The sequence below is a fragment of the Erythranthe guttata genome, chromosome 8 (genome assembly GCF_056151865.1).
Source record: "Erythranthe guttata isolate IM_541 chromosome 8, IM_541, whole genome shotgun sequence".
Lineage (NCBI taxonomy): Eukaryota > Viridiplantae > Streptophyta > Magnoliopsida > Lamiales > Phrymaceae > Erythranthe > Erythranthe guttata.
Window position 1 is genome coordinate 3,033,257 of NC_142540.1, and position 263,762 is coordinate 3,297,018.

The 263,762-nt window shown below is 35.6% G+C and overlaps 42 protein-coding genes, 1 long non-coding RNA gene, 3 other non-coding genes and 1 pseudogene across 57 annotated transcripts; 23 read left to right on the forward strand and 24 right to left on the reverse strand.

The window, feature by feature from the left end:
- Positions 1-2,815: 2,815 nt before the first annotated feature.
- LOC105974054 (uncharacterized) lies at positions 2,816-4,017 on the reverse strand. Its single transcript, XR_001174311.2, has 2 exons — positions 3,217-4,017; positions 2,816-3,122 (listed from the first exon to the last, which is right to left on the reverse strand). It is a non-coding gene; the product is annotated as an uncharacterized LOC105974054 (long non-coding RNA).
- A 2,641-nt stretch (positions 4,018-6,658) lies between these two features.
- LOC105975778 (putative N-acetyltransferase HLS1) lies at positions 6,659-8,782 on the forward strand. The gene is made up of 3 exons (XM_013001010.2): positions 6,659-6,964; positions 7,065-7,258; positions 7,813-8,782. Exons 1-3 carry the CDS (start codon positions 6,764-6,766, stop codon positions 8,684-8,686), a joined length of 1,269 nt encoding a protein of 422 aa, XP_012856464.2. The 5' UTR covers positions 6,659-6,763; the 3' UTR covers positions 8,687-8,782.
- A 3,763-nt stretch (positions 8,783-12,545) lies between these two features.
- LOC105975788 (O-Glycosyl hydrolases family 17 protein) lies at positions 12,546-14,258 on the reverse strand. 2 transcript variants are annotated; one of them, XM_013001020.2, is made up of 3 exons: positions 14,030-14,258; positions 12,798-13,931; positions 12,546-12,675 (listed from the first exon to the last, which is right to left on the reverse strand). In XM_013001020.2, exons 1-3 carry the CDS (start codon positions 14,082-14,084, stop codon positions 12,644-12,646), a joined length of 1,221 nt encoding a protein of 406 aa, XP_012856474.2. In that variant the 5' UTR covers positions 14,085-14,258; the 3' UTR covers positions 12,546-12,643. The 2 variants fall into 2 exon arrangements, with proteins under 2 accessions (XP_012856474.2, XP_088677779.1); XM_088821653.1 differs by having other exon boundaries at positions 12,553-12,675; positions 12,798-13,934; positions 14,030-14,255.
- A 7,350-nt stretch (positions 14,259-21,608) lies between these two features.
- On the forward strand, positions 21,609-25,805 carry FH6 (formin homolog 6). Of its 3 annotated transcripts, none has more exons than XM_088821654.1 (5): positions 21,609-21,906; positions 22,016-23,350; positions 23,442-23,641; positions 24,090-24,331; positions 24,404-25,403. In XM_088821654.1, exons 2-5 carry the CDS (start codon positions 22,323-22,325, stop codon positions 25,154-25,156), a joined length of 2,223 nt encoding a protein of 740 aa, XP_088677780.1. In that variant the 5' UTR covers positions 21,609-21,906; positions 22,016-22,322; the 3' UTR covers positions 25,157-25,403. The 3 variants fall into 3 exon arrangements, 2 of the variants coding, with proteins under 2 accessions (XP_088677780.1, XP_012853900.2); XR_016033063.1 differs by adding an exon at positions 25,501-25,805 and having other exon boundaries at positions 21,706-23,350; positions 24,404-25,271; XM_012998446.2 differs by having other exon boundaries at positions 21,609-23,350.
- Positions 25,806-26,301: 496 nt separating this feature from the next.
- Positions 26,302-28,815, reverse strand: BT4 (BTB and TAZ domain protein 4). Its single transcript, XM_088821655.1, has 6 exons — positions 28,489-28,815; positions 27,733-28,009; positions 27,495-27,631; positions 27,094-27,400; positions 26,678-26,994; positions 26,302-26,577 (listed from the first exon to the last, which is right to left on the reverse strand). The coding sequence occupies exons 2-6, from the start codon at positions 27,988-27,990 to the stop codon at positions 26,448-26,450; spliced, it is 1,149 nt and encodes a 382-aa protein (XP_088677781.1). The 5' UTR covers positions 27,991-28,009; positions 28,489-28,815; the 3' UTR covers positions 26,302-26,447.
- A 7,377-nt stretch (positions 28,816-36,192) lies between these two features.
- Positions 36,193-38,288, forward strand: LOC105973444 (cyclin-D5-1). The gene is made up of 5 exons (XM_012998463.2): positions 36,193-36,697; positions 36,815-36,901; positions 36,985-37,276; positions 37,361-37,494; positions 37,586-38,288. The coding sequence occupies exons 1-5, from the start codon at positions 36,440-36,442 to the stop codon at positions 37,802-37,804; spliced, it is 990 nt and encodes a 329-aa protein (XP_012853917.2). The 5' UTR covers positions 36,193-36,439; the 3' UTR covers positions 37,805-38,288.
- A 1,859-nt stretch (positions 38,289-40,147) lies between these two features.
- HEB1 (ARM repeat superfamily protein) lies at positions 40,148-45,220 on the forward strand. The gene is made up of 5 exons (XM_012998474.2): positions 40,148-41,340; positions 41,831-42,295; positions 42,383-43,420; positions 43,607-43,721; positions 44,086-45,220. Exons 1-5 carry the CDS (start codon positions 40,276-40,278, stop codon positions 45,048-45,050), a joined length of 3,648 nt encoding a protein of 1,215 aa, XP_012853928.2. The 5' UTR covers positions 40,148-40,275; the 3' UTR covers positions 45,051-45,220.
- Positions 45,123-49,443, reverse strand: LOC105973460 (calcium-transporting ATPase 2, plasma membrane-type). Its single transcript, XM_088821656.1, has 7 exons — positions 48,953-49,443; positions 48,694-48,748; positions 46,575-48,517; positions 46,331-46,489; positions 46,065-46,236; positions 45,688-45,989; positions 45,123-45,600 (listed from the first exon to the last, which is right to left on the reverse strand). The coding sequence occupies exons 1-7, from the start codon at positions 49,124-49,126 to the stop codon at positions 45,352-45,354; spliced, it is 3,054 nt and encodes a 1,017-aa protein (XP_088677782.1). The 5' UTR covers positions 49,127-49,443; the 3' UTR covers positions 45,123-45,351.
- An 896-nt stretch (positions 49,444-50,339) lies between these two features.
- VDAC2 (voltage dependent anion channel 2) lies at positions 50,340-54,114 on the forward strand. The gene is made up of 6 exons (XM_088821657.1): positions 50,340-50,690; positions 50,788-50,855; positions 52,828-52,938; positions 53,017-53,103; positions 53,284-53,492; positions 53,579-54,114. The coding sequence occupies exons 1-6, from the start codon at positions 50,642-50,644 to the stop codon at positions 53,883-53,885; spliced, it is 831 nt and encodes a 276-aa protein (XP_088677783.1). The 5' UTR covers positions 50,340-50,641; the 3' UTR covers positions 53,886-54,114.
- Positions 54,115-55,145: 1,031 nt separating this feature from the next.
- On the reverse strand, positions 55,146-55,895 carry LOC105973468 (Translation protein SH3-like family protein). Its single transcript, XM_012998497.2, has one exon. It carries the CDS (start codon positions 55,727-55,729, stop codon positions 55,289-55,291), a length of 441 nt encoding a protein of 146 aa, XP_012853951.1. The 5' UTR covers positions 55,730-55,895; the 3' UTR covers positions 55,146-55,288.
- A 303-nt stretch (positions 55,896-56,198) lies between these two features.
- On the reverse strand, positions 56,199-57,732 carry LOC105973484 (uncharacterized). Its single transcript, XM_012998516.2, has 4 exons — positions 57,535-57,732; positions 56,947-57,094; positions 56,695-56,765; positions 56,199-56,607 (listed from the first exon to the last, which is right to left on the reverse strand). Exons 1-4 carry the CDS (start codon positions 57,730-57,732, stop codon positions 56,383-56,385), a joined length of 642 nt encoding a protein of 213 aa, XP_012853970.2. The 3' UTR covers positions 56,199-56,382.
- A 97-nt stretch (positions 57,733-57,829) lies between these two features.
- PUB49 (plant U-box 49) lies at positions 57,830-63,025 on the forward strand. The gene is made up of 11 exons (XM_012998509.2): positions 57,830-58,240; positions 58,349-58,411; positions 58,509-58,612; positions 59,943-60,034; positions 60,111-60,200; positions 60,315-60,390; positions 60,473-60,831; positions 61,375-61,631; positions 61,712-62,000; positions 62,429-62,539; positions 62,681-63,025. The coding sequence occupies exons 1-11, from the start codon at positions 58,116-58,118 to the stop codon at positions 62,897-62,899; spliced, it is 1,785 nt and encodes a 594-aa protein (XP_012853963.2). The 5' UTR covers positions 57,830-58,115; the 3' UTR covers positions 62,900-63,025.
- Positions 63,026-68,902: 5,877 nt separating this feature from the next.
- SHR (GRAS family transcription factor) lies at positions 68,903-70,919 on the forward strand. Its single transcript, XM_088821658.1, has 2 exons — positions 68,903-68,943; positions 69,022-70,919. Exon 2 carries the CDS (start codon positions 69,022-69,024, stop codon positions 70,591-70,593), a length of 1,572 nt encoding a protein of 523 aa, XP_088677784.1. The 5' UTR covers positions 68,903-68,943; the 3' UTR covers positions 70,594-70,919.
- Positions 70,920-72,271: 1,352 nt separating this feature from the next.
- LOC105973504 (hypothetical protein) lies at positions 72,272-76,150 on the reverse strand. 2 transcript variants are annotated; one of them, XM_012998538.2, is made up of 3 exons: positions 75,743-76,150; positions 74,611-75,113; positions 72,272-73,355 (listed from the first exon to the last, which is right to left on the reverse strand). In XM_012998538.2, the coding sequence occupies exons 1-3, from the start codon at positions 75,822-75,824 to the stop codon at positions 72,495-72,497; spliced, it is 1,446 nt and encodes a 481-aa protein (XP_012853992.2). In that variant the 5' UTR covers positions 75,825-76,150; the 3' UTR covers positions 72,272-72,494. The 2 variants fall into 2 exon arrangements, with proteins under 2 accessions (XP_012853992.2, XP_012854000.2); XM_012998546.2 differs by having other exon boundaries at positions 74,611-75,209; positions 75,743-76,148.
- Positions 76,151-83,258: 7,108 nt separating this feature from the next.
- On the reverse strand, positions 83,259-85,732 carry LOC105975803 (uncharacterized). Of its 2 annotated transcripts, none has more exons than XM_088821659.1 (9): positions 85,430-85,732; positions 85,159-85,340; positions 84,784-85,050; positions 84,638-84,696; positions 84,473-84,509; positions 84,288-84,359; positions 84,009-84,159; positions 83,770-83,928; positions 83,259-83,679 (listed from the first exon to the last, which is right to left on the reverse strand). In XM_088821659.1, exons 1-9 carry the CDS (start codon positions 85,637-85,639, stop codon positions 83,338-83,340), a joined length of 1,479 nt encoding a protein of 492 aa, XP_088677785.1. In that variant the 5' UTR covers positions 85,640-85,732; the 3' UTR covers positions 83,259-83,337. The 2 variants fall into 2 exon arrangements, with proteins under 2 accessions (XP_088677785.1, XP_012856494.2); XM_013001040.2 differs by having other exon boundaries at positions 84,784-85,059; positions 85,430-85,731.
- A 2,422-nt stretch (positions 85,733-88,154) lies between these two features.
- Positions 88,155-90,695, forward strand: ARLA1D (ADP-ribosylation factor-like A1D). The gene is made up of 6 exons (XM_012998568.2): positions 88,155-88,515; positions 89,526-89,607; positions 89,710-89,742; positions 89,859-89,980; positions 90,074-90,235; positions 90,322-90,695. The coding sequence occupies exons 1-6, from the start codon at positions 88,478-88,480 to the stop codon at positions 90,437-90,439; spliced, it is 555 nt and encodes a 184-aa protein (XP_012854022.1). The 5' UTR covers positions 88,155-88,477; the 3' UTR covers positions 90,440-90,695.
- A 195-nt stretch (positions 90,696-90,890) lies between these two features.
- Positions 90,891-94,512, forward strand: DG1 (Tetratricopeptide repeat (TPR)-like superfamily protein). The gene is made up of 9 exons (XM_012998555.2): positions 90,891-91,558; positions 91,644-91,835; positions 91,925-92,006; positions 92,119-92,307; positions 92,395-92,508; positions 92,582-92,675; positions 92,760-92,917; positions 93,111-93,530; positions 93,807-94,512. The coding sequence occupies exons 1-9, from the start codon at positions 91,008-91,010 to the stop codon at positions 94,362-94,364; spliced, it is 2,358 nt and encodes a 785-aa protein (XP_012854009.2). The 5' UTR covers positions 90,891-91,007; the 3' UTR covers positions 94,365-94,512.
- Positions 94,513-95,629: 1,117 nt separating this feature from the next.
- LOC105973539 (telomere repeat-binding factor 1) lies at positions 95,630-98,093 on the reverse strand. Of its 4 annotated transcripts, none has more exons than XM_012998583.2 (7): positions 98,003-98,093; positions 97,161-97,337; positions 96,837-97,060; positions 96,659-96,743; positions 96,423-96,506; positions 95,961-96,313; positions 95,630-95,852 (listed from the first exon to the last, which is right to left on the reverse strand). In XM_012998583.2, coding segments are annotated over exons 2-7 (897 nt in total). In that variant the 5' UTR covers positions 97,311-97,337; positions 98,003-98,093; the 3' UTR covers positions 95,630-95,851. The 4 variants fall into 4 exon arrangements, with proteins under 4 accessions (XP_012854037.1, XP_012854030.1, XP_012854044.1 ...); XM_012998576.2 differs by having other exon boundaries at positions 97,161-97,344; positions 98,003-98,090; XM_012998590.2 differs by having other exon boundaries at positions 97,161-97,334; positions 98,003-98,086.
- A 167-nt stretch (positions 98,094-98,260) lies between these two features.
- On the forward strand, positions 98,261-100,960 carry FRO1 (NADH-ubiquinone oxidoreductase-like protein). The gene is made up of 5 exons (XM_012998622.2): positions 98,261-98,666; positions 98,869-98,957; positions 99,382-99,511; positions 100,216-100,245; positions 100,651-100,960. Exons 1-5 carry the CDS (start codon positions 98,502-98,504, stop codon positions 100,708-100,710), a joined length of 474 nt encoding a protein of 157 aa, XP_012854076.2. The 5' UTR covers positions 98,261-98,501; the 3' UTR covers positions 100,711-100,960.
- Positions 100,961-101,036: 76 nt separating this feature from the next.
- Positions 101,037-105,274, reverse strand: LOC105973562 (putative amino-acid acetyltransferase NAGS1, chloroplastic). Its single transcript, XM_012998601.2, has 10 exons — positions 104,580-105,274; positions 104,393-104,480; positions 103,994-104,199; positions 103,692-103,843; positions 102,900-103,314; positions 102,650-102,747; positions 102,433-102,544; positions 102,180-102,339; positions 102,045-102,117; positions 101,037-101,510 (listed from the first exon to the last, which is right to left on the reverse strand). Exons 1-10 carry the CDS (start codon positions 104,916-104,918, stop codon positions 101,330-101,332), a joined length of 1,824 nt encoding a protein of 607 aa, XP_012854055.2. The 5' UTR covers positions 104,919-105,274; the 3' UTR covers positions 101,037-101,329.
- Positions 105,275-105,362: 88 nt separating this feature from the next.
- Positions 105,363-108,995, reverse strand: LOC105973574 (transmembrane protein (DUF2215)). Its single transcript, XM_012998611.2, has 10 exons — positions 108,820-108,995; positions 108,166-108,382; positions 107,855-108,012; positions 107,618-107,763; positions 107,343-107,405; positions 107,156-107,248; positions 106,364-106,525; positions 106,145-106,251; positions 105,929-106,038; positions 105,363-105,863 (listed from the first exon to the last, which is right to left on the reverse strand). Exons 1-10 carry the CDS (start codon positions 108,920-108,922, stop codon positions 105,607-105,609), a joined length of 1,416 nt encoding a protein of 471 aa, XP_012854065.2. The 5' UTR covers positions 108,923-108,995; the 3' UTR covers positions 105,363-105,606.
- A 1,005-nt stretch (positions 108,996-110,000) lies between these two features.
- LOC105975814 (DUF4228 domain protein) lies at positions 110,001-112,062 on the reverse strand. Its single transcript, XM_013001058.2, has 4 exons — positions 111,800-112,062; positions 111,394-111,712; positions 111,129-111,271; positions 110,001-110,438 (listed from the first exon to the last, which is right to left on the reverse strand). Exons 2-4 carry the CDS (start codon positions 111,641-111,643, stop codon positions 110,289-110,291), a joined length of 543 nt encoding a protein of 180 aa, XP_012856512.2. The 5' UTR covers positions 111,644-111,712; positions 111,800-112,062; the 3' UTR covers positions 110,001-110,288.
- Positions 112,063-118,548: 6,486 nt separating this feature from the next.
- LOC105973595 (heptahelical transmembrane protein 4) lies at positions 118,549-121,637 on the forward strand. Its single transcript, XM_012998630.2, has 5 exons — positions 118,549-118,736; positions 118,834-118,959; positions 119,143-119,416; positions 119,864-120,155; positions 120,781-121,637. Exons 3-5 carry the CDS (start codon positions 119,151-119,153, stop codon positions 121,432-121,434), a joined length of 1,212 nt encoding a protein of 403 aa, XP_012854084.2. The 5' UTR covers positions 118,549-118,736; positions 118,834-118,959; positions 119,143-119,150; the 3' UTR covers positions 121,435-121,637.
- Positions 121,638-121,866: 229 nt separating this feature from the next.
- TRNAT-AGU (transfer RNA threonine (anticodon AGU)) lies at positions 121,867-121,940 on the reverse strand. Its single transcript has one exon. It is a non-coding gene; the product is annotated as a tRNA-Thr (tRNA).
- A 3,057-nt stretch (positions 121,941-124,997) lies between these two features.
- On the forward strand, positions 124,998-126,981 carry LOC105973605 (glycosyltransferase 6 pseudogene; annotated as a pseudogene). Its single transcript, XR_016033064.1, has one exon. The product of XR_016033064.1 is annotated as a glycosyltransferase 6 pseudogene (transcript).
- Positions 126,982-129,785: 2,804 nt separating this feature from the next.
- LOC105975001 (putative glycosyltransferase 7) lies at positions 129,786-131,199 on the reverse strand. The gene has a single exon (XM_088821661.1). The coding sequence runs from the start codon at positions 131,053-131,055 to the stop codon at positions 129,802-129,804; it is 1,254 nt and encodes a 417-aa protein (XP_088677787.1). The 5' UTR covers positions 131,056-131,199; the 3' UTR covers positions 129,786-129,801.
- Positions 131,200-131,917: 718 nt separating this feature from the next.
- LOC105973616 (P-loop containing nucleoside triphosphate hydrolases superfamily protein) lies at positions 131,918-134,666 on the reverse strand. Its single transcript, XM_012998653.2, has 2 exons — positions 133,747-134,666; positions 131,918-132,777 (listed from the first exon to the last, which is right to left on the reverse strand). The coding sequence occupies exons 1-2, from the start codon at positions 134,493-134,495 to the stop codon at positions 132,123-132,125; spliced, it is 1,404 nt and encodes a 467-aa protein (XP_012854107.1). The 5' UTR covers positions 134,496-134,666; the 3' UTR covers positions 131,918-132,122.
- A 2,608-nt stretch (positions 134,667-137,274) lies between these two features.
- Positions 137,275-138,319, reverse strand: LOC105975011 (uncharacterized). Its single transcript, XM_013000180.2, has one exon. It carries the CDS (start codon positions 138,123-138,125, stop codon positions 137,613-137,615), a length of 513 nt encoding a protein of 170 aa, XP_012855634.2. The 5' UTR covers positions 138,126-138,319; the 3' UTR covers positions 137,275-137,612.
- A 3,493-nt stretch (positions 138,320-141,812) lies between these two features.
- LOC105975830 (uncharacterized) lies at positions 141,813-142,478 on the forward strand. The gene has a single exon (XM_013001068.2). It carries the CDS (start codon positions 141,875-141,877, stop codon positions 142,349-142,351), a length of 477 nt encoding a protein of 158 aa, XP_012856522.2. The 5' UTR covers positions 141,813-141,874; the 3' UTR covers positions 142,352-142,478.
- A 655-nt stretch (positions 142,479-143,133) lies between these two features.
- LOC148768312 (uncharacterized) lies at positions 143,134-143,752 on the reverse strand. The gene has a single exon (XM_088822630.1). The coding sequence runs from the start codon at positions 143,717-143,719 to the stop codon at positions 143,279-143,281; it is 441 nt and encodes a 146-aa protein (XP_088678756.1). The 5' UTR covers positions 143,720-143,752; the 3' UTR covers positions 143,134-143,278.
- An 8,347-nt stretch (positions 143,753-152,099) lies between these two features.
- On the reverse strand, positions 152,100-156,014 carry LOC105973624 (uncharacterized). The gene is made up of 3 exons (XM_012998660.2): positions 155,229-156,014; positions 153,820-154,007; positions 152,100-152,883 (listed from the first exon to the last, which is right to left on the reverse strand). The coding sequence occupies exons 1-3, from the start codon at positions 155,797-155,799 to the stop codon at positions 152,290-152,292; spliced, it is 1,353 nt and encodes a 450-aa protein (XP_012854114.1). The 5' UTR covers positions 155,800-156,014; the 3' UTR covers positions 152,100-152,289.
- A 530-nt stretch (positions 156,015-156,544) lies between these two features.
- On the reverse strand, positions 156,545-160,202 carry LOC105973634 (ACT domain-containing protein ACR1). 2 transcript variants are annotated; one of them, XM_012998670.2, is made up of 8 exons: positions 159,956-160,202; positions 159,472-159,588; positions 159,322-159,367; positions 158,588-158,702; positions 158,392-158,459; positions 157,572-158,270; positions 157,287-157,391; positions 156,545-157,190 (listed from the first exon to the last, which is right to left on the reverse strand). In XM_012998670.2, exons 2-8 carry the CDS (start codon positions 159,540-159,542, stop codon positions 156,789-156,791), a joined length of 1,506 nt encoding a protein of 501 aa, XP_012854124.1. In that variant the 5' UTR covers positions 159,543-159,588; positions 159,956-160,202; the 3' UTR covers positions 156,545-156,788. The 2 variants fall into 2 exon arrangements, with proteins under 2 accessions (XP_012854124.1, XP_088677788.1); XM_088821662.1 differs by lacking the exon at positions 159,956-160,202 and adding an exon at positions 159,745-159,874.
- Positions 160,203-161,394: 1,192 nt separating this feature from the next.
- LOC105975022 (protein PHLOEM PROTEIN 2-LIKE A10) lies at positions 161,395-163,476 on the forward strand. Its single transcript, XM_013000191.2, has 3 exons — positions 161,395-161,518; positions 161,595-161,635; positions 162,316-163,476. Exons 1-3 carry the CDS (start codon positions 161,395-161,397, stop codon positions 163,474-163,476), a joined length of 1,326 nt encoding a protein of 441 aa, XP_012855645.2.
- Positions 163,477-167,925: 4,449 nt separating this feature from the next.
- PSK4 (phytosulfokine 4 precursor) lies at positions 167,926-168,482 on the reverse strand. The gene is made up of 2 exons (XM_088821663.1): positions 168,273-168,482; positions 167,926-168,150 (listed from the first exon to the last, which is right to left on the reverse strand). Exons 1-2 carry the CDS (start codon positions 168,375-168,377, stop codon positions 168,031-168,033), a joined length of 225 nt encoding a protein of 74 aa, XP_088677789.1. The 5' UTR covers positions 168,378-168,482; the 3' UTR covers positions 167,926-168,030.
- A 9,046-nt stretch (positions 168,483-177,528) lies between these two features.
- Positions 177,529-178,461, forward strand: LOC105975839 (uncharacterized). Its single transcript, XM_013001080.2, has one exon. It carries the CDS (start codon positions 177,716-177,718, stop codon positions 178,295-178,297), a length of 582 nt encoding a protein of 193 aa, XP_012856534.2. The 5' UTR covers positions 177,529-177,715; the 3' UTR covers positions 178,298-178,461.
- Positions 178,462-179,030: 569 nt separating this feature from the next.
- Positions 179,031-181,424, forward strand: LOC105958077 (protein FAR-RED IMPAIRED RESPONSE 1). The gene has a single exon (XM_012982080.2). The coding sequence runs from the start codon at positions 179,031-179,033 to the stop codon at positions 181,422-181,424; it is 2,394 nt and encodes a 797-aa protein (XP_012837534.2).
- Positions 181,425-193,377: 11,953 nt separating this feature from the next.
- On the forward strand, positions 193,378-193,467 carry LOC148768314 (small nucleolar RNA snoR126). The gene has a single exon (XR_016033362.1). It is a non-coding gene; the product is annotated as a small nucleolar RNA snoR126 (small nucleolar RNA).
- Positions 193,468-193,537: 70 nt separating this feature from the next.
- LOC148768315 (small nucleolar RNA snoR8a) lies at positions 193,538-193,623 on the forward strand. The gene has a single exon (XR_016033326.1). It is a non-coding gene; the product is annotated as a small nucleolar RNA snoR8a (small nucleolar RNA).
- A 647-nt stretch (positions 193,624-194,270) lies between these two features.
- On the reverse strand, positions 194,271-197,137 carry LOC105973644 (growth-regulating factor 1). The gene is made up of 4 exons (XM_012998681.2): positions 196,442-197,137; positions 196,031-196,225; positions 195,522-195,882; positions 194,271-195,311 (listed from the first exon to the last, which is right to left on the reverse strand). Exons 1-4 carry the CDS (start codon positions 196,797-196,799, stop codon positions 194,471-194,473), a joined length of 1,755 nt encoding a protein of 584 aa, XP_012854135.2. The 5' UTR covers positions 196,800-197,137; the 3' UTR covers positions 194,271-194,470.
- A 5,687-nt stretch (positions 197,138-202,824) lies between these two features.
- Positions 202,825-205,716, forward strand: LOC105973655 (AP2-like ethylene-responsive transcription factor ANT). Its single transcript, XM_012998697.2, has 9 exons — positions 202,825-203,221; positions 203,301-203,961; positions 204,046-204,128; positions 204,305-204,313; positions 204,418-204,506; positions 204,608-204,681; positions 204,772-204,822; positions 204,925-205,001; positions 205,088-205,716. Exons 1-9 carry the CDS (start codon positions 202,957-202,959, stop codon positions 205,534-205,536), a joined length of 1,758 nt encoding a protein of 585 aa, XP_012854151.2. The 5' UTR covers positions 202,825-202,956; the 3' UTR covers positions 205,537-205,716.
- A 13,074-nt stretch (positions 205,717-218,790) lies between these two features.
- Positions 218,791-219,782, forward strand: LOC105975850 (receptor-like protein 44). The gene has a single exon (XM_013001090.2). It carries the CDS (start codon positions 218,856-218,858, stop codon positions 219,672-219,674), a length of 819 nt encoding a protein of 272 aa, XP_012856544.2. The 5' UTR covers positions 218,791-218,855; the 3' UTR covers positions 219,675-219,782.
- A 6,182-nt stretch (positions 219,783-225,964) lies between these two features.
- Positions 225,965-227,030, reverse strand: LOC148768316 (uncharacterized). The gene is made up of 2 exons (XM_088821091.1): positions 226,665-227,030; positions 225,965-226,561 (listed from the first exon to the last, which is right to left on the reverse strand). Exons 1-2 carry the CDS (start codon positions 227,028-227,030, stop codon positions 225,965-225,967), a joined length of 963 nt encoding a protein of 320 aa, XP_088677217.1.
- A 2,808-nt stretch (positions 227,031-229,838) lies between these two features.
- On the forward strand, positions 229,839-234,867 carry LOC105973672 (P-loop containing nucleoside triphosphate hydrolases superfamily protein). Its single transcript, XM_012998708.2, has 15 exons — positions 229,839-230,493; positions 230,581-230,739; positions 230,842-230,931; positions 231,047-231,175; positions 231,738-231,838; positions 232,227-232,341; positions 232,596-232,727; positions 232,864-232,929; positions 233,064-233,246; positions 233,331-233,426; positions 233,558-233,695; positions 233,779-233,861; positions 233,950-233,987; positions 234,086-234,300; positions 234,400-234,867. The coding sequence occupies exons 1-15, from the start codon at positions 230,254-230,256 to the stop codon at positions 234,466-234,468; spliced, it is 1,854 nt and encodes a 617-aa protein (XP_012854162.2). The 5' UTR covers positions 229,839-230,253; the 3' UTR covers positions 234,469-234,867.
- Positions 234,868-235,048: 181 nt separating this feature from the next.
- LOC105973694 (GTP-binding protein, HflX) lies at positions 235,049-238,902 on the forward strand. Its single transcript, XM_012998730.2, has 13 exons — positions 235,049-235,656; positions 236,095-236,159; positions 236,262-236,324; positions 236,470-236,559; positions 236,701-236,813; positions 236,946-237,014; positions 237,190-237,334; positions 237,434-237,489; positions 237,620-237,670; positions 237,751-237,805; positions 237,889-237,945; positions 238,035-238,154; positions 238,263-238,902. Exons 1-13 carry the CDS (start codon positions 235,281-235,283, stop codon positions 238,737-238,739), a joined length of 1,737 nt encoding a protein of 578 aa, XP_012854184.2. The 5' UTR covers positions 235,049-235,280; the 3' UTR covers positions 238,740-238,902.
- LOC105973683 (Pentatricopeptide repeat (PPR) superfamily protein) lies at positions 238,876-241,233 on the reverse strand. Its single transcript, XM_012998719.2, has one exon. The coding sequence runs from the start codon at positions 241,166-241,168 to the stop codon at positions 239,006-239,008; it is 2,163 nt and encodes a 720-aa protein (XP_012854173.2). The 5' UTR covers positions 241,169-241,233; the 3' UTR covers positions 238,876-239,005.
- An 8,091-nt stretch (positions 241,234-249,324) lies between these two features.
- Positions 249,325-251,441, forward strand: LOC105975860 (1-aminocyclopropane-1-carboxylate synthase 3). Its single transcript, XM_013001102.2, has 4 exons — positions 249,325-249,650; positions 249,739-249,870; positions 249,968-250,128; positions 250,224-251,441. Exons 1-4 carry the CDS (start codon positions 249,507-249,509, stop codon positions 251,200-251,202), a joined length of 1,416 nt encoding a protein of 471 aa, XP_012856556.2. The 5' UTR covers positions 249,325-249,506; the 3' UTR covers positions 251,203-251,441.
- A 6,089-nt stretch (positions 251,442-257,530) lies between these two features.
- LOC105973706 (branched-chain amino acid aminotransferase 2, chloroplastic) lies at positions 257,531-262,313 on the reverse strand. Of its 2 annotated transcripts, none has more exons than XM_088821666.1 (10): positions 262,200-262,313; positions 260,565-260,647; positions 260,262-260,439; positions 259,999-260,175; positions 259,790-259,921; positions 259,378-259,476; positions 258,509-258,625; positions 258,319-258,414; positions 258,038-258,150; positions 257,531-257,903 (listed from the first exon to the last, which is right to left on the reverse strand). In XM_088821666.1, exons 1-10 carry the CDS (start codon positions 262,203-262,205, stop codon positions 257,786-257,788), a joined length of 1,119 nt encoding a protein of 372 aa, XP_088677792.1. In that variant the 5' UTR covers positions 262,206-262,313; the 3' UTR covers positions 257,531-257,785. The 2 variants fall into 2 exon arrangements, with proteins under 2 accessions (XP_088677792.1, XP_012854195.1); XM_012998741.2 differs by lacking the exon at positions 262,200-262,313 and adding an exon at positions 260,790-261,073.
- Positions 262,314-263,762: the final 1,449 nt, after the last annotated feature.

Genomic DNA, 263,762 nt, shown 5'->3' on the forward strand with positions numbered 1-263,762 from the left:
ATGCTACAATTAAACTTATATTAATTTAGAGAAATATTAATTTAACGGTAATTTTTTACACGTTGTCTTGAAGTTGGGACCGCGAAAACAGATTATCTAAAAGAAGTTATTAATTTATCGAGATTCTATTGTTCATACTTGATCTAGTGTTATTATTCTTTACGACATTTATATCTTATAGTTATGGAAGTGTTTCTCTTAATCTTATAATTATATCTTATAATTAATTAGAGTTTTATCCAATGACATTTATTTAATCAACGGTTGAAATGAAGCACAAAGTATGAAACAAGAGCCCAACGAGATGGGGCCAATTAATGCTTACACATTTGATGCAAATAATTTATCCTTTTAATTTCATCATCACATTACGTAGTCGTTATTGTAATAATCTTCATTATATATATATATATATATATATATATATATATATATATATATATATATATATATATATATATATATATATATATATATATATATTCTTCCTTATGAAAACTGACCACTTGAATACAGTCGAAACCAACGAAATTTTATAGACGATATATTAAATTATCGAAGTTATTAATTTATCCAACAACGCCTCTTTGTGTACTCTAATTATTGCAAAAATATGTTTTACAATTTTTCAGATACTAGCAAAACTTTCCATATAATTCGATTGTAATCAAGAAATAAAAATACATAGTTCGACCGTATAAATATAAAAAAACGCAGAGAAAATTATGATAAACGAAGATTTTTTCGTGGGTCGCGAACAAGTAAAATCCACCAACAACATGACATTAACAACACTCATGATTAGTTTTTGATTTATAGTTGCAATCGTTGTCACAATTAAACATACAAAATTGATTGTCGATATATAGTTCAATTATTATTATTATTATATAAATGTTTTATTATTATTTCAACATCTTAATTGTCGCTATCTTTTCTTTTTATTGTGGGTCGATTGTTAATCTAAGCCATTGCACCATGGAAAAGTGACATCTACTTTGTCTTATATTAATTGATTAATTACTAATGAAAAGGCAATAATATATATATTTTTTTAATTCTTTTTTGTTGTGTAATGAATGAACTTGCAGCCAACTATATGAGTGCATTGAGTAAACATACACTCTCGTATAATAGTTTGCAAATTATACGAGAGATGTCAACAACGCTATATTAACCATGTGTGATAAGCTTCACATAACGACGGTTGACGAGGGGATTCGAATATCGGTTACCTGCTGAGAGAAGTGGGGTATGTGAAAACAAAATGTTTTTTTATTAGTTTATAATCACTTAGCTTGAAGATTAATGGTGATCTTAAAATTTAACAAAAAGAGGCATAATTTTAGTTTGGTGCATTACTGATAATCATTTGATTCATAATGGTATTAAATAAATATAAAATTAATCTGATAATATTAATTATAATATAACAACATGATAAGATTAAGATTAATTGTGCATAAGACTGATTGTCATCTAATGTAACAATGATTTCTACGAGCGTGGCAAGTGTCAACATGATCGTATGTGTATGTATGTTGTTGCTATAATTTATTCATGAGATTAAATTCTGAGCGGTTAGCCAATATTTAATATAAATCGGATTCCACTAATTTTTTGACATGTGGCACTCTTAAATCTTAACTCTTAATAAATCACGCTGATTATAATTAGGATTAGAGGGGTTATGAGTTATACTGGGTTTTTTTTCTTCTAATTATTAGAATCCTAATTATATTTTATTTAAACTATTCACGTGTCAATTATCCTATTGCATCCGATTTTCCTATTAAAACAGGTTATCCGGTCTAAATTTGCACCCTTTATTAATTAATTATGCATTCATATAACTTAAAACAATATCTTAAAACAAAATTTTTAAAACAAAAAAAATCTGATCTAACTTAAAAAAAAAAATTCAATTTTAATTTATTCACTGTATGTCAGAATTGAAAATTTCTCCTCCAGAAAAAAGTTAATAAAAAAAATTTGACAATTTGGAAATAAAATAGCACAAAAAAAAATGGGGTCATTAGCAATAAACCCCTCATATAGTTAATAAATGGTGATATGTCCACCCCTTAAATCTTTCTTTGTGATAAACCCCTAGAAATTGTATTCCCAATTCTACCCTTATATCAATTAGCATAATTTCACCCAATTATTCCTTTTTTTCTCTCTTTCCATAATCATAATTTAATTCCTAAAAATATATTTCCAAATTCCTAAAAATTGCTACCAAATTAAAAAAATGATTTTTTTTTTTTTTTTATTATTTATTATTTTCGGATTTTATTTAGTCATTTTTTATTTTTATTTTTATTTTTTTAATTTTTTTAATATTTTTTTAATAAAAATATTTTTTTTTTAATTTTTTTTAAACAAAAAATTGAATTTTTTTGGACAGTTTACAATGCCGAATATGACTATAGTTGAATATGACTATATGTGACTATGTCGATTGTAGTCGTATTATTTCTTTATATTGCACTTTTTTTACATTTTTAGCTTCAAAAATCCGATTATATAGTGTTGTACAGTCATGTTTACCAAATTATATAAAACAACTAATATTCCCTATTGTTTAGGGAAACAATACAATCAACATCCACACAAAAAATCGCAAAAGAATCACAATTTGAATCTTGTTTTTTCAAGTCAACTTGAAACGAGAAGATAGAACATATTCGAATATGACTACAATCATATTCAACAATAGTCGTATTCAAAATGACTACAGTCATATTCGAAAAAAATACATAAATATGACTATAGTCATATTTGAATATGACTATAGTCATGTTGCTGCTACTGTACAAATCTGAAATTATATTTCCAGATCTGGAGGAAAAAAAAAAAAAGAGAGAAATCGAAAGTACATATAAAAGGGGAGAAAATTAACGAACAAGATGGAGGGGGACTACGCTTCAATTCATCTAACTAAATACATAAATATGACTATAGTCATATTTGAATATGACTATATGTTGCTGCTACCACAGTGAAGGGAATGGGAAACAACACACCTTTGCAACCTTTTCCGTAGCATATACCGCAAGTAAGAGTCTGTTCCAATAGAGCTGATTCCCATGTACTTGCACATATTCACTAGACGAGGCCTAAATTGCAAAAAACACAACCATATCATGTAATGATTGTTGTATATTTTAATCTTAAACAATGAGATACAATTATGAATACGAAAAAATGAACCTGCTGATATTATCTAGTGTGAGTTCATCATTGAACAGCTTAGCAAATCCCAAAATTTCCTCATTATCACCATCGCAAGCAAGGAAACATTTATTTATCATAAAAGTGGAAACCAGGTATTGAACCGGCACATCATCTTCTATAAACGAAAAATCTAACAGAAGTACGAAATATAGGCAGGTGCAACTGATGCATACTTTAGTAAATTTTATGATACCAAATCTATCAAAAATTAAACAGTTGCACAATCATCATAAGCTATGTTCCTCGGACAACAATGATTAGCTTTACTATGTAGAAATGACCCATATGCACAATTCCCAAAAAGAATATTGCTGCTACTGATACATAAATATGTTCCAGATCTGTAGAAAAAAACAAAAAAAAAACAGAGAGAGAGAGATAGAGAGAGAGAGGGAAAGAGAGAGAAATCGAAAAATAAATAAATAAAGGTAGAAAATTAATGAAAGAGAGGGAGGGGGAGTCGACGACAACGGCGATGGCGGTGGTGGCGGCGCGGCGTGAGAGAGGCGGCGGTGGCGGCGGCGTCGACGATGAGCGGCGGTGGCGGTGGCGCCGACGATGAGCGGCGGTGGCAGCGGACGATGAGCGGCGGTGGCGGTGGCGCCGACGATGAGCGGCGGTGGCGGCGGACGATGAGCGGCGGTGGCGGCGCGGCGGCGGTGGATGAAGCTTGAAATTTTAGGAGTGTTTTGAGAGTTTAGGTGGAGAGGTGGAGAAGAAGATGAAAGTGGTAGGTGAGCAAATAATTAGGGTTATAGTAGTTGAGGGTAGGTTTGTCTTCTCACACTAGTCTAGGGGGGTCTCACTAATTAAGAATGAAATTTGGGTGTTGGAAAAAGTCTTTCCAAGTCAATTGGGTTTAGTTCAAAATATTTTCTATTTGAGGGGTGTATTGCATATTTCCCCAAAAAAAATATATATTAAAAAAAAGATGAAGATCGTGGAGTAATAAGTGACATCAGAATAGAGAACTCCGTGATAGAATAATGGGGTGGCAGAGCAGCGTATGAGAACCCCACTCATTTGATTTCAGTTGAATCCTATATATATTATCATTAATCATTAATTCAGCACTTTTCACAATGATTGGGCAGTTTAACAAGTGTGAAACGCCCTCATAAAATTAAAAATATATTTCTACTAATTAAAAATATCAGTTTGAAAATTGACGATTTGTTGATTTTTTTTTTATATATATATATATTTTTTTTTTAATTTACACCCAAATTCAGTGTGACACTCACAGCTGACTCGTCGGTGGGGGCTACATTATTTATAGTCATTGATTTTATTTTTTTTGTATAGTTAGCAATGACTAAATTAGCTTAGCAATATGTTTCAATTCATCTAACTTGGCCTCAAAGAGAAATAAAAGAGGAGAGAGAGAGAGAGAGAATAATTAAGTGATGAAAGAGAAATTAGGTTAATTAAATTAATAATGCACTTGGGAAGAATAATATTGGTATTATTCATCGATGATTAGATTGTGAAAAAGGCATTCTTAAACTTTATAGGAAATATCTTGAAGCGTCGATAACAATCTAGTACCAACTCTTTTCAAATATAATTCTGATTGGGATAGGATTTTTCTTTTAAATATTAACTATAATCAGTTGAGTGGGGTTGAAATCGTGTATCAGTGAAGAACATTATCGAGCAATGGATGATTTAGCGGTTTGAGTAAATCAGTCTATATTAATTGAGTGAAGTTCAAATTTCTTTGTCAACGATCGCTAAATCGAGCCTATCATACGTGATTTGTTTAGTGTGGATTACGTCCGCCGTATGATTTACAAACTATTACATAATATACGTATATATTTTAAGAAGTAAATTGCGGGGAATAAATGTGGGTAATGATTCGACTCGACTTAGGCGAAACATTAACAAACGTCACACTTATGGTATTCATTATTACAATTTGTCAAAAAAAATTAAAAAATTATTATTATACAAAATAAAGGGAATATTCTAAAAGCCTCTCGTGTATGATATCATTAGCAATAAGGGCAAGCTATCAATCTCAACCTTATTATTTTAAGCTACGCGCACAATTAACTACTCATCTTTAATCTTTTATATGTGCCACTTTCTACCTAGTTAAAAAAAAAGACTAAACTAGCCTTCATTATTAATGCAAACATTGGATCGGAACTCTAAAGTGAAAAATAATATCGAACAAAAATATTATTCTAAAGTGAAATTCATCGTTAGATTGCAGTTAATATCGACTTGAGGGTCGGTGGAATTCTGTCAGATCGATGTTCAACGTAGTTCTTACAGGTGTATATTGTTGAGAAAGTCATATGAGTTAAGTAGGTTACTCACGTATTTAATGAGGACACGTATCTTACATTCTCTTATAATATAATTAGCTCGCTTGCAACAACTCGCTTATATAAAACACATTTTGTTATTTGTCAAATGACACTATTTTCAAATTAATTTCTTTAATTAAAAGTGGTGACTATACATATGTTAAAATGACAATATGATCCACTTTGCTAAATATAGTGTAATCACCAAAAATTTATATATGGTAAAGTGTAATTTCCATGAAGAATGGTGGTAATTAACTAATAATCATTACAAAATATTATAAAGGTCATGATGCAATGAAAACATGGTTCTATTCATATTCACTTTGAAATTTATCGAATTATTTACATACATACACATGTATGTATATATGTATACATAAAATATGTATACATGTAATTTGGTGAATTAAATGTGAAAATTAATAACTGATAAAATAAAGAATACAGCAACTAATCAAATTGTTAATCTAGAGAGAGAAACTTGCTCAAAACTGCGGCCCACAGCCGCCATTTCCTCTTCCATCCCATTAATTTGTGATGATTAATAATAATCATTAACATTAATATTAATATAATTAGCACCTCAAATCCATTTAATAGTGAGAGAAACAGGCGAAGGGGCATGATCAGAAAAAAAAAATTAAAACAAAAATAATAATAATATTAAATAGATACTTAACCCAAAAGCTTTACTGAAATAATAAAATTGTACTGATCTTTCACTTAGTCGACATAATATATATTTATATAATAAAGGAGTGGGGTGTGTTTACTTGGCTTGTATGTAATAACCAGAGTCACAAAAATACACTTTTTTTAAATTTATTTTATTATTATTAATATTTTTTTAGTAGATTAGATTTTGAAAAAGGAAAAACCTATTTCCAGAAATCAAGTGTAAAAAGGGACACCTTTCCGCAGTAGGCAAAAAATCGGAATGATGAAAATCGCCTGAAAGCAAAAACGGCCGGCCCACCTTTTTCTTTTTTTTACCTTAAAAATTAAAATCATTTCATTTTTGTTTTCCCTACGTTAATTAATTATTAATATTAATATTTTATCTTCATCCCTTTTAAAAAAAAAAAACAGCGATTTTTAGCATTCCCCACTTGTATATAAACCCCTCATTTTCTCTTACTCTCAAAAACCATAAACCAATTACCAACTAGAAGAGAAAGTATACACAACAACGACAATCTTGAATGGTGATGGAGTGTGCAGGCGGCGGCGTGGTGGCGGTGGTGGTGGTGGTGAGGGAATACGACGCGGAGAAAGACGGCGGCGCCGTGGAGGAAATGGAGAACAGGTGTGAGGTTGGGCCCACCGGGGAACTCTCTCTCTTCACCGACCAATTAGGAGACCCCATTTGCCGGGTCCGCCATTCCCCTGCTTATCTCATGCTGGTATAAATATAATTTATTTATTCTTCTTTTTTTCTGCTAATTATTTTTGTATTATCTGTCTTGTTAGTTATATGCTGACGTGTGTGTGTGTGTAATTAAGGTGGCGGAGATGGTGGTGGTGGGCGGCGGAGAAGATAAGGAGAGGAGAGAGATAGTGGGGATAATAAGGGGGTGCGTAAAAACCGTTACGTGCGGAACGAAACTCTCCAGAAATAGCAAAAACTGCCCCTTTAAACTACCTATTTACACTAAAGTCGCCTATATTTTAGGCCTTCGTGTTTCTCCTTCTCATCGGTAATTATTATTATCATTTTTTAATTATTAATTATTAATAATATTTTTATTTATTTTCCTTTATTTAATAACTAAATTTAATATAGTAATTCTTTTGCTATAATAGTATTACATTTGGTAATTGTGTTACTATTTATCGTTTTGAACTATGTATATTTCTCTTGGGGAAAAATAAGATTACAATTTTACATTTGGTCACCGATATATATAAAATTTATATTCAGTCCGTTATGTTTGAAAAAGTTAATATTTTTAGTCTCTTCTGTTAAGTTTATGTTAATGTAGCCACCACTATCTTAACTGAAGGCGTAACGGTAGATTGACGGAAATGATGAAAACTTATTAATATATTGAAATATGAGTGACCAAATGTGTTTTTTTATGAACATGAGGAGCTAAATATAGAATAAATGCAAACTTGAGGGGTGAAAACTGTAATTTCTCATTTCTTATTCTTAAACCTTCTATTTAAGTGTAGGGACAATTTTGTCCTTCTTGAAAAAAGAAAAAAAGGGTTTGTTTTTTTAATTTATATAATATTTGTCGTATTGCAGGAGAATGGGAATTGGGATGAAGCTGGTGCGTGGGATGGAGAAATGGTGTGGAGAAAATGGCGCCGAGTATTCATACATGGCTACTGAAAACGACAACCTAGCTTCCGTCGAACTCTTCACTCACAAATGCGGCTACTCCAAGTTCCGTACTCCGTCCATTCTGGTTCAGCCCGTTTTCGAGCACCGGGTCAAGTCCGACAAGCGGGTCGCCGTCATCAAACTCTGCGCCGCCGACGCGGAGGCCCTCTACCGCCGCCGCTTCTCCGCCACGGAGTTCTTCCCCCGCGACATCGACGCCGTGCTGAAAAACAAGCTGAACCTGGGCACCTTCCTCGCCGTGCCGAAGGGGTCACCCTACGCCGCCGCCGCCGGGTCGTGGCCGGGCGCGGACGAGTTTCTGGCGAGTCAGCCCGAGTCGTGGGCCGTGCTCAGCGTGTGGAACAGCAAGGACGTGTACACGCTCGAGGTCCGCGGCGCGTCGCGCGTGAGGAAGGCCCTGGCGAGGACCACGCGGGCGGTGGACCGGGCACTGCCGTGGCTCCGCCTGCCGTCGGTGCCGGAGGTTTTCCGGCCGTTCGGGTTCCACTTCCTGTACGGGATAGGCGGTGAAGGGCCGAAGGCGGCGAGGATGGTGAGGTCACTGTGTGGGGTGGCGCACAACCTAGCGAAGGAGCACGGTTGCGGAGTGGTGGCGGCGGAGGTGGCGGGGCGAGACCCGCTGAGGTTAGGGATCCCACACTGGGAGAGGCTATCGTGCGCGGAGGATCTGTGGTGCATTAAGCGGTTAGGGGAAGAGTACAGTGACGGGTGTGTGGGTGACTGGACAAAGTCGCCACCTGGCCTCTCTATTTTTGTTGATCCCAGAGAGTTCTAACTTTTAGTACCTTGTTTTTAGGTTTCATAAGGAATCTATTTTTAGAAAATAAAAAAAAAAAGGAAATTAAATGGAGTAATAACTTTTGTTGTTTAGTAGTTATATATATATATATATATGTTGTAAAGGGAATTAATATCCCTCTCTCCTTTTCCTTTTTGTATAAATTGATTTTATAAGCTCTTAAATTATGTTTAATATTATCTCATAAATGTCATTTTCGTAATATATTTTGAAAATGTGACAAATCATCATATATCAAGGACATGTGTGAAGATGCTTAAATTTGTAACTCTAGGCAAATCCATTTTTGCCCCTTATACTCACAATACTTCTAGTCGGGATTTTGCCCTATATATTGGAGGATAAACAATTTAATTTAATTTTTGATAGTGATTTTCACATTTTCCACGTTGGATTGGTACCTTTTAGTGCTTTGCTTCAAGTGGACGGGAATTTATATAAATGTTATTCCATTTTCACTGGTTTGATATTAAGTTGGATTTTTTTTTTTGTATGTTGAATGAAAACTCAATTAAGCTATTTATAATTCATTCATATATTTCATATAATATATATATATATATATATATATATGCCGACAAGTATGAGTTGAGACATATTAAAAAATTGTGGGAGTAGACAACACTGCCCAAAATGGTGCTCAGTTTCTTCTGTGAGGCTTACTGTTGACTGGTCAGAATTCAAGAAATCCTGTTCATTTTGACCTGCAAATAGACCACACCATTTTTTATCCTCATTAATCACTTAATCCATCCAAGAAAAAAAAGAATAAATATATATTAATAAATATTTAAGTAATTCATTGAGCAATAGTAATTATCATTATGCCAAAATATTAGTTTAGTCAATTGAATATTTGTAATTTTATTGTATGCTACATTTTTCTTAGCATAAATATCATCAACTCAGTGAAATTATAGAGCAACACATTACAAATAAAAATAAAATTTTGATAAACTGATAAACTCGCTTAAATAATTATTATTTTTGTTCCAGAAACGGTAATAAAAAGTACAAAATTATTAGTTCAATAATTTAATATTTCGATAAATAAATACATAGAATTTCGTTAGTTTCAACTGTATTAATTATTTATAGAGTGTGTAATGTGTGAAAATGCATATTTAATCCGACTAGGTGAATAAGATAGATGCATTGAGCAGTGTGCTTAGACTTTATAAACTGAATTTTAGTGCTAATTTTTGCCTAATTTCTGCAAATGAACTGCATTATTGACAACATGAGCTATTAATTAATAATTAATCAAAAAAGGTAATGATTATTAACTCTTTAAACATGGGTCTATTCTATGCTACACCCGGTGAACTTCACCGGGTATTTAAGATTTTGACATGTGGCATTAAATAATATAAATGGTTAATTATATAAAATTTAATTGTTAGCAAAAAAATTAAATCAATAAAATCGCTTTAATATAGTTAATAAGATTTTCTCTCTCCAATTATTTCTTTGTTATAAATTACCTCTCCATTTTTCGATTCAGGAAAAAAAAAAAAATTTACCCCTCCATTAACTGTGTTCTATCATTACTGCACTTCTTCACTATTTTAATTTTTATTAAGTTCTTTCACGATAAATTGCACTGGAAAATAAGATCTTGGCTCTTATTTGTGAAATCTGACTTTGATAAATTTCTACTTCCGAGTCAAATATTGGTATGCTTGTAGATCACTCAAAAATAAAAAATAAAAACAGACATTAATTTATCCAAAAATGGTTTTCCACTTATGCTTATGTTAATTTAATTGTAAAATTTGCATTATCAGTATCATTTTAATTTCGTCATTTGGGTGGGAAGCCACTGTTACATAATCTAAACAAATAATGGAGAAATGCATTATAATGGTGGAAGATGGTTAACGAATGTGTAATTGAAGAATAAGGAAAGAATTGGAGAGAGAAAATCATAATTGCCTATAATAAAGTGATTCTATTAATTTATTTATTTTCCTATAATTAAAGTTACATAATTAACTACTTAATTATTAAATGCCACATGTCAAAATCTTAAGACATCCGGTAAAGTTCACCGGGTGTAGCATAGAATAGACCTTAAACACGTTAAGTTTATCGCAGCCCCACTTCCACCTTAATAATTGGGGTTTAGGGAAAGTTTTGACTTTGACTGTGGATTGGGTGAATCGTACACTAAACTTGTTGCCAAACATAGCCTAATTCGACTTAGTCAAAGAGTGAATAAAAATTGGATGCATCTGAAAAAAGAATCTACAACAAGGTACCTTAATTAGAAAATTAAATATTATTATTTAAGAAAACTAATAATAAAGATTTACTAGTAATGTGGTCGGAAAGTTTTAAGTCTTTAAAAAAAGTCTATTGCTTTTGGGTTGACTTTAACCAATAATTAGCTTAATAGGTTGTTTAGGGGGCAGGAAATTGTGGTACAATATTGATTTCTTATTTAATTATGTGCCCGATTCACTAGGTTTAATCTAATGAATTAGTTTGTCAGGAAGGCGGTTGGAGCAAGTGAGTCGTGTCATTTTATTCAGATTTGAACCATTTGCTAAGGGTCCTTAGATCGAGTTTGTCACACGAAGTTTGTCTAATGTGGTTTACGCATCTTATATAATTTAATGCACTTATATGATTGTTCGTAGGTTCCTTTATTATAAAAAAAAAAAATATAGAATTGTAATATCAATTATACGCTATATTTAATGCACATTTTATACATCACGACTCAACGTATTTATGCGTGTGACCGAATAAAAATTCGATATGCCATCACTTGGTGGTATTCATACGAAGACTGGAGTAGCATCTACGAAACCAGCTAACTACGGATGACCACAGTGCGTGATCGGCCATATTTTTATGTGATGGTGATTCGGAACATACAGAAAACCATATTGTACCTTATCGACTCTTCAATTGAAGAGGTTGAAAAGATTTTAATCCACACATAGGCAAACTGTAGGCCAGTTGGATCCAAGTTAGAAACTCGATCATAGGTCACAATGTCAACCGAGTCATGTGAGTCGAACTTTGATAAGTTTAAACTCAAACTTCAGAATACGAAGCTCAAAATCACATATCATCGAATATATAGTTGAAGCTCAAACTAATTATGTTAGAATTATATAGGGTCCAGTTTGTATTTGGACTTTGGTTTGATATGGGCCAATGTCCAGTAATTAAATTTCAAAACTCAGCCCATTTCTTCTCTCAGATACCATCTTCTTCTTTTTCCACCATTTTATCTGCTTCATCAATAATTTTATTCCCTCCCAAAAAAAAATCATTAATTTTAGGGCAAATTACGGTCAACTCCCTAAGATATGGACAAATTATGAGAAAAACCCTTCTTGTTTGGGAAATTACAGCCACCCCTCCTTTTAAATATTTTTACATAAAATTTATGTAATTCGGTTATTTACCGAACGAAATCATATATTTAGTTCGGTAAATAGTATGAAATATTGGCATACTGAAATTTTAGTTTCTTTTTACCGATTTTACATGCCTAAATTTACCTATGGAGGAGTATTTTCGTAATACATAGTTAAATTGTATAACAATAATTACCGAAATAAGATGAAATTTTTCGTAATTTAACCATAACTCAACGGTGGCCTAATTTGCCCATACTTTTATTCGAACTTTGTTCAATAATTATTTCGTTTCTTTTTTTTTCTTTATACTTTTTTTGGTTTTTTTCTTTTTGAACAATACAGTAACATTCACTATATTAGATTTTTTTTTTTTTTTTTTTCCTCAGCACTTTCACGTTATTCAAAGACAGAAATAAGACAGCACACAAATTTGTAGATAAATAAAGCACAAAAATAACAAAAATCCAATAGAGAAAATATATTAAATCTTAATTAACAGAAGACAGAAGTGGATGAAAGAAAAGGATATTTCAAAATGATTGTCCTAATTCTTTCACTAGGTAAGAATGAATCTGCAATGACGATAACCTGCACCAAAAATTTAATAAATAATTAAATAAATATATTAAAATTCCACGTCATCCATATTGAATAAACAAAATATAATTAAAAATCAGTAAATAAATAAAGAAATAAAGAAATAATCTTACTGGGATCGGAGTTGATGAGCATGGCAGTTCCGCCGAAGCCACAAGTGCCGCCGTTGTTCTTCGTCTTCTGCCAGTAATTATTAAAAGCATAAGAGGCGTGCGCCACCACCGTGTCCGGGAAGTAGCAGCTGCCGCCGTGCACGATCGCTCCACAGTCACCGCCGCCTTCTCCGCAGGCGTAATCCAGCGCCTCCTGCAACGTCTCCGCCGGCACCGTCGGCTTCGCCACGCACCACAGCCCCTTCTTCACCCCACCCACCGGCGCGCCGCCGTACCCACCACCGCCACCGCCGTGAGATGGCTCGCACGGCGGCAAATGCGGACCGTATGGAGGGCTAGCCACCGGAGCCATCACTGGTAGAAACGGAGGACTCGTCGGATTCTCCGCCGGCGACGGCGGAGACGGCGGCGGAGCTGAAGGTAGAAAGTTTGGCGTAGGTGAAATTACTCCAACCAACGGCGGCAGAGGACTTCCGTTCGGAAAAGCCGGTTTGGAAGAAACAGGAGCTACAGTAGTTAAATCAATAACCGAAAGCTTTCTCCGACCGCCGCCGCCGGCGATTACACTCACAGTTTTCAGACGAGAAACTCCAAGATTCTCCATGGATTTGAGGTGGGTTTTCACCAAAACCAATGTTTCTTCCACCGACGAAGTCTGCAACCGTGCATCCACGACGTACGTCGAGCCCATTTCTTTCAAGAAAGCGAGCAAGGGTTTGATGTAAGGTTCCGCCATTGGAGCTCTGTAAAAAGCTCCACCCCTCGAGTGAACCAAACAGTCGGAAGAAAAAGAAGCAGAGACTTTAATCTCTCTCTCCAAACCCCACCTAGTGAGAGAATAGTGTAAGTTCTTTACCGCCGGCAAAACCGAACCAACCATGTATGCATCTTCTTGATCTTCATCTCTGTTGCATAAAACAGAGCGTCCGACAACGATAGTGGTAATATTATTACCGGGATAGTGTGCCAGAACAGAGTTTCTCAGCCAAGTTTCCGCCATTAGAACACTTGTCGAGACATTCTTGAGGTATTCAGTTTCCATTTGGACAGCCACAGAGGTACGGACGCCATTGATAACCTCAGATGAATATTCTTGGAGAGTTAAAAATTCCACTGATTCTTCTTGACCTTTAGCTGCTGCACAGAACAAGGGGAACTACATTAATTATTTATTTATTTATTTATTAATACTACATAAAATGCATGTGTGTAATAGATGATTTCTTAATTACCAGTTGAGCAGAGAAGAATGGAGGAGAGAGAAAGCAACCAAAACACATTCATCATAATCTTTAGAGAGAGAAGACTGAGATGAAACAGAGAGTGGGAGAGGGTGTGTGTTTTTGTAACAACAACTGAACAATGCTAAGAAATTAAACCTGACACTAACTCTGCCATTTTTGTTTTACAGAGCCAGAAGACTCATTCGCTGTACTGAAAGACTGTAAATTTGTTGATATTAAAATGTTAAACATAATTTCATTTTTACCCCTTAAGTTTTCACTAATTAGATATTTGATCCCTCATGTTTTAAAAACGTACATTTGATCCTTCATGTTTCAATAATCTAACATTTTTTTGTCATTTACCTCAATTTATCATTCGTCCTTTAGTTAAGTAAGTAGCTGACGGACACACGCTTGATTACGGGACTTGAAATGTTGAACTTTTAAAGTATGAGGTAATAAATGTATTTTTATGAACATCAGCGGCCAAATGTATAATTTGTGCAAACTTGAGGGATGAAAACTGAACTTTTACACAAATGTTAATTTTTTTTTTTACTGCGGGTAAAAGTGGACTTTCAATTCACATAAAAAGAAAAAGTTATCTGGGGTTAAAAAGCATGAAAAAGGAAAAGGAGGTGTCAGAATGCAAAAGGTGTAGGCTTTGTTGGGATATGGGGAGACCTGTGTCTGAATAAAAGGACATATTTGGAGAACTGTGTCCTGGCCCACGGCCCAATACTTGGAAAAGATGACCCGGCCCGAAACAATTATACAAATAATATTCAAAACAAAAAAATCAAAAGGGAGGTGCTATTCACGAATGTTCGTTTTAAAAAATTAACTTTCTATCTTTCTTTCTCTCTCTACAATTTTAGCTTTTATCAGCTTTTCGCACCCGGTTTCTGTGCGCTCTGTAACTAAGATTTAATAAAAAGAAATTATATATTCGTACTACCACAAGGATTCGAATACGGGACATTACTTTGGAAGCATAGGCTTAACTGACCAACAAGGCTACAGCTATTTTGATAATAAATTATTATTGAATTGTATTTATAGATTTCGATATACTTGGCAAAAAAATAATAAATACACGTTGCTGGAAAGACTCGGACACGGGTCTATTGCGTAACAGACGAGACGCCTGACCAACTAGGCTAGAGCGAGTTCATTAACTCATAATTATTTAAATATAATATACCATGTCATTTATAATGGGATCAAAAAAAAATGAACCGGACGATCGATCCAGAACCGGCGTCCGGACCGAATGCCCAAACCAAATTTTCGCACCCAAAATGGGCGTGTGAAAGCAGTTTCCACGCATGTTTTAGGCGTGGAAACTGCTCTCACACTCCCATTTTGGACGTGGAAAATTCGAAACCCCAACACTAAAAACAGCTCCAAATTGCGATTTTTTGGGGATTTTCACATAATTAACCACAAATTCAATATATATAACTACATTAGATGATTAATTACCTTTCAAATTGACGAGATTTTCAGATTTGGAAGAATTTGTGAGAGAGGTTGAGGGTTTTTGTGAATTTTGGGGCTTTTGGGGCTTGGATGTATTTGGAGGTTTTTAGAGAAAGAAGAAGGAAACTATTGTGAACGACATTCGTAATTTTGGTGTGGCCTAAGTCATTTCAGAAATCAAAATCCCATTTGTACGAGGTGACTATTATTAATTAATAAATATATAATGTGATCCATGGGCCCCACCATCTCTATTGGCATGTCGTTGTTGGGATTTGTTATCTATCGTTGAGTCCAGCTGTCTTTCGATATTGCTTTTTTTGAGGTGAAGATACGGCGTCGTTTCACAAGCATTAAAGCACTGCAGTGTATTGAAATCGAATCTAATCGAGTCGAACTTATAGATGCTAAATACTGTTTTTATTTATTGTCAGATTTTTTTATTTGAATTAAAAAAAAAAAAAAAAAACATGTTCAAATTTTGCGTTGTATTAATAAAACCAAATTTTAAAACGTTATCGAATAAATTCGATTTGATTTGTATTGCTAAATCCAATGGGTTTGTTCCATACACAAACGGACGGTTCTCGGACACCCGTAAAAAGAAAAGCTAAGTGGGCCCACACTGGATTGTGTCCACTTTTGGACCGCATTAAATTCGTGACTTTTTCCACTTCCTAGAAATTAAACTCTATACCAAAATAGAACTGAATTACTAAAATATAAATAATTAAGATTTATATTAGTCGGGATGGGCTTTCGAGTTGGGCCTTACACTTTAAATTAAAAGAAAAAAATCGATCATACGTGATTAATGTCAAATGTTGTATGCTTTCATGTAATGACTGACGTCTAATTCATGATTTTAACCAAGGGTACTTGTGTTCGTCGCCACTCTAACTAGTGCATCATTACTATCAATGCCCGTGTCAATATGAACTATTGATTGTGATCACGTAAGTCGAATATTCTCCAATCTTCTTCATCAACATTTATGTATATATTTCTTCATGTTTTCAGATAAGTATAATTAGCAAAATATTAAAATAAAGAATAAAATTATATTAAAAAAAAAACACTTCTTCGTGTGAAGCCACACGAATTCCCGGAAAAAAAAATCTTCAAGTGTTCGTGTAGACTTACATAACACTTGATGATTCTAGAAAAAAAAAACAAAAAAATAACCTCCGGGTACATATTATTTGGATCCATCTAAAAAATTGTTGAATGTTAGATTTTTCTCAATTGAATGTTGAGCTATGTGTGTATAGAGAGAATTTGAAAAACTTTTTAAAAGATCAAAAAAAAAAAAAAAAAAAATTATGTTGTGAACAAAAAGACATGTTTGGATTGTGGGTTTAAAATTATTGTCTTTAAATCATCATGATATTTAAGACCACCTGGAATGAACATATAGCCATGGAGGTTGTCTTCCAAAGGTTTCGTGCAATCCACTTCACTTGCAATATTTTTCACTCGGATTCTTGTCGGATTTTCTCTCTTTTTTATTTTTATTTTTTACTTTTCTCTTTATCATTTGTTTCCAATCTCAATAGAGCATTAGCCGAAAAGGGCTCGGTCTAACGATCGTTTACAAGAAAATTTGAACACGAATCAACTGAAACAAACTTATTTGCTCCAACTAAAAAGTAGTCTCTGATAAGTATTGAGCCCAATAGAAATGATTTGTTTGTGATCTGGGTCAATCTCTTAATTAAATAAAGCCCAACTCGTGAAATTGGGCCCAGTGCAACTAAAAGCCCACTGATCCAGTCAAACTACAATCTGAACTGTTCATTGTAGGGTGTCAATCTGAGCCCTCCATTTGCCCCATTCTTCTATTCTTTCTCAACCTTAGCAGCATTCTCACTGCTGTGCCGTTTCTCTCTCTTCTCCTTGTCCCCTTCTCTCTCTACAGTATTTCGTCACTCATTGTTGTTTTCCGGCGACACCGTCGCAGGTCTAGCCGGACAATGGGTGTCCTTGTCGTCGCAGCACATTTAATGCTGAAGACCGTTGAAACTCCGTGTATTTATACTGTGGTGAGAGAGAGAGACAAGTGTGATTCACCTTTTATTCAAACCGAAACTTTTCTGGCCTTAATCCTCTTATGTGAGGGTTTCGGTACTTTGAGTGCAGAAATCTGGGTTTGTGCTGAGTGGAGAGGGTGAGTTATCTACTGAGTTGACTGTGCATGTGTTGGTAAGTCAATTCAGAGTGAGGTTTGGGGGTCAGATCTAGGGTTGTGGATCAGTGGTTGTTGTTTGGTGCTTGTTTTCAGTTGGTGTTACCACCAGACCTTGGATCGACTGTATGAACACTGGAAAAGGGAACTGAGCCGTTCTTATTCAATACTGTTTTATCTATTTCCTGTTTTCCAAATTGTTTTACGGATCTATGGCTGATTTTGAAAGAACCTGTACCTAAAAGTCTCTTCATACTAACTTTATTTATTTATTTATTAAATTTATTTATTATAGTCTTTCTTGTTGCCTATGGAGTTGGTTTGAGTTGGTATTGTACGAAAGGCACCTTTGGCCCATGAAAATTGCCCGAATTAATTACATCCAATTATGCTTAACGTGTGGATGAAAATAGAATAATGGGAATATCAAAAATAGTATTCTACTACCCAACAAAAATGGCTTTTTTTCTCTTACTAATAGATTAATAGGCTACTTCCATAAAAACTTAAATCAACAGCTAAGTTAAACGGGGAGTTACATGATACATATAGTTATTTATATTAGGTGTTTGTTAATTGTAAATAAAGTTAAATAACCCACTAATCACACCTACACATGGATGTGTGTATATGTGATTATGTATAGATGTACGATTAATAATTATCCAGTATTAATAATCTCGTGTAGCATAGAATTTTCTGAGTATTACCGTCAATAAAATTAGTAGTTGTCGTGCCGCTAAGATAAACTTTTAGAGTGGTTATTAGAAAAAATAACGATTCTACCCCTCTAGTGATAAAAAATCATAATACAATTATTAATTAAGGACATTATTGAAAAAATTATATTTGAAATCATTTTTTTAGATTTCTGCGTGCTAATAAATATAAAATATTATAACCGAACATTTTATTAATTAACTAACATAATTGAAAGAATTTGCTACAACAAATCATCATTTGAGAAATAACTTTATACGCACGTAAGAATATGCAATGCCAAACCAACTATCTCCCAATTAAAACTTAAAAGTCTTCTTAATCTGCTATTAATCCAAAACATCATAATGACAATAATAAATCCGACAGACGTAAGAAAATAATTGTACAAATTTTGTATTTATTAAATGATTATCATTATGTTATTTTGTTAACACATACGAATTATTAGCAATATTATTGGAAAAATCCAAGGTTACTCAACCTTTTTATTTTGCAATTAATTTTTCATAATAATAAAAGTTGCAGTTTTTGACCTGACCTGACATTCAACAGTTACCAGAAGCGCCAAACCGACACTCAACTATATCATATTTTTCCCATTTCCCATTTTATTTTTCTTCAGTATTTGTAAAAATAAAATGGGTAGTATTTTTATTTTAGTTTAAATATAATGAGAAATTAACTTTTGCATTTGCAAAAATGGATGCATCGGTATTTAATTGCCCTTTAAAAGTAAATACATAAGAACCAAAAATACCCCCTTGAAAAGTATATTGATAATATTCTGAAATCAAAAGGAGAATACAAACACAATGTTTGTTTCTATTTCGTTTCACTTGTATTTTTTCTCGTAAACGGATTTTTATTTGTTTAGCGGCTTCTAAAACTCTCTCTCCTACGCACAATCTTATATATAAAAGAAAGAAACGTTAGGGCCCGCATGAGTGTAGCTCAACTGGTTCCGGAGGTGGTAAGTTGATGCAAGGTCCTAGGATCGAATCCTGGCAGCCGCAGTGTGGGAATTTAAACTCCAATGGCCCTGGGTGCGAGGGATTTCGCCTTTTGGTGCAAGAAATAAACGTTAGGGCAGTTCTAAGAAACTCTAATGGTATTTTTGTAATTATTTATTTTTAATATTTTTCTTGTACTAATTTTCTAACTATATTTTTAATATTGACACTGAACCATGCATGAAGAATTCTTCCACTTCAATCTCCTATTTTTCATTAATATATCTCAAATTTTAAGAGACAAAGACAGAAATTCGATTTGTTAAATCTTAACTTATTTATTTGCATTATAAATCTTAATACGTAAAAAAATTAATGTTATATAAAATATGAATAGTACCAATTTCTGAAATTTTACTATCTTAGTGTATTATATTTATTTTATTATGTATTAAATTGATTTTTTTTCACTTTTAAAATACGATTCCGTGCATCTCACGGGAAAAAAAATGCTAGTATTATATTATTGGGTAAATTACACACACCCCCTGAGGTATGCTTAAATAACTGTAAGGTCCCTATGGTATCGATAATTACACTCAGCCCCCTGAAACTCTAATGGGATAATGAATTGGATACGTTATTCCGATAGGGTTCTAACGGACTATTGGTTTCAGAAAGTGGTGGAGACAACAAAGAGCTATGGGTGATTTAAGAAATGTTCGGGAATGTTCGGGGAGCCATGTCACCCCATAGCTCTTTGTTGTCTTCACCACTTTCTTAAACCAATAGTCCGTTAGAACTCTATCGGAATAACGTATCCAATTCATTATCCCATTAGAGTTTCTGACTACGTTTCAGGGGGTTAAGTGTAATTATCGATACCACAGAGACCTTACAGTTATTTAAGCATACCTAGGGGGTGTGTGTAATTTACCCTATATTATTTGCAAATAACTAAAATTTCATACAAACAACTTTATTAGAAAAATATCATGTACGTATAATCGACCTAATCGACAATTTGTTACACATTTGTTGGAAGAATACTATGTACGTACGTACGTACGTATAATCGACACATTATCAAGAGTTGAATTTTATTTAGTAGATGCAATTTTGTCTTTCATCAAATATCACATCAGTCTGACACGCTATGGTCGGAAAATCAGACTGTATTTGAAATAAAATTGCCCTTAGACTAATTAAATTAGGGAATTGCTTTTTGCGGTTTTAAAATTGCTATTTGCGGTTTCTAACAAAACCCCCCAAAAAAACACTTTATTTCACTAAAACCCCAAAACTTCTCAAAAAAATCCAAAAATACTCCCAAAACGCGTAAAAGCCCAACTTGGGCGTCCATTCATGCAGTACACGCCCAAGTTGGGCGTGCAAGCTGCATTTGGGCGCCCGAGTTGGGAGTCCGTTGCAATTTTTTTTTTTTTTTTTTTCTTTTAATGTTCGAACGCTCAAGATGGGCGCCCAAGTCGTGTACGAACGCCCGTTCCGGGCGTTCGTACACGCCTTGGGCGCCCATCTTGGGCGTTCGAACATTTTTTTGCGAAAAAAAAAGCCCTACAAATCGATTTGTAGGGCTTTTTAACCTGAATTTGGTTCTGTAATCGACCTACCCAATGCATTCTACACATAAAAGAGTCGAAATTACATCAAAAAATCGAAGCCCAACCCTTCCTCAAGTTTGATTTCGAATTTTCGAATTTTTTTTTTTTTGTTTTTTTTTGCTATTTGCAGTTTTGGGGGTTTTTTTGATATTTTTAAAAGTTTTGGGGGGTTTTGTTATAAAACGCGAATAGCAATTTTGTGACCGCAAATAGCATTTCATTTAAATTACAATAACGCATGTTCTTTTTTATTAACACATTCAATTGCACGTTCTCTTATTCAAAATTTAAGTAATTATATATAGAATAAATCCAAATATGACTGACTTAGATTTCAATTAAAATAAATAAATAAAATCAATTCATTAGCACTTCTTACTAACTGTACTCTTATTATTACTATTTAGCAAATTATTCCCTAAAATTCACTATTTGAAACATTGTGTGCTAAAAGAAAGTCTAAATCAAAATTTAATAAAAGAAAAAGTATGGAATAAAAAAACAATAAAATCAAATAAAAAAGGTAGTAGACTAGAGACCAACGTGGTCCTTTACCCCTCCAGCACTACGTACTCATCATCCTCCATTAATTCTCTAAAGCACATTCCCCCCCATGTTACTTTACATAATCCGTATTATACCACCACGGTGCACTTTATCACCACTTTCATCAACATTTTTAATTAATTTAATTCTCTAAAATCATGCAATATTATATTAAAAAGCGCGGCTACTGGCTACTGCTGAGAGTGTGTGTTAGAGAGAGAGAGAGAGAGAGAGAGAGAGAGAGAATCTAGATCTTGCAGAGCACAGAAGCTTCTCCTTTACAGACTCTCTCTCTCATGCTTTCTCTCTCTTACTTTCTCTCTCCTAAATCTTTGGTGACCAGTGAGAGAGAATTTAGGACCAGAGATGAATAAGGTGAAACAAAAGAACACTAGAGAGAGTTTATCAACAAAATAACAACACCAATGAAATTTAATTACATTGCTATTTTCTTGATCCTAACATTGGTGGTCACTTCTTTCAGTGTCCAATCCACTGCTAATGAAGAAGAAGAAGAAGAGATAATTAACAGAAGAATTCTCCACCAACCATTATTCCCCGCCGCCTCATCGCCGCCACCTCAGCCACCGCCGCCGCCGCCGACTAATTTCCCGGACCCAGAACAACCGTTCTTCCACGAGCTCCCAAATGGGCAGACGCCGGATCAGAACCAGCAAACCCCACCGTCACCATCCACAGCGGCGGCGGCGAACTCAGTCGCCGCCGCGAAGCCGCACAATCAAACTAAGAAAATAGCAATTGCAGTAACGTCGGCGATTTTAGCCCTCGGGATGGTGTCGGCGTTGGTGTTTTTCGTCCACAACCGCCGCGCGAAAAACCCGGACGAGTCCCGGAAACTCGTCGGAGCAAATTCACAGAGAATCAACGAGGAATCAAGAATGCCACCGTCGACTTTCCTCTACATCGGAACAGTCGACCCTTCAACCAGAAGCATAGCCAGCGACACCACCGACGCCACCGGCTCGCCGTACCGGAAACTGAACTCGGGAAAAAGATCCGACCGTTACAGACCCAGCCCCGACCTCCAGCCCCTACCGCCGCTGACGAAGCAGCCACCCCCACCGCCGCCGATCATAAACTCGCCGCCGCCGATGTCGTCCTCCGACGACGAGAGCCACGACACAAATTTCTACACTCCACAAGGCTCGTCTCTGAGCAACGGGTCACCCGGTTCACGTATCGGTCAACTAAATCAGAATCGTAATTTCATGAATTCAATTCCTCATTCCAAAAGAACTTCACCCAAATCCCGCCTCTCGGCTTCTTCACCCGATAAAAAGCCTGTAATAATACCCTCAATCAAGCAATCCCTACCACCAACACCGCCGCCGCCGCCACCACCGGCAACTTCTTTAGGCCCACTCCTCCCCAGCAAAATAACACAGTCACACACTCCTAAAAGAGCCAAATTCCCAGCACCACCTCCACCACCAGACATGGCACGGCTCAGATCAGTAATCACCGATGTTCATCACCAGAAACCCATTGCTCCAATTCCACCACTGCCACCGCCACCGCCACCGCCACCTCCCCCACCACCACCACCACATACCCCAATCCCCATAAAAATCGGATCTTTCGAAAAACACACCCCTCCACCAGTTCCCAAACAAATGATAAAACCCATTATTGATGAAGATAACAACAGGGTTGTCAGTTCATCAGAAAAAGCTGACGACGCGGCGGCCGCGGAAAAGGATGGATCCAAACCAAAACTGAAACCTCTGCATTGGGACAAAGTACGTGCCACGTCAGACAGGGCCACCGTTTGGGACCAGTTGAACTCAAGCTCATTCCAGTAAGTTCTAGAAAACAAACTTATACAACTAATGTTGGTGTACAACAGTTTGTATGAATCTGAATCATTGTACCTACATACATACATACAGGCTGAACGAGGATGCAATGACATCCCTATTCGGATGCAGCTCTGCAAATTCGGTTCCGAAAGAAGCTTCTAGAAAGTCAACCCTACCTTCTTTGGAGCATGAGAACAGAGTGCTTGATCCGAAGAAATCACAGAACATCGCTATACTGATACGCGCACTAAATGTGACTACGGACGAGGTTTCTGAAGCACTTTTAGATGGTATGATGATACCCCCATTTACCCTCATTCTGCTGTTATCTATAAAAGTAGGTTTACGGGTAGTCATAATCGGGATTTTAAGCGAAACAGAATGAGGATTGTAGAATCGTAATTCGTAAAAAAAACGGATCATAAAATCGTGGGGTTCACTTGTTTCGAAGAAAAAAGAAAATTTGCATTTGGCCAAACGAATTCACTTCTACCCCGACTATGATCCCGGTGTAAAATCGTTAGTAAAAAAATCATAGATTTTAAAAATTTTGCTTGATGGTAGTAAAACCGTAAAATCCTAGGATTAGTACGATTTTAATCAGGATTTTAACTTTCCATCAAAAACCCTAACAGAGGATTTATAGGTATATTGCAAACTATGCCGTAGTCTCGGACTTCTAGAAAAATCCAACTTCACTCGTACGAAAGTTAGTAAAAAGTGTTAATTTATGTGCAGGAAATCCAGAGGGATTAGGTCCAGAGCTATTGGAGACTTTAGTAAGAATGGCACCAACAAAGGAGGAAGAGATTAAACTCAAAGACTACAACGGTGAAGCCTCGAGACTGGGGCCCGCGGAGCGGTTCCTCAAGTCAATACTCGATGTTCCTTTCGCCTTCAAAAGAGTCGAAGCCATGTTGTACAGAGCCAACTTCGATACAGAAGTAGCTTACTTACGAAACTCCTTTCAAACACTAGAGGTACTCTTTCAAAAAAGAATATTCCTTAACCTACATAGAGCATTTCTAATCTAATTCATAATACCTGCGCAGGAAGCAAGTGAAGAATTGAAGAAGAGCCGGCTATTCCTTAAACTCCTCGAAGCGGTTTTACGAACAGGTAATCGAATGAACGACGGCACTAATAGAGGCGATGCGAGGGCTTTCAAATTGGACACATTGTTAAAACTAGTCGACGTGAAAGGAACCGACGGCAAGACGACTTTGCTCCACTTTGTTGTCCAAGAAATTATTAGGTCCGAAGGAGCGGATGTGGGCCCCGCGAACGAAGCTTTGCCGAGTAAAAACTTTAAAGAAGAGGAATTTCGGAAGCAAGGTTTGCAGGTCGTTTCTGGATTAAGTAAAGAGCTGGTCAATGTTAAAAAATCAGCGGGAATGGATTCGGATGTATTGAGCAGCTACGTATCCAAGCTCGAAACGGGGCTCGATAAAATCAGATTGGTCGTTCAGTACGAGAAGCAAAGCATGCAGGGCAAATTCTTCGATTCGATGAAGGAGTTTCACAGCAAGGCTGTCGAGGAAATTACAAGAATTAAAAGTGAAGAGAGAAGAGCGCTTTCGCTTGTGAAGGAAGTGACGGAGTATTTTCACGGAGATGCAGCGAAAGAAGAGGCGCATCCTTACAGAATTTTCGTGATCGTACGAGATTTTCTCTCTGTGTTGGATAATGTGTGCAGAGATGTGTGGAGGATGCAGGATAGAGCTACAACGGGGGCAGGAAGGTCATTTCGAGTGCCGGTGAATACGTCTTTGCCGGTTTTCAATAGGTATCACGTGGGCCCGTGACGGAAAAAAACCCGCAAATGGAAGATCTTGTGCAATGTACAGCCATAGCACCATGTTTCACAAGACATGAAAATGCAGAATATATACCTCAAAACAATATATACAGAATCTACAGGTAGAAGAAAATGAAATAAACAGCTGTCTCTTTATCCATTGATATACATAATATGTAGAAAACAATAGAGTTCAATTGCGCACGAGTTTAAATTATTTTGAATAATATAAAAAAAAAATTATTTCTCGATTATTGTTGAAGTAATCATCTACTGTTTTGAATCACATAACATTACACTGATGATAACTACAAGCGCTGAATAATAGAAGGAGAGAAATATGACCTCTAGGTGTTTGTGAAAATGCCGCTTCCACGCGAGTGAATGGTGAAGGGAGACACGCGCCGGAAAAAGTTGACCCAGAGCAAAAGCTGCGGCCGGAGTATTATAAAATCGGTGAATCCCCCACGCCGGGAAGCTGAGGAATGATGATGAATGGATGTGGATTTTATGGCTGCGCGTGAAAAAGGCTTTCCATCCATGATCCATGGTGATTTTTTTTTTTTTTTTTTTTTTTTTCTTCTTAACAGTTTAAAATGAATAAATTAGGTTCGATAAATGATATTAATTAATTAGTTTTCATGGATTTCCGAAAATAGCCCCGAATTCAAGATCCAATATACAATAGAATCTCGATAACCTAATAAAATACTTCATAACTTCTCTCGTTTGTGACTCGGTGAAAACGTAATAACTTAAGTAGTTTGATAATTTAATATTTCGCTAAATTAATAAAATTTTGCTTGTCCAAACTATATTAATTTATAGAGATTTAACTGTAAATATTGGACCACTACCGGTTTCATAATTTAAGTATATCATTTTTCTTTTTTAATTTGGATGCAAAACTCAAATAAATTCAGACCCGTAATGGAAACTAAAATCGCCAAAATTTAAAGAATCAATAAACTTAGGATTTATTTTTTAATTATTATTAAATTGTGGACCTTGTTGAGAAATAATATCGACACCACATTTTAACAATTCTAATACTAGATTTATTTTTAAATTTTTTTTTACTAAAGTTGGTTCGAACTCTGCCCCAATAATTTATTTTAATATTTTTTTACTAGAATAGAAGAAATGCAATAATAAGTAAATAAATAAATTATATTATATAAACTTCTGCAATATTTGTTTTAGCTACAAATATACCCTTTTCTTAATTTACAACTTATTACAAAGTACAAACAAAGAATTATATGTATTCAAAATTATCTCGTCTACAATGAGAAAAATTAAGTAGTTGATTCCAATGAAAAATATGGTCCTCCACTAATACTCTTCGATCTCACTATCTTCTTCACCAAAATCCTCCACGTCATCTCTTCTTTCTTGCTCTGTTTTCTTCTCCTCTGCCTAAACTTCCTGCAAATTCCCACCACAATTCCCAGTCATTTAGCAACAAACCCCACTAATTTTCTTGATTAAAAACATGATTAATTAAATAAATGTAATTACAACAAACCTGCACAAAGGCACTCTGCAGTCATCCGAATTCGCGCAAAGTCGAGAGTGCAGCTCCAAAATCTGCCACATCCTCTTGCAATGGACGCAACCACCTGGCCTTCTCATCTTGCACTCGGCAAAGTGTCGAACGAGCGCTTCGAGCCCTTTACAAGCCGAGTACGGGCAAGGGGTATTATCGTCTTTTGGCGGGACCTTGTCGTGGGGCCCGATTGTCCGACACCCGTCTCTGCATATATGCACGAGTGCCTCCATCGCCTCGTACAGTTGCATGTAGACTTTCCTCTCGTTCATCTTCCTCGTAATCTCCCTTTTCCTCTGTGAAAAAAAATTCAAAACAAAAATAAGTCAACGTTATTAGATGATTAGCGATATTAGACGATGTTAGTATTTTAATTTATTTTGTAAATTACTTACGAAATCTTCGTGCCTGACGGAATTGGCTAATTCCTTTTCTAGGACGGGGTGACTCTGCTTCATGTCTTTCCATCCGTCCGATGAAGAAACGGACTTGAAATTCGATAGAATGAAACGGTGGGAAATGAGGCTAAGACGAGGGACATCACAGAGCAATGCCAGCTGGAATATATCGACTGCGTTTTCCGTGTTCATCAATTTATGCTCGAGCCAACACTCGCAGAGTCTCTTTAATTGAGGAACCACGTACGCATGCGATAATACCAATAAAGGCATCGCGTATTCCTTCATGCTCTCTTCTTCGTAGCTGCATATGTAATATTTCCAATTAGCCCACAAAAAAAAAATTAAATAAATAAATAAATAATATATGTTTTACTAATTGTATATAAAGAATTTACCATGAAGAATATAAGAATCGAATAAAAGCACGAACTGCTTCTGACGGAACTCCGCGTATGGAGATTGAGCGGCGATTGCTTCTGCCTCGGGTTTTTATTTTGTTTAACATAGCCTTGAAAATTGGAGAAACCACACCCTGTAATAAAATTTTAAGCCAACAAATTTAGCCTTGATTTATATTTATATATACATATAATTGCTCTATTAATCAATGAATAAAAAAGATCAAGAACATACAAGAATGCTGGAGTGTGCATATATTACACCACCATCATCTGTCAAAATTGTGACATCGGCTCGATAGCCTTCGTCGAATAGGCGGTCCCACGAACTATTTACAGCAATGCTAGGGAGAAAGCAGTGCCCTCTGATCTTCGATCCGGTTATAATCAAGCCCTTGTGATGAAATCTTGTGTTGAAATGAGGTGGCATTGGAGGTGGATGAGGTAATGATTTCTCCATACTCGAAGGGGAGTCTTCGTTTCTTCGATCCATTTTTATTTTTTTCCGATCCCTGCAGATCCAGAATGAACCACCGTTTGTCAGACATTAATTTGTTTTGATTAATTGATTCTTGATTGCCCTCGTGCATTGCACATGTTGATGTTTGTATTACAAGTCAATTTTTTGCTTAATTTCAAGAAAGCAATCTCATATTCTATTTTTGCAACTTTGATCCTTCATAGAAACCTAAGGCAAGGTTGTAATAAAATTCTCATAAAAAAAATACAGTAAATTGTCCTTTTCAATATTAATAATTGGTAAAGGCAAAACAACATTCAACCACCCCCACCCCCACCCCCACCCCCATCCTTCCAATTTCCACCTACCCATCAAATAATTGCCCACCGACAAGATCATGAATCAAAAATAAAAATAAAAATAAAAATCTCACCCTAATTTCTTAAAATCCACAATGACCTAATGAAATCATTAAAGCATAAAAAAAGGGGGAAACACACAAAACTCAGAAATTGGATATCTATACATTACCTTTGATTATGAAGAAGGTCAAATTCGTCTTTCTCTCCCACAATTAGTGATTTTGCTACAGAACAAACCTTCTATCACTTGGGGAAGAAAAAAAAAAGACTGGATTTTTACAGAGACGACGAACCTTTGTTGTTCTTGCTGAAAATGGGGGGTGATAATCGGCTATTTCTGAGGGGTGCGAAACGAAGGGGAGAAAGAGAGAGAGAGAGATTTTCAGAAACTAGATGATTGTGATATATATATATAGAGAGAGAGAGAGAGAGAGAGAGAGAGAGAGAGAGAGAGAAATGGGGTGAATTTTGAAGTTGAATTGACAGACATGCGTTTAAAATGTGAACAAGACAGCTTGGTCAGGGATTTAAAATATGTGGGAAATGACGTGGAACTTTGTCAGATCCAACGCTGATTGGATTTTCCACCCCTAAAACGTGCGGTCCTTAATGGTATTTCGAGTTAGTTTCCGTGTACTTTTTCGTCATTTTACTATATTTATTGGAGTAATATATATCCAATAATTAGTTCCAAAATAGAAATTAAAGAAAAAAAAAAAGGAACAGTTCTTCGAATATGTTGATCTTATCTGATTCTTGTATTTGAGCGAATGCTTATCTACCAATTTCCAATCTCACCAATTAATTGGTCTTTTTTGTTTTAAAATTTCGGCTGTATTAGCTCTTGTTTGATTGTCAAGATAATATTAGCAATAAAGATTAAATAATTTAATGAAAATTCAATTATTTTATTAGATATCAGGACGTATAATGCAAAAAACTTCCTTAAAAAAATAAAGTAAGATAAACCATGATAATATAATATTGATCGATTGACCTGACAAGTTACTGAGGTTATCAAACCTTAAACAAAGTCCAATTATTTAATTATTAATGATAATCTCCCTAACAAAATGAGGCAATGTCTTTAAGCTCTAATCTTGAAATCGAGATTTTGTTATAAAGGTTAATTGGGGTGAAAGACATTCACCAGGTTGCGTAATTAAACATAAAAAAAACTATGGTTTGTGTTTCGATTATAGTCCTTATTTTTTATTTTCGTTAATTTAGGAACTTTTGTAGTTTTGTAATTAGTTTCTGATAAATTTTCCTTGACATTACTCAACTGATTGTAAACAATTATCTCTCATCTCAATTATTTTTTGAGTTAATATATTACTTCATCTGTTTCACAATGTATATCTATAGAATTGCAATGATGTTAGTTAGTATTTTAGTCTAATAATATAGATTTCCTAAAACAAAGATATTCATTGAGTTTCTTAACATTTGTGTAGAAATAAAAAAATAATGACACATATTCAGAAGCAGAAGGAATAGTAACAATTTTATTTATCGAGTACGGATCAAGTTTTAACTAACAAAATTATGAGGGTATTTCTGCAAAACGCACATTATAAATAGAAAGTCAAATTAATGGCTTCTCAAAATCTCTTTCCATATTAATAGAAAGTCAAAATGAAAACATAATCGAGAACAAGTAAGTTCTCAAATCCATAGAATTAGTTTTTCTTTTGGATAATTGCTAATCCATATTATTATTAATAATCACGCTGATAACGATTTTCTTAATTTAATACTAAAAGTGCTTTTATCAATAATTGACCTTCCACGTGTGTACTTATGCGGAGCTTATTCAGATTTACCTTTTTAATATTTAATAATGTCAACTTACAAATAAAATTTTCTTAATTAATAATCATCACACACTTATATTCGATGTAGAGTATAGACACTATAGAGTTGTCCATTTCAAATTACAGCTCATCATATATATTCATATCCACATTTTTTCTCTTTAATTATTATTTTTATTTTCTTATTTTAATGTTGCTAAACTCTCTTATCCGGCAAATAAAATCATTGAATTTTATTTATATAATTATATGGACATAAGTTCATAACCTCATTCTCTAAGGTGGTATTTGAAAAAGTTTTTAAAAGTGATTATGAGCTTCTTCTTTTTCCGCTCATAATCTTCTTATAAGTGTTGGCAAGATTAGTTTTTTTAGAATATTTGCGAACACTTTCAAATTTAAAAAATAAGTATTTAAAATCAACTTAATTCACAATCACTAACTTTTACGTTTAATAAACGATATCGAATTGAACTTTGCAAAAGAGGCCCATCTTATTCAACACTTAGGTCTATAAAATGAGGAGTGGGCTTATGTTTAATTGGACCGAAATCAATTGGTCCAAATGAAGAGTTATTAACCACACATAAATATAATTTTAATTACCCACCAAATTAGCTATTAATTGATCAATTTTCGCCCCTTTAGATTTTTGTAAGTATGAGTTTAGCCCCTTCACTTCTTCGTTTATATTAAATTTATATACTTTTTTTTTCATATTTATCATTATAATTTAATATATCATGGCTAAATCTTATACCATATTAAATAAATTTTACAAATATATTTGTATTTTTTTTTATTTTTTTGTAAATTCCTCCAAAATAATCGGGGATGACGTATTATTTCGAAACAAATATCACCCATCCCTCATAAAACGTCATAGATACGCCCCTACACGTAAATATCAACATTATCATGCGTTGAAGCGCATCCTCGGTTATTTGAACCATTCGAGGAGCAGGGAGTGGTGGATCGGCGAGTGGTGGGTCCCGAGGGGGGATCACCTGAACCTCGCGAGGCGGATCCATGGGATGTGGAGGAGGTGGCAAGCCAGAGCCTCCACAAGGTGGGAGGTCGTTAGCTGTGTCATTTTCTTTCCGAGCAGACGCCTCAGGAGGATCTTGTTGGCTACGTGATCTGGTTTGCATCGTTCCCACAGACGGCGCCAAAATGATGATGCTAAAATGTAAGCTCACCTAGGGTGGTGTAGAAAACGAACTGGGAGAGCAAAGCAGATCAGTAGCTTGACAACTTGATGATCCTGAGGTACCTGCGATCATAGAACACATAAGCTAAGCCGGGGGTTGATCCGGCGGAAACCCCTCCGACGCTCAAGTCAGACATGCTGATAGTAGAAATAGTCCAGAGAATACGTATTGTAGTATTGCTCAGTTAATAGGACGTACCTTAATAAAATGAGTAAAACCTCTATTTATATGTCGTTTATTGGGTTGGGTTTGCTTTGTTGGGCCCAAACCTTACTTGAAGGTGTTTGGGCCTCGGTGATATTAGTCTTCGATATTGGGCTCGTAGCCCAGTAGGTAAAGAAATTGTAGGCCCATTGGGTTGGCCCAATTAGGCATATCATATAGATTTCCTAAAACAAAGATATTCATTGAGTTTCTTAACATTTGTGTAAAAATACAAAAAAATAATGACACATATTCAGAAGCAGAAGGAATAGTAACAATTTTATTGATCGAGTACGGATCAAGTTTTAATTAACAAAATTATGAGGGTATTTCTGCAAAACGCACATTATAAATAGAAAGTCAAATTAATGGTGTTAACCTCAAATTTAAATGTCTGCAAAATAAATTACAAGACAAGAAAAAATAGGAACAAATAAATATATTTTAATCAAAACGAAAATGGGTTACAATCTTTGTTGATTCCTCTGATTCTTCTCCTAGATATAATCCAAGGGCTGAAGCTTGTTCTTGAATTGAGAGCTTGATTCCACCGTTGATTTGCGGAAGTAGATATGAATATATAGAAATCGATTTGGGGATTTCTAGGTCTTGTGGATTTGGTGCCTTGATGAAGATGTAGAACCTCCGCGGTTGTTGTTCTTCGTCGTGGCAAGAGCTCGAGACTTGAGAGCTTTTGAGTGCTTGATGTACGCCTTGCTTGATGCTTGTGTATTCCTTGCTTGAGACCTACTTTTATAGACTCGGTTTTAGGGTTTCTTGACTTGAAACTTGGACCGGTGGGCTTGACCACTTGCCACTTCACGTGGGCTAGATTTTATAAGCCCAAATAGCTGACCCAAATGAATAAGAATTTAGTACTTATTTTGAGTTAACTCACATCGCACATTTGCGGAGCCCAAATTTAGTATGGACTTCGATATAAAGCCCAAACTCTTCACGGGCTTTGACTTGAGATTCAAATTAACAACCGATTTATTTGGATTATTAATTTGTAATTTAATCTCAAAAAATGGATATAAGCCCAAATTTATTATGGACTTTCAATCGAGATCCAAATTAATAACCAATTTATTTGGGCCATTAATTCGTAATTTAATCTCAATTTTGATGTCAACAAATGGATTCTCAAAATCTCTTTCCATATTAATAGAAAGTCAAAATGAAAACATAATCGAGAACAAGTAAGTTCTCAAATCCATAGAATTAGTTTTTCTTTTGGATAATTGCTAATCCATATTATTAATTATTATTAATAATCACGCTGATAACGATTTTCTTAATTTAATACGAAAAGTGCTTTTATCAATAATTGACCTTCCACGTGTGTACTTATGCGGAGCTTATTCAGATTTACTTTTTTAATATTTAATAATGTCAACTTACAAATAAAATTTTCTTAATTAATAATCATCACACACTTATATTCGATGTAGAGTATAGACACTATAGAGTTGTCCATTTCAAATTACAGCTCATCATATATATTCATATCCACATTTTTTCTCTTTAATTATTATTTTTATTTTCTTATTTTAATGTTGCTAAACTCTCTTATCCGGCAAATAAAATCATTGAATTTTATTTATATAATTATATGGACATAACCTCATTCTCTAAGGTGGTATTTCAAAAAGTTTTTAAAAGTGATTATGAGCTTCTTCTTTTTCTGCTCATAATCTTCTTATAAGTGTAAGCAAAATTAGTTTTTTTAGAATATTTGCGAACACTTTCAAATTTAAAAAATAAGTATTTAAAATCAACTTAATTCACAATCACTAACTTTTACGTTTAATAAACGATATTGAATTGAACTTTGCAAAAGAGGCCCATCTTATTCAACACTTGGGTCTATAAAAAGAGGAGTGGGCTTATGTTTAATTGGACCGAAATCAATTGGTCCAAATGAAGAGTTATTAACCACACATAAATATAATTTTAATTACCCATCAAATTAGCTATTAATTGATCAATTTTCGCCCCTTTAGATTTTTGTAAGTATGAGTTTAGCCCCTTCACTTCTTTGTTTATATTAAATTTATATACTTTTTTTTCATATTTATCATTATAATTTAATATATCATGGCTAAATCTCATACCATATTAAATAAATTTTACAAATATATTTGTAGTTTTTTTTTTTTTTTTTTGTAAATTCCTCCAAAATAATCGGGGATGGCGTATTATTTCGAAACAAATATCACCCATCCCTCATAAAACGTCATAGATACGCCCCTACACGTATATATCAACATTGTCCAGTAAAATTAATTGAGTGTAACATCTAATAAAACAATAAAAAGGCTAGACATTTACAAGCTAATGAAACGGCAAAGGGATGAAGTAGTGAAACATTGACTATCATTTCTATTCCAATGTGCACATACCATTTAATAAAATTGTCGTTGTTACTACAAAATAAAAATAAAAAACTAAAATAATAAAATAAAAATAAAAATAAAAATAGTAGCACCATTAATTAATATCCGGTTCTTTATTCCCAATTCCTGGAAAACAGCTAGCACATCCAAACAACATTTAATGTACTAGGTCAGAGTAAAAAAACAAAAATTAAAATTAAAAAATTAAAAAAATTAAAAATTGAAAATTAAATAAAATGAAAAATTAAGCAATGAGCATCTAGCACTAATAATTATCAAAAAAAATAAAAAAAAGAGCATCTAGCACTAAAACCCAAGCTACCTAACTAACTAACATATAGTTTCATTGCCCCCCTATATAAAATTAAATGTCAATAATAACTAGATGCACGAGAACAACCACTATACTATTACATTGCTGTTTGAATTCCATATTATTTATTTATTTATTAATTTTATTTTTTTTTGTGGGGCAAAAAATGCATTCAAAGGGAGGAGGGTCTAAAAGGGTCATTAAATTTAGAGACTTTTAATTGATAAAAGTCTCTAAAAACATTTTTTTGAATATATATATATGTATGCATATTTACATGATACTATAACTACACAAAAAACAAAAAATACTATGATGTAAAAGTATTTACAATATTGAAAGTTTCGAAGAATTGGTAATAAAATATATGAGTCAAAAAGATGAGAGTTTTTGTATAAATAAAGCATCATAGGTTTAAATAATAATTAAAAAAAAAAGGGCAATTGTTTTGGGAATAGAGAAGGAGCGTATTTGGTATCATGAGTGGTCCAGAAGGCGCTCCTTTGCTAGCTACCTGCAATCATACTCACGTGATAAATATTATTTACTTATATTATCTACACTTTTTTTTTTTATTATTCATATTTATATATATATATATATCATATTCGTGGGCCTTAAATCTTATTGTTGAAAAGGAGATTGATTTTTTGTTTTTCTTTTTAATTTTGATATCATGTATATATATATACTCTTTCCACATTTTCATAAGTATGTACTATTTCTTTTTTTTCGTTTACAAAAAACACAAATGATCCATTATGCTGCTCAAATACTTGTTAGACAACGCAAGAGTCTTTGAGCTCATAATAGTAGAGAATGCCTAAGGGTACTGTCACGTGTTTTGAAGTAGTCGAAGGGAGTGGTCCACCCGTTAACCTACAAACGGTTAGGAAATACTAGGTGACACGTCGGAATTGGCCCGACGATTGTCCTCCGACGTATAAGTATCTCGATATAAACAAATAATATTAATTAATTGTCAAGATAGTGTTAATGTGATAAATGGGGCTTTGTTGCTCATTGGGTTGATCTGAGCCTTTATGGGCCGAATCCTAATTAGACACATCAATCCTCTGTATTAAAATAATCTCAAGATTTAAAAAAAAAAAAAAAAAAGATTAGTTAATTAAGTTCGGGACTTTATTCTTAATCTCATTTTATTATTCTCCCCACCATTAATGATAAAGGATAATATTAATTTTACAGTATAAGTCTAAAGTGATAAATAATAATAATAATAATAATAATAATAATAATAATAATAATAATAATAATAATAATAATAATAATAATAATAATAATAATAATAATAATAAATTGGTACGAATGGATTAAATGATAAGAATTAGGCAACGTCATTAGTGAGATTCAATCTGATGACGTGTTTCGTATGCGTCACAAATCACAATAACTATGATATACTATAACAATAAACGCAAGTATAATAGAGTCACTTCGAATATTTTTATTTAATTTTATATTTTTGTTAGACATTAATTATTATATTAATACATGATTATTGATAAATATATATTTTTGGGTTGCTAAAAATTCAAAAAATTAATGAAATTCAACAATATGTAAAATTAATATTATTATTAAGTTATATATTAAATAATAACTTACTAATTTCACCAAAGTATTATTTTATTTTCTTAATATCTATATCTATATATATATAATAATTATTATTCTATTGAAAAAGTTATATATTAGTGATATAATTTTGGCAAAAAAAGGAAATGACAATTGAATCGAGACATCTTTTACGCATAGATTAATCATAATATTATAAATATTAAATATACACTATACTATGCATTAAATAAATGTACGTACCATACCATACCATACCATACATTCCATATTTCTTAATTTAAATATAAAAAAAATAAAAATAAAAATTAATCAGTGATCTTGTCCAACAATAACACAGTATATAAATATGGGCATTAGCATCTACGGGATTTTGGCGGCACCAAAATCGCACCTCGACTCCTCCGTTTACCACCACCACCACCACCACCTTAATTCCCCCTTTTCCCCTATAATCTAGGTTTCCGATTTCCTCAATCTCTTCCCCATTTCACTTCTCCTCGAATCTCCACAGCAATTATACTACTATACTATTATTCTCTATTGGATTCCCCAATTTTTTAATTTTTTTTTGGAAATGGAAATGGAGGAATCTGAAAATCCATGGCCCAGCCTCTTGTGTGAAGAAGAAGACTCGTGTTTGACGGAACAGCACTCCTTCAAATCCGACGGAAACTTTGATTTTTGTTCTGTTTCTGAGTCGGAATCGGAGTATGTTGAAATGTTAATCGAGAAAGAGACGATCTTTGAGCCAAACAGCGACGAATCTTCACTCGGGAGTGATGGAATCTGGTTGAAATGCGCACGTAGGGATGCCGTCAAATGGATTCTTCACGTCTGTTTCCTTTTTCATAACTGACTTTTTCTGCATTTAATTTTATTGCTGCAATTTTTTTTAATTTTTTTTTTAATTTTAGTGTTGAAAGAGTTTTTTTTTGGTGCTTGTTAACAGACGAGGGTTCTCTTTGGATTTCACTTCCACACGGCGTATCTATCGCTGATTTATTTCGATCGGTTCTTTTCGAGAAGGTCGATTGATGTAAGTAACTGATATGGGATTTTCACTATTTATGTTTGTACATTTGTGTAACTTGGGATTTTTTGTTATTGATGTTTTGATAGAATGGAAAGTTATGGGCTATTCGATTATTATCCGTCGCCTGTTTATCGTTAGCTGCAAAAATGGAGGAATGCCAAGTGCCTGCTTTATCCGAATATCATGTCGACGAATACAATTTCGAAGGGAGTGTGATACAGAGAATGGAATTGATAGTGTTGAATACGTTGGAATGGAAAATCAGCTGCGCCACTCCTTTTGCTTATCTAAACTATTTCGCCACCAAGTTCTGTGGCAAATCGAGTCGTATAGATCTGATTAATCGAGCGGTTGAATTGATCTCGGCATTAATGGAAGGTAAGTTATAAAGATTTATTATATCTGATGATTGTTTTAATTCAAGAAGCTTTTTTACTTAATCGCTCGATTTGTTTGGTGCAGAAATTAATGTGGTCGAACACCGGCCATCAATTATTGCAGCTGCTGCAGTTTTAGCAGCTTACGACTATCGCTTAACCGAAAAAGTAATTGAGATTAAGACGAATGCAATCCCATCATGGGGGCCCCTAGAAAAAGTGAGTTTATAATGGTGTAGCAAAAGATTAAGCTACTTTTTTTTTCTCCTACTAATTAACTTCAAAACATTATTCAATTCATTGGCAACAGGAGCACACTTTCTCGTGTTATAGTATGCTGCAAGAAATCGGGATGTCGAAATCCAAGGCGTCGAAATTGATTAATTCGTCGAGTTTACTATCATGCCATTCAAGCTCCATCGACATTCTTGACCACTCGATAATCACATCGAGAGTCGGCAATAAAAGAAGGCTTACACATATCAGTGGCGATCAATATTGTTCTAAGCCCAAGATTCCTAAATCGTAAGGAATCGAAGCATAATCTTTTATTAAGGAGATGGTTCGTGTAATTTGCAGATAATATTGGATTAAGTTTCTTTAATGGAGTTCTCTTTGGGGGAGGGCTCCATTTTTGCAGCATTGAGCAAATGCCAATAGTGAAAGGTGGAATTAGCACAAATAAAGAGGAGTATATACCTTTTTTTGCTTACAAGTGATGAGTAAGGTAAAAAAAAAAGCCGGTTGTTGAGGGAGTGAGAGCCAAAGGATTGATTTTTTTAATTTTTTTAAAAAAAATTCTCGTAATTTTGCTTCGTTGCAATGTCGATTCTTTTGAAGTGATTTTTTTTTTTGCATATTTATGTTTTTATATTTTTCAACATTGTTGTTGAAAGAGCCATTGAGATGCTTTCTATGCAATATTTTTCAGAAGGCAATGGTGGGGGAAATAAGGAATGAGAGATTGTTTCTTGTTTGATGTGATTTATCAGTGTGGCATTTTGGTTGGCTTTTGTTTGAGCTTTTCAAAATGGTAGGGGCACTTACTATACAATGTGTTACTATAATACATATATATTTTATATTTAGGTTAAACTACTATCGGCGGCTGATGTATGGTTAGATTACGGAAAAAAAACCCCTCTTGTTTGGGTAATTACATCCACTCCTAAACCATGAATCTTCTTACACGTCTACCCTTATGATATCAAATTCAACATAATTTTCTAAATTCCGTGGAATATTCTGTAGTTTGTACGTGAAAAAACGCAGTTTCTGATATGCCACAATTTGATATTTAGAAGCTAAGAGACACATCCTATGATCATCTTGTTTCAAAATGTGGAGATCGAATGGGGTAAAACATGTACAAATTGGAGAATATTCTACTAAATTTGATAATACAAGGATGAACGTGTAAGAAGATTCATAGTCGATGGGTGATTGTAATTATCCAAATATAATAAGTTTTTTCGTAATTTGAACTTAGCTCGATGGCTGTAAATACCCCATACATGTATCTTTAAGAAAGCAAGTTTTAAATAACTATCTAGGATTATAGTTTTCAAATGATAGTTGTCATAAACACACACACGCACTATGTAGTATTTAGTATTTACATATATATACATTCAAGAAAGGTGAGAGATTTATATATCTGGTCAAATGTTTGATGGTGAAAAGTACTGGCAGGCCTATCCCTTCATCACATGCTTGCCCTCAGTACATAGTTTGTCCAGTCTGTATATATATATATATATATATATATATATATATATATATATATATATATATATATATATATATATATATATATATATTTTATAAATAATTATTGTGAGCTTCATTCACATTGAATTACTACCACCATGGTATCATTCTGCAGTCACTGATCTGCTGGTTGTCTAAAATTGTGGCCCAGCAGTTATTGTGTGTAACAAATATGCTAAGGCAATCATTTCAACTATGTAGATGAGTATATCGATGTTTGGATGAGTTTCATTTTTTATTTTTTCTTATTAATTTTTTTTTCTTTGAAAATATTGATAAGGAAATTGTATAAAACTATAAAATTGTTTTGATTATTTGTGATGAGATACTGAGATATATATATACTCAACTTAAAAATACGATTGCTTTCTAGAAATTGTATATTTGCGTGGCCATTAGTTGGTGTTATGGGTGAAAATTGGAAAGGAATTTTCGATTTACGACGATCATGATCCAATTTTTTTCGATTTTGAAACAATATTTTTCATTCAAAATTTCGAATTCTGATTTTTCCGAAATTATTTGAAAAAAAATTGGAATATATATGAGATTCCGATTTTCGATCCGATTTGAAGTTCTGAAGGTACACTTGAAATATTAATATTATTATGTATTTTATATTTTAAGTGCCAAAAATTGAAATTTTTTTGAATTTCGACAATTCCGATCTGAATTTTTTTCCATTTTGAAAAAAGTTTTTTCATTCCAATTTCCGATATATTTTGGAACAAAATCGGAACTAGTTTTCACTTCAAAAAAAAAAAACGGAATTTTTCGAAAGGGCTAATTTCGATATCCGTCCGATTTACACCTACATTAGGATTTTTCAATAATTTCTATTTGTAAAAAAATGTTTCGAAAATCATATCTTGAGTATAGATTATATATTTGATTTCTAAGTTGGTGCATATATTTAAATTTAAAATAAAATAAATTATTTATGTTAAATCAAAAATAAAATTGGATCGGCCCATAAATTTTGCCAAGCAAAAAATTATCCGGAGAACAGATTTGACCGCCAAAACGAGATTCAAATATTCAAAATGTTACGCCACACGCCTGTGACCTACGAATGTAACAGACAAATCCAAACCCACTATTTATTGGGTGAGCGGGAATTGATATTACATCTCATTCGTCTGTCATGCTGTCACCCAACCCAATCACAACAAAACCCTCAAATTGAAAACTAACGGCACAGTATTCTGGAAAAATCGAACTCAAACACTAATGGAGAAAAGACTCCGGTCGTCGCTGCAAACCTCCGCCGAGGAATTCCTCTCCTCCGCCGCCAAATTACCCTACAAGTCCTCCAAATCCGCCATCAAAACCTTAATTAACACCTCAATTAAACCGTCCTCCGATCTAAGTTCCACTCTCCCCATCTCTCTTTGCAACGCCGTTTCACACGCCATTTCCCAATTCCAGAATCTATCCACCTCGTTCTGCACGGGTTCCCCGTTAACGCCTCCGGCGAAGCGCGTCCGCAGATCCGCCCGTAACAAGAAAGACGACTGCGCGTCTCCCACACAGCGCCAGGAAAATGAGAGGCAGCGCATCTCCGAAAAGCTCCAGGTTTATACCTACATTTTGCACCTCTGCGTTTTCCACCCTAAAAACGTGTTCTCCGTTTCTGAATTGTTGCCTGCAGCTAAAGAGTTGCATGATAACCTGTTCCTGTTCGAGTCTGATTCGGTTTTGCTGTCGGAGATTGCTAATTTATGTGAAGAATGGTGGAAAGGCGGTTTATTGGGGAAGGAAACCCTAATTTCTCAGTCGTTGGCTGTTATTCTATCGCGCTCCTTGACCTTGAACAAGAAAGTGGATGTTCACAGAGTTTATACGGTTCGTGATGCTTTATCGTTGTTTGATTTTGAGGATGAGAGTATCGAGGACTTGAAAAATTTGCTGATTCGGTGTGTGATTTCACCTTTGTATTTGAAAACAGAGGAGGGTAGAAAATTTGTTGCTTTCTTGTTCAGTCTTAGTGTGCAGCTCACGAAAGAAATGTGTGCGATGATAAAATCACAGATCCCATTTGAGCGTAAATCGATCTTGGAGGCGTATGGTGAAATTGTTTTTAGAGCATGGAAGGCAGAGGAAGCCAAATGCAAGGATGAGATTGAGAACGGGTTTTTACAAGGGTTGGTCGAAAGTGCTGTGTATGCCAGCTCTGCAGCATTAGCAGCATCAATTAGAAGGATTTTATGCGGTTTTGTGAATCAACGAACCACAGAGGGAGTAGAGAAACTATTCTTTTGTCTGGCAGAACCAGTGATTTTCCGATCCCTTCAGGTACTATAATCTGTGTTTTCATCATATTGAAGACAGTAGTTGAATAAACTTTTGTTAATAGTGAGAGTATCTGTTTTTACAAACCAGTGAAGCGTCATTCGGCAGTGCTTTACAAATTCCTGAATCTACTCCAGTGTTACATATGACCCTTTAAAATTCAACCCCAAGTGTAAAGGTCTCTTTGATTTTTCACAAATTAAATATTTGAAGTTTACTTTCTCATATTAGTTTCCAAGTAAATGTCTGATATTCAACCGATGATGTGAAAGTTGACGAGTGTTGGAACAGCAAAGACATTATCCTTACTTTTGCTCAGTATTTTTTATTTCCCTCTCCAATTTATGGTTATTCTATATTTCAGTTTTCAATTAAAGCATGACTCAAGAGAATTTTCTTTTGGTCTACTTTTCGCAAGATAATTATGTTCTTTGAAAAAACAAATAATTGCACACTACAAAGATACTGATGTTTACATTTCTAAATGTTGCAGGTTGCAAACTCAAATGTTCGTCAAAATGCATTGCACTTACTTTTGGACCTGTTTCCTTTAGAAGATCCCGATGCCACCAAGGAGGCTAAAGATATGCTACTAGAAAAGCAATTCTTTCTGTTGGAAAAATTACTTTTGGATGAATGCCCAGAAGTGAGAGTTGTGGCTGTTGAAGGCTGCTGTCGAGTTCTTCATATGTTCTGGGAAGTTATTCCTTCACCAACAATTACAAAAATTATTTCAATTTTTTTTGAAAACATGTCTCTTGATGCTTGCACAGAGGTCAGACTCTCTACAGTCAGTGGTATTATATATTTGCTCGGCAATCCTCAATCTCATGAGGTCCTGAAAGTGCTCTTACCTAGATTGGGCATACTTATTATGGATTCTGCGTCAGTAGTGCGTGCAGCTGTCACTGATCTCCTTCTTCTCTTGAAGGACATTCGAAATTTTCACTTCCATAAGGTAATCAGCCCTATACACTGAACTCTCTCATTTTTTGTCCCTTTTTATGATCTTTCTCGTTCTACCCTTTTCGTTTTTCTTCTTCAGATAGTGGGACTAGATGTACTATTATCAACTCTTGCTGATGACCAACCAAATATTGCAAGGAAAATCACAAAACTTCTTCTACCATCGTATTTCCCCTCTAAAGTGACGGAAGAAGAAGCTTGTAAGCGCTGTATTACTCTTATCAAAAGGTCTCCTACAGCCGGGGCAAGATTCTGTGAGTTTGCAGCATCGGAAGGAGCGTCGCTTAAATCTCTTATGAAACTTTTTAATGTTCTTATCGGTTTGACTTTGTCATCTGTGAAGCTTGATGATGAGCAAATTGAGGGTTTACTTGTTTCCGCCTCTCACCTCTGTACGGATCTTGCAAAGGAGGCTTCTTTCCTCGCTGCTCTCAAGGAGGAGTTGTCTGCTGAAAAGCTGAAGACTCTTTTTGCAGTTGCTTCTACTGCACGTGCTCAATCTTCGATATGCCACATCATCTCAACCACGTCCCTAGATGCAGTAGGTGACTTTTTTGGAGATTGTCTCGGCTTTATTACTAACTGTAGTGGTTTATCAGACAATATTGAAATGCAAGCTCAAGTGAGCTCCGCCCACAAGATTTTCTTGTCGTGTGGTTGGTTTGATGACATGTTTGAAGCTCTGGTTGGGTTTCTGCAAGGAGTTGCATATGGATGCCATGTCAAATTTGGAATAGAATTAGGGAAACAAAGGGCAAGGTCGGCAACTAGAATGAAAACTAAATCTTCCTTGAAAATATCATCAAAGGCGAAGCAGAGCAATCGGAAGAAGTCATCTAACACTGGCGAAGATAGATTTCTGGAAGATTATGCAATTGCTGTTGGAATAGCATGGCAAATAAAGGACTTACTTCTGTCTGAAAATACAAGGAATGCTATGTTCGGTTCTCGAACTTTGGAAAGTGCATACTTAGCACTGAAGGTCATTTCTGAAGCTAGTGTTGTGCATTGCCTTCAATATGATTATTTCAACACATATCCTGTTTCTGCATACACAACTCTGTCCCTGCATATGGCTCTTCATAACATTAAAACCGGAAGCAAAAATTCTACGCAGGCAAGTGATATTCTCATCTACTGCCACTTTAACGAAATTCTAAAATAATTCTGTTCAACATAAGAAAATGTGATGTTACTATTTCATATCACGAAAATTTATGTATCCTCGGCATCTTTATTATCAATCAACTAACAGTTGGTAACTAAAAATGTTTGTTGCTAATCTGGGCCCATCTCTTACCAGGCAACTACGATGGACTTGACGTTGGACCATCTTCTTCAATGCGCAGATAAAGTATTCAGCGCGAACAATAACAAAAAGTCTGAATTTCTTTCAGAATCTGATGGATGTCAAACTGGTACGTTCAACCTTGTAAATCATGGCGTCATCTTTTTGTACCCTGTTTGTTTCTCTTCTTCTTTCTGAATGTTGAGAAATTGAAAGAAGTTTCATATTTATACTTCGTGTTCTGTGGTCCTTGTAAATGCCATTCTGAAAATTATGATTATTTTCTTAACTCCTTTTTTTTTTTAACGGTGATCCGTATTCAAGCTTGATAAATATTACGGTTGTTAAGATTAAGGTTATCTAACTTAGAATATATTTCCATTTAGCAGTAATGCAATATGGATATACTGCATCCTTATGTTATACCCTCTTCTTTTTTTTTCATTTCTGCTACTGACATTAAAAGTGCCAATTTTTTGGATTGTTTTGCACAGATACCGGAATGATAAAACAAATTAGCATATCAACTACGGTGAAGACATTCACTGAAGTTCTCAAATTCATTGTTGACGCAACCGCTATGAATCTCACTCTGCACTATCAAGAAAGATGCTTGAATTTCACAACAGAAACTTTGAAATTCATCACCGCAAATTTAAGGGAACACGCTGTTGCTCAGCTGCAGTTAACAGAAGAAGACCTAAAAGATATATTTGTTTGTTTGAAAAGCTCATTCACATACGGGGCCAAGTTACTCAGTATAGTGCTCAAAACTCGTGAAGATTCATCATTACCTCAAGCAGAAGCTCACAGTCTGGTCAACGAACTGTTTAATCTCATCGTTTCAGTTGAAGAGTTTCTGGGATACGGATATGGAGCTCGTTTTATCACAGTTGTCCAGCCGTGGGTCCCTGATCTGATCCTTGCTTTGGGTTCTTCCTTCTTGCTGAAAGACACTCCTTTGGAGGTAGATACATACGAGAATGCCACATTCTCATCATGGCTTTCCATTTTAGCAAAGATTGAGCTCTATGAGCTGAGAGAAACGCACTCGGATGAGGAGGTAAAAAATACGAAGGATTTCGCTGCATTCAAGAGAATCGTGGAGGCAATGTGTAAGCTATTGAAATCCAATGAGAAAATACTCGATGCTGTGGGGGTAGTTTTCTTGAATTGTTCGCTAAATGCCTTGAAAAACAAGAACTTAGATATTCTCTTGGGCCTTGTGCATTTTGTCTGTGTAAAGCTAGTTGGGGCAGACGATGGTGAATGGAAAGAACTTAAGTTAATGTTGGCATCTCTTGGAGAGATATACTCTAAAGTGGGGATAGACGAAGCTGAGGAGATATGCGAGAGTGAGGAAGATAGACAAAAGTTATACAGTGCAAAGGCATTGCTTGAACCTGTTTGGACTTCTTTTATTTATAATGAAACGAGAGATTCGATGGACGAAGAATGAATCACCTGCCAATTGGAGCTAACCTATTGTGTGATTTTACAATTATTGTTTATATAGGATCTATATTGAGACTTTTGAAGTTCAAAAAAATAACATCAACCGATTATCTGATGTTTTGCTGCACACTGTATAAACTTCTCTCTTTTTTTCTACAAATTCCTTTCATCCTATATATCTAACTCACGCAGGCGCACAAACGTGCGCGGTGAATTGTTACTTCCTACATTCCTCCACCCTCAGCCAAATTTAAATGCATAAAAGGAAAAATAATATCTATCTGACAAATCATCTGCAAGTATTTTTAATTTTCCACAGGAAAATGCTGTTTCAAGATCACGGCAATTGGCATCCCCAAGAATCCGATGACAATGCTGACAAGCCATTGCATGAATGTGAGAGGAGTCGTGCTTGCAAAAGTTCCCAGGTATTCGATAATAATGATTTGAAACAGGACAGTGGCCCCCACAACCAACACAAAGACATAGTTGTCCAGTATTCCATCAAGAACATCTATTTTCTCCATTTCTCGCGAGTTCACCTCGTTGAACAGCTGCAAAAATTCATCACGAATTTTCAGACAAGCAGGTTAGTAACTTTCTTAGCAAATTATGATGCCATCTTTTCAATTAAAATTTACCTGGCAGAAGACGAATGTATTGAAAATAATTGTGTTAAGGACCAAATCTGAGTCGGGGTAGCCATGAAGTCTGAAAATCGTCTTGCCGTGGGACTGAAGGAACCATATTATAAGAAACTGGTACAAGGATTGTCCTAGAATGTTCCTCCACATGACAACACTTATGAAGTTCCCTTTTCTTCCAACAGGGGCTCTCTTCATTAGTTCCTCATTAGGAGGCTCAGTAGCCAATGCAAGCGCGCCAAGTGTATCCATAATCATATTGACCCACAGGAGCTGAACAGCAGTTAGAGGAGCACTACCTGAAATCGAACACACATTAGTTTCAAGAGCATGCCTTTTTTTAAGGATAAGATCAGGTTTTTATGTTCTCTTACCAGTCCTACAAGCTGAGTAGAAGTTGACAGCCAATGCAACAACATTAACAGTGAGCTGAAATTGGACAAACTTTTGAATGTTTACGTAGACCGATCGCCCCCATTTGGCTACAGTCACGATCGTGGAGAAATTATCATCCAGAATAATGACATCAGCGCTCTCTTTAGCCACCTGAAAAATTCGTCCACAAAATGAAAATTTCACCGACGAATTATGAAAAAAAGAAAGAAAGATAAACAGAAGTACAGAACAGTTCTAAAGTTACCTCAGTTCCCGCAATGCCCATAGCAAGTCCAATATCTGCTTCATGAAGTGCTGGAGCATCATTTGTTCCGTCGCCAGTTACAGCCACAACTTCATTAAACGTTGTCCTAAGATGCTTCACTAATGTATGCTTGTCTAATGGCGACGAACGAGCCATCACCTGAGAAAAAAAATTCCCATATATATATATATATATATATGTATATACATGCATATTAGTATTGAGATGGTTAGTGTATTTATACCTGGATCTTGGGAATCAATTCATACAATTCCTCCAAACTCTTCTCTCGAAAAACGGGCCCTTCTATAGCTACACCATCATCTGTAAGTATCCCACATTCTCTAGCAATAGCCTTTGCAGTATTAATGTTGTCTCCAGTTACCATCCGTACAGTTACACCAGCCGAACGGCAAAGTGCAACTGATTCAGGTACTCCAGGCCGTACAGGATCCTTAATACCTACAATTCCTATACACACGTATCCGGAATCTGGAATGTCGTCTTTTATAGAGAACCCGCTTTCGAGTTCCATATAAGCAAGACAAAGTGTCCTAAGTGCCTCGTTAGCAAACTCATCAATGGTCCCCTTCAAGAGATTTACAGATGTTTCATCAAGGGGGACAACATTGCCTTCCGAATTGAGAACCTTATCGCATGCCGCAAGAATTATCTCCGAAGCACCTTTAGTGTGTGCTCTTAGCCCCCTTCCTTCCGGAAGCTCCAAAACGACCCCCATTCGCTTCTTTGTCGAGTTAAACGGCTCGACTTTAAGCACCTTCGATAATCCTCTCTCTGCCTGAAAATCCCCTCCGAGCGATAGACCGAACTCCAATATAGCGGTCTCCGTCGGAGTCCCGAGAATCTTGCGCTTGCCGCGCCTATTCACTACAACTTCTCCGCCCGTGTTGTTGAAAATCGACTCGAGAAGAATCTTCACCACGGAATCCGGAAGTTCCGAGGATATTCCGGAAGAAGAATACTTGCTCAAATCCTTCACGCCCATGCAAATGCACGATTTCACCACGCTCATGCTATTCGTAGTTAGGGTACCGGTTTTGTCACTGCATATGTTCGTGGCAGAACCCATCGTCTCGCAAGCCGCCAGGTGGCGCACGAGCGCCTTGTCGTTCATCATCTTCTTCATGGCAAAGGCGAGGCTCAACGTCACGGCTAGTGGGAGACCCTCGGGTACCGCCACAACAACTATGGTTACTGCGATCGCAAAGTACTCAAGCAACTCCATTGCATCGTCACCCGACCATTTTAAGGTGGTTCCTTCTCCCCATTTTCTCCCGATCATTTTTTGAACCAAAACAGCGAAAGTCACCACCGCAAAGAAGAGCCCTATCTTGCCTATGATAGTAGCCACCCCGTTCAACTTAACCTGCAACGGAGTTTCGTCATCGCCCCCTTCACTCAACGTGGCCATTAGTTTACCCCATTGAGTCCTCATACCAACCGTGGTTACAAGCATCTTGCAAGAACCGTCCTGCACTTTCGTTCCAGATAGCAAAAACGGGTTCTCGGAAGTGATCATCACCGGCTCGCTCTCGCCAGTCAAACTCGATTCGTCGATCAAAACAGAGAACCCTGTTAGAAAGAGCCCGTCGGCCGGGACTTGATCCCCTATGGAGAGGTGCACGATATCCCCCGGAAGAAGATGGTATATCGACATCTTCTTCCGATAACCGTTCCTCGTGACTTGGATCGAGACCTTCTTCTTCTCCTTGTCCAAATCCTTGAACTGCAACGACTGCCTGTAATCACTAGTAGCTGTCACGAAAACAACAAGCATGATGCTAGCAACGATTCCTAGGCCATCGTGGGCCCCCTTGGGCCATCCCTCGGTTAGTATCCCGACTATCAGAGAGACGAATGCGCACACACCGAGGATCATGAGTGTCATATCTTGGAGGGCTTCCCACACGAATACCCAAAAGCTCTGGGGCTCGACTTCTTCGAACTTGTTTGTGCCGTATAGTTCGCGGCGACGGATCAGTGATTCGGTGGTGATGCCGTTGGTGGGGTCCGTCGCGAGCTTTTGCGATATGCCGTGGGGCCCACCGTGGAATTTGAGCTTCTTGACGTCGTGGCCCTCGACTATGGACTCTAGTTCGTCGGCACAGATTTGAAAACCGGCGGATTGGACTTCTTCCGGGACTGTGTAGTCACTCGGCTGCATGCCTGTGTACCCCATTTTTTTTTTTTATTTACATGAGTTTGTTCTTTTATGGTTTTCTAGAAACATGTATGTATATATATATATACATATATATATATATATATATATATATATATATATATATATATATATATATATATATATATATATATATATATATTATCTTAGAGAAAATCACCTTGTATGAACTGAAATGCAGCTTTAGAAACGAGGACTGCAATTCTCAGTTTCTCCTGTCAATCATTAATCAAGATATAAATATTAATCATCAAACACATACTCTAACACCCAATTTTTATTTTGATTTTTGTTTTTTTCCCAGATCCACTGTTGTGTTTTTTTTTTATTCATAATATTTGAATGATGAAGAAAAAAGTAGTAAAAAATGGAAAAAATCAAGAAAAAAAAAGATAAGGTAATTGATTAATTAATTAAACCTGATTAGTTTTACGCATGGCAGCAGCCTCGTAACGCTTGGAAAGATTAGCGGTGAATCTGAAGCGGCGTTTCGGGTTCTTGACCACCCCGCAGAGATCCCGCCACCGCTGCAGCACCTCCTCCGACGAGTGCTTCGGCATAACATCCCATTTATCACTCAAAAAATTCTCCATTTCTTCTTTTTCTCTACCTTAATTTTCTAAACTAAAAAAAATTCTTTCAAGATTGGTCTCTCTCTAATGGCCAATTAGTGTGGTTAACCACCACTAAGTAAATTTCATTCTTTTATGGGGATAATTAATGAAATCGTGAAGGTGCAAAAGAAGCATACTGATTACACAGAACAAGTTTCATTAATTAGTAGTGTTAATATAATTTGATCCGAATATTTGGTTAGAGAAAGTGTTTAAGGTCCGTAGATAGAAATTGTAGTGATGGGATATATGATTAGAAGAAGTAACTGAATTAACGGTCTTTCAATTCTTGTCCTAAGGTTCCCTTTTTCTTGGGATGTTTGAACGTATACTACGGGGGTCATAATTAAGTAAAGTTTTTTATACTTGGTTGATTATTATAATTATTATTATTTTTTAATTACATTTTTTATTCGGCTGTTAATAACATGTTTGTTTTTTTGTTTAAAGTACTCGTATTTATAGTTTCATTTGAGCTAAGTCCCTCGTGCGCTATTTGAATTATGGTTTGCCAATTAATCTTTACATATCATGCAACTAATTTACAATTGAATCAAGTAACTGATTTTAATTATTTGGTGAATGAGAAAAAAATCGAAAGTCCTATATAATTATAGTTTACATGTACTTGTCAAATTTACATAATTTTAATTTGCAACTAAACACGTCTACTTTGTTAATTGCACTCTTCCAATTCGAAACACAAAAAAACAAATGAATTTTGAACAAAATTAATCGAATTGAACAAACCTTTTCCCCACACCTTTTTTTCAGAGAAAAAAACTCGCAGCACGTAATGACCTGACAACGACTCAATCGAGTGAATAAATCTCGCAAATAAACTGGTCCCCAGACAAAATTATGTCTCGAGCAAAAAGATATCAATGTAGCACGAAATCACGGACGGTGGTTATGAAAGCATATTGTGAGTGAATATTACATTGTATATAAAAACTTAACAAAGGGGCAATTTAGTCTTCCGGTGTCTAGTCAGGGGTGTCTCACTAATTAAAAGTAAAATTTGGGCGTGAGTAAAAATATTTCAATTCATTTGGGCTCAGTTCATAATATTTACCCAAACCAGGGGTATTGCATATTACCCCATTCTAAATTGACCTGCCTGTGATAGAGTGACCATCACAGCCCCCCTCTCGACCGAATAAAAATCGAGACCCATCAATCACGAATCCCTACCGTCGAATTTCAAATCAACGGCTGAAACTATCCCCTTAAAAAGACCGGTCAATTGCGAAATATTCCCCTACAGTTTGTGTTCACCACGAAAAAAAAAGAAAAAAGAAAAAAGAAAAAGAAAAAGAAAAAGAAAAAGAAAAAGAAAAAAGAAAATAGAAACTCCACCCCTACAGTTTTTCCCTGCATCTCTTTTTCTCTCACTTCCATTTTTCTCCGCACACATTTTCTCGATTCACACACACTTTCTCCAGAACCAGTTTCTCTCTTCGAATTCGCAAGCAAAAATTTCATTACTGCAAAATGAGCAAGGGGCCGGGACTCTTCTCCGATATCGGCAAGAAAGCCAAAGGTAATTATTTATTTTTTGGATCCAGCTATCTTAATTTTCCATGATTATGATTTTATTTGATTGATTTTTTTGTGATGTATTTAATTTTAATTTATAGATCTGCTGACGAAGGACTACCTCTCCGATCACAAATTCTCCGTCTCAACCTACAGTGAATCTGGAGTGGTACAAATTTTTTACATTATTTATTTTCCGTAGTATCGCGAGTTCATTATGTTTGCGTACTTGTATTAGCGTCTCGTATGAATTTATTATGTGATTCTTTCATGATTAGGAATTATCTGTTCTGTTGATTGTGTTCTAGGGTTTCGACTGTCGATTCTGCAGTAGACCACGTGCTCGTATTAAATCGATAAGAATTAAGCCTCAAAATTAGTAACATCCGGAGTTAGTTTAGGATGTTATTCGGTAGATGGAAGTAACAGCATTATGGCAACACTGTGTATGCTAAGTTCTAGTTTATGAATTATCTGTTTTGTTGATTGTGTTTTAGGGTTTCGACTTTCGATTCTGCAGTAGATCACGTTCTCGTATTAAATCGATAAGAATTAAGCTCAAAATTAGTAACAATCGGAGTTAGTTTAGGATGTTATTCGATATATGGAAGTAACAGCACTATGGGAACACTGTGTATGCTAAGTTCTAGTTTCTTAAATAAACGGGTGTTATAAATCTCCGATCTCTCCCCGCAATGAGAGAGTTTAGAGTTTGGATTGCAGAATCTTCCTTCTCATTTTGTTAATTTCTGAATAAGGTACTGATTTTCCTGTATGACGCATCCCTTTATTTTCGGCTTTTTGTTAGTTCTCTTATTTTCGACAAGCTCTAGCGGTTCTCTTTTGTTCTCGTTTGTTTGGATGAATAAAGAGAATTACATTCTCATTTATAATGTACCACTGATATTTATTAGTCGAATCCAACATATATTGGAATGTGTACTTGTTTAGTTGAAAGTGCTGACAGTCTGTGATCAGGCGCTAGATTTTGTGATTTTTTCGCTCATTAGTACTTTACAGAATTTATTCGTGATATTAGTGCCTCTGCTATAGTTGGGATTATGGGAGAAGGGCATGTAATTTTAATTTTTTTTTTCATGTTTTACCGATTGAATTTCTCCATAAATGTTTTGATGCCTATTTCGTATTTTTTTATAGTTGAATTTCAATGTTGGATAGGTGAAATGACTTTGTGGTTTCTATATTTGCATAGGCTTGTCCAAAATGATATTCGTTAGGTTTAAAAAGAGGTCACTAACTCAGATTCTTTTGCCCAATTCTATTGGCGGATTGTGTGCCAATGTCTATTTTAAGTATTTAAATGGGGGATCGGTAACATACAGCGTATTATAGTCTAGATTCTCTGAGAAGTAAAGAATCTGTATTAATCGTTGTTAAGTTGTGCAAAGCCTCCAAATAATGAATGCGGTACATAGCTACTTGAATTCTTGTAACCCGGTGAGAACACATATGGACCTTTGTATCTGTTCTATCCTTTTTTATAAGGTTTGTCAACGCTAACTCTTTATGACTTACGTAAGTAAATTGTTAGCATGGTGTTCTAATTTTGTGGCGTTTCTGATTTACTATAGTAACTTTGCTTTCAAAATCATAAAGAGTAGATTGTGATTCAAACTTTTATGACAGCACCTTAACGATAGAAAACTTTTAGTTTAGATTTTCTTCATTGCTTAGAATTCGTAATATATCTGGTTGACTGACTGGTCCCGACTACCAACTACTGAGAGTTCTGTTGACTGACTGGTCCCGACTGCCAGCTACTGAGAGTTCTATAGTGTAACTTAACAAAGGTTTATCCTTCGATTGTGTTCGGCAACATTCAATTTGCCTTTTCTATTATCACTAATTGTGGGGAACCACGTTTATTTATTTATTTATTTATTTATGGGTATTCAGTTTTCTAATGTGGCTATGTTTGTTACTCTTTTGAATGGATTACTTTATAAACCATGCATACTAGTGACGTTAAGGCAACAACCTAAACTGGGTTTATTGCTCTTACATTTTCCTTAATTTTTACCTTGGATTTCATGTTGCATTCACATTGTGAATCTCTCTTTTCCATTTGACTACTCTGGGGGTTGTACGACAATTTTACGACCAATTTTTACTTGCTGTAGGCCTTGACTACATCCACGGTGAAAAAAGCAGGCTATTCATCTGGAGATGTGGCAGCTCAGTACATATATAAGAATACTTCTGCTGATCTAAAAGTTGACACCGAAAATAATGTGAGACTGCGAAAACTCTTTTCACATTAAACACTATTTTCCGTTATCATTTCTCTGATCCCTTTTTTCCTTTTGCAGATCTCAGCAACTTTTACTGTTACAGATATCATCCCCTCATCAAAGACCATCGCCACCCTGAAATTTCCCAATTACGAGTCTGGCAAGGTGTTATATATATATATATATATATATATATATATATATATATATATATATATATATATATATATATATATATATATATATATATATATATATACAACCCATTCTTTTGCAACTACATGAACAATAAATCATATTGTTTTTTCTTTCACTAAAATCGCTTTTCGCTTCTACTTATGCCAGCTGGAATTTCAATACTTCCACCCTCACGCATCCCTCACGGCAGCTGTTGGGCATAATCAAGCTCCTCCGATTGATTTAACCGTCACACTTGGAACCTCCACTTTCGCTTTGGGTGCCGAGGCAGGTTACGAGACAACTTCTGGAAAATTAACTAAATACACAGCAGGCATCACTGTGACGAAACCAGATTCGTCTATTTCAGTAATTCTGTAAGTTCTAATGTTCGATTACCCTAAAAATTCATAAGATAACAGGAATGAGAAGTTAGTATTTCCCACGTTCCTGTGCTTTGTAGGGGGAACAAAGGAGACACCATAACGGCATCGTACGTTCACTACATGGATGAATTGAAGAAGAGTGCTGCTGTGGGGGAGATTGCCAGGAAATTCTCGACCAATGAGAACACAATCACAGTGGGTGGGTCCTACGCAATTGACCCACTGACCCTAGTGAAACTGAAGCTCAATAACCACGGTTCACTGGGTGCCGTTCTGCAGCATGAGGTCATTCGCAAGTCGTTTGTGACGATATCCAGCGAATTCGACACCAAGGCCTTGGAAAAGACTCCCAAATTCGGTGCTTCACTCATTCTCAAGCCTTGAAAAAAGCAGAGTATGTTGCTGCTTTCTGTTATCCTGAGGTTGATTTGATTGGAAGGAAAATATTTCGAATAAGTAGTTGCAGAAATATACTGTTTTTTCCCAGATGCGCTCAGTTAATGACACATAGTCTGAGTTTTGATACCGGGATGGATATCCTGAATTTTTCTCGCCTTTTTGACATAACTATATTCTTTGGAGTTCTGTGGTAAATCGAGAACTCTGTTTTACAGCTTTGTTTGTCTTTGCATGCGTGATTAGTTCTGTTTGCAAAAATGAACAAATTATTCTACTCATTGTGAGCGAGCCTTATTTCATGAGGTATAAAGTTTCTGCCTTATTTTTAGGCTCATTTGATTCATTTAGAGTTATATAAGCTTCAAATTTTTTGTTGGAAACTAGTCCTTTTTGAGGTCGTCCTAGAAGCGGGAAGCGGGGTGGTCAGAAAATAATTCAAAAGTTTAAGTAACATTTTCGATAATAGAGCGCTTCTACCAAGTACTATAGCTATAAAATTTAAGCTTATAGCTAGAAGTTTAGATGCAACTGAGCACAAGAAGCATAATATGTTTGCAATCAATACAAAAATAAGGATTAAGCAACTTGCCAACCAGAGAAATGAAAAATGCATCAAGCAACGCCTACAAATTCTACTGCAGATAAATAGAAACATACTAAACAGAGCAAGGAAAATATGCAGACAAACAAATATGGAGAGCAATAAAACAACCATGTGAAAGTTAATCTCCAAGTAGTCGAACATCTCTCCTGTATGAGTCTATCTCACTTCATCGGAACACGGAGCAAATAAAGCATAACAACTATGACATTCCATTATTCACTTCTGCAGCTATAGGAAACGGAACAAGAACATCATTACTCGCATGATATCCCCTTTCCAGTTTAATACCAAAACACTTCTGCAGACGCTAAAATTATAAACTATAGTCGAACTATAATTTCACCCAATCTATCCTGACTTCACAACTAATAATCAGCACGAAAACTCGTGGGATAAATTGTAAGATCAAACCATATATTTTTCCAAATACAAGAAATGAACCACAGTACATCCATGTAATTAAAACACTTATCGAGAGTGCGATGATTTCATCTCATCAGATAGAACCATAGCTAATAACCAGTTAAATATTGCAATTGCAGAGAGATATATAGGGCAATTATCAGTTAAAATAAAATTAGGCAATTAGCTTCGACATTTGATACGCATAAAATATCGGCATTGCATCGCGAAAAAAAAAAAAAACAAAATCAAAGTAGCATTAAAAAGAGTAAAATAGTATGAAATAGTTCTAACTCTCATCATCGTCTTAACAAAATCATGAATTAAAACGGAATAATAACCAAATGACAAAACCATAAAACAACCGTAATAGCCGGACTTATCAATCGATGGTTTGCATAATATCCTCAGCCGTGAACTTGGTGCCCTTGTCCTTGTCAGCGGCGGCGCGTCCCTTGGCCTTGCGGTCGAGGAGCGATTTGCGGTCCTTGTCGAGTCGGAGCTTGGTGATGACTACTTTCGAGGGGTGGATGCCGACGTTGACGGTGGATCCGTTAACCTTCTCCCGGGTGATCCGCTCGATATGGATGACCCATTTCTTGCGGTACACCTGGACAACCTTTCCCTCGCGGCCCTTGTACGTGCCGCGGACCACCTGAACCTCGTCGTCCTTGCGCACCGGCATGGATCGGGCGTTGTATTTCGTGCGGAGGTCGCCGGAGAGGGGCGCGCTCATGAGCACGCGGCGGACGCTCGACGGCGCGGTGAAGTGAGCCTTTCGGCTCTTGCGCCGGGAGGATGAAACCCTGGGGTTGTACTTCATTGTCGGCGCCGGATTTTTGGAGAGAGTGGTGATTTGTGTGGTTCAACAATGGTGGAATTAGGGTTTTTTTTATGTGGTTTATATATAGTGTGGCTGAGCTGAGAAGCAAGTGTTATTTGGACTTAGGTATCACACAAGATGGGCTTCATTTTCATTTCTTGGGCTTCTATTTTTTAAACTATGTTTTTATTTATTTATTTTTAGATTTATTTAATTTAATCATACAACAAATTTATTTTAAAATCAGACTCAAAATCAAATTATAAAGTGAGCTAATAATTTCAAATCCCTTGATAATGTGAACCAATAAAAACAATCTCATTGAACCTTTTTTTTTTTATTATAGATTAATTAAAAAATAGTTACTCTAATTCTTCAATGTAAAAGCAACCCTATAGTTTTGTATGATTAATTCAAATGAGGTTGTTATTAAAATATAAAAATATAAGTAGAACACCTTATATGTAAATTTTCTATAATATTTTTTTAAAAACATTTTGTACGCATTTTCTTGGAATATCATCGATAAAAAATTTCGTTCACGATCACGACTATCATCTGATTTGAGCGTCTACAAACATAATAAATCGAAGCTGCCCATTGCAATTAGCGGAAAAAATAGCGCAATGTGAAGTCAGAAAGACGAATAAAGCTCAACACTTGTTAGTTTTAAACTTCATTTGTCTGGCTATAGAAGGAAGCCACCTTTCTCCCCTAATCTTTTTCAGCTCAGCCACACGTTCTTCGTCTCGTTTCGCAGCTGCTTTAGCAGCCGATTCTCTAGCTTCCATTTTAGCTAAGGATTTTTGCCCTGCAGCTCTCGCTACATCGATTATGTGGGTCCCGTCAACAGCAACGGATTTAAGTCTCTTTCTAAACTACAAAAACACAGCAAAAAGTAGGATTAATAAATCACTAGCATTTAGCAACAAACAACAAAGATATATGTAATTACACATACGTACCTTTTTCGATTTCTCGTCGAACTCTTCTCCAGGAACAATTCTTGGTCTTGCTTTTGGTCCATGAAGCTCATCTAAAACAGAAAAACAAATCTTTATAAACAAAAACAAAATTCTTTAAAAATAGTCTCTTTAGAGCGAAAATTTTGAGCAAGAGGCATAAATTAGGTATTCGGCTAATAAAAGGATGTTATTGAAACTAAATAAGAGAGATGACTGCGTATATACTAATGATATAAGTTCGGATTTTCTCACTTGCTTGATCAAACACTATTCCGGCTGGAGCGTTTCTGAACAGACGAACTCCAGCATCGCTGATTGGAGGATCTTTCTCTAGCATTCGAGACTTATCTGTAACCACTTCAATACTCTTCTCTATTAAGTCATCCAGCATTTTCTGTGCCTGTCGATTGTCATAGCCAATTTGTCGTACAACCAGACATTAATAGCGCACACACACACACACACACACACACACATATATATATATATATATATATATATATAAACGAGCATATAATTTAACGGTGATAGCTATGCAGTTTACAGTGTCTGCACCTGTATTCTTGCTCTTGCATCTAGTAAAATTAGATACTTACACCTCCAACAACTAGATATACGGGCAACCGAAATTCCAGAAATTTCTATTCGATCATACTCGTTTTTTTTTTACCAATGTTATCCTTGGTTAATGTTTTTATTTGTTCTTCTCAGTCAAGAACTTGAACTTTAGACCAGACCAAATATCAAACACATGGCCGGCATTCACCAAACTAAGAGCAGCAACAATATAATGCAGAAATACCAACTCAGCATATTCATATCAGGATCAAATAGTGATACCTTGATTTGGTAGTGTTTCATATTCTGGGGTTTGTGCTTTTGGTCTTCGTCTTCATGGGTTGAACGGCGGCTGGAACCGTTGGAGTCGTTCTTAACAGAGGAGGCGACGGCGGTCACGGAATCTATGGCGGCCCTCCACTCGGCATCACCGTCTTCCTCCCCACTGCTACTACAGTCGCTCCTCCTTCCGCCACCCATACTGCGGCTGAGCAGTGTTTCTGCTCCGATTGTCTAGGCTGCGCCACTCACTGCCGTGTCGTTAGAACTTTTCAGGCCCAAGCCCATTAAAAAAATTCATTAGGAATAAATATAACATTTTTTTTTATTAATATTAATTGCTGAAATTATTAGACGAATCCGAATCGGGTTGTCAAATGGATCTCTAACCCGGATCCGAATAAAAAATACGGGCGGGCACGACCACCGTCACAACGGCAGAAACTTCTACTTCTGAAAAAGAGCCACCGCCTTCCGGTACTAGAAATTCAAACCCTACGCCACTTTTCTTCAGGGAGTTACACAAATTCCTCCGGAGCCGTAACCTAATCCGTACTCAATCGAACTTTTAGCTGACTGCAGAAATGGGGAAGAAGCAGCATAGCAAAGACAGGATGTTCTTAACGAAAACGGAGTGGGCCACCGAGTGGGGCGGCGCTAAATCCAAAGAAGTCGCCCGCTTTCAACGCCTCCCCTTCTATTGCTGCGCGTAAGTATTTACCCTCTCGACTTCGCCCCTTTCACAGCGTTGTGTGATTTTCCTTTTTGTTCACTTTGATTAATTAATTAATTAATTCATTCTGTATTTCTGATGCAGCCTGACGTTTACGCCGTTCGAAGTCCCCGTTTGCACTGCCGACGGCAATGTATTTGACATCATGTGTGTATTTATTGACAATTTTTTTTAATTTTAGTTTTTTTAAATTGGTTGCTGGTAATTGTGAAGGTTTATACTGATTTTGTAATGTGGGATTTAGGAACATAACCCCATACATTTTGAAGTATGGGAGGCATCCGGTAACTGGAGCTCCGCTCAAGCAGGAGGATTTGGTCCCACTCTCTTTCCACAAGAATGCTGAAGGTAACTGCCCGCTCCGATAACCTTTTGTATTGGACTTTTGTTAATTTAAATTGGAGTTTTAGCTACCGCCATCTGTTCATGTATGCTTGGGTCGGAATATTTCCATTGAGGTGTAGCATTTGAATTGAACATGAGCTGTTTTGGATCTCGTAATTTGGAGTTGAGAAAATAGGAGCTTTATTTTAGATGGTCTTAAGGATTTTAATGCGAGAACTATTGAATGTGCTCTAATCACGAACCAGATACTGCAACTTTAAGGATTCTTCTTTGTGAGCGAGTACACAGCAATGCTACTGTGTGAATTCTTAAATTTCCTCCCTTTGATTTTGAGAGAGTGTATCTGAGTTTCTGAAGGTCATATGCTTATATTTATCGTGTCATGAAGTAAGAAGTTTAATTGAAAATTAGAATTCGGATATGTTAGATTCATAGCCTGCGATAGCCTGTGTCTTGTATTCAAATATATTCTTTATGTATTACTGTATCCCAGTTCTTGCAGTTGCTTTGCTCTTATTGGGCCCTCCGACACTTTCTCTGTCCCCCATATATCTATTCCTTTTGGCACGGAAATGATACCCATTTTGTGAAAGCCTGGACTGAATAAAGTTTTCTTGGTCGGAAAGTGGATACAGATAGAACTATTTTTGAAATGGTCAGATACAAGAGCTATATTTAGTAGCCAATGTAGACAAACATGTAGACTTTCTCAGGCTAGCAGTGTAATTTACACTGAGACAATTTTCTTCGACAGAATACTTAGAAACCTCAGCGAAGATGGTAAAACATTTCATATTCACTCTAGAGAAAGCCATTCTAGTCAGTGTCTAAGTATACTTATCTGAAGTTGGGAACTCCTACAATCTCTTTTCCAGTAGAATTTGATAGTAATGTTTTTCCTTATTCATGGAACATGAACAAAAATAAACCTAATTGTAAATTGGCCATTGTTGGATCACTCTTGGTTTCGATTTATCATGAATGTTACATATATGTGGAATTGTTATTTCTCCGTAACTACAATGTGGTAGTGGCTGTATGTTACTGATAAGATGAAAAGAATAAAACGAGGTATATAGTAATAATAATGCCCTTGACCAAAATATTCAATAGTGGTTTGGTTTGTGCATAAGGCGCTTGACCACAATGTATAGGCTTCATGCTACTTATTAGAGCGTAAGAAAGGGGAAAAACTTAAAGCGGAAGGCCAGAAGCATGTAATTCTGGGCCTTTATATATTTTTTACTCGTTTCTTGTAACAATTAATACATGAATCTCCCATTGAGTGCTGAAATTGGCAGAATTGATTTCTTACTCGAATTTCTTTTTGTAGGAGAGTATCACTGCCCTGTTCTTAATAAGGTTTTTACTGAGTTCACACACATAGTTGCTGTAAAGACGACAGGAAATGTGTTCTGTTACGAGGTACATCTCTTACCTTTTTACGTCTTTCAAAACCATCCATTTACCTATTTCATCGATTAGAACTGTTGTTGTCCAGGCAATTAAGGAATTGAACATTAAAACTAAGAATTGGAAAGAGCTTCTCACTGATGAACCATTCACTAGGCAAGACATTATAACCATTCAGGTAAAAGTTCATTTCACTATCTCTGGTTGGTGTTGAAGTTGTAGGCTTCGAGTTAATTTTTAGAAGCACAGCCGAATTAAGTCTCTCATAATGTATTTTTCTTGTAATTTTTAGAATCCTAATGCACTTGATAGCAAGGTTCTCACGGATTTCGATCACATGAAGAAAAACCTAAAAATCGACGACGAAGGTGAACAGCTACTCCTCTGGCATTTACTGGATCTGCTTTCTATTTATATGATTGTAAAACTTCATGTTTTCTTTTATGGCAGAACTAAAGAAAATGGAATCTGACCCGTCGTACAATATAAATGTTAATGGGGATATAAAGCAAATGCTTAAGGAGCTTGGAACTGAAAAGGCAAAGGAGATTGCATTACATGGTGGTGGAGGAAATAAGGCTAAAACAGAAAGAGCTGTGGCTCTTGAAGCCATTTTAGCTGCAAGGTCACGTATCAAAGATGAGAAGAGTGATGAAACGCCCAAGCAGACATACAGCGTTGTAGATGCCGCATCCGCTGCTGTTCATGGAAGAAGTGCCGCTGCTGCAAGGTCTGATGCTAGCAATAAAACTGCTGCACGCATAGCAATGCACATGGCTGGTGAGAGGACACCAGTAAATTCTAAGATGGTTAGTTCTTGCTTTTTTCGACTAATTTTTTTTTGCCATAGAAGGTATTTAGAAGACACTGAATTTTGCGAATTATTGGTTTTAGTCAGTAAAGATTCATATGAGTAAAACAAAGCTGTAAATATATTGCCTGTCCAAACATTATTTGGTTTATTAGAGGCGCTTCTGTCTGGGTTCTCCCTATTTCTTTTTCTGGTGAAGCATTTTTGTTCCGTACAAGTAAATTGTTTAGAAATCTGAAAGACAAATTGAGCCGAAGTCTTCATTGAAGAAAATAGAATTATCAGTAACTCTGTAAAAGTGCTTTTGACTGTGATTGAGTCTTGCTTTTGGACATGGAAAAGATACTTATGAAATACTTCTTGATGATTTATCATTTTTGACTACATGGAGTTGGTCTTAATCTCCTTACATTATCAGTGAAGGGCAACTAGGTCTTTTTTGTTCCCATCTTTCTAGTACATGTTTAATTTACTGTCACTAGACCTGGTTTTCCAGGGACCTTTTAATTGATTAATTGTATGTTCATTTGAAATCGTTCAGGTTAAAAGTCGATTCACAACTGGCGCTGCTTCACGATCATTCACTTCGACCTCTTATGATCCTGTCACCACAAATGAATATGAATATGTTAAAGTCGAAAAAAATCCAAAGAAGAAGGGCTATGTCCGGCTGCAAACAACGCATGGGGATTTGAACATTGAGCTGCATTGTGACATCACTCCGAGGACATGTGAAAACTTCATCACTCTTTGTGAACGTGGATATTACAATGGGGTAGTTTTTCACAGAAATATAAGGTACTCCAGATTACTCGAACTCTCCTCCAATTTGTTGAATCGACCTTTTAATTCAAGACTTTGACGTTTTTGATGTGTAGAAACTTCATGATTCAAGGTGGTGATCCTACTGGGACAGGAAAAGGAGGTGAATCGATTTGGGGAAAGTCCTTCAAAGATGAACTTAACTCCAAGTTAGTTCATTCTGGACGAGGTGTGGTTAGCATGGCGAATTCTGGTCCTCACACAAATGGTTCCCAGTTCTTCATCCTCTACAAGTCTGCAAATCATTTGAATTTCAAACACACGGTTTTTGGGATGGTTGTTGGAGGGTTAACTACCCTTTCGACATTGGAGAAAGTACCTGTTGATGACGACGACAGACCTCTGGTTCGTCAATATACCCAACTTATGTTTATTTCTCATCATCCCTCTTTTATTGCCTGTTTATTTACCTTAATTGCTTGGTAATGATGAAACACATACGTAACTATCCAGTTCCAGTTCCATTTATTTGTGTGTTTTCAATTTTCTTAGATTGGGGGTATCTCTTTTCTTGTGGAGGCACTTATAAAGATTGTACGAAGTTCTTGCATCAGTTATTTGTTTCAACTGCCATAAGGCTGTTTACTTATTAAGTCATCAGGATGTGACTGCCTTTTGTACAACGTGTTTACCTTGTCTGAGTTATGCATTTTGTTTTTCGCATGACATTGCAACCAAGTTACTTTTAGGATCACGAGCTATATATTTGGAATCTCAATTCTTGGCTTTAATTTCGACTTATTTTAATTTTTTTTTTCTGTTTCCCTGCTTAGGAAGAGATCAAGATTATTAGTGTAGAAGTTTACGTTAATCCGTATGCTGAAGAAGACGAAGAGGAAGAAAAGAAGGCCAATGAGGACAAAATTGTCGAGGACGAAGACAATGTTAGTTTCAGATTCTTGATATTGCTATTATCATTTAGGAGTCCCATGATTTTCTCTGCCATGGAAGTTATACATACCTTCTTTATTCTATTTAACATGAATTTAAAAAGAAATAAAAAAATTTGGCGTTACTTTTTCCAGGATAAGATCGGTTCATGGTACAGCAATCCAGTGAAGGGGTCGGAAGATGATCTTGCCGGAGGTGGCGGCAGCGTTGCCGTCGGTAAATATTTGAAATCAGCGATTGCTCCAGCTGCACCCTCCGCCACTCTCGGTAGTGACGCTCCTCCAGCTGGGCCCGCACCAAAGAAAAGAAAGGGATTGTCAAGTAAAGAACTTCAAGATTTTTCTTCTTGGTAAGATTTATCCATTATCTCTGTATCACTTTCTCATGTATCATCATTTAATATAGGTTGAGAACCGTGTAATTGAATTACCAACAAGGTTATACATTGTGATAATTTAGTTTTAGCTGCCTGCGTAAAATGCGTAAGTTTGAAGAAATAGGAGATGGTCCTTAGCAACGTTAGAGAACAGGTGGTCCTTTGCTTAGTTATTGTAGTTCCAAACAATCACCTGAGATTTGCCAAAAGTGAGGGTACATGGTAAGCAAAGGAGAAGTAGTGACCACAGGAACATAATAAGTAAGGCTTCTTTTGCAGGTGGGGAAAGAGTGAGATTGAAGCATTTGGTTGTAATAATGGTGACCACTTGTTTTCTTTTTAGGGGTCATGATATTGTTATTGTTTGTGGGTAGTGTGTCCCAGGAAACACAGTCTAATTGGGCAAAAAAGAAAAAGAAATCTCGTGTGTTACTGAAAGTAGGGTCGAAAATTCCTATCTTTTATGTTTATTGCCAAAATCCCACACACAAATCTTCGACGATCTTCCCAAATGGTGTTATATATTTATGTTGTTTTAACCTTATGCTTGAAAAAAATTATATATATCACAGACATGTGATCTTTGTATTGGTTTTTATTTTTGTTAACTTGCATACATTTCATTCTGATTTTTATTTATTCCTTTTGTTGAGTTTTTAGATTTTTTTGAATTAAATATCTTCATAGATTTTTATGTTAGTCTTCTTGTTTTAACCTTTATTTTTTTTTTGTAAAATATTGTGTTTACTATTGGCATTATAATAACCGGATTTTTGCAATAAACATAGCACATGGGGATTTTAGGCCAACTTTACATAATGTACCTTTTTTTGCAATTATCCCAAAAGAGAAAAAGGAAATGGTGCAGGCTAGCCGAGCCCACTTTGGAGACCTCTCATAAGACTTCTACGACCCTACACCCGGTGATAAACACCGGGTGGGTGTTCTGCTGCCATGTGTCATTTTTTGTATTTTATAATATACTCTCCCACTAAGGTTTACTTTTAGGGATTTTAGAAAAATTAAAAAAAAAAAAAAAAAAACGTGACAGCGGAAGACTCACCCGGTGTTTATCACCGGATGTAGGGTCGAAGGAGCCCCTCTGGTAATAGTTCGGGTGATTTTAAATTGTAGATCTATATAAATAAGTATATGTTAAGCACACATACACGAGGTGTATTTGACTGAGTATATCGTCTACAAAACCTTCTTTTCGTTTGGGAAGAAAACGAGTTAAAAAGATAGAATATATAAATATTAAAAGCGCAAAGGAAGTTGATATTTTCGTTTACAGATGGAGTTATGGGAACGAGGATAATGTTTGATTAGACACGCAATTAGCAATTATATATTGTCAAAGATTATTGCAATAACAAAATATATAAGACAATACTACATATTATAATAAAGGGTAAATTACAACTATCCCTGAGGTATGGTAAAATTCCGAAAATTCCCCTCTTTGTTAGGGTAATTACAACAATTATGTCAGCTATAAATTTTCTCACACGTCCACCTTTGTGGTTTCAAATTTAGTGGAATCTTCTTGATTATATGGAATATTATCACTTTTGTACCTGTTTTATCTCATTTAAGCTCCACATTTTGAAACAAGATTATCATAAGATGTATTTTTTGGCTTGTATATATATCAGATTGTGGTGCATCATAAACTGTATTTTTACGCAAAAATAGTACAAATTAGAGCACATTCCATGGAATCTAGATGATTATGTTGAATTTGACACCATAAACGTGGAGGTGTAAGAAGATTCATACGGGGTTTATCCAAACAAGAGGGGTTCTTCGTAATTTGATCATACGTGAGTGGTTACACGTAATTTATCCTATTATAAAAGAAGAAGATTAGGTCTAATTTTCTCGAGTCTTGTCCGACCACCTAACGGAGGGTCTTCTCAACACCATAGAAAAGAAAACTGAAGCAAGAAAAAGAAATTTTATATATGATAAGTTTGAGAGGAAAGTTTGAACAACCTTAATGTTGGTCTTCACTTAGTCTATCGATTTTATGATTTTCACACGAAATTAGAAAAGAAAAAAAAAACCGTGAATAATCGACTGCAAAATGAATTTGGTGCAAAGAAAAATAAATGTGAATTCTTACAAAATAAATAAAGGGAAATTTAATCCGACAGAATATTGCAGATACTAGGTAGAAGGACTGGGGTTTCGCAAGGAACATTAATTCAAGATTAATTTCATAAGTGGACGAAGATTTATTCAATCTCTTGACTGAAAATAATATAAAATTTACGATGATGCTTAAACTTGAATTCTTCTAGTAAAGACAAAAGAACAATTCGTTAAATGATGATATCATAGTAAACATAAAGAAATAAGAAATTGCCGTCTCATGTAATTTCCTATATATATATCTTATTTTTTCCTGGGTTGATTTTGATTACACACCAACTTTACATATTTATTTATTGACTGCCGAATTATATATATATATATATATATATATATATATATATATATATATATATATATATATATATATATATATATATCAATATTATTCAAATAAAGCATATAGTGTGCCGTAAGTCTCTATTGACTCATGTTCAAATCTTCAGTGTAGTTTATGCCTCTCGTGTAGTTTTTTAAGTTTTGATTTCAATCCAAACTTTATAAAAAAAATGGAATAAGTATTGGATTATGATTTTTATTTTTAAAATATTTTTGAAACTTCCAATTTTTCTTCTTTTACACTTATAATAGGTGTATACAAAAATTGAATTTTCGAATTCCGTCGATTTTTAATCCGGTTTATTTTATTTTATTTATGGAAAAAAAGGGTGCAAATTTAGACCGGATGACCTGTTTTAATAGGAAAATCAGATGTCATAGGATGATTGACATGTAGATAATTTAAATAAACATATAGTTAGAATTCTAATAATTGATGAAAAAAAAACTAGCATAAACCGTAACCCCTCTAACCCTAATTATAATTAATGCGTGATTTATATAGAATTAAGACTTAAGAGTACCACATTTCAAAAAATTAATGGAATGCGATTTATATTAAATATCGACTGATCTGCTCAAAATTTAATCTATAAAAGAAACCCTGATAACCAGAGATCGTACCGTTCATAAAATATTTGTACATATTTTCCCATTTATCAAATTTAAATGTCACTTCTCCAAAAGTTTATGGTACAATTGAAATGCATGGCATAGCTAGTGTCGTAATTCTCATGCATGCATGACGTATCACTTCATTAATATAATATATTAAAATTCCATTTATCATTTATTTTTGTTAGATCTTCCGAGGAATATATTTTAGATAGTGCGATATTTTGAAAATTGGGACACAATTTAGTGCAAATATAGCTACTGTCCAAAACTCAATGGAAGATCAATTTTTTGGCCGAGTACTGTAATTTATTTTCTTGGATTTTGGAGGGAATGTCGCCTTGTGAATATATATATATATATATATATATATATATATATATATATATATATATATATATATATATATATATATATATATATATATATATATACTGTCCACAATTTGTCTGTAATAGAACTACAGCTATAATAATATTGCTCAATTCTCGAAAAAGACAACAACAGTCCAACAAGGAATTTCTTCCCAATGATTGTCAAATAGGAGTAAGTTTTGAAACAATAAATTTACAATAGTTTGATATACATTTGAACAAAATTAAATAACTTGTTGCATGCACATCAAAAACTTGCATATATAAGCACAAATTGATTAATGTTTTGCACTTGTTTCATTCAAATTGTCTGTGCTGAACTTTGTTAACTTTAAAACACCAATCACATACTATATATTTGATTATTTTTTAAATTTTCTTCCTTTCGTTCTAATTTCTTTCTCACTTCAATTGGGATTAATATTACCCTTAAGTTTATCTACATTTCACATTTGATCCTCATATTCAGAAACAAACACATTCAAGCCCTCATGTTTTAATAATTTAACACTGTTAATTCTTACCATCTTATAACAAAATCAAGTATGTGTTCATCACTCTCATAATTGACGGAAACAGACGGACTAACAGTAAATTGACCGAAATAACAAAAAATGTCAAAGATTGTTGAAACATGAGTGGCCGTATGTATTTTTCGTAAACACGAGAGACCAAATGTGCAACCTTCCGCAAACTTGAGGTGCGAAAACTGTAATTTTACCGACTTCAATTATACATGAAATATAGGGCCATTTATTTTTCTACACCATGTGGCCCAACTTTTTTCAAAATTATGACACATTTCCAAGCTATTTCACAAATACAATAACACGTCATTTGTAATGACGCGTTTTAAAAAAGTGACATGTGTCAAGGTAAAATGTGGTCCAGATTGTATTTTTTATATAAAAAGTTTTAAATTTGTGGGCCCGGGTTAAAAGCACTTCGGATGGTTTATGGGTGGGTGTGTTTTATGGAAGGGTTTGGTGGGCCCCGGCCACATTTGTATATTAATTTATACTTATTTCTGTATGTTACTTTTCTCTTTTTTTTTCATTTTTAATTTGATTTGAATAACTAAGAAAAAAATAATTAAATAAACAAATATTTATTTTTTGTGTTTAGTAATTTTTGAATACGTAATTACAATTTGTTTATTTATTTATTTTAAGCCCTAATTTAGAATTTGATCATCGATTCTAAAATTCCAAAACATCTTGAAAACTTTTCAATTTTGAAAAAAATAATAATAATAATAATATATTCTTTAAAATTTAAACCCATATTCGAATTTCTGAAATTACAAAATAATTTAAAAAATCCGAAACAGTATTTTATTTTCGATTTTTTACAAAATTCAAGAAGTTTTCAAAATTTTAATGATATTTTTTTCTACTTATTATTATTATTAATAATAATAATAATAATAATAATAATAATAATAAAATCTAAAAAAGTGTCTGGGACCCACCAAACCCTTCCCACAAAACCCCACCCACCACAAACCCACAACCCATCCGAAACGGTTTTATTCAGCGGGGCCCACAAATTTAAAAATTTTTACTTCAATTTTTTATTTGAAAAATACAATCTGGCCCACATCTCAACCACGACACGTGTCAGCTTTTTAAAACGCGTCATTATAACTGACGCATTATTGTATTTGTGAAATAGGTTGTAAATGTATCCTAATTTTACAAAAAAATGGGCCACATGTTGTAGAAAAAAAAATGGCCCATGAAATATATAATAGAGTCCCTATATAGTAGCATAGGCAATAGGCAAAGAACTCATTGTCTATAGATCATGAGAAATGGGCTAGTCTTCTTCTTGACTGTCTCCCATTCTATATATACATATATGGGGTGGTGTGAAAAAGAGAGGAGCATGCCTCTTGATTTATGAGATTTTGATATATATAGTATTGTCACAAAAACTTTAGGGATGCATGTAATAATAATTTGTATAATTAAATATATATTGAAAGAAAAGAAAAGAAAAGGGGTAGAAAAAGGAATGTTGGCAGAATGTGGAGAGGAATTGGGGGGCAAAAGAAAGTGAGTGGGAATAATTGTTTGTGTTTATGTTCATCATCCATCATATTTATATTGCACGCCCCTCCGCAGCTTTTTTCTCTCACATTACCCCATTTTCATTCTCCACCACGCCTGCACCCCACCCCCACTCTCTCTCTCTCTCACACACAATACACACACTAAATTGTATTTTATTTTTCGATAATTAAAATATAATAATAATAAGAAAAACCACCCCACCATTCCACTACGTTTAATCTTGATGATATCCCACATCGATTCCCTATAAAGAAAAGGCAGATTTCTGCTCATTCAGATTCTTCTCTCTCTCTAGAACTCTCTCTCTCTCTAGAACTCACTACTCCACCCACAAATCACCATGTTATAGAATTGAAATAAAGCTTATCCAGCTAGCTAAAGTCCAATTCTTCAAAGGCAAAAAATTATATTCGTATAGTTTTAATTATTAATATTCCAACAGAATCACTCACTCACTCACAAAGGTTGAATTTATATTATTTGATGTGTGGGTCTTTATAATTAAAATTATAATTATAATAATTTGTTTGATCATTAATTAGATGGATACTTTGTTTAGAGTAGTCAGCCTTCAACAACCAGAAGATCAGTCCTTCGATTCCAGCAGAACTTCCAGCAGCTCCAGATCTTCCCGCCAAAACCCTACTTACAGCCAAGAATGCTTCAACCTTTTCATGGATGATGAAGACTTCTCTTCTTCTTCTTCCCACCATCATAATAATAACCCTTATCATCAACAACACCACCAGTTCTCCAACACTCCTACACCCACCACCACCACCACCACCACCACCACCACCCCCACCCACCACCATGCCTACGACGTCGTCCAATCCTCCGATCACCACCGCCAATATTACTCCGCCGTCTCCCCTGCCCGAGACGTGAGCGTGGAATTCGCCGCCTCCCTCTCCGGCAACAACACCAGGTGGGCCAACGACATCCTCCTCGCGGCGGCGCAGGCCGTCGCCGACAGAGACAGCGCCCGCGTCCAGCAGCTGATGTGGATGCTCAATGAGATGAGCTCCCCGTACGGCGACACCGACCAGAAGCTCGCCTCCTACTTCCTCCAGGCTCTCTTCAGCCGCATGACGGATTCCGGCGAGCGCACCCTCCAGACCATGACGTCAGCCGCCGAGAAGACCTGCTCCTTCGAGTCAACGAGGAAGACCGTCCTCAAATTCCAGGAAGTCAGCCCATGGACCACCTTCGGACACGTGGCCTGCAACGGCGCTATCATGGATGCTCTCGAAGGCGAGGCCAAGCTCCACATCATCGACATCGGCAACACCTACTGCACCCAGTGGCCCACCCTGCTCGAAGCCATCGCCACCCGCACCGACGAAACCCCCCACCTCAGGATCACCACCGTCGTCCCCAGAAAATCAAGCGGCGCCGCCGGCGCCGGCGCAGCCGGCGCGGCGGCAGTGCAGAAAGTAATGAAGGAGATCGGCAGCAGGATGGAGAAGTTCGCCCGGCTGATGGGCGTGCCGTTTAAGTTCAGCATTATTCACCACGCCGGCGATTTGTCGGAGTTGAATTTAGCCGAACTGGAGATCAAAGAAGACGAAGCGCTGGCGATCAACTGCGTCGGAACTCTACACTCCGTCGCGACGGTGGGTAATCGGAGAGATTTTCTGATATCGATTTTCAAGAGGCTTCAGCCCAGGATAATCACCATTGTTGAAGAGGAAGCCGATCTTCACGCGGGGGGTGGTGATTCCGACGATCGGGTTGAGTTCGTGAGGGGTTTTCAAGAATGCATGAGGTGGTTTAGGGTTTACTTTGACGCGCTGGATGAGAGCTTTCCGAGGACGAGCAACGAGCGCTTGATGCTGGAGAGGGCGGCGGGCCGCGCCGTCGTGGACCTGGTGGCGTGCTCGCCGCAGGAGTCGGTGGAGAGGCGGGAGACGGCGGTGCGGTGGTCGCACCGGCTTCACGCCGGCGGTTTCAGCCCCTTCTCGTTCAACGATGAGGTGTGTGACGATGTGCGCGCATTGTTGAGGAGGTACAAGGAGGGGTGGTCGATGGCGCCGTGCTCGGATGATGCCGCCGGAATATTCCTTTCTTGGAAGGATCAGCCGGTGGTTTGGGCTAGTGCATGGAAGCCTTGATGACTAGGATTCCCACCAAGAAAAATGGGGGAGGGTCGCACGTGTGCTGGCACGTGCCTGGGGGGGTGGGGGTAGTGAAAATGTATGGAGTTGGTGAAGTGTTTTTGGTTGAAAAAAATAGGAATTAAAAGGAAAGATATCATTGGGTTTTTTTTTATAATTATTTTATTTGACATTTTTAATTTCGATTTGATTTCCCGTTTGGATTGCATAGATTTGAAGTTAACTAATTCAAATTAATCTTTGTTTTATCAATTTGTGATCAATCTTTGTATCCTAATTAGCAATATTTCTAATAGATTTCAATTTTGTTGATTACTGTATATCATACTCCTTTTATTTCAAAATATGTGTCTGTTTTAAGGTTTTTATGCGCATATTAATATATTTTGGAAAAGAGATGTGTAGCAATGACTAACCACATTTTTTGTCAATTAATTGGTGTGATAACAGAGAATTAATATTTTAGACGGTTGGACTAATAAGAGTAAAATTGGAAAAATATATTTAGTGCATCATAAGAATTTTAAATTTTCTTTTTAAAGCAACAAATAATTAATAGAGTGAATATATATGTTAAGGTCTTGACTAAAAGTCTATTTCACGAGGGAATAATATATGAATTACATTGCTATTTAATCCAAAGTTGAAGAAAGAATGCTAAAGACAAACTAAATGCTCAACTCATATTCATGAAAATGAAAGTCACCTTTTGCCTTTATGCTCACATAATTGCATATATATACAGGATCTGATAAATGTCATTTCAATTTTAATAATGTCGTCTCAAATTTCAAACATGATTTGAGCATTTTCAAAGTTGAATTTGGCTTAATTCAAAACACAGGAATTTGTTTTTCTTTGAGTTACATTTCTAATTCAAAACGTAATTCATCCATACATAACTTTATTTTGAATTTTACCAAAATCAAACTAGAAAATGGTCAAAATCCCGTTCAAAATTAAAACTGTATTAGTATAATTGAAACGACATTTAACGTTTCATATATATCGTTGATTTGTTTTGTACGTTTGATTTGACATCCAATATATAACTAATACAAGCAATGTCCTAATATTAATATATTTGATCATGGAGTTGGTATTACGTGTGTTGATGAAATCATTAACCACATTACACAATTAGTATTAATGGCTTAAAAAAAGATTATTGTTAATTAATTGTGAGATTTAATTTAGTTAAACTTCCAAAATGTCATTATATTGGCTGTTTTCCACACTACATATGCATGGAGTCTACATACATCTAAGTTGAAAGTATATATATATATATATATATATATATATAATGCACTATTTCGAATTAGGATAATATGTACATTTTCTATAGGAAGCATTTCCTATTATTGTCGTTTTCAATTAATAATCAACAAATAAAAAACGAAAAAAATTCGACTTTAAATAAGATGTTGGCCATTTACGTTCAATTTGTAATCCTTTGAGTTGACTTTTTAATTCAGCTTGAATACGCTCGATTTCATATCAGATGGAAGATTTATGTACGAATGAGCTACGGTCTGAACTGAGAAAACCTCAAACATCAAAGCTATCAATTTTACAAGACTACAAAATTAATGTTTTGCCACCTGGGACGACTAAAAAATAGTCAAAATCACATTTAAAATCGAAACAATACTAGTAAAATTGAAACAAACAAGCAGCAACAACTCACACTTTATATACAGAATTCGGGTCAAGAAACTCCTGATTTTGTTTATGAAAAACCACAAGTCAATTGCTTGATGGACAATATACAACTATATCTGTAAGCATTAGACCTAAAAAAATCATCGTTATGTAACAGTGCATGAAAGCATCAAAAACAGTATAAAAAAAAAAACTTTTTTCTTTAACAAAGAATTAACATCTCAAAACCTTCTTCAGACAATATTCCCATTCCACTGTGGTGGAAGCCTCCATCTTCTATGCCAATAAATGGAAACTCTAGACCACAAAGGGAACCCAAAACTATAATCCAACGGCCGATCAACCGCTCCCCCAACAATCAACGGCAGCCACACATACCTCGAATCCCTCAAATCCGCCGGATTCCACCTATCCGCCATAAACACAAACAGCCCTTCAAACCCAAACACCGGCACCACAAAACTCCCCTGACTAAAAAACGTAGCAAACCTAAACACCTTGCTATTCCCACCGACCACACACGGGTCCCCCATCGTCTCCCAATTCCCCATCATCGATTCCGCCGCGTGGGCCCGCGCCTCGTTTGGGGCCCACCCGGTACACCCGGAGGTAATCATGTAATAAGTCCCGTCATACTTGAAGACAGCTGGCGCCTCCCTGTGCTGCCCTACGAGCACTCTTCTGACGACACCTGTCACGTCGAGGTAGTCTTTATCGAGTGGCCCGATATGGAGCTCGCTGTTGTCGTCGGACGAGTAGATGATGTAAGCAGTGTTGTCATCGTCTTTGAAGATGGTCATGTCGCGGCTGTCGGAGTTGTGCGGCCGCTTGCTGTGGAGGTAGGTGAAGGGGCCCACGGGGGTAGATGATGTGGCGACCCCCACGGAGGCTTTGGTGTAGTTGGTGTCGTCGATGTGCATCCACATTACATATTTTGCGGTTTTGGAGTTGTAGATTACTTTAGGGCGTTCGAGGATGTTAGACTTGTGGAGGTCGTGGGTTTCGTTTTCTGGTTCTGCTGCTAAAACGATGCCCTCGTTTTTCCATGTCCATAGATCCTTTGAGGAATAGCAGCCAACTCCGATGACATCAACCTGATTAGTGGAGGGAGAAAAATGAGTTCGGTTCGAGAGTTGTCTTTTTCGAATTCTATCTAAACTTTGTAAAATTGTTACAAACTAAAAAAAATAATCCAGATACTTCTCCCCCATTAATCATTTAGGTATTGATTGGTGATCGAGCCTTTACTCCTATCTAACAATCTTCAGATCTGAGTTGATTGTTGGAAATTATCAAATCTATATGTACTGACTTTTAATCTATTACGACTTGGTGTTACGAGACAAGAACTTGCAAAATTAAGCAGCTTGGATTTGCATATAATCCAGATTAGTTAGTACCAGCAGATACCGTTCAATCAATAAAAAATAACCATCTTTAACCTCTACTCGGAAATGGGGTACTAATGGAATTTATTACTAAATTGAGGTCGGAAAGTGAAAAGGCAGGGAAGAAAACTACTATGTTGTATATAGACTGTTCTTCTAAAGTAATGGCAAATAATTTACGATCGGGCACTTTGCTTGATTTGACAGACACATTTAAAAGTCGGAAAGCTTATGAAATAACACGACGGCATTTTCAAAATGCTAAACCAGTAGAGCTATAATTGGTTGGGTAGGAAAACATTAAATGCTGGAACACATAGAATCTTAACGTATTCGCGGAGATACCACGATCTCAAACATCTGTAGTGTCAAGTGTAATTATAATTCTTTGAAGCAAAATGTTCAAATGCAAACAAATGATTAATGCGGGCATATTAAATTCCTTCATTAAATACAGACAGTGAAGCCATAAAACTCAATAGTGACAAGAAAACCCCTCCTAAGAAACACTGCCAACTTGCAGTTTGTATTCTATATCATATTCTGACAGGCATACAGACAATGGAGAATCAGAGCGTACAATATTAACCTGAGTGTACTAAGATATATGTAAGAGTGCACTATCAGTTACCATTACATGATGACGAGAAGAAATGGAGAATCAGAGCTTTTGTTAAGTTTCACATAAGACACTATAAATTCAAATAACAATTTAGCATTATTGAAATATACTCGTTTAACGCATTAAATGCGAACATCAGCTACCATTATTGAAATATTTGTTTCTTCTCCAACAAAATCTGCCACGTAGAAGTTCAGAAGATACAAAGTCGATGAAAAGTGCAGGCATTCATACACTTAGACAAACCACCCATGCATACATACGTTTTAAAGAAGAAAGAGGAAAAATAAATGCTATTCATAACGAGGTTAAATTAAATATCACGAATCAGAAATTTACCCGTGCCGCTCCTTTTTTGTGAGCATGGTAAGTGGGGCCATCTTTATACTCCCCATACCAATAATAAGTCTCGGATCGTTCATCATACAGGATGCCACCACCATGCGCTTGAATTGGATTTCCTTCAGTGTCCAACCACACTCTTCCCGGATAATAATAGAAACTATCGTTGCCATTATCCTTCGTGGGGTCCACAGCCATTTTCGCACTAGGAAAGAATACGTGCCTTATTTGGGAATTCTCATCAAGAAATTCGTCGACCAAGGTAGTGGCCCGCTTGGGCTTCCTCTTGGCGGCACGTGGAGATCGCCGCCTTGGTGGCGGCATTTGTATATTTTCCTCCTCCACCACTTGCAGCTCGCGTAATAGAGGGTGGTGAATCATACTGCTGTGGTGTGCGTGTTTACTTTGTATGTTTGTGTGAGAAATTAAGTTCCATAATTGAAGCACGATAAGGAATCCAACTAGGGCCCACACAGCAACGGGAGTCGAGCATCTGCTCCCTGCATTGCAACGTAAACTAGTTGGTTTCCTGTATTTGTTGTTCCTCATCTTCATTTCGATGCCTTTTTTTTATTTTTTCTATCTTCAAGAAAAGGCTGCATTTAAGGAGGTCCAAGCTAAAGTCATAAACCAACGCTCATATTATTTAAAACATAAATTATGCGTTTCCCTACACAAAGTGCAGAACCATCGAGCATTCTGTTACACCATACAGAAACATTGAATCTGTTCATCGAGATGCAACAGCGAAACTGTATGATACACCGAAAGGCAGCCAAATTTTAGAAAATGAACAAATTTCTGTGAAGTGCATAGTACACCGAACTGAATAAAATCACAAATAAGGGAAGAATTGTGATTCTCTAAATACAGATTCTCAAATTCATGGGTAAATATCAAACAATCAAATAGGAGGAACAAGCTTCATCAGTTAAATTTCAGAGGATCGACAATCATAAACAGATCCCCAAAAGCATATGATAAAGGCATCCAATTAGGTAACAAAAAGAACATAATACTTCAACAAACCCCCAATTAGATGTAAACCCCCAATTAGATGTAACAGAGAAAATAGAGACAATCAACTAAAATCATATAAATCTAGCTGAATTGAAGGAAGGAAGATTACCTGGAGAGAACCTGGCTAGAAATGGAAATGAATTTCTAGACATGGGTTTGCTGATGTTAGCTCTCCTGATTCTTATCACCATACGAAACAAAAATCTGAAATTACAACCCTCAAGTATTCTCCTTCTGGAAAGGTCACAAGAACCTCGTTGAGGTATTTGGTGAAACGCGTGCACAAGTAGAGAGTGTTAAAGTGGAATTAACTAGAGAGAGAGAGAGAGAGAGAGAGAGAGAGAGAGAGAGAGAATTGAGTGTGTGGTGGGTGGATCTTGGTGTTGATCGTGATACTGAAGAAAAACCTAGAAAATTCGATTGTTGCTTCTTCTTTCTCTCTCTAGGTGTTTTACCATTGAAGACGACGGTCACTGTATAAGAAAACAGTACACTCTACAGAGAGTAGGTGGCACCATTTTTGTGAAAACTCCGAAAAAATAAAATAAAATAATAATAATAATAATAATAAAGGAATAATGTGGGCTTAATGCTGATTATTAAAAGTTAAACTAAGTATAGATATTGTAGTAATTAATATTTGTTAGATCTTGTTTTATATGAATAATTAAATAAGTTGTGAAACTTGTTCATAAAATTGATATATCTCATAGAAATTAAATATTGTCTTAAAATATATCACTAATCAGTAAATTATTCATGTAATATAGTTAAGAATAGTAGAATACATTATAAATTGTAGCATTTGTTAAATATGTAATATAGTTAAGGGTTATTTTCACTTCTCACCCTTGTATTAAATAGAAATCTTCACTTGCCTCCCCTCTACTATTAAAATCTTCAATTTAATGCCCACACTTGAAATTAATTTATTTGTTCAAGTTTAAGATAAAGAGAATAAATACATTTTTATTGTGGTTTCTTTACTCATTAATTTTGAAAAATCGAACGAAAATACAAAAAAGATAATTGAAATTAAAAAGTAGTAATAAAAATGAGTACGTAAAATAATGGAAGTTGACGAAAGTTATTATTGAAAGGGATTATTTGACAAACCCCCCTCATATGCAATTTATGATTAGTAGGGGTCCAATTTTTTTTTCTCTTTTTGAGATAAGTCCAAAATATTTTTTAATTAGCCTTAAATAATATATATCACTATAATACCCTTAATCCAAACTATACAACCCTAATTACCCGTCTTTTTTCTGCAGATAGCCACCCCTGACTTTTCTCTCTCACGCAGCCCCTCCCCTCGCCTTTTCCCTCTCACGGTCGCCGCCGCACCTCCTCTAGCTTTTCTTTCTCACTGTCGCCGCCACCGCCCCCGCCCCTCCCCTCGATTTTCTATCTCACTGTCGGCGCCGCCCCTCTATTATCTCTCCATTTATGCCACAACCTGGAGAAAGGTCGAGGAGTTAGCGGTGGAGGAAGGCGGTTTTTCTGGTCTGAACGTGAACCAATAGAGGCGTCTATAAATTGTTCTCGTGTTAGGGTTTGGAGTGATATTTATTTCACACTTGTGGCTATTGAGATTCGTATCTCGTAAGTAGTTCATTTGTGCATATTATTTTTTGTAATTCTGCAATTGTCTTTGAATCTTGTCTATTTTAGTAATTCATGTGTTCTGGTGTTAAAAACACTATATGAGTTGATAATTTTTCTTCTTATACATGTTATTGTGGTAACTAATGGTGTATGTTTACTCAATCCTATGTATTAGTGGTTTTTGTTTTTGTTTCTACGTGACAGAGTATGGACATATAAGAAGGAGACTAAATAAAACGGTATGTACAACTTTAATTTGGAGTGGTTTTGTATGAGCTATTGATGGATCGAAAAATTGAGGAAAACGAATCGGACGGGGTCAATTTGATGTTGTACTCATCTCATGTATAATTTAGATCGCCGAATAGTGGATTTCTAATTCTCACTTACAATAAATAGTGGATTACACTTACAGTAAATAGTGGATTTCACATAGTGGATTTCAAATTCAGAATGTGAATAGTGGATTTTAAACTCGGGTTGTGAATAGTGAATTACGATAATTTTACACTTACTGTAAATAGTGGATTTCACATAGTGGATTTCAAATTCAGAATGTGAATAGTGGATTTTAAACTCGGGTTGTGAATAGTGAATTACGATAATTTTACACTTACAGTAAATAGTGGATTTCACATAGTGGATTTCAAATTCAGAATGTGAATAGTGGATTTTAAACTCGGGCTGTGAATAGTGAATTACGATAATTTTACACTTAAAGTAAATAGTGGATTTCACACAGTGGATTTCAAATTCAGAATGTGAATAGTGGATTTTAAACTCGGGCAGTGAATAGTGAATTACGACAATTTAACAGTGAATTTTACGCTATTTTTTGTATCTTTTTCTTTAATGAATGTCGATAAATTTTGACGAATGTGTAGTGGATTTCAATTTTTGGTAAACCTGCTGGAAAAAAATGAGTTTTTAAAAAACTGAAATTTTCAATAAGTTTATAGTGAATTTTCGTAATAGACAATGTAAATAACTTAGTGGTTTTTTCATTTTCGTAATGGACTATACTAATACATAGTGGTTTTCAATAAGTTTAGTGATACATAGCGGTTTTCAATAAGTTTATAGTCAATTTTGGTAATGGAACACATTAATTATATAATGGTTTTCGTAAATTACATAGTGGTTTTTGGTAAATTTATAGTGGATTTCAATTTGTTAAAAACTATGTTTTTTAAATCGAAATATAAAAGGAGAATTGAAAAAAAAAATCAAAATCAATTTTTAAAAACGAAAATATTTTTTTTAAAAGAAAATCAAAATTTTATAATTTTATTATAAAAAAAGGTTCAAATAAAAATAAAGTTAAAAAAAACACCATTTAATCAAAATTAAAAAAAAAAACAATTTTCTCAAAAAAAAAAAAGAATATCAAAATTAAAAACATAATTGAAAAACGTAAATTTTTTTTAGTTGAAATGGTATGTGATTTTAGAGAGATTTTTGGGAGTTGGCGGATATTTAGGGGGAGTTATTTTTGGAAAATAAATTAAACATTAAAATTAAAAAATACACAAGGGTAATTTAAGTATTTTGCTATGAGAGGGGGTTATCTCAAAAATGGGATTATTAATTGGATTTATCCCTCTTTGGAAATTGAATGAGGGGGTTATCTCATATAACCCCTTATTGAAAATAAAGAGCGAGATATTTAGTTTAGAGCAACTCCAATGGGAGTATCAAATGGATTATCAAACCCATAAACTACCTTTTTGATATCCCAAAATTAAATTTTTTTACTCCAATGGGAGTATCAAAATGGGTAAGTATTTTGATAATCTACCTCTTCATAAGTAAAAATACCACTAGGCCAAAACAGCTCACTTGCGACGTTTTTTTTGGCGACGATTCCGGAATCGTCGCTAGTTTGCGACCATTTTGACTAACAAACGTCGCAAGATATCGGAAAATAAGATTTCGATGGAATACCTCGCGACGATAAGATCAATCGTCGCCAGTTTGCGACGAATAATAACAAACCGTCGCAAAGTGAAAAAAAAAAAATAATGAAGCAAATTCGTAGCGACGTTTTTATATAACCGACGCAAGAAAATTTTTTTTTGCAATTTTTTTTTACCTTAGCGACGAATGTTACGTATTCGTCGCGAGTGCAATTGTGAAAAAAAAAAAAATTATTGGTTTGGCGACGAATAAGGATAAACGTAGCTAATAAAGAGGAAATATTAAATTATATTTATTTGTAGCGACGAAACAAGTGGATTCGTCGCAGGGCAAATACTTTTTTAAAAGAATTATATTTATTATTGGCGACGATAATGTTTTAATCGTCGCCAAAATAATTATGGAAAAAATCTCGCTTTTCTGTAGCGACGTTTCTTACAGAAACGTCGCATGTCTAATTAATTTTTTTTTTTGGTTAGCGACGAAAGTCCTTAAAACGTCGCTACATGATTGGTTTGAAATCTTTTGTGGCGACGATTTGGTAGGAATCGTCGCAACAAAACGAATTAGAAGTAAGGCCCTAATCCCCTTTTCCCCAATTCTCTGAATATCTTCTCTCTCATTTTCAATCTTCCCTCCGCCGGCGCCCCCCTCCGCCGGGTCCTCCCCCTCCGCCTCCGTCGCCGCAGTCTGCCGCTGCTCTCCGCCGTCCGCCGCTGCTCTCCTCCGCCCATCTCTCCGCCACTGCTCTCCACCGTCAGCCCATCTCTCCGCCCCCATCTCTCCGCCGTCCGCCGCTGCTCTTCCCCGTTCGCCGCTGCTCTTCCCCGTTCGCCGCTGCTCTTCCCCGTTCGCCGCTGCTCTTCCCCGTTCGCCGCTGCTCCTCAAATCAGGTGTGTGTGTAAATTGAATTTATTGGGGTGGTTTTGTTTCTCTCCACGCATCAGAGAATTTCATTTTGTACATCAAACTAATTTTATAAACCAATGTTGCACTCAACAACTTTGTTGAACGTGATTTAAAATTTTAAAAAAAATAATAAAAAAAAACGAGACCAATTAATATATAGTAAGAGCTTGTATGGTTTGAGCTTTTAAGTTGTTGGTTCTGTCCAGCATTTTTCAAGGGTTTGAAAATGGGGATTTATCAACTTAAAAGAAAAAAAAAACTCTTATTTGTGATTTGTGAATTGATTTTCGATTTTTGGTGGGGATTATTTGAGATTCTCTTCTAGTAAAAGACACAGAACAAGTAGTAACTGAGTTCAATTTGCATTATATTTTTATTTTTAATTTGTTATCAGTGTTTAAGATAAAGTTGTGAACCAGGGCAAACTCTGTTTCACCATCAATTGGGGCAAAGAGAATCAATTGAGATTTTGCTTATTTAGATAAAAATTAGGTCCAGCATTTTCCCCTTTTCCATATGGCTTGAAAATGAAGTTGATAAATTGAGCCTTATTTTTGCACAAAACTTAAAATCAATAAAATTAGAAAATCTTACCCAAAAATTAAAACCCTTTGGCTCTGGACTTGAAAACATTCTGTTGCCTTATTTTTATGAGATATAGATGAACAAGTACACATACAAGGGGGGCTTTGGCCATAAAGATTATGTGATTTTCTCTCTTGTATAATTTTGCTTTGTTTTCAACACTACTTCTGAATTTTTATTTTATTTTGTGTGGGGTGGGTTCGTTTTAATTTTTTCAACATAGTGTATTAATTATGATGATCTATTAATTAATAATATTAAATAAATATGAAAAAAATGCAGAGAAGAGCAAATAAAAATAATAAAAAGGAGCAAGGATTAGCTAAATCAAGAGCAGCAATTAGCAATTAAAAAAGCAGCTTCTAATTTGCCGTTTGTTCCCACCGCCAGCCGTTACCGTCTGCCGCCATTCCTTCTCCGTCTGCCCTCATTTCAAGGTAATTTTCCTTTTTTTTAAATCTTTGTTTGTTTATGTTGAAAATTTTGTATGTGTTTGATTATTGCGAACTATTTTTGGGTTTTTTCTCGGAATTGTGTGTTTGTTTGTTTATCATATGTAAATTATTTGATATGTTAAATTAGTACGCAGTTGAGATATGTGGATATGAATATTTGTTTTAAATAATGTTAAGTTGTTGCGTACATTGATGGTTTTTTTGGGGATGTTCATTTATTAGTTGTTATGCTGTCGAAATTTTGCTAAACAAGTGTACTTAATCATTTTCAGGCTGATTTGGAACGAGTGTACGATGAGACAATTCATGATGGAAGTGACGAAAGCACGGCCAACTCAATTGCGATAGAAAAAGTGCTCGGGAAAAGCAAATGGCTTGGAATTAAGATTGCAACCACCACAAAGAGTTCAAAGTCGAGATTTTCTTCAATTCCGCCGGAAGTGCAAATGGAAATGAATTCAATGAAAGAGCAAATGCTACTTAAAGATGAAAAAATGGAAAGATTGGAAGCGGAATTGAAAGAAACCCGAGAAATTGTGAACACCTTGGTCGGCCGTTTTGGACTACAAGCCTCGACATCGACTCCTTCCAATTATGGTGGAGTATAAAAAAGGGATGAACTTTGTTTGGTTTTTGAATTAAACTTTGCAACACTATATTATATGCTTTTAAGTTTTATGTACTTTTTTAATTTATGTTTTGTGCTACCTTGATATTTAATCCGTATAATTGGTTTTAATATTTTCGATATAAGTGTATTTTTTTTTTTACAACTGCTGAATCAGGTTGAATTTCTTAAATGAAAAAATAAATAAACCAGAAATTATATTAAAAAAAATAAAAAACCTAGCGACGAATAAATAAAACAAATCGTCGCAAATAAATCATGGGGCTTGCGACGAAAACAGTCATTGGTCGCAAATATTATTCGTAAACGTAGCGACGAAAACGTCACAAACGTCGCTCAATGTAGCGACGAAAATAACATTCGTCGCCAACATTTGCGACTAATAACGTATTCGTCGCAACTGGTTAGCGACGAAAGTATAGGATCCGTCGCGAATACTAAAAAAACATTTTTTTCCAGAAAATACGAATTTTGCGACGATTTATGTAATTCGTCGCCAACATTTGCGTCGAAAATGTTTTTTCGTCGCCGACCTTGCGACGGGACGTTTGGCGACGTATTCTGTAGGATTTGGCGACCAAAATAATTCGTCGCAAACAAAAAAAAATCGTCGCCAAACACACATTTTCGTCGCCAAATTTCGTCGCCAGTCGACTGTTTTGGCCTAGTGTACATCCTGGAAATTGAGTTATCAAAAAATTAACCACCTAAACATCCAATCACAAAATGACACGTGGCAATTACAAATAAAATCAGTAAAAAACTTCCAATTGATTATTAATTTTGATAACAATGGTTGGAGTAGATGAATTGCAAATGAATATTAAAATATTATCTTAATTATCAAATGAATATTTGATATTTCAATTTTGATGTTTTGCATTGGAGTTGCTCTTATAGAAGGTTAAAATAGGCACAATGTCTAATCCGGGAGGTAAATGAATGTTTTGATAATATATCAGAGGTAAGTGAAAGTTTCACATTAGTTCAAGGGAGCTAAATGAAATTAGCCGTATAGTTAATACGATATTTTTGTTTATTTGTGGGGGCAAATAGTGAAGAATAAAGTTGGTAAATGTCTCCTTCCCTACAACCACGTTTCGCTGTATTCATTATCAAAACGGCGGAAAGCAAAATGATGTTAAAATTGTTAAATTATGGTCACCCCCTACCATAATGTAAAATTATGAAAAAAACCTTCATATAATGGTAATTACAATCACGCCTTAATTAAAAATTTTCTTTCTTACAGATTCCTTGGATTGTTCTCTAATTTGTACTCGTTTTACGTAAAAATATAGTTTCTGACGCACCACAATCTGATGTTTACAAGCTAAGATACAGATCTTATTGATCATCTTGTTTCAAAATATAAAGCTCGAATGGGATAAAACGGGTGCAAACTGGAGAATATTCCACCACATAGGTGGACATGTAAGAAGATTCATAGTTAAGGGAGGTGGTTGTAATTTCCTAAACATGAGATTTTTTTTTTTTAATTTAACCATACTTCAGAGTGGCCGTAATTAACCCCATTAAAATTTGGGATGAGTGAATTTAAAAAAAAAAAAAAAAACCACGTTATTATATTAACAAAAAAAATTACAAATTACTACTTTGGAGTGATGTAGTGAAAATGGATTTACAAGACCAAAGCAATACTAAAACAATCATAACAAGTGAAAGGCCTAACATGGAAGACCAAAGCACTTTTGTCCAAAGCTCAATCGGCCTGCATTGGCCCGCAACAATATCCGAGAAGGCCCGTTTCAAACTCGAGCATTCCATCAAGCTCGATAGATCCGGATATATATTTATAAAGTCCTCGATCGAACGGCTATAAGCCAACGACATCTCGTAGATTCCCTCAGGCACAAATTTCCCATCTTCCATGCAATTCTCCGTACTCGTATTCGCCTCGTAACATATGAATCTCGATAGAATCTAAGCCATATACATCGATATAAATGTAATTATATTTTATATTTATTAGAATATGGCTTCTAATTTAATTAGTGAAAATTTAGTACTTACGGTCGGTAAATCGCCAACTGGGATGGAATTGTTTCGACAATTTTGAGGTTTGTAGGCGTAATCCGGTGCGGAGGAGAAAGGGTCGCAAACTTCCGGGAACGATACATCTTCGTTTTGATCGTTGATTTGAATAAGCACTTCTTCAATCTTTGAGTTTATCTAATCAAGAATGTGGAAATTAAATTTTAATTATATATTTATATAACAGATAATTAATAATTAATTAATTAATTAATTACCTCAGATATGAAACTGTGGACACTGTAATTAATTTGCTCTAAAGTTTGGGCAGAAGATGTGAAATTGGGACAAGGGAGCATGTCCATAAGGCTGTTGTTTTGAGGGTCTTCTTCGAAATTCTTCAAAGTTGAACAAGTATCCCCAATAAAACTGTACATTATATATTATATGAAGATTATTAAATAAATGCAATATTAATATTGTTAAAACAAAATAATGCATGATATATAAAATAGCAAAGTAGATAATTAGTTTGTAATTACACTAGCTAAGCTCACTTGTAGAAGAAGAAATCGACACCGGTTAGAATCCAGCTCAACGTTGTAAGAATCCAGCAACAGAAGATTAATCTGTTCATAATACAGCAAAATATCGCAAACGGGGATTTTTTTTAACAATTCGATCACATTTGAGGAAAAAAAATCGATTTATGATATTTATATAGTTAGAGTCGCGTGCTTACACGATAATACCGGGACGATTTTGCAAGGCAATCAGAACTGAGTGAAATCAGCATTCCATTAGTCTAACCGAGTTGTTCGTTTTTTTTTAACCAAATAATTAAAATGGCAGCAGATATCGAAAGATATATAATTAATAATTAAAAAAAAAAGCAAACAAAACTCACCAAATCCAGCAACTAACGCAACCAAGTTGATCGAAACGACCACCACATTCACCACGTATCTCGAAAAAAAATTAAAATTAGAACCAATTAAGTACAAATTAAAATAGTTAAGAAAATAAATAAAATAAGGATTAATTGAGCCTTACAAGGTTTGAATAGCTTTGTCCCAATATTTTCTTGAACTTTGGACGAAAGTGTTGACGGTCAACGACACTTTCCTCAGACGATGCGCAATCAAGTCGAGAAGGTCGCATGTTTTGGAGTCGTACGGGAGTAAAAGAGTGTGCATTTGTACCATAGTAGATTTAACTTTTGCTATAGTTCGTGAAGCATCTTCACCGGCACCGAATATAATTTCTTCGAGCTTTTCTGCCCTCTGCGACGACTTCTCGTTTGCTGCTATTGCCACACTACTACAACCACTGCAAATTAATCAGTACATCGACAAATTAAATCATCCAATATTAAATAAATAAATTTATATAGTTTTATTTACGTAAATAAAAAAAAAAAAAACTTACATGGCAAAAACGGAAAATAGAATAATAAGCAAGAACACTATTATATTTGACGAGTTCGAACGATCCTCAACCGGAAACGTGCTAATTAAATTCTTTACAACCACAAAAGCACCAAACCCCACACCACATAGCAACCACACCCCCGCCACCGCGTAGCCATGAATTCCCGTAAATGCTGCTGCCTGTATATATATTCACATATATCGAAAAAATATAAAATTATTTTACTATTTGATCCCAAAAAAAAAAGAATGATTAGACGTGTACTTACAGCCCAATAATGTTTGTTCCTAATATCGAAATTTCCAGCATAATGTTTGAATTTCCTTAGAGGGTCGGGGCGTTTGGCAATGCGTTCGGAAACGGAGGATCCGAAAACGAGAGAGTTGCGATGAGTGAGTAACGGAGTGATGGAGAAGAGGAGGAGAACAAAAGGGATGGCGTTTCTTTGGAGTTGATTTGGACAAAATGGATGTTTCATTATATTATTGTGTGATCTTTTTTTTCGTGGGAGAGAATTAGTGTGTGATTAAAAAGGTGGTTAGTTACTAATTTAGAACGAAAATTGTTGGGGAGGGGGGAGAATACGAATTCTTTTGACTTGTTTATTAAGGTAAGAATAGCTTGTTGTTACCTTCCCTTTTCTTTTTTTTGTAACTAACTTTCTGTTTGTCTTACTTAGGTCATTATAATTCAGAATAAAATATGATATATAAAGGAAATAAAATTTTAAAAAAATAAAATCAGCATTAGTATTAGTATTATCATCAGTAAGTACAATGATTAGGATTAGGATTATAATTTTAGATTTAGAATTATGATTATAATTATGATTATGATTATGATTATGATTATGATTATGATTATGATTATGATTAGAATAATAATTAATATTAACATACACTACATGAAAAAGTTGCATTAGCGACACTCCAATTGTGACAAATGCAAAAGTTGTCACTTAATGCAAACATTAAGTGACAACATCTTTTTTATTGTCACTAATAGCTCTTTTTGTTATCACTTACTCCTTATTTATTGTCACTATAAAGCATTAGCGACACCCCGTTAGTGACAAGCATAGTGACAACACTTTTTGCCTAACTATGTGAAAAATAGGTGTTGTCACTCAATAGATTTTTTTTTATGATATTAAGATTATAATTAGAATTAACATTAGCCTTAGAATATTAATATTAGCAGTAGCGTATGCATATTAGTATTACTCTTAAGATTATCATATTAACATTAGCATTGTAGTATTAACATAGGCATCAACATTGACATATTACTAATAACATTAGCATATTAGCATATTAGTATTAGTATTAGTATTTACATTAGTATTAGAGCAACTCCAATGGAGAGACATCAAAATGGAGCATTAAACATTCATTTGATACTTGATATAATACTTTGATACTTCTAGAAAAAAAATCCACTCCAACCACAAGTATCAAATAGATTATCAAATTTTAAATATATGAATAATTATATTATTAAATGCCACGTGGCAAATTGTGATAGGTTAATAGAGTGGTTACATTTTTGATACCTCATTTTCCAGGGAGTATTTTTGCACCTCGGGGTGGTTGAATATCAAAATAGTTCTCCATTTAATGCCTCCATTGGAGGAGGATTTTTTAATTTTGAAGCATCAAAGTGGAAGTTTTTTTGTTTGATACCCCATTTAGTTCCTCCATTGGAGTTGCTCTTAGCATATTAGCATTAGTAATAGTATTAGCAACAATATTAATTAGTATTAGCATCAACATATTAGTAGTAGTAATAATATTCGCTGTTAGCATTAGGTACTATGGTTGTACACATTGCGACGAATGATGTACTCGTTTTTTATACACGGAAATTTATTTTTCTATACTTATCTTTTCTCACCTATTTTGTTTTAAGTAATTACTTACACCAAATGGAATGTTTCTTTAACATATTTTTATATTACACATTAAGTTTTGGTCTTACTATTTCGATAACTGTTTTTTTCTTTCTAATCAAATATTTGTTTTCATTAAGAATATTCATATTCATCGCACAGATGAAGTACTAGTTGTGTCTTATTTGTTACTTGCGTATATTTAAATAGTAAATGTGGATTTATTAATAACAATTAAATAGATCAACCAACGAATAGACTAAAACTTTGATTTGAATTACTAATAGACATAAGGCCCAGACAATAAACCACAATATGTCAGTCCCAAGCCCAAACTCTCCATCCTTGATAGGGAGAATTTTGGATCGAATACTAATTAATAATTTGATTTTTTTTATATAATTTTTTTTAAATTAAAAGTAACTTTTTAGCTTAATTTTATTTAAGAATTATAAAATCCAGACTAAGAAATCTTATTAATTAATTTAGTGGAATATTAAATAATTGGTAAATTAATAATTGAGAAAAATACTTTAGCACATTATTTCCCGTGTCGGGAAAAATCAAAATATTACTAAACCTGATATTAAATTATCGAGGTTCAACTGTATTTAATATAAAGCCATTTAATTTTAAATTGGACATCGAAGAATTATAAATTGAAAATAAATAAAGTCTAAGTTAAAATTTACTTTTTAAAAATAATAATAAAATCGAAAAAAATCTTTTTCAAATTAATAATAACAAAGCAACTGGCCTCTTTTCAAATTTTGAATAAATTTAATTCAAAATTTCAAACCCAATAGTAAAAAAAGGAGTTAGAAACCATGTCCCACTATGCACTAGAATAACACGCGAGCCAATAATAAATATCCACGTGGCACATAGTACACGTGAGCTATCCAGCAACGTGCATCCACGGACAAAATACGAAAGCAAAGGAGCGTGCACCGTCACCGCCCAATCCAAAAAACATCATACAAGGTACACCACACGCGCTATCCAACGCGGCTGGGGCTTGTCGATCTACTTTCCGCCACCCCACTTTCATGATTGGTCCACCCGCAATCAATCATACAGCGAGAAATAGCTGCCCCAAAACCGCGGGGTTGGAAACGCAATTTCCAATACTTCCAGGGGGTGGAAACATAATTTAAGAATCCTAAAAATAATTGTGGCTTACGTTGTTTACTTTCTGATTGGTTTGTATTTCTGGTACACAAAACAAATCCTCCCCTAATTAGAAGTCTCTGAGAGATTGTTAATAAAAAACAAATTCTAGCTTGAAGAGGAAAAGGGGAAAAACCATTGTAGCTTATTTAGGAGGAGAAAAGGGGGAAGCAGTAGAAGGAGAAATTTCAATTAGGTCAATTGGGAGAAGACAGAGAAGAGATCTGTTTTCGTTTTCGATCCGATTATCAAACCGAAATGGGTCTCTGGGATGCTTTTCTCAATTGGCTTAGAAGGTACGGTTTCCGTCAATTTTTCGCTCGTGTTGATGAATTTTGTTTTTGATTTTTTGTTGAAAGATTCCGTTTTTTTTTTTTTTTGAATAATTGGTTAAGCGTTGATTTTAATTGCTTGATTTTGCTCGGTGGTGTTCGCCTGGTGTTATTGTTAAATCCTTGATGGATTTCAACTTGTGGATAAGTTTGATTGTAATTGTAAATTAGATTGATGGTGATTCATGTATGTGGGATTTTTAAGCCTTTTAAGATTCTCCTGCAGATAATGTTTTGTGTGATACAATGTAATGCATAGATGAAGCGTAGGATGTTTTCGATTAGCCGTTTAGAAAATTATAGGATTCATTAATTGAATTGTAGTATGTAAGGTCTTTCACAAATAGCATGATACTGCAGATTATGTAAGCAGTCGAAATTTGGAACTTGAAAAAAAAAAAATCTACTTTAGGGTATCATGATTTGATGATTGATTGTGTTTTAAGATAAATTATTATCTACGATCAGCCCTCCCTCCCCTAACCTAACCAAACTATGCAAGATCACAGTTTGATTATGTTACATGTGACGATTGACAAAATATTAGAAGACACGAGGCGATGAATAATTAAGTTTATCATCGAACTATTTTTTATGCTTCCAAAACTAAAAGACACGAGGCAATGAATTATCTGATTTTTGTTCTATGACAGATATTGTATGGATTGCAATTATTGCGTCGTCTAACCACATTAATAGATTTTGTGCGGAGTGTTAGTTGAAAACTCAATTATGTTAGTTATAGAGTTTGACAAAATTGTTGTGATGTCTGTTTGCTTATAGGTTGAATCTCGTCCACGCCAAGATTTCTTGTTATATGTTATGTTATCATTAAAACAAAAAAAAAATTATGTCCTCGCAAACATGAGCTGTTTCCGAGATTGGGATGTCTATTACGGTTATTTTAGTCGTTTAATTTTGCTGTGAAATTGGTTTCCAGTGTACGGGCTCACGTTATTATTTTCCAATTGCAGCCTTTTCTTCAAGCAAGAAATGGAGCTGTCTCTAATAGGTCTTCAAAACGCCGGAAAAACCTCACTTGTAAATGTAGTTGCTGTAAGTAATCGTACCAACATCTTTTTTCGTTTTCTATCTTTTATTTTGCTCAAAGTACTTTGCATTTACGTTCTTCTCCTCTGTTTTCTTTTTCTTCCTCAGACTGGTGGATATAGTGAAGATATGATCCCTACGGTTAGTTTTCCTTACGAAAAACCCTTGTCCCGTTTAATATGTAGTTATTCTAGATTTCACTTTCGATCACCTGAGCATTTAAATTTACAAACAAGAAACTGTTTCGACCCTTTCAGGTAGGATTTAATATGCGAAAAGTCACTAAAGGCAACGTCACCATTAAATTATGGGATCTTGGAGGTCAACCGAGATTCCGTAGCATGTGGGAGCGATACTGCCGTGCAGTTTCTGCTATTGTGTAAGCCAAACTTCTTTCCTCGGATGCAATTTTTTTTTTCTTTTATATGAAAAAATGTAAATTATATATATGTCTGAACACGATTTGGTGCAGGTACGTTGTTGATTCAGCTGATCAAGACAACATAAGCATCTCGAAAAGCGAACTACACGATCTTTTGAGCAAACCATCACTAAATGGCATTCCTTTATTGGTTTTGGGGAACAAGATTGACAAGCCTCAGTCCCTATCTAAGCAGGCGCTAACCGATCAAATGTAAGTTAAAAAAAAATAAACTCTCTTACGTACGCACGAATTCTGCATTTTAGTAATTTAAAACTAACTACATCATTTAATGCCAGGGGTTTAAAATCGATAACCGATAGGGAAGTGTGCTGCTTTATGATCTCGTGCAAGAACTCGACCAACATCGACCAGGTCATTGATTGGCTAGTTAAGCATTCCAAGTCGAAGAGCTGATTCGGCTCTCCACAATGTATTTTCTAGTTTTGCCTTTTCTTTTCTTTTTTTTCTCTTTTTTTTTTCGGGATTTTCAGTTTGTTGTTCATGACCAGATTGCACATTCTTTCTTTCTGGCCAATGGGCTTGCTGCTTCTTTTTTTTTTTCTTTTCCATAAGTTGTCTCTGTATTATATCTATCAACTCACATTTGTTTGGATTGTGTTACTGAGAGGAATTTCTTGGGTATTATTATGGCAATTGATTTCTTGTGCAATTTTTCTTTAGTGTTTATTTTGTTAATGAAATTCAAAATGGAATTATTCTCGGAATTAATTCAATATACATATATTACAAAAAAAAAAAAAAAACAATTTACAAATATTTCAAAATAAATTAAATTGGGAGAAAATATTTTTGAAAGATGAATTTAAAAAAATAACAAATATAATTTTTTTTTGAGTAAAAATATAATTTTATTTTGAGAAAATAGGATAATGTTTGGTGATTGTATTTATTTATTGAAAAAAAAAAAAAACTGGAAACCTTGCCGCTTCTTTCTGGAAACCTGGTTGAAGTCATAACTTCCATGGAAGCTTCAACTGGAACCCCTTCGAGCTTTCCAAACCCTCCACCCCAACCCAACCTCGAAAAACTAAAGCAAAAACTCCTCAAATACGGCGTTCAGCCAACGCCCAGAATCCTCCATAATCTCCGCAAAAAGGAGATCCAAAAATCCAACCGCCGTCTCGCCAAACAGACCTCCAAGCTGCCGCCGCCCCTCTCCGACGCTCAGAGAGAAGCCGTTCTAGAAGAATCGCATTTCCGAACCATAAAGAAGGAATACAACAAATTCACCAAAAATGAAGCAACCGAGAAACTGGTGGGCAAACCCTGGGAGGGATTGGGGATGATTCAATTGAGAGAGCTCTCGATCGATAAAACAGATTACGAAAGCGAGCGGTTGAATACGGAGCATCTGATGGAGCTGAGTGACATAATTGAGTGCGAGAGGGATAAGTTTTCCTGGATTTTGGATAAGGATATCGACCTCGAAGAAGGATTGTTCGAGAACGAAGGCAGGAAGTGGGCCCCACGGCAACGCACCGAAGCCGAATCAATCAAATTTCTCGTAGATAGGTAGTATGTTTGTGATTTATTATATTAGTCCCCATGAATTTGGATTTCTGACTCTTGCTGGTTATTTTGATTTGTGTCGATTTAGGTTAAGTGCAACGGAATTGAGTGCGAAGGATTGGAAATTTACGCGGATGATGAGATATTCGGGGTTACAGTTCACAGAAGGGCAAATGATGAAGATAGTTAATGGGCTTGGGTATAAAGGGCAATGGAAGCATGCACTCTCTGTTGTGGAGTGGGTTTACACCTCAAAGGAGCATATGCATTTTAAGAGCAGGTTCGAAGATTCTCACTTTCTGCAATTTTTCGCAAAACTTCGTTTTCTTGTGTTTTTATTTCGTTTTTTTGTTTGATTGGGAATTTTAGGTTTGTGTACACGAAATTATTGGCGGTGCTTGGGCGAGCGAGGAAGCCTCGTGAAGCTCTTCAAGTCTTCAATTTGATGCGAGTAACGATTTTTCCTTGATTTTTTTCTTCTGTGTGTTTGTTTCGATTTTTGAGGCCTATATTAGTGAGTGTATGTGTGTGATGGAAAATTTAAGCGTTGATTATATTATTAGGGCGATGGGCACATATATCCTGATATGGCAGCATATCATAGTTTGGCAGTTACATTGGGTCAAGCTGGTTTACTGAAAGAGCTGCTGAGTGTTATTGAATCCATGAAGATAAAACCGAAAAAGATTAGAAATATGAGGCGCAAAAATTGGAATCCTGAGCTTCAACCGGATAATGTTATATTTAACGCTGTAAGAGAGCTTGGAAACTTTTTAATTATTACAGGTTCTTTTGTAATTGATTTACGATTACGTCGTTAAATTGATTGGTTGTTTTAGGTTTTAAATGCATGCGTTGCAAAATGCCAATGGAAGGGAGTAGCGTGGGTTTTTCAACAGTTGAGAAAAAACAGCCTTAGACCCGATGGAGCAAGCTATGGGCTGGCTATGGAGGTAATATTTTTTTTAATTCTATTTAAAATTTATTATACTGGTCGATCTTACGATGTGGTTCTTTCTTTAAAAGGTGATGCTGAAATCTGGAAAATATGACCTTGTCCACGAGTTTTTCGGGAAAATGAAAAGAAACGGGAAAGCTCTAAAAGCCCTGACATACAAAGGTAGTGTACTATTTTCTCATTACAGACATTTTCTTGTTTCTTTTCTTTGGTGGTATGATAATCGTGCTTGTTTTCATTACCTAGTTCTTGTTAGAGCTTTCTGGGAAGAAGGAAAAGTCGATGAAGCAGTTCAAGCCGTGAGGGATATGGAAAGAAGGGGTGTAATTGGAACAGCAACTGTATATTACGAGCTAGCTTGTTGCCTCTGCTTCTATGGAAGGTGGCAAGATGCTATTTTCGAGGTTAGTTTTCGGTTATGATTTTATTCCTAATTTACATTAGATAGTGTCTAAACTGAGATTAAGATAGTAAATAACAATGGGGTCGAGCCTTTTTAAGGAGATTCGATTGTATTACTGAATGAAATTGCATGATCATCCTTTGTTTTTCTTTTCGATTTATTTTATTTTATTTAAATAAAAAAAAATACTGCAGATTAAGAAGCTAAAAGACCTTGGTCCAACGAGGCCTTTGGCGGTGGCCTTCACTGGCATGATAAAATCTGCCATGGATGGTGGGCATGTTCAAGATTGTGTATCTATCTACGAGCACAGCAAAACCCTAATATCCCCTGATATCGGTCTAACAAATGCCATGCTCAAAGTTTATGGCAGAAACGATTTGTTTCTTAAAGCTAGAGAATTATTTGAGGAAGCCACAAAAAACAATTTAGATTCCGAAATTATTCCAAAAAAAGCAGATGCATTTACTTTCGGCTCCATGCTCGAGGCCTCTGCAAGGGCCCTCCAATGGGAGTACTTTGAGCACGTCTACAAAGAGATGACCCTCTCGGGTCATCGATTTGATCAAAGTAAACACTCTGCCCTATTAGTGGAAGCTTCTATAAACGGAAAGGTACTCACGACTCCACTCTGTTTTAAGGCCTCGTTTGGTTACTAAGATAAAATTAAATAATCCAATAAAAATCCAGTTATATAATTTGACCATGGGAGGTCCAATAAATAATCTTTCAATAAGTCGAGAGAAGGGTCGACCCGGAAAATTATTTGTGTTTGCTAAACATCAAACAAAGTCCAATTATTTAGTTAATCAGTATAATCTGCCCAACCAAACAAGGACTAACATTACTAAAATCTTGATTTTTTTTTTTATTTTTTTTTTGTGACGTAGTGGCATTTGCTGGAACATGCATTTGATTCGATTTTGGAAGCTGGGGAGATACCTCATGTGTCGTTCTTCACTGAGATGATGTGTCAAGCTACTATTCGACGTGACTATGACAGAGCTGTGAGTTTAGTCAACGCAATGGCCCACGCCCCGTTTCGAGTTGGTTTTCAAGATTGGATTAATCTATTCGAGGAAAGGATCAATAAGGCTAATTTGATTGAACTGCAGGAAAAACTCTTTAGTTGTGATATAGTGAAAGAAGCCACGGTCTTGAATTTGACGAGAGCATTGCAATTCATCTGTGGAGACTCGTTACATTCAATAGAAATTCCTGAAGATAAAGACAGAGATTCTGATGAATGGTCTGGTGGTTTGTCTAGATTGGCTGAGGATTTTGAGGACGATTTGGTAATCTCGCCGTCTTATTACGATGAAGGGAGTGACTCGGATATTGACGAGTTCAACTTCGAAGATGTTGTCCCGAGCGGTGAAGCTGATGGTTTACGCGAATCTGGTGCTCCTTCGGCCTTGGAAATACTGGAGACTTGGAAGGCAAAGTGAAGACAATTGGTATTTATTTGATATTTATAAAGAATTTAAACACATTATATGGTCAGATAAAAAAAAAAATTAACCCATTATGATAAACACTAAATAGATTTTATCCAAAAAAAAAAAAAAAGATTAAATACTAAATAGATAATAAAAATATTGACAAAAACTTAAGTTTAATAATTCTCACACGATTGTCTACGCTGCTCTCTGCTCTCAAACGCCTTTCTGAAAACTCCACAATGTCCTCCATAATTTCGAAAATCCCCACCAGAATGGTCATCTGCCGGAGCCTCAGCACACGCAAAAGCTGGAATATAATGGATTGCCGGCGGGCTCTTAGACCTCGATAATCGAGCGCCACGATTACGTCGTCATGCTATGCCACAAAATGAGAATCAACCACTACGGCCCCGCGGTCTCTACACCCGGCCCGTAGTCCCCTTTCCGGTGGCGGCACCACCCCCGCAACCGCAAGAAGAGAAAATGGCATTCGATGTGAAATTGAAGAAATTCGACCCCGCATCGAAGCTTAAGGTGATGAAGGAGATTAGGGCTTCCAGAGATTTAGGTCAGTGGGAAGCGAAAGATTTGGTGGAGAAAAGACCGTCAGTAGTGAAGAAGTAGACACGGCCACGGGCCGGTTCGGGCCGGTTCATACCGGTTCACGGTTCACTTTTTCCGGAACCGGAACCGGCCCGTAATATGCACGGTTCGATGGGCCGGGTCGGCCCGCCGGTTCGGGCCGGTTCCGGGTCGGCCCGGAAAATTTGTTTTTTTTTTTTTTTTTTTTTTTTTTAAATTTTTTGAAATATTTGATGAATAAGTAAATTATAGGAAAAATTGGGGTGTGAGGGTATGTATAGGAAAAATGGAAGGGGTGGGGAATTCAAAAAAAAACAAATAACGACTGGTTCACCGGGCCGTTATTTGCTTTTTTTTTAAATCCGGGTGAACCGCCTGGCCAGCCCGGCGGTTCACGGTTCACCATTTCATAGAACCGGGCCCGTCGCCGGTTCACCGGTCAACGGGTTGGGCCAGGTCATCAATGGTCCCGTTCGGGCCGGTTCCGGGCCCAAAACCGGCCCATGACCGTGTCTATGAAGAAGGATGTTTACCAAAGAGGAGGCTGAATAAATGCAATTCTGAGATTAAAGAAGAAATTTTGGTTTCATTTTGTATGTACCTTTCTCAAACTCGACATTAGTTACTTCACATATCATTTATAATGAAGCCAACGCTCGATTTCTTGGTAAATCACTGATGCCGAAAACTTTGGAATAAAAATCGAAATATAGATCAACTCTAACATATGATTGAGATACCAAGTTCACTTCCCCTCGCAAGCAAGTATTCGTCAACAAACTGTTGGACATGTACAAAAATTCTAGGGTTTTATAGTACTGCAACAACTTATATACATCATGTAAACAAGCCTTGACAAAGGACAAAAGGGTCCGTCCCAACTTCGAGATTCAATTACTGCCACCCTGATTTCTGCATAGCCATGAAAAAAAAATAAAAAAAAATCAGTATCAACTAATTACTCGAAAGAAAATTAACTTTGCAGCTTGCAGGTATTCAAGTTCAAGGATCGACATTTACCAGACACGGATAATTTGACAATTGAGCGCTTTCTGAGCCGCATCGGCAAAACACTGAGCAGCTTCTGCTTCTGCCTCAGCCTCCTCCGCTTCCCTTGCCGCTGCTTCAGCTTCTGCAATGGCAGCTTCTGCTTCTGCAACTGCTTTTGCAGCAGCTGCAGCAGCTTCTTGTGCGCTCATGCCTTTCATTTTCTCCAGCTCAGCATCAATCTTGGCTTTCGTAAGAAGTACAACACTTTTTCCCGCCCCATCTGAAGATTCCTTCTTATCTCCGTTTTCAAGCAACAATTGTGTCGGCTCTTTTCTTGCGGCAAAAGATATCGACTTTGGTGCTATCCTGTATTGATGCTTCACCTGTCAAACCAGACACAATACAAATGAAAATTCGAAAATAAAAAAAATGAAAAAAATAAATAAATAAACGAGCAAGCATAAAATAGATGGTTGTTACAAAATGGAATACCTTAACTAGTCGTCCGTTTTCGGTCAAACTCTTCAAATTTGTAGCCAAGTTTCTTTCAAAATCTTGAGTTGCTGGATAATGATCCTACCATATATACACACCACAAATGATGTTTTAACAGTTAGAAAAGTTCGAAGGCTGTTCACATGAAAATCGAATATACATCAGATACCGACTCGTTGTCAATTTTATTAATTCTATAAGTACGCTTCTCCACCAAAGATTGAAATTATCACCTCAATATACTGTGAAATTGCTGCCCGACTAGATCCACGAGGCTCCTTCAACTTCGCTATAGCTTCCATTATAAAATCATCCAGCCTACATGCCCAGAAAGCCCCAAAACATCTAATTAAACAACATCTAAAAACATAATTTATTGTTTTTTTTCATATAATTATATATCATTCAAACCTCGAGATTTCTTTTCCGGAACCTGCATCCTGCGATGTTTCACTAGAAGTTGCAAGGGTAGTTACATCAACAACTTCAGAATCCTTCTCAACTATTGCATCACCTGCTGCAGTTTCTTCATCTTGCTTGGGCGTTGTTGTAAGCTGAAGGCTTTTACTCGGAACCCTAGCTCTGTGCCGAGATCCCATTCCATTTGCCATGCAATTCAAATTTCTCCATTTGTCCTATCAAGTATCGATAAAGATGAAACAATCAAAAACATATTTTAAAGTAATCAAAAGCAAAGCACGAGATAAAAGGAAACGAGTTAGTAGTAGTTAATACCTTAAGGTCAACATTGGAGCGCGAGTGCAAGACTGAGCTGAATTCTGGATCTTTGAGAATGGTGCTCCATTTTCCTAGTCCGTATTTGTGAATGCCAGCTTTTAGAGCAGCTTCTTCTTCCGATGTCCACTTCTGCTTAGGCGCACCCATTATGCCGACTCGAGATCTTAATACCTACTGAGAACTAGACCAATTTAAGACATAAACTATGCTGTCAAGAATCATATCTGCAAGATGAAAAAACTGCAACCGACAACTTCTGAATTTTAACCACGTTGGTAACTTTAATCGGCCAAATCATTACAAATCCAGAATTTCTAAATATTTCAGTATTAGGCGACTCTTGAATCACACCTTATCGAATTAATATCCAAAGCAACAACCCTTTTAAATTTACATGACAAACTCTGAGATGGACGATAATTGACAGCCAAGCAATGAAAAAACTTTAATCTACAGCTAATGCATTTGGGTTTCGGACATTCTCCAGATGAAGAACAACAGATACAAAATCTCTAATTCATCATTTGTTGATGCGCAGAGCAAAATCTTAAAAAAAAAAAAAAAAAAAAAGAAGCAATAAATCAATTCATACCAATACCTAAAAAATCACTTATTCAGAACAACATCAGCTATTTACATGAAATGCACAAGCTATTAATTTTCCAAGTCCAAATTATAAAAGAAAATGTTCCGAGATTAAATCAGCCATTCATTTACAAATCAAACCCCAATCAAAATTCTGCAGAATCACATGCACAGATGAAACGGAAAACATCTTGTGGAAGAGGAACATGCCAATTCATAAAAAAAAGAAAAAAAAAAAAAAAAAAAAGGTGTACCTGTCAGTGATTTAGAGTTGAGAAATTGAAATTCAGGCCATATGAGAAACAATTGAAGCCCTAAAAGGAGGGAACGAGTGCGAGAATGAAGAGCGCCGAACAAATTGAGGAATATTTTTCGTGTTCTGTTGGCCCTTTGTCTTTCACTTAGCACCTGGCCACAAAAACCCCTCTCTCTGTCTCTTTTTGTTCTGGAAGAAGCAGCTACGCCTCTGTACTTAGTCAAAATTGCAACCTACATTTTTTTTTTATTTTTTTTTATTTTACTGTGGCGTACCTTTTTGTATTTTAATATGATTTCTTGATTTTAATTATTAGGATAAATTACAATCACCTCCTTGAAATAAAGTGTAATTACAAAACCCCCGATAAAATTGTTAAATTGCTTTTAGACCCTCTGATAAATTTGATAAAATTTCCATTCCCCCAAATAATCAAATCCCCAAACAGAGAGAAACAGAAAATCCATCTTCCTGCAAGTGAATCGAGCAATCGCGAAATGGCAAGCTCTCTGCAACGGCTGGCTGGTAATTCAGGCAAGGCTTATCGATCGGCTTTCTCCTCATTTCCGAGAGCTTTCTCCACCGGAGATTCATTGGTGGAAATCAAAGCCGGCGAGATCGGTATGGTCTCCGGTATCCCCCAAGAGCACCTCCGCCGGAAGGTATTATCCTCTTCGTATTTTTTTTCTTCTTCTGTCAGATTGAGTTGCAACTAACTGTTCTGGAATAGACAGATTAATTGTTTTTTCTTCTATATTTGTTCATCTTAAATTTTTCCTACCTGGATTAATTCAGTAGCTGTAGCTATAATTAGTTTGAGATTTAGGTGAAATATTTCTCTGAGTTAATCTTTTATTGAGATAGGTTCTGATTGTGTCACCTGCTCGAACTGCTACTCAACAAGGATCCGGAAAGGTTGGGGGATGGAAAATTAATTTCATGTCCACACAGAAGTATACCTCTCTCTCCTCTTTTCACTTTAGTTATGCATTATGTTCTGCTGTTTGCTCTTCTGTTCTGTATGCAATTCAAAATTCCATTTATACTTGAGATGAATGAATATCAACGGTGTTCGATTAAGACTTCGAAGCCAGCTCAAATCATTCTATTTTTAAATTAATGGCGTTAGCTGATAGCCATGTTTCACTCTATGGAGTCTGTTCTCAGTCTATTTGGATATTTGCAATTCAACTTCCTTCTCGTAAATCTGTAATCTTTAAATTCCTGATTTTGGAGGATGACTGGATGAGGACTGCAGGATAGGTGAATTCCATTTTTTTTTTCTGATATGATCATGTCTCAAAAGAAACAACTTTGCTGATAAATTTTGCATAATGTTACTCATCTCTATAATCAGAAAATATGTGACTGTTGCAGATGGGAAAATCCATTGATGGGTTGGACTTCCACTGGAGACCCATATGCAAATGTCGGTGATTCTGCACTAAGCTTCGACAGCCAAGAATCTGCGGTGTCATTTGCTGAGAGACATGGTTGGGAGTACACGGTACGGCTATTATATTTGTATTCCTAGTGAACAAAATTATGTTAAGTTCTATGCATTTAGATCTTTATATCTTTCGTATAAGGGAGGGGGGTTGGTTCTTGAACATTTTCTTAAGTTCTGTATATACTGTTTAGACCCTCTTAACGAATGGGAGAATATTGGCTTTCAACATTTTGCTAATCTCAAATTGCATTCTTCCCATGGGGTAGGGACCTGAATCATCTACTGACTACTTTGGAAATTCAAGAAGTTGGTACGACATATTTAGTATAATGAGACGTAAATAGAAGATGATAGCTAGATACACTGTATGATTCATTTTTGGCTCTCTTGGAATTTAAGAAACGGACTTCTATTTTGCAATTTCTGACATTCACTAGAACTGGTGACTGGTAGATATATGTCTTTATTCTGGTCATTTTAATAGGTGTTTTCCCTGAGATTGTGCGACATTGCGGTGTCGCTTTATTCCAAGAATAGATTCTTAATTATGAGTACCTTGACATGAAAATGACATACAAGAATGATGTGATCATTATAGATGATTTCCTTATTTATATCCTAGCTTTTATTGTTGTGTCCAGTATGATGCTTGTAGTGCGCTAATCTGATTGATAAGCATTTTTTATGTGCATCGTTTATAATTATCAGCATTAAAAAGAAACCACACTGACTCATATCTTCATATTGCTTTTCATTTTCAGGTCAAGAAGCACCAGACTCCCTTATTAAAGGTTTGATATTCTTCTTAAATATGTTTCCTTGTTTTACTGGAATTTTATTTATATGAAGTAAAAAACTTCCTGTCTGTTCTAAGTACTGTCAATTCATGTTTTCCAAAATGTAAAGAAATGAAAAGTGACCATTAACACCGTTATAATTTGGAAAGAGAATGTGCACATTCCCAGTGGTATGGACTATGAAGGCTAGTCATTTTTAATCATGAAGTCGGTTTATCTGAAGTTCCACAAAGCATTATAAATGACTGTTTTGGTCCTTTAATACTTGGATAATATTGATGAATATTAGTATATTTCTTGTCAAATAAAAGAAAAATAAAATGTATTTTCCTTGGCCAAAATAAAATAAAAAAACGAGTTCTATCATCTGACTCTAGCCTACTTGTCTTGCTCTGGCAGGTGAAGACATATGCTGATAACTTCAAATGGAAGGGTCCTCCGAAGACAGAGGAGAACTAATTTTAACTTCCCAAATGTCTTTCCTTCTCGAGCTGCCATAAGATTCGGTACTTCGTGTGTTGAGCAAACTGGATTCTTGAATTAATAAATCATATAAACCTTCCCGTGACATCTCGTGTTTCTTTCACTCGAATAGATTGTTTTATTCTCGTCGCATTTTATTTCATCATGTGTGTTACTTTGTATAACAACATATGCAGGGTTCTTCGTTGATTTTCCGACTAGAAATAATTTTGAATCTCTTTGGCTATTTTGGCTGTCATACCAGAGTAGTAAAACGTCACTGAACTGGATGAATATCATTGAAATCAAATGAAATATGGGCGAAGGAGAAACAAACTATTTATTATTAATTTATTACACAACATTCCTCCCACCGTAATTTTGAAAATCACCTGAGGTAAACATATTTCAGACGATATCATGTACAGTTATATCCTACCAAATTCGAATACAATAACTCATGCAGGCGTGTGATATCCAATAGCTAGCGGCCAAGTGCAACTCGAAGACATAATAACAGGACAAAAGACCGAATGAAACAGTTTTAAGCTTGATTCTTTCCACCTTAATATCCTGTTTTTTCATTGCCAAAAAACTCAATCGGAACACGAAGATGTTATGACACGCAGGTGCTTGTACTGTTGTCCAATGGTGCAAAAGCATTTGGACGAACGCCGCTCTTATCAGGTACAAGTTTCTTCATATAATACTTGGATCTACGAGATATGTTGATCTTTTTCCTCCTCTCCTCTGGTATGTAATCGATCGAGCACTCAGAGAAGCCACGCCTTACAAACCTGTTGTAAAATTGTATAATTTCAAATCAAAAGCACAAGACATGAAATTTGTCCCCTAAAAGCTGTATCTATTCACACATATACACACACTATTCTTCAATAATTTGGATTAAGAAAAAAAAAATAGAACCACAATAACAAGAAACCTATCTGCCGGCCGTATACCATCCAATAACAAGTTGCACGAAACTCCAATTGGGATTTTTGTAACAACATTTTTGTCTATGGTCCATTGCCTATCTCATGGTTCCATTACATATGCATAAGAAAAGGCTAGTTTCATTTTTTATCGAATGGTGGTACGAGAATTTTTCTCCAAGATATGATATACCTCAAGTGACTTCTGATTTCAGCGTATATAGTTTAGGGTGGTTAATGATTCACTGTTTTTTTTTCCATTGTGAATGAATGTATATTAAAGGGCGAATAATGTGTTTTAAATCACTGGTCGAGCTCATACTTTCATCGTTATTGTTATAAAATGAAATCCTGAACTGATAAATAAGTGAGATTACTAGGATCAGAATGGCGTACCAATCTGCCATACGTGTTGTCAGTACGAAAAGCATTTGCAGTCCAAGGGAAGATGCCTTCTTCTCTATATAATCTGAAAGACAACGTTAACAAACACAACTCAAAGAGACGGAAAGAAAGTTCTTCAGTCATTACCTAGTAATTTGTCTCCCCATCCTTGCCCTCGGCATTCGGGAGAAACAGCAAAAGCAGCTATCTCTCCACACTTGTCTTCCGAGAAAGGGAAAAGACCTGCACAAGCAATAACATGGCCTTCTCTTTCAACGACTGTGAACGAATCCAACCCTTCAAGTAGCTGCACTCCGAAAAATATAATCAGACTCACAAAAAACGATGTACAAAACATTTCAAAACATTAAAAATAACATGGTAGGTTACACGTAGAAACCTCTTCCTTGGTCCTCTTTATCAAAGTGCCAGATTCCTCTAAAGGTAGCAAAACTTGTGTGATTCCTTGAAGATCTGTGCCCCTAGCCATCCTCATCCCTTCATAGAGATTGCTGACGATTCGGCAGAAAATATTCAATAACAGAATAAACAGTTTAAAGGAAAACAAAAATTTAGCTTTGTAATATGGGAAGATATCGATTAAAAGAGGTAGAGACCTAGCAACCATTGTACCAACTCCGTCTCTTTGAAACAATTCTTTCAGTAAAACTCCACCGGTAGTGCCATCCAATAAATGAACTCGCTGAACACCACCCTGATAACATTAAGTTATAGATATAATAAGAAAGTTTGCCCCGATATTCAAATGGAAGTTGGTATCAATACAGTAATAAACAAGGATACTTAGCAGAATATACAATTTGTTACTACTGATTAGGAGATAATCATTAGATTCCGGAAACTTACTCTGCAAACAAAAGCTGCAGCAGCTAATTCAGAAAGATAACCATTTAAACGACTCGCTCTTTCTTGGCCTCCAATAGCGAAACCCTGTTCATTGGACCAAAATCCATTCCCACTGTCAAAGCCAACACCATTTTGAAACTTGGGAGACTGACCAAAAGCCTTCACGTTTGGAGAAGGGACTGTATAATTTGAATCATCGCAAGCTAGAGAAGCAAGATCGTCTTCAGCTACAGCTTTTACATAATTTGCGGCAGTCTCACTTTGTTTAGCTCGTTCACGAATTAATCTGTCTGCATCTTGAAGGGATAAAAAACAAATACGCCTTCCGGATTCATCTAGAATCGGTCCATCTATTACGCAAATGAGTTTCTCTGCTCCAAGAGCCATCGCACACGCTGTAGCAACTTCATAAGTGCTGCGATATAGAAGAGAAATAAAACTGGTTACAGGACTCATTTGCGTCAATTCATCATGCCACCACTCAACAAGCACTCAACCGGTTAGAGAAGTTTTCTATGACACCACTCAACAAGCATGTCCAATTCATCATGCCTATTGCTTAAGACGAATAAAAAGAAAAAGAAAAGCATTCTTTTGAACACAAAAATAAACGCATATTAAACAAGCCTGTCCTTGATAGCCCACCATGTGTTTTGGTGAAGGGAAATTAATAGAAGAGTATTCAATTTAACAACAAAAGTGAAGCATAAATTTTCTACGGAATATTCTGAGAATTCATTAAACTTATCCTGCACACGGCAAGAGATACCTATCAAAAGCGGTAGAGCGTACTTGCAATTTAGCACTTCTCCAGAACTTGAATAACCCAGATCACTTAAGAGAACTATGCAATCTTGATCGAGCCTCTCACGAATACGAGAAACATCAACTTTCTTGACTTCACCAGTTGACGCATAATCAATCCCAAACACTACTCCTCTTCTCTGCCGAAAGAACAATGACATCTCATCATAGAAGCAAGAAATAAGAAGGAAAAGAAAAAGAATACAGCGACTACGGAACAAATTTAATAAACACATTGATTAACTTTAGTTGGAAATTCAATCCAGAAATTGGCGAATAAATAATCTTACCTTAGCAGCCAGAAAATTACCACTGGCAACACTGACACCATTATACCAATGATCCTTGTCTCCATGACGACGAACACCACTCAAAGAAGGCCCGGGTGATAGTTTCATCTCAATAATAGTACGAATCCTACCCCATACGTCCATTGCAGCACTAAGAGAATCGGAGTCTGTTATTCTATAGCTACCAACAAATTTGGGTTCAGATCCTGACAAAAAAGAAAAAAATGTTTACCAAAACAACACACAACCGAAACAACGAAAGCTCTGACATCAGCAAGAGCTAATCCTAACATTTTGAAAAAGAAAAAGGATTCTGATGAACAAAGGTCAATTAAGTTTGAGAAGAGACACATGATCTGAACCTGATCAGAGGAAGCACAATGTGTTGAATCTGATTACCTCTTTCAACGAGAAGCCTGTCAATTTGAACATGAGTGCCAGGAACAAGTACGAATTTGATTCCCAACCCATGGAGCAAAGAAATATCCTGCACAAAGGCTCCACATAACAACATAATCACAAAAATGCCAAAAACGTGCAATGCATACATACAACATAAAAAAAATATTGAAGCAGAAAAACGTGCCATTAGAATATGATCCAAATGAGGACTATCAACAATCTCGGCAGATATTAAGACCACGAAAGTGCTGCCTCTGTGAGCTAGAAAATACGGCCACGCCTCCCGAAAGAACCGGACGAACAGGTCATCTTTAACAATTGCTCCCGTACTGTCAGCATCTCCCAATAGATTGATTTTCTCCTCGCAGCTACTATTAACCTCGAAATTCGAAACTTTCACCGATTGGATTCCGACAAAATCAATTTTCGGAATCAAAGTTACGCTAGGGGAGAAAGTAGATTTACGAAGAAGGCGGCGGTAGTTTCGTATCGGAATGCCGGAGCTTAGAGATGCGGCAGCCATTGTTGGATTAACTGTCCCCGAGAATCGCGGTTGATCAATTGGTAACTCGGTGAAAAAAGTAAATCTATGTTAACCAGTGTTGCCGGCGATGGGAATGGCGGCAAAATGGCGGGGATTGGGGTTCCGGCGGGATGGTTGAGTGGTTTTCTGGTGAACGGCCATTCTCGAATTAAATGTTTTGTTTATTTGGTTTATTTATTGATTCTTAGGTTTGAATTGAGTGAGAGAAAATCTGGTTTGAAGTAAATAATGCAGTTGAATTTTACACATAAATTAATTATTTGCCCTTTATTTTAAGAAAATGCTGACAATAACAACACTTCTAATTCATTATTAATTCATTTTTCGTATACCAAAATTTCAACACGTGCAAATATAAATATGCTTTTTATCAATTTCAAAATTATTTTAAAGTAATTTAACTGAATAGGTAATTAGGTAATATTTCGAGGTAATTAAATAATTTTTACAAGCGGTAATTAAATATTTTTTACAAAAATACAAAAATCGAGACCAAGTAAAGCTCGAAATCGGTAACGAACGTATGATATCAACAAAATGCTTCAGCAAAAATTCACCAAACACATTCAGATATGCATTGATCAGTCAATTTAGCTAGTAAATGTTTGTAACAAGTGATTTAGGTCAACTGGTCAGCTTAATCAGAACACACACATACAAAATAACCTTAAAACCATCGGAACCATCTCGTCTGCTTATCGGAAGTTTCTTTCTTCGGAGCCAAGGTAATCCTATCTGCATGTGAAACGGCCCACCTGCTAAAATCCGGTGAAGAAACAAGCTCTTCTAGAGCTTTCCGTGTGGAGTCTTTAGTGAATGATTCCCATTCACCCTTAGTAAATTTTCTTCGATCGGGAGTTTCGTGGAAGGTTGAATAGAAAGCATTTGAATCCGACAATCTTGTAGGCGATTTACTCAATGAACCTAATAGAAAAAAAAGTCGTTATAATTTATAGTAATTGCAATTTCGTGATCAAAGAAAAGCCCACCTCGAACTGGACTGTATGGAGCTCTAGTGGAAGGCCTGGAGGCAGACATTTTGGAGACTGGCGACGTATAGGAATCCAGAGCTTCTCCGAGATTGAGCCCACGCAAATTCCTGTGAAGATTTTTTTATTTTATTTTTTTTCACATAAAAAGAAATCGAAGAAACGGTAGTTTGAACAAAAATGAAAAGCATAACTAATTCACTTAAAAAATCTCACTTGTAGACGCGACGAATGACCTTTCGATGGGCAAATCTCCTCAGCACTGAAGAAACGACAATTCCACCTAACAATGCCTCTGCTGCCAACAATGGATCTACGGAACTCTGAACCATATTTTGTACATTATTTCATTTCTTCTCAAATGGAGAAAATTACAGTGACTCATAGGTAACGGGATATTATGTTTATTATATTTGTTAATAAAGAGATAGAAACCTGAAGGATCATGACACAGGCAACAATTCGAATTGACCAAGTGACGAAATGAGATACACCAATATCAATAGATCCATCCTCTGTGAGAACGAGTTTGCGTACGACCCAAAAACCCAGCCAAGCTCCGGTAATTGCAAGGAAAACCAATAGAAATATAGCCAGCTGCATCATACAAGTGGCAGCATGTGTTAGCAGTTAGCACAATGAGTAAAACACTGTCTTCAATACAGAGAAAAACAGAGCATCCAATAATATATATTCTTTTTAATCAGAAGGATTGAAGCGAGAGATGTGACTTGAAGTTGAAATAATGGGACAGAGGAATATAGCTGGTATGTTGTTCGTACATAACATATATTGAGATTAACCAACTTTCCATGAAAAAAAAAAAAAAAAAAAACAGAAAAAGATTGTTTCATTCAGGATGCATTTGATTCCTTAATATTTTGCTTAGGAGTAGTTTAAAGTGGTGATCCTCTTTCGAAAATTACGTAAGATCGTTTCAGAAAATTTGAACAGATAGAGCATACGGAAGAATGGACATTTCAAGTAATACACACCTGATTGTATAGTGTGCTCTCAACATTTAATTTGGACGGAGTTTCTTAAATAGCGACCCAATGTGAAACCAAGTTCGACAACTCATTTATTAGCTTGATGGAATTGGCCTTATAATACTAGTATATATACCTAAAGCTTGAATATGCATAGAATAAAAGATATTTTGCAGCTTTGCAACTGTTGCATGATAATCTATTCATTAGGAGAATTTGCTATGAGAAACTTACATACAGGATTGTACATGTCTTCAGAAAGCCCGATCTCTACCAAAAGTGATCGCAACAATCCTGGCAAATAGCGAAGTAGAAAAGATCCCAAACCAACCTGAGCACAAACGAACCAATTACTCATTATCACGGAAAATCACCAACATAAAAGATAAAAAGAATAGGATGCCCTGAGATACGAATATACATACAAAGCACGAGTACAGAAATATTGCAAGTGAACTCTTCCGACCAGTTGGAAGAAGCTTCATCCCCTGTCAATGAACTTAAAAAATAGTTAGTGGCCGTAACATGAAAGATGAAAACACTAAGCGATAAATATGATTTTATGTAGCATGTAATAATACTGCTTGGTTGTGAACGTATGTCTATGTACAGAATCCTTGAACTTAGAATATGCATATCACTCGACAAATATTCACCGAATAGTTGCAGATCATTTGTTGATAAAGATAAATGTAGTAACCTGGAAAAGGACCATTAAGATCACAAGGAAAATCCCTATTATCATAGCACCACTGTAGTAGAAAACTAAGGATTTGCTGAGCCACGACGCCACACACATCAAAGCTGTTCCCAAAACAAGGAACAATACCCGGTACGCAAAAAATTCTGCAGAAAGACATCAAATATAATTTAACAACAAAGAAAAGGAAAAAGATAACAAAAGACTACGATGAAGTGGTCATGGGCAACAACAAACCTTCATCGATAGACACCTCGAGATTTTCTGAATAAGATGCCACAGTTCTTACATCCAAGATTTTGTGATCAAAAGGAGACATCGACTTAATCCATAATCCCTTATTAAGCCGTTCCCACTGGTCTTCAGGGCACATCCCTACCGCAAGAGATACATTCCTGAACAATACACCTTAGCTGTTAATATATACGTATACAAAGTATTTTTCCATACTTCATTATGATGTAATGATGATATTATGCAATGACTTGACAGAAAATCGCTATGACAAGGTGTGAGCCGTATAATGTAGTCTGGTTTGACGAACTCACCTGTGGAAACAGATCTCGATTTTTGCAGCATAACCACTTTGGTTTTCACATGAAACTTTAACCTTCATGGAATTAGCAAACTTGCTCATGTGTTTAATCCTTGGCAAACCATGAATTAGAACTCTCTCGCATTTTACTTTAGCTCCAGGCTTGAGACCTGGAGATTTTTCTACTACCAGTGTTGGAGATAGCTGCAGAGTCGTAGGCCCGGAAACAACTGCAAAACCAAAGAGGTAAGATAAAGATTAAAGGATTGTAATATATGCATAAATAAGTAAATACAAAGAACCAATTCAAATTCAAATCGTGTTGAGGGGGACGAATTCCAATTCTCTGGAAAAATCAAATTTTACAGAACCAATTCCCGCTAGATTAACAAACACAAGCAGGTTTTGAGAAAGGAATACAAAGAATTCTGCAAAACGAATCTACAAACTGATACCAAAACCTTAAAAACCCAAAATAATGCACAAATTAAATCACGCATCACAAATTAGCATAATGTAATTAATTTTTTTTCCCGAAACGCTTACGAACAAAATTATCTTTATTCCTGACCTAAACCCATACTGTAAGTTCGGACTTCATTTTTGTTTCTTCAGATAAAAGGAGTGGGGGGAATAATTAGGACACCTAATAATCGAGAGAGCTTACCTAAGGAGAATTCAGTGACGGCGCTAACGGAGGGAAACGCCGGAGATAATATGAGAAGAAGCCATAGACATAGACACAGAGCCGTTGGAGTTGCAGTACCCATGCTTGTGAGATGAAGGCAGCTGAGAATTGATTTTAAATTATTTTACAAAATTTGTGAACATTTCGAATAAAAGGTTTCTTTATGGGCCTATGGCTGTGCACTAGAAAAGTACCCCAAAAGAATGAGCTAATAGCATAGACGCCCCCTGTATTATTTCTAATTATCGAAACAAACCCCTGGTTCATAAATTAGCAATTACCCCCTGTATTGTGTTTGACATAGCATACAGCCCCCTATTAGCCCATATTGTTGTTGACTTAGCGAACATTACTATACTACCCCTAGTAAAAGAAAAAAGTAAAATAACTCAAAACACCCAAACGAATTCTCTTTGTCTTCTCCTTAATCCGCCTGGCTCTTTTTTCTTTTTTTTCTACCTCTTTTCACCCTAACCCGAGCATCCAAAAAATTTGGCGACGATAGACGAATTTTTGTACGACAGTTTCGGGTTGTGCTGAATTTGGGTGGATGCAAGATGTGAGATTATGACGGAGATTATTTTATGTCTGTTGGCGTTGATTGATTGACCGATGAATTTGATGTGGTGAAAATTCGAACAAAATTATGAGCGGAGAAGTCCATGATCAAAAGTATGAATTTTGGGTTCGGGTTAATTTAGGGAGAAGGCTTTCTGAAAATATTAGGGATTCAATTGAAAATTTTGAGAATTTTATTATGGGACTCATCAAAATTCTGCGGTGAGTCTATAATTTTTATAATTTCTCATTTGTAAGGGTACTTTTGTCTTTTCAAGTTAAAAAATACATCCCTAGTTGCATAATTTGCGCGTGCGACACACGATAAGTTGTCAGATGCTTTATTGACTTTGACTAACTTTCATAGGGGTTAGTTGCTAATATTTTTAACACGAGGCATTTTTCAGCAATTATAGATTATATAGGGGTAGTATTTGCAAAAACCCAAAAGAATTGATACAAATTTGAATTACATTTTACTCCTTGCGTTACTTTTTAAACAATAATTTCCCTTTTTCATAAACAATAATTTTTTGTTTTTTTAAAGTTGTGGAAAGAGGCATCAAGTTTTACTCCTTGTATAAAGTTTTTCAGAAAAAAAAAAAAAAAAAATCTAAAATGTGATTAATTTAAGGTCGAAATTAATTATACAAGTTGGGAACAAAGATACTTATACCTTTAATCACATGGTTAACCCACAATCTAACACTAAACATCCTCCTATTCAAGGAAAAAGGTAGGCATTAATTAATTCTTTTTACATATCTGAAAAGGCCCTTGGAATAATATAATCACGTGCTACAGAAAAAAGGTGATGCTTGATAGTTGATTCCATCTTTGCATATTTATTAGTGAAAGAGCCATGGATACTTGATCAAATCTTTTGCTTTTCAAATTCCAAGCTCTGTAATTGTCTGTAAAGCTGGTCTCCACTGCCCTCCACCACCACCACCACCACCACCACCAGAATGCCGCCCTACACCGCCTCTTCCTCTGCCGCCGCCACTTTGCCTTCTTCCGACGTGGCGGTGTACATCCGTCTGAAAATTCGAAACCATTATATGTCAGGTAACAATATATCTGATTTATAGCAAATGTCACATTCAAGAATCAAAAGAAAAAAAATTAAAGAAGCATGCAGAAACAGAGAAATAATTAAGGACTTGTGATGAATTAATTTATCATTGTCTGGGACTGGATGGTAGTTAGTTGGTGGAATTCATTGCAATTTATTTGAGAAAATAAAATAAATAATCTATGAGATTTACTGATTAATTAAATAATTACCATCTATTGATTGTCAGTTGATGACACCAGTAATAAAATTACCCCCCCAAAAAGCTAAAATTAAATAAAATCACAACAGCATATAATAAAAAACAATTGTACTGAAAAACTAATAATTCATGGAATCTTCAAGATTCTTTGGGTTGAGTGAGTGTCCCTTGGCAGTTTAAATACCTTGTAAATTATGCACTAGTTTCAGCTTCACAGCCATTAGCCTTTTCGACCATGCTCTGTGATTTAAATCTAGAATATTTTATTTGGATATTAATTTACATTTTTAAACACATATGAACAAAACAATAACTAATTCATTATTATGTCTTTTATAAATCTTTTCGAATCCAATAAAAAATATAATATTTTTTTAAACTTTATTCATAGGTATGTGATGTCAAGGAAATTAAAAAAAAAAAGATTATTAAGAATCAAATGCAATAAATTACCTTTGTGGAACCGCCGTTTGATGAACTTGAATTGGAGTTGAGATTCTGATTTTTGTTGGTATGATCGAGATTGAACGCTCCTCTCAGCTTCAACAGCTTGCCGAGCTTGGCGCACTTTTTTGCAGCAAATTCCTTCATAACCTCTGTAAATGTACACAATGCACAAATTCAAATGAGGAGAAAATTAACCCCAAAATCAGAGATGGAAAGCTGTAATTATTAGGGTTGTTATTTAATTATTTAATTAATTAATTAATAATCGGACCTTCGAAGCTTACGAGCCGATAAACCTGTCCGAGGAGCAGGGTATCGTCCGGCCGGAGGAGTTTGAGCTGCTTCACCGTCGTTCCGTTCTCCGTCCTCGCCGCCGGCGAGGCGACCACCAGCGCGACGTAGTGGCCGGGGTTGGAATTCATGACCTCGTCGGCGCTCAAGGACCAGTAGATCCTCTCCACCCTGTTTCCGCCGTGTTGAATCACCACCGTCGCCGCCTCCGCCGCCTGGCAGTTCCCCATTTGTATAAATTAATGTCCTCCGCCGCGCGCGCGTCGATCGATGGTGGAAAACTAAAAAGCACGGTAGTACTGGAGAATTGAAATGCAAAATATAGTGAGATTTAAAAAGCGGAAGAGGCGGAGCAGAATAATAATGAGGCGGAGAAGGTGACGCACAATTCACGTTTTCCCGACGTGTGAAATGTGCAGTGCAGAGAGCGAGAATCCAGAGAGAGATGTGACAAAGAGAAAACCCTGCTGCTTTAATATCAGAGCCTTTTACTCTCTTACTTGCGCACACACGAAATTGCTATTAATGCAAAAGATTCTCTAAAAAAAGAAAATGAAGCGGAAGCTAACAGTACATACAAATAAATGATATTTTATATATAATAATAAATAAATGATTTGGATATATATATATATATATCATATATATACACACACAAAATATATATATGTATCGAGCGTGTGAATGAAGCATAAAAAAGAGTACACATTTATGATTTTAACATATATATATATATATATATATATATATATACCAGTGTTCTAAATATCGGTCGTGGCGGTCGATATATCGGCCGCCATATCGGTATCGGTTATAAACTTTACGATTTTGTTGAGGCGGTTTGGAATATCGGTTTTTTACGGCGAGGCGGTTTGCGGCGGTTTTTTGGCGGGTCAAACCGATATACCGGTCAACAAATCGGTTTTTTTTTTTTTTTTTTTTTTTATAATTAAAATGAAAATATGTTTTGATTTTTTGTTTTTCTCCAATTCTTTCAACTTCCAAAACCAAACCAAGTACTACCCCGCAATTTATGCTTTGTTGTGTTTATATTAATTGTTGATGCGAAAGACTTGCGTGGTATTTGTATTTCGTAATAATCTTTTATTATATTATGATCTTATTGTTTTTAAATTTTTGTTATTTATTGAGTAATTAGAATTATATAATAACATATGAATGATAGGATAGAATTATGTTTAAATATTCTTTTATATATATTTTGAGTATTTACAAATAATATTTAGAAATATATTACACTAAATTTAAAAACCAATATATTTCTGATTTATCTCCGATAAATCACCGCCGCGCCGATTTATCGTGTGGCGGTCCCTAACCGCCACGTACCCGATAATTTTAGAACCTTGATATATACACTGATTATGGGTAAACACTTTTTATATATATATTAACATTGAAGAGTGGAAACGTGGAGTGTTAGATCTGCTAAACCACCTGAGAATTGCGTGAGAATTGCAGTCGTCAATTACATATTATATTGTATAAAATAATATTATTCTACCTAGTTTTGTTAGGTTTGTGATTAATTATAATTGAGTTCTATTTATTGTTTAGCTTTAATAAATTTCTGGGCCAAATTGAAACTTTCGAAACATTTCAATAAATATATTTACAATATGATCGGATCAATTTCAAAATTATGGCCCATTAAGTAGGTGTAACCCAAAAAGGCCCATATGAGGCGAAACTCACATGAAACTTCCGTCTTTAGTATTCCACGAAACTAGGCCTTTGATAGTAAAGTCCCACGAGCGAGCCAGAAAATAACTTCCGTATCGAGAAGATGACCGCAAGCTAGCGAGAATGCAGCCCCCTAAGCCATGTGACAATATTTAATGCACGTCCAATTAACTGTCATGTTCAAAGAAAGCTTGTTGATGTGCGGCTATTTGATGTTTCGGTATTCACTTGAGATGACATAATAAATGTTATAAAACAATAATTTGAAATTCGGAGATATTTTACTCGGATGACTAGATGTACAGTGTAACTGAAATGGAAAAGGTAGTACAATGCCAAAACAAGGTAGTACAATGCCAAGCAAGGTAAGAACAAAAAAGAAACCCTAACATTTACTACTTAAGAGAGAATATATTCTCAGAAAAATTATTGACTTGATCGTCGGAGTGTTAAACTCAGTCAGAATCCGAACTCTACCTTTCTTTTGCAGATCCCGCACAACAAAAATCACAATGCAAAGGATATTAGAGAATTGTCCTTATCACGATATAAATTACGATACAAAATCACCGAATTATACAACTCAAATAAAAAAAAATATAACTCCCATTAAAAAAAGTCAACAATTAGTGATCCTAATAATTTTGCTAACTTTATCATAAATTCTTATTTATTTCTCTTAAATATTATCTTTATAGTTGGAGTGACGTTCCAATTATAAACAAACATAAGCTATATATTGCATGCAAGTATATACCTAAAATATTCTACACGTAAGTTTAGTGCTGGACCGCAAACTAGGAAAGCCAACCGGTCTTTATTGCATGCAAGTACTTAACTCCAACTTTGAAAATTTTGCCCTATCATGTATTATTTATTTTTCACCTTCCCAATAATTCAAATTTAAATTTGCCGTAATAATAAAAGCTCAGTTTCAATAAATTCAAAAAGATTGTTATTTAATCAGATCTACGATTAAATTTACCTAATATAAATAACTAGATGTAGTATTCAGCGCGATCATAAACATTGTATTAATTGCTAACGCTAACAAAACATGGCATAAGGGCCCGTTTGGTTTGTCCAGTTTAAAATAAAATCTTCTTCCAGCACTCAATTTCCAAGAAGTTCTTGGATTTATGCAAAATTACCTTGGGAAGGGTTTGTCTAGATATTTTTTTCTTTTTACCCCTTTTTTCCTTTTTAAATTAACAAACGGGCCCTTGTTGTGAAATAATTCCCATTAGCTCGTTTATCGATTATACGAAATTGAATTCAATAGATATATAATATTACTCATTTGCAAGAGATGGTTATGGCTTGAGAAATGCATGATGAAATTCCCACTATGGTAAATTAATTAGAGATATATATATATAAATATAAATATAATTGTGTTAGTGGAAAAACCTAGAAACACAATATAGAGCAAAATATTCTTTTTCATTAGATGATATATGAGTATACAATACATTTTTCTTCCTCATATTTATACACAAGAAAATGCTTAGTCACTAAGGACACATGTCCACACCTAGTTGTTCATTGCTCTAAATAGTTACACATGTAAGGACACATGTCAAAGTCATATTCTCCAATGTGCTAAAGTCCACAATATTATAATACTCCCCCTTGGACGTAGCACTATTGTATCGACTGAATTGATGCCTCATTAAAAACCTTACGTCGGAAAAACCACATGGGAAAAAGACCGAACAAAAGGGAAAAAGAGTGCAACATATTATCACTATGTCTTTGCTTTACACATTTTAAATCCGCGAGAGTATAACAAAATTCAGTGAACCATAAAGATGACATTAGAATGTCTGTTAGACGTATGTCCATTCCCTCATGGACAACCCTAAGAAACGAAAATTGATAGTATTCATAACCAGTAAATACATCTAATATAATCATTCCCATACACTGGGAAGAATCAATATTTTTGACAAGGCACACATTATACCGAACAATTTTGTTGTCATTATTCCTCTTACGAACAAAACCCCATTTATATCCAGGGAGTTTATATTGTTCGGAGTTGGTACCATTAGTCCGTATTTATTTCGTTCCTCTATGAAAGACAATTTCGATTTAATCGCTTTCTCACATTTAGGCCAAACTCGGCTCTGCTGACATTCTATTTTTTGAACGTGATTCACTGGATTAATCATCCCGAAATTTTATAATTGTAATTGCCCTTAGTCGAGAGGTTAATCTCGACATATTTATCCAGAGCATGTTTATCATGACTCGTTTATTCAGTGGATTTAATTCATCCATATGAGTGTGAGCGTGTGCTACAAGGTACTGATATTTATCCCAAATACTGCACAAAATGTATCAAAATTATTTTGATCGAGTTTCTCCACCACTATCCATTCTCGTATGCACGGAGTATAGTAACTTGTGCAGAAAACGTGCAAAATCGTATTGCACGTACATAATAAACACACGCGAGACCATCTATAAGATGCTTCTTACAAAATCATAAATATTTGAAATATTTATCCAAAGATTGTATTGATCCATAAATATTACCAATCATTTTTCATTAAATGGTATATAACGAATCTCATTAATATAAATAATAGAAATATTGTTCGGACATTGGGATCCCTTCATCGTTTAACAAATGTCCTTTAGTATATTATGTATTCCTACACATCATTATATTTTATGGGCGTCTCCATACTATCATGCTAAAATCTGAATATTTCAGGATTAACTAGTTTATATGACATGTTGGTGTAGTAATAGAAAACTCGAATTAGGACACAATACAATACAAGAGCTAATGCTTTTAATCAGTAGAACAATTGTGTATTCCGAAGCCATAATCTCTATGGAAAGTAATTTAGTTTTACTTCGTGCTTTGCGCAATATCACACTCAATAAAATTTAGAACATATTAAATTATCAATGTGACTAATACATTGTCCGGGGAGATATTTAAAATCAACCTCGGGAATGTATATATTTCAGGGGAGATATGCAAACTCTACTTCAGGAATATTTCATCTGAAGGAGAACTTCTAAAATTCGACCTCGTGAATCTGTCACTCGAGGGTGATATGTAGCTTATTATCTTAATTTCGAGAATCAGTCCGAGAAAGATATATAACTCAATTTCAAAGTTCGAAATTATAATATATAAACAATAGTCTATTATGTTTGTGTTTCACATGTACATCCATATTAAATAATATATGTCCATAAAATACTAACTCAATCTTGGGTATTTAACATCCAAGAGAGAGATATAATCTCAACCTTGAGAATTTCTCATTCGAGGAAGTTTGCGAACTCGATCCCGGGAATTTAACATCCGAGAGAGATATGTACATGTTACACAATTAGTAAACATATCAAATTAACCTTGAAATATTACCAATATCATCAGGGGTGTATAAGCTCGACCTTGGGAATGTTTCTTCCAAGAGAGTATTACTAACTTAAACTCGGGAATAAATCGTCCGAGCTAGATAGTCGTAAATTTTTATTTGGGGAATATATAATTAAACTCGACCTCAGGAATGTATCGTCCGAGGGAGATATTATAAACTCGATATCGGGTATATGTCGTCCGAGAGATATATATAAATTTATCTTAGAAATTAGCTCAATCTCGGGAATAAAATCATCCGAGAGAAGTATTTAAATTTGACGTCATTTATATTTATCTCGAGAAAATATTATAGGCTCAACCTCGGTTATATATCGTCCGAGGGAGGTACGTTCATAAATAAATAAATTCAATCTCGAAAACCGTTACATCGAGAGAGTTATATCATAACCATTAAGAATATTATCATGCATGATCTCAAATATATAACTTTTACTCATAGGCCAAAATATATTTTGTATGCAATAAACTCATGAGTTTTAATTTATTTTGACCAAATGATTATCTTGGCGGAAATATCTACATCCACTCTAGTCAAATTAAGAACATTTCGAACCCCATATTTAATTTTATAATGACCTTTCAATCGACCCTTAACAAAAATGTCCATCGTTTATATGGGTACATCACCTAATTATTTTTATTTTAATAACCTCACTGGCCTTTGAGGGGAATCACAACTTTTAGTGACTCTACGGGTATCACACCCGAAGTTATATTTATGGCTTCTATATCGGCCATTATTGGAGACTACGATGTCCACAATATCTACGAACATTATGCTCGGAATAATTATCATCGCCTTTTAATCGACTCTTAATTGGGACTACTATGTCCGCCATTTATACGGGAATCAGGCCCGTAATTTGTTTTATGGCCTTTTACAAGGGCTACCACATCCACAGTCTCTACAGTATTATGTCTGGAGTAATAGTCTATAGGGACCGAGCCCAAACTTATTTTCATGGAAGATTTCATCATCCGAAAATTGTCGACTTCCGTAAGGGTCACATTCACATTGTACCCAATCAAATAATTTTTCATACATAAGAATCCTTAGCAACAAACTTAATTGCAAATTAACAACCTGACAGGTTGACCAATTAAGTAAAACACATATATGTAAATCCGGTTTCCAAAAACTCAAATAATAAATTGTCAAATTCAATTGACTTTAACCGGCCAAATCATTTTATTCTCATGAAAGATGCAAAATAATTTTCATGCAGCCCATTTGAAAATAATCAATTACAAGTTTCTAAATTTGCAAAATCATGCACTGCAAGTTGAAAATTCATAGCCGAGGCTAGAGATAATAACTTTTTTTTTTTTTCTCATAAATCAACATGTACATAATTATAAATATATATCCTTCCTTTCCTCCGAAAATCGGTGGCGTATAAATGCCGTAATATTCGCTTCACCATTTGATATCGAGGATTTGGATTTTATCAAATAAAATAAACAAACTTACATAACCTACCTTTTTCGAGCAGTTGCTCGTGCTGATAACGTGTTGTGAAATAATTCCCATTAGCTCGTTTATCGATTATACGAAATTGAATTCAATAGATATATAATATTACTCATTTGCAAGAGATGGTTATGGCTTGAGAAATGCATGATGAAATTCCCACTATGGTAAATTAATTAGAGATATATATATATAAATATAAATATAATTGTGTTAGTGGAAAAACCTAGAAACACAATATAGAGCAAAATATTCTTTTTCATTAGATGATATATGAGTATACAATACATTTTTCTTCCTCATATTTATACACAAGAAAATGCTTAGTCACTAAGGACACATGTCCACACCTAGTTGTTCATTGCTCTAAATAGTTACACATGTAAGGACACATGTCAAAGTCATATTCTCCAATGTGCTAAAGTCCACAATATTATAATAGCCCTCATATTTTTATAATCCTGATATTTAATATTTTACACCGCGTATATCCTGAGTTTAATTGGAGTGACGTCATATTCCCGTCACTTTCGTTCTTTTATAGAAATAATAATATAGAGGAAAAAGCTTTATTCGTGCCAAATCCATAACCAACAAAAAGATCATCTCAGCATCTCCGAATCTCCAGAGGCATCTCCTTTTCCCCCAATTTCCTACATATTTTCAATCGAACGTATCCCTAATTTTCCTCGTCTATGAAAGATCAATTAAAAAACCTAAAAACAATTGCACATTGCAGGTTGTTTTTTTTATTATTATTATTTTTGATTGCGCCATTAATTGGCGGTGGTTTGATTTTTCCCTAATTTTCTAATTCTCCCTCTCCCACTATCTAGTTAAATCCGCCGAAAGGACAAAGAAGAATTCTTCAAACGAATTCATTCAAGCTGATACATGCAGCTTGAATAATCACAAATTTTTTTATCCTTTCGTGGCGGCGCGCGTGCTCCTTTGCAATTCAGGTATTCTATTTTTTTAATTTTTTTTTTACCTACCATTAACTATAGTCAGCCATTTCTTACGTAGGAGCAGGGGATAAGGTTAGGTTGCTCAATTTTATGGTTCAATTGAATTGAATTTATATAATTTCTTCATCAATTGTTTTAGTTTTTGCTAATTTTTGTGTTCTGATGGTTTGGGTTTAGGTTAGAGAATGGATAGGAATAAAGGGAATTCCGATGTGGTGAAATCTACGGGTGGATCGAACGAGAACGAGACGTTGTTGTGTGATTCGCCGGGTGATGGGAAAGGGAAGAGATTGTGGAATAAAGTGAAATACCAGCTTGTGGAGTACCACTCACTGCCTGCATATTTGAAGGACAATGAGTATATTCTTGGTCATTACAGAGCCGAATGGCCTCTGAAGCAGGTCTTGCTCAGCGTTTTCACCATTCACAACGAGACCCTCAATGTTTGGACGTAAGAATTTCCGTCCCCTGCTTTTTTCGTAACCATTAATAATATTGTAGTCGATTAGTCGTATTGTGTGTTCTTTTTTGTGATGATGAAGATTGTGTTGTTTCTTGGTCATTTTCAAGCTTGTCTTGCTTTTTCATTGGCTGTGTTGTGTGATTGACTGTGAATTATTGTAGCTCTGAACTCGAACGAGTAGCAGAATCATTATAGTTGGTCTACATATTATTGTAAAAAGATGGTATCAGCAAATCATTATATGGAAATTAAGAAAACGTAGTGGTTAAGTTTCGCTCAAAATTCTTGCATCCAAAAGCAACCTAAGTGTTTTAAGGGAGAAGGTTAATTGATTCTGTGATTTACGGCATAAATGTGATTTGGTTTCTCAATATGGTTAGATAGATATATTATCGAACTTTACCAACAGCGATTCATTATCTTTCTTCTACGCAGGCACTTGATAGGGTTCTTCCTTTTCCTGACTCTTACCATTTACACTGCCACAAAGGTTCCGTATGTACAAAATTCAGTTATGAAAACTGCCGATTACCAGAAACTGCACGCCGAACTTATGACTTGTCTCCCGTCATTACCACACATGCCTGATATGCAGAGACTTCGAGAGGAGTTAAAAACTTCAATCGATTTGCTACCGTCATTGTCGAATTGGCACATTATGGAGCTCCTCTCAAATTGTATACCAGAGTCTCTTTCCCACAGCAACCACACAGATATTTGTGTTCTGGTAGTCTTTTACTTCATTTATGCTCTTCCATCTTAGTTCAAAATTCAATTTATAATTTCATAATCTGCGAATCATGAATTGTCATTGCATGTGGAATTGTGGGGTACAAGTGAAAGCTGGATGATCTGATTTGGTAGTTTGTTTTAGAATAAACTGAATCTTCTCGAACGGATTTATTGCATATTTTTATCTCATAGTATGGTCACGATGTACAGCAATTGGATAACATTGTTGAATCGAAAACTATCTCATAGAATTTCATAGACATAGGTTACGTTTAGGTACTATTGATGCAAGACAAATCGAGGCATATATTTCTTCTCTAATCTCACTCACAAGGCACTTGTTCTAACACACACACACACACACACAGCAGCAGCAGCAGAAAGTCCTCAACAAGTAACTGTGTTAAACATGGAGATAGTAAAAACTGCAGTTCTTGCGGTAGAAAATTAGAAATAAGGTCAATACAAGTTTCTTGCATCTACTGTTAATACATGCAACACTACTTTTCTTCAAGTAATGTAATTACTCACACTCTGTTTTACATCATTTTCATATAAACAGAATGTGATTTCTTCCAACGTTAACTCGTAATATCATTGTTCAATCATTTCTTTTGCAGCGTAGTATGAAAGAGGACGTGGCGAATATAATAGCCCCACTACTGGTTCGGCCAATCACACGTTGGCCATTCTTCGCATTCTTAGGTGGGGCCATGTTCTGCCTATTATCGAGCAGCACATGCCACCTCCTCTCTTGCCACTCCGAACGCCTCTCCTACATCATGCTCCGCCTCGATTACGCCGGCATCGCCGCCCTAATCTCCACCTCATTCTACCCACCAGTCTACTACTCCTTCATGTGCTACCCTTTCTTCTGCAACCTCTACATGGGCTTCATCACCCTACTAGGAATCGGCACAATCTTGGCCTCACTCCTCCCCGTTTTCCAAACGCCCCAGTATCGTAATTTTCGGGCCGGGCTCTTTTTTGGGATGGGATTCTCCGGTGCGGCGCCTATCTTGCATAAGCTTATCCTGTTCTGGCACCAGCCGGAGGCGCTGCATACTACCGGGTACGAGGTTTTGATGGGGGTTTTTTACGGTGTGGGTGCGCTGGTGTATGCTATGCGGATCCCGGAGAAGTGGAGTCCCGGGAAGTTCGATATTGCGGGCCATAGTCATCAGCTTTTTCATGTGCTTGTTGTGGCCGGAGCTTATACGCATTATCGGGCCGGGCTGGTTTATCTCCGGTGGAGAGATGTGCAGGGGTGTTGAGAGGTTTTTATTTTTCGGAGTTTGGTGTCTTGTAATAATTGCCAGGATTTGGTTTGTTTTTGGAGGGGAATATTGATGGCATCTTTTGTTAATGTCTTGTGTAGCTACTTATGTGAGAGAGAGCATTTGAAGTATGCCTCTCCTGTGGTATTAAGTGCTTTTACATTTTCTGGATGAAATAAAAGCAACTGTTAAACTGTAAATTGGATTTTCAAAAAATTGCTGTTTGAAATAATTTGAAGAAAATTACAATTTGTTTGAATATAAAAATGTGTGTTTTGAAATATTAAAGTGGAATAACAATGGAAATGAAAGACTGAAATAATTCCGGAAAACACTAAAAAAGAAAAAAAAAACAGAATTAAAGTAATTAATTTAATAATTCCAGAATACACTAAAATCCAAAATAAAAAAATTAATTTACCCAATAGTTGCTCTCATTGAGAGTTGAACTCAAGACCTCCCGCTTACTAAACGGGTGCTCTAACCAACTGAGCTATGAGAGCTTGTTGAAATTACTATTCAGATTAACGTTTATAATACTGTCAGTAAAACAATTAAGATAATATTTGTATATATTTAAATACATTTTTTCTTGTCTGCTATTAATATTTTTATATTTGAATTAAATTTGGAATATCCTAATAAAATCTTTGGATTAGCGAGGAATAAAAATGTTAAGAGTAGCTGGACAAAAATTAGTAGTGCTTAACAATTTTAATTTGTGTTAATGATTGGTAGTTAAGAGACATATCTTCTTTGTCTCGTCCTTATATTCTTTTATTCGGAAAAAAACAGACATACTAAATAAAATAATATTAAGTAGAAAAATAAAATAAAAACAAAACAGCTCAACATCAAAGCATTATTTTGATTAAAATAAAATATCGGCCAGAGCAACAGCATCAATGTCATTTTATATTTCCCATACTAAATATTTTCACTCCTTGTAATAATTTATTGGTTAAACCACGTTGCCTTCAGTACTACAGAGTCAATATAGGTTTGACTAAACGTCAACTGTTATTCTGAGTTTAAAGTAAAGAAATGATAGTAATTAACAAGCTTCAAAGTCGGATTAATTAATTAATTAATCTTTTCCAGTTTGTTGACAAACACAATAATCCAAATTAAATCAGGTGAAACTCAGAAACGACGTCGTCGTGCAATCTAGTAATTTTGAAGTTAAATCGCACCCAAAGGCAAGTTTATTTTTTTTTACGACAAAAAGAAAAAGTAAGTGACCACCTATATCTTTGTCAAGAATCTTTTTTCAAATTTAATTAGTATGAAATTATTACATAATCGCGGTTTAATTCCACTTAGCACCTTGTAATGGTGCATTTTAGCACTTTGCACCCTTGAAAAAATTTTTAATACTTTGCATCTTCAAAACATGATACATTCATAATGCATCTTGAGTTAAATATTTAAAACTTACTAAGCGAACTATATATTCTGTATTGTTCTTTTTTTCTCATGGATTGTTATTTTCTTTAACATATAACCTAATTTTGAGTATATAAAGTGCGAAAAAGTAATTACACTGAACTACAGAAAATAGACTTTTATCACTATATTATTCGATTGATGATTCTTTTATTATAATTGGTGGAAATATTTGGTAGAAATTTTTGAAAATAAATATAATTTCCAAATAAATTGATAACCAAAAAGGAAAAGTGAAGAACATTGTGAATATTTGTTGGCATGAAAAATAATATTAGATTCAAGTGCATAATATGGATTTATAAAAACGAAAAAAATAAATAAAAAATAGGTTGACCCTGGAGTAGTGTGATAAAAAAAATATATTGGGGAATAATGAGATGAATTGGTGGACAGGTTGAAGGTATTTAAACACTAAATAAGTTAAGAATATAATTTAAAGGAAATCATTAGAGCATCTCCAACCGGACACTATAACACCATTTTTTCATCTAATTTAGGTGTTTTTAGCCTCCCACCCAAAATTTCTATATCACCATTACACCTAAAATTATAGAGATTTGGTTTTAGCCTCCAACCGTGGTCAACCCCCATATCACCAAATACCCAAATCCTATTTTTCCACCAAATTTTTTGGTGAAGAAATTTTCATCTCCCACCGGTCCACCATTTTCCTATTTTTTCCACCAAATCCTATTTTTCCTACCAAATATAGAGGTGAAAATAGGATTTGCCGTAATTAACACCATTTTATTAAGTACCATATAAAATGACGATTTTAACTAATTGCACCCGATTACCAACTTATTAGCATATTTATCGTAAATACATTGGTATTAATTATTAAATTAGTTTTTAAAATATAAATACATTTGTTATTATTAACAAAACATTAACTCTAAAAATATAAATATGCTTATTTTTAATTAATTTGTTTATTTTGTTGGTATCAATGTTTATTAGTTCATTTCTTTAAATTAATAAAACATTAACTCTAAAAATATAAATATACTTATTTTTAATTAATTTGTTGATTTCTAATGTTATTTCATGTTTAGACAATTTTTTAAGATTAATAACATAATTTTTAAATTATTTAGTTGAGAAAATTTATTACTTAGCATTGGTTCTATAATTAATATTTACGAAATAAAATATTATAAAATTACGATTAACATTAGATTTATAGTTTTGGGGTATATATGGTGAAATGCCATTGGAGACCAAACCAAATTCCATTTCCTATAACTGGTGAAATGGTGAAATATTATTATTTTAATATTTGGTCTAAATTTTGGTGATACCCATTGGAGACCAAAACCACCATTTTTCCACTAAAAATGGTAGAAGAGTAAAATGGTGTGCTACCGGTGGGAGATGAACCCATTTTTTCACCACCATAAATAGGATTTGGTGAAAAAATGGTGAAACCGGTTGGAGATGCTCTTAGTAATTTTAATAACTTCAAAAAAAAAAAAAAAAATCACGGAGAAAAACCTTTACATTAAATCCAAAGGTCATGCATGCATTTTAATGTCATTGGTATTTGAATAACACATTTTATATTATTCAAAGCAAATCATTACATTATGGTCAAATTACGGCCACTCTTAAGGTACGGCCAAATTATGAAAAAAATCCCTATTATTTGGGTAATTACAGCTACCTCTCCTTTTAAATGTTGTTATGTAATTCGGTTATTTATCGAACTAAATCGTATATTCAGTTCGGTAAACGGTATGAAATGTTAGCATATCGAAATTCCGGTTGATTTTTTTTTAAGATAATACATAGTTGAGGGAGATAGCTGTAATTATCCAAATATAAAATAATTTTCGTAATTTGACCATAATTGAGAAAGGTGACCCTTAAAGTATTAATCTATGGTCAAAAGCCACGACCTCAAACGTGGTATGTCACTTATTTTTGGTTGTTATTTGTAATAATAACAAATGGTATTAGCAAATTGCTAAATCATGACACAAATTGTAGTATAAAAGAACCAAAATGAAATAAAGAAAAAAACAATGGGGTGAAATGGGAGATGAAACTTCTTGATTGAGTATTCTCCCTTAATTATATTACTACATAATTAATTTACTATTATATTAATTAATCAGCAGTTTGGCAACTCCTAATCCTATATAATTAGTACAGCGGTGAAAAGTAAAGCCACAGCCAAACCTACGGCTGCGGCCATAGCAAATTGCATTGTCGGTGCTGCAAAAACCTAACTTCACAATAAATTCTCCTCAGCCACAAACATAAATCTCCGGCCCCATAACTCTGCTCCTCCTCCTCCCCACCACCATAAAACCACACCCAACCACCACCATTCCGCGGTGGTTGTTATATATTGGAAACCACCGCCGCTGTAATTTATAATCTTTCGTCACTAGTCCATTAATTCTTATCTTTTTCTCAGTCCACCGTCAATAAATCTAGGGCTGGATTTTCTTCTGCAGAATGACGCATTAACTCCTAACAAAAAATCCAGGTGGCGATGCGGTTGCGCTACCCGACGAAACTCACCGTGACGGAGAATTAATTGCTGCTGTTTTTTTTTCCTTGATTTATATCTAATGAAATCCTCGGAGTTATCACCTTTCCAAAGTATTGCAATGGCTAAGCACAATGGTCGGAGCAAAGCGGCTTCGTTTCTCTCCGACGGGTTTCTCTTTGTCGCCGGAGCTATGGTGGCGTTCTTCTTTGTTTGGGCCTTCTGGTCTTTCTTCGCCCCGGATCCGTCTCCGGCTTTTACCACTTCACCTTTTTCCGGCATGAAACATGGTTCAGACAACACTCCGTCGCTGAACTGCGGCGGCGGCGGAGTCGGGTCGGGGCCTAACTTGAGGCAGGACCCGCCGGAGCAGACATTCTACGACGACCCGGAGCTGAACTACACCATCGACGCGCCGCCGGTGCAGGATTGGGACGGGAAGAGAAAAGAGTGGCTGAAGCAGCACCCGACCTTCGCCGCCGGAGCGGAGGACCGGGTTTTCATGGTGACGGGATCTCAGGCGACGCCGTGCAAGAACCCCATCGGCGACTACCTGCTGCTGAAGCTGTTCAAGAACAAGGTGGACTACTGCCGCCGCCACGGCATCGACATCTTCTACAACAACGTCCTCCTCCAGCCGAAGATGTTCTCCTTCTGGGCCAAAACCCCCACCGTGAAGGCGGCGATGCTGGCCCACCCGGAGGCGGAGTGGATCTGGTGGGTCGACTCCGACGCGGCGTTCACCGACATGGACTTCCTCCCGCCGATGGACCGCTACAGAAACCACAACCTCGTCGTCCACGGCTGGCCCCACCTCGTCGAGAAGCAGAGCTGGACCAGCGTCAACGCCGGAGTTTTCCTCATCCGCAACTGCCAGTGGGCCATGGATTTCATTGACACGTGGGCCACCATGGGCCCACAGTCTCCCGAATACGACAAATGGGGCGAGATTCTGAGCGCTACGTTCAAAGATAAGATCTTCCCGGAATCCGACGATCAATCGGGCCTGGTTTATTTACTTCTTAAAGAAAAGGAAAAATGGGGGAATAAAATCTACGTGGAGAGCGAATATTACTTCGAGGGGTATTGGATGGAAATTATCGGCACTTTCGATAACATCACCGAGAGGTACACCGAGACTGAGAAGCCGGCGGCGGCGGCGGCGCTGAGGCGGCGGCACGGGGAGAAAGTGAGCGAGAGTTATGCTACGGTGTGGGAGGACTACCTTAAGGAAGCTGGGCAAGGGAGGGGGAGCTGGCGGAGGCCGTTCATCACTCACTTCACGGGGTGCCAGCCGTGCAGTGGGGACCACAACCAGATGTACTCTGGTCAAACTTGCTTCGATGCGATGCAGAGGGCTTTGACTTTTGCTGATAATCAGGTGCTCAGGAATTACGGCTTCGTGCACCCGGATATAGGAGATTCCACCACTGTTAATCCTATTCCCTTCGATTATCCTGCTTCAAATTAGATATTATGTAGCTTTTAAATTTTACTTTTTTTTTTTTTTGTTTTTTCATGTGAGGAAAATGTAATATAGTATATAGTATGTAATTGTGTGCGAACGTATACGTATATAAAGTTTTTTTTATTTCCTATCTACGGTGCTTTGTTTTTTGAATTGGTGATTATTTATTTATTTTTAGTAAAAATAAAATAAAATGTTAAGAGAATGTTTTAGAGTAAGATACTCTTGTTTAATCAAAGACACTCAGCAATTTAATTGGGGGCTTTTTAACGAGGCCTGAAGGATTTAACTGGGTCTCATGGAATCAAGCCCAATTATGTCAATTTAATAATTACCAATTATTTAATTGCTAATTATTAAATAAAACAAAATTGACTGCTTTTCATTTTGTATCAGTCTTTAATCATCGTGCATGCCAAAAGCCTGTAAATTTTAAGCATAATGATGTTTTTATTTGTCGACGGAGTAAAAATTGCATGATTAGTGGATAATGTAGACACGAGCTTCATGTCTGCAATTTATGCTTTTTTTTTCTTTTCTTTTTTTAATTTAAATTTAAGTACTTTTTCTAGACATTGTTGGTTAAACTAAGATTAATCGCATTTTGACCAAATTATCAAAAAAAAAAAAAAAAAAAAATCACATTTTGACCAAATTGACTCAATTAATGCGAGGCAGACCGTTATATTTTCACTTGCTTAATGCAGAATTATTAAATATCTTACAACATAGATGACAATCTTGATACTTGTTTATTTGCTAAAAATGGGGAAATTAATCAACTATGACAATCTCTATATTTTCCTTAATTAGTTTCAAATATAGATTATCTGTTTAATCGAAAATTATGCCACTAAATCCCACAAAAAGAAAGGTTCAAACAGATTGCCCTAATTTGTGGGCAGGCATTATTATCAACTCTTTAGAGAAGAGAAAAAGAAGAGAAAAAGAAAAAGTGTAATTAAAGTTGCCTGCAATTAAGGGGATTGCCAAACTATTGATCTTTCTGCATTTGGGCCCTTTATTCAATACACAAGTTTCTGCCTATTATCCCAAGGCCTCGTTTGCTTAATGCTACTAAGCTCTATTAACTAAATAGTAGGTATTAGTAAGATGTTTGGTTGAAGAGATTCGTATTTATTCTAGCCCGCTACTACATTTAAAGTCCGCAATTAAATGCTATTATTTGGTTAAATTAGTAGCACCCCTCCCCCTGCAATTAATTTAGTAGAAGGTTATTAAAAGAGAAAAATACAATTTTATCCTTAAAACAATATATTAATTTTGTTAATTAAAAGACTTTTTAGACAATTTACAATTAATACTATAATTTAACAAATTTAAAACAAGATTTAATCTAATGAATCAAACGTCTTACTGACTAAATAATTAATTAGTCAATGAGATATTAATCCAATCTCACCTAATCCCATGTAATTCAATATATGTAAGCAAACGAAGCCTAAAACGAATAGAGTCGAACTAAATGTGCGACAATTTAAGTTTAATTATCGATCCAATTGAGTTTCGATCGAGATGAGTATGAATTGGTTCAGGTTTATTCGTTTTGTGACACACACCAATTTTTTTTTTTTTTTTTTTTTTTTGTTCTGTTCTAATATTCGAGTCGAGCTAAAGCCAAATTTCATATTGTATATCAAACGTAATATTTGTTCAAAATTAATTTTATTAGGCTAGCAAATTGAGGTTAAGTGGGAATTTAAAGATCGGCAAAGGTTAATTGAGTATTAATTAAATAGCTTAATTTGACTTGCGAGCTCTACGCAGTTAGAATTATAACAATACTGCACTTGGTGGATTTCATTTGATAACATCTGACCATATATTTATTAATAATTAATTAATTAATTATCTATTATTGGTGTTTAGCTAATTGACTTAAGCATAACAGTGGGAATTAAATTGATGAAATAAAAGTCCTTGATCTTTACAAGGCAAATAAAATTTACAAAATAATCTTCTCATTCTTCATCATTTTCACGGTTCTTATGTGAGTGATGATTGGTCAATGGTCAATGGTCAATGGTCAGTCCCTGGTTAAATATTACCCTGATTACTAGCTAATCCACTCTAAATTAGGGTTGTGAATGGGTCAAGTCGAGTTATTATTATCGGCCAATTATTTACCCGATTTGACAAATTGATTTTACTGAATATTGAAAATTATTACTGTACCGACTATTATAGGTCTGATAATGGTTGGCAACCGACCTCCTCGGATAAAAAACTGTGTCGGTTGGTTGGTATTATCAACCATCTAATTATTGACTTTTTTATAATAATAATAAGATGTATTTAAACGTTTTTCAGAAGATAATCAAAATTTGAGGAAATTTATATTGCGAAAATCCTAACTTTAAATTAAGATTTTCTTTTACTAAATTTCTACAATAAGTAACTACATAATGAAGAACATGAAATAAGTTAGTATAAAATAGAAACAGAAGTACATACGTAGAGGTTTATAAATTTATATTTTGAGTTTTTTTAGTTTTGGCTTCTTTTATATATTACTTTTAACTTAAAAGAAAAATAAGAATTACAAGTGAATATTTGCAATAAAATTTTATAATTAGGAAAATCGATTTGTAGAGTAATATCAGCCAATCAACTTTTGAGTAAACTTGAAATTACCAACCGACCCATTTATATATGGGACAGTTAAAATTACCAACTCTATTGTATGAGTCGATTAATTACCAACTATTGGGCAAATAAGTGAATCGAAAGTGGATCGATTGACCGATAAAATCGATTCATGTCCGGCCCTACTCCAAATAATGGAAAATAAGAAGATGAAAAGGAAAAAAAAAGAAGCAAAATCATGACATTTACATTTTCTTATGCGCACCAGCAAATTTAGCCTTTTTTCCATAAAATTTCAATGTAAAAAAAAAAAGATTAAGGAAAAAAAAAAAGAAGAAAAAAATCAAAAATCATCTCCATGAAAATCGAAGGGCAAAGGAGTGACGTAAGACCCATTATTAATATCCGGGTGCACGAACCCATAACTGCGAAGCACCTGATTATCCGCAAAATTGAGCGCTTTCTCCATCCCCACATAGCAAGAATCTCCCTCGTACGCCGGATTATGCTCCCCGCTGCACGGCTGACACCCCGTGAAGTGCGTCACGAACGGCCGCCGTCGCCCCCCGCCACCCTCCGCCGCGTAGCACTCGCTCGCCGTCTCCGCGTGCCGCCGCCGCCTCAGCCTCTCCGCGCCCTTCCCGCCGTCCAATTTCCCGACGATGCCCAGCCAGTAACCATGCAGAGAGTACTTATTCTCCACGTAAATCATCTCACGCCATTTCTTCCTCCCCTTCAGAATCAAATAAATTAGGGCAGACTGATCATCCGATTCCGGAAACAATTTATCCTTGAGCGTCGATTTCAAGATCCTCCCCCATTTTTTATAATCCGGGCTCTTCGGGCCCATCTCGGCCCACGCATCGAGAAAATCCATCGACCACTGGCAGTTCCGCATCAGAAAAACGCCGGCGTTCACCGCCACCCAGCTCTTCTCCTCATAGATCATCTTCGGCCAACCGTGGACGACTAGGTTATGTTCCTCGTACCTCTCGAACGGAACCTTGAAATCCATGTCCGTAAAAATCGCATCCGAGTCAACCCAGAAAACCCACTCCTTCTCCGGGTGGGCCACCATCGCCGCCTTGATCACCGGTATCTTCGCCCAGAAAGATCGCATCTTGGGATCCAGAAACGCGTTGTTGTAGAAGATCTCGTAGCCGTGGATTCTGCAGTAATCGATCTTGTTCTTGAAAAACCTCAGTAGCAAGTGATCTCCGAGTGGGTTCTTGCATGCCGACGGCTGAGAACCGGTGACGACAATTACGCTGTTTTTCGATTTTGCGGCGACCGTTGGATTATTGTTCAGCCAGTGTTTTCTTTTCTCGTCCCAGTTAATCATGGGCTTATCTATGGTGTACCGAGTTTCCGGGTCGTCGTAAAATGTTTTCTCCGTAGAAATTTGGCTCGTGTTAGTGGAGGCGCCGCCGCAGGCGGCGACGTTGCGTGCCGACAGCAAAGATGAAAAGGCGGCGCGTGGGTCGGCGAAGGTCCATACTGCCAAAAATGTTAGAATCGCTGCCGCCGCAGCTGTAATAGATAGAATCCTGTCTCTAGGAAAAGAAGAAGGTTTGGTCTGAAGAATATGTTTCGCCATAGCTAATTGTGAGTATTCAGAAATTGCCCAACTGGAAAAATCTGTGTGGTCGGATTTTTTGCAGGTAAAATGAGTAAGAAATTATTAAGATAGAGAAAATGAATATAACTTTTAAGGAATGTAATCAGAATCACGCTTTGCATAATTGGATCCGATTCCATGTATTTAATGGGGTTAGAAAATTTTGAAGTGAAATTAATGATAGATTGAGGACCAACTTTGTAATTAAGAACAATATCAAGGCCACAAAAGCAAGTGTATTTGTTTTAATATTAGATAGTGGGATTGGGATTTTTTTTTTGTTTTTTTTTTTATTTATTTATTTGGGTAAATTACAACCACCCCGAGGTATAGTCAAATTACGAAAACCCCCCTCTTGTTTGAATAATTACAACCACCCCTCAACTCCTCAAATTTAGTGGAATCTTCGAGATTATATGGAATATTATCACTTTTGTACCCGTTTTATCCCATTTGAACTTTACATTTTGAAGCAAGGTGATCATAATATGTGTTTTTTGGCTTTTATATATCAGATTGTGGTGCATCAGAAACTGTATTAACACACAAAACGAGTACAAACTAGAGCAACATTCCACGAAATCACAAACTAGAGCAACATTCCACGAAATCTAGATGATTATGTTGAATTTGACACCCTAAGGGTGGAGGTTTAAGAAAATTCATAGTTTAGAGGGTAAATGTAATTATCCAAACAAGAGAGGTTTTTCCATAAATTGACCATACCTCAGGGGGATGTTTGTAATTTACCCTATTTATTTATATTTATGTTCTGATTTATTTCATTATTATGTTTTTTCTCAAGTAAACACAATGTAAGGCATATTTATCAGACATTACATAAAAATCAGATGAATCAAGTACTATAAATGGAGCTACCAAGTTTTCAGAAAAGCCTTCAAATTCTGCTACAAAAACCACTAGAACATAAATTTGCTACACAACATTCGTCGGCCGACATCTAAAAACACGCAAAACACAACCAACCGCATTATGAACAATTCAATCAAGACGAGACGAATATCGAGTACAAGCAAACAGTCCCCTTAAGAAACCATGGCATTGGTTTCATCTTCATCACCCTCTCCAGCTGGCACCTCACTGAACATATACTGGCTCTGATACTCCATCAAGTACTGCGTGGACCTCTTCACATCGTAAAAAAGCTCGTAAACCCTGCTAATGTCTTCCATCTCCACAACCCTACCCTTCCTTTTCAGGCAGGCCAAAGCAGATGCTGTAATAAGATTTATCGCGTACCTCAAAGAAGTGTCTTCTCCAATCTTTGTCAGCAATACCTTTGCATCTTCAGACATCTCCACATCTTCCTCTTGGCATCTAATGTCTAGAATCTTCCGGATGTCCTCCGGTGTGTAGGGCTGCGTGGAGATGATGAGGAGGCGGTCGAGGAAGTCGATCGGGATGCCGTGTGGCGACTTGTAATTGGTCCCCCTGATTGAGGTGATCCCTCTGTTTGTTGCGACGACTAGTATGGGCGCCATGTCATTCTCCAAGGCGCGGTTGAGGAAAGAGAAGCACTCGATATCGAGCATGTGGACTTCGTCTATGAAAAGGACACCAGGGACAATTTCAGCTTTTCCTTCTTCCCTCCACTCTGCCACCTTTGTGTCGATTTGTTCTCGAACTTCGGCTCGAATTTCGCCTGTGTCACCGGTGAACAGAGCTAGGAAACCCTGTGTCCTGAAAATTTAGAGAGAAGGCTGTTATTTAGATTAGCGTAATCACGCATATTTTGAGAAGGGGTGGGGGCCTTGGGCCCCCTGACCCTATGTTGGCTCAGAAAAATAGCTTAACAAGGTGTGACAAAATCTACACAAGTATGGAAAACAAACCTTCTCGGTATCTTTAATACAGTCTATTTTACATTGGATTCATTCATCTAACCCTTGCAAATCCATGTCGGAATCGATTAATATGAAACGATAAACTTTTTAAGGATATATCAGCATACATTGCTACAACAACAATGGTCAATTTCATTCATTCTTATGTAGTTGAACATGTAAAATGAAAGATTTTCTCTAGCAAACCACTTTTCGTACGCATGCAAATTTCCTCCATAAAGTAAAATGACCTAAAACTTCATAGAGATTTTATGGAAGGGTCCCTTCCAAAGATGATTGACTAATGAGTTTTGACATGAAACTTGGCAAGGCAACTGCCACAACCAAAACAGACATTGCACGTGCCGATTCTTTCAACCAATTTCATTTGTAAGGCTGTTGGCAAGTAATTGATTTCTTCTATCTAATCGTGTTCTCCCTGTTTCCTATCGTTAGGCTAATGAGCACATCAAATCTCCATTGCATATCCTAATATCCTAATGTTCACTCACTAGCTATATTCTGTAACTAATAAAACACTTGCAAATTACTTTTAGTGTCCAACAATATAATGAATTAAATTGTCTTCATAAACGATATCACATGTCAGCCCTCACTTAAGGAGATTTAGAATCATTTACTAACATTCTTTTATTGCATACTAGATAGATAGTTCTTGATTCAATTGAAACCAAGATTGCGATCTTATTAGTAGCATAAATATAACAATAGCCTGCGCGTGCATTTTGATACAATACAAGCAATTCAAAACACTCATTAACATTCCAGAATTCGCTTAAGAATGAAGTACACGCTAAACTTATACCTGCTGTTGATAACATCAATCTCATGAAGAGTAACACAATGCACGACTTCTTTCCTCTTCTGCAGCTCACCATCCGGGCACTGCACGAACTTCGTCTGCGGGCCCATCGCATCGTAATCCCTAGACCTCGAGAAAGACCTTCCTAGCTTCGTGATTTTTCCAGAAGCCTTATCAATGGCAATCACATCTCCACTCTGCACTTTCTCCTTCCCCAAAGCCTCGATCATCTTCCCACCCAAATCGTACACGGTCTCCATCTCCGTGGTCTTCAATGTCAATTTCCCCGTCTTGGACGCCGCCCCTGCGACAGCCGGCCTGTCGATTTGAACCTCCACAACCTCGCCTTCAATAACTTCCGTCTCCTCCTTAATTCTAACCCCAATTGCTTTCCTGAACGCCTGCATTAGGGCTTCGGTTTTCGACATCTCGAGGGAGAACAATTCGCTGCCGGCGAGCATTGCAAATGGGGTTTCTTGGCCGATGGATTTGGCCATGCCCATGGCGATGGCGGTTTTTCCTGTGCCGGGCTGGCCTGCTAATAGGACGGCGCGGCCGGCGATTTTGCCTTCTTGTACCATTTTGACGATGACGCCGGCGGCCTTGCGGGCGGAGGTCTGGCCCACCATACCCTCGGAGGAGGAGCGGGCTTCAAGTGCAGAGTCGAGCCCGAGACCCCGGATGTGAGAATGGGCCCCAATTCGTTCAATTCGGGTCAGGTCCCGCATCTCTGAGAGCTTAATCTCCGCCATAGTTGTCTGAGTAGTGAGTGAGAAGGAAGGTCAAGCGAAGAGAGGCAGAGGGTTTCACAAGAAAGGGGGTTTAGGGTTTTAGTGTTTTGAATGAGAGCGGGGGCGTGTTTGGCTAATTCAATACTCCGAAAATTATAAATTAACCGAAATATTATAAAATGAAAATATTAAATCAAAAATTAATTTTTTTTCTTCCAAAATATTAATAAAATTAAAAAAAAAAAATAGCCCCACAAATGGGCTACACAATTTATTGTAAATATTTTTCAACCCCCACTATGATTCGTTATAGTCAGCACATACATCACAAACTCTCGGGTCCAAAGGGCCCATTTTCTCAACAATAATATATATAAAAAAAATAATAATAAAATAATTAAAAAAATAAAAATTGATCTACCAATTATAGAAAAGATATTTTGCATTCACTTATTTATTTATTTATTAAATTATAAAGAGGGCAGCAAAAGTAGGCCACCTAAGTTGAAGGTCAAGCTATGGTTACTTTGAAAAACAAGTGGTGGTTTAAATTAATTAATGTTAGATTAATTACTATTTACTAATGTTAAGCAAGGTCCAGATCATGCCCATTTTTTGCAGATTGATCACAATTAGTATCAGATACATTAAATTAATATTCTAATTAATCAATAATTTTGGCTTTACTCAGATTGAACTTATCAACAGTTAGATCACATTCATATACAGCAATGAATTAATCAAACCAGATAGTTAATTAGTTATAGTTAAGAAGACCGGTTAAACAAGCCAAATCAGAATATTCGATCCACCTCATCTTTTTTGTTTTTCATCCATTTATGGACTTATTCCACACAGTAGTTCCATGTTCATAGGGATGATTTGATCTTCCTCAATATATAAAAAAAAAATTATAAAAAATAATGTATATATGATTGTTTGTTACGATCCACTATTTGATTCATCGATATTTTTCGATTTTTCAGCTTTTCGGTCTAAATTTTAAGCAAGAAAATGATTTTGCATGATTGCATCGGGTTTTACCACTTATCGCAATTAAAGAAGATCTTTTTTAAATCGAAATGTAAAGTCTTACTAAATAGTTAATTTACTTCATGCCATGTACATCTAACAATTATTACCTCAAACACCAAAAATATATTTTCTCTCAAACAACTAGATCGTAATTATTTCAAATCGTATGATAATTGACACATAATTTCCTTTTCTTTAATAATTAGTGTTTTTTGCTATTTAATTAAGAAGAAAAATGCACATGGAATTTTACAAATTAAAATCAAGTGGAGATCGAAGTTCGATAGATCAAGTCATCAAAATTAAACTCAAATCTCAAACAAGTTGGGCTGCTCGTCCAATAATGTTTGTAAGTCAACAGTATCATTTATTTTAAATTAATTTTACATATTTATAAAGTCAAAAAAAAAATAAAAATAATATTATTATTTTTAATAAAGAGAAAATACTTTTGGATATTTTGAAAGGTTCTTTTTGTTCCACTAAGCCACTATATATGCACGCACCTACATACATTCTCAGCATTTCATTTACAGCTGGTAATATTATATTGCACCACTTGTGGTATGTGTTTCCATTCAGTTTTATAAAACTGTATATATAATGCAAATTTCTTGTTTTATTCCAAAATAATTAATTACTTTTTTTTTCTTGTTAATGAAGTAACGTAACCAAACTACACTTTAGTATAATAACTTTCAAATTATACGAGACCCGGTCAATTATATAAGTGCACTGGTTAAACTTGCATTGGATAAACCTGCACTCATTTGGTACAAGCCTACAACAGCTAACAAACAATTAATTACTTGCACCAAAAGGCGAAATCTCTCGCCCCAGGGCCCTCAGCCCTTGGCCCGACAATGAGTGATGGAGGAATGTAAACCATGGTGCCCACAAGCTAAGGAACCAACTATCATTGGAGTTGAAATTCCCACACTGCGGCTGCCAGGATTCGATCATAGGACCTTGCACCAACTTACCACCTCCGAAACCAGTTGAGCTACACCCATGCAGGCACAAACAATTAATTACTAAATACATGATTAATGGTTTTAAAATAGTAACCGTAATACAAAATTAAAAGGAATCCAACTATAAAATAAACAAGAACTTTGACATATTAGGTGAAATGAACAACCACTGCCGGATTTATTGGATAAGCTGCGGTTTTGGTTATAAATTCCCAATTCATCATTAAATTTGGTCGACACTCTCTAACAGTAACAGTACGTACACTAACTTGCATAAATTAATAAGGAGCTAATTAATTTAACTTATTTTTCAATAAAAATAAAAGCCCGGGGTAATTAAATTTGAATTTTTTGTCATCTTCGATGCAAATAGCAAGAGATAATATAAGGTCACCATCTTGTCTGTAATAAGATCATGTATAATATTAATTTCTGCTACCGTAAGTCTGCAATTTCTGACTTTTTACTTTTACAATTGCTTGTTAATTAATTAATTATACATTAATCCATAGTAGTGCTAATTACATAATTAAACCTTGCATTATATCCCTGCCATGATTTTGTCACAATAATTGTCAAACCATTACTAAATTTCTAAGTCACTGTCACTATTCTTCCGTGTTTATATATATATATATATATATATATATATATATATATATATATATATATATATATATATATATATATATATATATATATATAATATGCAATATTATTCAAGAAGTGATCAAAGATTCAAAAATTAATTAACCAAGTAGACAAGATATAAAATATAATAACCAAGGTGCTGAGTCAATCACAAAATTTATTACATCAACTTATTATTACAATCAAACGAACTATGAACATACATTTATAAGTTCTGCAATTTCTGATGCAAATTCAAAACTTGTTCATGCATGTAAAAAAAAAAAAAAAGAAGAAGAAGAAAAAACACTTTACACCTCCAAACACACACTAGGGATGAATAGTACGTAATACCTTCAAGACAGACGACAAAAACTAAAGAGACAAAAAAAAAAACATTGGAAACAGTCAATATATGTAAGAAATGTATTCAAATTCTTCGTCTTCGTTATTTGACCGTTTCCACCTTCGAAAATCAAACGTGTATTCATTCGTTCATTCACGCCTGTACTTTTCTTGAAGCGGCGGCGTGGCTTCTACTCCTCGGATACTCAACAGATCCACCACCAAGCAAACCCCGCTTGTCCTCTTCGCCGAAATCATGGAACGACCTATCCTCGTCGATCCTCCCAAACCCCACCGTGTTGCTCCGCGGCACCACCGCAACGCCGCCGTCGGCGGCGGCGGCGCCAAGAGGGAACGAGCTCTTGGAGCGGCGGAGCTCCGGGCCGACCTTGGCGGTGATGCCGCGGACGGAGGCGAGCCTGAGGAGGTCCTTGAGTTCTTCTTCGGCGGATTTGATGTTGTTGGGATTGGATGCGTTTGTGCTGAAGCTTCTTGGGAGGCTGGGTATCTGCGGCGTGGGGCAGCCCATGGCGTTGCCGTAGGCGATGTTGCCGCCGCAGCCCGTCAGGCTCTTCAGGGTCAAATCTCGGGCCCGGGCCAAGACCCGAAACGGGCGTCTCAGGAATACCATGAATTTGCTCTGCTTTCGAACCCTTTTCGAGCTCATTTTTTTCCGATGCGTAAAATCTGCCAGCTTGAATTTTTAAATTTTTTTTTTTTGGGAAGGAGGAAAATGGAGAAATAAATTTTGGAGTGGTAAAACTTGCACGTATAAATGTATATATATAGTGAGATTTGATTTGGCATGATTTGATCCGTCTATTGGTTTTCATTAAAGATTATATATTTTAATATTTGTTAATGGGGTAAGATTGTGATTTAGGGTTTTGATAAAGTAATAATTTGAAAGTGACGTGGGGGTGTGAAGGGGGCCATTTATTGGATTATAGCACATGGAATGAGCCCATGCATGTGTTGAAAAAATGGCAAAAAATATTTTTTTTTTAATGAAGGAGCCCGCCCGCATGTACATGTGCAGTATATAAATTTATACTATTGTGTAATAACTTGCGAATCATACAAGAGACGTAAACTATATTCGACTAACAATGTGTGACAGACTCGATCTAACGATCGTTGTCAAGAGGATTCGAACCTGAGTCAATTAACACAGACTCACTTGCTTCAATCGCTAGCCCCATCTTGCAGGACAAAATAAAAAATGATAATTGTAAATATGTGTAGTGGACTTTTTCAATTGTTAATTTTAGTGGGGTTGAAAGATATCCTTTGTACGTCATGAAATTATTGATTAAAGAAGACTATTATTTATAGTAATTAATGAATGTATATATCTTCTTAGTTAATGTTGTGGGTTTGCAAATTATTGCAAGGGTTGCCAATTTTGAACAAGTCTTCCTTTCAATAATTAATATATGATAGTCGGAAAGCCGAAAAATAATGTGATTTTGAGTGCTAGCAAAGACAGATTTTCTTGTTTGTTTAACTTGGTATAGTTTCAAGTAATGTAATATTTCAATCATTTGTTCTTTGTTAAAACGAAGGGCAAGTCTAGTTTTGCCGACTAAAGTGTGTACAAACATTAAATATATTATTATACATGATTGCCGATCCTTCCCCAATACTCTGCAACTTATATTTATACTCACATAAAAAAATAACAACATGAACGAAATGAACACAAACAAAGAAGGTATGAATAGCACCACGGCAATAAGTGAAGGGGTTTAACTTTCCGTTAACGGCTCAATTTCCTTTGTGACCCCTTTTCTCGTTCAAAATACATCAAGAGTCGCTCCAAGCCTCCAACAATCTAACACAAAACACAATTCACCCGAAAACTCTGGATAGGGCCAAAATCACTTGGTTTGGTCAACGCTCTCACTTAAAACCCAAAACCTCACCAGATTTGAACTTTGTCACTTGTGTTTCCCTCACTCTAGAGGTTTATCTCCCTCGGTCACCAAAGAACTGAGGCTTGAAACTTAGAAGATACAAATAGTGTATTCTATATCTCTCTCTCACCAAACGATTTACTATATAGATGAAAAGGACAAGTTGTCTCTAAATCGGAGAATTTAAACGGTACAACCATCGTCATAGTCTAACGGCTGTGTCACCGAAAAATGCCAAGATGCATTCAATGTGGTGGTTCGACCATGAGAGAGTGAGAAAGATCAAAAATCAGGATTTGGTGAAGAGGTGGAGGTCAAATACCTCAAACGAGTCACGTGGATCAAATAAATGAGAATCAATTGTCAAGATTGATGATCCGTACGGTTCTCAGAGTTTGCCCGATCACATGGGCCTCATGGGAGATTGGACTAATGGGTTAAAATAAAAAAATCCATTAAGCCCAAAATCCAACGAATAATTAAGAATGATAAGGGGCACAATTAAAAAATGATAATTTAATGTATCATTGAAATTCTAAATCAATAAGTAAAATGACACAATTTTTTTTTTCTAAAGGATACCGTACGTTAGTTGATTTGAAATAGATGGAGTAGAGATAATAATTAACGAAGTATTAATTGTAATAACTAATATGATGTAACTATGATTTGGCGGTCACCACTTGAACAAAAACACCATCATTATATTTGTCAACTAAATAAATATAGAATTAATAAATAGATGCCGGTAATTAATAAGATGGCTGTTTAGTCCTGCCCATGGCCCAACTAGTTACATTAATTGAATTTTGCAAGTGACGGTGGAGAGGGACTAATCACACTTAAGAATTTAGATGATATCACCATCCTAATTAGTCAACTGCTATTTGTGCTTAATTAACTTCACTTAATTAACACCCAATTTTTTTTTATTTTTTTTTAATTTATAATCTGATTATTTATCTTCATCGACAAAATAAATAAATAGAGAGATCATTGCTTTTGTTTTTTTATTTAAATTAATTTTAAGACAAGCGGGCTTGGCTTGTCTTAAAAATTAATTATCACCAATTTATTTTCGGCCCAAGTCAAGGCTAGCCCATTCTGATTTTATTATTCATATGTTTCATTTAAATTCAGGCCCGATTCTTTTAATGATTGTAAATCTTAAACCCAAATTATTCAACACACAATTAATTATATTGTCTAGCTATCTGATCGCGTAATTTCGCATGCAGTCAAGTTTTCTTTTATAACAATCTCTTTTGTCCGTCGGAGAAAATGAGCCTCTCGCCGGAATTAGGTGTTGAGAGATAGTTATCGAAAGAAAATGTGTATCTCTTCGTTAAATAACGAGATTTCCTTGATTCAAATTTCATTTTCAAGCAAACTACTTCTATGTCATAAGATCCATACCACTTATCGTATCTCTAGGCGACGTATCTCCCAAGCAGAAGAATCATAAAACGCCTCGCGCTCTACTATTATTATTATTTGTGATGGGCCCTTGAAATGGGCCTAAACCATGTGGTAATCCAACTCGAATATGGATAAAGCCCACTCTTCCAAACCCAACCCATCACTATCAAACTTAATCCTAATCAAATAACAACACCTTAATTAGTATACGTAATTAGCAAGAGTCGTAGAGAAGAGAAAGCATAACAAAATTTGATTGATCCAGCAATTTTACGTGGCTGCTTACATATTCTTAATTGAATTTCACGTGCTGAATTTTGAATTTTATATTCTAATGTTACTATATGTATAATATAGGGCAAATTACGGCAACCCCTAATGTATGATCAAATTACAAAAAAAACTCATTTTGTTTGGGTAATTACAACCACCCCTCATTTTAAATATTTTTACATAAAATTTATGTAATTCCGTTATTTATCGAACTAAATCGTATATTGAGTTCGGTAAACAATATGAAATACTGAAATTTCGGTTTGATTTGTTACCGAATTAACATCCCTAAAATTTAACTTTGGAGGGATATTTTCGTAAAATAATACATAGTTAAGGAGTAGCTGTATTTACCCAAATAAGAAGGGGTTTAATTTAACTTAACCATAACTAAGGGGTGCTCGTAATTTGACCTATAATATATGTAAAATTAATTTAATATATCTGGCGGCGGGTTATCTAAAAAATAAAAATTCACATTATTTATTTACGTGACTCAAGGCAATTAAGGACACTAATTAAAGTGAATAATATTAATAACGTAACCAATTTTAATAATAATAATAATAATAATAATAATAATAATAATAATTTTATTTTATTATTATTTTAATCGGGTCAAACTTGCGCACCGCAAATGTACGTAACACACCGTTTCCCCTTTCCCGCCGACGCTCGCGACAAACCAAAAATATACTTACACCGTCCTTTGTATGTATATATATATATATATATGCACGCGCCACCAAAAACGAATCATCATCTAATTTTCATATAAATTTTCCAACCCAGGTTAAAAAGAAATTAAATGGAGTCATATAATTCATACACAACTACCAATTCAGCTTCTTCGTCATCTTCTTATTCCGCCGACCAGTTTTCTTCTGAAATATATCAGCATGGTCAGGAAGAGAAGAGATGGAAACAACAACCGCCGCAGGCCCACCGCTCCTCGCTCCACTCCGTCCGCAAGAGCGTGATTACGAAGAAGCCCATTTCGCCGATGCCGGCACCAAACCCTCCGAAGGTGTACAAGGTGGATCCCGTTGATTTCAGGGATGTTGTTCAGAGGCTCACCGGTGGTGCGCCGCCGGAATTCCTGCCGACGACGCGGCTGCAGGAGGTGGCGCCACCGCCTCTGACAATTTCTCCACAAGAAGACAAGCCCAGAAATAAAAGATTAACGGAGAGTAATTTTGAGGCAATTAGCCCACTTGGGTTCAGCTTGTCGCCTTCTTCGCTTGAATGGTGTTCATCCATTCTTTTGACTCCACGAACCCTTTAATTAATTTCCTCTTAATTAATTTGAAACAACTTCATTTATTTTAGATTATTAATTATATTGTTCTTTTTCTTTGCAACTTCATTTTATAATGGATTTAATTTATAATACGTCGTCGTTTATGTACTCAGTTTATCGTGTCATTTTTATTTTATTTTGTTATTATTTACTTCTATTTTTTTATGAAGAAAATTAAGAATGTGTTTGTGTAATATCTTTCTATAAGCCTTTTTTTCTAAAACGTAGGTAATTTTTTAGGAGTACATTCCACGTAGCTTAAATAAGATTAATTTACGAAAAATAATAATTATGTGTAATCTTTTAGATTATGACGAATATTCTTTTGCTTGTACTAATTTTACCCCATTCGAGCTCTATATTTTGAAAAAAAAATGATCATAAGATGTGTGTCTTTTGGTTTTTAAATATCAGATTGTGGTGCATCAAAAAGTATATTTTTACACAAAACGAATATAATTGAAAGAATATTATACATAATCTAGAAGATTTCACTAAATTTGACACTATAACGATGAACGTGAAAAAATATTTATTATTGAAAGGTGGTTGTAATTCGTAATTACCAAAACAAGATGATTTTTTTCTCCTAATTTGACCTAACCTCTGACCGGGTGCCCGTAATTTACCAAATATTACTATATTATATGTAATTTCATAATTTATATAAAAATGCAAGAGTAATATAAAATTATTTATAGATCTTATATAGATTGATGGATCTGCAATAATATCCAAGAAGTAACGAATCGACCAAGAGTCGCTAATTGATTGATAAACTTTTTGTTTCAATATATAATCATACAGAGCACGCTTCTTCAGAAGAGATTACATACACAGTGTGTGTGTGTATATATATATATATATAGTATCGCTAGCTCCAATTAGGTTAAACTATCTTGAAATTGATGCTTAACTTCTACTCTTGGGGTTATAACTGTAAGAATCCCCCAGCAAACCCACTCTGCAGTTTTCTTCACCAAAACAATCAAAGGGTTTTTCTTCATCGATCCTCCCGAACGCAACCGTGCGGCTGCGGCGAGGCACCACCACCACGCCGACCGGAGTAAACGACCCTGTCGAGCGGCACCGGAGCTCCGCCTCAACTTTTCCACGAGTGGAGGCCGCGGCGTGCCTTGCAGGTCGTCGTCCCTCAAAAGTAGAAGTTGGTGTGCGTGGGGTTGGGCAGCCCATGGCGTTGCCGTAGCTGATCATGTTTCCTCCGCCGCCGCCGCCAACCGCCGTGATACTCCGTACGCACAAATTGCCGGCTCCGGTCAACACCTTGATTGGGCCTTTCATGTATCTCGTGAATTTGCTCTGCTTGCTATTGTGAACCATTTTGGAGTTCATTTTTATTTTGCTTTCTTTACAATGATTATACAACGTAACTCACTTATATATATATATATATATATATATATATATATATATATATATGTTTATGGTTGACTTATTAGTATACTAGTGGATTAATATTGATCAATATAAATTTTGAATTGTCAACTCTGTACACATGCATACAACCATATACGTACATACATTTTAGCTAATTAATAGGCTGGCTGCTGCATATTGCCCATGAGGCAAGTAGCTGTATTTAGCTATATATATATGTGTGTGTGTGTGTGTGTGTGTGTGTGTGTGTGTGAGAGAGAGAGAGAGAGAGAGAGAGAGAGAGAGAGAGAGAGAGAGAGAGAGAGAGAGAGAGAGAGAGAGAGAGAGAGAGAGAGAGAGAGAGAGAGAGAGAGAGAGAGAGAGAGAGAGAGAGAGAGAGAGAGAGAGAGAGAGAGAGAGAGAGAGAGAGAGGGGAGGGACCTCGTCGACTAATACCGACTCGTAAATCGTAACACGTAGATGGAGATGGCTCAACTAGTACTACTTCTTTCACTTTCATATTAATTGTCTTTATATATATTTTTTGTCCCGATCGATCAAAATCAAGTCTATTTATAAATAACTAATTGGTTAATTAGTGTGTATCAATGTAAAACGAACAAAACTTAATATGAAACAATGGGAGTAATTAATTTAATTTGAACCCGAGCGGTGTAGGACGGGGATCGGATATTTGTATATAGTCTTTTCCCTCAGTCGTACGTTTAATATTAAAATTAATTTCGATTACTTCATCTCCCCCAGTAAAAACTTCGTGGTGGACTTGTCTACAAGTATAGTGTGACACAGCCTCTATGTGGGGTGAACCAGTCCAGAAGTACGTATAGTAGAATATTGAATATATAAACTATATATATATATATATTATGATTTCGTAATTAATTTTCAATATTTGGCACTATTATATAATTAGATAACTATACGTACAATTGAGGTAATTAATATGGTGCAATAATTAAGCTATATATTCGTTGAATTTGAAGATATGTGGGAGATGATGAACCTCCTCTACTCCTAGTGCAGATGGAGATGGTTCATTAATTGATTATCACGATATGACACTTTTACCCCTGGTTGATCGAATCTAGGGTTTTCTTTTTTCAAGTATTCGTTCAATGTTACTTTTTAGAAAGAAACCCTATTTTTTAGCATTTTAATTTAAAATATATATTCCAATTAAGTTTCCAACCGTGAAATTGTGGTTACTTTACGTTGCAATACTTGAAAGTTGAAAGGGTTGTTTCCAGTTTCACCGTGCGGTCATTTCCTGATAAGTGTGAAAGTAGTCGCCGGACGATTTAGTCTACGTGTTTTAACTTTCCTAAAACCTAAATTAGATCATGGGTTAAACGGTTATTAATATACATAATGGATTAGTTGTTGATCGTTTACGTACTTCCTTTCTTCTGTATTTTTGTAATACTGTTTATATAAGTACTTCTCCTCTGAAGGGGGTCCGGAAATTACATATAACATCTCTCATCTCTGTTTTAATTACATCTCTATAAGACAAAAAATGATCGGAGTCCGTTTTTAATCACTTACGATCAAATTAAACTTAAATATAATCTAAGAGAATCGATAAACCTTAATCTTAATATTGATTATCAAACGAAATACTTATTCCCAAACTGAGATCCAATACATAGATTTCGAAACACAGCTACTTCTTTAGAAGAGATTATTTAATTAATTAAGCTTCGTTTTTTCTTGAAATTCCGTAACTTGTACATTCCCCAGCAAAACCCATTTTTCTCCTTCTCCAAAATCATAAGGGTTTTCTTCATCGATCCTCTCGAACGCAACCGCTTTTCTGCAAGCTGGCGGCGGTGCAGAGCATTTCGAATGCCGGAGCTCCGCCTCGACTTTTCCTCCCCCACCGCCGCCGAAGTTTCTGGATGATATAGTTGGTATTTGTGGGGTTGGGCAGCCCATGGCGTTGCCGTAGCTGATGTTCCCTCCGCCGCCAGCCACCGTCAGACCCTTTACGCACAAATCCCGAGCTCCGGCCAATACGTGTAACGGGCATTTCATGCATTTCATGAATTTGCCCTGCTGCTTGCGGCTGTGAATCGCCCTTTTGGAGTTCATTTTCCCTCTTTAAATTAATTTAAACAAATAGACTCAAACCCTAATCTTATTTACAATGATAATTATGGAACTTAATTATCACGCACACACACATATATACACATGTATGTATAGTTATATCTTGTCATAAATGAATGTTGATAATGTATATGTATTATTTGGACTTGTCTAGAAGTATATATATATATATATATATATATATATATATATATATATATATATATATATATATATATATATATATATATGGTGTATTATATTAACTAGGGTTTCGCCCCACCATTAAGTAAAATTTTCATGAGTCAACTCTGAGCTAATTAATAGGGGGGCTGCTGAGTAGTATAGATGGGGATGGGTCAATTATCATGATTCGACACCTCACCGGGTCGGGTCTACGAATTTTTTTTGTTGGATCGAACCTAGGTTAATTCAAATTTTCAATTATATTAAAATTGAGTTACGTACACCAATATTGTGGTGTTAAAAATCCAATATTGTTAATGGTAACCATCTTTCTTGGTAATTTCCCGATAATTTTGGATTAGTGATCTGGACTGACTTGGGCCTAGAGGAAAGGCCCAAACCCAATTAAATGAAATCCAGATGATCAGGACCGACTTGGGTCCAAAGGGAGGGCCCAAGCCTAATTAAAGGAAGTCCAATACCATAAAACCATAATAGACCGCAAGGGGTAATTAACGAAGTATAAATCCTACGAGATAGGCTGACGAAGTAATTCCACGTCTGACGAAGTAAACGTTACGTCGGTACTTCGAGAGTCGTGCAGGGGACAATTCTGGGAGGTAAAGGATGGGGGACATGCTTGAACTGACTGGGGGACAATGAAAATGACCAATAAGAACTAGCCACGTGGCAGAATAGACAGGATGACGACTCTTGTGTCTAGGAAATGTAAACAAGCCCAATTAGAACCCATGTTGTATTAGTAGTCTTTCAAATATACAAGTTATGAATATTCAAATCTATAACAAGATCTAATAATCTATTAAATAAAATAAAAGGGAAAATATATATTATTGTACGTGGCTAATTTAGTCTCATCAATTAGTATATATATTAATTGTCCAACCATATATATTATGTCATTTATATGCTAAGTTGTATATTTGTTGTTGACTTTTTGAGATCTATAGTGGATTGAATATATAAACTATTGATGCTGCTCCAAAATGTTGGGTCAGCCCAATGGTCTTGAAGTCCACAGGTCTCCTAAGTCCGGGAATCTTCAAGCCCAATATCGGGAATGCCGAGAGTCCTTGCCACGCGTCCGAGGTAGTCGAAGGGATCGCTCCACTCATTAACCTACAAAACAGTTGAAAACACTAGGTGACACGCCGGGCCACCGACGCTCAAGTCAGAAAACTATCACAATATAAGCAAATATATTAATTAATTGCCTAAATAGTGCTTACCTTATTATATGAGTTAAATCACATATTTATAGGTGATGAAATATGGAGACTTCTTGTAGAAATCCGATGTGGGACAATATGTTATAACTAAAATCCTATTGAATTTTAGTAGATGTGATAATTGGGCTTTTATTATTAATTGGATTGATTTGGCCTTTTAGGCCAAAAACCCAATTAAGAATTAGGCACATCATTAAGCCCCCCACTCCCAAGTTGAGCCACAGGCACGTGGGCCTGGTTGGGAGTAACTTAGGAACAGTCGTTCTTTAGCGGGGCAAAATCCCTTGGCTTTATTGCCTAGTGGGGAGCACGCATTTCGTAAAGAATGAGTTATGCTTCATCTTTTCCGGTGAGACGGTATCCCTTGGTTATATAGCCTAGTGGGAGGCTCGGCTCTCGTAAAGAATAAGCTTTTACTTTATCGTTTTAGGTAAGACGGTATCCGTTGGCTTTAACGCCTAGTGGGAAGTCCGTATTTTTGTAAAGAATGAGTTATGCTTCATCTTTTTCGGTGAGACGGTATCCCTTAGTTATATAGCCTAGTGGGAGGCTCGACTCTCGTAAAGAATAAGCTTTTACTATATCTTTTTAAGTAAGACGGTATCCCTTGGCTTTAACGCCTAGTGGGAAGTCCGTATTTGTACACTTGGTGGTTGATCAGACCCTCAAGTTTTTCATGTAGGAAGTCTGTCCGTTTACCTAAGTTTTGAAGGGCGGGTAAGACTCCCCGGAGCTTTAGTTGCTCTATTTTTTGGAGCTTTGGGGAGTGAGAAACCAAGGTTCGGGTTGGCCAGACCATTTGTGATCCTTAATATCTTTTCCTTTAGCTATTTTTTGAGTCTATTGACTTTTTGTTAAATCTATTGTAGATGTCTTGAACGAAAACGCGTAGAGAAGACAAATTGTTGATGTAGAAATCACGGTGGCGATATCCCACCGACTAAAATATTTTATTAAGAATCATGCGACTGGCGGTATGCCTTGAAAATATTGTGCGGGCGGGTATGCCACCGACTTATTGCTGAAAATAAATTACATGGGGCCCGCATGGGGCAATAGTAAATACTAAGTAAAGTATTTCTTCAGGATTGCGATTGTTCTAGGAATTCTCTCAAGTGCCCGTTTTGGACAAGTCTCCCGAGCTCGCATAAGCTGAAAACACTCATCAATAGTGTGACCTCGAGCTCTGTGGTATTCACAGTAGTTATCCGACTTTTGTCGTTCTGGATTCTCATTCCTCCTTTTCGGTGGTTGAAGAATACCCTTCTGCTCAGCGATGATCATCATGTCAAGAAGTTTATCCTTGAGGTGAGAACTTCCCGAAGGTGCGATTTTCGATGGGATGTCTCTCTTCTTCTCTATTATAGTTGTGGCTTTCCACGTCGCGCTTTCGTTTAAGGGGTACTCTCGTCTCCGTGATCTCCTCAATCCGTATGTACTTCCCAGCGCGGTTCAAGAGCTCCTCCAGGGTCTTAGGGGGTCGGCCCGCGATGGACTCTCGAAAACGAACATGCTTCAAATTTTGTTGTAGTATGCCGGCTAACATCTCGTGAGTAACGTGGCGCACTTCATGTACTGCTTTGACAAATCGTTGTATGTAATCTCTGAGTGGCTCTCCGTCTCGTTATATGACCTTGAAGAGATACGATCCAGTTTTGGCATATTTCTTATTCATTGAGTCGTGGTTAAGGAAATGTGTCGCTAGTTGGTCCAGATTGTCTAAGGACCCTCCGGGCAAGCCGTTGAACCAAACTTGTGCCTGATCAGTCAGCGTAGTCTGAAAAATCTTGCAGTAAGCTGTGTTACTGAGGCCGTAGAGGTCAAGCTTGGCGTAAAAGTTATTTAACTGTTCTTGGGGATCTCCGGTCCCGTCAAATTGGGGTAGATTGGGGATCCTAAATCCGAGAGGTAAGACTTCTTCCATAATGGCAGGAACAAATGGGCTTATTCGAGCGGGGAATGTTTCAAAGCGAGCGGTCGTTGGCCTCGAAGCTTTTCGTCGAGGTCTCCTTGAGTTACGGTCATCAATGCCCTCACGGCTCATTTTCTTTTCAGATTGGGAATATCTACTTCCAAATTTATTTCCGATAGAGTCTCTATGGCGAAAGGAGCGCTCGCTATTCCTGTCATATCGTGATTCGTGGCGTGCCACACCCGGCCGAGAAGAAACACTTCTCTCTCGACGGCTATGCGCCGCTCTCTCCCTTGGAGGAGCCCTCTGCCTCACGGGGCGTGGTGACCGGCGGCGAGCTTCTCTTCGAAGGGGGCGGTTCGATGATGGGTTGTGATGAGGCGATTGGTGGCGAGCGTATCTTCGACGCTCACGATCTGAGGATGCGCTACACTGAGGCGAGTGGTGGTGAGCCTCTTCGAGGAGCTCGTTCGGAGAAATAACTTTGGCTGTCGAGCGATACTCTTTTAAGGCTTGTAATTCCTCTGCAGTCATCTAAATGACCGGCGCTGAAGATCCCGCAAGGTTGGCCGCTCCCGTCGTTCTCTTCCTTCGAGGCGGCTCTATGACTCCAGCGTTACCTTGAAGCGGTTGGTGGAGATCGCCTTGACCACCTTCGTTGGCCGCTCCCGTAGTTCTTTTGGTTCGAGGCGGCTCTAAGACTCTACCGCTCTTCGAGGCGGCTCTGAGACTTCGTCGCTTCCTCGAAGCGGCTCTAAGACTCTTCCGCTCTTCGAGGCGGCTCTGAGACTCCGTCGCTTCCTCGAGGCGGGCGGCTCTAAAACTCTTCCGCTCTTCGGGGCGGCTCTGAGACTCCGTCGCTTCCTCGAGGCGGCTCTAAGACTCTTCCGCTCTTCGAGGTGGCTCTGAGACTCCGTCGCTTCCTCGAGGCGGGCGGCTCTAAGACTCTTCCGCTCTTCGGGGCGGCTCTGAGACTCCGTCGCTTCCTCGAGGCGGGCGGCTCTAAGACTCTTCCGCTCTTCGGGGCGGCTCTGAGACTCCGTCGCTTCCTCGAGGCGGCTCTAACACTCTTCCGCTCTTCGAGGCGGCTCTGAGACTCCGTCGCTTCCTCGAGGCGGGCGGCTCTAAGACTCTTCCGCTCTTCGGGGCGGCTCTGAGACTCCGTCGCTTCCTCGAGGCGGGCAGCTCTAAGACTCTTCCGCTCTTCGGGGCGGCTCTGAGACTCCGTCGCTTCCTCGAGGCGGCTCTAAGACTCTTCCGCTCTTCGAGGCGGCTCTGAGACTCCGTCCCTTCCTCGAGGCGGGCGGCTCTAAGACTCTTCCGCTCTTCGGGGCGGCTCTGAGACTCCGTCGCTTCCTCGAGGCGGGCGGCTCTAAGACTCTTCCGCTCTTCGGGGCGGCTCTGAGACTCCGTCGCTTCCTCGAGGCGGGCGGCTCTAAGACTCTTCCGCTCTTCGGGGCGGCTCTGAGACTCCGTCGCTTCCTCGAGGCGGCTCTAACACTCTTCCGCTCTTCGAGGCGAGTGGTTGGGATCGCCTTGATCCTCTTCGTCATGACACGTGATCTAGTTTGCCTTCCCACAGACGGCGCCAAAATGATGCTGCTCCAAAATGTTGGGTCAGCCCAATGGTCTTGAAGCCCACAGGTCTCCTAAGTCCGGGAATCTTCAAGCCCAATATCGGGAATGCCGAGAGTCCTTGCCACGCGTCCGAGGTAGTCGAAGGGATCGCTCCACTCATTAACCTACAAAACAGTTGAAAACACTAGGTGACACGCCGGGCCACCGACGCTCAAGTCAGAAAACTATCACAATATAAGCAAATAATATTAATTAATTGCCTAAATAGTGCTTACCTTATTATATGAGTTAAATCACATATTTATAGGTGATGAAATATGGAGACTTCTTGTAGAAATCCGATGTGGGACAATATGTTATAACTAAAATCCTATTGAATTTTAGTAGATGTGATAATTGGGCTTTTATTATTAATTGGATTGATTTGGCCTTTTAGGCCAAAAACCCAATTAAGAATTAGGCACATCAACTATATATATTAATTATAGTTTCATAAATTTTCATTTGTCAACGATGTCACGTACAGTTGAGCTAATTAATAGAGTGGCTGCTAATCCCTGCCCATAGGCCAACTGGGCATCTTTATTCTTTGAATTTCTAAAAAAAAGCCTTTATTCGTTGAATTTTTATTTTATTTTTATTTTTATTATTTTATTTTAATCCAATATTTTTATGAAACTAATTGACTCCTATTTTCTCCTCTTTGAATTAATGTAGATGGAGATGGATCAACTATCATAATAATACGACAATAATTTTTATTTTTATTTTTTTGGAATAGTAATAAATTTCAATTGTATTAGTCTTCTTTACTTGAATTTGAGATGTAGATATTTGAAAGAAATAAAACTTTTACTTTGAACTTTGAACTATATATTTGAAAGAAAATTAGTACTCATAGGGATCGGATGAAGATAAGACGGATCAGAAGTTTCATTTTTTTTTTCTCGAAATGAAAAACTAATTACGATTCAACGTTTTGTAAAAATTGGAAACTTTGGGAATTAGAGCGGCTTTAAAAACTTGCTTCTGAAAAGATTTTTTTCTCGTGGAAAATCGGTATTTAATGTTATATAAATCATCGAAGAACAAAAACAATGGGTAATAAGACGTAAGCGACAAAATTGTATTGCTTCTATGTCATCTCACCTTTCGTTCCAAGCTTGTTTGGTGCAAGAATTTGGTTGTGTACGTGTAAAACAATTCCGCGTCTGTAGTTGTTCGGGAAAAAAAAAAAAAGTACACTCTTTGAATTTTGGATTTTGGCCGGAAAAAGCAAAAAATTAAAAGGCATATATATATAATTGTAGCAACGCACAAATTACACGGGACGTCCAAATTTTACTGCACGGTTTAATAAAAATATATTCGTATGAAAACACAACCAAAAGGTTTATTTCCGAGTGCAATATATACAAAGCTTACGGAACACAATACATGCAAATTAATCTATTCACATCACAACAATAATAATTAAAAAAAGGGCCATATTACGAGGTATAAATAACGAATCACGAGACAACGATGTCGTCACCGTCAACTTCCTTGGAGGACAAGTCACCAGACGATCCCTTCCCCAGTCGAACCCAATCCCGAGAATCTTTATCAGAACTGTAGTTCGATTTTCTGAAACTCGTTCTGACATCATCATTGTCATCTTCTTCAAGATCACTAAACGACACGTCGTCATCGTTCTCGATGGGAATGGAGTTTCCGCTTCCAGCAGCACCATCAATTTCCGAAGTTTCTTCCTTTAACCAATCATCTGCATCGTCTTCTTCGTCTTTCTCACCAGAGACATTCAAGAAACGAGGCTGATCTTTGACTTGGTCAACATCACCCTTCTCTTCAACGACAGATTTGTCAGTAATTTGGATTTCACTTGTCTCAACCGATTGCTTTGCTATTTCGGTATTAGGTTGTTCTGTTGATGCTGTGGTATCCTCCCTTTTGGAAAGAACGGGGGATGGCACAGAAAGGGGTTCTTCGTTATGAGAGGTAGTATTTTCTTCTGGATCGGAAGATTTTTTCCCAGAAAAGTCTTCTGTTTTGGGTGTATTTCGATTCTTTAATTCATATGCCAGCAAAGCCCTAGCTTCCATTATCTGCACAGGGGAGGAGTTACGAGATCAATAGACTTGACGGTTAAGGAAACACGAGATAATATGCATGGTTCTCATCATATGTATAACAAATATAAGGCTTCATCTGGATTGAAGGATTTGAAATGATTCTAAATTAAAAAGTATGGGATGAATCAATAACATAGAATATAAAGTATGAACAGAGATGACGAACTTTATCAACCATGCACACGATTGCAGTATTCTAATGAAAGTCGACTTTTATCATCTTATCAGTATGGGATGCTACAGAAACTCCAACTGCTCCTTCCTATATATTCCCGCTTGTTCCTTCTTCAAAGATATATATTTTCAAACTAAGGTAGATACCAGAGGAATTAAGCTGAGAAACTAACGTAATAAACAAGTCAATTATATAACTAGGGTGCCAGTGCTATGCCTTCTTTCTCATTTCATTAATTGGACCAACAGAACTAGATACATTAGGATGTATGTAATCATGGAATAACTTTCTTGATTAAAAACATCAGTACTGAGCTAGAAAGATATATTCAGTCGTAAAACTGAGTACACTTATCATGGAAATATAAAAAAGGATGTTAAATTATTACTTTGTGCTCTAGTAATTTGTTAATTTATTTACCGAGTGAAATTGACCATTCACCAACAAATATTTAATAGTTAACACTACCGACTGCATTACTTTCATACTCAAAACAGAGAATACTAATGAGGTAGTGTTCTTCTTGCACGAACAAATCAGACCAACTATGTGCACAACAACAACTAAAAAACTAAGCCAATTGCTACCGTAACGAAAAGTGTGTTGCATTCATAAAAAAATAATTTCAGCTCTAACAGATTCCCATTTCTTGAACTTTAAACATGATATAAGAACATTACAAAGGAGAATAGTGAGAAAAGGGATGATGATGATAAGGATAAACAAAGAAGAACCTGTGGTGTTGACAGAAGCACAGCATCCTCTTTATCGAGTCTCGGGTGAAGGAGTACAAAATAAATCTTCCAGAAGTTGCTTTCACTCATGTATTCAGGGCAAAGCTCAATCCTTAACGCGGATAATTCTGGCGCAAATCGTTCAACTGCTAAGGCATGTTCTTGTTGGGCATCCGACATATCAAAATCTAGCATTTACAAAAAAATAACCAGTAAATTCAGATTCATTACCAACTATTACAATGAGACTAATATAACAGTGCAAGACAAAGATTTAAGAAAATGAGGGAAAGTGTTATGTAGTCAAATATGCCAAGTGGATACTTCATTACAAAAGATCCATGATGCCCTTTTAGTTTGTACAACGACGAATTGAACTTCATGAACGAAAACAAGTTAAAGACGTAACAAGAACGAGGCTTTGAAAGCTGTGCGTAGGCCTGTGAATCAAGTCGGGCTCAAAACCCAATGTTTGACCCATTTATACTTGAGCAGAGCGTAAGCAGAGAGGGACTTACTTTGAGACCTTAAATGGAGCCCAAATTAGTTAGTATTTTAGCCATATTTTCTAGAATTTTAATTAAATATTTAATGTCATATAACCAAATTGTTTGGGTCTCTAGTTAAAGTTAGTACATAATAAGTTTGTGATACAAGATTATTCTGATTATGATACATATTCTTGTAGAAGAGAGTTTAGAAATAACTTTCACAATTTTATGACATGTTCCTGCTATTAAAGACTTTAAATTTGATAAGCATTATAATAAAATTTTAACAAGTTAGCATCTGAATTCAATATGTTGCTTGATCTTTAATCTTATTTACAAACACTTAAGATGACAAGGGTAAATGTGTCATTAGTTTTTTTAACATTTATATAAATCCATAAGCATTTATCTTATGCATTTTATATGGTAGTGTGACCTAGCTCGAAATAAACTTGAAGCTCACAATCAGAAAATGTGAGTAGAGGTTGAACTCGGTCAAGACTCAAGAGAAAATTGTGAACTAAGGTTAGAGTCTGCGATTGTATAGCCATCTAGAATTCTGAGCCCTGAATATGCTGTTTCATTAGAACTTCAACAATGAAGCACATAAACATACATTCCAAATTACCGGAATAATTCCAACACCCGAAGCATTCTTGTCAATACAAATACATCTCACTCCTAAAAAGATCGTAAAGCCTTGATACAGCCCATTCAGTTAGTAAGTTAAGATATTGTTAATATATATATATCTATCCATTTTATATGCAAACCTGCAATGGAGTTCCTTAAGCAACTTGCTCAATTAGTTGCCTAACACTACGAGTATCTATTATCTAATCATCCTCCCATAAATAGCAATAGTGATATATAAAAAGAACATCTAAAAGACAAAAACAAAATTGGGGGTAAACATACCGATTTCTTCATCATTTTCCGGTAATGGAAAATCCAACCAGGTCTCTGGATGCATCGCAACATCACGAACGAAAGCCAACACTTCCTCAGTCACGCCCACTGCTCCATTCCCCGATGAATCGAATCCCTTCTCCTTAGCTGCCTCTTCATTCTCATCATCCGACTCCAATTGCAGGAAATTGGAGGCCAATTTGGTAATTTCAGAAACGTTGATGTTATTCGATAGCCGAGAAATCCCGCTCCTGAACTTCCCACCAATCTCCGCAAAGTCACCTCGGATCCCCGATGCGGGATCCTGATCGGATTCCGCCAATTCGGGGCCGGATTTCTGATCGGGTTGGGGTGGAGGGGCTAGGAACGAAGCGACGCCCCAGAATTGGCGGGTTAGGGTTTTGCTTAGCTCCGACAGATCTTCCTTGACACCGCGCGACGGAGACGTCGGGGATGTAGCTTCGTCGTCACCGGAATCAGGGTTTTCGGGATGTTTAATCTCGGGCTTCTGGCCGGCGCTGACGTCATCGTCGTCGTCGAACTTGAGAGAGTTCGCGATGGATCGGGCCAACCATGACATTTTTTTGTTAGCGAATAATGCTTCGAATATTCGACTCCGGTGGCCGGCGATTTGCTTTTTTTGCCGTGGGAATTGAGAGCAACAGACTGAACTTCGGTCAATTAAGGTTTTTTTTTTTTATTATTTGCGCACTTCTGAAGCATATATATTGGTTAATTTACGTTGAGCTCCCTAATATTTTATCCTTTTACATTCAACTACCAATGTTTTGAGATTTGTCCACCACTGCTTGTCCTTCCCATTTATCAGCTTATCAATTTTACCCCTTTAGTATCAAATCTAACACTTACCACCTCTAGCCCTTTAAACTTTTTCATATTATTTACAAAAAGACACTTGGAAATAAAAATTGTAAAATATACTACAGTAGAATCTCGATAAATCAATTCTTTTAATTCTAACTCGATTAAAATGTATTTCATTATTAGTTCGATAATTTATTCGCTAAATTAATAGAGTTTTTGCTAGTCTCGACTCTATTAATTTATAAAGGTTTAACTGTATATTCTATATATTTTTAATATATAAATAGAACGCCTCACAAATATATTTTTTTAATTATTTTAATTTATCTCTTTAATATCAATTTTGATTCGATTTTCGTTTTCGAAAATATTTTTGAAAATTTTGGCTATTTTTCAAAGAACATAAATATCATATCAATATTATGTGCACTTATATTGTAGGTGACTAAGAAAACTAGAATTTTCGAAAAAACTCCTATTAACATTTTTTTTCATTCCAATTTCTGAAATTTTGATTTTTCATTCCAATTTCTGAAATTTTGATTTTTTAGGCGAAAAGAGCAAAGTAGAGAAAAATACATACACATTACTTTTCTAATACAATACTCCCCCCATTATTTTGGTGGATTAGCTAATATAATAATTTCATTCACATTTCATAGAGAGCAACTAATCTAGTTCAAAGAACAACATTAACTACACCATTTCACAGAGTAACCGAATCCCCGTCTCGAAAAAAGACGATCACGATTTTATAGGTTTGAAATTGCTCGAAAGTCGCTCAAGGTGTGCCCATAGCAAATTCCCAAACGAAAACCTCGATCTTTCCTCCGCTCCGCCCCCATTATTGCTACCGCCACTCCCCCCGCCACTCCTCGACCTAGTAGAAGGTGTTGCTTCAGGAGATACCCCCGAAGATTTGTTGTGCACGAAAATGGACCCGCCGATTTCATGTCTTATTATATCAACCGTCTCGGGCCCCACATTTTTCCCCGTTGTGTCTTTCAAGTAGAATGTTCCGGTAGCTTTCTCGCCGCGAATACCAATCTCGGCCCGGTTTATCGAAAGCCCGTTCTCCCGGAAAACCCTCGTGACATCAGATAATAGGCCCGTTCTGTTTCTAGTGCAAATGTCCAGTCTCAATCCCTGCACACATTTTATTTAAAGAAACATAGATGATTATCGAGATTGCCTTGTCGTTTCTTTTAAAAAAAATTAACATTTTTGGTAAAACTAACTTACGTGAGAAACTCTACGTTCTGCTGCAGCAATCAAACACTTGGTGACTCTGCACTTCTCGTTTTCGGAATCGATCGTGTATCCATCCTTGTGCTTCACATAATACTCCTGACATAAATTAAAACCAAATTTAACAATTCGATACAACACATACGTACTAAATGCAACAAACTCATTTTCATTATTCTACGTTTCTACCATTTGTATTGCTTGATTAAATCACAACGTTAAAAATTGACAAAAGGAAATAATAAAAAATCGAAAATAAATTTTTCGTCGTGCATTTACCTGAAACGCGTTAGATCCCTGAGAGCTGATTGCCGCGTGGTGGACCACATACTGCAGGTCCGTAAGAGTACACACCGTGTCGAACAATAACTTGAGCCGATCCCGGCTCCTTACCGTAATAACCGAATACCCCGTTTCCTTACAATTCTCGATTTTCACATGCGTGCCGTCACAACCCTTCTTCTGCCCCTTATGGCACCCCCCATGCACATAAAAATCGTCCAACTCGCTACTCCCGCCGGAGCACGAGCAGCACCCCTCATAGTCGCCGTCGGCCGCCATGAGCTGGTGGAGCCGCCGCTCCGTGTGCGTCCGGCCGGGGGTGGGGGCGGCCATCCTGACGCTCCGCCGCTCGTCTTTGTGGTGGTGGGCCTCCACCACGTTCTCCAGCTGGGCCTGGACCTGTGCCACCCGGCACGGGTCCATGGCCGCCGAGCCGCCGGATTTGCTGGCGGCGGCGGTGTCCTCCACGTAGATGATGGAGGCGGCACGGCCGTTGTGGGTCCAGGCAACGGCCGAGGTGACGTGGCACCCGAGCTCGGCGAGTACGGCGGACATTTCGGACATTAGGCCCGGCCTGTCAGTGCCGGTCATCTCGAGGGCCACGTGTTGTGTGGAGGACACGTGTAAGGGGAAGATTGGTTGGTGGGTGATTGGTGGAGAGGAATCTTTTGAAGCTTGCCTACTTGGGCAAATGCACTATTTCAAAAAAATAAAAAATATTAATAAATAACATTATTGCTTTTTGTTTTATCTAAAAATGAACAACTTCTATCTTTATATAATATATAATTAAATAAAAAGAATGAAAGAAAGAAACCTCTTGAATGTAATGAATGAGGGTTTCGTCAGTGAGTTTGTCACCTTGCTGGTCAGTCACGTGGAAGACTGGAAAACCATGCAATCAAAACCAATAATTTCATGGTGGGCTCATATATATATATTTTTTAATTGTAAATGTGAAATTAATTATATATATGAAAAGAAAAAGAAAAAAGAAAAAAGAAAATATATACCATCCATTAACCAACCACCATCGGAGGAGATGTAAGATTTGGAAATGACGAGGTCAAGATCAGTAAGAACTTGGACCATTTCCAGCAGCATCCCGTGCTTATTTGCACTGTCAACCTGAACAAATTAAAAATAATAATTTCTTTAATAAATAAACTAATTAATAATGTACATTAATTAGTAAAGGTATTTCTTTCACAGTCACAGGCCATTTTCTGCAGGACTTCATTTTACTGACATCGGTCCCAAAACTCAGGCCCGGCCCGAAGACCATAAACTACGTGCAAAACATTTCAAAGTAGCTTCACAAAAAGAAATGCCTAATTATTTTTGTTAATTAGTAAAACAAATTAGATATATATCGGATCTTGTTATGATGAACGTAACTAGCACAAATTAACACCATAAAAAATAGATGACACGATTCTTATGTTGCGCTCGGAGTCGAATTCCTGGCATAGGATTTATAACCGATATTTGCATAATGGCTAGGATTAGTGTTTGCTTAAAATCGTAAAATTTCACATATGATTGATGAATTTTAATAACTTCAAGGTTTCAATTCACTTAGTTTTTGTAAAGTGTACTCGATTGTATCGCAACAAAAGCTCGATAACAAATAGACACACTCGATCACCATCAGCAATATAAAGATTGCATTTTTATATACTCAGAACAAATTATGTAATGAAGGCGAAATCGAATAATCAAATACATATATACTTAAAGTGCTGACCTTCACAAGAGTGCAATCTGGATAGGTATCATTGTCAATACAAACCCTAGAAATCTCAAAACAAGAGACCAAATAAATAAGTGAAACAATTTATATAATAAAGAATTAGTAAATTAATATAAGGGACTGAGTTGCAAATTAAAGAATCACCTCGGCGGATGAATCCTATCGATTAGTACACTGAATTCAGGATCAATGTATGGTCTGTAAGTAATATCCATCTCACCCAAACCAAACCACTTTCTTTAATTTCAGAGGATTATCAAACTGCAACAAAAACATATATTATAAACAAAATTCATAAATGCAATGCAAGATTTACATACATATACATACATATATATGGGGCGGGGAAGAAAAGGGAAACGGTGTAAATCTTGTGTTTCACGTCAATTAATCAAGAAAGCAACAAAAAGAAAACAGCTTTATAAATATCCACGAACCAAATTGAGATAATTGGATTTCTTCAACATAAAGAAAATTAAACCGACTTGAATTCAATCTTCCAAAATTAAAATGAAATAAGATAAATAAACACGAGATTGATATATCCCAGATTCCGTATCAAAGAATGTGATAGAATTACGAAGCAAAGAGGAAGAAAAAAAAATGAATAAAGGATGAATTAATTTACCTAGGAAGAAACTAGACGCTGTTCTCTGGGAGGAGGAAAATCGGAGGTAGCTAGCCCCCAGGATGTGTGGCTAATTAATTACTTTTTTCTAGAGAGAGAAATGTGCGTATATATACATATATATATATAGAGAGAGAGAGAGAGAGAGAGAGAGAGAGAGAGAGAGAAAGTGTGTATGTGTGTATTTATTTTTTTGCGTGGAGTTTATTGATGTTTTGGTTTTTGGGTTATATAAAGCAGATGTGATTGTGATTTGTGATGATGTGTATTTAATTTTTAGTCAACGAAGGAGGAGATGATTCAGAGCTGGACGCCGCCACGTATCAAGTAGGAGGATGACGTGGCGCATGGGTCTTCTGTTACAATTAAGCGCGGCGGCTCGGAAAAGTGGGGAAGCTGCAACAGCTGAGTTGAATCATCAAATACTTATTTTATTTTATTTTAATATAGATAATTTTGATACCCTCCTTTTTTTTTTCATAATTATATCATTGTGATACCTTAATAAATTTATTTTCTTCAATTGCATCAAATAGTTTTATTATTATATTTTCTATTGTTACATTTCATTTTATAAACTAGCAATTCTTCCCATGTGCAATGCACGGGTAGCATTAATTAAAATTTAAATATATAATAATTAAATTGAATTAAAAAATATATTACACAATATTAAAAATATTTAATTGTGAACATTTAAATTACCAAAATACCATTAAAAAAAGTTAAGTATTACTAGCTGATTTGCAAATTTAATTTGTTGTGACATTTTTTTTCTTAACTTTTAGAATTAAATTAATTTTTTTCTTAACTTTTAGAATTAACTAGGGAAATTCATTCAAATTCGAAATTTGTCCATAAATTTATCTTGGAATTGAAAGAAAAATAGAGATTTCTACTCAGAGCGAATATATGATTAAGGTGGTGTTTGCAAACGCTTTTTGAAAGTGATTGTGAGCTTTGTTTTGCCCATAATTTGTTTTCAGGTGTTTGCAAAATCAACTTTTGCTTTTGTTTTTCTTAAAAATTGGATTATTAGCAAGACCCCCCTCATCTAGGAAATGTAGTTAAGCAAAACCCCCCTTCCAAAAATAATTAGAGAAAACCCCATTGGTTGGTATTCCACTAAGTATTATTTTTATAATTCCAAATCTACCATTAATTGTCAATATACTATTTTGAAACCCTAATTTCTCTCATCTTTCCTCACCACCACCACTGCCTCTCCCCCGCCGTCCACTGCTACCGCCGCCGATCCTCATCGACCACCACCGTCCCCTCGTCGTTCCACCACTCAATCTCACTTTGTCTTCGCCGCTCAAAACCCTCACAATCACAGTTGCCGACACCACCGCCGCACCTGCATATGACGCCAACAAGTCGTACACACTCCACATCCCCTCCACCGCCGTCGCCGCCGTTCTGACCGCAGAAACCCCATGGGGAACTATGCGGGGACTGGAGATGTTCTCACAGCTGGTGTGCTTAAAGTCGTCGGTGGTGGCCTGCGGTGGTGGTCTGCTCCGCCGCCGCCGCCGCCAAGGAGTTCTTCACTAAGAACAGGTAATTCATAAACAAATCTGGATATATGCTCTCCTTTCTCTTTTCCTTACTGTAATTATCACATTTAAATTTTCAGTCAAGGGGAAAAGAAGCTCCCACCAAGTCCGACGCGGTGTGGTAACAATGAAAAGACTGATTTTGAGTTTTTTTGTGGATCGGACGGAGGACGGCACAAATCTAAATTATGCTCGAAATCCGAAAAGGCTAATAGTTATTTATAATTAATAATGCCATATTCGACAAAATGAGGATTTAAATACTAAAATATAAGGGGTGAATATGACGTGATAATTTAATAAATAAAGATCATCCATTTACTAAACGACGTCGTTTATTTATGAAAGCCGCCCCGCCCCACTCATTGACTTGTCAAAATCAACAAGTTAAAGAAACCACCTACACAATGGGCCCGCCGCCCTTTAATTGATCGTATAATATTAAATATTAATTAAAATAAACCCCCTTCATTCATCTCTATCCATCCTCCTATCACAATTCACAACAACTACCAGATAATAAATCGTATTCACACTTCAAATCATCCATATCCATTACTATACACGTCGTATTTTATATACGTATATTATACGACAACCCTTTGTCTTGAAATTCCTTTAATCTCTGGAAGAAACCCAAACCCAGCTGTCTGTCCGAAAAATTCAATCGATCTCATCAATTTCACCGCAGATTTTTCTTCCTACGTCATCACTTCCCCTTTTCTCTCTCTACCCTTTTCCGTGTAATTCACGTCATCTGTAAAGAATTTTTATGAATTTATGGATTTAGAGCTGTCGAAGAAGAAGAAGAAGAAGTGGGTTCTTATTTTGGGAGCATTGGGTTTCACCAGCTATGCATCATACAGAATCTACAACTCCCCTTCTGTAATCGAGAAGCGGCGGAGATTCTCCAAACTCACTAGCGCATTTTTCGCCGTCGCCGAAACGGTGTCGTACTCAGCTGACGCAGTTGGGATTCTCTCCAAAGACTTCAAGGAGTTTCTCGGGTCGGATTCCGACCAAATCCCACAAAGTCTGAAGCAACTCTCCAAAATTGCCAGGTCAAACGAATTCTCCGAGTCGTTGACCAAAATCACAAGTGCTTCCACTGCCGGAATCTTGCAAGGCTACTACCATCATCACAACGAGTTCGAAAAAAGTGGGCCCGGTTTCTCCGATCGGGTCGTGGATAAACTGTTTTCCGATTCCGGGTCGGGTTTCGCTTCGGTAATCGTCGGGAGTTTCGCCAGAAATTTAGCAATGGGTTTAGTCAACGAATGGCAGAATAATAATCGAGGATTGGATTCGGACAGTCTTCCAAATTCGAAATCGTGGGTTGATTTCGTCTGTGAGGATAATTGCAGAGAGCTGATCGGAGATTGCATCCGATTGTTAGTAAGCACAGCCGTGGGCGTATATTTGGACAAGACGATGAATATAAACACATACGACGAAATCTTATCCGCACTGACGAATCCGAAAAACGAAGCTAAAGCGAAAGACATGTTAGTGTCCGTATGCAACGGTGCAGTAGAAACGTTAATCCGAACATCTCATCAAGAATGGACAACGAATTCAAACCCAAAATCGAATTCCAATTACTCAAAGATCGATTTTGAAGACGGGTTTAGTGCGAAATCGAAGAAATCGACGAATCGAGAGATTGGATGGGTGAGGAACGTGTCCAAGACATTGGCTGTGCCGAGTAATAGGAGGCTTGTTCTTGATATGACGGGGAAAGTGACATTCGAGACGGTGAGGTCTTTCATGGAGTTTGTGCTCGATAAATTTTCCGAGTGTACGAGGAAAAGTGTTGACGTTGTTCATCAAGAAGTTGTCGATAAGGGAGTTGAAGCAATTCGGCATGTGAGCGACAAATCTGTTACAGTTGCTACTCTGTGTCTTACTTTGTGTCTGAACATATTGAATAGCCCTTGGATTTTGGCGACGGCCCCCTACTAATTTCTGCTCTCTCTCTCTTCGATGACGATGATTCTTTATTGTGGCTTGATCAGTTACTGAATATAAACTTTTCTGTAAGTATGGTTCCTGATTGAACAGCAAGAAATTTGATCCAGGTGGTAATATTACATTTGTGCATCTGTCTGTATATTTAAAATGTATACATTAGAAATTCAACATGAAAACCAGCAACAAAAAAAAAAAGTAGTGAAGTAGATTTTCTGTCTTTTGTCATGTCAACGAGTTAAAATCGCGTTTAGGCAGAGGTGGGATCGGACTCTTTTGCTGCTGCTGCTGCTGCTGCTGCTGCATTTGCTTCTTGTTGGAGCTTGTTTTTCCAGTATTCGTCAAGAGGGGGACCGAATATGGCTTTTCCAGACACAACTCCTATCCTGGAAAAAGACATACGAGGCAATTATGAAATCAGATATTTTACCGAAAGTGAAACTGATTACATCATTTCAGCAAACAACTATAAACAGTTCGATATTGTTTAATTACAATGCTCCAGAAATTGCACTCGACTTTCCGGGATTACATGAGCCTTCACGCTTCACACACAGCTTCTATAAGTACTCTGCACCTATTTCCACAACTAACACAATTTTACGATGAATTTTTGCACGTCAGAGAAACAAAAGAAACAAACAGAGGCTTTGATTTCACTCCCCCCACTCTCGTTTCCCACGTTTTTTATGTAGTCGAAAGAAATGTCAGAATTTTATCATCCATTACGAACAAGAATGGATAGAGTTGAATATCGGGAATTGAGACGATGAGTTATAAAACCTTAACCAACCCTTAATCATGAGGTCAGGTCCAGTTACGGGTCAATGGTTCAATCCTTAATCCGATGATAAAAAGTCGAAACATGAAAAGTCGAGATGTTTCTACACAAATATAAACCGATGATCTCTTAACAGAATTGTTGCAAGATCAACCAGATAAGAAACAAACAAATGGGGTTAATCTATGTGAACTCATAGGACTTTCCGATTGGGGGTAAATAGATCATGAACAAAACCCTAGATTGCATTTCCTTGTTCCCTATTTACTTATGAACCCTAAATTCCTTATGAATCATGTAAATAACAGGGTAAATAAATCTAGAAATTTCAATTATTCAAAACCCAGTAAGCAGTGGATGATTCCGAAAACTATGAATCAAATGAGCTCAATTAAACAATCGCATACCTCCATAAATAATCAATTCTCCAAGCAGATTAAGATGTGGGCGCCGATGATAAAAAACAAAAGGAAAATTATAGAAAAAAAAAAAAAATCTTACACGACAGCTCCAATGACCAGAGGCAGTGACAGAAATCTTCTCCGACCGAACATTTGTGAGGATTTTAATCAATTCACATGAAAATAGAAATCCCTAATACCAAATCACAGATGAACTTGGATGAAGCTTGGAGCCAACTCGATCTCTCAGATTTTCAGTATTTTTCTTTGTTTTCCCTTGTGGGCGGGCTATTAAGTTTCGGGCTTTGGGCCTCATTTAATCATTTAATTGGCATGTTTTTAGCTCACCCGTTTAACTAACTTATAAATTTAGCTTCAATTATGGTCACCCCTTATTAGGTAGAAACAAAAATATGTTTGGCATAAACTATGAATTTTCTTACACGTCTAAAATCTTCTATATTCCGTGGAATTGTTCTCTAGTTTGTACTCGTTTTTGCAAAAATGCAGTTTCTGGTATTTACAAATCAAGAGACACATGTTATGATCATTTTATTCAAACGTGGAGCTCGAATGTGGTTAAATGGAAATACACATAATCTAGAAAATTCCACTAAATTTAACACCGCAATGATAGACGTGTAAGAAGATTATAGTTGATGGTTTGGTTGTAATTACCCAAACATGAATTGTTTTTTTTTTTTCGTAATTTAACCTTAGATGTTGTCGTAATTTACACATAAATTTATAATACAATGCATAAAACTACTTTTTATGTTCATAATCTCTTATTCACAATATATATATTTAAGTAAAATACACATCGACCCATTAACCAAAAGATATTCTCATTTTATGCTTTTCTTTCAAAAAAAGTCATGTGAGTCAACCTTTTAAATTAGTAGTTGAAGTTCAATTTTTTCTCTTCTTCCGCAAATTATAAAAAGTAGAAAATCTTAAAACAAATTGATGAAAAGTTAGTCCAATGTGGTGGAAAAGATTAAATCACACACTATAATTAATATATATATTAATTTCGTTAATGGTAAGAAAATTAAAAGGGCTAAATACAGTTTGCACCCTTAAACTATAGGGGTGGTAACACTTACCCCTTAAAGTTCTAAATGTAACACTTACCCCCCTCATTAATGAATTTAAATGTATAACTTTGACTTTGAATGATGTGGCATTCTTTCTTCCCAAATTGTCCTTCTAGCCATTAAATAAATAAAAATAATGAATATGTAATAATAAAAATTTCGACAACTTTGCCAAAACTTAATTTTATTATTTCAATATTGTAAATTTATGAATGAAAAAAATTGAATTTTAGTGTATTTTTGTTTTATCTTATGTTCATTTGTAGCTAATAAAAAGTTAACGATTATTCGAATTTTAATTATGATTTTATAGTTTATATAGTTTTTTTAATGCGTATATGACTCTAATATAATCATCCCACTTTTTACTTTGAGAATCACAAAATGTATTCAAAAGTTAATAAGAAATTATAATTTAAACGTCTAAATATTTAAATATTATTTTATTAAAATTTATATTTAAGTAACTAAAATAAATTTTCAAATCAATAATTATCATAAAAAAAAATTGGCCATTTAAGCCTTGAAAATATTTTTTTTCTTTCAAATGTTTAACGTATTTAATATATTTTTAAAATATTGAGATTTTTATTTATATTAGGGTCTATAGTAACTAAAATGTGGAGTTAAACATTAATCAAAATATTTTTTTAATAATTATTATATTTTATAAAATTTAGTTTTTGAAATATTATTGAGAATATTTTATTATATATGCATCAATATAATAGCTAGAAGGACAATTTGGGAAGAAAAAATGCCACATCATTCAAAGTCAAAGTTTTATCATTAAATTCATTAATGAGGGGGTAAGTGTTACATTTGTAACTTTAAGGGGTAAGTGTTACCACCCCTATAGTTTAAGGGTGCAAACTGTATTTAGCCCAAATTAAAACACATGATGTATATCTTAATTGACTAGAATCTAGTGGGCGGATTGACTTTTCACACGGCAGGCTGGTATTTTTATTGGGCTGCTTGGAATGTGTGCCGGATGATATGATTACGTTGACCATATTGACTTTTTCCCACTTTCATATTGCGGTTTCATTTATTATGCTAAACACGCTTTCTTTGGCAATACCAATTAATCCCATTATTAAACTAATCATGTTAATAATTAGGATTATGTGATATAAAATATGAATTGCCTTGAGGCCAAAGAATGGACATTTCACACCAGTAAAATTTTATTAATTTATCAAAATAATAAATTATTGAATTAATATTTAAACAAAATTATTAATTTATCGAAATTTTACTGTTTCAAAAATTCCGTTCTATGAACCCTAGCTAGTTCGCATGAACTTCAAATGAGATATTAAAACCAGCAAAACGTGTCGATTGCCATACCTTGTATTAATTATTTTCTCCCATTATTTTCCAAAATCTGGATTAATAAATTAATGAAGAATCACAAAAAAAAAAAAAAAAAAAAAAAAAAAAAAGTAGAGAAGATAGCATAATTGGCATGTGATGATGCCCAACACTTTAACACATTCTAAAATCATGAGCCCTTTTTTCTTATGTGGCTGAAATAAAAATGCAGAAATACAGATAGATGTTGAACGATCATAATAAATTGTCATCAAAACCATTTATTAAAATCAATAACCGTTCCTCAACTGTCAACTACCCTCACCAAAATCGAACTGTGTAAAATTTAATTAATTTGGTGTGCTCCAATTTTTATTTTTCATCTGGTTATGACTTATGAATTAATTACTTTTATTCAAATAATTTGAATCAAATCAAATTTACTGATTGGCATTCATAAGAAAACCAATCATATAATATACTAATATATGGTCTACGTACGTGCAGCCATATAATAAATAAAATATTAATAAATCGATAAATTAATAAGTCGGTCATTTCTGACCCACCAAGTAAAACTGCCGATTCCTTGATTTAATTATTTTGAAATATAAAATTGATTTTAGCCATGAACAAATTTAAATTAAATCAATTAAAAATAACAAAAAATCATTATTAAAAAAAAAAAACACACACACACACAGAAGGAATTGAACTAACACGTTTGATCAAATCATTCTAGTACAAGCTTCCAAGTAATAATTGACACGCTACAAGATTACAAATTACAGCTCATGAGAATATTTATCTAATCATAAAATTTCAAGAATATATATATATATATATATATATATATATATATATATATATATATATATATATATATATATATATATATATATATATATATATATATATATATATATTATATAAATAGAAAATACAATAACTAAGGATTATGGTTTTGGGTGTAAATATAATCAAGGTGAGCAGTTAGGGTTCTTCTCATCAAGCAATCATCTTCACTAATTCCTTTGCAGCTGTCTTCCACTTGGCCTGTTGTCTTAACCTATTACAATTTACAACGTACCAATTAAATTAATTATTTTATAAATTAATATCCCTTAAATATTTTTATTACAAAATTTACTATATTTATTAATTTATATATATATTGAAACTGAAGCTAACCTGATTAATGGATTCAACGACGGTCGGCGGCACCGGGCGAGCGGCGGAGCAAAGGGAGAAGAATAGGAGGAGTGCTAAAAGAATAAAGGTCGTGGCTTTAGTCATTTTTTTCTTTTCTAAGGCTCTGTTTGGTTGTTGAGTTATTCACAAGTTTCAGAAATGGTGTCAATATATATATATATAGAGAGAGAGAGATCTAGAGAGAGAGATGATAAGGTAGAAAGGAATAGTTGTAAAATGTGCCAGTGTGAATCCATAAGAGCAAAAAGGGGTGCTTTTTTATTTAATGCATATATGTAGAGGGGAAGCATTTAATATTGCAATTAATATTTTTTGACGAATATTTATTTATGGAAAGAAAATGATGGTGGGAAAAGTAATAGCCACGGGTGTAAATGAGTTGGATGGCTCGACAAAATCTCGAACTCTAACTCGGGTTTTTTAAGTTATATATTTTAGTTCGAGTTTGATAAAAGTAGTATCAAATTCGAAGAGCTCAAGTCCGTCAAATTAGATACAACTCGCCTAAACAGCCAGACTCGACTCGTTTATATCTAGTACTAACAACTAGAAGGTTCGATTAAATTGACCATAGTTTATAAATATTAAATGATTTATTTCAGTACTAGATAGAATCGTTTCGAAAAAGTAACGTTGACAAGTGAAAAAAATAAATTCATTTTCTACTTTATAAAAAAAAAAAAAAAAAGTGGCCCCAAAACTATAAAAGAAAAAATGTTCATTATTCTTTTCAATATTTTTCCCTTTTCATTGATCTATTTTTATTGTGAAAACAAGAAATTTGATTTACATATACACACTTTTAATGAACAATCACGGAGCACCACACAACATATTGATGTTCATCGTTTCCTACTTTTTTAAATGAGAGAGGGCCAAGATAAGTACTGTAATTACATAATTAGTTGTATGTATACATATATATTTTATATTATATATATATATATATATATATATATATATATATATATATATATATATATATATATACACACTGGCATATTCTAGAAGGACATAAATTAATTATTTTAAATAATTGTTGGATTTTTCGAATATTCATAGTTGAGATTATGATATGTTTATAGGATATAATAATTATGATGTATGATTTCCCGAGTAGTAAATTCAGCCGTTTAATTTGAAGAATTTATGGGAGATTTGTTGACTTTTTTTCCTTTTTGTAATTTAATATATAAAAGTAATGTTTCAATGGTCAAATGTTCGTAGGGTGAACACTGCTACTTCCTGATGAAGCAAGTTGTCACTCCTTGATCTGCGGTCCAGATTTAATCCGACTATTTGTAATTTGTTCATCCAGATCAAATCAAAGTTTATTATTTTTTTGTATTAAGCTTTTTGGAAAAAATTACAATATTTTTTTGAAGTAAAGATTGGGTTCCCATTTTTCTTGCCAAAAAAATCATTCCGGAATATCTCGGAACCGGCAGAATTCCTGAAATTTTGGATCGGAAATAAAACCATATCGCAAATAAGAATTTCCGATAATTTTATATACAATTCAGATTCCATTCCAAATAAATTCGAAAAAAAATCGGAAGCCGGCACTTCGAAAGTAGGAATAAAAGATACGGTTATTTTTTAATCAAGAGAATTTGAAAATTTCGTTCCGAATTCCACCTTGATTAATTTTAGAAATCACTAGTTATATTATGGGGTTTACTATTCATAGTGCAATTTTTTCTAGTTGCAGTGCGAAATAATTCATTTGTGAAGAAATCCTTTAACTTGTTTCCAAATTCTCTCAACCTCCGAATATTTAAACTTTCCAAATCGGCATTTTTTTCCGATAATATCAATTAGAACACAATAATTATCAATATGGAAGAAACCTACTTCGATTTTGAGATAAAAAACATATTTTTTTATCGAATTTTGACGTGTTTTTATGCATTTCGTGTTGTAATGCACGAAATGAAACACTGCATTTCGTGCATTACAACACGAAATGCCTTTTTTTTCATAAATTTGTTTTCTTTCGTGTAAATTTACACGAAATGCAAGCTTGTATTTCGTGTAAATTTACACGAAATAAAACAAATTTATGAAAAAAAAGGCATTTCGTGTTGTATTGCACGAAATGCAGTGTTTCATTTCGTGCATTACAACACGAAATGCATAAAAAATATAAATTTATGGTTTCGTGTATCGTAAAAAAACACTATTTCGTGCTTCTTTGCACGAAATGTCTTCATCCATTCCGTGTTAGGGAATACGAAATGTTCATGCACGAAATATAGTTGGTAAAGGGTTTGAGAGAATTGTGGTTTTTTTTCTTTGAAAATTACAAATAAAATAAAGTCGCACTGCAAGGCGGTAAAATATGTTCTATGAATACATTTCAGTTATATTATATTGTTGAAGGTTAAAAGCAAGTGAGAAAGTGGAATGGTTGTGATGGAAGATTCTCTCAGTCGTTTTCTGTTTGTACCATGTGAATTCCATTATTCGGTTAGGTAAATATATTGGTCACGTAAATAAATAAATATACATCAATTTTGGTCAAAATGAAAATACCATCAATTTGGCATATATCACTTATTACTATTCTATTTCCACAAGAAACAAATGTTCACATATTTTTTTATTTCATTTTAATTATAAAATTTATGAATTTCCTTTATATAGGTCCGACATAATTGTTTTTGGTATTTTGTTATTGTAGTTTTTGAATATTACTTTTGGCCCCCATATTTTTTGTAAATATGTTTTAACTTGTCAATTTAAAATAATAATATAAAATAAATTTTATGAATACTTACTTATTTTTTGAATTTTTACCAATACCTCTAAGTATAGTACATTATTAGAATAATTGTGATTAATTATAGAAAAAACACACTTGAAATATGATAAAATTACAACATATATATATATATATATCATTTTAATTAAAATTTAGCAATATAATCATTTCCTTGCAGTGTGTCGTGAACCTATATATATTTTTTCGCGCCACCAACCCAAATCTCGAAAATTTAACTCGCGGTCGATATTTAGGATCTTGTATCTTTATTTATCAAGGTGGACGTGTTGTCAAAGAAACACGCTAGTTACACACTATGCATTTATTCCACTAGATATATAGGTAAGTTGTAACATATATTATATTGGAGATCGCGAATTTGAATATAAATATTCACAAAATTCAACTTCAATATTTTGCCATTTTTTTAGGTATCCCTAACTAAGTCGGCATAAGAATACATAGCTGCTGCGACTTTGATTAGTTACTTTTTTAGGTTTGACTAATAAAAATGAAGTTAAGTGGAAATTAAGAAAGAAGGGTTTGTGTGTTTAATCTTGGAGGAATTAATTAATTAATAGCTAATTAAACATGTTTAAATGTGTAGATAATACACAAAAAAGCAATTAATTAGTTAGGAAGTCAAAAGCACAAATCACCACTCAGGCTTCTAAAGTGTAAAATTCCTCAGGACAATAAAATCATCTGAAATTAAAGAAAACAACTTTATTTCTTATCTCATCAAGATTTGGTCTTGCTTTTCTTTAATTTATTTAATTCAAACTAGTTTCTCTTTATATGTTAGAATAAATTAATTATATATTTTTGTGATGCACCTTGCGAAAGAAAACTACTCCGACTTCATCTCGATAAAATTCTCGAAATTTGACCAAATGGTATTGGACACTCATCGAGTTCAAATTCAATTTCCCACGGTCTCAGCTCGTATCGCTGGCCGACGTTTTTTTATAAAATTCTCGAAATTTAACCAAACGGTCCCGATACTCACGGAGCCAAAAATAAGAATTGATGATATTCTGATATTGATGGATATTCAATTCTGAATTTCCAGGGGATTATTTGTCTAATAGTCATTTGTTTTGGTCCTAAAATTCCAGATATTCTGAAATCACGCATGTCGTCATTCGGAAATCTAAAGTCCAATTATATATATATATATATATATATATATATATATATATATATATATATATATATATATATATATATATATATATATATATATATATATATATATATATATAATCTTCTGGATGGAATGGTTTTGAAAAACGCAAGTATATATTGGGTAAAAAAAAACCAAATTCCTGGAAAATGTGTACTATATTTGTACTGTGTGAACGGTATGAAGATTCTCACGTGAAACCACATTTACAATAATGTAACATTATGACTTAAGGATGATGCAATCAGATTTTTCATATTTCGCATTTATTTAGAAATAAAATGGAAGAATCCATGTAGCATCGACACGGAAATACGTAAGTATGCAATTACGAGTCTTTATTTATTAAAATGGAATTTTTTGGGTTGAAACACGTTTTCATATATTTATTATTACCAGCAACGTCCTTACAACTTTAACAGAAACGTCCTTAAAACTTTTAATATTTACGAAAAGGGCTCGAAACGTTTCCAACATGTGTCACAATATAATGTTTCGGTTTTCGAAATGTTTACGAAACGCCGAAACTGAGTATGTATAGGTAAGAACCAATTATTATTTAGTCTCTACATATTTGAGGAGGTAGGTTTCTTGGTGAAGACAACCAACATGCATTTATCATTCGTGAATTATTAAAGGTGATGAAGTACACAAGATTGAGATTTGATTTTGAGATATGTTGAATCTTTTGGGGAAATTTGAGTTATAAAAGAAGAAGCGTGATAGAGAATGTGGGCCCCGCCCCCTTTCATGTGAACAAGCACTTTAAAGGATTGATTGATTGAACCAGAATCCTAACCACAATCAACGGCCCAGATTAAGAGTCACTACTCTTCTCAAAAGTTCTCTCTTTATCAATTAGTAAATAATTAACTATGTAAAAGAATATTAGTTTGCTACTTATATTTAACTTCATATGAACAACCTTTTTATTCGGCCCATTTGTATTAATTCAACTGATTTTATGTCAAATACTTGAAAATTTAAGTGTTATTGGGCTTATGGCTTACCACGTATGGTTGGTGTATTTGATTTGTTTTATGTATCCATCATTAAAGATGAAGAATACTAATCCTTGTTTCCACTACTCTCTATATTTTCAGAAAGTTGAATTTCCGGATGGCTTAGCGATTGCAGCAAATTAGTTTGTGTCAATTGACACAAGTTCGAATCCTCTTGCTAACGGTCGTTAGGTCGAGCTTGCCACACATAATTAGCCTAGCTAGTGCAGTTTACGTCTCTCGTATGGTTTCCAAGCTATTATACGACCCAATATATTTATATAATTGCCAAACAGTTTAATTTGATTTGCAGCCATCACTGCAAGTGAACAAATTGTTTAGTATTTAAATTGTGATAAGCATCTTTAACATGACACTTATTCCTTAAGTAATTTTTAGGTAAAGGATCAATTCCATTAGTTGGAAAGTCAATTTAATGATAAGTTAAAATGCAGTGACGGAGCCAGCATTGTGCAAGAGGGAGCCATGCCTCCCATTTTGATTATGCGCTATCTAATTTCATTTTAACTTCCGATAGATTAAAATCTCATTATTTGTACTAATTAACTATAATTAGAAGTTGCATGCCAACAATAATGATAATTAAAGAAAACGAATGAATATAAGAACCCTACAAACAAGTAAAGAACAAAAATCAAAGGTTTTCACTATGCTAAAATAAAAATCAAATTTTCATCCCATACTTTATTGACAGATGGCAAAACATACCGCGACCACTCAAACGTACTGCCGGGATGGTGCGATTGAGCCGGGCTCCGCCGCCAAACAACCACCACCACCAACCACCACCTGCGCTGTGGTGGTAACTCGGCTGTTTGGTGGTTTTACGACGGCGTTCTTTGCCTCGCTGCAGCGGTGCTCATGCATTAATATTACCACTGCAGATGATTTCGACGACGACTGTGGTAGCTTGCCGTCGATTCCTGATGACATCATGTTTCCGGCCGCTGATGTCATATGCACAAGTAACCGTCAGGAGGATGAGCTGGAAGATCACGTGGCCGTGGATATTGAAGATGCCATGCCACAATTGAAGTGAAAGGGCGCTCTTAATAACAACTTTGATCAACAATATTATTATTACCACAATTATTCAAGTTGTTACTGAAAGTTAGTTTAATTTGATTTGTTTACTTGATAAACATAAAATATTGTTACTGAAATTTAATTTGTTCAAAAATTACCAATGTGTAATCTCGAAATAGTTGAAAACCAGACCGGCGAGCATCAAGGCATGTTTAAGGAAAAATGTCTGCAATGAACCGGTCGGGTTCATATAATCAAATCCGATTTGGGAAAATTGCAATTAATTAGTCCCTAATTTAAGTTTAAAAACTTTAGCATAAATTCCAATTTAGTCTCTATGTTTTTTTGGGATTCAATTTATCCTACAGTTTATGTTACTGTAATTCTAAATTATTTTATTGAAGGGTGTATTTGTCATTTTATCTTCGATCAACAACTAAAATCATAATGGACTGATTCTATTATAATTAAAAAAAAAATCACATGGATTCCTTTTGCCATTTTATTTATAACATATGATTTTTCACTATTTCAGGATTACATGGTCATAATTTTTGCGGTTTACTCATATTTTATGCTGTAGAGTAAATCATATGCGATAAACGGGATATGATGAATACAAAACTTCTGCAAAACATACACGACGTACGAACCCAAAATATCGCGGTTTACACAGCATTTAGAACCAGAATTTACTTAGGGGAACTTAAAAATTTGATCTAGCTCAAATTTAGTTTTTCTTGAATTGAGGTGCAGTAAATGTTGGTCTAAATTAATTATGCCAAGAAAAAGTGCGATAATATTCTAAACGGAGAAAAAGTCAGGGACCAATATGAAAGTTATTAAGATTTCCAGGACAGTTAATTAAATCACGTTTTTCAATTGTTCATGTCACAAAATGTGGTCCAGATCCATGTTGCTGTTTGGTATTTCCACATTTTACTTTTCAAATAAATATTTAAAGTTATAATATAACCATCACTACTCTTGACTGGCATCTGCGGAAACTTGCACAAGTCATATATACATAATAAATTCAAAAAAAGTAGAAATCGAAACTTCGAAAATGGGAATGAAAAGTACTGTTTCAAATACGGATATTTTCGAATCGGAATTGGCGGAATTCGAAAATTCCATTTCCGATTTCCACCACTCGTTTGAAGTATTCTTTTCTCTTTCTAAAAGATATGCTGATCAGTTATATATCACTTGTGTTTAAGGGAATGATTTCGAATATTTAAATTCATATAAAGTGAACTTCAATAATCTTCTTGCAGGAACTCAAAAATCAGATTAAATTAAAAGTTAGGTGATTTAAAAGTTATGTTGAATGAATTTATCTAAAAAAACTCAAGAAATTCGTTATACTGATTGAAAATCTTTATCCAAATATTTCCAAATTGGGGTTCTAAAAGCAGCAATTAGGCTGTTAGTACAAACTTATCATGCAATTAACTCAACCCCAGGTAAAGTTAACAAATTAAAGAGGTCTAATTATTCCAATGTAATTTATAGTAATAATTCACCGATTAGTATATTTAAATTCTAATTATACTCTAAATTACGATAAAGCGATAAAAAAAATATTTTACCAGTTTTCCACGCTTAATCCAAAAAAGAAAAAGGAAAGAGAAAAGTCGATTAGAACCTAATTAGGTCGACGATAATTATCATGGTTGGTACGGTAATAGAATCTAATCACAATTAGATGTTAATCATCTGCTAATAACGACGAAAACAGGGTCTTAACCTAAAATTCTATCACCTCGGAGAAACATCATATCAATCAATCATAAAACGATAAATAATTACACGACCAAAAAAAAGTAGTGTGATTCAGTCAATAGAAAAAGAATTAATAAGTGACTACAAAAACAATTAATAGTGACAAACAAAAAAATATATTATCACTCAATATATGCATGTAGTGGCAAATTATGATACACTTAATTAATAACTTATTAATTTACGAAAACTGATTTATATATAATCAAACACACATCGAAAACATATCTCGAAAAGACAAGTGAAATAGAGAGATCAGAATATATTATGTTTAAATTTAATTTGGGTTGTCGGCCTCGTGCTAACCAATTCAAATTAGACCATAAATTAAAGTTAGTGAGAGGTTGGTTTCTGTTTATTCTCTAACACTGTTCTACCGACCTAAATATTCTTATTCCAGCAAACTTAATTTCATGCCACCCAACTAATTACTAAGTAAGTAATATTAATCGGAATTAACATTAATGAAAAGATTAAAAAGACACCTATTATTAAAATAGCATTTTTTTTTTCTTTTTATCTTAAACCGAATTAATAGAGTGGGCAAAGGATGGTGCTAACAAAATGCGCGGCTATAAAGTAGGTTTCACATTCATTTTCAGAAAGAATTTGTGTCCCATTTTGTCTTAAGAAATTGTTTCCCATGTAGTAGAATAGAATATACTCCATTGATGCCATTTTATATAACTGTTTTTTTTTTAAGTAAATGCATAGTTAAATTTTTTTTTTTAATTAATTTTACCCTTGATCATTAATCGTAAAGAGATGAGAATTCAGTCATTAGCCTCATGAAATAATCTTTTTATATTGATAATTTTAATTTTTTTTTTTAATGAAGAAAGCCGCAACCAACTATAAATTAAAAGTGCAATCATACGAGAGATGTAAACCACACTAAGTTAACCAACCATTTGCGACAAACTCTACCTAACGACGACTGTTGGCAAACGAATTTGAACAAATACTCTACCTAACGACGACTGTATGTTGGCAAACGAATTTGAACTTTGTTCTATAAATACAAGTTCTCGTGCTCAAACTGCTAGATCATCCTTTGCAGCGACTGCATTTTATTTTTTTATTATTTTTTTTCTAATAAGTTAAAAGGTTGTTTAATGACTTTATAATATATGACCCTAAACTTTACATGAGAATTAAAATATTACGAAACGAGTAATGACATTTTTTTTAATATAAAAAAACTAGTAATGAAATTGCATTGACTGGGGCTAGTGTAATATGAAAAATTAAAAATATCACGAACAAAATTAAACTACAAGGCGAGTGAGTAGTATGGTCTTCACGTAAGCAAAACTTTCCAGGCGATTGGCTCTTTACCGAGCGACACGTGTCCACTAAAATCCGACCTGTTTTATTTCTTCATGACTAAGCTTAAGTGGGACCCGCATGGTGATGTAAGCACAAAACACCCTTTCCCAAAAGCTAACCACCGGTCCACCACCAGTTAGTGCCGCCTGACTCAAAAGTTAACCCCATGGTATTAGTCAATGACGAAAATACCCTCGTGCGGGCCACAGAAACTGCCCACGGGTTTTGCTCTTAAATACCGCTCTCATATCCTTCTATTCTTCCCTTTTCCCCTTCTCTCCTCTCCCTCTCTTTAAAAAAAATTCCGGCGATGTTGTCCACTTTTCCGGCCACTCTTTCCGGCGACTCGTTCGTCGGAAACTTCCTCCCTTCTTTCGAACCCGGTTTTCCGAACTGGGAATTCCACGAGCCTTCGTTTTTGTTTAATGATCAGGAACCGGTTCTCTTTAGCCCACACCCTTCCCACGAACCGGTCACTTCGAACTCCGGTTCAGACGCGTCGAACCCGGCTCTGAGTCCCGATTCGTGTGAACCGAATCGAAATCAAAACTCCGGGTCGGACGACCGTAACCCGAATCATAATAACTGTAAGAAGGTCGTAGACGAGAGAAAGCGTAGGCGCATGCTGTCGAACCGGGAGTCGGCGCGCCGGTCCAGAATGAGAAAACAGAAACACACGGAGAACTTGAGGAACCAAGCGAACCGGCTTAAGGCCGGGAACCGGGAACTAATGAACCGGCTCCGGTTTGTTGTGCACCAATCCCGAATGGTCCGGTCGGAAAATGAATACCTCATGTCGGAGGCGGCGGTTCTCCGGCAGAGACTTTGGGACATACGCCAACTACTTCTCGTCCGCCACCTCCACCAGCAGCTCTTGAATCCCTCCGCGTGATCGATCGCCATGCACGCACTAATTAATAACGTCGGAAAATTTAACGCGTTTCCAACGTCTTTAATTACTACTTAATTAATTATTAATTAATTAATCACAAAAAAAACTGTCAAGTAATCAAAAATGCATGAACCCAACAACTCTCTCTCTCTCTCTCTCTCTCTTTATCTATATATATAAAGGGCCTTGCTAAACATCCAGAATCTGGTCAGCCAGAATATTTATAATTTTTTTTTTTTAATTATTTTACATAAATAATACCATTTATACCCTTAGTTGTCATGGCTCCTAATTTCCCTCCCTAATCTCCCACTCTATTTTCCCACCGAATTTATCATTAATATCTGAGTTGGAAGTTGAACCCGTAATCTGTCAATATACTTTTTCCACACAATATAAATATATAATAAAGTAATGATTAGTTTTACAAGTTTCCAAATAAACACACGCTATTCGGTAATTTGACCGTACAATTTACTATACACGATAATATAATAGTATTAATATTAATATTATATTTATATTAATATTGATATCAATATTATATTAATATTAATATTAATATTAATATACACTACAAAATACACTATTATATTAATATTAATATTAATATACACTATAAAATACACTCTAATATACTACACTATGTTATAATTCATAAAAGATATCAAATTTACAAACATTTAAATACAAAAATTGATTGAAAGAGAGCAAATAAAAAAATTTTAAAGAGATGGATTCGAGCTTGATTGCAATGATGGAAGAGTTGTTCGGCGCCAATTCAGAAAATAACATCGCATTCACAAACGAAGATCAATCATTTGGTTCGCATGAAGTCGAAGTTTTGTCCCATCACATTGAAGCACCATCCACAAGCAATATCGAGGATGAAGTTGAGATTTCGTCCCACCACACTGAAATACCACTCACAAGTAGTGTCCAGGAAGGCCCGACAACAGGTACATTATATCCGGACATCGAAAGCTTGTTCCGATTCTATCTAGAACATGCAAAACATCGAGGTTTTGGCGTTATCAAAAGAACAACTCGCAAAACTGCTGATGGTGAGAACAAATATTTGCTAATGACATGTGATAAGAGTGGAAAGACAGCAGCCCAAAAGACAACGAAAAAAGTAGATTGTCCAGCTCGGGTTAATGCCATAAAACAATTTGATGGAAGTTGGATGGTCTCAACAGTAGTAGCAGGACACAACCATGAACTTACTCCCGATATGTCCATTTTAATGCCGGCTCACAGAAATATTTCTACCAGTATGAAACGACAGCTTGAAGCCAATGATATTGCGGGAATAAGGCCATGTAAAAGCATAAGATTGGCCGAAGTTCAATCTGGTGGTCCTATGAATTTAGGGTGTCTTCCTAAAGATTGTAGGAATTTTATTGAAGGTAGAAGAAAGTTGAGACTTGGTACTGGCGATGCTGAGGCCATTCGAAAGTTGTTCTGGGGGTTGCAAAAACGGGACACGAACTTCATCTATTCCTTGGATATTGATGATCATGGTAGGTTATGCAATATGTTGTGGATTCATTCGCGATGTCGTGCAGCTTACGCGGAGTTTAATGATGTCTTGACTTTTGATACAACCTACCTCGTGAATAAGTACAAGATGCCGTTTGCAACTGTTGTTGGCATCAATCATCATGGTCAATCGATATTGTTAGGATGTGCTTTGGTTGTACATGAAGATGCTGAATCTTTCAAGTGGTTTTTCAAACATTGGCTTGAAGCCATGGATGATGTTCACCCCAAGTGCATAGTAACAGACCAATGTGAAAGCATAAAAATAGCTATTCGGGAATTAATGCCTGACACGATTCACCGATATTGCTTGTGGCACATTATGTCTAAGGTGCCGCAAAAGTTCAAAGGTGTTGCTGAATACAATAACGTTGTTCGAGATTTTAAACGTATTGTTTATGAATCTATTACATCTGAGATCTTTGAGCTTAAGTGGAGTGATTTCTTGGAAAAATACGCACTTGAAGGCAACGAATGGCTTATTTCTTTATTTAATGAAAAGGAAAGTTGGGTACCTTGCTACTTGAATCACGTTTTTTGGGCCGGAATGTTGTCGACTCAGAGAAGCGAGGGGATGCATGCCTTCTTTGACGGATACATTCATTCCAGATCAAGTTTGAAACAATTCGTTGAACAATATGAATTAGCCATGGCCAACAAGATTCAAAAGGAGTTCATAGCCGAGCATGAATCAAAGAACAAGTTGATGAGGTGCTTGAGCCAGTTTCCTTGGGAAAGACAGTTTCGATCTGCGTATACGAACAATCTATTCAAGAAAGTGCAGGAAGAAATCTCTCGTATGATGTACTGCCATATTGTAGTTGAACAATATGACCAAACGAGTGGGGTTGAAAAAATATCGGTGCATGAGAAAAGCAGGGTTAATGAATTCTACACGAGAGACTTCACGTTTACAGTGGATTATACGGCTGATGGGGAATATTTTTCTTGTAATTGCAAGAAATTTGAATTTATGGGACTATTATGTTGTCACATACTAGTTGTGTTGAGCAAGAAAGACGTTCAATCTGTAAATGAACGGTATCTTCTACGTCGATGGAGAAAGGACATATACAGACGTCATTCTAGCATAATTTTTGCTGGAGGATACCCGCACATGACAGAAGAGTACAAGAAATTTCAAGACGCCGAGAGGGTATTCCAGGAATGTGTTGATAGTGCCATTTCTAGTACTCAGAAGATGGATTTTCTTAAGCAACGATTGTATGAAGTAAAGGATGAGTTGTTGCAATTAGATCAACCACCAGTGGGAGAGAGTACCAGTGCATCTGCAAGGACAAATGGTGTCGATTCCGTTGGAGGCACGCCAATATTAAATCCAGAAGTTACTCGTGCTCGTGGAAGGCCGAGACAAAATCGTTTTATCTCAGCTAGTGAAGTCAATCGAGGTCGAAGAGCCACAAGAGGTAGGGGCAACTTGGGACGTGGTAGGGGCAACTCGGGACGTGGTAGGGGTAATTCAGGACGAGAACAAAATAATCCAATTCCGACAATTCCCCATGGACAGAACTTTGAGTTTGATCTAAATGATCCGGTTATTGGAACACAAGGAAGTGCATCTTAATTTACTTCATTGAATGAGGTATGTATTTTAATTATTCGATATATCTGAGAATATAAATTTATTATACATTTTATTAGTGAATAATGATTTTGGACTTTTAGTCATTGAAATTGATTTTTTTAATTTAATATTGAATTAGTTGGGTGAAGAATTCGTGGATACTGGACTATGGTGGCATTATGATGGAATGAAAAGAGCATCTGGAAATTTCAATAGGTAGTAAATATTTTTAATTCTATGATAATAATAAGTTTCAACGTTTTAAACTTTTAATTATGGTGGCATCATTTTTTAATCTCTCTCCAGGATTATTGAACCTTTCAATTTTGGAGGTGTATGTTTGGATCTTACGATGGTTTTTTATTTATTATTTGGATTTGCAATTGCAATTATAACTTGCTATTATTTTTTTAATATATTGCTTAATTATGTGAATCGTATATATTGCTTTTATTTTTTTCTAGTTTTTTATAGATTGCTATTATTTTTTCTAGTTTTCTTTAGTAATTGGGAAAAAACAAATGTTAGTGTTTTACTGTGTGAAGAAAAAAAGGTACAATGTGTGTAACGTTAAAACAATTTACTAACTTTCTTGTATTACAACAATTGTTGTTTATTCATCTAAACTACAACTTTTTACAGATATAGAAAAAGTATATTTTACAAAAAAAAAAAAATCAATTGTGTCAAAAAAATATCATCCGAAATAAAAAAAGGGGGAATTAGAATAAAATCCTTCTTTACTTCATTTTCATCAATCCAACAACCCATATGCGTCCCATCATAACCAATATCACCAGAATTAGAAATTTAGAAGAATTACATAAATCAGAAAATTATATATATTAAAGGTGTGAAGGTACAAAACCTCTACGGAACCAATCAAGATTACATAAATTGAGATTTGAAGCTCTAATGCTTCGACGCTCATACATATTTCAGATTTTTGAATCATAAAAAGCATACAAGAACTTCGATTCTTGTCCAATGGTCTCACACCGTCGGACTAGAACCACCTTCCTTATTTTTTTCTGAAAAAAAAAAACCATTATTCACTAATCACTCAAAATAAAAAAATAAAAAAAACAAACCACTCTCATCTCAATAAAACTGAACGGATTTTAAATAGGAGCAATTTAGATGCTCTGAGTGACGTAAGTCTCTGGCCTGGGAACCACAAATAATTATTGGGCAGGTTAATGGGTGAAGAGGTGACCTTTGACCTTTTGTATTATTATTATTATTATTATTATTATTGTTGTTGTTGTTGTTGTTGTTGTTGTTGTTGTTGTTGTTGTTGTTGTTGTTGTTGTTGTTGTTGTTGTTGTTGTTGTTGTTGTTGTTGTTGTTGTTGTTGTTGTTGTTGTTGTTGTTGTTGTTATTATTATTATTATTATTATTATTATTATTATTATTATTATTATTATTATTTTATTATCAAGGTTCTAAAAGGCGGTTATCGGGTTCTTGGCGGTTAGGGACCGCCACACAATAAATCGGCGCGATGGTGATTTATCGGAAATAAATCGGTTTTTAAATTTAGTGTAATATATATTTAAATATTATTTGTAGATACTCAAAATATATATAAAAAATATTTAAACATAATTCTATCCTATCATTCATATGTTATTATATAATTCTAATTACTCAATAAATAACAAAAAATTAAAAATAATAAGATCATAATATAATAAAAGATTCTTACTAAATACAAATACTACGCAAGTCTTTTGCATCAACAATTAACATAAACACACCAAAGCATAAACTCATGTTTTGGGTTATCGGTTTGACCCGCCAAAAAACCGCCGCAAACCGCCTCGCCGTAAAACACCGATATTCCAAACCGCTTCAACAAAATCGTAAAGGTTTATAACCGATACCGATATCACAGTGTCAGTCAGGCTACTCTATTGGTTCAAAATAACATTTAGCCTATAATTGTATATAACCAATTGTGATCTATATATCAAATTATAAAGATCTACATAATCTATATGCCAAAGTATATATGATACAATAAAATTGAAATTTAGAAACATTAAAAACACCAATTTATTAACTATTGACAATAAAATTGAAATTTAAAGAGAATATAAATAAAATTTACAACATGATAGCATAACTTGGAAAAAATATATCTATATTAATATAGATTATACTTAAACAGGATTTTGACGGTTTCGACTGAATTAATTTATGAAGGTTTAATTTATAATATTCATTAAATGTCAACCTTAACACACTAATTTGTAAATTAGTCATAATAAAATAGAAATGTGAAGAGAATATAAATAATTTTACAATAAATAGCATTTTTTTTAACAATTATTATTCAATTTTTTTTTAATTTTTTTTATAGATACCAAACTCGTTTGTCCGTTATATATTGAGTCTTCGAAGCAAATTTTGATAAGTATATATAACATAATTCTTCTTTATATTTTCTATTTAACATTCATGCATTCTATAATAGTGCAATTTATTATTTTATATTTTAACATGCATGCATTCTTTAGGAGTCCAATTTATTATTTTATGTTTTAACATGCATGCATTCTTTAGGAGTCCAATTTATTATTTTATGTTTTAACATGCATGCATTCTTTAGGAGTCCAATTTATTATTTTATGTTTTAACATGCATGCATTCTTTAGGAGTCCAATTTATTATTTTATGTTTTAAAATGCATGTACGTAGCCAACTCCATTGTAGCGCTCTCTCTCCCCATGTTTGTGGCTCATTGGTCCCCTAAAAAATGAATTTATTAGGTATAATAAACCGTGCAATTGTTATAGTATAAATTCTACACAATTCCTTCGAAGGTCACCCACGTACTTCTACATAAAGTAATATTCTTATTTGTGTAACATGGCAAACACTCCAATGAAAAACACCATAGCAAAAGAATGGGTCGTTCCTCCGAGTCCAAAGAGTTTGGAGGCCTTATATCTGAGTACGCGAGAAGACCATTTCCAATTGAAATATGAGACAACGGAGTTCATCAAGCGGATTGTGGTGGTCTTTGAACTAGACGATGTTCGGGCAAAAATTCTTGAAGAAGGAGAACCACTAGTGAAAATTTACGATCTCCTGCTTCAGGTGCTTAAGTCTATGGAGGATACTCCAGTCACTCCAAAAAAAGTGCCTGTAATTGTCCTCTCTGATACAAGCTCCAATCCTTTCTAATTATTATGCTTTTAAATTATTATGTTTGAAATAATATTTGTAAGGAGCTAGCTCCACGTCTCCTTTTTATATTTTAATAAATAAAGTATTTTTCTTATAATTCATATTTTCCATTAATTGTAAAAATATAATTCAAAATAATTTATTAAAAAAACTAGAAAATAATGGTAGCAATCTATGATCACAATTGCAAATTCAAATAACAAAAAAACCTAATGTAATACAAACCCAGACATTAATCTCCTTATTTAACATCCTCGATAATTTGAAATAATTTGATTCTAAAATAATACATTTACAACCACATCTTATAAATTGAAAATATTTTTAGGAGTTTAAATTATAAACATGCAGTCTGTTAGAATTATAAAGTCAGATCTCCTTCATACTACAACACTTGTATTTTTTCTATGAAAATGACATCCTTAATTGAATTTAAGTATAATACATCTTTAAAATAGGAACTAATTACCATCTCAAATGAAGAGTAGTGGGCGAGCATATGCTTACTTTGCTATTAAATAATTATTTTTTCCATATATGTTTTTATTTTACGATTAAATAATTATTTTTCCATAATATATATATATATATATATATATATATTATGTTTTTTTTATTTTTCATTTTTAAGCTGGCCATTAAAATTAATTTAAACTATTGAAGTTTCCATGGCTCAAAGAAAAATAAAATATGTAAATATTTGGGGTGACAATTTGGTAAAAATGAAAAAGAAAAAAATCCTTCGCTTCTTTAATAGTTACCCGTGTTAATTTTTTTTATTCTTATATTGGAAGTTGTACCTGGAGAGAGAAATAAAATATTAAATATTGTATTTAATTTTGAAAGCTGTACCTGGAGAGAGAAATCAAAATATTTAAATCCAAATATATTCAAATTGTAAGGGCACACTAGTAAATAGACTTAACAACTTTTCTCAATATTACAAAAATGCCATTTTCTGGCTGACCAGATTCTGGCTATGAAGCTTTATTATATATATATCATATATATATATGATGAGTGCTTGTGTAAATTAATTAAAGGTAGTAGAGCTAGTAAAATCAGGGATGAATTTTAGGATCGGACTGGTTTTGCAAACAATGGTACGTGTTGTTTTTGGGCAAAACCAGAGGTGAATTATTTTGTAATTAAAGAGTTTTTCAAAGTTTGGAGTTTGTGAATATTTAATTATTGTGTTACATTTATGATTTAACAGTGCTTGTCCTAACTCCCACAAAATAATTTTTTTTCTTTCTATATTTAATATGAGTACGTACAGTATGATTTAGACAACAAAAGCAAGCATGCAGTCACCCTTTATGCTAATGGACGAATTGAACCACTGAGTGCGCGTAATTTGTTATTAATTAGTGGAACAAAGTTAAATTAAAGCACCTAATTAATTTAAAGGGTATATTATATTGCAAGCATTCTCATGTTTCAACTTTGAATATTAATTACGATTTAATTAATTAGTCAAAAACGTCTTTCAAATTAAATATAATTTTACGTAGCCAACGACCCCGAAAGCCCTATCTAGAAGCCAACACAATTTTATTAATTAAACAAACTAATTTTTTTTTAATAAAATGGCTAATTAAACTATGCATGGAGTTAATTTATAATAAAATACAAAGATTATGTTAGACAAAGAATCAATGAGAGAGGGCGAATATGATATTCGTTTGTGGACACAAGCAAGTTCAAAGATATCAAATTAAAGTATCAAATAAACCCACTTTTTTTTCTTTTTCTTTATTAGTAAACTTGATCGAATTGCTTTGGATCAAGTACAAATTAAATAAGAATAGCAGCTTTTAATCTTTTAATAATAAAATCTGATAGATGAATTTCTATTTTACCATTAAAAAAAAAGTGCAGACGTCACTTCCAATTATTATTAATGAATTTGATCAAGTAAAGTATTAGTGTTAAGCAAAGCTTAATTAGTTAATTAATCATCAAGTGCTTCTGCATTAGTGGGCAACTAAGTAAAACCCTAAAAAAAAAACAATTGTAATCTTTGTAAGTGCAACGGATATTACCCTCATATTATGCGAATAACAATATAGTTGATTGATCTCATCACCCACGATTAATTTCTTAGTAGAGAAATAGTATTTTATAGGGCTGTGCATGGATCGGTTTTAACCACCAACCAACCCATTTTCGACCCATAATTTGTGATGGTTAATCAACCATCAACCGACCCATTTAAGTTGGGTCGATAATATCAACCAACCCATGTATAGTTGGGTCGATAATGGCTTCTAATATGCTAAAAAGTTGGTTAGTCGGGTAATATCGGCCAACCAACTTTATTTATTAATTTATTATTTATTAATTTTAATTAAAATGTTTAATATTTTTAATTTCAAATTTCTATTTTATATCACATTTATTAAATTGTCTAATATTGACAAAATCCTAAAAGCAATAAATCTAACATAATTATCTAATTTGAACTATTTTAATTTTACAACATAGCCTAAATATTTGGACGATTATTATTTGTTGAAATATTTATGTTTAATTGCAATATATATGCCCGTAATGTTTTGAATCTTTTATTTTGAATATTGTTGAACTAGTCACATTTAATTTATAAAAGATATAGCGTTGAAACAACTAATAAAATATTAAAAAAAATAAAAAAAAAATTAGATGGATGACCCATCAACCAAACCACCAACCGACCCACCAAACTGGTTCTCAACCATCACCCAACCCATGTAAAATGGGTCGATAACGGTTTCCAATATTTACTAAAGTTGGTTGGATGGGTTGGGTTGGTTTTCTGCCTGGTTTTTACCCAAACCAACCTACGCACAGCCCTAGTATTTTATGTAGGTATAATATAATTAATCTTCTTGTCATGTATTTATTTTAAGAGAATGCAATTCTTTTACTATTAATTATGTTTAATTATTAAATTAGCGTTCCTCTATTGTAAATTAGTTAGACAGTCAAAAATCAAAACAGGCGAACATATATAATTAAACTGTTGGTTCAATGATTAACTAATTAATTAAGCAAATTATATATTATGCAAAATGGGCTAATTAATAGGTATTGCGACAGTGTATCTACCTTTCTTTGGATGTAAGTTATAACAATGACACGACGTATCATAGTACAAAAAACATTCAGAGATAAGCTAGCCCTACCCTAGATTCTAATTTCCTGTAAAAAAAAAGCATATATATATAGGCTGGTGCACGTGTCATGTTTTCTCTTTCTGGAATATTAAAAACGTGTCATATTTTGACTGGCAAGGTTGTTCTTGTTTGGTGAAAAACGAACGGATAATGAATGGGATTATGGGGGTATAATGGAAATATACTATGTGAATTTGACTATCTAAGTATTAATTAATTTATATTATTGATATATAGTTGTTATTTGGTAAACCACGTTTTTAGTTTCCTTGATTGGTGATATTTCTATTTCTCCTGAGATTATGTTGCGGGATGTTTTTTATGTTCCTAATTTCAAGTTCAACCTTATTTCCGTGAGTGCCTTGTTATTTAACACAAGGCTTGTCATTTCTTTTGATCATACTTCATTTGCCATTCACGGTTTACAACAGAGGCTGATTGGCAAGGGTAGTTTGCTTAAGGGCCTTTATGTGCTGTACATTGCTACACCTCCTGCACAACCTAACATTCTTTGCAATAAGATTTGTCATGTTTTTTGTAACAAAGTTTCCTCTGAAAATTTGGCATAGGAGATTAGGCCACTTGTCACATAAGAAACTTTCTGTAATCAAAGGCGATCTAGATCTTGATGTATGTCCTAATGCTAAACATTCTACTTATTATATTTGTCCTTTGGCCAAACAGAAAAGACTTGCCTTTCCATCTAATACAAACTTTTCTTCTTCTGCCTTTGAGCTTATTCATTGTGATATATGGGGACCCTATAAAGTCAATCCACACACTGGTCATGCATATTTTGTCACTATTGTCGATGATTTTTCCAGATTTACTTGGGTTACTTTTCTTAAGCATAAATCTGATGTTAGAACTGTCATTCCTCATTTTCTCTCTATGGTTCAGACTCAATTTGGAGCTCATATTAAAACCTTTAGATCAGATAATGCTCCGGAGCTTTCTTTCACAGACTTGTTTAGCAAACATGGTATTTTGCATCAATATAGTTGTGTTCAAACGCCTCAACCAAATTCTGTTGTTGAGCGAAAACATCAACATCTCCTACATGTGGCCAGGGCATTATATTTTCAGTCCAGGATACCTATTACTTACTGGAATGAATGTGTTCTTACTGCATGTTTTTTAATTAATAGAATTCCTTCTACTGTTTTACATAATAAAACTCCTTTTGAGCTTTTATATGATAAGCATGTGGATTTTTCGGGTTTAAAAGTGTTTGGATGTCTGGCTTTTGCATCCACTCTTTCAGCTCAGAGAACTAAATTTGATCCTCGAGCCAGAGTTTGTGTTTTTTTGGGGTATCCCACTGGTGTTAAAGGCTTCAAATTATTAGATTTACATAAACGGGAAGTTTTTGTCTCTAGGGATGTTGTATTCCATGAACATATTTTTCCCTTTCAATCTAATAGTTCCTTAATTGCTACTGCTGACCCGTTCTCTAGTATTGTTACTCATGTTTTGCAGCATTTCCCCTCCTTTGCTGAAGTTGTTCCATATAATGCACCTGCTCCAGGTCATGTGGCTCCCGATACTACAACTCAGCATATGTAGGCACCTCCACCAACTCATAGCACTAGACGATCCAACAGACCCTCTAAGGCTCCATCATATCTGAAGGATTATGCTTGTGCTACTAACATAATTGGTAATTGTCGATATCATATCTCCACTGTGCTCAGTTATAATGCTTTCTCTGATTCCTATCGAAATTTCATTTTGAATCTTGATGTTGTTACTGAACCTCAGTTTTATCACCAAGCTTGTAAACATGATGTTTGGATAAAAGCTATGCATGAGGAAATCTCAGCATTACAAGACAATCACACATGGAATAGTGTTCATTTACCTCAAGATAAAAATTCTATAGGTTGTAAATGGGTGTATAAGATTAGGAGGAAACCTGATGGCTCTATAGATAGATATAAGGCAGGCTAGTTGCCAAAGGTTTCACTCAACAAGAAGAGGTCGATTTCATAGAGACATTCTCTCCTGTTGCTAAACTTGTCACTGTTAAGACTTTATTAGCCTTAGCTTCCGCTCAAAACTGGGAATTGCATCAGATGGATGTTAATAATGCCTTCCTCAATGGAGACTTGTTTGAGGAAGTTTATATGGATTTACCACTTGGTTATAAATCCATAGTTTCTGCTAATTCTGCTTTCTGTTCTTCTAAGTTAGTTTGTAGACTCAATAAGTCCTTATATGGACTGCGACAAGCCTCAAGACAGTGGAATTGCAAGCTCACCGAGGCTATTCTTCAATTTGGCTTCACTCAATCCCAGGCTGACTACACTTTGTTCACTAAAGGGCATGGTACCAATTTTATTGCAGTTTTTATATATGTTGATGATATGATACTTGCTGGTCCTAATGTTGCTTTAATTGCAGAGTTTAAACAGTTGTTAAGTGGCAGGTTTCAGCTTAATGATCTAGGTAAACTCAAATACTTCTTAGGCATTGAAGTTGCTCGATCTCCTCAAGGAATAGTTGTTTCTCAAAAGCATTCTCTGATGTTGATTGGGGTAGTTGTCCAGATACGAGAAAATCAACGACAGGGTTTTGTGTTTTTCTTGGCGATTCCCTTATCTCTTGAAAAGCAAAGAAGCAGGCCACTGTTTCCCGATCCTCAGCCGAGGCTGAATACAGGGCACTTGCTTCTGTGTGGTTAATTCAGCTTCTCCAAGATTTGGATACCTCTATCACTTCCAGCCTACTCTTCTGTGACAACAGGGCTGCCATCCATATTGCCACTAATCCAATATTCCACGAGTGTAGAAAACATATCTAAGTGGATTGCCATTTCGTCCGGAAGCGGGTTACTCCAGGCTTGGTTCGGTTAATGCCTATTCGGTCTTCTTCCCAACTTGCCGACCTTTTTACAAGCTTTACCGGCTTCTTCTTTTATCAATCTCTTATCCAAGATGTCCTCGAAAAATTTGTATAGTCCATCTTGAAGGGGGATATTGAGATATAGTTGTTACTTGGTAAAACACGTTTTTAGTTTTACTTACTTAAGCTGATGTGGCATAGCTATATATGTTGAGGTGCAAACAATGTCCCACATCTGTTTAACATGGGAAAGATCTATGGTTTATATAGAGGGGATGGTAACTCCATTGGTATGAGGCCTTTTGGGAAAACCCAAGAGCAAAACCAGTTGGGCCCGGCCTAGTCTGGACAATATCATATCAATGTGGAGTTTGTGCTATCCCCGCGGGGGCCCAACAATATATTATATACATATATATTGTAATCCTATACTTACATAAGTGAGTTTTGATAATTGAATATACAGAAGTCAACTTTTATCTTCTTCCAAGGGTTGATTCTCTCTGTAAACTAGATCTGAATATCTCAACTACTTTAATAGGAGATCTCGACTCTAATATATATATTATATAAAACGAGTTGAGCCGGTTCAACCATAACCTGAATGCCTATCCGATTTTGTGTTTGTTCCGATTCTAACGACATTTGTCTAGATCGCTAGGCCGAAATCATATGATATCGGTTAACATAATATTGAGTTTAATATGACAAAAATCCCCAGTGAAAATTGCTATTGTGATAATTAAGTCCAAATTTTATTCGATATTTGTTATAAATCTGATCCATTCGAATCAAAAAAAAAAAAAATTAGTGAGTATTTACGTCGAATTTACCAAAACATAGAAAAAAATATTCCTAAAAATGTACCAGCTCGTACGTATAGGAAGTGATCTCAATTCCTAATTTAAAACCACAATCTAAATAAAACAAATAAAATATTGTAAAAACTGCATTAATTATTTACCTGCTTCATATATATATCCACGTCATATATATAGATATAATTAACATGGAGTGTAGTTAACAAAGGATTTGGAGCTGTATCTCTGCTTGGGAATAGGTGGAAGCTTCGAGAAGCTGAACACGTCATCATCATTTTGAACAACAACAATATCACAAGAATATTTGCATGAGAAAACGCTACTAATATTATTATTACTGCTACTCTTGCCACCACAATATTTATTCTTTCCCTTGTTAGAATATTCGTCAACGCTGCTTTTCGAGCATGACTTTAGAGCTGTAACGAATGGATCATCTAATTTCCACCTTTTGCATAAGCTTTTTTTTGCCTTACTGCATGCATTTTGTGGTGGTGGTGGTGGTGCAATGTTCTTATGCTGAGGATGCACGTAGCTGATCCCGACCATCGGATCATATACTGGCTGGATTTTGAGACACGTGTGATCGGATGATGAGGACTTTTGGTGACGGTTCGATTTGGGTACTCCTGGTTTTTCTTCCCAGGAAAATGGTACGTTCCCCTGCGAGTGAATCCTTCTATGGCTCATTTGTTCGTAATTGAGTTGACTCGATCGGTCTAAACTCGGCTCAGTTCGTCTACTTATAGAGGTTGTGTCACTAATCAAGAACTTATGGTCACAATTGATTGTGAGACAAGACTTTGAATTTTAGTAGGAAGACAATGAAACGACATCCATTTTCTTGATTGTTATTTAAGAAAAGAATTAAAGCTGATTACCGGTGTAACACGAAAAAACGACACGAGAATTAGTCTTTGTATACTATCATTACTTGCAATGTTTTATGTTAATTAACCCAAATTTGACAGCCACTTGTTGTTGGTGTTTGAATGTTTGATTGCAATTTAAGGAAATGTAGATCATAATTAATGTGTAGTTAGAGTTTGATGGAAGTTGTAATTTTTCCTCATTGTGACACGTCTGATGTGCATAAGTGTGAAAATCGAAATGGAATTCCCGAATTCCGCCAATTTTGATCAGAAAATAACCGAACTTTGATTAGAAAATAAACTCGCATTTTTTTTTTAATTTTCTGTGAGCAAAAAAACCATAAAGATTAATAAGCTAAAATTTAGTTTGATTTTCAGTTTTCAGGTGTGGTAGAATTAATTATAGCGTAAATTACAACCAAACCCCTAAGGTATGGTTAAATTACAAAAACTCCCTCTTGTTTGGCTAATTACAACCACCCCTCGCCTATAAATTTTCTTACACGCCCATCCCTGCGGTTTCAAATTTGGTAGAATTTTCGAGATTATATGAAATATTATCACTTTTGTACCCGTTTTATCCCATTCGAACTCTAAAAATTGAAGTAAAATGATCATAATATATGTTTTTTGGCTTGTATATATATCAGATTGTGGTGTATCAGAAACTGTATTTTTGACACAAAACAATCACAAACTAGAGCATATTCCACAAAATCTAGATGATTATGTTGAATTTGGCCATAAGGATGGAGGTGTAAGAAAAAATCATAATTGAGGGGTAGATGTAATTATCCAAACAATAGGATTGTAATTTACCCTTAATTATAGTTACACGTGGATAAATAAAATACTAAAACAATTAATCATAACCTGGGCCTCATGTACAAAGGCCCAAGAGCACCCAGTCCAATAAATACTATGTCCGAGGCGCAAACCCTAAATCTAAAAATTCCAGGACAATAAATCTCGGCATCTATTATGAGCCGATACAGATCTACGTTTTCTCTTACATGTTCAATTTTTTTCTTAATTTCTGTAAATTTCTGAGTGAATTCGTATGAGGCGATGAAGAAAGAAATCATTTCTCGATGCTGAGATAATGGACCTTCCTTTATTTCTGATGACCTGTTTTTATGCGTGTCTGAGCCTTCTCCGATTCTTCCATTTTTGTGTTTATTTTTTATTTTTTGATTCTTTATCAAAATCAAATTTTGATTTATAATTTTGGAAAAAAATTATAATTCCTCGTTCTGAATGCCGATGGCATGACAGACTCTCTGTTTAACACCCATAGAATCTGAGCAAATTCCCACTTTTCTTTTTTATTTTATTTTTTGAAAAGAAGAAATTATTTTTCAGTGTAGATATCATATAATTATTAATGTACTGTTTCTCATCACTTTGCTGCAATTTAATCTGTATTAATTACAATATTTGTACTTAATTAGTGCTGAATATCACTAATTAATAAGAATGGTTGAATCGACGGGTTCCATTTGACGGTACATGAATAAGCCCTAAATTGAAATAAACTATTGAATCCCTACAAAAATTGAAATAAAGCATCCTAATAATTTGATGACGCCGCTGCTTGTTGCATTTGTTGCCGGTGGATGAAAACCCCCCGAAATTGTCAAGTTTGTAATTTTGTGAAATTACAATTGAACCCTTAAAGTTTTTGAAATTACACAAACATCCCAACTTTTTTTTTTTTTTTTTTTTATCAAAATTTCATCAAATTAGGGATGTTAGCCTTTATGTGTAACATTATTTCAGAACTTCAATTATGAAAGTGTAACCGATAAGAAAAAACGAAAAAGTTCTGAAAGTGTAACTGGATATGTAATTTCTTAAAAAGAAGGGATTTTTTGTAATTACACGTTACGTCAGGGACATGGATGTAATTTACCCTAAGTGAATATTGATATTTTATAGTGCATATAGAACCCTGAATTTGAAATCACAATGTCAAACTAAGTTCAGAGTAAATAAGGTTACAAACCAATACTAGGTTCAGTACTTTCAAGAAACGAAAACAAATTAGAACAAAACACAAACCAATTCAACAAGCACACTTGAACACTGCCCCACCACCTTTAAATCACTGCAACAATTATCTCCTGCCGTTTTCCGTCCGATTTTCTTTCGTGTTTTCATAGAGATTGAATAGCAGCAGAACTCGCAACTGCCGAACCAAGTAAATCATTGCAGAGAATCGAACTCTCGTGCACCTTCTTGTTCTCCGCACTCAATGGAGGACTACTCCCAGAGCTACTGTTCGAGAGAGAAACAAACGTAGATTTCTGGAGAACACCCGTCGGAGAAGACCCTATTTCGCGGGTCCCACTATTCCTCCACCCGGCCTTGCCCGAAGGGAAAGTATCCCCCGCTCCTGCGCCACCTGTACTCGTCAGCACCTCTCCCAGGGGCCCGCCCATCGCATTCCCCCAATTCACCGGGCCAAGATCACGGCCCATATGGGTCCTGTCCCCGAGATCAAGGCCCATATGGATCTGGTCGAGCCCGTGGGCCGGCTCAGTGGATCTCTCTTGTGAAGAAGCTGGCATGGGGATGGACATCGAGAGCTGGGTCCAGTCCGATTTGAGTTCTTCGGGCCAAGAAACAGGGGCCCGGTTCGATTGGTGGGCCGCCTTCGGCCAATCGTCCATGAAGTGGTGGACAGATGATGAATGTTGGTTGTTGTTGTTTGATTCTAAATTTGGATCGTACGGCAAGAAAGAGTCGGTACTGGTGGTGGTGGTGGTGGTGTTGTTGGTAGTGGTGTTCATGTAGGAGAAAATTCTTTCTTCGGAAGGATTGAGAAGGGAGTGTGAGGAGACGAATCCGAACTCCGATTGAGACGAGCCCACGAATGGCGACACATTGTGTTGTTGTTGTTGTTGACTTTGAGTAGAGAATGGTGGGCCATCTTTTGACTTTGGACCGGCAGTACTAGGAGGTATCAAGGAGAGGCCGCCTTGAAATCCTTGCGATCTGTCGTAAAATCTGGCGTAAGTTTAGAAATAAATAGCAACAAAAGAAAGATTCTTAACATATATATAGACAAGAAGGTCTACTTAGAGATGTAAATGAATCGAATCGAACAAAACGAGAGATTCCGCATTTTCAAGATTCAATAAAAACAATACGGACTAAAGAGCAAAAAAAGGAAGATGGGATATGCATTAAATTTAGAGCATTCACCTCGTAATAAGATGGTCGGTGGCGGAAGCAGCGGCAGCATTATTGGGCTGCTGCATCGAACTGAACTGGTGGTGCACGAGCGATGGCGAAGAGAGAGAAGAAGGAGAAGGAATGGATGGAAGTTTAGAGAGAGAAAGAGAAGTAGTAGATGATGATCCGGAGACGATAGCATGGCCATTATTTTGACCTTCCACAGGCTTTCTTGAACGGTGGCGGCCCCTATTGATGTGCCGTTCGCAGTATTTCTGATCCGGAACGGAATCCCTAGAGCACCGCCACTTCTTTCCATCGGTCCTCCTACACCGCCCCGGCTCCGGGTCGTTGCTGCCGGAGTAACCTAGATGGAATGGTCCCCACCCCACTGCATCCCATCCAAACGCAACCGAAAAGGAACTCGTTCAGAAAAAACATATAACATAAACAAACAACTAATCACATCTTTTAAGGCATAATTAACACGATTAAATTGACAACGATAAATATCGAATGCGATAATTAATCGAGCTTACAAAGATTAGAGGCGTAAGATCCGTAAGCGTAAAGGGATCTCTTGAGTGGAACGAGTAAGTTAGAAGGAACAGGTACATTTGCCACAATGTGCTTATAGATCAAAGCTTGATGTTCGAGTTCCATCCATTGCGACGGAGTAAACGGCCCCTTTAGTCGAGCAAACGGCCCCCGAACGCCCCCGTTTAGCCCCCCACCTAAATCAATTGCAAGAAATTCAAACACATACCAAAGATTGGATTTTTTTTGGTTCTTTCTCTCATGTCACATTAAACATCTGAAGATGGAGATCAAATCTTTACATAATTAATTAAATTATTCATTTTTATTAAACCCCATTAAATAAAAATTAAAACATTAGCAATATTAATCAAGAACCCATTAAACATTAAACATTAGCAAATATATATTACCTCCTGTTCTGCTGTGATGCTCGTCCTGGCAAATAGAAAAAGCTATACTCCTGCTCGAACCACCACCACCACCACCGCCGCCGTCGCCGCCGCGAGGCTCGGCGGAGGAGAATGAAAGCATCTTCTGGCCGTCATCCGCCGGCGACGGCCACAAAGTAGATCTCCCAAAAGCGGCGAAACTTTCAGAAGTGGAATCAACTTCGTCGCCGGGCTTGGGCATTTTGGGTAATCTCCAGCTGTCGTCGGCAAACTCAGATCTTTGGTGCTTCAGATTTGCAGATCCATGGCGATTTTCATCTCTGGGTTCAGTAGTAGGAGAGGGTTGCTTGTTGCTGCTTACCACCACCCCAAAATCCATTTTTTTTTTTAATTAAAAGAAAAGGTGGAGAAAAGGTTACTGCATTATCCCCACACACATGAGCATGAGTTCATTTCAAGATTTGTTCCTTTTTCTTTTTTTTCTTTACGATTTTTATTTGTATGTATTTGAGGAGAAGCAATCAAGATTCACTACTGCTGAAAAAAAAGATAAGTGAAAAATACTTAATATTTGCGTGTGTGTGTGTGTGTGTGTGTGTGTGTGTGTGTGTGTGTGAGTGCGTGTGTTTGTGTGTGTCTGTGTGTGAGAGAGAGAGAGAGAGAGAGAAGACAAAGTAGTTCAAAAGGAAGACAATCTCCTCATCTCGGACAAAAGCTGTGGTTAAGCCAAAACTTTATCTTGTTATTGCAAGAGTAATTTACTAAAAACTCCTTAGTGATTTTAGTTATTTTTGAATAAATACTAAATTAACACTTTCAAAAAAAAATATGAAAAAATATATAGAAAAATTGAATCTTCGGAAACCAATATGAAAAAACATGTTCCAATATCGGAATGGCAAAAATCGATTTTTTTTAATATGAATGAAAATCCGAATTTCATATATATTCAATTCCAAATACAATCTAACATAGTAAAAATACAAACTCGGAATATTCATTGGAAAATATTTTACAAAATTAAATATATCTCAATTTACATCCCTAATATGGAATAACCTACCAATGTGTGACATATATTGGTTGCAAATATTATGAGGGTCAAATTATCGAACCACATAAATGATTTACCTTGAAATTATTCTTACTCAAGCTCAACTATTTAGGAATTGTCAAAAATTAAAATAATAAATATAACAAGACAAATTACTAACCATGTCATCTTAGTAACGTCCCATCAATTCAACCCAAAAATACAATAAATGTGCATTAAAAATAATATTGTTTATGGCCTATTTTTTTTAGCTTACTTCAAAATGTTTTAAGAAAACAAATTCTATTAATAATGAGATTCGAACCCCACCTATAATAAGCCAATATAAGTAGTTGGGATTTGAATTGGGGTTGTAAAGGACAAAAGGAAGAAAGATTGGACATAGTTATAAATATCTACATTTATTCTCCAACTCATAAAATAAAAAAAAAATTAATTAATTAGATTGATTGATTTTCTTATATTAATTTCATAAATGACCGTTACAACTCGACAAGGGAGTCGTACCTTGTCCTTGAATCAGTTCGAAGATTATTAAGATGTTACATCCAGTAAAATACACTCAATCGTTTTTAATTGTAGATGTGATGAAATAATATATCACTAAACACACATATACATGGATGTGCGTATGATTATGTGCAAATTAATAGTTAATAATCCATCGATGTATTTTATTGGGTGTAGCATCAAATAAATACTTAATATATGGTGTGAGTAAATTTTAGTAATTTGTTTAATTGATTTAATTCAAAATAAACTTTTTTTCCAATTGAAGAAATAAATAAATCCATGTATTATAATTCCATGCAGGGGTGGGGCTAAAGGGTAGTGAAGTAATTTCAACTTGCACGAGCATGGGGTTTCTTTAGATCTAGCTGCAGGGTACTGATTTCTGCCACTCGCTTGCTGAAATGTGGAGTGTTTGAAGGTACACGCGCCGCCGAAGTGCATCTGAAACCCACTCGCCACCGTGGCCTCACCGTTGCTTTGTTGTTGGGCCTTAGTGCTACTATTGAATATATGGGCCCTGGTGATTTACAAGTTGGGTTTTTCTTTCTTTGATTAATAAAGAATGGCTGAGAGAACGGCCCATAATAGGCTATTTTGCTCAACTTTAGGGCCCATCGGGCCGGGCTTTAATGGCTTATAGGATGTCAATTGAACGAGTAAAAAATACTCTATTTATCAAACAATTGAAAATTTATCGGTGATTATAACTTTTTTGTTTGATTAAATAAAAAAAATCATTTAGAAAATTGAGGAACAGAGGAATTAATTAATGATTATATAACAGTCTGTTTTATGTTTATTATCATGTGATCATGTCAATCAATTGGGTCCATTTTATATTTACACACATATATATATATATATTCAGAAGAAGGCCAAAAACCAATTGGATATTTTCTTTAAAAGAAAAAAAAGGAAAAAAAGAAAGAAAAGTAGAACGGCAGCAGTAACAGCTACTATTTGCAGTTGAATTGAATGCTTTCAATTCTGCGATAATTTATCTTTCTTGTTGTTTGTCTTTACCTAATTCTTTAATTTCATCTCTAAGAGGGACCCTATATCATTCATTCATTCATTCATTCATTCGTTCTGGGTTTTGTTTTGTATTTTTTTATTCATTATTATATTGCTTATTTTTTCTGTTCCTGATTTCAAAATTAACCATGTAATTAATTATTAACATAAAGTGGAATTCTATACAGGGAAAAAAAACATAAGAGGATTTACGCAGAATACAAATTAATTAATTAAAAATCAGATTTAATTTGCATGCATGCATGGCATGCAATTATACGAGAATTAATAATTAACTATTTTCAGTTGGATTTTAGGGAAAATTACATATGAGAATTAATTAATTTAGTAGACAAATCAGGTAAAGCAGGGTGTGCTCTCTGGATAGGGAGAATCTAATAGTGAATATGACTTGACACTCATGCTTTCGATTACGACATTTCACACACTATTTTATATTTATATATTATTTATATATATATATATATATATATACAAGATCAAGGAATTTCTGAAAATTTGCATATGAGATAATCTCTCTCTCTCTAGCTCTCTCTCTCTCTCTCTCCCTCACACACAGTAAGACACGCTGAAAAAAACACACATACACTAGAAAAGGGCAAAAAACTGAAAGAGCTTTTGCTGTGATAGAAGAAGCAGGATGCTGCTTACACACACATGCAGACTATATATATATATATATAAAATATAATATATAATTCCCAGTTAGGTTGGTATCTGCAAACTACTTTTTCCAGAGTTGACTCATTTTGCCCTTCCCCTGTAATCTTATTACCTAGATCTTCTTTCGATTTTCTGCCCTTGCCTGAAACACATTACATCACTACCCCCACCCCCACCCCCTACATACCCCCATGCACCCTGCCCTCTGGTTTTTAATTAATTTATTTACTACACCTAATTAATACCCAATTGTACTACGTATAGTGTAGCTCGCTCCTATGTATATATGGTACGTACCTAAGAATATAATATTCAAGAAAATGTCAAACCAAAAACTTTAATTAATTTTATTCACAATGAGTAATACCTAATATCCAGAATGTCATAACAAGTACTGTTATAAATAATATTCATTGGTTCAAAACATGTTCCATTTGTTGTACTAGAGTAGTTTTGATTAGATTAAAGCCGTGTTTAAGTGTTTAATAAGTAATTAGTAGTAATTAACAAATTTATTTTTTCGAGAAATATATAGTAAAGGTTATGTTTGTCCTATTGAAGCACACATTAAATGGGTATAAGTATGTAATAATTATTTTTGCACAGCCTTCAAACAACGACATGCTCATTGGATTTTAAATGTAGCCCACGAGCCATGCTGCTGTGGTGCTTATTGCTTTTAATTTATTTTTTCCCCAAAAAATATTAAATAATCAATTTAATATTCGAAGCTTGCCTAATTATTTTTCTCCAGGATTCATAATTGGCAGGAGTGTTTTTAATTATCCAAACATAATAAGTTTTTTCGACATTTAACCTTACCTCAGTGGAATAGCCGTAAGTTACCATATACATTTATTATTTATCTATAACCCAAAATGGGTTTCCATCTCTGGTTTTTGTGCTAAATAAAGAATACAAAATTATCCAATATGAGTTTGAAAATTGAATAAGATTGTTCTGTGACAGAAAATAAAGAAACAACACTACCTAAAATTTGCTTTTAATTTTTTTTCTTAAAAAAAAGTTGGGGTTAATTTGGTAACTTGTTCAATCAATCAATTCTTTTTGTTTTTTTTTCCAATTTGGAAAATGGAATTGCATTATTGTTGGTTTTATTACCAACCACACAGTGTAACAAAATGTACAAGAGTTTATAACACTTAAGAAACTGCTCAATAACCAGATTTGGACAAAGGTACAACACCCCTTGTCTTCCCCAATTTCACTTCACAAAAAAAGCACCACAAGCATGCTTCCAGTCAAACTACTTTTTTTTTTTTTAATATATATATATTTATTATTTTTCTTTTAAACTCCTAAAATAAGTTTTGATAAACAACAAAACACACACACTTTATCCAGACGACATCGTTTAAGCTCTTGTCGAGTAGCCAATAGTAGCTAGGTAAAACAGTAGTAGATACCTATTACCTAATTACTGTGTAGTAGCAGCTCCAGAAAATTTGTATGTATATTTTTTGTACCTACTTTCTGTGAAATGACCAGTGATGCATTGCTGGAGAAATCTATGCTAAGATTTTCCAATTTCTCTAATTAATTCAATTTAAAAAATAATAATAAATAAAAACTTTGTTTAAAGAAAATCTAGTGGTACTGGGACAGTGTTAAGACAGGGTCAGTCCAATTGATTGGATACATCATCATATATTATTATATTATATATATAGTATTATATATAGTATTAATTCTTGGCTCTGCCTTAATAAATTCATCTATCATTAAAGAAAGGGTACGTGTATTATTGGTAATTCCATCTACGTCCCTAATGTGTGCTAAAATAACTTTAAAGTAAGTGTAGTATTGGTAATTACGGTAACACACCTGAAGTAATTACTGGATCCAAAATTTCATATTTTGGGGACCAATATGCACAATATTTGTTTCCCGCGGGGCCGTTTATGCTATCATAGACGAAAATTTATAAATATGATATATAATAATAAATATTTCAGAAATGTTAGGAGAGCCATGTGACCATCTAACTCTGTGTTGTCTTTACCATTGCCTGAAACTGATAGTGCGTTAGACTTCTAACAGAATAATTTATCAAATATATTATTTCTTAGATTTTCTAACAATGTTTCAGGCGGTAATTGTAATTACCAATATTATAGGGACCTTAAAGTTATCTAAACATTTTTCAAGGGTGTATGTGTAATTTACACTTAAAGAAAATTGACTTTCAAGTCAAAGTGCTTTCATTTTTTTCTAATATGTCACCATAATAACTGTTTTGTTGTCTACACTCTACACCCTATTAAAATCTAAGATTTTATTTATTTAATTATTAGGGTAAATTACGCCCTCGAATTATGGTCTAATTACACAAACTCCTTCATGTTTAGATAATCACAGCCACCCATTAACTATGTATTATCTTATAAAAATACCCCTCTAGAAGTAAATTTAGAGATATTAAATCGGTAAAAAACCGAACTGAATATAGGGTAAGCCAACATTTCATAAGATTACTGAACTGAATATACGAGTTAGTTTGGTAATCAAATAGTTTTTTTTTTTTTTTATAATTTGGCCATACCTATTATAATAACTACCGGTATTACTTACACAAACACAAATATGTAAATGGACCGTTAGAATAATAATAAGCAAAAGTTTATCTGCAAAGATTACACCTTTGATTTCTTGAAACTTAGAAAATACTGTATTATATTAGTGTGCCTTGCGCACAAATATGTATATATAAACAGTTAAACACTAAATTAAACAATTATATATGTAATTAATTATAAAAAATAAAGGGTAAAAAGAAAAAGTGGGAAGGAAAAAAAAAAAAGCAAAAGAAAATGTCTTTCTCGAACACAGATCCCAATGGAATGAATGAAGCAACGATGGCCAGCATTTTATTTCTTCTTGCTGCTGTGTGTGTGTAACTCATTCCTTTTGTTTTTGTTTAAAACCCTTTATTTGCTTTTTCTCCTCTTCTCTTTTTTCATTACCACCTAATCTTTTTAGAGAGAGAAAGAGGAGAGAGAGAGAGAGAGAATATTGTGGTTTAATTTGGATTATTTCATTCTACTACTTAAGTCTGCAGCGCATAGAGCTACACAACAAAACATAACTCGTAAGTTTGTTTTCGATAAAAAGAAAGAAAGGAGAAATCTTTGCCACCATGATTAGTTTATTTGTTTCCAATCATTGACTTGCTTTCTTCCGACAACTCAAATTTCAAAACAAAAACCAAAAAAAAAAAAACTTATATCTTTTTCTTGTAAGAAAAGAAAAAATGAAGTCCATGAGTGAAGAAAGCAACTGGTTGGGTTTTTCTCTTTGTGCAGGTACGAGCATGGCGGAGGGTTCATCTTCTGAAGCTGTTAATGAAAATCATACTGCTAATTTTTCTTCTTCTTCTTATTATCCTGGGATTTATTACAATGGTGGTGGTGTTGATAATGGCGGAAATGGCTTTTACTCGCATTTAACAGTTATGCCACTCAAATCTGATGGCTCTTTGTGCTTGATGGAAGCTATCAACAGATCACACCCACCAGGTTTTTTTTTTTTACTATTTTTGAAGTTGAAGAATATGCTTATATTTTGACTTTTTTTTTTTTTTTTTTTTTAAATCAGCTCCGAAATTGGAGGATTTCTTTGGTGGTGCTACAATGGGGGCCCATCACCACCACTACGAGGGTTGTGACGGCGGCGGAGAAATGGCTCTAAGTTTAGACAGCATGTACTATCACCAAGCCCACACCCACAACGGCGGCGCCGGCGGCCATGATTTTCTCAACTCCGGCGGCGGCGGCCACCAGCATGTACTTCAGCTTCAAGAGTACGCGAACTACTCACCGTTTCGAGGCCAAGAAGATAATAATTACCAGGCGGCGGCGGCGGCGGCGACGACGAACAAAGAACACGGCCTTCAGGTGCCGACGACAATGGCGGAGGAAGAAATATCCGCCATGAAAAAGTGGGTTTCGAGAAACTACTCAAACAACTTGGAGGACAATGCCGGAGAGCCTGGGCTGCCGGCGGCGGCGGCGGCGACGTTGGGCTCAATGGGATACAGTGATCTACAGTCTCTGAGCTTGTCGATGAGCCCCGGCTCACAGTCGTCGAGCTGCGTCACCGCCGGTTCGCAGCTCGTTCCGGCCGCCATGACTGCTGATTGCGCGAGCTTCGATACCAAGAAAAGGGGACCCGATAAAGTTGACCAGAAACAAGTCGTTCATCGGAAATCTCTCGACACTTTTGGTCAACGAACTTCTCAGTACAGAGGCGTCACTAGGTATATATTTACATTTTTTATTTATTTTTTAATTTTTTTTAAATTTTAATTTATTTAATGAATATTCTTAATATGGGTTTTCAGGCACAGATGGACTGGTAGATATGAAGCACATCTATGGGACAACAGTTGTAAGAAAGAAGGCCAAAGCAGAAAGGGGAGGCAAGGTTTGTAATTAATCACACATTTCAAGATTAATTAGTCAATGTTAATCATTATTATTACCTATTTTAGTTTTGTTTTTTATTTTACTAATCAAGTAATTAATCTTGTCCTAATTGTTTCTTTTTTCCCCCCGCAAAATCTTTGTTTCTGTGGGAATGCAATATAAACACCTCTGCAGTTTACCTAGGTAAAAACTTATTTTCTTTCTTGTTTTGGTATTATTATTATCCACTTTTTTATTATGCATATATATAAATATAATTATTGAAGTATATGAATCTTGATTTACAGGGGGGTATGACATGGAAGACAAGGCTGCTAGGGCTTATGATTTGGCAGCACTCAAATACTGGGGACCTTCTACCCACATCAATTTTCCTGTAATTCTTTTTTTTTTTTTTTTTTTTATTTAAATTATTTTTTTATTTAACATATTAAAAAAAAAGTCAAGAAATATAAACCTAATTCATTTAAAATGCAGTTGGAAAATTACCAGCAAGAACTTGAAGATATGAAGAACATGAGCAGACAAGAATATGTAGCTCACTTAAGAAGGTTCCATTCTTAAAGAATTTTTTTTTTTTTTAATTATTGTCTTTTCACATTTAATTTACATTTTTTTTAATTAAATAAAATTAATTGCAGGAAAAGCAGTGGGTTTTCTAGGGGTGCTTCTATTTACAGAGGAGTAACAAGGTCTTAATATACTGCTTAGTAATTATTTTATTTAAATTAGTATAGAATTATTATTTGATCTATTTGTTGAGAATCTGAGTTTCTATAATGTTTCTTTAGCAGACATCATCAACACGGGCGCTGGCAAGCCCGAATCGGCCGTGTGGCCGGAAACAAAGATCTTTACCTTGGAACTTTCAGTGAGTTTAATTTATCATTAATCATTAATCATTTACTAATGGATGCTTTATTCATGAATTAATAAATTTAATAATTACGTTATTAGGCACCCAAGAAGAAGCGGCCGAAGCGTACGATGTGGCGGCCATCAAATTCCGAGGTGTGAATGCGGTCACGAACTTCGACATCACCCGTTATGACGTGGACAGGATCTTGGAGAGCAACGGGTTACTCTCTGGTGAAATGGCGAGGCGCGTTAGCAAAGCCCTGACTTCTTCCTCGTGCAGTACTGAAAATGCGTTGATGAATAATGTGGGGCCCGCCGTCGGAGATTTTAAAGATGGGGGTTATTTGTCTGCGGTTCCGGAAAGTACAATGAGGAACGGTACAGGCTTGAGCAGCAGCTCTAGAGAGAGTCCCACTAAAAACATGGTTGTCGTTCCGATGCAGTTTGCTTTGCCTGCTCCGTTGAGTAACGCGGGCCAGTGGGGCCCGTTGACCGGCCCGATTAGGAGTCAAGTGCCACTTTTTTCTGCTTGGACTGATGCTTCTTGATGTAGTAATTAATTCTTGGGGGAGGAAAAATTTGGGAAATGGAAGTTTATTTAAAAAAATTAGTGGCGGGAATTAAATTGATTAAGGGGTTTATTTAAATTTTGTGTTTTGGTGGGGGGTTAGGGGCTAAATATTATTTCAAGAATGTTCCAAAGTGTTTTATGAAATTAATGATTTTGGGCTACCTCGGAATATTCTATTCTTGATGTCACGTTTTTTTACCCGATTATTCTAAGATCGGATTTTACCTGAAAATACATAAATTTCCAAATGATTTTTTTCAATAAGACGCTAAAAAAAATATCGAAAACAAAATGAAATGTCAAATTACCGCCACCTCTTAATAACAACTTAGAAAAAAATCCTTAATGTTTGGATAATTACAATCATCGTTCAACAATGAATTTTCTTACACGTACATTCTTATAGTGTCAAATTCAACATATTTTTTTCTAGATTTCGTGGAATGTTCTCTAGTTTATACACGTCTTGTGCAAAAATGTTGTATATGAGCCACCACAATCTAATATTTCCACATAATCTAGAAAATTACACTACATTTAACACCATATGGTCATGTAACAAGATTCATAGTTGAAGGTGTGAATGTAATTACCCGAATATAAGAATTTTTTTCTTAATTTTAATATAACCTTTTATTTTAATTCTGAAGTTTCTTTCAGTTTCTCGATTTGGCATTTGAGAATAGAGACATTTTCATATGATGAATTGGCATTCTGTTTTGCATGCAGTGTAATTATTTATTTACCTTTTTACCTCGCCTAGTCATACTCAAGAGCCATTACTATGAAAGTGATGCCAATTTAAATGTTTTTATTTTTCTACCTCAACTATATATATATATATATATATATATATATATATATATATATATATATATATATATAAACACTAGAACTGGGTTTTCTTTTACATTCATTGCCCCATCATTACAAAAAATCTAATGAAAATTTTGTTTTGGACAGCTTGGAAATGATTGCAATAATTTTATTTTTATTTCTTTGAATATATTCTAAGTTTGTGCTGCGAATTTTCATTAATTCGATCTATATAATCGCAGTTGTCTCTATCCTAGAAAGAGACGTTACAATACGAGTCTCTATTTCATGTCAAAAATAAGAAATTTGACTTTATTATTACTTTATCGGTTAAAGAAATTTTAATGGTATTTGAAAAAAAAAGAATATGTATTTGATATTTGAGACGGGAGAGACGGTATTTATATAAACTAATTATAGTATTTAATGATATTCCAAATATATAAATAATTCATCAATTTGAATAACTAACTATATTATTTTACATTGTTTAAGAATTTGCTTCAAATTCTTAAACTTATTCTTACATTCATTGAGAATGAAATGACTTTGATAAATTACATTAGTTAGATATTGAGTCCACCTATTAAATTTTATCTACTTCAAGATTTAAAAAAAATCCACCAATCTTGTATTTTTCTTAGTAAAGTACGTCGCCTATCTCTAGCTTGAAAAGAGTTTCGATAAATCAAAATATACTAAAATTTATTTTGTTATATATAAACATACATTTACTTATTCAATAATATTTCTATGACTATTTAAAAAAAATTTCCAGGGCTCATCTCCAAACATTGTAACTTTTGATAAATCTTAACTTTGACGATATTTTAGTCATATTTTTATCCAAAATATTATTTGCTAATCAAAAATTTCTTTGAAGCCGTTCTTGTTATAATGAATTATTATGTACATTATACACTACAAAACAGGGATCCATTTATACAAAAATCTTAAAACTCGCGTAGAGCCTCTCATTTCTCAAGAACAACCATGTGACAACCCAATTTACACACATTCATACATACATATGTATGTCTTACTATGTGAAATTTTGTGGTGCATAACTACTAGATCTATTTAGTCCGGTGAATTATCTACAATAACAATACATATGTAGACAAGTTAATTATGTGTGCCTTCCTTAGTGTATAAGAGCATCTTCGACCGGTTTCACCACTTTTTCATCAAATCCCAGTTAGTGTGGTGAAAAAAATGGGTTCAACTCTTATCGGTAGTACACTATTTTACTCTTCCATCATTTTTTGTGGAAAATGGTATTTGTAGTCTTCAATGGGTTTCACCAAAATTTAACCAAATATTAAAATAATAATATTTCACAATTTCACCACTTATAGGAAATGAGATTTGGTTTGGTCTTCCATGGCATTTCACCATATATGCCTCAAAACTATAAATCTAATGTTAATCGTAGTTTTATAATACTTTATTTCATAAATATTAATTATAGATCCAATGCTAAAGTAATATATTTTCTTAACCATATAATTTAAAAATTATGTTATCAATTATAAAAAACTGTCTAAACATGAAATATCATGAACTCAAATTATTTTAAATATAATAAAATCATACATAAAAAATAATCTCATAAATTATTGCACAAATGATATATTAAGTAGGGCATGAAGAATTTAAATAAGCAGTTCATGATGATTTAAATTTAATAATTTGAGTTATTATTTATCATGTTTTGTTATCATGTTACGTTGTTTGTTATTTTATGAGATATGTATTTCAATTTAAATGTCTCGTCCTGTATTTCATCAATTAAAGTGTGTTTCGTTAATCATTCTATTATTGCTTATTATATTTTATTAATAGCAATTAGCGTTTAGTTAAGTAAATAAATGAACTAATAAACATTAATACCAACAAAATATACAAATTAATTAAAAATAAGCATATTTATATTATTAGAATTAATGTTTTGTTAATAATAACAAATATATTTATATTTTTAAAACTAATTTAATAACTAATACTAATGTATTTACGATAAATATGCTAATAAGTTGGTAATCGGGTGTAATTAGTTAAAATCGTCATTTTGTATGGTACTTAACAAAATGGTGTTAATTACGCCAAATCCTATTTTCACCTCTATCTTTGGTAGGAAAAATAGAATTTGGTGGAAAAAATAGGAAAATGATGGATCGGTGGGAGATGAAGATTTCTTCACCAAAAAATTTGGTGGAATAAGGTTTGAGTATTTGGTGATATGGGGGTTGACCACGGTGCGTGGCTAAAATCAAACTCTATAATTTTAGATGTAATGGTGATATAAAAATTTTGGATGAGAGATTAAAAATACCTAAATTAAATGACAAAATGACGTTATCTCATCCGGTCGAAGATGCTCTAAATAATTAGGTCTGGTTTTAAAAAAAAAAAAAAAAAGTGGAAAGAAAGCAATAAAGAGAAAAGAAAAGAAAAAAGAAGGGGGACAAACTTTAACAATTATCATCTGCCGATCTTGAAAAACCTGAACTTTTGGTACAGTCCGAATTGGACAAAGCGAGATAAGGATGTGACTTTCGCGGTAAATTTTTGACCAAAATGTACATAATTCTTGCAATTCATAATCAGCGGCTTGAAAGAAAATAATAATAAATAATTGATCCAATGTGCTTTATGAGGACATTAATATTAGTCAAATAAGACTAAATTAAAATTAGTCTACTAAATTGATATGCCTAATTGGGCAATGGGCCTACAATTTCTTTACATACTGGGCCACGAGCCCAATATCGAAGACCATTATCACCGAGGCCCAATCACCTTCAAATAAGGTTTGAGCCCGACAATCTCAACTAAACTATAAATAAAGGTTTGAACTCATTCCTTAAGGTACGTCCTATTAACTGAGCAATACTATTAACTGTATTCTCTGGACTATTTCTATGATCATCACGTCTGATTTGAGCGTCGGAGGGGTTTCCGCCGGATCAACCCCCGGCGTAGCTAACGTGTTCTATGATCGCAGGTACCTCAGGATCATCAAGTTGTCAAGCTACTGATCCGCTTTGCTCTCCCAGTTCATTTTTTACACCACCCCAGGTGATCTAAGTAATTAGCATCATCATTTTGGCGCCGTCTGTGGGAACGATGCAAACCAGATCACGTAGCCAACAAGATCCTCCTGAGGCGTCTGCTCGGAGAGAAAATGACACAGCTAACGACCTCCCACCTTGTGGAGGCTCTGGCTTGCCACCTCCTCCACATCCCATGGATCCGCCTCGCGAGGTTCAGGTGATCCCCCATCGGGACCCACCACTCGCCGATCCACCACTCCCTGCTCCTCGAATGGTTCAAATAACCGAGGATGTGCTTCAACGCATGATAGCAGAAGCTTCAACTCGCGCTGCCACATAGGCCGTGACCCAATACATCGCCACGATGGGAGCAAATGCTCCCAACGCGATACCAGCACCTGCTCCACATGTGGAGCCACCTATGGCACCATCGCCATCGACTCCCTGGGGGTATACAGTGCCCCCAAAACATTTCGCTCGCCAAGGGTTATCGACTCCCTGGGGGCTTACATCTGCCCCCAAAATATTTCGCTCGCCAAGGGTTATCGACTCCCTGGGGGCTTACATCTGCCCCCAAAATATTTCGCTCGCCAAGGGTTATCGACTCCCTGGGGGCTTACATCTGCCCCCAAAATATTTCGTTCGCCAAGGGTTATCGACTCCCTGAGGGTTTATAGTGCCCCCAAAATATTTTGCTCGCCATGGGTCATCGACTCTCTGGGGGTCTACTTCCGCCCCCCTCGAACGGTTCAGATAACCGAAGAGGACCTTCAACATATGATCGCCGAACCTTCAACAAGATCAACTTTTAATTGCTCCTCTAACGGTTCAGATAACCGATAAGGACCTTCAGCGTATAATCGCGGAAGCTTCAACTTGTGCTACCACTGAAGCAGTGGCACCATACATCGTCATAGTAGAAGCCAACGCTCCTCCTCGTGAGGTCCCACTGGGCCCTCAACATAATCAATTTCTACTTACTTCTCGAACGGTTCAAATAACCGAAGAAGACCTTCAGCGTATGATCACGGAAGATTCAACTCGTGCTGCCACTGAATCAGTGGCACCATATATCGCCAAGGGGGTGCACATCCCATCTCAAGGAACGATGATAATCTCCCTACTCAAAAAATAGAACATCCCCAAGGGGCGCACATTCCATCTCAAGGAACGAGGATAATCTCCCTACTCAAAAAATAGAACATCCCCAATGGGGTGCAAATCCCATCTCAAGGAACGAGGATAATCTCTGTACTAAAAAAATAGAACATCCCCAAGGGGGTGAATATCAACTAAAAAAAAAAAAAAAAAAAAGAAGAAAAAAAAAAGAAAATGAAAAAATAGAAGAAAAAAGAAGAAGATGAAAAAAGAGAAGAAGAAAAAAGAAGAAGAAAAAAAAAAGAAGATAGAAGAAGAAAAAAGAAGATGAAAAAATACAAGCACAAGAAGAAGAAAAAAAACGAGTAAAAGAAGAAGAATTAGAAGAAGAAAGAAAGAAGAAAGAAGAAGAAGAAAAAAGAGAATAAAAAATAAAAAGAATGAAATGCAGCCGAGCCGAGCCAACAGCGCGCGCGCGGCTCCAAAAAAAAAAAAAAAAAAAAAAAAAGGACTGGAGGCGCGCGTGGCGTACACGCGCGCGTGCATTGCACGCGCGCCAGAGAAGAAAAAAAAAAAAAAAAAAAGACATGCGCGCACGTGCACAGCACACGCGCGTGGCGAACACGCGCCTGACGCGCGTGTCAGCCAAAAAAAAAAAAAAAAATTCTAACACACGCGCGCGCCTTCCCATACACGCGCGCGCGCCTCCCAAGGCCACCTTGGAGCGCGCGCTCCCACCTAATTGGGCACAACTTTTGCTACTCTCCACCAAATTGCGCGTAGATTTCACCTCGCTTCACCAAATCGCGCTAGAATTTCAACGCGCTCCACCAAATTGTGCGAACTCTTCAACGCGCTTACCAAATCGTGCTCGCTATCAAACGGATAAATAAAAAATATTATTTCTCGACGCCACGCCAGCGATTAAAGAAAACACTACAACACCGATCTACTCTCAACACGATCCGGTACCCTTTTCGACGTGGTTCCCACATCGTCTCGAGAGTGGGGGGCTTGCGAGACAACTCCCACGAGGAGCCAACTCGCTCAGTATTACCACCCGCAGCGAGACAACTACCACGAGGAGCCAACTACCTCGGAACTACTACCCACAGCGAGATAACTCCCACGCGGAGAAAACTCGCTCCGTCCTACAACTCACTTGCGAGACAACTCCCACGAGGAGCCAACTCGCTTAGTAACACAACCCGCAGCGAGACAACTCCCACGAGGAGACAACTCGATCGACCATACAACCCGTTTCGAGATAACTCCCACGAGGAGACAACTCGATCGACCATACAACCCGTTTCGAGATAACTCCCACGAGGAGACAACTCGCTCGGCCATACAACCCGTTTCGAGATAACTCCCACGAGGAGACAATTCGCTCAGAGCGACCTCAGTCCGCGCGCTCCTCAGTCGCGCGCCATCCGATGCTCCTACAACTCCCTTGCGAGACAACTCCCACGAGGAGCCAACTCGCGCAGTAATACAACCCGCAGCGAGACAACTCCCACGAGGAGACAACTCGCTCGGTCCTACAACCCCTTACAAGGAAACTCCCACGAGGAGCCAACTCCCTCAGATCTACGAAACCACATCGAGATAACTCCTACGCGGAGAGAACTCGCTCTGTCCTACATCCCGTAGTGAGACAACTCCCATGAGGAGCAAACTCGCTCGGTCCTACAACCAGCAGCGAGACAACTCCCACGAGGAGCCAACTCGCTCGGTACTACGAACCCTCAGCGAGATAACTCCCACGAGGAGCCAACTCGCTCGGTACTACGAACCCGCAGCGAGACAACTCCCACGAGGAGCCAACTCGCTCGGTACTACGAACCCGCAGCGAGACAACTCCCACGAGGAGCCAACTCGCTCGGTACTACGAACCCTCAGCGAGATAACTCCCACGAGGAGCCAACTCCCACGAGGAGACCACTCGTTTCGTCCTACAACCCGCAGCGAGACAACTCCCACGAGGAGCCAACTCGCTCGGTACTACGAACCCGCAGCGAGACAACTCCCACGAGTAGCCAACTCGCTCGGTACTACGAACCATCAGCGAGATAACTCCCACGAGGAGCCAACTCGCTCGACACTATAAATCCGTTACAAGGCAACTCCCACGTGCAACCACCTCGCTCGATAATAAGACTCGCTCCGAGACAACTCCCACGAGGAGAGAAATCGCTCAGAGCGACATCAATCCGCACACTCGTCAGTCGCTCGTCATCCAATGATTCTACAACTTCGCTGCGAGACAACTCCCATGAGGAGACAACTCGCCCGAAACTCACTATATAATCGCAAGCTCAAGTTAGCACGATTACAACCCTAGAAACACTTAGAAATATTATGGGAATCTATATAGCCTGGCCAGCTTGATTACTCAAATTTATCTACTTGTTTTCGATGGGTCCTTCATTAAAACGTGGCCACGGTCCAAACATACTTACGACCCACGAGGTCTAACAAAGGGCACGATCCCCATATAAAAATCTTGAGAGCCTGATCCCCTCCTCAAGTACATCACGCACAAGGCTATATGTAAACACATACAAGCAACGCGTCACAACATTGACAATGTCAATAAATAACAACTCCCACGAGGAGAATACTCGTTTTGTGATACTACATTATCGCGAGACAACTCCCACGAGGAGATAATTCGATCAACTCTATTACCCCGCGACGAGACAACTCCAACGAGGAGATAACTTGATCCGAGCTATCACATCGTCGCGGAACAACACCGACGACTCAAATAACTTACATCGCGACACTTGGTCGCGCTACGCGCCAACGCGCATTCACGCCCCTCCGACACATGCTCCAATGCGTTTTCGCACACCATCAGGCCATATGCCATGAACGACCACTACATTTTTTACTCTCGACACGATTGAGAACCCATTTCGACATGGCCCCCACATCGACTCGAGAGTGGGGGGCTTAATGATATGCCTAATTGGGCCAACCCAATGGGCCTACAATTTCTTTACATACTGGGCCACGAGCCCAATATCGAAGACCATTATCACCGAGGCCCAATCACCTTCAAATAAGGTTTGAGCCCGACAATCTCAACTAAACTATAAATAAAGGTTTGAACTCATTCCTTAAGGTACGTCCTATTAACTGAGCAATACTATTAACCAATGTTTTGAAAACTGGACCGGACATTGAACCGGTTAGCCAACTGGGTCACGGTTGGACCGGTTCAACCGAGGTCCAACCGGTTTTTTTTTAATATTTTTCATTTTGAATTATTTGTGAATAATTATATGTGGTTATCTTTTAAAAATATGATTTAGTAAATTTATTCGTTGTTAAAATTCAATTCAATAATTTTAAATTAATATATTGAACATCTACACAGAATATAAATAATTTAATTAACTTAATTTATTAATATATTTAAATATTATTTCTTTATACTTACATTTTATTTTTTATTTTTAAAGCAGTAATTCCTCTATCTTAAAACAAACACTTCACATACTTCGAAGCACTCCAGCCACCGCAAATATTTTTTTTCTCTCTATTTCATCTCAGTCTTCTTTCTTCCCCAATTATCAGACCTCCCTCTAAGCCACCATTGTAGATCTTATCCCAAGATTTCAACACGCAGCCTTTCGTCTATTCCATCGGCAATCATGAGGACTGAGTTCTCTTGTTTTTCTTCTTCCTCTCGTTAATCAGATCTGCATTTTCTTACAGAACTGTAATTTATTTGTCTTAAAATGTCAGTTTTTCACAAAACCCGGGTTTTTTCCGGTTCCTAAGATTCCGGTTCAACCGGCGGTTTTCCGGGACTTCAGCCTTCTGACCGGTTTTTTGGAGCATCCGGGTTTTCATGCTTAACCGGACCGGACTGACCTCCGGTTCCCGGTTTAACCGGTCGGACCGGCCGGTCCGGTCCGGTTTTCAAAACATTATTGCTATTAACTGTATTCTCTGGACTATTTCTATGATCAGCACGTCTGACTTGAGCGTCGGAGGGGTTTCCGCCGGATCAACCCCCGGCGTAGCTCACGTGTTCTATGATCGCAGGTACCTCAGGATCATCAAGTTGTCAAGCTACTGATCCGCTTTGCTCTCCCAGTTCATTTTTTACACCACCCCAGGTGATCTAAGTAATTAGCATCATCATAAATAATTTAATAAAACTCGATTGTTTTGTTAGATCCAACAAAAGTCATACTTAAAATACAAGATAACTCATGATAACCTAATATTTGTGGGTCGATTTTATAAATTATTGAGAATACCAAACATCCAACTAATTTCAACTATTTAATTAATCATGGCTAATCTACCCAATCAAATGGGATCTGAAGTTTGATGCTACACCTAGATATTTATATTATATGAATTTTAATCATAGATCTAATTAAGTAAATAATCATGTAAATTATATGATTACATATAGTTTTACTGTCGTAAATTCATCCAATATAAATACGAGATTATTAACAAGACCCCCCTCATCTAGGAAATGTAGTTAAGCAAAATCCCTATTCCAAAAACAATTAGAGAAAACTCCTTGGTTAGTATTTTACCGAGTATTATTTTTATAATTCCAAATCTATCATTAATTGTCAATATACTATTTTGAAACTCTAATTTCTCTCTCATTTTTCCTCATGCTCCACTCACCCACTAATTCATCTATTTCCCAAATTCACCATCTCTGTCTTTCACCACCACCACTACCTCTCCGATCCCCCGCCGTCCACCGCTATCGCCGCCAAATCCTCACCGACCACCACCGTCCCCTCGTCGTTCCACCACTCAACCTCACTTTGTCTTCGCCGCACAAAACCCTCACAATCACAGTCGCCGACACCACCACCGCGCCTGCACATGACGCCAACAATCGTACACGCTCGACTTCCCCTCCACCGCCGCCGTTGTCGCCGTTATGTCCGTAGAAACCCCATGGGAACTATGCGGGGACTGGAGACGTTCTCGCATTTGGTGAGCTTGAAGTCGTCGGTGGTGGTCTGCTCCGTCGCCGCCGCCAAGGAGTTCTTCACTAAGAACATGTAATTCATAAACAAATATGGATATATGCTCTCCTTTCTCTCTTCCTTACTGTAATTATCGCATTTAAATTTTTAGCCAAGGGGAAAAGAAAGCTCCCACCAAGTCCGACTATGTGGTGACGATGGAGAGGTTGATTTTGAGTTTTTGTGTGCATCGGACGGAGGTCGGCGCGTGTAGAGAATTTTGTCGAGGCTGAAACCTTAATTGACTATGTATATATTCAGTAGTCAATTAAGATAATCTACTATGTTCTGGCAGTCGATTAAGGTTGATCGAATCTATTTTTTTATTTTTATTTTGGATTTTTTGTTTATTGATTCAAAGTGTATAAATCAATTATAATGTTTGTATATTTTTGTTTTTTGTAAAATATAGTTGATTTTGCATTTTTTCGCAATTGAGATTTGTTATGTTTAGTAGCAGATTCTTAATCGACTATATTTCATCATAGTTGATTAATATACCTGATATATAATTTTTTTTTTAAAACAAAATAAAAAATTAAAGATTTTCCTTAATCGACTATGAAGCATAGTCGATTAGGCTAATCGACTATGCTTCATAGTCGATTAAGGAAACTGATACAGAAAAGAAGGGGGAAAAAACGGAAGAAAAAAAAAATAATAAAAAAATTCGCTAAGCGCGAGACCCTGTGATGATGTGGCGGCCGGGGGCAAAGCGGGAAAACATAATGACTCAATATGGGTGTGGGATTTTCTCAAATGGATTGAAATATTTTTGACCTCTCTCCATTAGAAAAAAGTAATGAGGGAGTTGCCCGCATGGGTGTAGCTCAACTGGTTCCGGATGTGGTAAGTTGGTGTAAGGTCCTAGGATCGAATCCTGGCAGCCGCAGTGTGGGAATTTCAACTCCAATTAGGGGTGAGCATAAAAACCGAGAAACCGAAAAACCGAACCGAAAACCGAAAAAATCGAGCCGATATACACCGTCCCGACTTAAATCGGTATGTGTATGGAGAAAAAAAAATTGCCGAACCGATTTACCTAACCGAACCGATTTGGGAATACAAAACGACGTGGTTTGATAGATAGTAAAAATCGGTAAGTGTTTTTGGTAATCAATGTGGCCACATTCAAATACTTAATCTTTTAATGTAGTTGGACTTCTTTGATGGGGCAAGAGGTTTATTTTTTTGAAGATGAAATTAATGACATTTAGGTTTATTAGTTGTAATCTCATTATTTTTTGTTTTTGGCAGTAGGGTTATATTTTTATTTTTATTTTTCTAATGGCAGTAAATTTATTTTATTAATTAATTTTGGATTGTTACTTGTTAATTTTCTCAAAGAAATGTGATAGAAGTCCAAATTCACCGTTAATCAAACATCGGTTTTATACCGAACCGATAATGAAACCGAAATCGAAAATAAACCGAATTGATACCGATACCGTTTACCGAAAACCGAAAAACCGATTCGTACCGAACCGAAAAAAAACCGACATACACTGTTTTAAAATATGAAAAACGATATTATCGGTACGTGTTTGGTTTATTGCAAAAACCGAACCGTACCGACCCATGCACACCCCTAACTCCAACGAAGGTTGGTTCCTTGTGGGCACCAGGTCCAGGTCCGCTACCTTAACGGACCATTGAGTTACCATGATTTACATTTCTCCATCAATCCTTGTCGGGCTAAGGGATGGAGGCCCAGGGGGTGAAGGATTTCGCCTTTTTGGTGCAAGTAATGAGGGAGTTTTCTCAAAAAAACACATATAAATAATCAAGTGTACCATCTTATTATCTATTGATGGGCCTATAAATGGGTTTTAGCCGTTAAGCTATGACTGTAAACTTGGGCTGGATCCAGCCGTTGATTTGAAACATTAAAATATCTATCCAAATCACAAGTTTCTTAAGACAAGGGAAAAAAAATATCATTTGTAGTATTGAAAAGATATATTTTAATTTGACCTTATAATTTTACAAGCTATGAAGTTTTTATTTGCTAAGATAAAATTAAATCTTTTTAAAAAACAATCAATTGTATTGTTAGTCGATGAGAGGTGAAATATAAAATTTCCGATTTTGGTTGATTCCAATTTGAAAGGTCCGATTTTCGGAACTGAGCTTTGGAGAATCCCGCAATTTACCTGTTACGTATTTGCACGAACAAGTACCCTCCTTCAACCAAACCATGGTTAATGCGTTAGTAGCTGAATAAACAATTACAGACATAAATAATATATGTCTTTTTACTCAAAATCAAACTCACTCTCATATCACAATGCATTGTCCATCATATTACCCAAACACTACTCCGAGTTGACAAAAAAATGTGGTCTCAGGTTCTATGGACCAGATCTTGGTTTTTGTGTAGTAAGATTTTCTTAAGAGTATGGACCCTCATTAATTTTAAATAAAAATAAATATAAACTATTTGGGCCCCTACTTCAATCATTTGTTTCATTTGGCCCATTTGTATTTTTTAATCTGTTTATTAATATTTTTTGAGTAAATTACGGCTACCTCTGAGGTAACGTCGGATTACGGAAAAACTCTTTCATATTTGAGTAATTACAATCATCCCTATCAACTATGAATTTCTTACATGTTCACCCTTGCGGTGTCAAATTTAGTGAAATCTTCTAGATTATGTGGAATATTCACCAGTTTGTATTCATTTACCCCATTTGAGCTCCACATTTTGAAACAAGATGATCATAAGATGTGTTTCTTGACATTGTAAATATCAGACTGTGGTGCATCCGAAACTGTATTTTTGCACAAAATGAGTATAAACTAGAGAACATTCCACAATTTTTTTTGTTGAATTTGCACCATAAGAATAGACGTGTGAGAAGATTCATAATTCTGAAGAGATAATTATATTAAGATAAAATAAAAATCCCCTAACTAACTATACAAGTAATATCAGAACCAAAGATCAGATTTATATTTGAAGCAATTGGTAAAGGGTACTCAACTTTATCATAACTCCCACTATTAAATCCCAAAATGATTACTACACCAACTTTTCCCACATGTGACACCTATATATAAACATTTCACTATAACATAAATAACCAATTCTCTTTTTCCATGGACTCATGCCATGCTAACATGCACCTATACAATTACCAAAATATATATATATATATATATATATATATATATATATATATATGGAGTAATAAACAGTACAAATTAGTTTAAATTTTCTCAGCGTTATATATATTTCATTCCTGCTGCAAAAACCTGTCACTATTTCGTCAGAGGAAAATACACAAACAGCTTCTGTGCTAGAGATGGGTGTAGTTATTTGCGGCCAGCTCCTGGCCGTGCTGATTCTATCCTCCGCCGCCGCCGCCGCGGCGGATCCCGACGACGAGAGGTGCTTGACCCACCTGAGCGAGTCGTTGGAGGATCCATTGAAGAACTTGCAGAACTGGACAACGGCCACGTTCGCCAGCCCCTGTCAGGGTTTCACCTCCTTCCTCCAAGGCGCCACCTGCAACAACGGCCGCATCTACAAGCTCTCTCTCTCTAACCTCTCTCTCAAGGGGACAATCTCCCCTTTCCTCTCCAATTGCACCAATTTACAATCCCTCGACCTCTCATCCAACCAGCTCGCCGGCCAAATCGCACCGGAGCTACAGTATTTAGTCAATTTAGCCGTCCTCAACCTCTCGTCCAACCGCCTCTCCGGGCCAATTCCGCCGCAATTGGCGCTCTGCGCCTACTTAAACGTCATCGATCTCCACGATAACCAGCTGTCGGGCCCGATTCCGCAGCAGCTAGGGCTGTTGGTCAGGCTGTCGGTTTTCGACGTGTCGAATAACAAACTTTCCGGGCCGATACCGCCGTCGCTGGGGAACCGGAGCAGGAATCTGGCCCGGTTCAATTCGAGCTCGTACGAAGGGAATAAGGGGTTGTACGGGTACCCTCTGGCCCCCATGAAGAATAATAAAGGGCTATCGGTTCTGGCGATTGTCGGAATCGGGCTGGGCAGTGGGTTCGTGAGCCTGGTAATCAGCTTCGCCGCCGTCTGTGTTTGGTTGAGATTGACGGAGCAGAAATTGGACGACGACGAAGGCAAGATCAGTCAACTTATGCCTGATTACTGATTACTGATTATATAATAATATAATGTAGAGAGGTATTATTTTTTATTTTTTATTTTCGCCGATTCTGATTCAAAAAAATCGATTTAAAAACAAGCTTTTGCACTCTAATTTGGAAATTTCTAATTTTTTTCTGAATTCTATGAGCTTAAATAGAAAATAATTTTTCCAGTAAAAAAAATATATATCGAGAGTGTTAATTTTGATCCGATCGGTGCGATTTCCGCGGTTAATTACATCTTTATTATTTCCACTGCAGCGGTATGTAGAAATTTTCTTATTAGGGTTGAAGCATTAGTGTAATGGAGTTTTGACAAAGATGAACAAAGTTAATTTTTATAGCCACCATAAATTAGGATTCTCGAGTCAAAAAAAGTAAAAAACACCTCATGAGATAATTATCTCAATATCTTAAAATAAAATTTAGGGTAAAATGCGGGCACCTTCTCTTGTAAGACTAGTTAATTACAAATATTCCACTAGCTATTGTTTTATCTTGCAATTACATATTTACGGAGTTATGAATAACAAAATCTTGAAGATTCTAAATAATATTCGTTATGGGGAGTGAATGCAATATATCCATCGGAATTCATAACATGCTGCTGTTAATTTTACGAGTAATTTACCAAAAGATTAGATTTGTGATAACAATAAAATATTTGGCCGGATGATTATTGTTGGTGGGATGAGGATCTTGAAATCATAGCGGTGCGTATGATTTTTTGTGGTGCCAAATTGTAAATTAAATCTAAATTAATATTAGTACTAACTAGTATATGTCACAAGACTCGTGACATATATTTCAATGTTGCTACATTATCTACAAAAAAATAAAATAAAAAAATGTGGTCCTTGGTTAGTACATTGTGACATATTTTAGTGCACTAGATTTTCATATGTGAAGGAAGGAATTTGAGTTTGCCCTAAATACTCAAATGACAAAACGAAGAAAAAAGAGATGTTGCATCGAAAGCATATATAGTAATAGTAGTCAAATATGCGTAATAAATACATCTCATTAAATTGAATTTTGTAAGTATAACATGCTCGTTATCATACACAATGGGGCCCCCTTCGCAGTGCATGTGTCATGTGAATTATGTCATTACTTTTATTACATGAATTGAGTTTATGTTTAATTTTTTTTACTATGTATAATTTTTTTATTACTCAACTTTAATTACGAAAGTTTGAAGATGAATTCAATGATATTTTCATTTAGTATAATGTTTTTATTTTAACCAGGCCCGTTCCTAGGAATTCGGGGGCCCAAGGCGAGCTATGTAGATCTTGGAAACGGGGCCCCCCTAGCAAGGGTAACATTGTCTTTTTTTTTTCGAAGTAATATAACATACTAGGTTAAAAATTTTGGGGGTACGGGGGCATCGCCACCGGTTTTTTTTAGAGGTGTTGAATGTAAGTTCTACACTAAATTTATATTTTCTTATGAGGATTTTTATGGAATTTTATTGATTGAATAATGCTTAATGACTTGGTTATTGTATTTTAGGTACAAATTGAAGAATTGAGAGTCTAAATGATGGAACGATAGAGAACAGGCGAGAAGGGACGACAACCAACCACATACCAAAATAGAATTGAGACGGTCATCTGGAGATTTCGGCTGATTCTCCGACGGCCGTCCCGAAAGGAAAAAAAAATCTAATAGAAGGTTGAGACGGCTGTCTGAGAAAATGAACTAAATTTCGAACGACTGTCCGAAGTTCTTCGACTGTGCATTATAGGAATTTTAATTGCACAAGGAAGCTCCTATATAACCAATTATTAATTACACCTATAGGGCCTCTTTGGTTGGAGGGCTTCGAAATATAGAGAGGGATGGGATGGTTAATATTGAGATAGAAGTGTTGACAAGTTATACTTACTACGACATTTGGTTCGTGATATTGTCTCGGTACTAATATTCCCAGACTAACAATACGCCGTTTTGTGTACTTGATTCCTGCAGATATAATTGGTAATTTCCGTAAAAGCCCTTCACATATAATAATATATCATGTTTTCATAAATCCCCAATCAGCAGCAATTTTTAACCACATTTTCGAACCCTAAATTGGAAATCGGTGAAACATAAAATCTGCCATTCAATCGAGTTAAATCGTTGAATTCGTTACATCATCATGAGTTCTGGTAGTAGTAGCTCCCATCGGAGAACGGGCAGCAACAATTTCAGCGGAGTGAAGATAAATCGGGAAATGCCAAGATATTGCGATTGCGGGTACATGGTCGCCGTACAAACTTCATGGACGGCTACAAACCCAGGACGACGGTTCGTAGCTTGCCCTGAACGGGGGGTAAGTTCTTTCCCCACTAAATCAAAATTGATGGATTTATTTTAAGTAATTAGGTTTACGTATTACTGAACCTTAATGGCCGCGATTTTGATGTTGGGCAACTGTTGGGTTAGAAGTTAAAACCAGAGCACGACTATTGCAATTGTTTGTTAGTGTTATTCAGAGGTTCTTCAATATTGGAACACTAATTTTTTAGATTTTGGTTTCGGGAATGAATTATCAGGTGTCGTATTAAATGCCTTGTTCTTAATCATGACAACTGAGAATTTCAACGCTGCTAATCTGGTGTCGTAATGTAATGAATAATTCTAACATTAGTTCGTAATGTACTGACTAATTTTAATTTCCAGTTCATATTCGTACAATATGTTTGATGCTACCTCATTGAACATACAATTTCAGGTTAGTGGTTGTCGTTTTTTCAATTGGCGTGATCCTGAAATGTGTGATAGATCGAAGCAAATTATACCAGGCTTGCTCAAGAGAATCAACTATTTGGAGGCGCAAGTTCCATTGGAAGTCTCCGCGTTGGTTAAGAAGATATCGGATTTGGAATCCCAATTGCAGCAGCAGAGTGATGGGAATGGGGGGAAACGGGGATCTTGGTTTTTGTCGGCCCGTTTAGTTTTGTGGGCGGCTTCGGTATCAGTTGCTTGTTTACTCTTTTATTATGTGGTTGTGTTGTAATATGTTCTGTTGTACATATATGAAACGATATGTACTCATGCATAAAATTGAATAGTGTACTTTTTGTATTGGCAAAACCAATGACAGTATCAGCATTTGTATTGCGTAATATATATGATACTCACATTTCAGCTTTCAAATATTAGGACTACGTCGTTATATTTATTTCATTGTGTTTTAAATGACTTTGGCAAAAGGGAGAATAATACGAAGACACAGCCATATGGATAATAAATATAACCATCCGACTTACCATACGCAAAATAGTTCTTCCTACAAGGTGACGTACTACCACAAAATTCGGAATCTTACTTACGCGCTTTTAACACATACTTAAAACAATAAAATAAACAAACATACTTCGATCAGACTACCAGATAAAAAAAAACAACAAATTAAAATAAGTGTTCTTAACAAGGAAACAAAAATATCCAAATTCAGATTGTACATAGCCTTAAACATAAAACGTTATCGTTACGCGGAGCGAAATTAGGGTACATCAACCTGATCCACGACACCTGCGAATGGAACGAGTGCACGATTTTCCGGAGGAACCTGTTGAGGATCAACAATCTCGCCATCATCCCCTCCGTGAATGATGATTGGATTATCGCGATGGTATCCGGTGAAACCTCGAAAGTTGGCTACGGGAGCTTCTTTGTCTTCGAACACGTATTTGCATTGTTCGTAGAACCGAAATCCATTAACCCTAAACGCCCTCTCTTCTTCCGTCTCCTACAAATGGAATGCATATTGTTTCTTTATTATCACTGATTGACAATGTATTAAACGAAGCACATAAAAAGAAAAAGAATACAAATCTTACACGACGGTCCAAATGCCAGAAACTTCTATCCAATGTCACCTTCCTCTTCGAGCGGATGAACGTCACACCATCCTGCGCGATGTATCCCTTGAATGCTAAGTAACGTTTTCGAAACCATTCCAATCTCTATTTGATGTCAACCTCCTCAAAGTTTCTTGAGAAATGATAGTTCATTGTCATGATAAATTCGAATAAGAGGTCTTCGTACGCCTCTTCGTTTTGCAACGTATCCACAGAGCGTGAAAATCTGGCAGCGGCATTGATTAGGCACTCATCGTACGCAACGGGCCACGATTCATTGTTCATCCTGGCCAAGTGAACCTGATTGCGGGTTCTTGGTCTCGACATTACACCTAAAACAATGGAAGATTAATTAATTTGACGAACAAACCACACCGAAACAATATTAACAAATATATAATTAACGGACGTCAAAATAAAACTGCCAAGATTATGCAAACCTTACAAAGTTGATGTACGCAACAATTGCAATTTCTGATTTACCAAATGTGAACGCAAACCCCAAAAGTTGTACCCGAAATAAATGGAGCCCTAATGGAATTTAATGTAAAAAAGTAGAGGCATTGATTGGTTGCACCAATCGGTCATATGCGCCGGTTGATGTACACGTCAATACAATGTATTTGTATTGTGTGTTTAATGCATGATAATAAATTTATTAGGCTGCAAAGAAATGATTAATCACTGTTCACGAGAGCTCTTAATGCACACCTAACCATTGTCTATTCAAATTCATCCCCATTTTCTTCAAGAACAATTAAAGTTCTTCCGACTTGTCATCTGCAATAAGTAGTTGAAGTCCTGCAAATTCCATTAAACCACCCTTTTTTTCCAATTAAAAACGTCAAAAAATGACAACTGAAAGACAATGATGGGATCGAATGACATGGTAAATAATACCAAATCTGCACTTCATATCTACAAAATTTTGTGTTAATACTTTATATTCATATTACTGCTACCGAAATAAATTGTATACATTAAGATGCTTACCTAACACCTTAAAGACCTATTTGATTTACTTATATATGCGGAGTGTTTGTATAACAAGTTCAAACAAATGTAAGTACTTAATCCCATATGCATAGTTAGCATGGCTCCAAAAAAGAAACCGATTTGTAGGCAAGAAGATTTTCTATACGAGTTAGAGTGGACTGAAGCAATCGATGACTATTTTGTGGAGTTACTGACGTGGGAATCTAGTCTGCACAATTTCGACCGTAATGGGGCAAATACTCTTGCCCTATTGAGTTGTCAAGAGTTGATTCAGCACAAATTCGACAAGTGGTTCTCATACAAGCATTTGAATAAGAAGATGATGTTATTAAAAAAGAGGTTTGTTACGTTTCATTGGATATTGTCACAGGAAGGGGTAGCATATAATGCAACCACTAACATCATCTCTGTATCCAAAGATGTGTGGAAAGATATATTAAAGGTTAGTACGTAAGCAAATTTTAATTAGTATTGTTTTCCTAACAAACGTTAAGTACTTAAATATACATTACTTCTATTTTTCAGACAAGTCATTATGCCGGAGCTTATAACCCCGTTGGCGAAATACGGTATCACGAGTTGAAGTGTATCTTTGGAAGTGACCCCGTGGTTAACCCAAATGACGGTGAGGAGATTATCATTCTGTCTTCCGATGATGAGGAGCCAAAAAATAATGAGGAACTGAATGTAGGTGGTGTAGCAAATCCAATTGGAGCGGACCGATTTGGAGTCAATGCCCATGCATTTGACCTAATGGCCCAACAAGAGTTTGCCAATGTTGTCCCTAATGATGCCAAGACGGTCATCAACATTTCTTCGGGTGTATGGGGCGATGGTGATTTAGATATGATGCCTCACCCTCACCAAAACTACGTATCCGATTCCGAGGGTTCAAGGGACACCGAAGTAAGCACGGCTAACTCACGTTTTGTGGATCAACCTTCCGCCAAGGGTAGTTCTATGTTGAGATCGAGGGCTGATTGTGCAAACAAATTCATGCCTTTCGGAACTCCAAAGAGCTCGACCGCTTCAAACAAACCACCGTTGGGTGCATTTTATACCCCCGAAAACAATGGAATGTGAACGTTTGTGTGATTGCACTTTAAATGATATGTTTGTTTTGTGCATGTGCCATAGGTTACGTGCTTGTGTTCTAGAATAGTACGTAACATATTTGCATGAACTATTTGTTTGCCTTTTGATAGTATGTAGGCAAACTGATATCCTAATTGGTATTAGTGCTATGTTTTTTCAATTCGATCTTTATAAGCTTTGTTTTGTCAATTAAAAACACATTACCGTATACAATGATACCAAAATATAGCAAGGTATTGGGGAAATTATAATACCATATAATCAAGAGTCGGGTCAAACATAAAGTCGTACATAGATAAAGTTCACAAGAAGCAGCAAAATGCAAATGTATCATTACATTAATGTTCATATTAAAATCCAAATAACCATTTAATACCGCCTTCTAAGATCAAATCCACCATATTTGCTTTGTGGTCCTCACTCAAACAGAAAAAGATGTCTAGGTCTTTGCTATTGTCACAAATTCTGGAAGTGACTTTGAGCCTTTCCTCGAAAGTGAGATGTTGCAAGTTTTCGAGGGCATCAAACACTTGTTTCCGTGCAGTAGACACATCCTTCTCGAAGCCCATACGGCTTACAAGTTCGTTCATTTGGGACTCCATTTTCTCAAAAAAGTTAGACGTCATCTCAGTATACCCACTTTCAATCGCGTCAACGCGTTGCCGCTTCTTCGATTTGGATTTAGATTTTGCAGAAGTTGCTTCATCAGCCCGGCTGAATGTTTGGTATTGTGAGTAGTTATCGGATCGTGAAGGATCCACTTGTGGGACGTATTCGTCGTCGTTGGAACAAGGTTCTTTACCTTTCGAGTTGGTGACCAAATCGTTGATGGCTTCGACAAACGTTTCAGCATGTTCACCTGTGGCACGGTCCTTTCCAAAGACCGTAATCCAGTCTTTGTAAAATGGCCATGACTTGTACCTCATGGAACGGGCATTAGCATCCGTCTAGGTAAACATAGCAAACAAAATAATACTTAGAAATGCGTATTATGAAATCAGTGCAATGAACCCCATGAATTATGAAAAAGGATTTAGTAGTTTGATGTACCTTTACGTACTCTTGCCAAACTTGTTCGTCAATGACTTCAATGGTATTGTTTGTTTCATTCCAGCCGAATCCCGACCTCGATAACATTGTGCTTAGCGATGCATAATGTTTTTTCCACACGTGTATCGTAGAATGGATATGTGGGGTTGCTTTGAGGTCGGTACCGGGGAATTTTTGTACCATATATTGTTCAAGAGTTCCTAGAAACCCAGTTTTAAATCCATTTTCACATTTCCATCCCCTCGAGACAATATCTTTCAACCCTAATACTAAAGTCTGCTCTTCAACTACAGTCCAACTACGTCTGTTATTGATGACCCCATTCTTATTGTTTGTACATTTTTTCGAACCAGCATTAGATTCCATGATGCCTGAATTTTTTGACGTCAGTGTATTAACAAAAACGAAGTCTTACAAACAAACATGCAATTAAACAATCTGATTTTCCAAATGTAACGTCTCTTACAACACAAATACATTTTGTAATCAATGAAATGAAATAAAGTAAAGTAAACAAGAAAACTAAGCAACAACCGAAATATTGTTTAACGCGAAGCAAGCCACTCATTGTACATGTTCATTGCAATTGTATCCCGCCAATTGGTCCATTCTTCTGAACTTTCTATTGTATTAATATAGTCTTCTCCACTAATTATTCCTGGATTTTTACGGAAAAAATCATCTAATGTTTCTTCTTCGGGGTCAAAGTCATTGGTTGTTCGTATGAAATTATGTAAGAGGCAACAAGCCATTATGATCCTATTTTGAACTTTAATGGGATAATAAGAGGAACTTCGTAGAATGGCCCAACGTGACTTCAGAAGACCAAATGCCCTCTCGATGATGTTTCTTGCCTTTGCATGTTTCATGTTAAAAAATTCTCTAAAATTTGTCGGGGCATTTGGACCTTGGCCGTAAGCATCAAGATGGTACCTAGTACCTCTGTAAGGTGCTAAAAACCCTTCACCATTCGTGTAACCGTTATCAACCAGATAGTAATTACCTGTGGAATAGTGCACAAGTTTACTACAACTAAAAGTGGCTAATTGGGTGAAGAATGAAGCGAATTGTAATTAAATATTGTCGTTGAGTACCCTGTACATATACAAACATACCCGTGGGGACTCGTAGACCATTGTCTCTAGTGACTGCATCCCGAAGAATTCTACTATCGGCTGCCGATCCTTCCCACCCGGTTAGTAAGTAAATAAAATTCATATTGTCATCGCAAACGGCTAACACATTAACAGACACATTGCCCTTGCGATTCCTATATCTTGGTTTATCAAGACAAGGTACACGACAATCTATATACGTTCCATCTAGGGCACCAAGACAACCCTAAATAGTTTATTCATGACGAGGATAGTGATTTAGAACAATTTTTACTAGTAGTTGTAATATGAAAGTAATTACAGTCAACATACATTTAGTACCTTAAAGTATGAAAACCGCTCGTTTTCTGAATTTTCGCCAACCGGCTTAGGGGCTATTAAAAGCATTTCGTGTAACTTCAACAAGGCTACAAGTACCTGATTAAAATGCTTGCTAACAGTGTACCCTGATCTATTGAAATGGCTTTTAACAACAACATTTTTGGTGTGATGAGCCAAAATTTGAAGAAACATTGCCACTTGCTCGGGTACGGTGACATTTCTATTCGGTTTAAGACCACCGACATTTTCTAAAACATAACATAAACGATAGAATGTTTGAATATTCATTCTAAGATTATCACGACAGGCAACATCGTTCAACCCAATATAGAACGCAAATATTCGAGTTGTGAAGGTGTTCTTCCTATCATACTATAAGTTCGATTATAGCTATCCGTAGACCTCAAACAACGACGCTTAAATGTGGGAATAATATGCATCGACACTAAAAAGAAAATCCTCAAGCTAAAAATTAGTTGATGCAAGACAACTATTATTTCTTCTTCTCGGTTTGACAAAGCCATCGTAAGCCAAGAAGTTCCTACAAAATATATTCACAAATCTGTTTAACCAAAAAAGCCCAATCGTGATTCCTGCCACACGTTTACAGAATTGGGACGTGCGCAGTACAGGGAACATCGAACTCTCAAATAGAATGTGAAAATAATGGATAAATATGAACGCAAACAAATTGAAACAAATTTCGCAATCGTACGATACACATTTGTAAATCTAATGATACACAGAGCACTAGCAAATAATTAATATACGGATGGCCGAAATGATACATATATAGCAGTCGATTTAGTACCTGTATCCTCCTCTCGAAATCCGCTTACGAGAATGGCGCGATGTACAATCAAGCGAATTAAGCGAAACCCCCTATGGACTCTCTTGAAGAACAAAACCCTAAATCTGTATAATGGCAACGGAAAATTCCCTAAATGAAAACAATATGCAATTTCATATATACTGCAATTTTAAAAAACGCAACGACCCTGCAATTTCATATTACCTTTCCGCTAATGTTGGGTGTGGCTGAACGGGAAGCTTCAATTACAGTCTGCTCGTCAGGTGTGGCTGGGTAAAATTAGGGCAGCAAATTCACGGGGAATTTGACAAAAAAGTGTGTTTATATATGTAGTATATTTGTAATTTTTTCATTTCTTGAGGGCAACTTAGACATTACACACGCCACCCAGATGTATGGACTATCACGTGTTAATTAGTCAAGGCAAATTCGGCTTGACAAATAATAAATCATATGCGTGATAAATCAAGTGGGACCACATATCCCGAGACATTGTGACAGCCGAACCAAACACCGTATACGGAGGGACTTTTCGTCCCATCAGGCGTAATAACGCGTACCAAAGGAGCCCATATAAGATAACCTCAATTACGAAAATCTAGACGCAATCTCAGAACAAGAAAGAACGAGATAACGGAGAATCGAAGACAAACACTTGACGAACCTTAATTATAGTTCTTCTTTTATTTCTCTTATATATATATATATATATATATATATATATATAATATCAATAAATACTAATGTATAAGGACTATTTTTCTAAAATCGGGGGCCCCTAAAATTCATAAAAAATCGGGGGCCCGAGGCGACCGCCTTTCTCGTCTTCCCTCAGAACCGGGCCTGATTTTAACTCACAGGCGTCCAACTTCAATCAACTGGTTCAAGTGGCCCAACAAATCTATAAATGCCCGAACGGATAACGAAGTTGGTGTATAGATATATTTAAACTCCAGCCCAATTTGTGCGATCCATGAATTCGACTTATTAAACGGAATTCGATGAATACCAAATGGAAAAAAAAAAAAAACATAGCAAAAATTTAGACAATCTTGAATGTGATTGACTATGAAAATGAATAAAAATGTTGATGCATGGAAATAATTTATCTTGTGGCTTATGGAGGCTAAGTTGGTCATTTCCTAAAGGATAAATCGTTTTTCGAGTTGTGAAACCGCGCTTACTCAATAGGTGAACCGGTATAGCCCACCCGATTTCAGACGACCCGACCCGTATTCGTCTGAAACAAAAACCCCTAAAAGAAACCCTAAAACCCTTTCTGCCTTTCTCCATCGTCTTCATCTTCATAATTCGACCTCTCACCCAAAAATCCCAATCATCAATGGCGAAAAGAAAAAGCAGTGCTCAGAGCGAAAACGCTGCGCAGAAACAAGAAGAAGAAAAGCCACAAGAGAAAGCAGAAGATAAACCTGTTGTAGCAGTAGAAGTAGAAGAAGAGAAGGACGAAGAAGACAAGAGCTTCGAAGAATTGGGGCTGGATTCCCGCCTCATTCGTGCCCTATCGAAGAAATCAATCGAAAAGCCGACCCCAATCCAGCACGTTGCCATTCCTCTTATCCTCGTATGTCTTCTTCTCTGCTGAATTTGTATTACCATTTGCATTTTTAGCTTAATTTTTTATTTTTCCGAGATTATTATCTGTTTATAGGAAGGCAAAGATGTGGTGGCCCGAGCAAAAACCGGTTCTGGAAAAACATTAGCTTATCTGCTTCCATTGCTTCAGAAGCTTTTCTCTGATTCACCTTCGAAAAAGTACACCGCCCCTGCAGCCATTATTCTTGTTCCGACTCGAGAACTGTCGCAACAAGTAATTAGCTTCTTTGAATCCAGTTTAACAACTAAAAAGATTTGGTCTTGGGTTTTTTCGTGTTAACTTATTATATGTTGCCGTTTTATTTGTTTTGTTCAGGTTTTTTCGGAGGCGACTTCGCTAATTGAATTATGCAGAGTGCAAATTAAAGTTGTTCAATTGAGGAGCACAATGTCTCCTTCTGACTTGGTTGGTGAATTAACTTTGTCGTGATTTATATTGTCGGAAATGTGATTTATTGCAATCTTTTGTGAGTGTGATATGGATTTTGTAATGAGGAGACTTGTTATTCCCTTTATTCCAGAAAACATCTTTGGCGGGTTTTCCTGATATCGTTGTGTCAACTCCTGCGTGTGTACAAACGTGCTTGACAAAAGGCATCCTTAAAGCTAAAGCTCTTCAAGAATCACTTTCGGTTCTTGTCCTTGATGAGGTATGTATATCGATTTTATATCATTCTGACAAACCAATTGTCAAACGTTCGACCCAAAAGTTGTAGACAGAATACAAGGATACATAAATGGGTAGTTTTAGACTAAACACGCAAATACAAACTAATTTTTCTATATGCTTTTTGTTTATACCGGGTGTAGATTTTGTTTAAAGCACTCTTATTGTACCATTTGATATTTTTAATGCCACCTAGAATGTAATACTACTTCAATTTTTGCATAATCGTCTACTTTTTCATAAGTTCTTCATGCTTGAAGTTTGATATCGTATCATTTATGTGACATATCCTCATAATGATTAAAAAAAAATAGTTAGTTATAAGTGAACTTTAATTTTTGGTCCAAGATACTCCAGAATATCTATACTAAGTGGAGTGTATATCTTAACTTGAAAGTAAAGGTTTTCATTAACGTAAAGTATTGTGGCAAATTTCGATTCTTGGCATTTATGTCTACATGGCTGTGCATTAGCATATTTCCTAGCTAAATATTTGAAGAGATGTGATTATATGAAGATATTAATAGTTTAATTTACAAAATCAGGCAGATCTTCTCTTGTCGTATGGATATGAGGGCGATCTAAAAGCTCTTACGGCTCATGTTCCAAAGCGTTGCCAATGCCTTCTCATGTCTGCTACTTCAAGGTGTGTTCCGCTGATAATGTTGCTGCAATAACTAGGTTATAGTTTTGTTGATATTTTCTTGACTAAGAAGGCAAAGTTGTTCATGGCCTCCAAAGCACCAATGATTTTTTATGTACATCCAAAATATATATAATACGTGGTGTATCCAGAATTTGGCGTTTGTCTTTTTCGATTTATTTTATAAGTGGGAGATTAAGAGTAAGTGGCGTACAGTGTGTATTCCATATTCTGTGAGATTACTTTACTTGATGATGGTTGAAATTTCTTGACACTTATGTACCATGATATCAACCCTATTCTTTATACAGTTCCATTTTGAAAGCTTGTTTACCATCAAGTGCAATATGACCAGCTCTAATAACCCTTTTTTTACATGAATATTTTCCAGTGCTGATGTTGAAAAGCTGAAAAAGCTTATTCTACACAATCCCTACATTTTAACTTTACCTGAAGTGGGTGAAGGAAAAGATGATATTATCCCCAAAAATGTTCAGCAGTTTTATGTAAGTATTCGTATACTTTTTGCCTCTGTTTGTGGTAAATTGTTCTAATCATTGTACGCTATTTGCAGTTTATTTCGTTCTGTTTGTTGAGTAAAATAATTATGCTCTTTTTACGTATGTCTCTTTGATAAGCTAAAGTTTCCTGTGAGATTTATCTGTCTCACTTTTATTTATTTATCGCGTCTTCCCTTTTTCTTTTGTGTGTGTTAAGCAGTTCTTGCATTATTTTGGTATTGACGATATTACTTGTGTAGGTTTCATGCGGTGAGCGTGACAAGCTTGTGTATATACTTGCTCTCTTGAAGCTGGAGCTGGTTCAGAAGAAAGTGCTGATTTTTGCTAATTCAATTGACATGAGTTTTAGACTTAAGCTCTTCTTTGAACAGGTAGATTGGTTCACTAAATGCCTGCATTAAGATGATGCTGTATTCTAAAACTCTCTCCACAAAACCAAGAAATATTTTCAATTTTTATGGTAACTCTGCTAATTTCTTGGTAATTAACCCATTCATAATATGGCAGTTTGGAATCAAATCTGCAGTTTTAAATGCCGAGCTGCCTCAGAATTCTCGTTTACACATTCTTGAGGTACATTTTAAATTATTTCGGTCTGTCATTCTTCGTTGAGTTTTAAACTTTTATTCAGTGCCCTGGCTTGTGCGAGTCGAAATTGCATGAATAATGCTTCGGCCTCGTTTTTCAACTCCTTGTTTTCGTTTCAGGAATTCAATGCTGGTCTTTTTGATTACCTTATTGCAACTGATTGCAGCCAATCAACATCGACACAAGACCAAAACGACAAGTCTAACAACCCTCCTCGTAAAAAATCTAAAAAGAATTCCAAGGTGAAGTTTGATTCAGAATTCGGTGTAGTCAGAGGAATAGACTTCAAAAATGTGTACACGGTGAGACAAATTGATAATTTAATTTTGATAATTGCTAGTAGACAAATCGATACCCATATATGATTGAATCTTACTTTTCATTAGGTGATAAACTTTGACATGCCTGAAACTGCTGCGGGTTATGTGCATCGGATTGGTCGTACTGGAAGAGCATATAATACCGGTGCATCTGTCTCTCTTGTACGAAAACAAATGAATTTCTATTTTCGTTAATTGCATGTTATATTTGAACACGATCCAATTTCCCATTTTCTCTTTTCTTTTTTCTTCCTGACATGCATACTTTGACATATCTTCTTCTCTTTGAATAGGTCTCTCCTAAGGATACGGAAATTTTCGAAGACATCAAAACCCTTTTGGGTGAAAATGACAACGAGAACTCAAAATTAATTGCTCCATTTCCTTTGCTAAGTAAGAATGCTGTTGAGTCTTTACGGTACAGAGCTGAGGTATATTATTCACCTTTATGAAAAGTTTCATACACTAGTGGAAGAATGTTTCAAGTTCATTCTTCACGATTGACTATATGCAGGATGTTGCAAGGAGTGTAACAAAAATCGCCGTTAGAGAATCACGCGCGCAGGATCTAAGAAATGAAATCCTCAATTCCGAAAAGTAAGTTGTCGTAGTAACTTCTATTGCTTGTGAGAATTCTTGGGTTTTGCTTTTGTGTTTGATGTTTCGGTTGTTTGGAAATATGCAGGTTGAAGGCTCATTTTCAAGAAAATCCAAAGGACTTAGGTAAAAGCTTATTGAATGTATATCAATGGCTATATATTTCGTAGGTGTTAAATAACTATAGTATTATTATAACTTGTACTCTTCTCATTTTTGAACAGATCTATTAAAGCACGATAAAGCGCTGAGCAAAAAGGCACCTCCTCCACACTTACGCAATGTGCCCGAATACTTGTTGGATCCAACAACACAAGAAGCTAGCAAGCTTATAAAGCTTGCTAGAGCTGCTATGGGAAATACCAATTCTACCCATCGTAAAGTGTTTAAAGGAAAATCTAGAAGAAGCAAAGATCCCCTAAAAACATTCTCTGCTGAGGTAACAAACAAACTTCTAATCATCATGTAATTCGGTTACCGTTTGTTGGCGTCAGTTTGGTTTATTTTTTCTCGTAATTTGATTTATCTTTTGCTTCAGGGACCAAAGCGAAGTCAGAAAAAAGCTGGGATGAAAAGGAAAAGTAGAAACAGGGATGATGATCATTAGAATATACTGTGCTTAGTTGACGTAATTTATTGCGAGGTTTGATATTCTAAGCAAATTAAAAAAAAAGTTCAACTCCAATTTATCGATGGTTGATTTTCTTGCTGACTGGAAGTTGCCGTTTTCCGTGTGTATGCCTCGACCGAAAAAAGAAAGAACGCAAAAAAATCCACAAAATGAGAGGATTTTTTGAGAGCTCCATTGGACTTTATACAAAAAATATGGACTAATTTGTTATATTAATTAGTAAATTAGTCGTTTTCTTTCGACATTTTGGTTAAATTATAGTTGTGTTTATAGGATTTATTTCCGATTACTTTATCGATATATTCCATTGCATGTTTGGCAGAATGGTGTGCTTGTGTTACACTTGAGTTTAGAAAAACAAGTTTTTTCTTTTTCTGGATCGTTTTCAAATCGAATATGCAGTTAAACTTCTATAAATTACTACAGTTAGAATTAATAAAATTCTATTAATTTAGTAAAATATTAGATTATCTAATGAATAATTTAATACTTTATTATGTCTGATTCAAAAAAATTATTTAAACGAGATTATTAATTTGTGAATATTCCAATTTGATGGAACTTTTGCATTTTAATAAAAAAAGTAATAATAACATAAAATGGATGACAAACAAGAAAGAGAACCCTCAATTGAAGCAATACTGACATTAATCAACTACCACGATGCACCGAACTTTATCCTCCGGCGCGGCGGAAACCTAGACAGCTGATCATAACCTTATTTCTTCGGCGGTCTGATCATCATAAGCTTAAAGTTGAAGAACAAAATTACCAATACAAACAATCAGATGCTCGGAGCCATACTGCACCTGCGTTCCCGATTGTCCCTCTTAAACCCCATAAATACTTCGTCTTCATCAATTATACCTTCCCAATTTCCTCCCCTTTCTGCATATTTCTCCAACTCCCCAATTCTACAAAGAAAACAGCTTAATCCCGATAACGATGAGTTCAACAGGGAACCCGATTGCCCGCCCAGGTTATTCGTCGTACAGCCCAGGATCCGACCCGAAACCCTTTTGAAGGCGAAGCTTGAGGAGGCCTTGAATCTTGCAAATTCTCTTGAACAACAGCGTGATGGGGTTTACAACACGGAGTTTTCGGACAAGGAAATGCCACCTCATCTTGTTGTTCAGAACCCTGCTGCCAGATCAACTCGGGCCGGTAACTTTCCCATGTTTATTTTCTCTGTAATGTTATTTCACGAGTTTGATTCTGATTCGTCGATAAGTAAATTGTCTTGTTATAAATGTAGTTGAATTAGTTCATAAATGTAATGTTTCGTTTAAGGTGTTTGATTTGTCATGTTGATTCGAAGTCACGTGGATAAGCTCGATTACGATATGGCGGCAAATTGTGCTTACTATGAAATGTTGAAGTGTTATGAACTAAAACTAGAGAACCGAAACAAATGAGCAAGAATGAGTTCGGTATTGGGCAATGTTGGTCGTTTTAGTCTATTATTTAAAACAAGTCAATGCAATTAACGATTCAATGACTGAAAATCGAATGCCATGAATCGATGATTCGTTTTTATTACGTCGTATTGACGAAGTTTAGTTGGATATAGCTTAGTCTTTTTGACTTTGAATGATGCCACAGATACATATTTCGGAGGTGGGACGGTGGGGAATATTAAATGCCACATAAATAACTTGGAATCGAAGGTAATGAATCTTCATGTTTCGGTAATTATTTCTCGTGAGTTTTAGCAAAGTCTGGTACAAATAATTTGAATAGATTCTTCCATGATTCTTACTTACAAACAGGATGAGGTGGATGCCGTTTTCGTAAACGCTATTCTCAGCGGCGTTCAGCAACGGAATCTGGAGGCAAGTTTTCTGTATATAGGATACGACCCTATCTTGACAAAACGACATTTCATCTGTAAAAATATAATTAAAATATAATTACCTGTGCAACAAGTTTCCATTAACGTATTCGTTAAGCTGATTCCCTGTGTTCATTATTTCACAGCGGACCTGGGAAAAACCGGTTCTTGATCGTATTAGTCTCATAATTGAGATTTTTAATGCTCATGCTCAAACAAAGGAAGCTAAACTACAGGTAAAATTGAATTTTCGTTGTGATCTTCATATATTTGCCAACAAATTCCAGTAATTGTAATAGTATATAAGCGCATTGACGTATAGGCTGCACTGGCGACTTCTATTTAATATATAGCCTAAAATATTCTATAATTTTCAGGCCGAGTTAGCAGCTCTGATGTATAAAAGAAGCAGGCTTGTTCGAATTCGTGGGCTTGATGGGCGTTACACGTTTGGTGGAGCCGGGGAATCAGAAGTCGTTAGTGCCAGAGGGTGAGTTTTATTGATGAACTTCTAATTAGCATATTTCTTAACTGCTTTTTTTTTTCCTCCGAAGGGTTCATGTTTGTAGTTGTAATCACATGATTATTAGATTTCTGATTTAAAACGATCGGTGATTTGCAGGAGAGGAAGCGGAGGGCGTGGTTTTATCAGTGGTGCTGGAGAAACCGAACTTCAGCTTCAAAGGCGAAGGTGTGCTAAAATTATCCATTTATTTATTGATTGCATTTGTTTCCGCCTTGCAGAAAAATTGTATACGAGATTTTTCTTTTTCTTTATGAAGTTTTGAAGTGTTCTTATTCGATGCATACTATGCAATTCAGGGTCTCGGATTTGTCCTTTCTAAGTAAAATTTTCGAATTTTCAGAATCTTGGATCGAAGAAAGAAGCTGTTGTCCGAAATAAAAGAAGTTCGAAGTACTCGAGCCATCCAACGTGCTGCTCGAAGAAGGCAAGGAAGCTCCCCAGGACAAGAAATTCCTACCGTTGCTGTAGTTGGCTATACAAATGCTGTAGGTGGCTCGTAATCATTTTTTATTCTATGTTCATTTCATCTAATTAATATTACAGTGATGAAATATTTTCGTTTTTCGTAAACATATTTTTTCCAGGGGAAGTCTACATTAGTTAGTGCACTCTCAAACACCTATCTTTACTGCGATGATCGGTAAGTCAAAAAAAAAAAACATTTCTTTCGATTTTGGATGTTCTTGCTAATATCAAATGTACACATTCACATATCCCACCGCTCGGTTTATGACAGCTGTCGATCTGATACAGAAATTTCGTTATGTCAGATTGTTTGCAACTGTTGATCCGAAACTGAGCAGTGTCGTTCTTCCATCAGGGTAATAATTACTATATTTTATCCTTTTGATTTCTCTGTAATAGTAATTTCTGCCTCAAATATTTCCTGTCTGAAATTTAGGAGGAAAGTGCTGCTTAGTGATACAGTTGGATTCATCTCGGATTTGCCTGTTCAGGTTAACGAAATGCTTTGCATCGGATATGTTTTTTTTATTTCAATTGGCTGTTCTTTGTGGTCACATAGTTTCTATTTTTGCAGCTAGTTGAAGCATTTCACGCTACCTTAGAAGAGGTCGTCGAAGCTGACCTGCTTGTGGTATGAATTTACGGTTATGCCCTTCACATTCCCGTTAGCAAATCTTGATGTTTTTCTTTATGTTTTACAAACTTTGAGAAAATTTGCAGCATGTACTGGACTCGAGTTCTCCAAGTATCAACGAACACCGCGAAGCTGTCATGCAAGTTCTTTGCAAGCTAGGCGTGCCAAAGGAGAAGCTCCATAATATGATTGAAGTTTGGAATAAGGTTTGTGTAAATGTTCCAAACTTGAGGGGTCTATCTGTAATTACCTTAAAAATAAAATATATAGTGACGACAGAGTTGACTCGCCTGTTTCCCAAAAAATTTCTTCAGGTCGATCTTCTGGAAAAGCAACCCGATATCGACGGAGTTGATGATGGAGATTACGACACCAGTCTCTCGGGCGAAGACGATGCTGACGTGGCATCTGAACAGTTGACCGGTCAACACGATGAAGATCGAGATTATCCCGAAGAGTGGCTCTTATCTGAGGAGGAGGAGCAAGAAGAAGAATCTTGGGTTGACTACGATGGTTGCTCCATTGGCTCCGATACTGTGAGTGACAAACCTAACGAGCTTTTAGTAGATTCTGCCATAGATTCTGCCGTAGATTCTGTGGAAGATGCTGTATCTGTAGCAGAATCCAGTTGCCCTGTGAAAGCGTCTGCTGTAACTGGACTTGGTTTACAAGAATTGCTTCAGCTAATCGATGACAAGTTAGGACAGTGTCGAGTGGTGGAAAGGACCGTTTTCGATAGCAAGTGGAGACCACCACGTGGCCAAGACAACGACATTGCAATTGAGCAGTAGAAATCTTCTTATCGTTTTGAATTGTGACTTTGAAATATATCGAAACTTGACATGTGCACAATATCTAATTGCATTTTACCCCCGCCTATCAAACTTGAATATTTCTCGTACATCGCCTGCTAGTTTTGCTTCAATATCTCTAAATAGGCATTTGTATATTAAATTAGTGTGCATAATTGATAATACATCACATACAAAAAGTGAGAGGACACGAGGCCCCTGCATTCAGTTTCCGAAAAAAAAAATCCGATTTTTTTTAATTAATTTCACCAAAAATCGCCACAGGAACATTGGCCTTGTCGAAAATGGTGAAATCTATGACAATCCCTAACAGTAATCTCCCTTTGAGCAACATCAGATACAACCTTAATAGCATTATGACAATCCCCACACATTCTCAAATTCTTCATTACAAGCAAACCGACACCCTCTTTAGTCGATAAAAGCCCAAACGCAACGGCCAATTTCTCGCTATGATGCCTTAAAATCGTCTCCTTCTCTTCCTCCGTCACTCCACAATCATCTCTAACCGAAGCCCACTTCAAATCAGGCACATAACCAGCTTTCTTGATTTTCTCCCACATTTTCTCCCAAAACCCGTAAATTTCCTCTCTCATCGGGTGAGATTTATCCTCCGCCACAAACGAGTGGATTTTCTTGTCAATCTCGATCCAACTGTAGCCTGGTCGCCTCTTCACACTCCTATCTTTCATATGCTTTTTCACTCTCGCCACCTCATCCCATCTTCGATCCACCGTGTACATGTGCGCCATGGTTACGTATGGAGCTGCATTTGAAGGGTCGAGATGAAGGCAATGATTCGCAGCTTTCTCTGCTAGCTTGATATTACCGTGTGTTCTGCATGCACAGAGTAACGAACCCCAAACCATGACATTTGGAGTGTACGGCATTGTATAAATAAGCCTCTCTGCTTCGTCTAGTTTCCCCGCTCGCCCCAAAAGATCGATCATGCATGCGTAGTGTTCAGCTTCCGGTTCTATCTCGAAAATTTCCTTCATTAAACTAAAGTATCTCTCTCCATCTTCAACTTTACCAGTGTGTGCACATGCAGAAATTACAGATACGAATGTTATACTCGTGGGAGCGATCTTTTTCTCGAGCATTTTTTCGAAGAGTATCAAAGATTCAGCTCCAAGCCCGTGCTGAGCATAGCTTGCAATCATTGAATTAAACGATACGTTATTATGGTCAGGCATTCTATCGAACAGCAGGCGGGCTTCTTGCAAATTTCCACACTTGGAATACATTGAAACGAGGGCGTTGTTTATGGAAACTCTGTTTGTTTGGATATCGGATTTGATGACCAACGAGTGCATTTGCCTCCCTTGTGAAGGAGACGACATTTTCGAAGATGCCGAAATTGCACAGACAAAGCTGCAGTCGTCGGGGAAGTTGCCTGCTCGCTGCATCTGCTTGAAGAAATTGAGCGCCTCTTCTGAGAACTCCTCGTTGAGGGAGTAGCCAGAAATCATTGTGTTCCAAAGAACCAAATCTGGGTCAGGCATTTCGTCGAACACCTTTCTGCAGTCGCACATATGACCGCCGCACTTGGAGTACAGATCAATCAGACCACTTCCGACGTGTGCGTTTCGATGAAACCCCATCTTCACCAACTGAGAATGAAACTGCTTCCCACCGATTAAATCTTCCATGCTCGTAAAAGCGCTCAATACACTAGCTAACGTAAACATGTCCACGTACAACTCCAGGCGGACCATTTCTTGGTACAATTTCATCGCCTTCAATCCTTCTTTCTGCTGTCCGTATGCTACGATCATCGAATTCCAGGACACCTCGTCTTTAACCGAACCCATTTCGGAAAACACCCTTTCCGCATCGAGAAAAATCCCATTTTTACTGTACCCAGAAATCAAAGAATTATTCATTGAAGCATAGCCATGAAACCCACCGGAAAAGGCCGAGCTGTGCAACTGTTTGACCAATCCAACGTCGTCACTGCAAGCGGTTATGACTGTGGAAAAGGTGAACCCATCTATACCCAAACCTGATTCCCGCATACCCAGAAAGAGCTCCAGCGCCGGCGAAGCATCGCCGCGTTCAGCATAGACGGAAATGAGGGTGTTGTAAGAGACAATGTCCGGTTCGGGAATTTTATCAAACAGGTGGCGTGCGAGATGGGGAAGCGATTCTTTGGCGTAGGCTCCGATCATGACGTTGAAGGAGAAGACATTGGGTTCCGCGGTGGCGGCGAAGGCCTTCCCGGCGGCGGAGAGACGGCCGCATTTGGAGTACAGGAGAGTGAAGTGGTTGGAAATGTATGTAACCTGTGGAACAACAGACTTGATATAAACTGCGTGCAAGCATTTTCCCGTTGTGAGATCCCTTCTATCTACGCATGTTTTCAAAATTTGGCGGAAAATTTGGAGATTCCATGAAATTTGGTTCATCTATACCTTCACACTCTGCAATCAGATGAAATATATATATGTTCGTACATAACATGAACCAGCATAATATGGTTGTACCCGACCCGTAATTAGTATATGCATTTGGATTTCGACCCGGCCCGGCCCATTTTAGCATTGAAGGAGTATATTATATAAGCCCATTGGTTCGGATGAATTTTAATTGGGTTATTGGGCCCAAGTAAGAGGATCTTAAAAATTTAACATAATTAGAGATGAACAAAGTTGAATATGGGATACATTAGGTCTTGTTTGGTTGGGCAATTATATAAATTTTAATTAAATAATTGTTTTCATGTATTCGATGTTTTATCATTACGAATCACCTTTCGTGATGGTTCGGGGAATTTGTTTCAGTCCGATAGTCCCAATTTTAGGCATTCTCTGAATTAATTATGGAATTTTGCGTCGGACAACCCAATTCTATAATTAGATTCCAATATGTCTGTAAGTAGGGGCGTAAATGCGTTGAGTCAGCATAACGCATGGTCGCTCAAGTTTGTTTGAACTTCTATTGAATTTTAAAAGTTATGTTTTGATCAACAATCTGAAACGAGTTCTAATCGAGTGGATGCTAGTTGAACTTGAGCTCAAGCTGAGCGTCACAGTTTTCGAACGAAAACATGTGTTCAAGTATGGTTCATTATGTTAACAAATCAAGCTGAAACAAATTTTAGCGATGGATCTTGAATCAAGCTGAAACAAATTTGTTTGGGCCCAATTCTCATTTCACCGGTTTTCAAGTGTTGGGAATATGGTGTGTTCCATGATTGTCTAACCAAATAAAGACCAATAAATTTATAGCTCAAAAAATGTAAGAAATTGAACACCAAGTTGTAATAAGTTAAAGTGTTAGAAGAGACCACTTTGGCCACCATGAAGGGCCAGTGGCTCTGCTAGTTTGACCTCTTTAGGAGGCAATTCAACATGGTGGGGGATGCCTATATCTAATTTTCAATTGTCACACAATTACCAACTTTTGTGTACAAATTGTGCATATAGTATATATATTGTTGTCTTATAATTTACGTATATATTATATTTAAAGGGTGGATTTAAACAAATTTCTCAATTTTTTCGCTCTGTTAATCGATCAACAAAAAATGGCGCGTATTCATCCTCGACTCGTGTTATAGTTTAGATTTTTGAAAACAACGTAACAACGCTGGCTTTTGTTAACAATTTGTCAAATTGTTCTTTGGGAAATGATATATATAGAGACATCACAAGTTAATGATTTAATGAGCAAGTGTTCCTCTTGTATACTACAAAAGTGTTCCTTTCTAGACAATAAATCGTGGTACAAGTTGTGACAAAGTGACCCCATTTGTTTGACGTCGTTCTCGATCGATCACCAATTGGCAAAATTAATATTGTTCGATAATTTTAATGTTGTAATTAATTACCAATGTTTTAAACAAGAACCCGAGCTACGTTAAGTTTGCTTCAATTTGCATTAATCCTCCCATAATTTTATCATCTGTGGTACAGTTGAGGCTCATTTCTTATTATACCTCCTTTGGAAATACATACAGTTAGAGTTGAGGCTCCTTTGAAATAACGTTTTATTTTTATTTTTATTTTTATTGGTAGTCGCGCGTTTTTTCAGAAGTGTTCACCGGATTTCAACATTATATATATTGTTTTTTGTTTTGATGAGTCGGGCAAAAGCGTTTGACACTTAGGTGGTGTTTGTAAAAACTTTTAGAAATAGATTATGAACTTTTTTCTCTCATAACTTGCTTTTAGGTGTTTACAAAACCGACTTTTTCTATTTAAATTGATTTTCCAGATTTTTTACAAACACCCACAACTTTTAGAATTAAGCACTTAATATCAACTTAACACAATCACTAACCTATGCTTTTAAATAAGCTTTTGCCAAGATTTGTTCGACCCTACACCCGGTGAAAAACACCGGGTGAGTCTTCTGCTGCCACGTGTCTCTTTTTGGTATTTTATAATAGATTCCCCGATAGGGTTTACCTTTAGGGATTTTAGAAAAATAAAAAAAAAGAACACGTGGCAGCAGAAGACCCACCCGGTGTTTTTCACCGGGTGTAGGATTGAAGGAACACTTTTGCAAACACCACCTTATTACATACAATATATAAATAAATAAATATAGACCAAATATTTTTTTGTCAACTTCCACCAGTTACATCCTTAATTAGAGTTTGCTATAATATGTACTAAATTCGTGATTGCTACTTTTATCTGCCAGTTTATAATATATATATTTACGGACAAATTCTTTGCTGTAATATATATGAAAGAAACATGCAAGACTAAGACTTAGCTTATTTATATAGGACCTTAAATATAATCATAAATGAAAAAATATTATTCAAAGTATAAAATTTTTGCAATGTCAAAATGGGTTGGTTGGTTGGTATAATAAAAATACGAAATCTCGAGTTAATAATCAATTCAGATTCTCTGTGAAATAATAATAATAATAGTAATAATAATAATAATAATAATAATAATAATAATAATAATAATAATAATAATAATAATAATAATAATAATAATAATAATAATAATAATAATAATAATAATAATAATAATAATAATAATAATAATAATAATAATAATAATAATAATAATAATAATAATAATAATAATAATAATAATAATAATAATAATAAATAATAATAATAATAATAATAATAGTAATAATAATAATAATAATAATAATAAGTAATAGTGATGATTTTAAATAATAATAAAAAAATAAAATACTGAATTATATGTATATTTTATTTGAACTAGTGCAGCAATTTGGTTAGTGGAGAATTGATAGTGAAGGCGCAGAATTAATTACACGCTTCTGCAAGTTTGACCTAGAAATATGAAAATTGAAAGTTCATATGTATACTTCATTATAATCTTAATTCGTCGTAAAATAATGGAGTAATATTTTATTTTGAATGAATTACATTTTGTTGAATCTATTTATTTCAGTGTGAGATTTCTGCAAGTCAACGGCCACTAGTTTTGAGTTAACATGAAGATCGATGACTTGAGTTTTTTCTCATGCATTTACGTGCGTGCTGCGTTTTGCAATTTCAACCTAGTTGTGGTCAACTTGTGATGCGTAACTTTCGTTGACCTTCCAATTAGTTGACTTCGAGTGTACACCAAACCATATTGCTGCAATACGATTGACAGGTGATCGAGGCCACACGCTTCGAAAGTTTTGTTGTTTCTCGATCGCCTAATTTACACTCACCTCTATTAAATATTTTAAATTTTGACATACGTGACCTAGGGCTTTCATACAAATTTTTGGAGGGAAAATTAAACCCGAATATTAAATAATGTTACACCTGGTTGTTTAGATTTGGTGGATTTGAGCATTGCATCAAATGTATATACTATAAATTTCAACTGTCTAAACTTATAACTATATTACTTGAAATATTAAATACAATTAGTTCGATATCTATATATATTTTCTAAATTTTCCATATTTTTATTTTTTAAATGTAGGAAATTGAGTATTTTCAATTGGATTACTGATTTTATTTTTTGATGAAGTCAAATGTTTGGGTGGATATTGCAAAAAGTTAAAAATATGTAGGATGTTGTAGATATACATAATAAGGTTGTGGACTACCTAGCTAAAATCCCGATTACACTTCACTCGAGTTGCAGCCGATCGATGTATGTGATCGATCACTTGTAATATCGACAATATTTATTGCAAATATTAGTGATAAATTACACATGATATCAATATATTTTGCTCAAGTATACATGTAGATAAATGTCTTAATTAAAAACTATATTTTCGAAGTGTACGTAATTTAGTAATTAACACTTATAATTAGTACGACGTTTCAACACAATGAAGTTTTGAGTGGACAAACTGAAGGCATGGGGGGTAGGTTTGTTTAACGAAGAGGGAGCAAATGGTCCATATTTATGCCATGGAGAGTTTGCGTGCATGTTAGTTGCCACCACCACAAGCAAATTAAACTTCTCTCTTAATTAATCAATATAATTAATTCTCTAGCTCTAATTAATGTAAATTTACAAATTTCGAGGGGTGGGGTATAATAATATATAATCAATAAGGCTCTCACATGCCCTAATCGCCCTCCTCTCACAACAAACCACGTGGCCCCCTCTCAATCATTTTCCTTACATCACTCCCAATGTAGTAGTATTTAGTTAAGGTACTAAGATACCATTTACCTAAGTTCCAAGTAATCAAATCTTTTTTTTTTTTTTTTTTTGAGTTTGATCCTACTTACCAATATTTTCTAGTCACACATGAATACATGATTAATTAACCTATCATTGTTTTACATTATTCATATGATGATTTGCGAGTTATTGCACAAGAGCGGAGTTAACCAAATACAGTTCCAGTGGCTGCATTCTTTTGGCCCATATAAAAAGTAATCACATCTCTTGCCCCACGAAATAACAAAATATTATCAAATTCGACAAAGTTTGAACACTTGAATTTTTTAAAAAATGGCAAATATATAAAACCCTTTTTGCTTTTTTATATTTTCTAATATCTAAATATTATGAAGAGCATGAAAAAAAAGAAGAAAAAACTTAACTTGGGGGAGTTTGACATTTTCTTAAAATATTGGTTGCTTCACAAGAAAATTGCATGTGCTTTTGTTATGATCCTACATGTGAATGGAATTCAAGTCCCATATGCCTAAATTGGTCCACTCCACCAAAGTCAATTTGGCGTTTTTTGTATTAAAACTCATTTTTCTTCAATTATAGTTCTTGAGGAAGTTTTCAGTGAATTAAATAATAATTTCCCCAATATATTTTATAATGTATTTTAAGAAGAAAAAAAGGTCTCTTGACCTCACCCATAATAATAAAGACTTGTTTGGTTTCCGCTATTAAGTTCTACATACTAAATAGTAAGGAGTAATAACATATTCAGTTGATAAAATTCGTCCTCATTCAAAACAGCTACGGAAATTAAAGTTCGCTACTACATGCTACTATTTCATTAATTTAGTAACACTCGTCCCCTGTGTAATTAGTTTTGTAGGGGGTGAGTAAACAAGAAAAAAATATTTTATCCTTAAAATCATAATTTATTTTTATGAAATAAGATGTTTTATGGACAAATTCAATATAATATCAGAATTTAACTAATTTCATACGATCCGAACATATTACTAACAAAATAATTAGTAAGTCGGTAGAAAATTAATCCAATATATCTTATATAATATAGGTAACCGAACGAGCTCTAAGACATTATACTTATCTCACAAATTACATTAACTAAACATGCCCAATTAGATTAAAAAAAATAGCATGTTTATTGGTTGTGAGAACTTTAGTAATTCAAATAGTTACTTGTTTAATTAAAAATAAATATATGCTTAAGAGTATAAAACAAATTCCAACTATGTACTTTCCTAGTCAATAAAAAAAAGAGTTTTATGATTAAATGATTAACAAATAAAAAAAATGAAGTTTGAAAATGCATGATTTGGACATAATCGATATATTAGGTGGTGTAATTAAAGTCAATTTATTTATTTTTTATTTTGTGTTTGTTATGTTTTTTTTCAACAATTTCATAACTCTTGTCTGAAATGTCACTTCTTGTCCCTTAAACTAAGCTTTAATTAGTCAACAAAGTTTTGAATCAGTCAATCAAGTGTTTACAATTTCAAATGCCAACTTAGATAATTAGTTGGGGGATAGTTAGACATGGTGATAACATGATTAAGAATTAATCCTAGTCATTAGCAATTAACCATGTCTACAAATTCAAGTTTCATGCGACATAAATCAAACGTCGTAAATAACAAAAATATTTGAAAATCCTATTACTCGAGGTAAACAATTCATATAAATACTTATTTTTCAAAAGCATGTATTCCACGCTTAGATAATTTAAATAAAAACATGGGGGTTATATATGCTCCTAATTAGTAAGTGTTTTAAAATATAAAAACTCCTTAAACCAGGTGTAGGATCTCACAGACCGTCTAGTTAAGCGTGGAGTGGGTAAATGCCGTAAACTGCTTAACTATTTTTATTTTCATTTTTTATTTCCTGATTGATAACATCATGAATTTCGAAGTTCAAAAGAATATTTTTAATAGTTTCGGAAGCTCCTTTTTTTTTATATTTGGATTATCGATCGAATATTATATATGAAAAATAAATTTATTTAAATATAAAATGGCACAAACGAGCCTCGTTTTGTACTCTTTTCCCGCTTAATAGTCAAACAGGGCGGGCATATAACAAAGGTTCCCAGATCGTTCATCAAAAGACTCTGGTTCCCTCCAATATACGTAAAACCCGATTTTGCGTCGTTTATTTTATTTTATTTTATTTTATGTTTAAACCGATAAAAAAAAAAAAAAAAAAAAAAGGCAAAATCAGGCAATGCTACTATGCCCTGATGAGCTGTCTAATTAAGGATCCAAATTGGAATTAATTAACAATCCCTAAAAACGCAATAACCATTCCTCCAAATCAGCGTGTTTATAAATCAACAGTGTCACCTACTTTGCCATTTCAATTTTCTTAATATTAGTAATTATTTTCACCCAAAATAGATCTTCCTTAGATTCTCCCTGTGGCTTACACACTTGTGTAGGTCATGTGATCAGGGCACTAATTATTATCAAATGCCTAAAACTAACGGCGGAATTCGTTGTTTCCTGGTTTCACGTTTGGATTTTTCTTTTTATTTATTTAATCCCGACGATGGCATATTCTTGATTTCCATTTTTTTTTTTGGAGTTTGTAGAGTCACAGGCTCTTTATGTTTTCCGATATACATTCTTTTTTCTCCGCAAGATTTGTTATATTGTACAATATTGACAAATTGCTACATTTGTTTAATTAAATGGCGCTTAGTTAAATGACCTGAATTTGAATTTTTTTCATTAATTATTTTGTGAGTTGAGTTTTTCACACATGGTCGATGGACGATGGCTATTACTGTTTAAATCTCTATATGTGTTTTGTAAATTACTGAATGAATTCGAATGTGGATCGTCTGTTACCGAGTCTTCCCCGCGTGGACAATTGCTGATGTCAAACTCAGGCGAACACAATTATACATATAGAATCGTAAGAGGTTGACTTGTGAAGTTAAAAAGGTTGTAAGAGTGTAAATATCATGAAACAAATAATATATATTTGATGCCAAAATTATAAATTAGTATATTATATAGAAAAAGAAAAAGAAAGAAGTGGAGAGTTATGGTGAAGGTGAACATGAAAGTAAGGGATGGGCCCAATTAGGCGGGTAGGATATGGACCAAAGCACGGCTGCGGGTCCAGTTTTACATGGGCTTTGTTCCTCTTTTCACCACCGTTTCTTCACGCACCTCCGATTTCCTGTCGGCACTTCTTCTCAACAATATTTAACACCCAAAAATAAATAAAAAAATTGAGGGGTATAGTAAATAGAAAACTAGAACATAGTTTATGTAGCCATTCAATTGTGGCCCACCTATACCCGGGCCTATACCACGTGGACAATTGCTGCTAAACCCAATCTAACAAATCTCCCCTTCAGAAATAGCTTCAGCTGGGAAACGAACCAGTGATCTTGGCTATGATACTGTGGAATGTTCTCTAGTTTGTACTCGTTTCGTGCAAAAAATAGAGTTTCTGATGCATCACAATATGATATTAATAAATCAAGAGACACATCTTATGATCATCTTGTTTCAAAATGTGGAGCTCGAATGGGGTAAAACAGATACAAAATAGAGAATATTCCACATAATCTGTAAGATTCCACTAAATTTGACAGCACAAGGATATAGTTTAATTAGTATTTAAAATTTAATTAATTTAAAGAATAAAATGGAAGAACTAGTCCAAGTGCATGGACAACATGCATATGCATTACTTCAAAACCAATTCTTTCATATGTATAATATATAATATATTCCATATCCAACAAGCAAAAGAATTGAATTTTAACGATTTATATTTATTTTTGTTTATATTTTTATTTTTGATTTAAATATATCCATAATGTAAGGCTATAGAGAAATAATTGGTGTCAAAACTGTAACCGGTCAAAAACATGTTGGGACATCTGACGTGGCCATTTCTTTACTGCTAAACCCCCTATATATACAACCCCCCACTCAATCTACCCAGATAGCAACATACCTTCTCATACAAACAAAACAAAAACTTAAACATCTATCCCTCTCTTTCTCTCTCTACTCTCTCTCTACTATCTCTCTCTCTAGAATTTCCTTTATCTGATAATTGTTAGGTTATTGGAAGAATTAAATTTAAATTAAAATATATATCTGATCATTGATCATCAGTAAAGAAAATGAGGCTGTCAAAGAAAGCCACATGTAATTCACACGGCCAAGATTCTTCCTACTTTCTAGGATGGCAAGAGTACGAGAAGAATCCTTACGACGAGCTCCGTAATCCCGACGGAATTATCCAGATGGGTCTTGCTGAGAATCAGGTATTTATTTATCTTTATATATATATATATATATATAAATGATTTAAATGCTAAGTAATTAACTAAATTGACCTTCTTCTCCGGACAGCTCTCATTCGATCTACTGGAAACATGGCTAGCAGAAAATCCAGACGCAGCTAGTTTCAAGAGAGATGGAGACTCCATTTTCAGAGAGCTTGCTCTCTTCCAGGATTACCATGGCCTCCCTGCTTTCAAGAATGTATGCACCATGCAATTTTTATTTTATTTCTTAATTACTAATTAAATCAAATTGAATTTCGATCGAGTAATATTCATATATAAACGTACCAACGCAGGCCCTGGCACAATTCATGGCAGAAATCCGAGGAAACAAAGTCAACTTCCAACCTAACAACCTAGTCCTCACCGCCGGCGCCACGTCAGCTAACGAAACCCTCATTTTTTGCCTTGCCGACCCCGGCGACGCCATTCTCGTCCCCACTCCTTACTATCCAGGGTACGTACGCACTCCATAACTCTCTCTCTCTAGATCTCTCTCTTCACTTCATGAATAATTATTGACTAACTGAAAAAATGGATGAATTAATGCAGGTTCGACAGAGACCTAAAATGGCGAACCGGAGTGGAAATCGTGCCGATACAGTGCACCAGCGGCAATGGATTCAGGATCACTGCACCTGCTCTAGAGGAGGCTTACCACCTTGCACAGAAGCGTAATCTCAAAGTTAAGGGCGTATTAGTCACTAATCCTTCTAATCCACTCGGGATTACCCTCACGCGCCACGAGCTTAATCTCCTCGTTGACTTCATCGACGCCAAAGGCATCCACCTCATCAGCGACGAGATTTACTCCGGCACCGTTTTCGCCTCCCCAGATTTCGTCAGCATCATGGAGGTTCTTGTCAACCGGAACTACGCCGGAACGGAGCTCTGGAACCGGGTCCACATTGTTTACAGCCTGTCAAAGGATCTCGGCCTCCCGGGTTTCCGGGTCGGGTGCATCTACTCCAACGACGGCCGGGTTGTGGCGGCGGCGACGAAAATGTCGAGCTTCGGCCTGATATCGTCGCAGACCCAGTACCTCCTATCCGCCATGCTCTCCGACGAGAAGTTCGCCGGAAACTACATCGTCGAGAACCAGCGGCGGCTGAAGAGCCGCCGCGAAATGCTGGTGGGCGGGCTGAAAAGCGCGGGAATATCCAGCCTGGAGAGCAATGCGGGGTTGTTCTGCTGGGTTGACATGCGACACATGCTGACGTCAAAAACCTTCGAAGCGGAAATGGATCTGTGGAAGAAGATTGTGTACGAAGTCGGGTTGAATATATCGCCCGGTTCGTCGTGCCACTGCGTCGAACCGGGTTGGTTCAGGGTTTGCTTCGCAAACATGTCGGAAGACACGCTGGAGCTGGCCATCCAACGGCTGAGATCGTTCGTGAAAGGCATCTGCTCCGGCGGCAAGAATAATAACAGTAGTACCAAGAATTCGAGCAAGAATAACTCGAGAAGGAAGATTCTGTCAAAATGGGTTTTTCGGCTGTCGTTCCATGATCGTGATCAACGTGAGCGATAAGTCTTTTCAGTGTGAACTGAAAAACACCCACCATTAATTATTTTTTTATTATTTTCTTTTCTTTTTTTTGAAACCCTTTTTGGTTCATTTATTTAGAGAGAGAAAGTGGTGCACTCTGTCCCATGTGGACGTGAAGTGTTTGAATTGTGCTTCATTTATTAATTATTTTATTTTATTGTAAAATGTAAACCCTTGTTTAATTTTACTCATGGTTTGATGAAAAAGTTGTCCAATTTAATTATTAAACGTTATTAGTAATTCTTTTTAATTTGCACGATGAGTAAATTTAACGTTAATCGCAATTAACATATTACTACAAGGGCACGATTGTCGGTGAAAGAGGATGTCGACATTGGATTGTTGGCGGGTTTAATTTGTCAAACTCAATTAACAATGCTAATTGGGAATTAACCAACCATATAAGCAGCATAACTCATAGAGTCAAAGGATTTATACTTTATACTTTTTTTTTTAACGAAAGAATCTGCAGTCAGGTATATAAGTGCACTGGATAAATCTAAACTCTTGTATAATAGCTTGCAAATTATACGAGAGACGTAAATTGCACTAGACTCACCATGTGTGACAAGCTCGATCTGAAAATCTTTGGTAATAATATTTGAACTTTAGACAATTAACAGTAGTTTACTTATTTCAAGCACTAGTGCATTCCTTGCGGAATCTTTTACATTTTCCTTGGTACTTGTCTCAATACTATGACTTAGTAAAAGAATTGAACGCAATATAAGTCAAATTAATGTAGATATACTAAAATATGGTATGTCCAAAGCGTACTTTCTATTACAATTAATGGAATTTCGATCAAAAAATAAATAAATAGATAAATAAAAAATAAAAAATAAAAATAAAATAAGACCTAGTTTAGTTTGTCAACCCAAATTGTTACTGAAAAAAGTAGTAGTAGTAGTTAGGGGTGCAAGTTGGAACGGAATTTTCAATTTCCGCCGGTTCCGATCCGAAAAGTTCCGATTTTGGAACAACTTTTTTCATTCCGACTTCCGAAATTCCGATTTCCGAATTTTTCCGATTTTTTTGGATTGGAATTGGAATTATATAAAATATATTTGGAATTTCCGATTTCCGATCCGATTTAATTCCGATATTATTTCCGATTTTTTTCCGAAAAATACACCTATAAATAATATATTTTATATTATACTTATTTTCCAAAACAATACGCCTATAAGTTTTGTTTTAGGATTTTGACATAATGAATTGTTGTTAAAAGTTTTATTGGATATTATGTTGTGTTTATATTTATTTATTTTTTTAACTGAAATTTAGTAATTATTAGTTTTACTTTTATCGATGTGGATGTTCTTATTTTTTAAAAAATATGAACATCCTAGAAAATTTGGGTTAAGTTTTGAAATTTTAAAGCTTATGTGATTTCCGATTTTTTTCCGAAATTCCGAAATTTCCGGGTCTTTTGGAATTGGAATGAATTTTTAGATTCCGAAATTTTTGGAATTGGAATTGGAATCGATTTTGTACTTCCGATTTTTTTTGGAAATTTTCCGAAAAGGCTAATTCCGATCCGATCCATCCGACTTTCACCCCTAGTAGTAGTAGTAGAAGAAAAGTCAGTTTTTTATCTATATACATAAAACTAACTGCGGAAGGGGCCACGTATTGAGTTGGCTGCAAGTAATAAACAGTTTCTGCATTCAGAGTTCCCAAATTTCAACACATACACATTACATATCAAACTACGCCGTTTCTAGTATCAAATTTAGGCTACAATCAATGGACAATGAATCAATCAATAATTAAATATTTACCGGATATATATATATATATATATATATATATATATATATATACTTCACATTAATTCACACGGTATACAGTGTGAAATAAATCCTAATTGGAAACTCACCAAATCTAATTTCCTTTAAAGGGGAACATAATCTTCAAAAAGCTAAGTCTTATGCATGATTTAAGCGGAAAGATTCCATTATATATATATATATATATGTGTGTGTGTGTGTGTGTGTGTGTGTGTGTGTGTGTGTGTGTGTGTATTTTGCTGATTATTGACAATCAAAAGGTTAAGCCTAAAGGAAAAAAAGTAGATTAAAAATATATTAGCTCTTTTAATTTAAGATTTTTTGCAACTTAATTTGACAAAAGAATTGGACTTAAGATTTGGATGTGTCTCATCGGTTAATCAACTAAATTAAGACATAATTAACGGACAACTTCCACTGAAAATAGACAACTTAGTTGAATAGTATGAATTGAAAATAGACAACCTAAACAAGAAATGATAACTTAGTTGGATAATTTGACCTACAAATAAACATCTTAGTTGAAAATAACATTTTTTCAATGATGTCGTAACGCAAAATTAGACGGTCGGTGGCATGGGATTAGTAGGGAGAGGCGAAATAATAGAATAAATGTCATTTCTTGGAGTAGGTGTAGTTTTCAGCTTCCTTTTTTTCACTTTAATTTTGCTATTATTTTTTTTTTCTTATTTTTCTTATATATATATATATATATTGAGTGACACCATACATTTGAATTGAATAATACGGTATCCGAAACTAAGATACACCATACATAGAATTGTAACGAGACAAAAGAGAAGTCTATACAACATTGATTGAGCAAAAAATTAAATAAAATGCAGTATCTTTACTACCTAATTATTTCAATTTTTATTAGTTTAATATTAATATAACATAAATAAATCCCTTGCATTATAGGCCGACGATATACATTGGCGGTTGACCCCATTATTAATGTCATAAAAAAACAATAATATATACTCCCTATTGTACAATAAGTCTAATTTCAGAATTCGGTCGTTACAACTTCTGATATCTAATGATAAGCTACAATTATATTTTATTACATATATAATAAATATTTGTATTTATTTCATATATTATCATGATATGCGGCTGAAATCCTAATCCGATAGCATGTGACATGAGGGATTTGTTTTTCCTATTAAAAAAAATAATAATAAATTAAATTGTATTATATATATATTCAACTAATTAAAATATAAATCTCTTCCCCATGTTATTATTGACCATATCCATGTGCTTTGCGATTTGTTTTATAACTAAATAACGAATTTGATTTTATTTTTAATCATTGATTTATGGTGGCTAGGGTGCCAATTGATCAATATATACATTTAATTAATGCTCAAGACCAAATATATACCGTTAATTAAATTAAACTGAATAAACGTCCTAGTATCGTGACAAACAAATATGTAATACCTAGTTGACCAGATTTCCATATAAACTCATAATTATTCGTCGATTAACCAACAACTGAATTATGTGTTGCAGTTGCAGTATATCTACTTTATTAAATGAATATGTATATCATATTTAAAAATTTGAATCTACCCAAAACAAAAATATTAATTAAGCAACTAACTTAATTAATTAATCAATCTTCAGTTCAATTTTTTCGTCATGGTCTCATGATAGGATGCTCTCATTTAGAAATTTAAAATTGCTAAGATTAAATTATTAAAAGATAATTTTCACTATGCATAATTATGCTACTATATATATATATATATATATATATATATGGTGGCAAAATCGAAATTTGAATGGGAGTATAACAATTAATTACAGACGATGGTGATGATGAAGTGGCATGGTGGTGTTCACGTGGGAATCACGTGAGTAATGCTCCGATCCCATGCAAAAATCACATGCAAAGTGAAAGAGAACAGAGAACACCTGCTTCAATAATGTTAAATGGGTCGGGTATTAGGGTTACCCGGCTGGCTCAAACCAATATGGGGTGGCCCTAGCCAAATAATTTTTTTGGGGGCCCTTGTATTAATTTTTTAAATTAAAATTAAATATTTATTTTTGGTATTTTCTTATTATTTGAAGTGGAAACATTAAAATTATTAGATCTTATGTATATTTTCTTCAATTTGGCTTTCATATAAATATTTTTGTTTAGTTTTATGAAAATATAAAAACAAAAAATTAAATTTGGGAGCCTAAATTATAATACACATAATTTAGGGGGCTTTATGAATATTACAGATAGTTTAGGGGGCCCTAGGCATAGGCCTAAGTTGCCTACGCAATAGAGACGGCCCTGGTAATGTAGACAACCTGGTATACATATGTAAAGACAGGAATGAACATATTAACATGATCTCTTGTCTCTGATTCTAGTAATACTGAATTTACATCATAATAAAAGTATGACCCACTCCCCATACCATATTATATCCCAACCCATATCTTTATAACAGGCCCCTAAGAATTTGGACCATCACACATTCATGATTTATGTTATTTCCATGTGATTTTCTGTAAGATTTTTGTTTCTTCTTATTTTGATTCTTCTGTGTGTATATGAGAGAGAGAGAGAGAGAGAGAGAGAGAGAGAGAGAGAGAGAGAGAGAGAGAGATTTTGATTTGATGTTACACCGAGTCATATACATTAGGTGATTTCTAACATTTGGTCGGCCGGCAGATAATCAAGTACACATCCGTGTGTGTATTTGCTTAATGGATGGTTATTTAACCATAATCAACGATTAAAAACCACCTTGTGTAACATCTAAACCCCGTATATGCAGGTCCGTTCATGAGATTTTGGGCGAGATTTTAAGACGACAAAAAAATAGGGCCTTTCTAAATCTAATATAAAACTCATTTTTTTTTAAAGGGTGATAAACTCTATATTAACTCGTTTTCGTAAGGTATATAGCCAGTGACAAGACAAGAAATTTGTGATAGAGTGGGGTTAAAGTTTGCGGGGTTTCTGGGGCAGCGCTCTAGATTTTTTTTAAGGATAATTTACATGAAGTATCACTAAAACAAGTGAATATATATAAAAATATATAAATAAGATATTATCTTATATATAAAAGAAAGAAACGTTGTACCCTAAAAAACCTTTATGGTATTTTTTTAATTATTTATTTTTAATATTTTTTCTCTACTAATTTTCAACAATTATCAATTTCTTATTTTTCATTAATATATCTCAAATCTTAAGAAATAAAGATAGAAATTCGATTTATTAAATATAAATCTATATATTTGGATTATAAATCTTAATATGTAAAATTTAAACAAACTAATGTTATAAAAAGAATGAATAATACTACATTATTAAATTTTACTATGTTCCTATACTATATTTTCTTATTATGTATTAAATTGATTTTTTTTACTCTTGAAATAATATCACGTGCATCGCACCGGAAAAGATGCTAGAAAATTTAATAATTAAGGGCCTCATGATTAGAAAAATTATAATATTCGGTGGCCCTAAATTTGAAAAAAAAAAATCGCCCACCCTAAGACTTGGATTATCACATACATCCAGTTTTTAAAGATTTCAATTGGATCCGATCCGATTTATTTTGAACTTCGATTTAATATGGATCGAACGGAGTCCACATATCTCGATCGACATCGTCACCCCTACGTATGCCCTATGGGCTCCCTGGCTAGGTACAACATAAACAACATCCATAAAAATTAAAACTTTCATGATTAGATCCGCATATGTTTTTTTGGTATATTATGTTGGTACATATATAAACATGCATTAGATACACTTCTTAAGGCGTCACAAAAAATATAATATCAAATAATATAGTTTATTATATATTTATATTCTATCTACAAAACATATATAATAAATATATAGATATTATTCCTTTAACCGTCCAATTAGAAACATTATACTTAGCTTGTTTTTTAGTGTTCAATGGTACTATGGTAGTGAGAAGATCCCATATATCCCGGTTCAACATTTCACTGAAAGATACGGCTTTCTCGAATAATAATTATTTAATATTTTTGTCATATATTCGAATCTTTGTGGGATTTGATTCTCTTGTTTTAGATTAACTTTAAACTCTAGTCATCAAATCAACCATCAACCCAACTCTGGTTCAGAGAATAATACGTCTCGTTTGGTTGGGGAGATCAACCATTATTAATGAAATTTGTTTGATGTTTGGTATCTTCAATAATTTATCGAATCGACCCATAAATATTGTATTATTATGATTTATCTTATCTTCTAGGGAGCATTTTTGTCTGAAGTCCCGGGGCCGATAAAATAATTGGGTTTTCAGTAAATCATTTAATTTTATCTCGACTAATCTTATCTTAGCAACCAAACGAGGCACGTAAGTCATTTATTATATTTTTTACAATTTTTTTCTTAAATGAAACATAAAATTAAAAAAATTGGATTCAGCCCATATGAGTCATATGACAAAGCCCGAACCTACTAAATGAGGTTTAATTTGCAGAGTTAACATAAACATAAGCATAGATTGAACATATGAAATATAATTTGACAATTTATTATGTCTAAACAAAAAATAGTAAATATTATCCATACAAAGAAATTCAACACCCACAAGCGTTACGAAGAGCAAGCGAACTTCAGAGTCACGAGTCCAAAATAAAACGAGAGTGCCAAAATTACAACAATCCATTACTCTAGTTCTCACGAATTTTCCACAAATGCGAAAAAGAAAATAAATTTAAAACAACTGATAATAAAAAATAATAATAATAATAAAAATAAAAATAGGCTACTTGAGCTCAACTATCCAACCCATTTTATCCTCAGTGAGCCCCATTTGAAGGCTGGTGAGTGCTGAGTAGAGTTGCTGAGACACGCGCCCCACTCCTTCGCTTCCATACGACACCCTGCACCAATTAATTTAATATTTGCATTATGTCACCAAAATTCTTACATGTAATAATCTCGGAATTTCTGATATAATTTTGCTGATTTTTTTTATTTTTTTTTGGTAATGAAGAACTCGGATAAAGAAATTAACCTTTTGCCAAGATATGTTATGCTGCCTACAGGTGAGACCACAACAGCAGTTCCAGTGCAAAACACTTCATCAGCATCGAGCAGTTCCTCTACCGCCACATGGCGTTCCTCCACCTATTATTATATCACAAGAAAAAAAAAACACGGAAAATTATAAATCAGTTAAACCTGTGCGGTGCTTAAAGAATTGCCGATCCTGTTAATGCAACAGCAAACAATTAAAACAATACGAAATATGATAAAATTAGTATCTTTAGAAACTCAAAAACGGGAATAAAGTACCTGGAATCCTTGACTAAGAGCAACGTCTAGTATGCTCTTTCGTGTGATACCTGGCAGGATTGTCCCTTTTATTGCGGGAGTCGATATTACATTGCCCTGAGTATTATTTAGTAAATTGTTAAAAAGGAAGATTCCACATTGAGTAGTGTTTACTAAAAAACGTAACAAGTTTAGTTAGAAGAAATCGTACCTTGACAACAAAGACGTTGCAAGAGGAGACTTCTTCCAAGTATTTTTTGTTAATGCTGTCTAAATAAAGAACGTCGGAATATCCTTTTGCTTTTGCAGCACTCTGAGCCTGTAGAACCTGTGTGAAATAATAGTCCGAATGATTCAGTTTTCAGAAACGGGATACAAAAGGCGATACACATAAGAGTTATCTTTATACATTGGGTGGTGTTTGTGAGTTAACGCGTAATCTGTAGTTCGGTATTTGCAAATATAAGCTTTTCCTTTTGTTTCTCTTATAATAAATTATTAATCTCAAAAGCACTTTTGTAAGTAATCGAAAGTTGCATTGGATGCTTATGCCCTTATTGTTTTTATCCAAACCGACTTCCCCCCTAATTTGTATCTTTAATTATTTACAAACTTAAAGTGTGTTCTTAATTTTTCCTTCCAATTATTTATAATATTTTTATTTGAATTATTAACAAGTATTTAGAATGTTGTGAATTGAAGTTCTGTTTTTCAATGGATCACTATTAAATCTAGTCGTAATATGAATAAAAAAGTTGAGAAATCTAGAATAGTTCGTATAGGAACTATTCTATGTTCAAAAGAAATTACGGAGGCCCGATTCCCCATATACACTAATATAAACAGGAATAGTGAAGTACGAAACATGAAAGTAGTTCAAACGAAAAGAAAAGCGGATAATTTAATAGGAAAAGGGATAAGAACAGATACCAAAATTACTAAATATAGAAAGATGCAAAGTTATGAAAGCCTTTTCGGAAACAGTAAAAAGGCGGGTGATAAGTAGACACAGATGTAAACAAGAACCAACAGAATAATAAGGTATAAATAATAAAAAGAATAAAAAGAAAAGTGACTCACAGCAGCATAATTTCCGATAGTCTTCACTCCGCCAGTACCACCAGGAGTTGCTCTATGAATTTCAGTCTCGACTATCAAATTTATTGGTGCCAAACCTTCCTGAAAATACAGCACATAATCCAAATAGTACACAGTAGATAAAATATTTCTTTTTTTTTTTTTGTTTTTTGAGAGAGAGAGAGAGAGAGAGGAACCCAAAAAATATTCGTCCTTGCGTAAGTATTCATATAATTTGTTCCTATTACATAAAGGGAATGTAGCCAAATCAGGATATTCAAGTGTTTTCCGACACGAACTATTCATTCAAGAATGCATTGTCACATATCATCATAAACATGAAAAGAGAATATTCTCAGACAGAATCATATTTCCTTAAAACACATGCATGCATAAGGATATAAGTCGTTTTTACCTTGAAATAGTTTCCAACAGGGGAAACGTAAATCAAGAATGTGTACTCGGGAGAAGGTGCGAGACCAAGAACAGCTCCACTCCCCATAAGCAACGGTCTTATATATAAAGAACCTTTACCCGGTGGCGGAATCTGAAACATTAAAAAACGATAAACAACTCTCGGAAACAACAATAACATCACAAATAAATATTGAATCGAAATGGTACCCATCTCTCGTTGGCTAAAACAGTGGCTTTCACAGCCTCCACGAACTGATCCACAGTCGGTGCAGGCATGCACATTCGTTCGGCCCCCAATCTAAGGCGTTGCCCGTTTTCCTCGGGGCGGAATAGTAAAATGTTGCCGTCGTGTTTCCTATAAGCTTTTAATCCTTCAAACAATCCCTAAATTCATATATTTCAAGATTCAGAAATTGAGGAAGCGAAAACTTATTACTGGGGTAGTAGTAAACGAGACATTGTAACAAAACCTGGCCGTAATTCAAAACGCCAGCAGACGGGCTCAATTCGATGTTCCCGAATCGGATTAATTCACCTTTGGAAAAGGTTTCGCCTTGGGAACACTTCATCGTGTACATGTAATCAGTCGGCATAAGCCCAAAACCAAGGTTGTCCCAATCAATGTCAGCTAATTCTGATGCCACATTGCTGTATAAAATTAAACCCCCAAAAAATCAAAATCAAATATACAAAAAAAAAAAAAAAAAAAAAAAAAAAAAAAAAAAGAAGCAAAAATTAGACAGTAATTAATTGAAGTGAGAAAACGAATATACCTAGTGGGGGAGGCCACTCGAAGAGAATTAACATTGTTATTGCTGTGATTACTGAAAGAAGCGAAACGGGTCTGCTTCTGTAGCTGCGCACAAAATCAATACTATAATCAAAACAAAGGATCTAAAAATAGAAATCAAATAAATATCTAAATTGAGAAGGGGGCGGGGGGCGAAAACCCCCCATTGGAGTGAATGGCGGCGGCGGCGGCGGAGAAAACAAAATACCTGGAGAGAAAGAGAATGGGGAGAAAGGAGTTTATGGTCGGTGGAAATAGGGGGAGGAAGAATCTTAATAGCACTGCGGGAAGGGCCGAGGAGAAGGTGGTGGGAAGGGGAGTTAGGGTGTAGCCCTGCGAACACAGCGCCGCTCTCCATTTCTCTCTCTCTCTCTCTGGTTTTCGGGTTTTCGTTTCTCTCTCTTTGACCAGTGAGTGTAAAACGATGAACAAATAATAATATACTAGTCAAAAATTCAAAGTAGGCCCTCCTTCTTTCTATTTAAACCCAAGTAGCCCCTGTTTTATATAACTTCTAATATTTTGACTGGCAATTTACGGAGACGATTGAGGTACTGACAAATTACGAAAAAGAAACTATCTTATTTGAATAATTACAGTTGTCCCCTTCCTTTTAAATATTTTTACATAAAGGGTTATGTAACTCGGTTATTTACATAATCAAATCATATTTTTAGTTCAGTAAACGGTATATTAATGTTGGCAATACCGAAATTTCGGTTCGGTTTCTTACCTATTTAACATCCCTAAATTTATATTTGGAGGGTTTTTTTTTAAGATAATATATAGTTGAGGGGATGACTGTAATTATCCAAACAGTAGGGCATTTCATAATTTGACCATAACTCAGGGGGTTGACGCAATTTAACCATATTTTGATAAATTCGTGAGAGGAAGAATCTTTTTACGACCACCCCTCAGATATGGTTAAATTACGAAAATACCTCTTTAATTTGGATAATTACAATCATCCATGGACTATATATTGTCTTACACGTCAATTCTTACGGTCTTAAATTTACTTAATGAATGAGGGGTATCTTTGTAAAACAATAGATAATCGAGGGATTGTTGTAATTAGCAAAACATGAGGGTTTTTTTTTTTTACTTGACCTTACTCCTGGGGTGGGCCCCATTTGACCTACAAAAAATCTTTTTGGAGTAAATTTATAAGTTTTTCTAAATAGTTCACAAACTATACAAGCAAATGTAAGTGAAATTATAATCGGTTTTAAACCTCTATAAATTACTACAACTATGGCTAACAAAATTCTATTAATTTAGCGAAATATTAAATTATTAAACTAATAATTTTGTACATTTTCATTATATTGGAACCAAAGCAAAATTATTATCCAATCGAGAGATTACTAATTTATTGAGTATTAACTTATTGACGTTCTACTATAAACTTATGCGATATGATAAATTCGTGGTAGAAAATAATTGGCAGATAAGGACTTTGGGGAGGGGGGGGGTGTAGTTGACGGTAACACTGGCGGCGTTACCTCTCACTCATAATATTTTACTGTTTAATAAATCGTAATAAATCTCATTCGAATTCTAATATTTAAATAAAATTGATATATACAGGAATAAAAATTGCAAGACAACGAACCTCCATTGTTGGTTTCTGCGGTAGAACAACAAGGCTCAAAAGCTGAAGATTGCAGTGCAGAAATTTGAGATGCCAAATAATAGTTTTTGCTTACTACTATTTTCTCTCTTGTTTACATTACATTAGCATGATGTCTATTTATATATAATAAGGGGTGTTTGTAAAAGTTTTTGGAGATCCACTTTGAAGATTTTTATATTAAATTACAAATCTTTAGCTCACATCACAAATTAATTTCCAAATCTTTTTGACGTATTTCAAGTACATTTTTTAGATAGTGTTTATAAAAGTTCTTCAATAAATAAAAGTTGGTGATTATGAGTTAAGTTAATAATAAATGTTTATTTGTAAAAGTTGGGTTGTTTACAAATAATTTACTTTAAGATAGTTGTTTCAGTGGTGTTTTTTTATATTTTAGCTTAAATTAATTTATTTTAAGAAAATTAAAAGTAAAAGTTGGTATTGCAGATACTTCAAAATTGATTTTGAGCCAAAATATAGAATTTCAATAAATTATAATTGCATGTTTATCAATTTTTACCCTTATCATTATTAATTTCTTAGTGAAAAACTATTAACGACAAGGTTATTTTAGTATTTATTTATTTCCGTACGATGTATGCATATTTATTGAGTTTTTTAATATATATGGAACCAAAACGATATATAAATTGGGATGAATGGAGTAAAAGGGATTCCACTAAAACAACTGCGAAATGCAGCCGAAAATACTAATAAAGCGAGACGAGAGCATGATTAAAATTTAAAAATAACATAATTTAATTAAAATGAGTTCGAATTTGGTTGTTAGTAGTTCATTTTCTTGATTTAAAAATCTGTTCACACATAACAACCACTTCTTTTTATGAACACACATCACAACCCTAATCCATCTAGGATGATATAATACACAATTTTTTTTAAGTGTAAAATTAATCAATAAATGCAACAAGTAATTCCCAAGAGTCGAATTGGATTGTTAGTAGTTCATTTTCTTTTCAAAAAGATCTAAAATCCGTTCACACATAACAACCACTTCTTTTTATGAGCACACATAACAACCCTAATCCATCTGGACGATATAATACACAACTTTTTTAAGTGTAAAATTAATCAATAAATGAAACAAATAATTCCTAGCCCGCATGGGCATAGGTCAACTGGTTCCGGGTTGATAAGTTAGGGCAATGATCTATGATCGAATTCTGGCAACCGCGGTGTGGAAATTTCAACTGCCATGAGGGTTGGTTCCTTGTGAGCACCAAATCTAGGTTCGCTATTCTAACGGCCCATTGAGTCACCATAAATTTTTATTCCTCCACCAAATAATTATCGGGCCAAGAGATGGGGGCACTACGGCCTGGAGGTAGGGGTGGGAACGAGCTGAGCTCGAGCCGAGCTCGACTCTTTTGGCCAGCTCGAGCTCGAGCTCGAGTCCATGTTGCCGAGCTCGAGCTCATCGAGCCAATTTTTTTTTGCTTGAGCTCGAGCTCGGGCTCACTAATAATTTTTTTTTATTATTTAATTTTTTTATTAAAATCATTTAATTTTTTATTAAAAATT

Coding starts and splice junctions, on each gene's coding strand:
- LOC105975778 (XM_013001010.2), top strand. CDS start 6,764: ATGGTGATGGAGTGTGCAGGCGGCGGCGTGGTGGCGGTGGTGGTGGTG. Junction 6,965..7,064: donor CCCCTGCTTATCTCATGCTG/GTATAAATATAA, acceptor TGTGTAATTAAG/GTGGCGGAGATGGTGGTGGT. Junction 7,259..7,812: donor CGTGTTTCTCCTTCTCATCG/GTAATTATTATT, acceptor GTCGTATTGCAG/GAGAATGGGAATTGGGATGA.
- LOC105975788 (XM_088821653.1), bottom strand. CDS start 14,084: ATGATGAATGTGTTTTGGTTGCTTTCTCTCTCCTCCATTCTTCTCTGC. Junction 13,935..14,029: donor CATTCTTCTCTGCTCAACTG/GTAATTAAGAAA, acceptor TGTTCTGTGCAG/CAGCTAAAGGTCAAGAAGAA. Junction 12,676..12,797: donor GCTCATCAACTCCGATCCCA/GTAAGATTATTT, acceptor TTTTTGGTGCAG/GTTATCGTCATTGCAGATTC.
- FH6 (XM_012998446.2), top strand. CDS start 21,957: ATGAAATTTAATTACATTGCTATTTTCTTGATCCTAACATTGGTGGTC. Junction 23,351..23,441: donor TTGAACTCAAGCTCATTCCA/GTAAGTTCTAGA, acceptor ACATACATACAG/GCTGAACGAGGATGCAATGA. Junction 23,642..24,089: donor TTCTGAAGCACTTTTAGATG/GTATGATGATAC, acceptor ATTTATGTGCAG/GAAATCCAGAGGGATTAGGT.
- BT4 (XM_088821655.1), bottom strand. CDS start 27,990: ATGGATCGAAGAAACGAAGACTCCCCTTCGAGTATGGAGAAATCATTA. Junction 27,632..27,732: donor ATGCACACTCCAGCATTCTT/GTATGTTCTTGA, acceptor ATTTTATTACAG/GGTGTGGTTTCTCCAATTTT. Junction 27,401..27,494: donor CGATTCTTATATTCTTCATG/GTAAATTCTTTA, acceptor TTACATATGCAG/CTACGAAGAAGAGAGCATGA.
- LOC105973444 (XM_012998463.2), top strand. CDS start 36,440: ATGGAAATGGAGGAATCTGAAAATCCATGGCCCAGCCTCTTGTGTGAA. Junction 37,277..37,360: donor GATCTCGGCATTAATGGAAG/GTAAGTTATAAA, acceptor TGTTTGGTGCAG/AAATTAATGTGGTCGAACAC. Junction 37,495..37,585: donor CATGGGGGCCCCTAGAAAAA/GTGAGTTTATAA, acceptor CATTGGCAACAG/GAGCACACTTTCTCGTGTTA.
- HEB1 (XM_012998474.2), top strand. CDS start 40,276: ATGGAGAAAAGACTCCGGTCGTCGCTGCAAACCTCCGCCGAGGAATTC. Junction 41,341..41,830: donor TGATTTTCCGATCCCTTCAG/GTACTATAATCT, acceptor TAAATGTTGCAG/GTTGCAAACTCAAATGTTCG. Junction 42,296..42,382: donor GAAATTTTCACTTCCATAAG/GTAATCAGCCCT, acceptor TTTCTTCTTCAG/ATAGTGGGACTAGATGTACT.
- LOC105973460 (XM_088821656.1), bottom strand. CDS start 49,126: ATGGAGAATTTTTTGAGTGATAAATGGGATGTTATGCCGAAGCACTCG. Junction 46,490..46,574: donor AATTGATTCCCAAGATCCAG/GTATAAATACAC, acceptor TTTTTTTCTCAG/GTGATGGCTCGTTCGTCGCC. Junction 45,990..46,064: donor CTACTCAGCTTGTAGGACTG/GTAAGAGAACAT, acceptor GTTCGATTTCAG/GTAGTGCTCCTCTAACTGCT.
- VDAC2 (XM_088821657.1), top strand. CDS start 50,642: ATGAGCAAGGGGCCGGGACTCTTCTCCGATATCGGCAAGAAAGCCAAA. Junction 50,691..50,787: donor TATCGGCAAGAAAGCCAAAG/GTAATTATTTAT, acceptor TTTAATTTATAG/ATCTGCTGACGAAGGACTAC. Junction 53,104..53,283: donor CCAATTACGAGTCTGGCAAG/GTGTTATATATA, acceptor TACTTATGCCAG/CTGGAATTTCAATACTTCCA.
- LOC105973468 (XM_012998497.2), bottom strand. CDS start 55,729: ATGAAGTACAACCCCAGGGTTTCATCCTCCCGGCGCAAGAGCCGAAAG.
- LOC105973484 (XM_012998516.2), bottom strand. CDS start 57,732: ATGGGTGGCGGAAGGAGGAGCGACTGTAGTAGCAGTGGGGAGGAAGAC. Junction 57,095..57,534: donor TGAAACACTACCAAATCAAG/GTATCACTATTT, acceptor GACAATCGACAG/GCACAGAAAATGCTGGATGA. Junction 56,608..56,694: donor TCGACGAGAAATCGAAAAAG/GTACGTATGTGT, acceptor GTGTTTTTGTAG/TTTAGAAAGAGACTTAAATC.
- PUB49 (XM_012998509.2), top strand. CDS start 58,116: ATGGGGAAGAAGCAGCATAGCAAAGACAGGATGTTCTTAACGAAAACG. Junction 60,201..60,314: donor AAGACATTATAACCATTCAG/GTAAAAGTTCAT, acceptor TGTAATTTTTAG/AATCCTAATGCACTTGATAG. Junction 62,540..62,680: donor TTGTCGAGGACGAAGACAAT/GTTAGTTTCAGA, acceptor TACTTTTTCCAG/GATAAGATCGGTTCATGGTA.
- SHR (XM_088821658.1), top strand. CDS start 69,022: ATGGATACTTTGTTTAGAGTAGTCAGCCTTCAACAACCAGAAGATCAG.
- LOC105973504 (XM_012998538.2), bottom strand. CDS start 75,824: ATGGTGATAAGAATCAGGAGAGCTAACATCAGCAAACCCATGTCTAGA. Junction 75,114..75,742: donor TCTAGCCAGGTTCTCTCCAG/GTAATCTTCCTT, acceptor GTTGCAATGCAG/GGAGCAGATGCTCGACTCCC. Junction 73,356..74,610: donor ACAAAAAAGGAGCGGCACGG/GTAAATTTCTGA, acceptor TCCACTAATCAG/GTTGATGTCATCGGAGTTGG.
- LOC105975803 (XM_013001040.2), bottom strand. CDS start 85,639: ATGAAACATCCATTTTGTCCAAATCAACTCCAAAGAAACGCCATCCCT. Junction 84,360..84,472: donor AATCGTCCCGGTATTATCGT/GTAAGCACGCGA, acceptor TATTATGAACAG/ATTAATCTTCTGTTGCTGGA. Junction 83,680..83,769: donor CAGTTGGCGATTTACCGACC/GTAAGTACTAAA, acceptor TATATGGCTTAG/ATTCTATCGAGATTCATATG.
- ARLA1D (XM_012998568.2), top strand. CDS start 88,478: ATGGGTCTCTGGGATGCTTTTCTCAATTGGCTTAGAAG. Junction 89,608..89,709: donor CACTTGTAAATGTAGTTGCT/GTAAGTAATCGT, acceptor TTTCTTCCTCAG/ACTGGTGGATATAGTGAAGA. Junction 90,236..90,321: donor CAGGCGCTAACCGATCAAAT/GTAAGTTAAAAA, acceptor ATTTAATGCCAG/GGGTTTAAAATCGATAACCG.
- DG1 (XM_012998555.2), top strand. CDS start 91,008: ATGGAAGCTTCAACTGGAACCCCTTCGAGCTTTCCAAACCCTCCACCC. Junction 91,559..91,643: donor ATCAAATTTCTCGTAGATAG/GTAGTATGTTTG, acceptor GTGTCGATTTAG/GTTAAGTGCAACGGAATTGA. Junction 91,836..91,924: donor CATATGCATTTTAAGAGCAG/GTTCGAAGATTC, acceptor TGGGAATTTTAG/GTTTGTGTACACGAAATTAT.
- LOC105973539 (XM_012998583.2), bottom strand. CDS start 97,310: ATGGGTGCGCCTAAGCAGAAGTGGACATCGGAAGAAGAAGCTGCTCTA. Junction 96,507..96,658: donor CAATTTCACAGTATATTGAG/GTGATAATTTCA, acceptor TATATATGGTAG/GATCATTATCCAGCAACTCA. Junction 96,314..96,422: donor AAAACGGACGACTAGTTAAG/GTATTCCATTTT, acceptor CTGGTTTGACAG/GTGAAGCATCAATACAGGAT.
- FRO1 (XM_012998622.2), top strand. CDS start 98,502: ATGGCAAGCTCTCTGCAACGGCTGGCTGGTAATTCAGGCAAGGCTTAT. Junction 99,512..100,215: donor GACATGGTTGGGAGTACACG/GTACGGCTATTA, acceptor TTTCATTTTCAG/GTCAAGAAGCACCAGACTCC. Junction 100,246..100,650: donor ACCAGACTCCCTTATTAAAG/GTTTGATATTCT, acceptor TTGCTCTGGCAG/GTGAAGACATATGCTGATAA.
- LOC105973562 (XM_012998601.2), bottom strand. CDS start 104,918: ATGGCTGCCGCATCTCTAAGCTCCGGCATTCCGATACGAAACTACCGC. Junction 104,200..104,392: donor CAGGCTTCTCGTTGAAAGAG/GTAATCAGATTC, acceptor CTTTTTTGTCAG/GATCTGAACCCAAATTTGTT. Junction 102,748..102,899: donor CTGCAGCTTTTGTTTGCAGA/GTAAGTTTCCGG, acceptor TAATGTTATCAG/GGTGGTGTTCAGCGAGTTCA.
- LOC105973574 (XM_012998611.2), bottom strand. CDS start 108,922: ATGGGTACTGCAACTCCAACGGCTCTGTGTCTATGTCTATGGCTTCTT. Junction 108,013..108,165: donor ATCGAGATCTGTTTCCACAG/GTGAGTTCGTCA, acceptor TGTATTGTTCAG/GAATGTATCTCTTGCGGTAG. Junction 107,764..107,854: donor CGAGGTGTCTATCGATGAAG/GTTTGTTGTTGC, acceptor GTCTTTCTGCAG/AATTTTTTGCGTACCGGGTA.
- LOC105975814 (XM_013001058.2), bottom strand. CDS start 111,643: ATGGGGAACTGCCAGGCGGCGGAGGCGGCGACGGTGGTGATTCAACAC. Junction 111,272..111,393: donor TCGGCTCGTAAGCTTCGAAG/GTCCGATTATTA, acceptor GTACATTTACAG/AGGTTATGAAGGAATTTGCT. Junction 110,439..111,128: donor CAAACGGCGGTTCCACAAAG/GTAATTTATTGC, acceptor TCGAATTTTCAG/ACGGATGTACACCGCCACGT.
- LOC105973595 (XM_012998630.2), top strand. CDS start 119,151: ATGGATAGGAATAAAGGGAATTCCGATGTGGTGAAATCTACGGGTGGA. Junction 119,417..119,863: donor GAGACCCTCAATGTTTGGAC/GTAAGAATTTCC, acceptor TCTTCTACGCAG/GCACTTGATAGGGTTCTTCC. Junction 120,156..120,780: donor ACACAGATATTTGTGTTCTG/GTAGTCTTTTAC, acceptor TTTCTTTTGCAG/CGTAGTATGAAAGAGGACGT.
- LOC105975001 (XM_088821661.1), bottom strand. CDS start 131,055: ATGGCGAAACATATTCTTCAGACCAAACCTTCTTCTTTTCCTAGAGAC.
- LOC105973616 (XM_012998653.2), bottom strand. CDS start 134,495: ATGGCGGAGATTAAGCTCTCAGAGATGCGGGACCTGACCCGAATTGAA. Junction 132,778..133,746: donor ATTGATGTTATCAACAGCAG/GTATAAGTTTAG, acceptor CTAAATTTTCAG/GACACAGGGTTTCCTAGCTC.
- LOC105975011 (XM_013000180.2), bottom strand. CDS start 138,125: ATGAGCTCGAAAAGGGTTCGAAAGCAGAGCAAATTCATGGTATTCCTG.
- LOC105975830 (XM_013001068.2), top strand. CDS start 141,875: ATGGAGTCATATAATTCATACACAACTACCAATTCAGCTTCTTCGTCA.
- LOC148768312 (XM_088822630.1), bottom strand. CDS start 143,719: ATGAACTCCAAAATGGTTCACAATAGCAAGCAGAGCAAATTCACGAGA.
- LOC105973624 (XM_012998660.2), bottom strand. CDS start 155,799: ATGTCATGGTTGGCCCGATCCATCGCGAACTCTCTCAAGTTCGACGAC. Junction 154,008..155,228: donor GGAAAATGATGAAGAAATCG/GTATGTTTACCC, acceptor TGTAAATGCTAG/ATTTTGATATGTCGGATGCC. Junction 152,884..153,819: donor TGCTTCTGTCAACACCACAG/GTTCTTCTTTGT, acceptor TCCCCTGTGCAG/ATAATGGAAGCTAGGGCTTT.
- LOC105973634 (XM_012998670.2), bottom strand. CDS start 159,542: ATGGATATTACTTACAGACCATACATTGATCCTGAATTCAGTGTACTA. Junction 158,460..158,587: donor TGGTGGTTGGTTAATGGATG/GTATATATTTTC, acceptor ATGGTTTTCCAG/TCTTCCACGTGACTGACCAG. Junction 158,271..158,391: donor TCATTCATTACATTCAAGAG/GTTTCTTTCTTT, acceptor TTTTTGAAATAG/TGCATTTGCCCAAGTAGGCA.
- LOC105975022 (XM_013000191.2), top strand. CDS start 161,395: ATGGGGAACTATGCGGGGACTGGAGATGTTCTCACAGCTGGTGTGCTT. Junction 161,519..161,594: donor GAGTTCTTCACTAAGAACAG/GTAATTCATAAA, acceptor TTAAATTTTCAG/TCAAGGGGAAAAGAAGCTCC. Junction 161,636..162,315: donor ACCAAGTCCGACGCGGTGTG/GTAACAATGAAA, acceptor GAGCTGTCGAAG/AAGAAGAAGAAGAAGTGGGT.
- PSK4 (XM_088821663.1), bottom strand. CDS start 168,377: ATGACTAAAGCCACGACCTTTATTCTTTTAGCACTCCTCCTATTCTTC. Junction 168,151..168,272: donor TCGTTGAATCCATTAATCAG/GTTAGCTTCAGT, acceptor AAATTGTAATAG/GTTAAGACAACAGGCCAAGT.
- LOC105975839 (XM_013001080.2), top strand. CDS start 177,716: ATGTTGTCCACTTTTCCGGCCACTCTTTCCGGCGACTCGTTCGTCGGA.
- LOC105958077 (XM_012982080.2), top strand. CDS start 179,031: ATGGATTCGAGCTTGATTGCAATGATGGAAGAGTTGTTCGGCGCCAAT.
- LOC105973644 (XM_012998681.2), bottom strand. CDS start 196,799: ATGGATTTTGGGGTGGTGGTAAGCAGCAACAAGCAACCCTCTCCTACT. Junction 196,226..196,441: donor GCATCACAGCAGAACAGGAG/GTAATATATATT, acceptor CAATTGATTTAG/GTGGGGGGCTAAACGGGGGC. Junction 195,883..196,030: donor ATCTTACGCCTCTAATCTTT/GTAAGCTCGATT, acceptor GATGGGATGCAG/TGGGGTGGGGACCATTCCAT.
- LOC105973655 (XM_012998697.2), top strand. CDS start 202,957: ATGAAGTCCATGAGTGAAGAAAGCAACTGGTTGGGTTTTTCTCTTTGT. Junction 204,682..204,771: donor TATGTAGCTCACTTAAGAAG/GTTCCATTCTTA, acceptor AATTAATTGCAG/GAAAAGCAGTGGGTTTTCTA. Junction 204,823..204,924: donor ATTTACAGAGGAGTAACAAG/GTCTTAATATAC, acceptor TTTCTTTAGCAG/ACATCATCAACACGGGCGCT.
- LOC105975850 (XM_013001090.2), top strand. CDS start 218,856: ATGGGTGTAGTTATTTGCGGCCAGCTCCTGGCCGTGCTGATTCTATCC.
- LOC148768316 (XM_088821091.1), bottom strand. CDS start 227,030: ATGGAATCTAATGCTGGTTCGAAAAAATGTACAAACAATAAGAATGGG. Junction 226,562..226,664: donor TTTGGCAAGAGTACGTAAAG/GTACATCAAACT, acceptor ATGTTTACCTAG/ACGGATGCTAATGCCCGTTC.
- LOC105973672 (XM_012998708.2), top strand. CDS start 230,254: ATGGCGAAAAGAAAAAGCAGTGCTCAGAGCGAAAACGCTGCGCAGAAA. Junction 230,740..230,841: donor CTCGAGAACTGTCGCAACAA/GTAATTAGCTTC, acceptor TGTTTTGTTCAG/GTTTTTTCGGAGGCGACTTC. Junction 234,301..234,399: donor TAAAAACATTCTCTGCTGAG/GTAACAAACAAA, acceptor CTTTTGCTTCAG/GGACCAAAGCGAAGTCAGAA.
- LOC105973694 (XM_012998730.2), top strand. CDS start 235,281: ATGCTCGGAGCCATACTGCACCTGCGTTCCCGATTGTCCCTCTTAAAC. Junction 235,657..236,094: donor TGCCAGATCAACTCGGGCCG/GTAACTTTCCCA, acceptor ATGATGCCACAG/ATACATATTTCGGAGGTGGG. Junction 236,560..236,700: donor CAAAGGAAGCTAAACTACAG/GTAAAATTGAAT, acceptor TATAATTTTCAG/GCCGAGTTAGCAGCTCTGAT.
- LOC105973683 (XM_012998719.2), bottom strand. CDS start 241,168: ATGAACCAAATTTCATGGAATCTCCAAATTTTCCGCCAAATTTTGAAA.
- LOC105975860 (XM_013001102.2), top strand. CDS start 249,507: ATGAGGCTGTCAAAGAAAGCCACATGTAATTCACACGGCCAAGATTCT. Junction 249,871..249,967: donor GCCTCCCTGCTTTCAAGAAT/GTATGCACCATG, acceptor GTACCAACGCAG/GCCCTGGCACAATTCATGGC. Junction 250,129..250,223: donor CCCACTCCTTACTATCCAGG/GTACGTACGCAC, acceptor GAATTAATGCAG/GTTCGACAGAGACCTAAAAT.
- LOC105973706 (XM_012998741.2), bottom strand. CDS start 260,939: ATGGAGAGCGGCGCTGTGTTCGCAGGGCTACACCCTAACTCCCCTTCC. Junction 260,648..260,789: donor CCCATTCTCTTTCTCTCCAG/GTATTTTGTTTT, acceptor TTTTGTGCGCAG/CTACAGAAGCAGACCCGTTT. Junction 258,151..258,318: donor CTCTTAGTCAAGGATTCCAG/GTACTTTATTCC, acceptor ATATAATAATAG/GTGGAGGAACGCCATGTGGC.